Source organism: Cyrtonyx montezumae, unplaced genomic scaffold (genome assembly GCF_038088225.1).
Source record: "Cyrtonyx montezumae isolate F1298 unplaced genomic scaffold, pur_monq_1.0 scaffold_2, whole genome shotgun sequence".
Lineage (NCBI taxonomy): Eukaryota > Metazoa > Chordata > Aves > Galliformes > Odontophoridae > Cyrtonyx > Cyrtonyx montezumae.
Genome location: NW_027071936.1, coordinates 11,982,567 through 12,194,230, shown reverse-complemented (window position 1 = coordinate 12,194,230; position 211,664 = coordinate 11,982,567). Strand labels below are relative to the sequence as shown.

At 36.6% G+C, this 211,664-nt stretch overlaps 1 protein-coding gene across 1 annotated transcript; it reads left to right on the top strand.

Moving 5' to 3' along the window:
- The first annotated feature begins 2,639 nt into the window (after positions 1-2,639).
- Positions 2,640-171,961, top strand: IQCM (IQ motif containing M). The gene is given in 14 exon segments (XM_065736042.1): positions 2,640-2,699; positions 78,372-78,672; positions 84,550-84,592; positions 84,594-84,638; positions 88,128-88,198; positions 100,440-100,531; positions 108,935-109,002; positions 114,235-114,245; positions 114,248-114,423; positions 115,784-115,928; positions 118,780-118,914; positions 150,866-151,024; positions 171,854-171,873; positions 171,875-171,961. Coding segments are annotated over 14 exon segments (1,413 nt in total).
- The last annotated feature ends 39,703 nt before the right edge of the window (positions 171,962-211,664 follow it).

Below are 211,664 nucleotides of genomic sequence, written 5' to 3'. Positions count from 1 at the left end.
TTCCCTCAAAAAGTTGCCTGGTCTTACGCACACGTTTGATAAGGTTTTCAGAAATGAGGTTCTGAACCCCAAAATAATACACTTCGCAGCTGAGTTACGTTTGCTGTTATGCATGACACACAGTCCTATGTAGAGTTGAACTGTGAACTCCAGTTGCTTTCTTTCTTTTCTCTCTTTATAAATAGGGTTCATAAATTAGCAGTTCATTTAAAAGAGAACAATGTTACATGCATAATTTGACTTTTTTTATGAGAGGAAATTTCCTGACATGATAAATAGCAAGATTATCGTTCATTCCTAAGATTTTCTTATTCTTGGAATAAATATATGTTTCCTGTAAATTGTTACTCCTATCGGAGTGGAGAGCTTTAGTCTCTATCCTTATAGAAGAGGAGAGCTTTAGTCTTTTATCAGATTATATATATGAGGCTATTATTTCTTAGAATTATGAAAATTAGAAATTATTATATTGAAGGTGCAAATTCAACAGTTCAAAGAAAATATTGAAGTAATTCTGCATTGGAGAGTTAAGAAGGCATTTTGATACGTTTTATTTGAATCTTAAATGTTACAGGTTCCAAGATAAGGACTTGAGCATAATTTTACTTGTGAAAACCATCAAAATAATTCTTTTCAAGACTTATCTGTCAACATTTGCAAATTTTTATTTGTTGTAACGAGTTATCAGAATACTTTAAAATGAGAAATTAATTCTGCTGGCACATCTACTTCAGCAAAGAAGGATGAAGTTTGCTGCTGACCTGTATCTGATCAGTTGTGGAACCCCAGAGACAAAAAGAGCATGGAACAGTGTCTTGCAACAACTGATACATGTTGCAAAGGGCAAGCTTTTCAGCGTACAGACTCTTTCATATTCAGAAGAGAAATATATTCAGTACCGTTTGGAATTTAAAAAAAGTGCCAAGCTTCAGTTAATTATTTTAACAAAATTTATGATTGGAGTGGCTTTTTAGCAAGAGAAAAGGTAGTAAGCTCGCTAGCTTTGTGGTACAAGGATTAAAAATGTCTTTCTTTGTTGCAGGAGGCAGAGGCATAATGAAGAACTGACTTCAAGAAAAATAGAGTGAGTAAAAAACATCCTTCATTAAATCTATGGATTTTAATACCTAGCAGAATTAGGAATTGTACTTATGAGGTTTATTCTCCAGAGGAATTTTTTTTAATTCTCTTGAGGATTTCAGAAGACATAATTATTGCAAATAATTATGATCCTTTTGTGATGTACCTTGAAGGCTGGAGAATTGGAATGAAACATAGAAGTATAAAGTCATATACTTAGTGATTATATTCTACTTCAAGTTGTGGAAATAAGAAAAATGAAGAAAGTGGAATAAATTGTTGATCAGAAGTGTTCTTTGTGCTGCTAATGAGATACAGCTGTGAGAAAGGCAAATGTAGCTGGGAACATCAGGTGGAGTGCTTCATCTGGGGAAAAAAAGGGTGAGGAAGCTTCTTTCCATGCACCCCAAGAGCTGTGTGTAAAATAAGTTATTATGAAGATGAAGCTCTAGTTATTGACTGGGAGGAGGAAAATCACTATTGCTGGTATGTGTTGTTATGTCTAGGGTGAGCATGGCCGTGTATGTGCACATCTCAGCTTGTAAGTCTCTGTGTGACTCTTACCCTTTTAACTTGGTTGCAGAAGTCCATGGTCACAGTGCCGTAGCTGGTTATGCTTGATTTGTATTCTACCAATATAGCAATGGAAACAACCAAGAAAGGTTAAAGTTATTGTCAGTAACTTTTTAGCTTTATTTTTATCATCTTGATGGATACGGAGTAAATGTGAGCTGTGTTTTCACAGGAGAGTGATTTCACACTCTTTAAGTTAACGTGTACTATGTGTACTTTACTGGAGACTGGTTTCAGCTTAGAGCTCTTGCAACCTTTGTTTGAGAACTTTTACATCTAAAGAGAAGTGTTATTTTGGAGCTGAGAGACCAAACCCACTCCTGACTTTCTAAGTTTATGTGGCTGCTTTAGTAATTATTGTGTGTTATCTTATGTGCTCTGTCAGATTTACCAGAGAATGTCATGCTGCTATTTTGTTTCTAACTATAAGCCAAAATTTTAGTTAAATTTAACGCAACTATTATGTCTGTTCTGAAGCATAATATAAAATGACGTCTAGTCAGTGACATCAGTTCCTGTGCAGAAGAAAATTCTTTTGGCTTTCATTTTATAAGAATCTTGCCTTTGTCTTTAAAGGGAAATCAGATATCATTTTGTGAAATGTGCCTTTAATTTTTACATGCTCTTTTTGTACCTATGACACTTCAGCTTATACATTTTGGCATTCTTTGCATCTTTGTCAACAAATCCATCCATCTGACTGCTTACTGCCAGCAAAACCATTTACATTAGAGCAGAATCACATCTTGTAACTGCTACAGCCTGCATGGTCAAAGCTTTAACTGGTGCTTTGCCAAACTGAACTTTTGGTTTTAGTAAAATAATAATGTGTTCCTTTAGGGCTTAAATGTTGACAGTTTAGTGTTTTCTTTAGTCTCCCTCATTCTGATACAGCTGAGAGAAGAAGAGTTTAGTCTATTAGTTAAATAAAGAAATCGTGAGAGGTAACTGAGGGTGATCTGGTGCATGTTTAAAGTTCTAGTAGCATGAACGGGCTAGAAAGTGAACCATTTGCTGCAGAGATAAAGATGTTTCTTCTGGAAGTGGTAATGGTCTATGCTGCTTTGCAAAATGTTGGAAATAACATAAACTATTAGTTTTGAGAAGCCAAAATCTTGAACTAAATGATTTCAAGGTCAGCTGTGAATCCATCAGGAATAAATCTCGGTTATATTTCCAGCTGAAGGGCAGGAGAAGTTAGCTGCTGACATAAGAGCAAGCATGACTGTAGGCATGAGGTCACCTTGAGCTGTTGCAGTCTTCGATGCATTTGCTGAGGTCTGAGTTTGGGGGAAAAAAAACAACAAGAATTCTGAGTTTTATTTTACTTTAAAAAAAGGTCAGATGGCAGGGTTAGTTCTAAATCATGCCTGAAGGAATTTTAGGAAGGGTGCTAATTCTTACAAACTGAAATAAATAAAAAGATATATAGTTTCAGCTTGTATACTGCTTTGTAGAATGGAAAATAGTAACACCTGGAAACTAGTAGTTAGCCAGAGCAGATAACAGAGGATTAAGTTATTAAACTGCTTAACAAGGACATGTGCCAAAGTAGTTTAAATTGTGCAGGTTTGTAATTCTGTTCTTACATAAGAGGAATTCTAATTTGGTGAGATATTCAGGGGTGGAAAGAGTATAAGCATAGAAGTTCATTCAAAGTCCATTTTCAAATGTAGTAACTGCCCTATTCTAGCTTTTTAGCCTTTCAGATTTATGGATGTATGCGAGCTAGGTTTACATCAACTAGGATATGGCATGTATTTGGTTGGTGTGAAAGCCTACATACATGGAAGGGTATTTCATCTAGTTTTCTGTCCCGTTGTCTGGTCTTTTACTAGCAAATTAATCATTAAAATCTGCTGTTACCATAGTATGAAAATATTTATAGTTTGAATTTATCATATATATTTAAAATGAACTATTATATAGCATGCTGACTTTTTTTGTGTGTATTTTTGAATAGCAGGAAAACAGTTTTGGTGTGGACATGCTCGTGTTTTTTTATTCCTCTGATGCTCATTTACTGTAGAACAGGAAATTCTCAGAGACCTAGTAACCTCCTAAATTGTAGGTAATATTATTTAGCCTTTGAGTGTCTATTTTAAGAATGTGGTGTGGATGGAGCCAGGAGAATGGGATATTGCTGTCTAGGTTGCAAGGTATATCTCATGTGAAAACTTTTGTGGATGAAAGGTAGTGATCTCATTCTTGCTTGACCATTTCTTTTTAAGAGGGGAAAGTTTGAAAAGTTAGGGTTGAAACTGGTAGTATCATCTTTTATAGATTTTATAGATTTTCATTATCTACCTACGTAATTTCAGAATGGCAGTGGTTTCATGACAGCAGAAATAGTCTTCGTGTTTACTCCCTTGTCTGAAGCAATGATTCCTTACTTTTTAGGCAAAAACGTGATTTAATCTGAACAGTGAAAATATGAATATAGGCTGTGCAGATGTTCTGTATACATGTAATATTAACGTGAGTGACAGCAGCAAGATGAATAAAATCTAAGGGTGTGCGAGGAGTTCATACTTCAGTTGAAAGCATAGGCTGTTTTATATTCACTACTGTCATTCACTGTAATAACTATATAAAACTGGTATGTGCATTGTAACATCTGCACAACCGTGGCTTCATTTTGCTGCATAGACATACGGAGGATGATAATTTATTACAGTTTGTCCCTCGTTTGGACTAAGATGTTGCATGGTTCTTGGACACCTGGCCAGCTGTCTGGAGGAGATAAACCAACCAATTTAGCAGTCCTTTCATTGCTCTGCACCAGAGATGATGCCTGTAATTTTTGACTTATTTTTGTAATAAGTTTCAGAGGCCATTATGCTCCCCGGAGAGTCAATGCTGTGACAGTTTCTCCAAACATGCCGTCACTTGACTGTTAGTCTGTAAAATGCTTTGTTACAGCATGTTAAATAATGCTGAGTCCGCTGAAAAAAAGCGAGGATTTTGTCTGGATATGAGGAAAATACCATCTGAGAGCTGTGTGTACAGCAGGGAAAAGGCACGCTGTGCGGACAATCATGTAGGTCAGATTATTCTGTATGATGCAAGCACTGCCATCTTGTGGATGATCTGACGATGTGGAGCATTCTGAGTTATTTATTTAATAAATGTAACACATCTAAAATGATGCTTGGAGGAAGTAAGCTTTAGTATTGTTACATACAAGGAACATGTGAAAAGGACTTTATTTCTGAGGGTAGCAGATGAAGTGCATATTAGTTCTTTAGTAGATGTGTGTTTTTGTCATATTATACAGCTTGGTTGCTTCTTCCTCTTATTGCTTTTTGTAAGCAAAGTGTTTATTGCCTATTTGAAGGAAACAAAAGGCAAGCTTAAATCTCCCGTACTGGAGCACCATCCGTTCAAGTAGCACAAAGAATGGTTGAAGGGAGAGGAATGGGAGAATGAAAAGCAACACAATGTCTTCATGATTCCTTTTATAACATATTGCTTGACTATTGTTTCATTTTATTTCCATGGGTGAGGAGTACTTCGTGAGTGATTGCGGTCGTGCTTGGTGTCAGTCCTGTTGTTGACTAGACTGTTTAACAACAAACTATTGGTTATTCTCTAACTGAGATGTACGAAGAGATTAATCGCTCTTGTAGGAATCTGAAGTTTGCACATTTATGTTAAGCAGCTGCATAGCTGTAGCTAGCTATATCTCAGGCTATGTGCTGTTCTGTTTTGTGCAAGTCTGTTGGTCATGCTCATTCCTCCAAAAAGAGGCATGAGAGAAGGATATTTGGTTATGTACACATCAATGTAACTTTCAAAACCTGATTTATATACACCTATTTCTTTGTGCAACTCAGAAAAATAGCACTTGAAAGATATTGGGTGACTTTCTCTTGCTATAATATTGTGCAAGTATGCTGTGAATAATGAGCTCTAATAGGTGATTTCCAAACATACGATGTACAGTTCCTTCCGAGTTTATATGTAGAGCAGTCTGGACATAGGAAAAGAAGTAGGAAGGATATTTCACCTTTAGAAAAAAGGGTAAGTATAGCAATATCATGTGATTAAAATCCTGGAGCTAGAAATCAATTGTATCTTCTTTCTCCAACCCCCTTTCATGTTTACAGTTTTATGTGAACTATTTTATAGTTGAAGCAGACCAATGAGAAAATTAAACCTGTGAGTTGATCTTTATTTAGAAATCATATCTCACGTGGCAAGGTAGTAGAACAACTGAATGAAAATAGTGGTTAAGCATCGTTATGAAGAAAATAGTTACCAGTTTGCACCTTTGAGGAGAAGGTTACGTGTCAAGGTAAAGCTATTCTTGAGAGTATTGTGGTTTCTAGTCATTACATTAAAGCTGTTTTATAGGTTCGAACTGTTAAGGATGTGTTGGTTTTGCAATGTTTTTATGAATAATATATTCCCAAATATGTATGGACAAATGTGAAGAATGGAGACCATAAACTTCAGACATCTTAAGCACTAATACTTTACTGCAGGTGTCAAGTACTTCCCTGTTTCTTTTGAATGTGTCACAATGCTTTGTTAGAATTGAGACAGGAAAACTGAGTACAGTTCTGAGGTTTGAAAAAGAATAGGGTAGAAAATGGAAGCAAAGGACATCCTAGCCCCTGAAATTGAGTTGTTTGGGATGATATAAGCCTGTAACTAAACAATGTGTAAATATTTTGTTGCATTAATAACAAATGTGTTATTTATTTATTCCTGCTGTTTTTTAGTGGGAAGTGAATCTTTTGATAAAACTGGCATGGTTCCCTGTAGCAGAAATGGTGAGTCACAGCTTGATGCAGTGATGGAGCACCTGGTAGGAAGGCAGGGCCAGCTCAGGGGAGCGCAGGTGTGTACAATGTACCCTGAGTGACCGGAAGGGTTGGAGCCAGGATCCACCTGTTCCCAGACCTCATTTAAAGGTTGGCAGTGGAGGTGAGGGCATTTCTTACTGGAGATCCTTGTGAACCTGTAGCCTTCTAAAGGTAAGCAGATAGTTTCCTTTGTTTTTGTGCCCATGGTTGTTGCGTTTGTTGAAGTTTTCACTTGCTATAGTCTAGGGGTTTGCTTGCTACTCTGCTGTCATTGCTGTGCTTTCCTTTGTGTTATGGTGTTATAGTCCCTGTATACAATTTTGGTCACTATTGCAGTCTAGTCAACCCAGTGCTGACTAACAGGTTTAATGTTCTCTGTATGTCCTATGACTGGTTCTTTTGTCCAGGCATTACAAAGCATTTTGTGCAGCGAGAGGTGCTCTCATTTGGTTGCAAATATTTGCAGGAAGAGATTTTGTAACATCTACTAGACAGCTTCCTTCCACAATACTTTTTTCATGTTAATTTTGTAAGTGAAATCAACTTCAAAAATTGAAGAACTGTAAGCTACTCCTAGGAAGGTCAGAAACTTAGTTCTATAGTACAGTTTAAAATAAACAATAACATTTTCTGATGGTAAGTCTCACAAGTGTGTGAGCTCAGCCTTGCAGACTGCTGCTCCTTGGGATAATTTTCCTCTGATGGAAAGCTGAAAGTAAATATTATGAAAATACACAGTGTATGTTAATGGCTTTTCTTGAACAGCAGCTTATAAGCAGTAACACAAGGTAGCTGCTTTTGCAAAGGTGACAGAGGTATGTTGTGTGAGAAAGGTCTCTGTGCCTTGTTTCCCTTCTCAAAGCAAACCAGTTTAGTTTGTGCTTTTTAAAAACTTAGAAATGCTCTCGAAGATATATTCTATCTGTTCTACCTCTGGTAATTTAAGCTTTTACTTCCCCATTTATTTTTACATACAGGTGATGGTAACTGCTTAATCAAATGCCCCCCAGCTGAAAAGATCATAGACTGAAAGACATGAAGACATTGCTATTCATTTTCAGCTGTATTTGCAGAAATACTCCACTCCTTTTTTTTACTTTATCAGAAGTGGGTTTTGTGGTTTAATTTTGAGGTTAAGCTACTTTCTGAAACTCTAAGAGAAAATGCAAGAAAATAAACAAGTGCTTTTATAACAGTAGTGCATGGGAAATTCTAAATCATGGCTTGAAGCACCTGGTGGGAAGGCAGGGCCAGCTCAGCAGAGCTCTGGTGCATGCTATGTACCTGAGTGACCAGAGATCCTTGCTTCACACTTCCTCAGCCAGGCTTGGCAGTGAGGGTCAGAGTGTCTTGTCTGGAGACCTCTGCCTACCCAAGGCCCACACCAGCCTTTTTTGAGGTAAGCAGATGCTTTCCCTTCGTTTTTGCACCTACTGCTATTACAAGCAGCTTATCCCTTGCCTTGCTGCTCTTCCATCTTGTAACAAGTAGGCATAAAAAAATAAAAAAAGACAGAAGACAATTAAAGAAAATACTATCTGGTTCCTAGTAATTGTGCTGTGTTTAGCAGCTGGGAATGACAATTTACATTAAATTTTATAAAGTGCCTTTGGATGAAGACTGAGCAACTGAAGTAATAATAATAATAAAAAAGCTATAGTTGCAGTGATCTGAGTACTTCTCACAAATGTTGCCGAGAAATCAGCAAAAAAACAAGAACGTTGATGCTAAGCATGATCCGCAAAATCCCTGACACTTGACAAATTGTAAGATACGTTGTCCTTGCTAAAAGGCAAATAAGATAATTGTGAAAACACAGCTACATCAATAACAACAACATGAAAAAGAAAACAGGACTTTTAAGGTAACTGATTAGGATGGCTTTAAAAAGAAAAAAAAGATTAAATGGCAGGAATAGAAACCACTTAAAGCAATGTTTTATCATAAAGACATCAGTATCAGCCATCCTGCGTACTGAATTGCTGGTTTTTAGTTGAATTAAAAGTCAGTTAGTTTGTGAATTCATATAAAACTGCTGGTTGTCTATGAAGGTATTCAAATCTTTCAGTCTAGATATCTAGAACTAGGTCATCTGTCTCCTTACTTGAAAATATATCCATTCCATCCTGCTTCTCAAATAATATTTTCCATGCTTTCAAGTTGTTTTCTCAGAGGAGAGAAAACTAACCTCTTTGCCTCGATGCTGACTGGCATCCAAATAAAGCTGCAGCATGGGGTAGATTTTCTCCTTTCTCAACGTGTGGAGAAATCTCAAATTTTTTTGAGTTTCAGTTTAGGTGTGTTATTGTTGAGGAACTTCTATTTTTTTCTTTGCAAATAGGATTGCCTTTTTTACATGTAGTGAATGAAGCCAATGGGTGCTTCCTTCTTATTGACAACAGCTAGGTGTTTTGCACTGTGGAGGATGGCAATATGCGAATGCCTACTTGAAAAATGGATTGATGTTGTTGTTGTGCCGCAGATTATGTGGTCCTTAAATGTGGAAGGGTAGATTTTGCTATTTAAAATCCTGTGTCCTACTAAGTTTACTGTTTAGTTAGTTTGTGCAGAGCCTAGCAACCTGTTGTATCTGGGGTTAGAAACCTATCTAGTTATGTGTTTTCAGGCAGGAGAGCTGAGAGACATGAAGTGAATTATAATCACTGGATGACTTTAGAATGTAAGAAACACTTGGAGCGTTTTGGCCCAACCTTCTGCTCAAAGGAAGGCCTGCTTTGGATTAGACCCTGCTTGGTCAAAGTAATTTAGTGAAGAATTACACATCTGCGTGTTAGTCCTGATGTTCCTCTGATGTAAAGCTGCTAAACAAGTCACCAGAGTGTTTTTTGCGTAATTCATCTGTAAAGCAGAGAATTTTTGCATAATTATCTGCAAAATGTTTTGATTTCTCAGTAAAATCACATCAACAGACAGGGGTGGTTCACTTTGGTACTAAGGTAAAATTACCTTTTTTTCTTCCTTAGTGAAGCTGTGAAGGAAAAAGAGGTCTTAGATGATCTGTAGCTGTTAATGGGGATTATGGGGAATGTAGTACAGTTTTTATGGAGTTAATAGGTCACGTTTACCTTTGCTTGTGTTCTTGCTCACTCAGAGTTTGAAGTGCACTTTTTTGCTGTCTTGCCACTTAGGGGAGATGCTGTGTTTATGCTGTAGAAGGCCTGAAAGCTTCTATTTCTGTTTGGTTCCTGAAACTATTCACACCAGGGAGAGCAGAAATACAATCTTGTGACATTATTTATATGAACTGAAACAAAAGGGTCATATTCTGTGTTGATATCCATTTTCTCCCTGAATGCTGGTGAATAAATAAGGAGACTTGAGTAATGTGTGTTAGTGACGGTGGTTGAACAAGCAGCTAAATCCAAACAAGAATCCCCATACTGGAAGTAGAGTTTGTGTGTACAGACTGGGCAAATGGTTACAGGTCTCTAGCTTTATATCGTACTGCTAAGACAGAGTTCAAGTCTTCTACGTGTAACAATTCTCAAAACACACTCTGAAAAGCCCTTCTACTACTATCCCGCTGTCTCATTACACAGAATGTAATTTGTCTAAGATCTTATGTGTATGTGAATACACATATGTATGTGAATCAGTGACAAGATTTTGTTATAACTGCTACTGCTGCCTTGATCATGTTTCACTCTTTCTAGAGCAGACTGGCAGAGCAAACCTTAGACAGGCTTACCAACTGACCCAGACTATCAGTGCTAGGACTGGAACATCTATATCAGATCTGAAGTGTTTTTAAATAATGAAGTCAGGACAAAGAATACCAGAAGGGTTGGTAGGAACACCATTAGTATCTTCTGTATGCTTTTAAGTTTTGCTCAGCAACAATTCAGCCATGATGAATCAGATGTCTGAAAGACACTTTAAATTTCCATCTGGATTTTTTGTGCTTCTCCCTCCTGCCTCTGTTATTTGTCTTCTGCCATGATTTTTTTTGTTCTTTCTGGTACTATCAGCATTTCCTAATTCCATTAGTTTCAGTTATTGGTTATTATCTTTTTTCTCTTACTTGGCAACTCATTAAAGGCAACATGTGTATTATAAGTCACAGTTGTTCAGAATGTCAGGTTTATGCTTCCTTTTATTATATAAATCAAGTATTTAAGTGTAGATTTAATACTTACATTTCCTAGTAGATGTCCTCAGCTCAATAAGCAGAAGTTTTATCAATAATCTTTTCTTGCTTTCCTTTGATTGACTTTCACAAGGTGAAGCTGTCAGGCAAATCCCTAATTTGCATTGCTGTTAATTACTTTCTTTCCCTTGTCTGGACTTATGCTGCTAACAGCAGCTTCACACAATAATATAACATGCAAACAAACTGAAATTGCAAAATATTTCATAAATAATTTTCAGAAGTTCCTTTTTGCTGATTTCCCTTGACTTTTTTTTAAAGCTATATTCAGAATTATAAGCTGCACCCAATCATCTATATCTATGATCTTTCTAGATGACAGTTCACCTCCTACATTGGGAATGGTTCAGTTCCATTATTCACTCGGTAAATGGAGCTGCATTTACTGATAGTATTCACCGCTTCAACAAATACAGATAAAAAGCAAATAATACAAGATTTTATATCTTCCATAGTTGTGTTCTTATGGTATGCATGGTTGCATTTACAAGTCCTCTCTTACCTATGGTCAATACAAAGTATTACATCTCTTGATGACTTGCCTTGCAGAAGAGGCATTTTTATAACACTGTGTGGTATCTCAGCCATTAGATGCGCCTCATTAATTTCAGCAGCCTCTTCATTTATTAAAAGTCCTTCATTGTTTCCAGTTTTATTCTTTTCATGATTTGTTAAAACCCATTTCATTTTCTCTGATTTGATGGCACTAATTCATTCTGTTTTGGCTGCTTTTCTTTTTGCTGCAGTGATATCCTCTGTGTATTTGTGTTCTTTTGCTTCTATTACTCTATTTTCTTTTACTCATAGAGTACAATTAGTCCCTGATTGTTTCTAATTCCTTTCGTTCTTTTCCAGAAATGTATATATACAGCTGATAATATCTCTGCTTGAAAAGGAATACTCATGAAACTCTCCATTTTATTCTTTTGTATAACTTGAATGAGATGTTAGAGAAATGATAATTTTTGACAAGTCAATAGGAGTCAATTCCAAATGGTGAGCTCTCTGAGTAGGCATAACTCTAGTCAGACTGGATGAAGTTTAATGAAAATCAGTACTGTTTAAAACTCAAGTGAAATGGAAAGATGCTAATACTTGACAATAACTGCCCCCCCCCCTATTCAGTCTATTAATTGTTACTTTGTTTTTCCTTGAAATGCATCCCAATGCATTTACCATTTGTAATAATATCTTGCTGCTTTTTGCACCAGGTGTTAAATTAGGTAAGCTTTACATTGCCTGATATTGAACCGCTTTATTATCCTTGTATGCAATTGATACATAAATAGTATTAACAGAGCAGATGGGCAGTTACTCTGCAGCAAGTGTTCACCTTCATAAAGGTGAACCTACCGTGCCTCTTTCCACTTACTTTATCACATATAAGAGCTGTTTATGCTGTTTCTGGGCATTAATAGGAGTGCTTCACTACTCCCTGTCTATGGTGAGAATTAGTTTTTCCTTCAGATGAACTGTCTATGCTGTGATAAATAATGGAGTTGGGAACAGTTTGTCCCCAGCTCATCTTAAAACCTAGCAGGAGTTCTGAGTTAACTAGCAGTTACTCTGTTAATTCAATGAAAATAATCTCCTTTTGAATCTGCTTTGTACTCTAATTCTTCCATATTTTCCTTCCCACCTTCTTCATCCTGTTTCTCTATCTTCTCCTTTTCTGTAATCTGATTGTTACAGGTGGTGGTGCAACGGTCAGGTTAACAGGAATTAACATTCCTTTATCCATAGAAAAAGTACAGCGACTGATTAGAAGGAAGATCTGAGCTAGCTCATAAAGTTCATTTCCATACTGAGCAGATTTTAGCATTCCACAGGGATGCTCTCTGTCCAGACAGATCAGTCAGCATTAAGGTGTACCTTGAGTCAGGTTTCTGTGGTGTTTGAAAAGGTGTTGTTGTTTTTGCATAGTGAAACTTGGAATTTGTTGTATCAGTTCAGTAGACAGGTTCACATGAAACATGGAGGAGAGGTACTAAGGCAACGTAAAACTGAAAGGTGAGGGACTTGTCAAGCACGTGAGTCAACAATTCAGGAAAGCTACTCTTGGAAGCTGGTATGCTTGAGGGTAACGTAAGGAGCTGCATTAGTAGTGTGGCTTAATGCAAAACAGAATAGCAAGATTCTCAAGATTGACTTAGCGTTTATCTTTGCATTAGAGTACATTTGAACCTCTCCACTGGATTTGTTTTAACATTTAACTGGCTTATTGCTTTCTGAGAGGATTTTGTGCTCTTGGATCCAGAAGGTTTTCATTTAGAGTCTAGGAAACTCAAAATAAGCCTTCCGAGTCGCTATTAGTTATGTTTTCCTCCACTTGTTATTTTTCTGTGTGAAGAGTGACATAAGATCCATATACAGAATACACAAAAAATCGAGCCACTCAATTTCTATTCAAACATGCTTAAGCCTAGATATCCTTGAGTTTAACGAAACTCCAAACTAAACTGGCCACTGCTAATACGAATTTACTATTTTAAAGGAAGATATTTTATCATTCCTGCCCTGTATCAAGTCAACTTACTTTAGCTTTTTATCTTGCAGTTCACAGGAGGTCTAGGGAGCCTGTTTTGGCAAGAGAGTTGGACTAGATGATCTCTAGAGGACCCTTCCGGCCTCTACAATTCTGTGAAGTAGTTATAAGTATCCCAGTATAGGGAATTTGATAACACATGAAGTAGCTACTGGAGAGCCACAAGTCTGCTTTCACCTGTTATCAGAGGATAAAGGATGTGAGAGATGGGACTATGGGAGACTTTACCATAGGGAGACCTTTTTAAAGAGGTTCTATTTATGCTCCTAAGATATCTATACAAATGGCCGTGAAACCACAAAATCTAGCTAATTCTGAAAATGCTTGTGTTGCTGTCATCTTATACCATGAAATATTGATGATCAGAAGGCTGGAGCAGATTGGGATCATCTAATAGTAGACCTTCAAGTTAGGTAGATAGCTCTCAAGTCCTAAATTTATAAATTACATGCTGAATCTGGGGGAAAAAAACTGATTATTTGTGGAGTCTGCTAGGATAACTTGTCCATTCTCACTCAGGAATCTTAAAAAAAGCCAAAACTTAAGTATCTGCCTTGAAGAGAAAAACAATAGATTTGGATAAGTATGTAAAAATGTTGCTTAACTGTTTTAGTTCTCATCATTTATAGAAACAGACTTTATGTAGTGATCATTTAAGACTAGGATATAACTTTCTATTATACTTTATAAATATATTAATTAAAATCCCTGCAGGATATTTCTTTATATTATGAAGTTATATTAATAACCTGGGTTAATATAATTTATTATAATTTCCAGTGTCCTTGTGTGATATTTATACTCCATCAAACTAATTTAGTTCACTTACAAACTGATATATTCTATAAGAAGGTAATTTTTAAGTAGCATGCTTTACAGTAAGCAAGGAACCAGCTTTCTTAGATATGTGAAATGTGAACTTCCAGTGTAGCGCAGTTCTCTTTTCCTTTCCTGTGATTACTGTTATTGGTCTTGTACTGGCAGCATAAGTTATACCTTGGGCAGATAGACTCCCAGGAAGATGCCTGGGGAGAGGAAATCTGGAAACACTTAGCTAGAAAAGCTGTGTGGGTCAAACTGCTACAGCAAGGCTCTCGAGATATGTTAGTTGGTGAAGGTTACATGAGGGGATAAAATGCACGTAAGAATTCAATGAGCTATATGGATATCATCTGCATGTGTTTATACCAAATGTGGACCACGGCCATTTGCTGCAGAGAAGGCAGTGATCAATCTGCTTTGCTAGTCATTTTTCCTAAGAACAAGTTCTTGCTGGAATTGCTTTGGATTATTAGCATAAGATAGTTATTTGACTTAGTATTTGGCTGGGATACTTTATATAATAGAAATTCTTTTGAGCTGCAGTATTGTCTTTAAGAACACAGATGAACAGATTTACTTCTGGTGCATTTCCATTGGACTGGGTCCTAAGTCTGCCATAAAAGAAAGTCAACTGCAGAGCTTCAATTGGAAGCACTTCTTGTGCTGATTTTCTTGGAGTTAGCCTAGTGAAATGAGTTGGGTCTCTTTAAATATAGAATTAACTTTGTTGTTGTTATTGCTTTTAAATCACACTTTCAAGTTTGACTTCGGAATATTTGAAATAATGCTATGCTATGGGAGAATCTGAAAGATGAGTATGACTGATTTTTGTCTGTCTTCTGTAAGGTCTTAAATTCCCGTTTCTCACTTATTTGGTGTTTTTGGCATTCAGATTATTAAATTACTCTCTAGGAATTACTTAGTAATACCACAAAAGAACCATATCACTTAACCTAGCATAGCAGTGTGATCCAAGTGGTACTTCTGTTGCGTAACTATAAATCACTAAAAATGTTCCTTTCTCCTTCCTCAAGTTTTCTTAACGTGCCTAAATAACAATTAAAATCAGGAGAGACTTGCAGTTTATAGCTGGTCGTATCTGATCATTCCTAGGTATGTTTTTCTTTTGCAATCCCTATACTTTGTACAGGACATAAACTTGTGTTAGCAAGCACTTCATGTAGGAGGTCTTTTTCCAAGCCAAATAAAAACAAATCCAAAAGAAAATTAGAAGCTTTTAAAATGAAATTGTCAGTAACATAAATTCAGTGTATTCCTTAGAGGATGCAAAGTGAAGGTTACTGTGGTGTTTTGAAAAAGGTGATGTGTGAAATTGAGATGAGTGAACTGTTGAGGATATATTTAGATACTGCTGAGCCGTCGCTTGTGTTATACAAGCTATCACTTAAAAATGCCTCAGTACCACAGAGGGTAGCAAATATGTCACCAGTTTTTGAAAGGACTTTGGACAAGATGTGGAAAATTCCTGACTGGTATGGCTAATGTCTCCATGGGGATGCAAAGCTGTAGATAAATGTAATCAGGAGGAGGCTCTGCAGCTTCTGCAAGGTAGTCATGTCTCAAAATGTTGGAGATCCCTAAAGGAGTGACTCCTGTGTACTTGATAAAGGTGATATAATTCATGCTGACTTGAAAAGGTCTTCAGATCTCCTTTCTTCCCCCCCTCCCCCCATTCAGGGAAGCCAAAATGTAGTAAGTACAGTCGAAAAGACAGAAATCAGGAGGTAAAAGGTATTCTGTTTTCTCTACTGTAGGATTTTCACTGGGCAAATTCCACTGAAAACTTCCTTAAGCACTCTACTGTTCAGTGTAAGCAATCTCGGGAAGAGAGTTAAAATAGAAAGGTGGCAGTACTTGCTGATGGCCTTAAGCTGTGCAGAGTAGTAAAATGGGAGCTTACTACAAAGACCAGAAGAAGCATCTCATAACATCGAATAATTTCATACAAGATGAAACTCACTGCTATGATGAGTAGAACAATGTGGAAGAGATAAGTTTTTCTTATGTATATGATGGAGAGTTCTGAATTACCTATTACTGGTCAGGAAAGGTATGCTGTAGTTAGGAGCATTTCTATGTCAACTCTGTGCTGATTGCAAAAAAGCAGATGGGTGTTAGGAAAGATTAAGGTGGAAGGGAGAGTGAAACAAGTACTACAACATTTGTGTTATAAGGAATTGAAAGCAGAAAGGGTTGCAAGGAAAATTAAATTTGTATAATGACTTTCTGTGAGAAGTGTCTATACAGACCTTCGGTCTGTGGGAGAGTTTGTAGGAGGGTGAATATAACAGGGTCTATGAAATCACAAATATTCAAATTCAGGTATGATCTGATCAATCTTTGTCTTTCCCAGTCTGTGAAGACCATAAAAAGAAACTATCATGGATTTCCAAACAAACAGAAGGAGGAAAGTTGTCACATAGCATGCATCTTAACTGTGAAGTTCACTGCCAAATAGTGTTGTAGATGCCAAGATGTTGCATAGGTTCAAAGTCGTGGAAGGAACCTAGAAAAGGAACCAATTCCCTGAACCACAGGTGGCTGGAGGAGTACTGGGTTCATGTAACTATCTATGTGTTTGTTCTGCTCTCTTACACTCTTCCCTAAGCATGTACCATTCTACTAGAGACAATAAGCTGACAGTTTTTATATTCTCAGATATTGAAGCCTGTAGAGAATAATTCTGTAAGCTGCTAATTTGTGTTTGTACAGTATATAGCTAACTAGAACCTAAGCAAGCCCTTCTGTATAAACTAGCATTTGGTGACATTAAGCTAGAGAAACACACAGATGCTGTATTGTGGAACATGGACAAACAAGAATATGACACAGTACAGTAGAGAACACGTGTCAGAATGGTGAGGCTGTGGCTTAAGGTTGAATTCTTCCAATCTCTGAGGTCTTTTAGTTAAAATATTTTACTGGCATCACTGACAATGACTTTCTTGTGCTAAAATTAGGCCCAGAAGTATTAAAGCGGGAAAGAAAGGGGAAATTTCTTTCCTATCTTGGTAAACCTATATAATTCTTCTGTCATTACAGTTTTCTGTTTCAGGTATCAGCATCTTTAAGCACTGTGGTTGCTGAATGGGACAAATGTGAGTGTCTGTTCCCAGAAAGAGATGGAGAGCAGAAAATTAAGATGCATCTTAAAGTTTGTGGGACAGCGGAGTAGGAAAACCAACAAGACTGTCTAGAGAACATGTAGGCATTGTTCCTGTGCCATATGGAAATAGCAGTGTATTACTCCAGAGGGGAAAAAATAATTTCTTATATAGAGAAGATGAACCTGACTGGTTTGTTTGTTTGTTTTTGGAAGGGTTCGTGTTGCTTTTAACGTGATCTAGTGTCAACCATGATGATATTATTATGTTCATTATAATGTTCTGGACATGGAAAAATGTCTTGGATAGCAGAAGGTTTTGCAGCTCTACACAGAGGGCAAACAAATTTTGATAGGACTTGCTTGAATAGCTGCTTTCTCTTCTGTTCGTTTGTTCCCACCTGGTGTCGCTATTTATCACTGCTAGGCTTCCCCAGGCTCCATGTTTGGCTGAATGGCACAGTTCTGTTCTGCACTTCTTGGCAACCACCGTGTGTATAGCCTGCACTGCCAGTCTGTGCTGCCTCACATACTTGTCTCCCTCCTACATCAGAGGATCGCAGTGACAGCCTGTGTAAGGCTGCTACCAGAGTTCTATATTAGTGCAGTGTTAGAAAAGATAGCTTGCCAGTAATTTCGCAGTGGTGGTTATGTCTTAAAATGGGGATGAAAGTTGTATGTACTTATTTTCTTTAAAAAGAGCGATACTGCTAGTAAGCATGAAATTTCTCAGAAAGCTAATGTGAGTGCCTTTTGAGTATTGGAAAAATTTCTTTTCTCTTCTATTTTACTTCAGAAGCATTTGGAGGCTGGCTGAAGTTTTTCCTTTCCTTTCTTATCTGTGTTTCTTGGAGTGTAGAGGATGGAGAGATCCAAGGGTTTGTGTGTTATTGATGGACAAAATATTGTTGTACATCAACATCCATCTATTTTGAGCCATCCAGCTGATGGCTTGGATGCTGAAACTGACTTCTGAATACACCTCCAATCTTTCTTTTTCATGCAGCTTCTGTATACTCTGACATGCAGTATCAAAACGTGCAAAACTACAAAGAGGAGAGAGTATCTATTTTACCTGATCCATCTCTTCCTGCAGTGACTATCTAAAGCTATCCCAACCAGGACAGTTGATTATTTGCAGTTAGGTTCATTAGTTCTTGTTCAGTGTGATGAAGGTTGGATGTCTGTGCCGTATCTTTGCTCTGTGTACAGCAAAGGCAGAAAGCAGTGCCTGCCACCATGCCCATAGGAGCTTGCTTTTTTTTGATAGATGGGAGATCGAAACATTAGTTAAGACATTGCTGGGAGGTGTGGTGTGTGGACAGCTCCATGGTAACCAGAGGGACCCATTCTTGTGGGTAGTACAGTCTCTGTACTGTTCACAAGGGAATGGGGAGGTTTTGTCTGCTTTCTTGAGGTTTCAGTATCAGCCATCTTCCTGCCAAGTTTATGCTTGCCTTAACCTTCATTCTTGTGCTTTCTGTCAGAGCATCCTAATAACACTACTGCAAATGTTGAACTGACCAAGAAAATAAATTCACAATATCAAGTGTTTGCTTCTGATTTTTTTTAGCAGGTTTTTCTTAGTTCTTTCTAAATAATGAATGAAAGGTGGTATATGAGTTGTTACAGTCCAGGTGATTGTTTTGAGTGTTTGTCTGTTTGACATAGAGGTATTAAAGAGAATTCCAGTCAGGGTGAATTTTTTTTTTTTAATCCAGGAATGACCTAGGGGTGTAGGGAAAAGTAGACCAGACTGGCTAGCAGATTACCCAGGGAATACTCTGTTATTTTTAACCACACAAATAGCTAGTCATCTGTTTTGAAATAAAGAGGATTACTTTTGTTTGATAGCTCTCTGTTGTGTTTTCTCTGTGCCCGGAGAATGAACTCTGAGCTTGCCAAAGATGGAAAAAAAGACAGTACATCACATCATAGCTTTAGCTCCAGGAAGAAAATGCTATGGTCATTTACAGTGTCTAATCTAGATTTGACAGTTGTGTGCTTGCTAGGTCACTGGTGACTCTATAAGCATAAAATGCAGTGTGGATGTGTTTCTTACAGGGCAACTTTAATCTTCAGCTAAATAAATAAAGAAACAACAACAACAAATCTTTTCTTTCCACAGGCAGAGTTTCCTTTTATTTCACCAATAAGTATATCAAACAGCCATCTGCATCTCCCATGGTGTTCAGCTCACTCAGCTGGTTTTTGCAGGAGCTGGCTAGAATACACATATATGAGAAAAAGTACAGATGCAGAATTGGTAGCATCATTCCTTTAAAATGACAAAAGGAGCTTTTTTCCTTGTTGCAAAGTTATGTTTCTTGTTACAGCTCTTCTGATAATGCTGTTATGGGAAACTTGTTGATTTGTCGAAGTAATATTTCTAACAGTTATGTATGGCACAGAGCAAATTCTGACCATGCTTCAGCAAACTGTAAGGCCCCCAGATGCAAGCAGGCTTCTTTCTGCATTTGGAACTGGTAAACTTGCTCTTGGTATTGACAGAATTTTCAGTGGGATAAGATAGCTTTGTGAAGCTAGCTGGAAGAATTTTTGTTGCTTCAAACTGTGGGTGAGATGAAGTTATGTTACTTGCAATATGTAAAGTTCAGGAAGACCAGACTAATCATACTTACGTCAGGATTTTGTGTCAAACTTCAAGTCCATTTCAGATGTAGTTCAAGAGTTAGCTTAGTAACAGTTGTTTTCGCAGAGCAAAGCATACTGGGCTGAACCTTTCTAATTGCAAATGTCTTGATCTATTGTAAGCAGACTAAGTCGTGAGTGGAATATGACTCTAATTTTTGGTGTATGTTTTTTTTTTAATAGTCATTGGCCACAGTTTTTCTTCCTTTTTTCTGTCTTAGAGATTAAATCTATCTGCATCTGAATTTACACGTGTTCATATTGGGAGTAACATGTGTATGTTGGTATATCATTCCATGTATGTTTCTTCTATTTGTATGTTACAAAGCAATGTAGGTATAAAGTGTATTTAGAAATGGTTTGTTTCCTTTGATTGTCCTTAATTAGTGAATGTGTTGGCCAATTTTCTCTTCAGTGTTTTTTGGCTCTGGTTAAATTGTGAATTCTAAGGTGTTCTGAGAAAAGCAGGAAAAAAGAAAATTATCTATTGACTCTGAATGCAAGAGGGAGTATGAAGTTACCTAATGTCTCTTATAAACATCTCCAGGAATTAACTAATTATCGATATATCATCTCCAATTAATTTTCAAGCCCATAGCTAAATAATTGTTTCTTAAGAGAAGTTGGAACAATGTGCTGAAAAGATGAGTAACAAGAAACAAGTCCCAACTCTGTCTGTTTCGACTTTATGTTATCTGTAAGTCCTGCTTCTTTTAAGTTGTTCTCTTTACTTTAAAGGGATGTGGTCTATGATTATTTCTGAAAACTTGAGGTTTCCATTATTGCAGTGAAAGGAAGGGAAAGGAATTGCAGTGTGTGGAGCAGCAGGTATGTCCCAAAGCTTCCTTATTTGTAAACTTCTATTCCATTGAATTTGGTAAACCCATGAACACCTGTCTAATAGAAGCTCGAGGACTAAGAGAAGACAGGTCAGTGTGAGAGAGACTGCTTCTGCTCTTGGATACGCATAACAAACTGGCGTCTGGCATCATAATAATGATCTATGATAATGATCTCGATGCAAGGATCTACTTTTAATATCTTAAACTGTGTTCTTTCAAGAGCAATCTGCCTCTTCCTAGTTATGATAATCTATAGAATCTTCTTAGACGCAAACACACTTGTTTGTAAGTTCAGTTTCAACTAGTTTTATGCAAGAATCTCTAAGATGAACTGTGCTAATTTTCATTTCATTAATGTATTAGTTTGCTTTTACTTGTCTAGTTTAATTAAAGTAACAGAGTAAGCTATCTGTCTCAACAGCTCTTTACTGCAAAAGAGGTAGAATTCTTCAGGGACTCAATTGTATGTTCTTTAAAATAAAAAACTTGGCTTTACTTCAATATATAAATCGTATAACTTTTCCTCGAGTAAGTACCTGCAAAGTCCCTTGTGGCTCTTTGCTCTGCTCTTTGGAATGAGATAAAACATGCTTTCATGAGGCTGTTAACTGCAGTAATAGATAGGTTTGTCTGGCTAGGAGAAGAGGAAGGTGAATGCTGTGCTGTTGCTTTAGTAGAAGCGGGGAACTTGCCTCATGTGTTGGATCACTATGAAGGTAGACATCAGGTTTCTGTTGACTCTGTTTCTATAGTACCATCAGCTCAGAAAAAGGGAGATATTCTCCAGTGTGGTGTGACTTATAGAGTGAAAGAGTTGAAATAACTAGAAAGAGGTCAAGAGGAACAATTCTTGTTGAGGCCTTGGCTTTCAAAAGCTTGTTCAGTGGCAGATACACAAATGAATCTGCCTTGAACTGTACTTGACTGTAAGGGGTTGGGGAGAGCAGGCTGTCAGTCCAATTTTTGATGTTATTCTTTTGGAATACCTGCTGACAAGGATAAGGTGAATCCAGTCGCAGAATTATATTAGAAATTTTGCACACAAAACCAATATTCATTTCTAGAAGTCAGCTAACGCAGCTGAAGAGAATCTTGACTATGTAAGAGAGAGTTTAGAAAATGCTAGGCAAAATCCTAAATAAACCTCAGCAATACTAGGATCATTGCATTACATTAATCAGTTCTTGCTACCAGCTCTCTCATTTTTAGCTCTTAGGAAAAGGTTAGACTTTCCTGAATTCCTGCTCACTGTCTCTTATCTGCAGGAAAAAAAAAAAAACATACCCAAGGAAAGCTATCATTATTTCAAGTCTCTCAAGCCCGCTGCAGTATGCTTTTTAGCTTGTGCAGACAAATATCAGATGAAGCAGCTTTCAGTTTGCTATGTTCAACATCTGTCTTGGTAATATTATTCACTCTTTTGGTAGCTTTATCTCCTTCCAAACTTTTACTTGCACTAATGCCACAGTCTATCAACATGTAAAGGACTTGAATATTCTCTGTGATTCTCTCTCCTAACAGTTTTTGAGATCACTTATTCAGTGATCTTACTACACTTTCTTGTTTTGGAATAGTGTTTGACGAGCATTTGCAGTCTCTCTTTGCAAGGAAATTCCTTCTCTTTCTTCCTGTAATGTCTCAGAAAGAAACCTCCAGTCATTTCCTTCATTATTCACTGCCGAAGAAGAATACACGAGAGCAATGGTCTTCCAATCTATAAATCACAGCAAGAAGTTAAAAGATCAAATAGCAGTATAGTCTTTAGAAGCCCTCTTAAATGGTAATGTAGAAATAAAGAGAGAATGTAAGAAGAACCTGGAAGTGGTTAAGCAGTTACACAAATATTGGTCAATTATTGCACACTTCATTCCTTCTTCCACCTTATATTCAATGTCATTTCTGATCTAAAAATGACGAGCTTTGTTGTTGATTAAATTTTACTTTTCAAGTCCCTTCCAAGCCAGGACCATGGCTAGGTGTTTCCTGCAGTGCCTTTAGCCCTTCCCAACTGCCTTAACAGATAACTACTGGAGCATCTCCATGTCTCTTAATCCGTTTTCATTCATCTCACTCATGTATAACTATAAATTAGAGTTTGATTCTAATGTCATTAATAAAGAAATGATAAACAAGGAATAATGTCTTCCATGCAAGTCGAAGTGATGTTATTACATAGCCTATCATCTATCTTTCAGAGATATTCTTTGATAAATCTTTGAAATTAATAATGCAATTGGCAGGGAAAGTGATTGTACTATTCCAAATGCTGATTTAATAATGACTACATGTAAGCACTGGGCTGCACCCAGAGATTTAATGGTCTTAGATGAAGATCTGGCTGCAGTATACCAAAGCTTTCTTCTACCCTTCTTGTCTGGTTTGTCTTCTTATGGCAAGTAAGATGTTGGAAGAAGTGTGGAGAAAGCCAGGAAATTTTGTGGAAACCTGTCTTGACAGGAGGTCAGAAGGCAGACAGAGCCTGCAGCTAGAGCAATGAGCTGGGAAGGGCTTCTAGATTCCATTATTTAGGTTTAGAAAACATTGAATGTGAGAAAATGTGTAGGTTGCTGCGAAAGTAATGCCTTCTATTTGTTTTCATGGGAACTACATCAGATAGGAAAAGAATAATAATATTTATTTGATAGAGTGAATTCTCAGCTACAGAACACTATTTTTCAACATAGTCACCAATAACTGATTCTGTGGATGTCTTCATCAAGAAGCACTTAATTTCATGGTTCTGCAGTTGTGTATGGCTGTCCAGAATATGGCTTGTCTTTCAGGTTACTGTCACCCCTGCTGAAATGCACCACCCCCTGCTTCACTGTGCTCACATCCACTGTTTAGTGAGCAAGCCTCGATGAATGTCAGAGGGTGCCAGATTTTCTGCATGGTAGAATTCAATGGCACACCTTTGCTTTATATGCAGATACCATTCTATCAAACTGCCTCTCTGTTTCTGCCTGTTACACGGAAGTAAAATGTAATAAATATTGATAGGAAGGTCCAGCTTCTACAGCCATGTGATCAACAACTGCATTTGGTGTTGTGGGCTGAGACAATAAAATAGGAGGCATTACTTTCGGAGAGGCCCTGCATCAATGATGTTGCTGCTAGGAGCGTGTACAAGGGATATGACAATCAGTAGTGTTCTTTATCAGCTTTAAAGCGTAGTTAAACAGAAATACTAAAATTTAGTGGTTTTATTTGTCTGTAGCACCATTAAAAATTTTTTCAGTAATTTGATATTGTCTGATATTGATATTTGTGGGGTTCCTTCCTCATGTCCTCTCGCTCAGTACAGGAAATAAATAATGAATTGCTTATGAAAATCAGGATTTGACAGAATTAGCTACTTAATATGATAAAGTCTATTAATTCTTGGAAGTGGACAATAAAAAGTAGCGAAGCTTGAAAACTTTTCTTTTTATTTTATATTTTTAGTATTCCAATAAAAAAAACATACTGTAAGCTGAATGCATTTCCAAGCCAATTATTTCATAACTTTCACGTAGCCATTGCTATACTAAATAGTTCCTTTTATACAGTACGTGCTTTTCCTAAATATAGGTCATATCGAGCATGGAGCAGTATGAGGCTCTTTGTTAATCACTTGTATTCTCTTTCATCTCGTGTTCTACCATAGTAACAATAATGAACGAGCCTTCAGCCATGGATCTGCTTTCCTTGTTGATATATTAAACTTTTTTGTGGTAACCAAGTGTGGAATTTAGAGGCAAATCTACAGTGTTTCCAGAGCTGTACTTTGAAAATCTGTTTAGCATTGAATTCTGTCCCAGTGTAGGTATTTTGCTCGTTCGTAGGCCTATGTGACTTTTCAGTAAGAATAATCAGACCTTTTAAAATAAATTTCTGCACTCAGAAGCTATGGAGAAATAATTTCTGCCCTTCTGTATGGTTTCTCTCTCCCTCTTTGTTTCGTGTTGTTCTTCTCCCTTATGCTTGACCAGAGTTAATTCTCAAGGGTCTCATATTTATTCACCAGGCGGCTGACAATGATCTCAATGAAATGCAGTAGTTTTCAGCTCAGTCAAGTGTTATTTTTTCTGAAGGCATATGATATCTTAGGCCTTGAACTTATGAACATTGTACTTGATGCCAGGAGGAGTCAGTCTGGTGAAGTCAAGCACGTACAAAAACGTTGGCAGGATTTGTTCTTTCCTAAACATAACACTATAATAATTTAACAAAGTATGTCATACATGTAATGAGTATTTATCGGGCCCACACGGAACAGCTGTTGGTGCATCAGAACTGTAATACATAAAATGTATCTGTGCCAGTATATGTATTTAAGTGCGGCTCTAAGTGATGGGTAAGGGGTTTTGGAAGCACACAGCTTGTGCTGTAAAATGGTTTAGAATACACTGCTTGTGTGTTTGGGTATGGGTTAAATTTTGGGATTTCAGCTCTGCATCTTGCCTCAGTTGCAGAAATAGAAGTCCTTCCAGGCTCATGAAAGTAACAACAAAGAAGTGCTCCTGTCTGCCACCTTGTGTAACAATGTCTAAAATACAGAATCAGATATTTTAAAGCAAAGCCTGTAGCAGTGGTTTGCTTTTGTGAACAAGTGCTGTATCTTAATACAATTGATGGGTAGATTCCCTTGGAAAAACACTCTAAGGAATGTTAGTAAAATGAAGAAGGGCGTGCCCCACACTGAATCTGTAATCATCAGGAAGACTAAGCTGAAATATTTCTAGTATTTCAGTGCAGTGAAGCACTACATAAAATACACATACCTACAGTGCTAACACATCCTGGTCCGAAATGAGGGGAACTGTAAGTAGGTCATTGCCTCCAAAAGGTATAAGAACATCCTGACCCTTTTCTCTATGCTCTCTGGTAACTTCAGTTTGTTGTCGTCACAGTGGATATACTTCTGTCTTGGCTATTATACTTTAGCATATGGTGCGTAGCCTTAAAACAAATTTCTCCCTGTTTTTGTCTGTGTACTGCAGGTTTTTAATTTGTAATTTCTAACCACAAAGCTCCACAGTGAGGTTCTGCTCATCTGCTTTTTGTATCTTCTGCATGTTAGCTGAGATCCATTTTTTTTTTTTTTACCTCGAGGGACGTTTTCTGCTTCAACTGTTAGTGTCTGAATGGACTCTGCCCCTCTTCATGTAGCTGTGTTCTCAATAATTGGTCCTTAGAGCTGCTGCCAGCCTTAAATGGAATTCAGCATCCAGGCAGAGATTCAAGATTATGAGATATCTTAGCTCATGTGTAATCAGTGAAAGAGTGAGCTCAGCCCTCCAAGGCTCAGGTCCGTGAGGGTTATTTAATTGTCTGGACTTTAACCTCTGACTTCCCCACAGATCTCAGTGATGAATTAGCCATCTAATTAAGAATCATTCAGACAACTTCCGTTCATTTTTATTAAGTAATCTAGTAAAGGCAGTGGTGCTGTTTGTCTAAAAAAGATGAAGTCTTTGTGGGTAGACTGATAGCATTCAGTGGTATAAAAGAAGTTGTCAGTTGGCTGAACTAACTTTTTTCAGTATCTAAAACCTTACTATTACTTCAAAAAAAAAAAAAGCAACTAAATGACTATACCATCAAAACCAAGACATTCAAATTTAAAATTAGACAACTAATTAGTCTTTATTTCCTGCTTTTAAAGGGGGAGATTTTGCCATCAGCTTGAAAGAAACAGTGAAAAAGTTTTCCTCAATTAATTATTCAGAGATAATATTGAAAATTAGCGTACTTAGAGTTTATCTTTAAGGATTTGATACTTTATATTGGTAATAGGAAAGTACATAGGCATTTCTAATGTACAAATGTCTTCACAACATTACATTTATGTACTGACATGTTAAAGACTATCTTTTAGGGTAGACATGTAAAGCTCCAATTTGAAATGCTTAACTCTCTGAAGTTACGTGTTTCTATTGACTAACGTGGCAATAAGCAACTCCAAGATGTTTTTCTTTCCACCATGTGAAAAATGGAATGGATCAAAATTTGCCAATTCTCCTCCTTCTGTTGACTGTGGAGGGGAGTCTGTCAGCTTGGCTGCTCTCCTTGGTGCTTGACTTTTCAGCAAGGGATGGTTGAAGAAAGGGATGCATGGAAGACATTATTCCTTGTTTATCATTTCTTTATTAATGACATTAGAATCAAACTCTAATTTATAGTTATACATGAGTGAGATGAATGAAAACAGATTAAGAGACATGGAGATGCTCCAATAGTTATCTGTTAAGGCAGTTGGGAAGGGCTAAAAGCACTGCAGGAAACACCTAGCCATGGTCCTGGCTTGGAAGGGACTTGAAAAGTAAAATTTCTTTCCTATAACGCAGTCATTATTTTCCCAGACACACAATTCACACTGAGAGACTGAAACCACGAGCTATTAAAATCCTGTAAGAAATCCCTGCCATTGCTTCGACATGAAACTTCAGGAAGTTCTGAAGAAGGCTTGTTGTGTCCTTTGTAGTACAAAGGTTTTCTTCTTGTTTTGTTAAATCAGGGACTCGAAAATTTGTCTGTCTCCTTGACAGTGAAAGCTAGAATTTCTGCCTGGATCTGGAATCCTTCATGTGACTTCTGAGAAATTCTGGAAGATAAGCAAGCAAGGAAAAGCATTTCACTTGCTTAGAAATGTTTTTTTGCCTTAAAGTTGAAAGAAACCTTGTAGGATCAATCCTGCTCACACCAACTAACTTAATGAGCATTATTACTGAACTGATCTATTCATTGCTGCTGATTGAAATCGTGTACTTGTGGTTTGTGTGCTGCCAGACATTCTACTCCCCCAGAGTCGCCCTGCACAATCATCCTACGCTGAAAGTTTACACTTCCTTGGTCTGCTCTAGTTTATATAAAATGTAGATTATTAAGTTATACACAGGAGAACAGGTGGGTGGAGCAGCTGGCATGAGAAGTGAGCAGCCTGACAACAGAAAAAATATCAGGGTAGATTGCAGAAAAAATTTTTTCCTAGGAAATTGCAAATTTCACAATCTGTTCGTGAGAACTGATGATACAGCTTATGTGCCAGGTAACAAATCTGGGAGACTCTAGACTTCACTGAAGCTGAGTATTCAAGACCTTCAAAGATCTTGTTAGTTTTGGCTTGGTGCTGCTATAGTTTATCATGCAATCCTACTCATTCTGGAGAGCAATTCTTTGTGGAATTCATAAGTGTATTGAAAAGGTCACAGTAGTTTTTCAGTCTTAATTAACTGACTGACTTACTGTATTTCTTAATACAGATACAGTTTTAAGGCGGTCCTTGTGAACTCTTAAGCAATGTAGGATTTGGGAGTGGGGTTGTCTTTGGTTCCCTTCTGTGACATAAAAATGATTGGATGAAGTTGACTCTGTACTAAGCAAAGTAAACCAAACAGCTAAAAATACTCTCCTTAATTTAGGTGAAGTAAGGATTGCATCCTGGTAGAATGAAATGTTCCAGTTAAATTATTCACTTTTTAGTATAGCACATTCAGGCATAGCCAAGGAAAATATGATAACAGTCAGGACAATGCAATAAGGCAGAAGTGGCAAGATTTCTACAGTAAGGAATCAGTAGGTGCCTATGATGTGGAAGTAGGTGAGATGATCAGTTACAGAAGGAAAATAATATTTTCTTTGCTGTGAGAAAATATAAAATATCTCTTCAGTTTATTCTGCATCAATTACAAGGGTACCCAAGCCTTAACAGCCTTGTGGTAATCTCAGTTCTGCTCTCTTGTAATGCTAAGTATTACTTCTGTGAGCTGTCTGTTCACTTTCTTCGTCTCTCCCATTTTGACCTGAGAAAATTTTCTCATGAAAATTTCATTGAACGAATACATTTCCACACAAAGTTGATGTTCTGAAAAAAAAACCCCAAAAAACAGCATTTTTCAAAAGAGAAGTGTTTAATTAAGGTGTTTCCAGACAAGACTAATTATAATATCCTCTTTAAACGGAGTTTCAGGCAGCACTTGAAAAAGAAATGCGATGTAACATCCATTATTACTAAACTCTTTCTTATTACTCAAATTACAGGAAACAGTTATAAACATCAATAATAATATCCTGATGAGTATTTGATATAACGTGGAATAGCATTTAGTGCTGTAAGTTTCCAATGTCTTAATTAAATTCCTTCTAGTTAGTGTCTGAATTACTGTTGAACACGAGCCAAAGTTCACTCAGCCTTCATTTCTCCACAAATTGAGTTGAGAAATGTAAATATTTGGAGCCTTTCTTTGGAGAAGGAAAAGGAGAAAGGGGGCTGGGGGTGGGGTGGGGAGGGAAGTATCTCAAAGAAGCATGGAGATCAAAAGAAGAGAGAGTTGTTTTTGTGTGAAGGAAAGAATCAGTAGCAGCTTTCAAAATGGACCAAGTAAGCTTTTGGAAGCAGCAAGCTTCTTGCTTTTGACAGACAAGGTGAAAGAAGGGTAACTCAAGTGTACAGTCACAGGGAACAGCATGATGTTAATAGCGGGTGAACATGCATAGGTTGTTTTTTGTTGTTGCTGCACACTGTGAACATTGGTTTGAAACCACAATGTGGCTGTTGTTCTTCGTTGTTTTTTGTTGTTGTTGACTATAGTTTCTCATAGGCTTTTATAGAACAACATGCAAATTCTTGATATAACCTAAGACCCCACAGAAAGTTTTACAAAAATTATCGTAAAAAGTAAAACCTGACAATAGAGAATATAGGTGGAAAAGACCTATGGAAAATATGGGAGTTGATCTGCATGTTATTTTAAGGTACACCTACTCTGGTAGCATGGAGATATTGCAGAGTTAGTGTCACTACTTAGGCAAAAGTTGGAAAGCTTATGTGAAGGCCAACACGTGTCTTACTCAATGTCTAGGCTCTGGCAAAGCAAATGACAGCTGGTGGTGTTCTTAATATCAGCATAAAATCCAAGGAAACCAGATGAAGCATGTAGCTGAGAAAATTCATTATCCATTTTAAAAGTTCAAAGGGGATGTGAGGAGAGTTCAAGAAGGACTTTGGCTATTGAGTATTCAGATCTTTCACAGAAGCCTTGTGAATTTTACAGTCTCGCAATAAGAATGCGCGCTGAGAATATTTAAAGGACTTAAAAGTTTGACTTGCTCAAGGTATGGATTCTAAGAAAAATCTTTTAACTGAGATAGGAAAAGCAAAAGAGAAAAAATAACTAAATGTGCTCTAAGTATGTGTCTGAAATATATGTTCACATCTTCGTTATGTTTAAATATATTAATTGAAAAGTGTGTTTGGAAAGCTTCTGCAGTACTCATTAAGAGATAAAATAAATCTTGAGATTCCAATTTGTTTGGACTATACTGTGGCAAAGCAGATCTATAAGGCAGCTCCTTTCTGTTCTTACTTAAAAGAGGAGGATTATTCCAAAAAAGGCTGACAGTACACTCACTTTAAATTATGTTGCCCGAGTTGCTAGAATTAGCTGAGATCTGGAAAGTGTGGACATGGCTCTGAGAAATCTCAGCATTTGTATTTGCATGCCCAGCTGGAAGCTGGGCACTGAAGTTGATGTTGTGGTGATCACAATTATAGAGTCATTTTGGGCTGTGGAAAAGCTTTCTGAGTTTGAAGTGACCAGTAATCGGCATTTTACTGATTTTCATTTGAAAATCAAGGTTGAATTATAGAGACATAGAATGGCTTAAGATGGAAGGGACTTCAGAGATCATCTTCTTCAAACCACCATGATGTGGAAAGGGTTTGTGAAATTGTTTATGAAAGATCACTGAGCAGCTACTCATAAGAGCAAGATGAGTATTATTGCACAAATATTGGGTGGATTTAGATGATACTGATACCTTATAATTACCTTTTATGAAACAGACATAGAGTGTTACAAAGAAGTATTTAACTCCTTTATATTACAACTAGAATAAAAAAATCTAGCTATTTATGAATTTTAGCCTACTCTCAATGGAACAGTAGAGAAGTAGCTGACCCAAATCATTGTTCATTCTTAGCTTTTGAAAGGATGGAACAGACTCAATTATGAGCAACTTTTTGTAGAGCTGCTCTCATGTGTCCAGAACCAAACTGGTCTTGCCCTCCTATATTTATATCTCTTATTTACTCCTTTGGCCCATAGTCCTAGGTCTTCATACTTAGTTGAATGGGAGCCTTAATTATTGCTGAGACAGACTCTGTGATTTGTACAGGTTTGAGAACTTATTTTGGAATGATATGGAGAGCAGATGTTTATAAAGATCACCTTTTTTCTCTGAAAAACAAGGCAGCGTTTTTTAGTTTACTCAATATTGAATTCCAAGTCAGAATGTATAAGCAAAGCTCGTGTGCACATCCATATTGGCAGCATGATAATTCCATACCATTAAAAGCTCTTTGTAGGTCCTTCACATTACACAATGTTTATTCTGTGTGTTCCCCATATCAGTATGAATTAAACCATTTATTGCTAGCCTTCAGAAAAATCAAACTCACCTTCATCTTCAAGAAGGGTCTATTTCCTCTGTAGAAACCGTTCCATGAACCATTCTGATCTGTTTTCCTGGTTATCCATTCCCATGCTTTATAAATATATATTTCCTGAATCATGGCCTTTGTTACTGTCGGTGATCGTATCTTTCTATTATTTCAGTATCTCTTTTTTTTTCCCCCCTTTTGTTTGCTTTGGTCTTCCAGATCATACACTACTGAGAATTCCAAAAGAAATTTTTTTTTTTGTGAACTGGTGAAGTCCTGTCAAAGCATAGTTATATTATCTCTGCATCATACATAGAAATTTAAATATCAACAGAAGATAAGAGTTGTCAATGATGACAAAAAAAAAAGTCTTTGGTCACCACCAAAATAGAAATTGGCCTTATCTAATTATGACATTAAGTGCTAAATGGAAATGGCAGTGAATTCAGTCTGTTCTTTGTCTTTAGATAAGAAAGGACCTTGCTTGCTCTTTGACTTGATTTTCTCAGTATTTGACAGTCATTAACAATTAAAACCCACGCATGAAGATTCATGTCATCTTTGGTCTTATTTTGGCCATGATATTATGGCTGAATTTACCATCCTGGACATCTTTTAGATATATATTTTGCTTTTTTAGGTTTTCAGTGTTAGAAACAGAGTATGGATGAAAAATTGGCAGAAGAGCACGAATATCTTCAGAATTTTGAGTCAGGTGGCAGAACGTTCAGGAAGCTTCTGGCACACTACAGATGGTTGGTATAAACTGTTGTTGCGGAGCAGCTCTGCCAGGAACCCCATAGAGTATTCCTAAAGTAAACTTTTAAAAACACACAGAATATTAAAGCAGAAAAAAATATCACTTGAAAGCACTTTTAATATGTTATTGTCTTGGAATGCAGTTCCATGTGACCCCTTCTTTCTTTTCCTGTTCTAGACCAGTATCTCGAGTTTTCCAAATTCCACCCTCCTTCATCTTTGCGCTCTTCATAAAATTCATTCTTATAGTATATGTCTAAATGATTATTTTTGTATATATGCACTATTCATGTATTTATATGAAAATAAGTATACATAAGTGGTATGTGAGATTAAAAAAATTAAGTTTTATAGTGAAATAATAATATTACACCATACTGTCAGAATTTTGATTTTATGGATTGGGAATTAGAAAAGAAGACACATTTATACCCAGTATAATCACCAAAGCAGCTTTCTTTTGTTTTGTCTTGTTTTTTCTGTTTTAAACAAAGGAGAATATACTTTTGTGAGAATAATAATTTTCAGCTGAAAAAAATCCACATACTTGGAACAAATAAGATTAATACAGACTTTGGGAAATTGTTTGTTTGTTTTTAGAAATATTACCCATATTTCAGCATTTCTTAGAACTCACACACCATGTGATCTATGGTGCTTGGCAAATCTTAATTAACAACTGATATTTCTATAAGAAATCTCTATCAGTAAAGTTCACGTTAGATCCTTAATCTCTCTCATTTATTTATTTATTTTTAATTCCCTTATTAACTGAAGAAATCAGCATTTGGAAATGTCAGTCAAAACATATCTTTTTAAGTGATAATGGGATCCCAAGCTGTGATTCATCTCTTCATAATGATTCCTTTGTACCCGGTTTTAGGGGAAAAAAAAAGTTAATGCTGCTTAGGCAGCTTAGATACTGGCTAAAGCTTTCCATCTCCAAGCAAGTTTTAATATCAAGTTCCAAACAATTAAGTTGTCAAAATAGGAAAAACCTCACCTTCTCTTACCAGTAAGTTAAGAGAACCATTATTTTCTCTGTAAGTCCTGAACTTGGAGCGTATTTATATTATGCAGAATTTTGAGGTGGACTTCTACTTGATATTTGATTAAACTAGTTGACAAAGGAGGGCAAGCATAAAGGGTATCTGAGCCAATTTGATTGTTTCTAAAAGTGATGCTTGTGTTTAATTTTCAGTGAGTTCTTTTAACCTTTACATCTCTGCCTTTTCTGGTAAAAGTAGTAGCTATTGTGCTAGATATTTCAGGCTAAACCCCACCAAAGTCAGTAGGAAAATACCATGTACTGGGATTTTACTGGGCTACTTGGGGTTGTGCATATGGGTCTGTACTGAGATTGAAATTGGAGGATGAACACAACAGCTTTGGAGAAAGTCCACTTTTTTTTTCCTGCAGTTGAAAAGAAGCAAGTTAGGCACTTTGTAAGGTTGAGGAAAATATTGACTGGTTAATTATTACATAGAATTAGCAACATGTTGCATGCCTTTTACATGGAATACAAATGCTGTGTCTTGCGCGCTTTAGCACTCTTATCTTGGTGAATGGAACTAAGCAGGAAAAAGACCCCACAGTTGAATAGATTTTGGTAGCCTATTCTCATTATATAACTACAAGTTATAAGTTCTATATCTATATATCCTATGATTTGCTATAATAATACACCGTTCGTGCTGAATCTGTATGAAAATCATATTTTTATGGATCAGCTTGAGGACTGGTAGACATTTGTGTTATTTTGTTGTTGTACCTTTCCACTACCCTAGCAGCAATTTAGCTATTCTCAGCTCATAGTAATTGTGAGAAAACAAAATTCCATCTGTTTTTGCATAATGAAGTCTGAATAAAACTTCACTTGCTGAACATCAGTTATCTTCACTCCAAAGCTGGTTAAGCAAACTGCTGTTTGGTGGTGTTGCATGAAGTCCAGCGACTGAGAAAAATGCATGGTCACTCCAGGTCACAGCTAATTCTTATTGCAAATCTGAAATCTATATGAACGTTTATATACATCAGTTGCAGGAGGAAACATAGGGAGTTGTTAATTTCTCTTATTCTACATAAAGAACTTGAAAAAGAACAATGTTCTTAAAGGTATGACCACTTAATTTGCTAGCAATGGCTAGTCAAGAACAGCAACCTCTTGAGCTTTCATAGAATAGAGCTGTAACCATCTTGTACTAGAAAAACTGGGATGAGTTTCAAGAACAGTTTAAACATCAAAAATGGAGCAAAGGAGGAGAAAAATGAAATCCTTTCAAGTGTCATGTGCTTGTGAAATGGTGAGGTTAGATCAGTTCTGTCAAAAAGAAAATGTGAGAGTTCTCAATACAAAATGAAGAATATAGAATGATGTTATTAGCTTTTGCTTACTCTGCTTGTTTTTGTTTTGAGATAAAGTAGTTTGCTTTAGCAATTAAGGGGATGTTGTATGATGAAATCAGTATGTCAGATAAATTGCTCTTTGCTTTCACTCAAGCTGTGAATGTTTCTGAAGGTTCATTTGAGGCCACTGCTCCAGGATCGGGTTCTAACCTCTGTGCTGCAGTTACAGCGCTCATCAGGAAATCTAGTTAAGTTTCAACTTGAATTACATTGTAGAGATACACTAGAGTATTTGCAGCTCCAACGTGCAAGACTATAAGTTCCCTTTCTCTCTTCTCTTTAGAAACCTACCACTGAGTTCAGTTGACAACTCTGAGTACAGGTCTATCTCCAAGACCTTTGCAGAGCAAGTATTTCACAATGAGCTGTGAAACAAAGGGAGGCTTCCAGTCCCCTTGTTTCACAGGCAACTGCAAATTAAGATGGCTTCACTCACCTGTATTTTGTTGTCTGTGTTCTATACCATCTTCTCTAACAGTGAAAAAAATGGAAAATCAAGCTTTAACCACTTTCCATTGCTATTTCAGCAGGCCCATCAGAATATCTGCAGCTGCTCTCCATTCAGGCTCATAAAACACCTCTCCCTTCACAGCTTCTCAAACGCCTCCACCTCAGCATTTCAAGTAACTCAAGCTGCTTCCTTTCTTGCTTGCTCTCCTGCTTGCATGCCAAAACCAGAAAGCCTTTATTAAGGGCTTTCCTGTCAATCATCCTGAAGGCCTCTTTGTAAATCTGATTAGTATTTGCAGCCTATGTTCAGAAACTGGCTGAATATATCCAGTACAATTTATACAAAGGGGTGTGAGGGAGGGGAACAATTTAACTAGAGGATGAAGTCTTGTTTCTGTGTTGCGAGATATGTTATCATCTCTGTGAGCAGTGAGGTATTTTCAGATTGTAAAGGGTTGTGCACATGGGAATTTAAGATACGCTATGTCATTTGGGATTGTTAAGGCTTGCCTTTACTTCAGCATATGAGAAAATGGGTAAATTAGGCTGTGCTGGAGCTTGACACTGCTGTGTTGATACTGCTGCTGTAGCATTATTAGCTTACAGTGGGTTTAGATACGTCTACTGGCTGTACAATTATATCAGCAAAGTCACTCCCTTCAACTTTTTAAACCCGTACAAACTGGGTAAAACTTTTAAAAGGAAGGAAAAAGTATTCTGTAACGGGTGCTCTGGAGCCCACGCTTTGTGATTTCATGAAAAGTTCAATTCTGTTCACTCAGAAGAATGGAGAATGGTGAGTGCCAAATAATAATTTCACAGGCAGTACTTGAGGCTTGAAAGATGGTGACCATTCACTATTTGTCTGGGTAGACTGCATCCTGTCTGGCCTTATTTGGTAGGCAGTGTTGAAGCAGAAGTAGATGACAATGCATCTGGATGAAAAAACAGAGTGAAAGTAATAAATAATGTATTTATGATTCTGTAAGTGATCAATTGATGCGCCAAGAGGTGAGCTTTTATTTGGGTACACTGCTTTATTCATGCAGTCGATGTTAACCTACTAATTTTTTTTTTGAAACAACACTTGGATGGTTTGTCTAGCCTGTTGTTGCTGTGAATTTTGCTTAGCAACTCTCTGCAGCCTGGTTTCTACTTCCTGGGTAAATTACAAAGCAACAGTTAGAGCAGAGCGTGGTCCTGCCGTTACCTGCCAGCTCTAAATGCCACCGAGTGAATCCTTTGGAACCAGGGTGGCAGAGGAACCCCATACCTTATCACAGCCAAGGCTGGCAGAAACTGGTGGTTGCTTCGTAACGAGGAATGTTGCTGTTCCTTTTTCCAGAGGTTTAGCAAACAGCTGAAGCAACAAATTTGGGGAGCAGCATGAGGTTTGAAAAGAACAAACAGTAGTCTAAGAGAAAACAAAGAGTGAGACGAGAGTGTTACTTGGATACAGCAAAAGACAACACAACAGAAGGGAAGGGCTGTGAGAAATGAAGGCAAATGTTCAAGAAGGTCTGGAAGGATCTGTGTTTTTAGCGCACCTAGTGGCAGAGCAGTTACATTCTGTTTTCTGATCTAGAAGTATTTTCTCTAAGTTGTCTAATACAAATCTTTTCTTCTTTATTTTCTACTCATTTCCAGTTTCTTGGGGGTCTGTATTATTCTGCTGTATGTCTTACCCTCTATTTGCCCTTCAGAAGTAGTTTCTACTGTTACCTCTTGCAGAAAATGAGAGCTGTACTAGTTTCAATAAATAGCTATTGTCCTGAGGCAATAGTGGCACTGGTTACTACTGCTTGACTCTGTGTGCCCCGTGCCTTGTTAGCTGTTATTCCAGGTAGAAGACATGACATCATCTGCATATCTCAATTATTTTCCTTGTTATCACAAGGGCTGCAGACAGATAGAAAAGCTCCCTTGAGAGCGTAAGGAAGCCTTCACAAGTCTGCAGACAATGCAGAAACAGTGGTAATATTTCGCAGGCTGCTTCCTGTGGAAGTGCTGATTTCAGTTCTTGATGTTTTTTTTAAGAGATCTGGGAAGGTGCTCAGCTCCACGTCCTTATCATCCGTGCGGCAAATGTACGTAGCAATGTTGTTCACAGAAACAAGTAATTGTGTGAATTAATCCAAAGTGGACAGGCTTATGTGTGATGGCTTTACCATGAGTAGCTTGAGTAATTGCAGCAGTTCACAAGTATATGAGTTATCCTGGAGAAGATAGCCTGGCTCTTGATGTGTGCTGCAGTTGCTAGTGTCATCTATGTTAAATAAATTAAAATTTCATCAAACGTTTTCATTTACTTGTCCAGACTTTTCTTCCAGCTCAGCAACAGGCTGTGCAGTTTCCTCTTTGGTTTCATGCAGTGTTTATAATGGAGATCTATGGAAGTATATTACTAGAAAGAGGATGCGGTGCCTGTCCTACTCCTGAATGTGTTCGCCAGTACAGCAGGCTTCACAGGGCAACTTCATTTGGCACTGCCTAGTGATTGCCTTGCAGCAATGAGCATCTATGCACACACATACCTCTGTAGATTTCATCTCTCTACGATGCTTCTCACCAGCATGAGAAAGAGCTCATTCTGCACTCAAGATTTGACGCCACCATTGGTTACACTGATAAAATAGTTTTTCAGTCTGTCCTTTTTTTGTCTCAAAAAATCTGAATTTCTTTTGCCTGTTTTTGCCATCTCTATTTATGAATGAAGTTTCTTTTCCTTTCAATTTTCTGAATTCCTCACCATTTTTTTTCCTCATGTAAGATCCTGTTTGTGTGCAGTCCTTTTCCTCTGCTTATACGATTAAACATGAGAAGATAAGCCAGATATGTAAATCTCGGAAAACCCTCTATCTTTTTCTATAGAAGCAGTACTTAGGTTCATTGCCTAGTTGTCATATTTATCCATCTCTCTCCTATAGCTGTGCCAGTAAACTCTAATACTTTGTTTTTTGGAAATTCATATATTTTACATGTAGCAAAAGAAATGTGAAGTACATAGAAATGTTTTTAAAGGCCACAATATAATTAATGTTTGTTTTAAATACTATTAAATAAGCAAAGACTCGTATTTTTCTATGGACTTGTAAAACCTTAGTATTGAAGTTAATTCCTTTTACTGAATTAGTTTCATTTTAATTACATTTATTGTAATAGGATTATAAAACTTTATATCACCAAAGAGCTCAAGTGGAAAAATATTTATGTAATGAATTAAAAACCTTTTGTTAAGGAGAACTGTGGAGAATTCACTCTCAAGAATGAGAGATGCCACTCTTGGCTTTCCTTCATTTGACATATTTTAGACCTAATTCAGCAGTCGTAGACATCTGTGAGTTGAGCTTCTATAATATGTCATGGCATTCCATGAACATACTGTGTCTTTTTTTTTTAAGAACTTGTCACACTACTGGCCCTACAAGATGATGCATTTGCTTTTTTTCTTTGTATCTAGAAAGAACTATTTTTCTGTAACTGTTATGGAAGTGGTAGAGTAGCTTCATTTGGTAGCATTCCAGCTAGTTGCTCTGAATGTATTTAAAGGGAAAGGTTTTTTTTCAAGAATAGAATCTGCCATTTGTAAATAGTTTTAATGTGGGTGGGATTAAGAATTTGGGCAGTAATTTAAATTCCCAGGGTTAGATTATTTCGAACTGCCTGTGTAATAGCCAATAGCATAGAACTACTGTGGAAGCATCTTATTAGAATTGGTGTTACTCCTAATCTCTAAGAGGAATATGACTTACCTTGGAAGTTTGTTACAGTATAAGTGTTTTCAGCATTTGATTCTGCACCTGCATTCTCCATCAGAGAAATTGTGGTTATGCAGCAAATGAAGACTCACTGTCTTAAATGACCTAAAAATCTATAGATGTTTTATTTTTCATTTCTCTGTATCATGAGCCAGCTGGCACGATTGATAGGACACTCATGTTGAGTTGTGGCTTTTCCAAAAGTTTTCCTGTAAAAATGATCAATGAGTATTGAACTGCACTCAACTAAGATGATTTCTGTGCCCCAAACCACTTTCAACATAGAGTATAGAAAACTTAAGATATTTTCAACTCACAAAACTTTGAGATATTCTTTTAATGACATAAAACCAAGCAGTTTTGGCCCTGATGAATGTTGAGCTGTAACAGTAACCTTTTTTTCCTGGCGATCTTTAAAAGCACTGAGGAGCCAATGCAGTGCACTGGTTTTTTTTTTTTTTTTTTTTTTTTTTTTTTTTTGTGCTGTTGAAATAATTCATCAGAATAGCAGATGTTCAACAAGTTGCAGGCTATCATATCCTTTTGCGTTATAGCTGTGTGTCAAGCCTGATGATGTGGACCATATTATTCTGTGAGGCCCCTAGGGATTATCGTGTCAACAACTAAGTGATATAAAAGTGAAAAAGTCAAACTGAAAGGAATGGACGAAATCCTATCACATACCTAGGTTGCAGTGATTGTAGAAAAGGATATCCAGTATGGAACAGAACATTCCTACTTATGATACAGAGAGTTGTCCGAAGTGATTAAATGAACATATTACAACAAGGGCTAGATTCACACTAGTATGATTTAGCTATGTTTGTGTTGGAAAATGGATATAAGTAGCTCTCTTCCCAAGGTAATATTGAGCTGAGGTGATTTCAGGTGCTGCGCAGCACCATACAGAGTGTAAGACTGGAAAGCAGTAGGTGTGTTACTATAGTACTGAGACCAAAGTAGGGAGCCCTTCCTTTCACGAGCTGTTTGTTGAGTGCAGTTTCATCAAGCACAGCAGTGAGGCTTCTGGATTTGCAGATGGCATGGAGAAGTCTTCTTTATGGCCCTGTCATGTGGTACAGCCTGGTTGTTGTTGTTTTGGGCACCTCTGTCCAAAGAATATGTACAAGAGCAAGCTGGCTAAAGCCATGGCTTCCTAGATTTCTGTTAAGTCTCTGTGTCACTTCTGTTTCTGGCAGTGCTTGGGAAAGTCAAATCCTTATGAGCCTGGGTGTTTTGTTACTTGAATCTTGTCACTGCTTTTGAAGCTCAAGTTCCTCTACCTTTTTCACATAGAGGCCAACACTCTATGAAGCCCTACCCACAACACAAGCAGGCATGTGGGTGCCTCTTTTAGGAGTGGTTTAGTGATCAACCTGCTTGTCTGGGCTACGAGAGACTACAGTTTAGAATATGTTTGGTGCAGCAGATCAGAGCAGTTCACTTTGCATTATGTATTTATTAGGCCCCTGAGTGAAAAAGAGAGACAGAATAATTCTATTTCGGTCAGAGGCTGTGGCGTTTAACTGTAACAGAAGAAAATTATGGTTAGGTTCTTAGTCTTATTCCAGTGAAAGAATTCAGGGTGAGATTATCTTGCACTTTCTATAACTTCTTTGCCTGTGTTTCATCTGGAAAGTAGGTAATTTGTACCCAGCCTGTTCTTTCATGTGGTTGTGGGAGCCTACATAAAGCTCTGTGTCAGAATATTGTCTATGAAGTTTATTTACATGCTTTGGATGTAGACATGTCTTTTAATATCTATATCTATATATCAAATAAAAGTTATTTTCTTTCTTTTTTTTGAGTACTGCTTCATTACATATACTATCCAAACACTGTACCATGTTATGTCCAGCAGGTTAATGCTTCCAATAAATTCTGGATTTCTGATGTTCTGTTAGATTGTAACTCTCCAAACTGAGGTCAGTGCCTGTGAATGTATTAAATGATGCGAGTTTTGTTGAAAATCTTCGAAGATATGACAGCACATCATATTGGCAGCTTTCCTACTGAGGAGAATTCATTTCTTTCTATATTGTAGGTTAGTAGTTAATATCCTTCAAGGGAGTAGCTCTGTATGAACCAGTGCCTATCCCTGAATAGCCCTGACCGTGTCAGATGGAGCAAAAAGGTGGCCAACCTGAAAAAGCTCAGCAATACTTTATACAGATCCAGGAACTTGGGCTGGGAAACTATCTCATGCCACAGAAACTGATGCTAGAGGCCTCACAGGAGGACTTTCCATTGCAGATGTTGTAGAGAGAGTACAAGAAGGCAGAAAATATTTCTAGAAACTTCCTAATGTTGTCAGCTGCAGCAATGACATAGTGTGGGCCACTTAAAACCAGATTTATGCTGAAATGTCAATATTTCAGGTTTGCTGTGTTGCAGTGGTAGGTACTTTTCCTGCAAATCCTCACTTCTGTCTATTTGTAAAAATCCCATTGAAGTAGTGTGGCTGGGAGACACAGGGGTCAAGGAGTTCCTGAGTCTGAAGGCCATGAATGAAGCAGTTATGAAACGCGTCTGCAGAGCTGTACTGTGGGACATTTGATGAAACTTATGACTACCAGAAGGTGGCAGCATTGGCGAAGAAAACAAGCTGAAATTAGGCATTAACTACAGATGTATGTACTGGATTTTACTTCAGGGTGAAAAAGAATGGTAGCAAGTTAATGACAACAAAATAGCTGAATGCAAAAAAGAAAAAAAATCTTATTTTGTCTTTGTTTCTTGATGAGCAAATTATGGAGTTTAATGTTGCGTTTGAATAAAATCAAGACTTTCTGAGGTGGCCACCTAAATACCACATGTGCATGATATTTGCAGAAAGCTCAGTATAATTCAGTTACTACAGTTATGTTTGTGGCAAGCATACTTTTTCAGCTTCTTTAGGATTCCAGTTCACTTCTTTCAAATGTAGGCTGATTAGATCTCTGAGGCCAACAGCAGGCTTGAGCACACATTAATTTGTTTCTGTAGAACAAATCTACTCTTAGATTCACTGTAGCCTGCTTACACTGTAGGTAGGAAGCTTTGTGCTTCCCATTAACTGGGTTGTTGTTTATTTGGTCTTACAGAAACCTGATTTATTGATACTAAATGCTGGAAAGCCTGAGTGTAGTGTGGAGACTGCTCAAGGTGTCCCCTTACAGAATTGCTCTGTGGTTTACCCTATATCTATTCAATGCAGATTTGTGTGTGAACAACATGTAAGTAAACGGAGTACGCACTCTTCTACTTCTAGGGGGAATACAGTATTTAATTCACTGCACAGTGTCTTGGAATATAAGTGAGGTAGATAGAGAGTGGCCTTCAGGCATATGTATGTGGAGCATAAATTTGTCTTTAAGAAAGAAAGGAGCAGTAATTTCACTTACTGTTCTAAAAGAGCTTTTCTAATTGGAAACCAGCTCTAACTAGCAATACATTCACTTCCAAAATTTGAAGGTAGGTTGTTCAAGATTGTGTTTTTTTCTTAAAAAAATCTTCACTTTCACTTGATAAAAGAACATGTGGGTTCAAGAGACAGTTTGAGACAAGGAAATCATGCACAAGGCAGATGTATCAAAACCAAAAAACTAAACAAAATACAACTGTCCCTCAAAAAAACCAACCAACCAAAGGAAAACCAAACAAGCAGAATGATTATAGCATTCCTCCAAGTTTGTGGAGTCATATACACGCTAGTTGCAGCGTACTCTTGCAAAGGACTACAATAATTGGCCGTGTTGTTGAGCTGGCCTAGTGGAATCTGTCTTGTGCTCTCCTCTGCTTTTATTATTTATTTTTTAGTGCCAGCATAGCATGGTTAAACAAATGTTTATCTGCCTGGAAGTAGTGACTGCTTATCCTTATGTACAAGAGATACATACTACAGAGGAAGTTCTTTACTTCCTCATTGCATCTGTTTTTCTATTTTTATGGTTCAGGCTATGCATTTTGTGGTGTGACTTTTTACAGAGATTCATTGAAGGCTAACGTCTGCAAAATGTTGAGGACTACTAGCACTTGTCACTTGGAAAAGATAAACTGAAGAAATCAAATTCAAGAAACGATGAAGTGAGTGCATGCTGCTATTTAATACTACATTCATGTTTTAGATTTGTTCACTTTATTTGCTGTCCTTAGCTGATATAGTTGTATATTACTGCCTTTTCTTCCCTTTGTAGTGCAACTCAGCTCTGGTGCGGCTGCACCTCGAGTACTGTGTTCAGTTTTGGGCCCCTCACTACAAGAAGGACATTGAGGCTCTGGAGCGTGTTCAGACAAGGGCAACAAAACTGGGGAGGGGTCTGGAGCACAAGTCTTATGAGGAGCGGCTGAGGGAGCTGGGATTGTTTAGTCTGGAGAAGAGGAGGCTCAGAGGAGACCTTATTGCACTCTACCACTTCCTGAAGGGAGGTTGTGGTGAGGAGAGGGTGGGCCTCTTCTCCCTGATAAATAACGACAGGACGAGAGGGAATGGCCAGAAGTTGTGCCGGGGAAAATTTAGATTAGACCTGAGGAAACATTTTTTCTCAGAAAGAGTGGTCAGGCACTGGAATGGCCTGCCTAGGGAGGTGGTTGAGGCAGCGTCCCTAGCGCTGTTCAAGAAGCGTTTAGATGAGGTGCTAAGGGATTTGATTTAGTAGTTGGGTAGGGATAGTGATAGGAGGATGGTTGGACTAGATGATCTTGTAGGTCCTTTCCAACCTAATGTACCTATGAACTTCACCAGTAGAAAGGCTCTTATAACTGAGGCTAGTAGTTGTGTTCTTTTCTGTTCACTTTGACACTGTTTATTTTATTAATTACTGTTTGTATTTTACTTTTTTCTTTCCCATCGTAAGCAAAGCGATCAGAATTTCTTTCCTTTGTGAGGTTTCGTTCTTGGGTATCATAGACTACATTCTTTGGCGTTTTCATTCTTGTAACATCACAGGATCACAACCATGTAATTAAAAGGAGAATTAGACTTTGTCAGTGTGATAGCTATCTCTTCAGCTTCTTACCTGCTCTCTCACTGCTTGGGTGTTTTTATTTTTTTTTTTTTTCACATCTCTGGGGTAATACAGCCATTTCCTTTTGCTAGGATCTCATTAAAATATCTCTATTATATTTGACATATAACATTGGGTGATAGAAAAAACAGAATGTAGGGCAGAAGGGACTAATGTTTTCAATAAACCCTAACCACTCATTTAAAAACTCTTCATTCTTTTCTCTTTGCAAGTCTTCAGATTACCATGGCAGAAAGGCAGTCAGATTTTCTTCTCATTCACAACATGTTCATTGCTTGTACCTGTTTTGGCAGTTCTTGTCTTCAACAGTCTTCCGAAACATTGCTTTTAAAACTTAAGAATACTGTGGCAATATTTTGTACATATTGTCTATAAGTTTCGCTAGACTTTTTTCTCTTTTCTACACTCTGGGTTATCAGCATTTGCACAGAAGTTACTTCACCTTCTATTTCTGTTGTTCTTTCTCTTGCTGGTTCCATTTTTTTTTTCCCCTCAGATTTTGTCATTCTCACTTGATACTTCTGTGCCTTTGCATTTTTTTCATATAATCAGGACATATCTCTATCCACATGTATAGCTCATAATGATAAAAAAATAGATATAATTTTATATGCTTGTTGTCTACCCTAGAGAACAAAGAATTGGATTTGTCCTGCTTGTCTTCTGTTGAGATTTTAGTGCTTGCTCATTATGTCAATGAAAATCTTGTTGCTAACTTTAATAGATTTGACTCCACAGTGCCTGAGTTTAAAAACAAACCCAACCCTTGGCAACCTGAGTATTTGTTCTCATATGCTATCCTATTCTTAATCCTTGATGCAAAGGGAGAAACTATCCAAATGTCTCTTATCTTCCCCATCCTACCCTAGGTTATGATTTTGTTTTCTTTCTTCACTTTACATTCACTGATCAGATAGAGCTGGTCTACCTGTTGAATAGTATGTTTAACCATGTGTGCTGAGCTGTACTTAGCTTGTCTTGTAGCCTTTTTGTTGTTACTGATGTGAGGTCATGATGAAGCAGTGGAATTCTAACCTTGTGTTACTGGTAGTTAGAAAAATTTTCATTTCAGGTCTTTTGTGTCTGTGTAACTAGAAGAAGGCGATAGTGTCAATCTGGATAGAGTACTTAATTTTTGTGGTTATGTCAGCATGAGTGGCAACATCAATCTGTTACTTATTTCTGCTCAAAGTTTCCCAGATTGGTTAGTGCACTGCTTCTTGTTCCAAACTTTTCAAAGATGGTAGCTCAGAAGCATTTTGCAGGCTTAATGTAGGAGTTTATTATGAGTAACTTTCAATCAGTATGCTCTTGAGAATCTGATTTGCTTATTTCTTCCTACCTGAGCTGGGTTTGCATTGAAGGTCTGTATTTAAAAGCAGTACTAGAAGCCTGTTAGTCTTGGAGCTTCTTTGTAATCAGCATGTAGTAAAGTTTTAAAATGAAATTCCTGCAGGCATCTCGTCCACCAGTAGTGTCATATATTTAAAATTAATTATAATTTCAAACCTTCTTTCCCCATGCCTCAACTAACTTTTTATGCTCTGAGTTTTGTGTGTGTATCATTGGATTTTTATGGATATTCTTCAGATACTGTGTTTATAACCTGAACTACATATTATGTTACTGTAAATACTTAATATATTACTGTAAGTCCTGAACATGGCTCCTCTGTAGTGGGCTACCTGTCCAGTAGTCAGTGCATATTGAGCTGTGTATATGAACTGTATGTATGATTTCTATGTCTGATGAAACCTGCAAAAGGTTTCAGTTTTTAGGTTACAAACTAATTCTTTTAAAGGATGGATTCCAAGAACTTATCAAAGCTTTGTAGAATATTATTATTTATCATTATATAATTATTTTTAATTAAAATTTCATAGTAGATTAAACTACTCAAAATCTCTCATTTTGAAAATAGATTACTATGGTAGACAAATAGCAACATACACATCATAGTGAGTCTTAGAATTTTCAGAGTATTCATATAAGTTCACCAGTGGAAGCCTTTGTTAAAACAAAGCACAAGACTGCTGTTGTTAGAGTCAGTTGTTGAAATGCTGAATATGCCCATCTCCAGTTACTGCTACTAGTGCTAAGCATGCCACAAGGGTGTCAGAGCAACAGTATTAATATCTCTTTGTAAAATAGTTGTTGTGGTTGAATGAGTATAATAAATAACCTTGATTACACAGTGATATAGAAATGAAGCCATTTTTTATATGGGTTCAATCCAGGTATTTATTTTCTGTAGGTCTAGCATGTAATCAATCACATTTCCTATGAAAACTGTTTTTGTGACCACTTAAATTAGTTACATTTATGTGTACTGACTGAGCTGCTCTCTGATTTTAGTCCTTTTTCTGATGTGTTAAAGGGTAAAGAGGAAGGCACGCTTGTTGTCTTTTCTGGTCAAGTAAGCTGCAAGTACAATATTTCCTTTTTGATTGAAGGCATCCTTGTCTCTTATAGCACGTTTTCACCTTAGAGCTGAAAATCAAAGTAATAATACTTAGTTTCTTTTCTGTGTGATTATTTTATCAGAATCCCATCATATTAAATGCTTAGGAGAATATCTGAAGATGAGATATTCAACAGGTGTCATTGCTTAGTTCATTACTTGAATAGATGGACTGTAGTCTTGCTTGGTGATGATGGCTTTGCTAGCCTTAGTTTGAGTTTGGGCACCTCCCATTTTCCTATTCCAGTTTTCTGGTTTTCTTGCAAAATCAGCAGAGTTATGCTAAGATTTTGAAGTTCAGTGTACAAAGTGCTTGGGTAAGGGTTACAACAAGCAAATAACGATATGTGACTGAAATGCTCATTTTTCTGAGCTGCTTATGGTGGTTGGAAGGGCTCTGTAGCAGCAAATTAGTCAAGTAAGGTAACTCAGTGTGCTTTTCTCTTAACCTGTGTGAGCTCTTATCCAGAGGCTAGCTGGAAGAAAAAAGAAAAATGATGCAGCACAATTTTAAACAGCCATCAGCTTTCTCCAAAAGTTGATGTCAGAAGCTGCAGTGTTCTGTTAATGAGACGGTGTGCTTTTCCTGACATTATTCTGTAATGCTTGGAAACTGGATATCGTTCAGTTAATGCTCTGGACTGTTAGGTCTCCTGAAGTTGCTATAGAATTATTCTGTCAGATCTTGCTAGATCAGATATGAATGCTATTAGAAATAAATACTAGAGCTGTGTTTTCTGGTTTGTTTGGGGCTTTTGCAGCTTCATGCTTCCTTTATTTTATTCCTCCATTTTTCCTACACTGGCTGTTTTAGCTGCTCCCTACTGTTAGCTCTCAGCTGCCTTTAATTCTTCATTCTCTCACAGGGAAGGGAAGGACTGTGATGCCCAGCTTTCTACATTTGTTAAAGGAGAGCAACAAAATCTCAAGACCTGAGTATGATTGGCTTGTTCTTTTATTTGCATAAAGCTATGTTTCAAGCTTTTTTGGTTCTGTAGAGAAAAGCCTGAAAGTACCATTTAAGTCTCAAAGACCCAAAGTCAAAAAAGAGGATCCCTGATATTGTTCCCCGAAGGACACTGGGATGTCGCATGATTCTGTGCACTTGAGATGATCAAACTGAGCACTGTCAGTATCACTTCTTTCAGCTGTTTTGCAGTAGATAGGAGAAACTAGAGAGCTCAATGGAGTCACTAAGCTTTTCCTTGTAGAGGAAGGTATGCAGACAGTGAACAGCAAACCTGAGGAGTAGTGGAACGCTAATTGACACTAATTTTGAAGGGGAATTCATAATGTTCTGGTACCTTGCCAAACTGTATTACTGTGACCATAAATTGCTGTAACTTGTGGCAAATACCCCTTTTTTTGACTCTGATTTTGCCCTCCCTATCTTCAGCTTCTGCGCAGAAAATACTTCACCTTTTCTTAAGACACTTAGCTGTAGTATGTTCAGAGCAGTCAGCAATTACTCTTTTTCTTAAATAAAGCAGAACTCTTATTTGGTGTAGAAGTGGCAAATAAATGGAAAGTAAACAACATGCTTTTCATTGCATGCCATCTGCAAAGGTTTTTTTTTCTTTTTCTCTTTTTTCTTCTTTTTTCCTTTTTCCACATAAAATTAAAGGGGCAACTTATATGCTGATTTTAGCCACCTTGACCGTGAATGTCATTTTTGTGGATTCACATCCCTCTTGTACAAAGGATGCCATGTTTTTGAAAATCTGAGCATCCAAACAATAGTGCAATTCTCTACAAAACTGGAAACACTGATTGAAATATTCACACCTTCCTGCTAAAAAGGGAATTCCTGGCTAGACATTTAACTGTGAAGTCTGAATCTTTGTTTTTATTCTTCAGTTTTAAATCCTATTCAGGGAAGTACTTCACACGGATGCTTCAAGGTTACTCAACCTCTCATAAATACAAGCTTTTGTCTTTATATATTTAGTATGAGCACACCAGAATTTGAGAACTGATAACAACTGCTCAAGGGAGCAGTAATAGAGGTTACTTGTACCTGTATGTTTTTATGAATTCTAAGTAACTAGTTTTTGAATGGGGAATGAAAAATAAACTGGAAGCTGTCATTATTCTGCTCTTCCTTAACCCTGCTTTAGTCGTGTAATTCAATGACCATTTAATTGATAAAGTAGTTCAAGTTTATTCATGTCAAATAATACTAATATAAAGATTTTACTTTGTTGTACTTTGGTACCTATCATTCTGGTTGGATGGGTAAGACCTATCCACCCCTCTGTTTTCCCACGTGATGGTAGGTGGCAAACTTCTACTGGTGCGTGGCTGTGACTGAATGTCTGGAATCTAGGTCTGTGAAACTGCAAGAGATTTTGTCTTACAAAGAGGGAAGCAGCCTCAATTTATTCATTAATCTACTTTTGCCCAGATTGTCTGTTTTAATCTAACCTATTTTGGTTCATACTGGAGTTACACAGACATGATATTATTTCCATATAATTTGTTAGAGCATAAGGAAAATAAAAGTTAGTATAACATTTTTCATTTGGTGTAATTCACAGTGAAGCACAGGCTGTAAAATAAGCCATCTATGATCTATCAGAGGCGTAAAAATAGTTCCTCAGAGACTGTACAGAATCTGTTCACTATACTTTTTTGGCCACAAGCATTACCAGTTATAACAATTATGGCAAAAATGACAGATTTAACAACTACCATGTCTTTTTCCTTCTTCCCACCAACATACCTAAGTTCAAGGAGTTACTTCATACTTCTGTTTATGTCAGCACTCTTCATAGGTTCCCACTGTTATAATTTTAAGATAAATATTTTTATAAAATACTTGATATGTAGCCAAGGCAAATTTTAATTCTTTTTGTCAGGGAGCTGATGTATGCACAGCTTTTTTGTTGCAGAAGAAGAAGAAACTCTTAATGTCCTTTTGATAATCTGTTGCTTTCCAGTGTTTCCATCAAATATCTGCATCATTCTGCCTTGTGCATCCTTATCTGCAGCAAAGAGGTGAATCAAATCTCTGTTGCTCTGTTTTTGCTTTAAAAGAATAATGCTTCATGGCCAGCTGGATGCAGAACTGACTTTGGAAGGAGGGCAAAAACATTAGCGTGCTGCTAAGAAATTTGTCAAAAAAAAAAAAAAAGAAGAAAAAAGCTTAATATCTTAAAAGCAATATTGACATACCAAAATATGGAAGACAAGAGAGAAGGGATATTTAAATCTGAATTTTTAGAGTATTTAACTGATGACATGTTTTTCTAAATTTGGAAAACATGGTAAATGTTATTCACACTCTTGGGGGGGAAAAGAAGATATGCAAAGTCAGGAATATACTTATCTTACTGTGCCTGGTGGATTAGCAGAAGATAAATAAGAAGCATTTTGACAAAAGGTCAGAGAGTGTAATACCAGTCTTTTTCCAGCAGTACTTGATGAGGGCAGTAAGTCACAAGAATTACTCGGTCACTCTGTTTCACTAATAGCTTTGCTAATAACCTTTCCAATAGCCAGGTTGCTCCTTACCATGCTAGTAAAAGCTGTTTTCATATTTCCTCATCTTAATAATATCATCCTCGTGAGTTTTTTGTGATTTACTGAGCTATATTGTGATCTTGTACTTCCACACCTAGGAAGAATCTCTCTAGCAACTTGAGAACTATGAGAAATATTAACTTAAAAAAGTGATATGCTGCTAAGTTATTGAAATGTCTTTGTATTCTCTATTTGTCATTTGTGTCTCTGTCCCTGTCATGGAAGCTGCTGTTGAAATCTTTCAACATCAACACTCTGCCATTTAAAACTTACCCTGCCAGCATGCCATCTGTTTTGATCAGGGAACCACTTTCTACGTGAGCTGACTCCTACACACATTGCACTTTGCAAGAGAAAAATGCATTTGCTGAAAAGTATATTAAAAATATAGGAAATCTAACCATCCCTTAGAAAGCAATACTCCTTAACTCTTTTTTTTTCAATCTTAGAATTAAATAAGTGTATTTTCTTCCCCGTCTCCCATTGTTTTTTTGATTTCTAGACAGAGTAAAAATCATAGTAAAGTGAGTCAAGTCTTTCTTGTAATTGCATTTTTTTACCCCTGAAGCTGGATGCATGTGTTGGTATATTTCCAGACAGGGCAGAGATACTGGCCTTTGCAAAGTTAACTTTCTATAGAAAGACGAGGCTTTTCTATAGAAAGTGAACTTTACATTTAAAAAAAAAACAAAAACCTTTTTTATATACTGTGCATAGCTTCTTCAAGGAATAAAAGTGATTCATTTCTTACTTTTCTAACTTTGTGAATGCAATTGTAATGTACATTAGTTACTAATAAGTACGCATGATTTTTAACAACAAATGCCATTACTGTAGGTGATCTGGATGAGATACTGGTGCTGATTATCTAATCCTGTTCTCCCTTGATCGGCTTGTCTGGTAACAGTATATCATATTTTCTGCCTTTCGCAGTCCCAGCAGAGCTTTGCTTCATGGGTGGAGGAAGGCAAGAGGGAGATAAGATATAGATCTGTACTCTACACTGAGCCATCCCTTAGCAGCCTCTCGACATCTTGCCTTGTACCCACTGTTTCCTAACCTGTGGCATGTGCCCCTGAGGTGGTGTGGTAAAAACATATTGATTGCTTGTTGTTCTTTTGGTTGTTTATGGGGCACTGAACACAGATTTTTGTAACAGTTCAGTTTCAAGGTTTCTCGCTATAAATATCTCTTGGCAACAGAGGATTGTGGGCAGGCAAAAAAGCACTGAGAAACCACAATAAATGGTGGTGGCAGTGGTAGTTACCGCTTAGTGGTGTGGAAGGCCTGACTGCTAGCTTCTGGACGTTTCAATCTGACTTAGCAAGAAAGAGGAGAAATACGCCAGTGGGTAAAGTATTTATGAAAACCAAGGAGTATTTATTTCTATCTAATGGGCTGTAAAGAGCAGGCGAAGATGCCGCTTTATTCTCTCAACCCATCTTTGAACATCACTGCTTTTGAAAACTAAGTACCTCCAGAAAGAGCAGATGCGATTTCTTGCCGGTATCAAATAATCCTTTGCATGCAGTAATCAAATTCTATCTTATTTCTTGTTCGAGAGTTGTACTCTTCCATTGACAAGAAAGCTGTTTCCAGTTTTGAGCCTCAGTCTTTTCTTTTCCAATTTAAAACTAACTGCTTGTTCATAATCCAGCTGAGCACTCTCTTCTAACTTAGTTCTTCTTGCTGTCTGTAATTTGCCCCACAATACAGTAATATGGAGCACATTTTATCATTTCATTAGTCTAAAATAAAACATGTTCCCTTGTTTTCTTGGCACTGAAGTCACTACTGATGAGGTCTCTCTTCCTTGCAAATTCAGCTGCAATCTTCCTTGTTATCCATTTTAAGGAATAACCAGTAGAGGAAATTCAGCTTTGGTTGTTTTAGAGCAATGTGAAATGCTGTGAAGGCCACCAGGTCAGTCCCACTCTTTACTTGAAGGAAAAACAAAACAACAAAACGAAAAGATATACTGTCCCCTACCCTCATCCTCTAATTTCCCCCTAATTAGGTTCATAGAATATTATCCAAATTTATTAGTTTTTATAATTTATTTTGATACTGCACTAAGATTCCTAATAGAGTGCTGAGCTATTAGTGAATTATTGTCAAGGTCAGAGAATGCACATTTGTTTTTTCTGGTACTTGTATCATTATCAGGCTTTTATGATATATCCACTCATACTGAAAATATAGCTAACTTACCTCGGTGAGTTTGATTTATTAACATTGCAACTGACAAGGTTGCCTGTTTGTTAGTGCTTATTTTATATTTGAATAGCTTTGAGCACATAAATTTGAGGAATTGCTTGAAGACTTTAGCTGTTCCATATTTCATGGAGAAAACTGGACTTGAAGAGTGCTGCTCTTGATAATTCTATGTTGTTGCTGTTCACTTTTTATAAATCAGTATGATGCCTGTATACAGACAGAGGTGTGCCCAGTGAGTAGAAATTATTACAAACAGTAAAACTTATAAGTTAAAGCTCATTAGCTTTATCTTCAATGAACTCTAAGCAGTATAATCTTGCAATACAGTTTTTTTAACCTTCAGAGCATATCATAAATTTATTCTTTTTGATAAATAAGTCATTAATGTCATAAGAGGTGAACTAATTAGATGAGTTGTTCAGATTAATCTTAAGTAAAAGAATGAATGGGGAAGGAATATTTGTGCATGTGTACAATGCAGAATGGAGCTTTCAAATGGGGCCAGAAGCAAAGCCTTTAAGTTTCTTATTGACTTCAATGATGTTACATCAGGCAGAGGAGCACAGCTTAATTACAGCCAATATTAGCTCTTGTTCCCAGAAGGATGTACTTTTAAGTAAACACAATTGTATGAGGAGCCAAATAAAGAAAAAGCAGAACTAATTACTTGCCCCTAACAACTTGTAACATCTTGTAAAGTTCCTTTAACACGTCTCTATTCTTTCAGGTTTCCTTTTTCAATGTTAGGAAGAAATGTGTCTTTTAATTAATTTTACACCCCTGTACTGGTGTAGGCCATCTCACACCTACCTCTACTTCTACAGATATCAGTTTGTTCTGATTTGCTAGAGGTAATGAAGGAAGCCATTCAGAAGCAAGGGGCAGATTTCTTTAGGACCCAATGTCGTCATGCTGACACTCAGGACTTCCTAACCTCCAGACTATCCTTTCAATATGTTCTTTCCCAGTGACTGCATTTCTAAGAATACTGGAGAAGGCAGAGAGAGGGAGTCTTCTCCTGCTCTCCACTTCAGTGAACGTATGCTTCCTAATAGAAGGTGAAGGTTGCATTTTGATGTCAACAATAGGAATGACACTGGTGATCATAACGCTGAGCATGATTGTCCATGCAGTGACTTGGCTACAGCCAGGATGGGGAGCATCTGTTTGAAGTGAATCATGGAAAATCTGAGTTGATGTTGTTCAGCTAGTTCAAGAATTTGCCAGTTTGTGACATCACTTACTGCTGAAGTCATTCTTCTTCAGATTATTAACACCAGCATTGATATTATCTGGACTGCTCATTCTTTCCAGCCAGTCAGCTCTAATAATTTGTAAAATGGCTTTTTTGGAGCGAAGCAATCAGAAGGCTTTAATTTTGCACTAGTATGATCCAGGCAGTTGCTAGCTGCAGGCTTCATTGTGAGCCTTCATGTATCTACTGCAGAAATTACATGATACATGTATATAGTGCTTAAAATGAGTTTAATGTGTTTTTTTTTTTCTCAACAATGATGCACACCAAGAGTGTTTGATCTCATTGCTCTTTTCTCTTAGTATGCTGGATCTAATTCAGGAGTTGAGCTTTCATGCTTTGAGGCTTCTGTTAGATAAACATACAGTAACTGAAAAGCTACCTTTCTGCAAGACTCTCCTGTAAGAGCTGTATTCCAATGGGACAACAGCACAGCCACCATCAGTAAAGAGGCTCCTGTCTGTGGGAAGCAGCATCGAAAAAGACAAATAGCGATTCACTGGTGAAATGCTAGGCACCAAGCAAACTCAGTTTGCTGAAGTATATCTTGCTGGGAAAAGAACAGCGTGAAAAAATATTGTATTCCTGAAAGCCGTTAGTAGTGCTTCAACCAGTGATAGTTGAATTGGTCTATACGTAGAGCTTAGCTCTAATTTTTGTAAAGTTATTTTCATTACAATAATATCCACTGTGTACTTAGGAGTATTTAATACGTGATTTGTTTGATATATTTTGTATGTAATTGAAATTCTGTGAAATTAAACTGTAATAATATAAATAATCTTCCAGTATGAAAAGTAGGTTAAGATAACCAAATTTCATGCTTTAAACGTTGAGATAAATATTCCTTAGTGTATTAAAATACTGCATTTTAGGCTGTTAATCTTTTCATTGAATAATAAATATGAGCTTCCCTTTTATGTAATTAATGCAATCCATATAATTCAGTAGAGAAATGAAATGTTGAATCATACATAGAAAGTAGCTATGAGTATTCCATTACCAAACTTAATTCAATCATTTCCACGGACTTATGGAAAATGTTATTCACCTCTTGGGGAAAACTTTTGGCAGTGAAACGTTGTTTTGCTTGGCATATATTTTGAATTACTTGAATCTTGGTAGCTATTCCCTTTTGAGGGGAGGAGCAGTGCAGAAAGGTTTGTTCCAAACAATAGTTAGTTAAGAACTGTATTTTGTATATTCAAAGCCATGTTACTAACAACATTAAATAAGCCATCCTTTAGTATCCTCTCAGAAATGGTGATCCAGATGCTAACTCGTGTTTTCTAGTATTTTAATTTTTAATTGGTCATAAAATCTGCAGTCTAATATTGCTATGGGGAATCCATAAGCAAGGCTGTCAGTTTTCTCAGTTTTTCAGGAGGCCATGCATTTTATTTCGCAGGTTGCTTCTATGTTTTCACAGACGTTTCTGTGGCGTAGAATAAGGATTATGCACTGAATGCCCAGTGAAGCTTTTCAAATGGTACCTGACACCCAGATACAGAAGTATAGACACTGATTTTTATACATTTTTTTTTTTACAAAGAAAATCTGTTAGAGGAGAAATAAAGGAAATAAACATTACTTCCTCGTCTTAACATTTGCTGTAGCTAAGAAAAACCATTCTCAAATACAATAGTTATACTTCCCAAAGTCTGATTTGGCTTTTCTAAGTAAAGCCCTAAGGATTAGTTGGACATAGTTCCTTTTGTTAATACTATGGAAACCTATATCTGGCATCCTTAGACAACCTGGGTAACTAGGGACTTCAATTTATTACTAGAGCATGTACTCCTCAAACTAATACAGAGCTCTACTACAATTTTAGATGGCCTAGTCAGGCTTCTGGAAGCTGAGTAGTGACAGCAGAATGCAGTGCAAACAGCAAAAATGTGCTCAGGTAAATATAATAGCCTTTTTTGAGCTTTGCTCTGTTACTGATAATCAGTACTGAAGCCAGTCTGTGCAGATACATTAGTGCCTCCTGTGGTCATGCCTAGTGTTCAAGTACTCCAAGGGATTCTGATGTGTTTGTTCTCCAGAGGAAAGGCATTAAAAAATCAGGCCCTAATTATTTTATAATTGTGCAAGGCTTTAATTATAAGACCTTAATGACTAGCCTCATTTAAAATACCTTGGGGACGGTGACTTAAGTAAAATGCTGTTATTTTTTTTCCTAGAAGTATGAGCATTTTCTTCCTCTCTCAGGAGTCTGTGATTTCTAGCACAGTGGAATGAGCCATGTGATTTAGAGACTCAGAGTCCAGGTTTTCTGATGATCTAATTAGTAATATCCTTACAATTGCTCAACTGGTGTGCACCGGATACCCAGTTTTCAACTTCTTGACCACACTGAGCTCAAATATTCCATGTTCTTTGCTGTAAATACAGCAAAAAGAGTTGAATGTTTTACTGTATGTTTGAATGTTTACTTTATGTATGTTACTGTGATGTGTTTTACTGCAAGCTGCTTCCAAACTGGAGAGAGAGAGGGTGGAAAGTACTAATAATATTTTGGTCAAGGTCACTTGTCATGGATAACTAGCATCAGATCTCAATATATCTGCATGCAGAGTGCAGACAATCCTCGAAGTGTCAAGTATAAAAGATTTTGATATTGCATTTTTCTTGTTTTTTTTTTTTGTTTATAGAAAATATGTCCTTTACTTGGACTAATATGGACTCTTCAAATCTGATGTATGCGCTGAGAGTACTGGAGCTGAAATGAGAACAGTGTAAATGAAATGTCATAAACCATTACAGAACATTTTCAGTATGGGTGAGGGATAGCTTATATACCATTATAGATACTTTGCTTGCACCTTACTGTTTTGAGGTTAAATTATGACTTGAAATGCATAACAGGTGGAAAAAATCTCTTCATGATAAACTGAGATTTTTGTCAGGAAGTGTGCAAGCTCAAATGGTAAGTAGAATGAATGGTATTCATTCAGATCCTAGCTCTTTTTTTTTTTTTTTTGTAGTGTCTAAACCTATGTGGTTGTGATGGCAAGATTTAGTTATAGGAAACAACATTTATCTATCCTAAGCAGATCAAACTCAATTTCTGGCCTGTCCTTTTATCCGGAATCTGAACGGTGTAATAAAAATTCCTGAAACTTTCATTTAGGATATGCTGTAAATATGGTTGTATTTCCACAAAATATTTTTAATTCATTTGGTAATCATGTTCTGTAATTTGAACACCCCTAATCTTCCCCTCTTCTCTCCCCCTCCCACCCCTGACCTAAAGAATAAAAAAAACCAAAAAGAACCCTACCAACCAGCCAAAAAAGTCATCAAAGCAATCTCAAGAAGTAGAATAGTGGAACAGTAGAGTAGATTTTCTTAATTTGGGTGGGTTGTTAAATCCTATGCTTATACAGAGTGTAATGTTAAATTTCTGGGAAAGAGATAAATGGTAACTGATGCTTTGAGTGGAAACCTTCCTCTGTGCCCTTGGAGTCTGCGTGCTTATCAGTTTATGTATCTCAGCTGGCTGCAGGCCAGTTGTATGTCCTGTTTCTGTATGTCCGACTGTTTCTCTGCTGCTCCATGTTGAGTAAATAATGAGATAGGAGTGACAACTGAAAGATTTAGGTAAAAATTCTGTGTTCCATAATAAGGAAACACATATTTTTATGGAGGAAAAAGAAAAGAGGGAAAGACTTGGATTCCTTGTGCTTAAGGTCGTTGAAATCATACCAATATATTTAAATGTTGAATTAGTGACTGGTGTTATTTCATAATAAGAAAATGTATTTCAACCCCTACTGTGGTCATGCTAGTGTAAGGAATGCAGAAAAGCAACTATCAAATAAAACAAATCAAATTCAGAATTAAATAGAAATGGAGTCATCAGTCATAAAAAAAAAATCTAAAATTCTAACAGTACTTGGTTTTAGGTTGCAAAATTTATCAGTTGTGGACGAGTGCTCATATAGCTGTGCAGTCAGAAATCAGACTTCTAATTTCTATCTGCGTACTTTCCTTTTAGATTTTGTTCTTGTCTCAAATAAAACCCTTTTTTTTTTCTTTCCCAAAGAGATTTTGTAATGTTGATCTTAACAGAACATCTTCAGCAAGTGTGAGTTTGATACTATTTGTTATTAGGAGTTATCATAGCTAGTAAAAACAAGGAAGACTTTCATATCCCCAGAAGCCATCTCAGTTCATAGAGCAGCATTGCTATTTTCAAGCACTGAAAATTGCACAGCTTCTGAATCCAATGTAAAAAAAAATATTATTGCATGTAATACATGATTTTAGCGGCATAGGCATCTCAGCATCTTCTCTATGTTTAGTTTAGGATGCCCTTTTGATACCTTTCAGCTATGTTTTTGGTACATAGTAGGTGCCTAACCTGAAATGTACTCTTCTCAGAACTTAGAAGCTCTGCAAATAAGAGTAATGATTTACTTCGGATTGTATGATTATGAAAATGTAAATGTTGTGGTTTAACCCAGTAGGTGGCTAAGTACAACACATTCGTTTGCTCGCTCCCTGCCTTTACAGTGGGACGGATTGGGGAGAGAACTGAAAAAAGCCAAGTAGATCTCGTGGGTTGCATATCTTACTGAAATTAGAATAGATTGCAGGATCAGCTTTTCATCTATGCTCCGTTTAGAGGCTCATCAGTGAAATAAGCTCATCTTTTGTTTTGATGGAAACACAGAAAGGATATCAAGCTCGACCTCCTGACTTTCAATGAGTTTCATTCTCAGGCTGTTTTTGGCACACAACTGATACAGTCAGTACTTTCAGCTCAAAACGGACCATAAACAAAATATGAGAAGACTTTTAGAGATGAATCCTGAACATCTCACTTCTTGGACATAGGATCTTCTGCCACAGATAAAAATAAAAATCCCATGCTTGTACTTCTGGCACTGCAGTCTGCCTAGAAATGCTCAGTCAGGCCTAGCCTGGCATCCCAGAGTACCGTGTTCTAGGAGGTAAATCTTGCAGATTCAGTTATTATTAAGCTTTATAGAGAGATTAATGTTAATTTAAGTGAACTCCAAGAGAAGGATGTTATTGTGTTACCATGAAAGGTTCATTCTTTAGAGCAATTGATTCTAAAAAGTGTCTTTATTTGGGGTATAAAATGTGAAGGAATCCCCATTTTCCATATCAGAAGAACAATGATTAGCCCAATAAATGATTGAGTAAATTAGGGTTAATGATGAAACTAGTCGTAAATCTTTATCACGCTCTTTTAAAATGTATAGGTATTTTTCTGTATCTCATGTAAAGAACGCCCACAAAGTGAGTTGTGCAGGAGACTATTCAGAAGAGCAATCATCAGAACATGATAAAACAAAACAAAAATACAAATAAAACACTCTGTAAACTGGATTTTTGTTAGAACCAAACCATTTCTTTTCTGTGAGATCAAAACTTGAGATGTATTATATAGATTTATTAGATTTATAATATAGGGAAGGGAAGATTCTAGATGGGAAATGCTTAGGCTTCCATAATTTTTTACCTTAGAGGGAATAAACTCAGGTTTTAAGGATCCAGCAAGATGAGGCAGCAGCTGTATTTCAAAATTGCATTTTTAATTTAATTTTGGTTTTCTAACACATTATCTTTTCAATTCTAGTTTCTCATGTTTTGGCTTAGTTTAGAGACAGATCTCTCTGCATGTGTCTGTGCGGGGGTGTATGTATATGTGTATGTACATGTCTGTATGTGTATATTTAAGACTTGAAAAATGTAAAGCCTGGATCCAAAAACCATTCATGTTAATATCTTTTGGCTTTAGATCCATCATTATTTGGAATATGATTAAATCTCATTTGCTTCACTGGGCCCAAAGCATGTGTTTAAAGTCAAGCATGTGCTTAAATATTTTCCTGAATAAGGATGCTTTCCTGAATGAGAAGTTAAAGTGAATGCACTCCATGTGCACAGCAAATATTTTTTCCATCTAATTGTTCAGCTTCTTTCCCAAGTCTGAACTTTTGTTAATATATTTGTCTTTCAAGTGGATGTAGAAAACAGTACTGGTTCACAAGGACTGAACTGATGTTTTAACTGCGTGGTTTTTGTATAGTTAAAATATATTATATTGTTCACAGAGCAAACTTCTACTTCAGGGCAGCAGTAACATTGAAGGAATAGGGAAACATTCTTTAAAATGAACTATTGTCTCATCACTTAGCTATAAATTCATTAATTTCCATGAATATAAGAGATCTGTTTCAGAAGTGTTGTCTACCTCTTGTTGTTTTCTGAGGAAGTTTTTCATTTGCCACCTGCACAGTCATTTACAAAATGTAAAAGCTAATGTATAGCAAACTATGAAAAAGAACTTTTTCAAGTGTATCGTTACAAAGGTAGTATGTTTTTACTTTATTAGTAGTTGCATAAATGGTTGTTAGGGATTGATTTCCTGTTGATCTGTGATCAGCTGTGGCAGACAGTTTTAAAATAAAGGGCAGTATTTGCAGTGTGAAAAATGAGATGCTTTCAGAAGCCAGTTTTAACCTCCTAATATTTTAATAAGTCTTTTAGTCTGATTTCTCCTAAGAAATCCTAGCGTACCTTTTAAGAAATTCAGATGCGTTAAAACGAACGATGAAATAATCATGTTGCGGTCTTGAATACAAACGCAGAGATTGGAACCAGGTTGCAGAACTAGCAGTCCAGTGAATCTCAGTTTGTGTTTAAGTAAATTCTAGTTTGCACCTCATTTAGAAAATAAGCAAAACAATTGAGAAGCGAATGTGATTTAGATCTGCACATTAAATGGAGGTTTGGAGTTTCAGGTTCTCTTGAATTTGTCCTCTTTTTATTTCAGAATGTATCTTGTTAGTTTTCAGCATGATCACTTGTGTAACCTAATTCTCTTCCTCGCAGTCATTTCTGGGAATGGTGATGGAGTTTTTCATGACACACAGCTGTTTCAGCCATGTTAACAGTACCTGGATCTCAGGGCAGGGGAAAGGCAGGAAGTCGTGAGGAATGCAAGCTGCCTTTTAGGAGTTTTAAAACAATGAAGGTACTCATTTTAAGTACATTCATTTGCTTTGAAATCCAATTCAAAAGCCTGATGTAAATTTTCAGTGCTATTAGAACTGCAGCAATGCTCTCATTTTAACATTTTCTCTAAGTTTGGCATTTACCCAATTTGTCTGATAGCTGGCATATTGACATGTATGAGTGCTCAAGTGTTTTCAAATCTGATTAATGCACAGAGTGCAAAATGTAGCTCCTGTACCTTTCAGCAATTGCAGGAGAGTTACTTCTGGCATCAGATGAATAGAAAAAGACAAAAAGACAACTTATTTAAGGAGATACTGTGGCGTTTTTATGTCTTTATGAGAGCTTCTGTAATGACCCTCTCTGAAACTTTTTGCAACTGCTGCATGTTGTGAATACAGATACAGCAAAGCATAATATTTTTGGTATTTCTGCCAAGGTGAAAGGATTTCCTTTTACCTTAAAAGACCTCAAAATAGAACACTCTTCTGGTCACTTTGTTCAGTGAACTACCAAACTTGCTGGATTTTCTCCTTCAGTATCTTGATACAAGTGTAAGGCTGTTTCGTAAACATAGATGCTAACTATTTACTCAATTGAGAAAAACTGAATTCTGCGTAACACTTGAGCAAACATTAGGCTTTTACCCTAGGGCTGAGTGAGTCTGCTTGGGCTGTCTTTACAGTAGGTGGAGTAAATGGGCTTCTCAAGGCAACTGGAAGAGCTAGCTCAGTCTCCCTGTGAAGGAACCTACATCTCTTCATTTACTAGAGGGGTCACCTAGGAGATTTGCCTCAGGTGAACCTTGGCTATTTGGAGCTCTTTGCAAAAATGACGAACAGCTGCATGATGGATTGCATTCTTGCCACGATGTGCAAGGCTTTGGCAGCCATTAGTTCCATTACTACTTTTGCTGATTATTTTCCACTGCAATGGCGCGTTGCTGTTTTCTATTTATATTCTGCTCATTTCACTGGAGCACAAGGTTATACACAGCACGTTCTGCATCTCTGCAAGAGCATTGTTTGTGGAGATATTTGGGATAGCAATTGATGTTAACTAGAAATGTGCATATAGCGTTTGTTCTGGAGCCGACTAAGCCAGTGGAAAGGTTTCAGTGTAGTTCTATGTATTTTGGACAACAGAAATGGCATTCTGTGTGTTTTGGACAACAAACAAACTGATGGTTCTGCAATTTCACTCTTAAAAATACTGATAGAATTTCATTATCTGTAAACATAAAAATTCAGGACAATTCGGGTTTTAAAAAACAGGTGTTACAGTATATGTGAAATGTATTAACTCTAATTTTTTTATATTTGTTTGTTATTATATGACTGTAATTTATTGTGCCTGCAGCAACCCGAGGACAGGCTGGAAAATGAGATGATTCATTTCAAGTGTTTTATCCTAGTGAGCAAAATTTTAATCAGTCAGTTTTCTAATCCGAGCTGTTATTGGCACACTCTGTAAACTTGGCAAGGTCACAGAAGGACTCCTTTGCAAACACAGACTTGCATCTCAGCTAAATCATTACTGCATGTGTTTTAATTTATCTATGTTACAGAATTTTTAAACAGCACTGTATAAAGATGCTCTGATGAGTTATGCTAAAGGTGATATAGTAACAAATTATGATTTCTTTAGAGTTAGAGTCGATACTTTGAATGTAGATTTTTTTATAATTTCACCTTTAAAAAAGCTCTTATCTGGTATAAAAGAAAGTAAGAAGGAAAAACGAAAAAAGCAAGCAAAAATTGAACCATGTAAAATAGACTGACTACTGTCTCTGTGTCGCTCTTATGAATTCATCACTACATTGTTCACTGAGTATTGTGTATCTTACATTACAATAACAGCAAATGTATTACCAGTTTGCTGTACCTCAAGCCATCCCGTTTGTTTTTATTAAGGGTATAGTACTTTTGAGGACGTGGATGTTAGTTAGGAAATATATAATGGTCTAGCATCCAAAAATAGTTAAGTATATCAAATGAATAGTGCTATTGTAGAAGATATTCAAATTAATTAATTATTAGGTGATAAATATAATAAGAATGGGTAATCTAGGAAATTTTACCATATGTGACTTATGCCTCTTTTTAAATGGGATAAGACCAAAAGATAATGACAGCTGATGGAACACCTAATGACTTCTGAAAATTTGACATAGACTCCTAAAATATGTTAAAAATTTTTATGGACAGATAAAACTGGGGAAAAACAAGGGCTTCAGAATAATAGATCAATATACTCCATGACTGAGTAGTTTCGTGAAATATGTTCCATGCTACACTTTTGACATAGGGGTTCAGTTTCTTTACCACGTAGTTATAAATTTTTCCTTGGCTACCAGAAATTAAAATGCATCTCTGATTAACAAAACAAAAATTGAAAAGCAAAACAAACTCCTAAACAAAATCAACAGAACATTTAAAGCAGTGGATGTCAGCAAATTATACAAGAAAGGAGACAAAAGGCATAAAATGAATGTTATTTTAAAAAGACACAAATGTTTGTTAGAGCATTAAATTAGGCAAATGTACAGGCACATTTTTGCAGAAATGAGTGGACTAGTGGTCTTTTCCACCCTTAACAATTTAATAATTCCATGTTTCTAAGCAAATTACTTTTGGGAGGGAAGGAAGGATTTACAGATGTTTTAATGTATTTCACAGAAATATATGCAATACGTAAATATGTACACAAGTGTAATCAGACACAAAAAAAGATGAATTAATTGAATCATACATCTTGCAGACCTTTCCATTTTTTGTTTTTTTTTATAGATACATAAATGGAAGCATCTTCATGTTTGGATGCTTTGTCATACATTGGTTTTTCGTCTGTAATTTCCAGAAATTTTAAAAATAATGCTCTTAAGGCCCGCACTGACTTTTTGTCCTGCATCACGCACGCTTCCACTGCAGTCTGTTGTGATCAATTTGTTAACCTTCTTTTCAAACAAGGTGGCAAACTCTGATTGCTGACTGCCCCGTGCCAGCAGTGCTACTTTATTTCTGTAGAAGTGATGAAACCTGGCAAGTAGACAAGAGTTGTTAAGAAAACTGTGGAATGTATCCCAATTAAGAAGCCAGCAGTATTGACCCTATATGAACGATTATTCAAACAGTAATTTTTTTAAAGATGGATACTGATGGCTACCTAGAATTTTGTTGGCTTGTGTTCCCGTTTTCTCATTTTGTTATTGTGGCACGCACCCAATTAGAAATTATCACCTTGCTATTATTTTCTGAGACAATTTGACCAATAAACCTATGGGAGAAGGTATAAAACACAGCGAGTCATTTCAAAATAGCTACCTTTTATGATAGATATTAGATTGTTAAATCCTATATTGGACTTAAAGAGCTGCAGAACAAAGCAAAAACCTCTTAGGACTTCTCAAATGCAAAAAACACTTGAAAACAGGGGAAACTAATGAGAACCCAGAAGCTTGGGAATGGGTCTCTTATGGTTTTGTTCTAAGAGAGAATGCAGAAGTTGTGAAAAATGAGCGAGACAAATTAAAAAATGTATGGGAGCCACAAATTCATACAACATATTGGCAGCTACTGGAGTACTCTCTCTCATCTTTCAATGTTCTTTCACAATACTCTCGATGAGTTTGAAATAAATTATGTACCCAGTTTTGGAGATGTTGAAACCATTGAGTTAGCTCTTGTTCTACTATATCACCTATTTCTAATGCTATAATCCACAGTAGATTCTGCTTACAGATTTTAGCAGTAGAAATATTTGCATGGGAATAAAATAACAGAGAAAAGTGTTAAATGTGTTTGGTGTAGCAAGGCTCTCTAACATGTACTTATGGATAAGGATATGAATATTTCACTTGCTTTGCAACGTGGACAGTAAGCTAAGTCAATTAGAATAAATATACTAGCCATTTCCTTCAAAAACAGATGTCCAAAGATGTGCTGTGGTGTTCCTTGACGGAGTAAGCTAGTCTGTGATTTTCTGAATATAAAATCATATAATAGTTTGAGTTGGAAGGGACCCTTAAAAGGCCATCTAGTCCAACTTCACTCCAATGAATGGAGACACCCACAGCTTGATCTGGTCGCTCAGAGCTACCTGCAGCTTGACCTTGAATGTCTCTAAGGACAAGGCCCTCACCACCTCTCTGGGTAACTTGTTGCAGTGCCTCACTATGCTTATTGTACAAAAACCTCTTCCTCGTATCCAATCAAATCTCCCCTCTTTTAGTTTGAAACCATTTCGCCTTGCCCTATCATAGCAGACCCTGCTAAAGTATCTGTCTCCTTCCTTCTTACAGATCCTCTTAAATACTGAAAGGCTGCCAACAGATCTCACTGGAGCCTGCTCTTCTCTAGGCTGAATAGCCCCCTTCCAGGGGAGGTGTTCCATACTCGGGATCATTTTTAACCTGATATAAACAAATACCCTTTAATATGTCTACAAATACTCTTCAGTGCATCTGACCTGTTAGTTTCCTCATTTTGCTTATGTTTGACCATATAGAAGTGGCTTTTTTATTGTTCTCTTTGTAAGCAGTGCTGGTATGAATACTAAAGTTCTCAACTGAGGCGTGGACAGCTGTTGGTGCTAGCTCTGGTGCCCTATTTGAAATCATGGTGGTATGAGTGGTAGTGATTTAACTCTTTTTTTCCATTTGTTCCAAATGCCCTGGGGGAGAGCCCTCCCTGGCTGTAGCTGCAGGTGGGCTGCACATGGCTACTCCTAGTTGAGCTTGTGCTCTTGAATCACTTTGTGCTTTGTAGCACTCTCTGCAAGCATGGAAAGCCTTGTGGGACAATGCTATAAGACTCTGAGTGGGTCAAGAGGGCCAACCTTGATGTGCTGTAGTTCCTCTTGCAAGCAGGACTGAAATGAGACCGGCCCAGCTCCTTGCACTCTGTTTGCTCCGAGAAACAAGACTATTGTGCTAATGCTAGGGGTAAAGCTGTGGGCTGGCTGTTGTGATGGAACTGGCTGGGCAGCAAGTGGTGAGCAGGTTAGTAGAGGGTTGTCAGTTGGCGAATGCATTGAGGAGGTATATGTATGCATTTGGATATATAGAGGCAAGTGAGGGAACAGCTATGTGGTGCTGAGCTGCTGCTGGGTTAAACCACACTGCCTTTAAATGTAAAATCTAAGATAACTGCCTAGAGGTGACCATCAGCAGTGTTTGCACTTCTTTGTAAGCCCCGCTGAGCACTTCTACAAAACAACAGTTCATGTCAACTTGTTCTGCGTATGCGTGTACAGACTGGCTTTCTAGTTCATTTTTAGCTGGTGCCTTTTTCCTTTTCAGAAAAATCTCTGCTTTTTTTTTTAAGTTCTTCAGAAGTTGACGTATTAAGTCCTGACAGCTAAAACAAATCACTGAGCCATTTTAATAAATACTATATTGTCATGTATTTGCAATCTGATTTTAGCTGGTGATTCATCAGTTTAGCTTTCAATATACATAATGCTGATATGATTTAGTAGATCATAAATTTGATTCAAAAGATGTATTAGATTTGGTAGGTCCTGACTTCAGTTCACCATTGGATGACTTTATCTGTCTTAGGAGGATATATGTGATTTCTAAAAAGAGCGTATCGGTTGCTGAAAAATCCTCCACTTTTGAAAAGGGGAAAAGAATAATTTACTGCAGGGGATAAGACATTCATTTTAGAAACCTGAATATAGAAATTACCTGCATTTATATTAGAATTTCATAGCAAATCAATATATTGGGCATATCTTTACATTCCATGTACTGAAAGTATTATTTTTATCATGATAACTTCACTACACGTACTGCTGAGTTCTGAACTGAAAAGCACTTAGCTCTGTAGAATAGAAAAATCAATTTAGCATAAGGTGATCTCATTAAATTCTATTTATCCAAGATTATAATAATTTAGTGGGAGATTGAGAGTAAAAGAAATTGTTCTTTCATTAATCTGAGTATCTTGTTAGAAGAAAACCACTGATTAGGAACTTGTTACTGCTTCTTCTAACTAAAATCTTCCAGCACCTACTCCAGTAGGTTCTGCTTTCAGTGATGTGTTTGATGATATAAGGAACTATGGCTGTACCTTAGTCAAGACACAGCAGCACCAAGGTTAGCATGATGCGTTGGTATCTTTCAGTATAGATTTTGATAGGAATGTTAATACTTTATAAAAGCTCTGTGTTTGTGCTGTCTTTGTCAACTGGTGATGTAAAGCACAAGTTTTAGACAACCTTTTATTTTAAGAAAGTAGTGCAGCGCTTTAAAGATAAAGTGCAGTACTCCACAATGTCATAAAAGCTACCTTGGATGCCAGTTCTTAGATAGCTCTGTGCACCAAGGTTCCATTGCTGACTTGTATGGATACTAAGTCACTGCCTCTTTTTTTACGTGCAACGTTGCACTATTTCCTGCTGCAGGCAAGATGATTAAAAGCAACATCCACTCCCAGGAGGTCTGGATTTTGGTGTGACACTGCAACATCTACCTACTTGCAAATGTCCTTGGATTTTAATTTTCTTCCTGATTTTTCAGATTTTGAATCTATAGTTTTGGTTTTTATCTTCTCTTTTCAAGTGTATTGCTAAGAATATCAGATTGGAGTATACTGCAATATGCTATATAGGGCACTTAAAATGCTCATTAAATTAAACTGACGATTGCTTCAACTTGCAGCTACAAATGTTTGCTTACTTAGTCCACAGTGTTCAGTTGCTTCTGACAATTCTTATCTCCACTCCAGTGATTCAGTTAATATATCTGCTGAAGTGAGGGTCATGCAGTCTCTCTAGGATTTCATTCATTAAAGTATCAATATACTACAAAAACAAACTCACTAGTATACTCTCACACAAAATTCAGTCATTTGTGTGTATATACACACACATATGTATAACTGTTTACTCAGTTCTTATGCAGTAAGTAAACAAAATATTTATTTACATTGTGCAGAATTATTGTGGGTAGAGGGTTAAAAACTAACAGGAAGCTTCTGGTTTATGTAAGTTAGCCAAAAATGTGCAGGGATGTTTGAAATAGATAAAGCCCATACTTTCTGTGTCCCAGATCCAACACTACCTTGGACCTGCATTCTGCCTCTTTGCAGGTCCATCTTGTTTTGACTATATTCCACTGTGGTGGTACACAGACTTTCAGGGGGCAGAAGTTGCACATTGATCGATGTCAGGTGTTGTAGTTACTTTGACCTTTCTCTTGCATTTTTTATTTGGTCAAAATTTTTGGGAAAAATGTTTACACTTATGTGTACTCTCTGAGTAACAACTCAGTAGGTGGCCTAGTGAGAGAAATGTAGAATAAAAGGTGAGAAAACTTAACTTAAAAAAAAAAAAAAAAGAAAAAAGAAAAAAAAGTGTAAAATGAACTATTAATTTAGATTTATCTTTTATTACTGTTGTTATTTTTTGTTTTTATTTTACCGATATCTCATACTAAAAACTGTTCTGCTACCTTACAGATGTGTAGTTTTCTGTTTAAGATTCTAGTGTTAGGAAAGTTATATTTGCTGTTTAAGGTCATGTTACTGTTTTATTAAGTCTTTATGAAACATCAATGGCTTTGACTAATACACATTATCTGTTGTGCAATATACAATATCTGTATTCTGAAGTTTTTGCTGCCAAAGTAGTACTTCAGTGATGATTCAAATCAAGAACCAAATTCCAGTGGTGAAAGTCCATTGGTAAATGACTCCAGCCCTCAGGTGTATATAGGCCTTGTGAAGGAGAATAATCTTTGAAATATTTTTACTAGCTTGAAAAATTTACTACTATGAAAAAATTAAAGTGATTAAAACTGTAGGAGGGAAAAAAAAAAGAGCAAGGAAATATTTTTAATCCTTTCTGAATCTTTTCCAAAACTATGTGAAGGTTATTGTGCTGCTTCTGTGTTCCACATTCACAGAAATGAATTCAAAAGAGGTAACCTTTCTGTTTTCTTAAACATATTGTAGAAGTTATTGTTTAATAAAATAGAAGATTTTTTTTTGCTATAAGAGTTGGAGAAAAGTAAAGAGTTGAGCTAAAGTTGCACAAGAGACTAATTTATAGGCTTTATTTTGTAATTGAGTGTTAACTGTCAGAGCAATGATAATTTTAAATGGTGCTGGGCTAGAAGAAAAATTTGGCAAGTGGTGAAACTTAATTCAGAATGAGTTGGTGATTATTGTGATTTCGCAGAGACATCTTGATTTCTAGAGAATAGATCCTAAATGGAAATATGATGTTTTACTTTGTGTTGTAGGTCAGATTCTTCAGTAGCTGTTGGAATGGTTACTGAAGGCACTTTATTGACCAAAAAGACTTAAATTCTCAGTTTCTTTTTACTTAGATTATTTAGACTATGTGTTATCCATATGCTTCTGGCCATGAAGAGCAAGCTAATTATGGTTAATGATTCCTACTGCCAATAACAGAATACTTAGTAAGTCCCTTGCCTTGAGGTGTAAAGTAGCTAGCTGAGATTGTGTGGTATTTATCTTCCTTTAGATTTTCTGTTCTAACTTCAAATCATCTACACAGTGGTGAAAACAGTATGTCATAAATGTTTCTTGGAATGATCTTTAAATCTCAAGTTTTTGCTTCTTGGAAGTTTCATTTGCTGTAGAGTTTAGATGAACAGAGTAATTAACTTGATAATTGAGGAAAACTATCTCCAAAACCCCAATACCGAGATAGAGGTGCAAAATAATCTTCTGAGTATTGAAAATCCCAGTGTTGCAAGGTTCTGAGTATGAATGTTGTTTAAAAAAAAACAAAACCCCCCCACAAAATTAGGTTTTTTATGTTTTGAACGTAATGCTTCTTTTTAAGGAACTACTCTGTGTAACCTTTTAGGATGAGCATAGCATGTAGTGTTGAAGGGAAACTACGTGTGTTTGAATAGTGATGGTTTTCATCATCACAACCTACCCTTAAGGCTTCAGATGTTCTGCTTTGAAAAGTGAAAGTGCGTGTACTCAGCTCCTACTAAAATTATCTCCCAGCTTTATTTTTCCTTCAGAGTACTTCTGCTTTGCCTTTTTTTCCCCCTCTCTCAGCCATATTTCTACTTGATATGTATTTTTTCCCATGCTGGTCTTTTCTGGTTATGTCTCTTGTTATTGACAGGTTTCTATCACAGCTGTATTCATGATGGCTGTGGTACCTCCTCAGTTGTGATGTTTTCCTGCAGTACTGCATTTTATCTTATATTTTCCTTTCAACAGATGCTTGTATCTGTTGATGGAGAAAAAACCCTCAAACTCTCAAAACAGGATTTACATCCAGGTACTTGTTTTGAACAGTTATTTGTTCTAGGATTACTTGGGGACTGATGGTTGTAGATAACTGTGCCACAGCACTTGAAAGTGAAACAAAAAAGGCAAGTAGATCCATTGGATTGTAGAGATGATAGGAAGGACACCTTCCTAAATCCTCAGATACAGACCAAAAAAAAAAAAAAAAAAAAAAAAAAGACAAGGAGTTTTGAAGGCCTGAGGCTCTTCTTAAAATAAACTGCCAGAAAAAGGGTAGCATCCTGTGGGATATGCCTTCAACTGACAATTCACTACTTAACTCTGTTTTACTAACTATGTTATCAATGATACTGGCAGAACAAGAGATTTTCAGTTACTCCTTTGGAAGTTATAGTATTTTTTCTAGATATAAATTTATTTCTCTGCTAGTCCTATCCCATAAATGAATACAGGCTTTTGGCAATGACAGATAAACTTATCTTACATGTTAATTTTTATTTTTGGAAAGGAAACTCTTGATCCATCTGATCTGAATGGTATTTCATGTTCACCAGCAATTTTTTTGTTTGACATGCAGTACTTCTGTGCTGCCTTTCTCTCCAGCAAGCCCAGATACTTGGAGCTGACCCTAGAGTTTTCTTTTTCTTAGCCTTTAACATTTGTGGTTATGAGTCAACTTGGTACTTTTATTTCCCAAGAGTCTCATAGTATAATACCATTTTGCAATTGATCTGCAGCTTTGCAGTGTAGCATTGCCATGATGCTATTGATGCATTTCTTTTTTTTTTGTAATGGCCCCAGACTATTCTCCTCTGCAGTGTACCTCTGAAAACAACAAAAAAACAAACATCCCTTTCCACCATTCCCCTCCTGTCCAAGAAAAGAAAAACCTCCCAAAACCCCACAAACCTGAGTACAAGTCACTAGGAAGAGTAACTAAGAGAAATATCTTTATTAAAGAAAATATATATTTACACTTAAATACTAAGTTAGTACAGCTTTCCATATAAAGTGTATTAAGTTGATTTTATATATTAAGAAAAGCTTGAAAAAACAAACAAACAAAACATTGCAGACCCATGTCAGATGTGCGATGAGAAAAGTTCAGGAGTTCTTTTAACATTTTAAGAGCTGTAGAATGCATTGCAACAGCTCCAATTGTTGTATTGTTCATCCTGAATGTACTAGCTAAATTGAGCACAAGATGATGCTTTTTTTCTCAGATCTATCATCTGCTCATTAGTTGAATAATTACTTATATGTAACTGTCAACCCAAAGGCAGGATTGACTAGCTACAGGTGTCCCTGCATAAGATTAGCAAACCTCCAGAAGTGATGGTGCTCTGTAGGCTCCTATAACAATCTATTTCAGTTCTGAGACATCTTTCTTCTTTTCCTCGTTATCAGCCTATATCTACTGCTGCAAATTCAGTGGTTTATTTCTCATATTGTCAGTTGTGGACGGAGAGTATACTTTGCAGGTAACTCCATACAGAAATCTTTGAATTTCTCCTTCAGTTGTTATAACAATTATCCCTGTGAAGCCAAGGCATTCTGTGGCTGTTCAAAACATTTAAAAGAAAAGGCTGATTTCTTGGAATAAAAGAGAGAAAGAAAGGTGAATTACATGGGTGTCTCCAAAAGTCGGCTCTTGCTTTTGTTCTAGCTGTTGCATACCTTCCTACCTGCTAACTTCCAAACATACAGTGAGAAGCAACATCTTTAGTGACAGCTGTCCAAGGTTATTCCTTGGTATTTAATGGCCAGAAGGAACGCACTAGGGAGCAAAGGCAGAATGAGTTTAGGTTAGAAATAAGAGTTTTGAGTTAGAGTGTGTGGTTAATTTGTAAGGAATTACAGATTCGTTTGTCAGAGGCATCCTAGGAGATTAGGGCGTCTGCTCATTAAAATTCTGCCTTGACTGAATACAGCTACTTCAACATTAACTTTTACAATAATCAGATCGGGAACTCCAGGATCGTTTTGAAGAAGTATTTTCCATGATGAGAATTAAGAGATTTCAATCACAAGAAGTTTCAATACCAAGAAGTCACTCTTCAGTGACGGTATAAAACTTTTCTGCTTCCTATGGTGCATTCAGAGGTCAGCTGCACTGCACTGAGAATACAGAAGTCTGTCTGACAGAATAATAGCAAAACTGCAACCTTATAAATCGTTACAAAGGAGGTAAAAATTGATGTCTTAAGAAAATGGGATTACTTTTTTGCTCAGATATGAGGATAAGAGAACAAGTTATATTTCTGGACATCTTTGAGAGAAGAGAGTAAAAGCTCTGCAGGATCTGCAGTCATATAAAGTAGTGTTTTTGTTGGAATTGCAACAATGTGATAGGTTGTAAGTGAACTATTACTGCATTCTCCTTCACATTTAGAAAAATTTTTTTCACCTGTGCTGTAATTGTAAGATTATTTTTAAGCAAAAGAACCCATAAAGCTTTAAATTCAGGAACAGGAATATTGATGAAAAACTTATCTTCAAATACTGCAATAGTTCATATTAAGGAGGAAAATGCTCATGTCGTACATCTAAATTTCTCAATAGTATTCTCTTTTCTCCTTTGTTTCCCTCCTGTTTCCTTCCTACAAGATATTTATCAAGGAACTTTCTGTCAAGGAATTACATATATAAATAGAATATATATATATATATTTACTTAATTGTAGGTTTCTTCATATATTTTTTCTTTCCAGTAGGAATTATTATTCACATTATTATCATTTATTGCAAAAAAAAACCCAAAATATATCTTGCAAAGTAAATTCAGCGTAATCTCAAATACGTTTCTGCTGCTTAGTATTTCATACTGCTTGGTATTGCAGAGAATCATTTTAAAAATATATTATTTGGAAACATCACACAGAATACTTCAGGCTTATAATAAATAACATCCAAACCTTTAAAAATTAGGAAGATGCTGAAGGCTGTAGAAGTTAGAAGTATTTCTAGATGATTAGACAATGTGCAAAAAGAAAATGAAATGACTTATCCTTGCTTAATTATGAATGTCCTTGGAAAGACTAGATACAATTTGAAGAAACGTGAACATAGGTATGTGAATGTTCCTTTTAATTTCTGACACCCTCTTACCCTTCTGAGTCTTCCTTCTGCCTTGTCACCGTATAGAATATATTTTCTAGAAAGCCAGAAAATGTTGCAACTTCTGCCCCTCCGTAGCAGGTGAGGGTTCATATAAAATTTGTATGTGTCTTTATGCACTACCATTCCTGTCTGGTGCAAGTCACCTTTTCTGTTGCAGTGGGATTCAGGAATGCCTTTATTCTTAGTTTCAGAGAATTCAAAGCTGGAAGGAACTGTTAAAATAATCTAGACTGGCTTCCTGCACAATGTGGTTGAGGAATTCTTGCACTTCATTTTTACATTCTGGGTTTTGCTACATCTCCCTCTGTCTGATTAAAAAGCCAGTTAGTATTTGAAAATCTTCTTATCACATAGGTATATTCAGACTGTGATTTGTTGCACAGAACTTCTGTTGTTACAGAACATTTTCTCTCTCATGATAAATAAAAAAAAAAGAAAAGTTGGCAGTGGACAGCAAGGCTTACTGTTTGAACATTTTATTAATGGAGAGCAAAACATTGTGTTCTTGGTTTACAAGCAAGGAAGTAATTCAACTTCTACTGATTTCTTTAGAGATATTGTTCGTATTTCCTGAGTGTGTTTTTAAAGAATCCTTGTCCTTTTGATTTTTGTTGGATTTTTCTTCATTTCTAATTGTCTGTTTTAAACAGGCAAACAGGCACTACCTCCAAAATCCACTGTCCATTCCCAAACAGAAACAACCAACTAAAAAAATCCCACACCAACACTCCTTCCCCATCCTGAAATCTCAACTAAAATTCTCTCTAACCTCATTTTGTGTGCATGCACTGTGCATCTTCAGATCTGAATTTCTTTTGTTGACTGAGTAATCCAAATTCCTTTCTCCCTTGTTTTTTAAAGGAGTGATGAAAGAAAATGCATTCTTCAAATTTAATCACCAGTTGAAAACACTGTTTTCCTACCTATTCTGAACACGAGTGGTGATAAGGCAACTTTTTCTTAACTCTAGTATTGTTTTTTTCCCATTTTCCTGGAAATTGAAAGTGACAATCCCTTTCAATCAAGAGCAGTGATATCTTTTTACAGTCAGCAGCATCTACATACCAGTGTGTATATGGCCTCTTTATACACAGACTTTTTGTATTCCTCCATGCAGCTGAGACTTTCTCGCTGGCTTCCATACTTTCAGCGGATTTACTCTAGCTTCTCTCATTGTGAGCAAATGACTTTCTGATGTCATGTTGATAGAATTAAGTATATTAACCTTCTCTTAAGGTAGATATTCCTTGTGTCAGATAGTTTTGTTTTTTTTTTAATACACTTCTGAATCTTTTTCCGTGTTGTAAGGTATTTTTTTAAAATGCACATTTCAGAGTAAATCGTATTCCAGCACTGGTAGTATCGGTATGAACATGGAAATAGTGCAGAACATCAACTTACTTTTAAAATTCCTTTACTTTTCTAAGGATCCAATTAATTCATTTAGCAGTAGCTTTGCACTGTGTGTTGACAGTTTCTTACCCACCTTCAGAATCACTTTTTTTCCAGATCCTCACCCTGTGAATGTGGCCTGTTCCCTTTGAATACATTTGACTTTCCATTTCTGTGTTAAAATTTATCTTGTTCAAACCGAACCACTTGAAACAGATTATTCTGTAGAACGCTTGCCGCAGTCCAGCAATTTTTGCATGCCCTGCAAGTTTTTTCAGCAATTGCTTTGTATTTTCTTCCAGATCATTGAAAATGATACTGATGACTAAAGAGGTAGATAATAGTTAGACCACATTATAAATACTGTTATTTGATAGGCTGACCTCATTTATAGTAGGAGTGTAGAATGTGTTTTCCAAAGTTGTAAATAATACTTTTATAAGAAATGTAATAATTTTTGTATGAGTTAAGTTATTGATTTAATGCTATCTATTCCTCACCCTAAGAAACAAACAAATATCTGATGAATGTGGAAACATGCTGAATGCTTTACAGTGTTGTATGTACTGTATATTAACCAGATTTCTTCTCCTCTGAAAAACTCTAAAGCGTGTAGACAGAGAATTCAAGGTAGAATACTTTATTTTTGGAAAAAAAAAAAAAAAAAAAAAAAGTTCAGGAGAAAATAGGAAACCACATTTCACAATCCTTTTGTTTAATAGACAATATATATTTGTGTTACTTATATCAGTGTTCTTCTGCACCTTTACTAAGTAGGCTTGTGAAATTAAACTGGCTCAAAATAATGATGAGGATGATGATGCAGGAACCTGTCTTGTTCAGTTTTGCAGGAGGATTGTGAGAATAAGGGCTGCATTGTGGTCAGCCTACAAAAATTTTCTTAGATCCCTATTTTGTAAATGCTTAAATAAGACCTTGGGCTATGCCAAAGGTTGAAATCACTGCTGGAAAAGATTTTTTTTTCTCACATAGAACTTCTTCTCTTAGTAATCTTTGTCTGGTGGCTAATACAATGATCTGTCCATGTTCTTACATCAAAGTCATCCAATCTTGGTTGCGTAGGTAAAACTTGTGGAGGAAAACATTTACAAAGAAAACAAAAATTCAAGTGATACATTATTATTTCTTCTCAGTGATGGGTTGTGATAGAAAATCTCATTTCTTCAACCTCCCCAGTTGAAACAGGAAATAACATTATCAGAATCATTAATTTTCTGACAGTTTTAAAGCTTGTTAGTTTGCTGACTGCATTGAGCCTTCTTAGTAAACAGAAGTTGATAAATCAGCCAGACGTTAGAAGTAAGTTTCTTTCAGTTTCATAGAGAGTAATGCTTCATAAAACTCCTCAACTGTTTATCTAGGTTTACCCTGAACTACTAATTTTTTTTTCCCCTCCTTAAAGCCTATGTTAAATAAGTATCTCTAATAATATGGAGGACCTTGTATTTATTTAAACAAAATGGTTTCTTTCAACTTTTTTTTTTGTTTTATTACCTGAACAATTGCAGTAGAGCTTTTAAAATATGTAGGAACAATTATACTTTCTTGTTAGAAGTAGTGTTTTGGATTCTCCCTCAACTGACCTTTTCTGATCATATATTGTTTGTGCTTTCAAAATAGTTCAAATGTATTAGCAGCAGGAAAGAAAGTATTCTTTATCAAATGGCACATGAATTTTTGTCATGAAGGAGCTGTCTCAATATTTTTTTTGTAATTAACTAAACTGTGCTATTTTAAGCATAAAACAAAAAATACTATGAAGTGTGATCTATTACTTGGATATTTACAATATGAAGTGATGTGCATTCACAGAACTTTTTTCTGCATGGAAATGGTTTGAAATCATATATAAAACATTGTTTTCCATAGATATACTGTACCATAAAAATGATTTCAACCTGATTAAGCAGTTTTTCATGCAGTAGACCACAAATTAGATATCTATACACAATTTCTCAACCCATAGCGTGCAGGCAACTGTGTCACTGGTAATTTACAGTGATCCATCTCTTTAGAAAACTATATTCAATGAGTCTAGAAACAAAAGTATTTACTACTTTTCTACTCACACACCTGAAGTCACTTCCACTCAGCTTTCTATCTCAACCCTCTCTTGAAGCATTTCTCAGCTAGCCATATTTGAGAATTGCTTTGAATATGTTGCACACTCTTTTTCTCCTTTGTTTTCTTTGTCCTTGACACTTTCAATTCAATTCTCCCTTTGAATATTGTATCTTTGGCAGCATTTGGTAATATTTTCTTCTAATTTTTTTGCCCGCTACCTTGCTTAATTCCTCAACATCTTTCAGTATAATGTCTTTCATTCTGCAAGATGGCTGGGGACTTTTTCTGTCCCTGAAGAGCTTCCTGCACTATATCCAGTACTGTTTTTATTTTGATGACTTAATTTTGACCCATTTCCTGCAACTGTAGGTCTTGGTTTTCATCCCCCCTTTTCATGGTTCAGGTTTACTGTCCCTGAATGCATCCCCTTTCAGTTGCCAATTGTAACCTCTCAATCCTTTTAATGTTTTTGTCACTAAATTACATTATTTTTGTTTGTTATCTTGTCTTTCTGTTCTCTATATTTGAGCTTATTCCACAGCTTTACTTCTGTTGTATGTACTTTTGCCTGTACTACATCTTCAATACTCTCTAAGTCTCCTTAATGAAAACGAATTTAGTGAGCGCAGCTGGGTTTTTTTTTTTTTTTTTGCCTTTCCAGTGGCTGATATCGTATCCTTGTTGAGACAACTATACTGGAAACTGCTCCTTTTACACATCCATTTTTAAACTGGTGTAAAACTAAAAAAAATTATAGTCTTCATAGAAGAGGCATTTGAGAGTAGCTGCATTTTATTCTTTTTCTCATTAATTTTATGTTGCTTGCCTTGGATTCCAAGTACTTAGAATTTGGGATCACATGTGCATAAAAGTTAGGACATTGGCAAACCCAGCATGCAGATAATTTTTAGTAAGAGTTCTTTTGAGTTATTAAAAATGGATTATAATTGCAAAAAAACTTAAAACTATCACTGCTTGCTGTATCTAGCAGATATAGCCAAAATGCTTTTAGCTACCTTCTCCAAACTGTGCACTGTTATGGTGATTTTTATTAAAATTCTTGAAAACTTGTATAATTGCCCCAATTTAAAGTCCAATAGCATTATTAAGCCAAGAAAATCTTAAAAGTGTAATAATCACCCAGCACTTCTAAGTCACCAACCACAAGACAATGCTGATTTGTGAGAATTCAAAATTTTCCACATGCTTGGAGGAACCTACAACAAGTTCAGATAAAGGATAAACCTCTTGGGGAAGGTCTCAGATAATAAAATGTTGATAGAACTTGTTCAAATTTACTGCTTTTTCATCATATGTGTTTATTAAATAACTTTTAATGTATATTTAGTTGGAGACGGACAGTCCAGGCATAAATTGATCATATCAACCTACTTCAGTTGTACGGTGTAAAGATGTGGTATGTTTGCTTTGTGGTAGCCTGGAGAAGTGTATCCCACCATACAGAGTGTCACAAATACTTTTTATATAAATATTTTGTTAGGCTAAAATGTGAGCTGGTGTCTCTCAAAGAAGGGGAGCCATGAGCTCCTGGGAACTTGCTTGTATCTAATTAAAACCGGAAATTCTGAGACTGTTCTCTTTTCTTCTTTATTTTTTGTTGTCCTCTTCCTGCTCAGCTGTTGCCCTTCTCCAGTTTGGTCTTGTGCCTTCTGCTCCAGCCAAAAAGATGGTTTTTGCATCCCTTTTCTACTGTTTCAATAGGAACTGGCTTGGTTATGGAGCGATGTTTTCACCTTGTGCTAGACTAGGCCAGGCAAGATGAATGCACCCCTTCTTTGTTTAAGTAGTGGTTAAGTGTTTGTGATAAAACCTGTCTCAGAGTCTAGATGGCTGAGGAACATTGTAATTACTACAGTAATTAACCTCTGCTGAACTAGTAAGTATGTGTAAATTTAATGTCAATTTTTCATTATTTTAGCTATATGAGCATTATGAAACAGACTAATATAGTGATCCCTGTTAGAACAGGGACCTGGACTTTTTTTTCTAGATAAGACAGGGATTGCTCTACATCATCTCTGTGAACTACCAACCTTGCTTATAAATCAGCTAGAATACTAAATAGAAGTAAAATGTTAAAAATATAAGTATTTGACTGCATCCATAAATGGCATAATGGAGCAGCTGTATTATTAAGCTGTTCTTAAGAAATTACTCTAATGACAATAAATAGAAATGATTTTTACGTAAATGGAGACTTTGCATAAAACAGGCCAGCAGTAAGTGACCAGCTGCTAAGTAGGTGTGAAATCTAATGTCAAAGTTCTGGGTCAGGGGTGGATGGGTTCTTGCCACAGATGTTCATATTACAGCACTTAACCTATATGTAGAGATTTTGGATTAAGGCGACGTTTGAAGATCAGAAAACTGCAGCTCAATCTATTGATTTTTGTCTTTCATATTTTTTTTTTAAGAACAAGTTTGTGTCAATGAAAAGAAATCAATGATTTTTCTTAAATGAAAAAAAAAAACAGTTGAATTATACAACTTTGCTTCATAAGGGAATTACCGTTCAATGTGTGGCATTTCTGAGGTAACTGTTATGTCATTGTTATTTTGTATTGGATATTGGAGATAATTCAGTGCAAAATAAGTAATTCAAAACTGCTGCCAACTTAAATTATACCTGCTTAATCAGCAGAAATGCAAAGGATCCATATCTTCCCAGAAACTCACTATACCTTATTGCTTCTGGGGCTCAACTTGGACTCCAGTGAGTGCTGCCTCTATTTCAGAAAATAATGCCAACTCTTATGACACCAAAACTTTTGGAATGGCAAGACCAAAACATTTTAATCAAGACTCTTGGTTAGAAGAAAGTTTCTATAAGTTACCTGGAAGACCACGTTATGGAATATCCAACCCTATGTTTGCCAAGAAGGCTAACAAAACTTACAGGGCTTATGTCTATATCTCTCCACGGTACATTGTAGAACAAGAAGGTAAGAAGTATTTTCTTTCACATGTCATTTTTAAAACGGGGAAATCCAACAATTCAGTGCTTGCCCTTTGCTACCTTTTTTGGTGTTTTTTTGAGTCTAACATTTATATTTCTCAGTTAATAGCTCTGTGTGACTGATGAACTTATTTAGAATCTTTTCCAAGTCTGAGCATAGTGTGTGCATACATAAATATTTACTGGTTTGTATATATTTATATTACTGGTTTATATATTTATACTGGTTTATAAATAACATACTCAAGTGAAAGTATACAGTAGAAAAAATATTGGAGAATGTTTTCTATTTCTTACCCACAAATGCATGTAGAAAACAGATGAGCTGAGAAAAAATATTGTTTATAGGTCACAATGCAGGTAATGCCTCATATTTATTTCCATAGAAACTACAACAGATGCGAAGGGCACAACAACACTAATAGACCAACTTGTCAGCTACAAAACACTGTTTTTCATTGTAGTCACTGCTATTAGCTGAGTATGAGCTGGTTGAAAAACTCTTCATTTCATGGTGTGACAGTTGTTCATGGCCATCTGGAATGTGGCTTGTTTTTCTTGTCACTGTCACAACTGCTAAAACATATTACACACAACCTCACCATGTTCCCATCCACTGTTTGGTCTCCATAAACATTCAGCAAGTATTGATCAATGTCAGTGTGTGCCATTTTTCTGCATGGAGGAATTCAGTGGCACACCTTTGCTTCATGCACGTCAGATGTCATTTTGTCTGACTGCTCTTCTGCTGCCATCTGTTACGCAGCAACAGCACGTGGCAGGATACTGGTAGAAAGGTTCAACCTGTACTGCAGTACCACTAACATCCATCTCAGAGGTCGTGGGCCAGCACAATGAAATAGGAGGCATTACTTTCAGAACAGCCTTCATTTAAAAGCCAGAATTTTCGTCAAAATAATAGATCTTCAGTAGCCAACAGTTGTTCTTTTTTTTTCTTCTTAATACTGAATAGGACTTTTTTCTCACAAGGACTCATTGAGTCACTCAAGTGGAAGAAAAAGAAGGAAGATGAGAAGTGAATTCTCTGACCTGTGACATTTATATAATGTTATATGAATGGCTCTGGCTTGGGCTCATTTTAATTGATTCTGTGATGTGGAAGGAAACTTAACTTTTAGTGAAGTTAGCTAATTTTTTAATTACATAAAATATGTTTAATTAAAACATATATTGTGTATTTTATATATAATATAAATGCGTATTATATATATTATTTTTGGAGGAAAACCCTAAACTCTCTTTCTGAAGGGGACATATTTTCCCGCATGCTTTTGCCTTCATTTTTACTTTGAAGGTCGTGGCTTTGTGTGTTGTAAAGAAGAACATAGTAACGGGTGTATGAAGAAACATTTCCAGCTTTTTCAGACCTATACAGCTGATAAGTTTAACAACTGTCACTGGTTCTACCTGAGGTACAGTAAATCTCATACAGGTCTATAAAGAGCTGCTCTGAAGGAAAATATCTGTACACTAGATTTTTCCTTTTATGTCTGAGCTGCTCAACATTGAGTAAACTGCTTTTGACAAAAATAGCTTCAAGCTCTACTCCTTTGGCCTTGTCAAGTATTTGTTTAGAGATAAAAGGGATGAAGCCACTAAGCACTGCAAGTTATAAAACAAATCTCGCTTCCTGACATCCTTAACCTTTAGACTTTTATCTGTGTTCTGTACAGGCTACCCAAGTCTTGCAATATGATGCAATCTGATAAATTCTGAGGGGGAAGAAAAGATCTCCTTAGCATTTTGATAAGAAAGTTGGGAAAGTCTACCTGGCAGTTCTGAAGCCCTCAAGTTGTGTTTCTACATTCTGATTTGTTGTTTGCTTTTTTAAAGTTTCGGTTAAGACAGAATGTACCTACTTTTGGCAGGTTTCACCTCAGTTCAGGTGTTCTGAATCAAGCAGCTTCTCCATAAATGTTCTTCTAGATATTTCGGTAAATAAGACTAAACTTATTTATATAAATTTATACATTTAAACATTTACAATCAAAACATAAATATTAGGAAAAGGTGTATTGAACTGGTACTGGGATGTGTAGGTGAACATGTGAAAGACCACTGTGTAGAAAAGGTGTCATGGTACTTGCACTGACTCATTTCATTAGCATAACTGGAAGCCTAGCGAAGAGATTTTGCTGGGTATCCGCTCTCATACTGAAGTACATATTGTTAACTAGTTATCTCTAGATACAAGCTAAAATTAGATTGTTTCTACAGAGAGAAGATGTCTAGGGAAGAGTTGTTTATACAAGGGGAATTGATGCAAAACAAGTATAGGGAGGGAAAAATTGTGAAACTTCTATTTTCATTAACACATAATTTTTCCCATTTTGGTATTCTGTTCCTTGACTTATTAATACAGACATTGCTTCAATTATCTCCTTTACTGTGCATCTCGATTTTTGTGCTGGTGAAAGTGCAACATGGTCAGCATTAGCTCTCCTCTGCCTTAGTTAAATTCTGTTTCACTAAAAGTCAGTGGGCCATACAGCTCACAGAGATTTCAGTTCCACCCCCAAAGAGTGCCTTGTGAAACTTTAGATTGCAGTTGCCAGAGTGAACAGGGTCGCTGGGTTGTATCTCTTTTGATATTTTCTTAATTTGAGAGTCATTTGTTTGGGATACAAGTGTAGGATAGCACCAGTAGTACACTGTAGTGAACTTCCATGCTCAACATGAAAACCCCGTTTCCACATGTTGTACTATCTTGAGCTGACACGATCTATCGTGAACTGGGCAAAAGTTCCAAGACTTCTAATAAATAGGACCTTTTGAATTTATTTGCTCTTCTAGGTGACTAGTTCAGTAGATTCAATGCAATTAGTAATCAGAGGACTAGTACAGCATGTATGAGTAGTCTCATTTTCTTTTGCTATTTTTATGAAACTTCCCAAATTCATTATATAAACATTTCCCTGAAATAATCAGTCTTGTAACTTCCAGAACCTTCAGCAGTCACTTTTTTTATATTGTGGAATTAGATCTCCAGACCTTCCATGGTATCGTAAGAAGTGTATCCTGCACTAGCATTGTACTTTTTTAACTGCAGAAATTGAGGACCTGTTCTTTTTGGTCCCTGGTATTTGCAGTCATTGAGTGCTTTACTCCCCATTAAACATTTCTAAAGACATTGCTGTTTTTTCCTAAATGTAAGCGGTAAGGAAAAGTGTCCCAGGCATGTAATTTCAATAATATCTTCTTCCCTTATGACTCATAACTGCTGAAATCAACACAACTTGGGATGCGCTTAGGAACTTCGATACCTCTTTGATGTTTTCAAACTGTAACATCTGTGCATGTTTATGACTTCATGCGCTGCTTTAGAGTTAGTCTTAGCCAATGTTTCTGAGTATTAAGTTGTTGTACGTTTAAAAAATCTGTGTATTGCAAGAGGATTATTACTATTGAGTATTTCATTGGGCAGAACTGCAGCAATTATGCAAAAACAGACCTGCTTTTATCGGAACCATACACATGTGTTCAGAAAATGCTTTCTGAAGTAACTGATATGCGTTTTCTTTTTCTCCAAGTCACTAACTTTCCCTTCCTTTTACTTTTTTCACTAGTTTAGAGACACTAATGACCCTGGCTTTGAACACTGGGCCATATTGCAGACCCATTTATTTTAGCCTGGTATCTTCCAGAATGGCTGGGTGGAGGAGGGGAGGGAGATACAGAGGTGGAGAAGATAGAGAGGTGAAGAGAAGCTTGGCTCGAGGTCATGTAGTGAGAAAAATACAGTGAATTCAGTGAACAATAATGACCTAAAATGCCACTGCTTTAGGAAATAGCTGAGAGGGAATCTATGTCAGGGGAAGACTCCAACTATTCTTGCTTGTGTTCATGTAAGCATGTTGTTGTACTGGGGCTATATAAGAGAAATATCTTAAATAACTATTACACATAGTCTTGATGGAACTTTTGTCATCACCTGCACAGTACCCTTTGTGCTGCTGGCTTTTGTATTCTAGACAAAGAGTAATCACACTGGTTCAGTTTCTGGAATGCTATCAAGGTAATTATCTGTTTCTTGTTGAACTCCATCAATACCTTCCTCTACATCTTCATATAGTGTAATCAAAGTTTTGTGGTGTCTAAGTATAGCATATATATTAGCTATCTTTCAAAGCTCAAAGCGCTAATAAAAATGTGAAGTATGAAATGAAAGTGACAAAATGTGAGAAAGATGTTGCAAACTTATATGCAAAGAGGAAATACTGTATCAGCTGAAAAAGCCATGCTATTAACACTAATTTTGTCTTCTCACAAATGATATGTACCTGCCATTCAGAACAGTAGCTCTGCATGCAGCGGAAGTTGAAAGATGGACTATAAAGCCTCTTGTGTGCTTGACACATATAGAAATCTTGAAAGTTTTATGCCAAGCAGATTAGTTTTTCTGCTTGGATTCTATATTTGAAATTAATATTTTCCATGGAACAATCCCTGTTTACAGAGGAGCTAATGGTACATTAATAGTCAGAAGAACAAAATGTTGTCTGAAAGATGTACAACGCCAAGGAGGAGTCTGGGGTAATTCTAAGGCAATGATTACAAAGCTTGTAAAAATGCTTAATTGTATTGAATACAAAACTAGGAAAAAGCCAAAAGTACAGAGAAAAGGCCACAAATAGCAGAGCCTGCTTAAAGCTCCTGGTGAAATGTTTGAATTTGCTTACAGCTCAGAAACAGAAAAAATCATTCTAATTCTCTCAACACACCTTTTAAATGCAAACAAGGAATGATCTGTGAAATCGAAGTGTTACATCATAATGTACGAGAAGATCAGTGGGGACTTGCGCTTCTAAGCAGGTGCAGCTTAAGAAGTGAGTACTATTCCTCTGAGTCTGGCACTCCACCTACTGGAGATCCATGATTTGGTGGTAAATTTTGCTCTCTTACCTGAGTGTGGGAAGGCTGCAGCAGAATGTTGCTGGGCAAATGGCAGTGAGCTGATACTGAGAGGAATGTGCCTGTGCTGCATTTTATCTGCTGCAATGAGGTGAGAAGCGTTCATAGCACCCGTTGGTAACTATTGATTTTTGAATCCCGCTGTATGTATTAGTTATTATTTGGTTGCACATTTTATTTCTCTCTGGAAAGTTTGGACACATGAAAGAGGAAGACTTAAATAATGTTCCATTTGCCAGTGCTGAACTGGTACCTTGGGGCTTGGTGCAGCGGGCGTCCTCTGTTCTATCTTGCCCCTAATGCACTGTGGTATGTTTACATGGTTGCTAAAAGAACCAGTTTCCAAATAAATCTGTTTTTGAGTGAATACCGTACGAAATATAAAGCAGTCCGCAATATTAAAAAAGAGAATGTTAATCTGAGGAAGTAAATGCCTAGGGAAAGTATTCTTTCCTTTAATTATTTTTTCTTTAAGGAAAATTTCTGGAGGGCTAATACAACTGAGGGAAAAAGAAACAATGCTTCTATAATGTACATACTTGAAGTTTATTGAGTGATTTTGCTGTATTTAGCTCTTCTAAAACAATTGCTGTATGTATACATTCCTAACCAGATCTTTTCTAAGGCAATTTTTATGCTTAAAAGTGTTTTAGTTTTTACCATGCCTGTGAATGTAGAACAGAGCTGTGTGGAGTGTGTGGTCCACTTGCATAACTGTTTGGAGTCCAAAATTAATTGCAGAGTGACATTGGAGAGAATGTCTGTTTGCCGAATGTGCATATGTTTGTAGTTCCCCTGAGAAGTTTCTCATACCCTTTCCTGTATAACAAAACAAGAAACAGAATTATTATTATTTTTTTCTCTAGGGCTTGTTGTGCTTATATGTATACAAATGAATATATTTTAATGTATTGCTTACCTTTTTTTGTAGAGAAAATAAGTGTAGCTGAGTTGTTGTCTGGGATTGACACACTGAGCTCTGAAGAAGGAGGAAAAAAAGGAGAAATTCTCCTATCTCAGGTATGATCTGGGATAACTGGCTGAACTATGGCCTTCCTTCTGAAAGTCAAAGTTTACCCTCTCTTTTGACAGATTTTGTTACACTTACTGTAAATTTCATTTCTTTTAGAAATTGCAAAGTTCTATAAGAGCTAGAAAACATCTTCTGTAGTTTGATTGCTTTGTTTATTTTTGCAGAGCTCAGTAGTGCCTCTTGAATATATTAATTCCAAGATGTCACTGAAAATGCAAGATAAGCTTTTTCCAGTGATAAACTTATAAAATCCAGTTGCATGAATAAGAGATGCTGAATTTTTTTGTGTGTTTTTAAATTTACTAGTCAAAGTGATTTTTTTCCTCATGGATTTTACTGATCAAACTTAACATTTAAATCTCATAGTCCAGTAAGACCCTATGACAAAACACTACTGAAATATATTTAAACTTTATTTACAACTTATTTTTAGCATACCGACTTTGTCTTTTCCTTTTTAAAATGTCATTTAAGTGGGATGGTGATTATTTGCAGCAGCTGCAGACCTGTCTCAATTCTGCTCTCAGAAATGAACTTTTTTCTTCATTCTGTTCAGATGTGTATGCCATAATCATTCTATGGCATATTTCTCCCTTGTGGCAGCATCACCTCTCGTGAACATGCAAAGACCTGGGCTACTCAGCTAGTAACTGCATTGATAAGCATTTATTCACAGCTGCAGTCCGTGTGCTCTGATGTTTATGAATACATGCGCACTCATAATGTGCGTAGTGGAGCACACTCTAACCCACTGTGGGTGTTTATTTGCAATTGTGGCAGTAATTGTAAGCTGAATCTTCTCAGAAGTTGTTTTATGCTTTTGATAATTTTAAAGATTTCTCAAAAATCTTTTTTATCATTCCAAACACCTTTCTAATGATAAAGCCTCAAAATAGTTGACAATGCCTTCTTTTAATCATCTGAATTCTAGCACTTTAACATTCTTAGTGGAAGATTTTCAGTTTCAATTTGAGATAAAATATTGGTGAGAGAATATAAAGATCTGACTAAGTAGTTTAGAAACTTCACATTTTGTCTGTTTAGCAGTGTAGTTATGTTTGCCTTCGATTGAGTGCAGTGGAATGGCTGCCCACAGAAAATGCTTCAGCTGTATCAGTGGGCTTTGACTGCTTCTTTCCACAAGTCCTCAAAGGGAGAGAGAATTACAGCTTTTGAAAGACTGTCATTTGCTCTGGCTTCCCTCCCAAAAGAACAAGCCTTAATATAGTTACTGAAGCGTTTATCTGATGATTATGCAGGGTTTCCACTATTTGCTATTCCTTTCCTCCCCATTACCTTTTGCAGGCACCTAGATAGAAAAGAGAAATAAAATCACAGTGAGTGGAGGAGACTAGCAATAACAAACAAAAGAAGGCCACTAAAAAGCGAAAATAGAAGTGGAAGAATTGTCACGAGCAAATGGCTATTGCATCTGTATATTGTGAATACAAATAACAGACAATGACATTTGACTACAAATTCTTGTGTATGCCTGTTACATTGTTCCATACTTGTGGTTGCATTCCTAATGCATTTTCTAAGTGATGGTAACATTACCAATCTAATTTAAAGGCACACACAGTAGTTGTATTTATTGAAGTGTTGAGACCTGACTGAAAATAAAATTGGTAATGCCTCATCATTATCAGTAGTACATAAACTCCTAACTGAAAAACAATGGCTAATTCTAGTCAGAATTTGTCTTTGTCCTTCTCTTACATGAGGCTTTTAAGATTCTTGAGTGTATGAGGAAAGCTCAATGTATCTCCCACAATCTTTCTGAATTTATTTATAGTTCAGGTGGTGACACTCCCAAGAAAAGTGCTTTATGTTTGTATTTCTAATTTCATTCATGTATTGCTTTCAGCACACCATCTTTTCAGCCTGATTATCTCAGGTAAACTACATGGGTGATTACTTGATCAGCCTTCCAGTCATTCCTGGAGAGCATTATAAAAGAATATGAAGATTTTAAAACGAAGATACAAGATGTGGTCTTTGTTTTTGAAAGGTGTGATGTATCTCAGTGATAAAGCAGAAGTAAGCACTATGCTCCTGGTTCACAGCACTGTTTTTGGTGTCTGTCAAAAGGGAATGGGATTAAAAAAAAGCTGAACAACTTTAACAGTGATGAAGTCTTCAAACCTGGTGAAGTGGATTTCTATGCGTGCTGTTCATAATATCAAGGCATGGGATGCGTGACTTTGACTATACGTGAAAAAAAGTTTATATGGTAGCCTACTTAAATACCAAACACATGTGCATACGTGAGTTGTGATAATGCTTTCTTTTCCATTAATTTTCTATTAATCTTTCACTAGTATCTCGATCCGTGGTTGCACAACAGATGTGGAAAAGCTATACTGAAGTTGTAACAGCATTTGATGTTACTATTGACTATAACAGTTCTTGATAGGCTCATCTGCAAGCCAGAACTGAAACTGAGATGTGTTTATCCCATGGAAGCTCCTGGGGCTCTTCATTATTTCACAACAGTTGTCGAAACTAGCAATAGGAACAAACTTACTCACTGGGCTGAGTATGTTTTCTGTGCCCAGCATTATGCAAAATTAACCATAGTAAAGTAGCTAGGTTAAAACATTTTAGATAGCCACGTTTACCTTAATATGGCATTTCTTTATTTTGTAGAGTCCAAAAGCCCAATCTCTAACTAAATAAAAATTCAGCAAGTAGATGAATGGGTGTCATGAACACAAAGTAGTTCTCATGAACACATTAATTTTCAGTAGCGGATTTGTCTGATAGAATAGACTTAATGTCTTCGAAATTATTCACCACGACAACTACATACCACATTGTTTTAATGGTAAGATAAATGAAACATCTGGAACTGCTGTACTATTCTGTAGAGCAATCCGTGAACAGATGAACAGACACATTGGCATGATTATGCAGAAAAAAACATCCAGAGAAGTCTACTACCACCCATCCAAAAGTGAATGGAACTTCTCGTAAGTAGTTTTCCTTGTGTCTGTGATGACTACTACTCATCTGTCAGCCACAGTATATCTGTAGGCAATGCTATTGCCCACATTTTACCCATACAGGCAAATCTGTATTTTCCAGTGCTACTGTATGAAATATTTGTTTACTTTCATTTTCTGACTTCCATACTTGCAATCCCAGTAAGTGCCAGTTAATTAAAGTCACAGTGACAAAAGTCAGTCTGTGAAGAACTAGAATAAAACTGACAATTTATTTTATTTTATTACAAAGCAGTTTTTAGATTACAATGACTTATATGCACATCTGAAAAGAACAGCTAGTTTAGAAATTAATCTCTCATTAAACAGATTCCCAACCCAAAAGCTACTGTTCATTCAAATGATTCACTTAGACTTTTAAGTGTTTAAAAACACATTTCAAATTAATATATCGCACAGTATGAGAGCTTAGCTTACAATAAAGTTTTGTAGAAATACAGATGATTCAGTTTTGTGGCTTTTTTCCTACAGCAGATCCCTGGATTTACCACCTCCTTCTCCTGGGCCAGGTGATATTCCTGGGTTTCAGATCACACACAAAGGTAAAGAGGAGTAAATTCTGTTCTGGTGTAGAGCATAGAGAGTAGATATAATCTGATTAATCTATGCAGAGTACTGGAAAAGATACCTTGAGGTTTTTTTGAGGGAGAGTTGTTTTTAAAGTCCTCTTACGGGCTATATTCTTTTATAACGTTCTTCAAAACTTGAAAATGTTTAAAACGTTGATGCTATGCAAACGTGCCTTTTTTATTTTATTTTTAATTTCAGTCTTTTTGGTAAATTCATTTATCTCAGGGACATTACACACTACTTGTGTGAAGCTCCACTTGCTTTTGGTTGGGTGGGAGCTGCACACCAGTTCGAGCCCTTGTCACTGTCTGATGGAAGCTAGCATGACACATCCATCTGCACTGGAACTCTGTGTGGAAAACTGGATCCTTCAGCACTTTAACACGCAGGACTAAACCTTAATTCCACTCCAGAGTGGAAACTGATCAGGACAGATTTGTCTGAGTCCAAGAGCAAACCTTGTGCTCATTCACAATGTTCCTTGTCCTTCTCTGGAGTTTGTTCCTTCATAATCATGCCAATCTAACTCCTTCCCAGTGAACTGGCTTTACTGGTTTACTTGAAACATTAATGCTCTAACCTTCAAACCTAAGGGAAAATGTGTCTTAACTGTGTTTTGCTGTGCACCATTAGACAGACGTATTTCCTTGTACATATATGAGAATGTAGTAAGAATTGGTCTGACTGAACATAATTACTATCAAGACCCATTCTTGAGCAATCTGGGCGTGCATCAAATCTCTTCCAGACCTCACTTGGATACTCTTATATCTAATCGCTGTTAATCCAAGCAACAGTCTGCCTCCAAAAGATGTAGATACTGGCCTGAAAGCTTGACTGGTGGTTTGATTCTTGATCTTGACTTTGGAATCTTTACCCCTCTGTTCTGTTTGTTGTCTTAAGCATCCTGATTCTGTGCCAGCCTTCTAAGTTTGATGCCTCCAATTCTGCAGGATGAATCTCTGGACAGACTGTCAGACAAGTCTTGTATTTGCTATCAGTCTCTCAAATTCTGACTTGAGCTTCTATTAGGTTGTCACTGGCATGGACTACTGTAGTCAAAGGACAAGCTGACATACTGAACTGGCCTTCTATACAAACTCACTAAAAATAATGTGACTGAAGTAAATTTTCCTGATGAAAAATTAGTGATTACTGGGACCTGAGGTTCTAACTTCCTTCCCTTTTAGTCCAAGGGCATTGAGAAACAGGTAAAAAGATCTGACTTCAGAAAATACAGCACTCATCTGACCCTATTTTTCCCTGATAATCAGAAACAATAACAAAAATGTATATTAAGGCTTTCACAGATGTAACTGAGCTCTGGATCATATTAGTCACTAGACATTTTCTTAATCTACTGCACTTAAAAGTCCCCAGGCAGTCAGTTGCTAGCAGCAAAATGATCTGTCTGCTCTGATATTTCCTTTTTCTCTGCACTCTAGTCTTGGTATAAGACAACGTGAGGCTATGAAAAACAATGGATTCTGAAACAGCTGGGTACTAAGATTAAGATAACATTCTTTGTCTTTTGATGACTTCTGTTTATGACTGTCACCCATTTAAAAATCTGAATGTACATGTAAGCAGTCAAGAAAAGGCATCATCAATAAGAAATTCCTGTCTTAAAGAATGAGAAAGCTTAGAGTGCATCCACAAAGTGTTTTTGCCAATACTGTTAAGAATGCTCTGAAAATCTTTAATTGTTCTTTAGAACTAAACGTCAGCATTTCTCCCAAACTCTGTGCAGCCTGTAGCGGTCCTCCAAAGTTCAAATCAGGCAGGGAGTAGCTCTCACTTACTGTTCATGCTTTACTCCTCTCTCCATTACAAGGAGAGGAAGCAATCTGTCACTCTCTTTTCAGCACAGGGTTGTTTTTCCTTCCTAGCTGGAAGTAAAACTTGCTTCCACTATTTGTGCTGCGCAAACCAAAGGATGCAATGAAGAGTAAAAACCTCTGTGGTGTTAGTGAAAGAACTGAAATGCTGTTCAGTGGAGCAGAAGAATGTGAGAAAATCTTGGAAAAGTTTCTGTCTTGGCTTTTTTTAAGGACGCAGTTGTTTTTACTTTCTCATAGTTTCATATTTGGTTATTTGAATGGATACATGTAAGCAAAGCCTAGGTGTGTGCAAAATCATTCATTTACCCATGTGAATGTTGACTGGAGATATATTGTAGTGCAGGAATTAAAAGGGAGAGGAACATTTCTAACAGCATATTAAAAAAAAGAAAAATAGGTGGTTATTTTATTGGAATTACCTTAATTTTTTTCTATCAGTGGTGAAAGCTTAGCTGTGTAATGATGTCTGTTGTACATCTTTATAAGAAAACCCTTAATTATGACCTTATAATGTCTGCAAAAATATTAGAGAAAATATTTTAAAAAATTCTCCTATTAAATTCTCCTATTAAATGTTTTCAAAGTTTTTTTTGTCTTTGTTTACTAAAAGAATGCAAACTGCAGTTTTACACCCCCCCCCCCCCCCCCCCACTAAAAGGGTTTCTTAAGGTTAGTGGATTTTGTTGTGAAGAATGAGGGACTGGCAGTGATGGTAACGCCTAGGAATATAAAAGAAATATATATGTTCTAAGAATTTATTTAGTGATTAGTGCCCAAATCATTCAAACCGTATTCAAGCAGCTGTCAGACTAGCTGAATACCTAAGTCTTCAGTTAAAACAGTAAATTATTTGATGAGAAATGTCAAGATGAATTATAGAATGCTTTAGCAAATTGTGTTTGTCCAGCTGTCTTGCACAGTGAAAGGACCAGAGCTTTTTCCATATCTTCTGGGAACAAAAACTGACTAATTCTGTGAATGTTTTTTGTGGATTTGCTTGTATTCCTCTGAGCCTAAACTGCGCATTAGATTGTGATTATCATTCTTCTTGTAAAAGAGGCTGATACACTGTTAAAAGAGCCAGCTAATTAATTCAATTAAAGATATGATGCAAGAACTCTAAGCCAAGCATTGATTCTTGTACGTTAACATGTTTGCATATGTATCAGCAGAAAATATGCCTGAATTGAGGTTTATCAATCTGCTTTGATTACAGATACAGCTATGTTCATGGTACAGAATTGATATGATCCATTTATTTTTTGTCACTTTTTTAATGCCAAGTAATTATCAGCCTGTCCTTTTTTCAAATAACAAGAATAACAGTCACTGATATTCTCTGAAGTCTTAGATTAAATTCCTTACGCTATGTCTGTAACTCTCTGAGTTCGTTTTGCCACTTTACCTGAGAGAGAGGTGATGTATTTTTGTCAGCATTTTCTACTTAGGACCGTGGAGAGACATACCACAAGTGCTGGAGTGTGCGAGTGAGCAGAAATTGGAGGAAGAGGAATACAGGAATACAAGTGCTTCTTTCTCTACCAACCCTTGTTAAATAAAGTTAAAGTAGATTGAGTTAAAGATAAAGTAGATTGGATTGAGTCAGTGTAAATTGTAAAGTAGGCTGATTCTATTCTTCTGCAGGTCCACGGTGACCTGCAAGAACCTAAGGGGCTTGAAGATTGGCCTGGAGTGTTTCAGGCTTCTGCTGAGAGAAGGAGAAATGAAATCTTTTAAACAGAACTCTGAGGCTCTCGTTTCTATTTATTTTCTGCTATGATTTGTTCATCATATAAAGATGACAGAATGCAGTATATTCCACTTTCAATGACCTAGATAGTTAAAGACTGAGTTAAATCAAGGGTCTAGCTTATCTCCATCAGCCAAAAACAATCTAAGCCAAAGGAACTGATGACAAATATGTGAAAAATCAAACATATTTGATGATAAGGAAATAATGCCAGAAACCTTGTACTGACTTGGTTCATCCTTATTCATGAACGAAGATGAGTCACAGTCAAGCATTGGCTTGAACTTAGTTCAGCTTTTTCATTCTGTTGCCCCACTCTATTTCTGTCATATGGAATAATGATTTTTTTGCAGAATACAAGGAGGCAAGCTGAAATTCAGCTTTTGTCTATATGCATATTTTTTTAAAGACAAATATGCTCAGCAAGGAGAACTTCAGCTTCGGTAGTTGAAGTTTCTTTAAGTAGCTGTAAACAGGTCACTGTATCAGAAACATGGCCTATTTTGTTGGGGAGGGCTGGTAACAATACTGATGTCCAGTTTTGCAAATACATGACTAAAGAAGAACTATCTGAAATTATTAGCATAGTTCTTAATGATGAGTGATGCGTTTCAAGTAAGCCAATTGGATTATACTTAGAATATGTAATACTCTGGTTGGAATATCTCTAAGACCACCTAGCTTACTTAATGAGGTAATACTATGGCCTCCACAATGGTTCAAAGCCTGATTCAGGTTCTTCCTGTTTCTTTTAATGCATTGAAATAGTGTGCTTTTTCCAATCTACTCTTCATATATATATATATATATATATGTGTGTAGCTTCATAGTTCGGATATGACTGATTCTGTAGTGGATAGAGAACAGAATCTCGGAAGCCATATATGTCTAAATATTTGCCAAACCTCTTTTCCACAGATAAGGTCCTAAATGAAAAAAAATATATTAATATTAGCATTTCTGAGTGCACTGTTGAAAAATAACTTTGACAACAGTCATTTTTCTTCTTCTGGTTTAACAGATGACACTAATAAGAAATCTGTTTTCTGAATAAAAGACTTAATGTAGTAAAGGCGAGAAGCTGAAAGGCCAAGTGTTGGATTGGTACTGCATTATCTGTGACAGCTGAACAGTTCTGAAAATCTGATCTTTAGAGCTGAAGGACTGCCAAAAGCTGGAGGCATGGCCTAAGTATGTGACTTTGGCTCATTTCTAAACAGGATTTGATGCAGAATCACACCAAAGTTTCTCACAAAGTGAGAACATCCGCATCCTCCTTTTCTCATTAAAAGGACACTGGGTAGTTGCAGAACTTCAGCAGAAGCATAGGTCGAGCTGCAATTCCCTTTTGTGTCACCATTTTAGGTAACTCTGTGGTCAGTCACACCTAGATAAAAGGAAAAAAACATTTTTCTGAGGCTGTGATTGAATTTCAGTCCTCAATATAAATGAGTTTTTAAGAAACAATGAAATGACTGCTTCCTGCTTCAGGCACATCTACCTATTTATTTTTTTATTGTATAAGAAAAATGACAGATGCTTCTGTCAAAGAAGGAAAAAAAATACTGGTGTCAGGTGAAGCTGTTATCATTTTTAGATTCCACCGTAACTATCTTTTCAGTTATGTGCTCCTAAAATGGTGGAGCTATTGATAATTAACATGAATAGACTTTCAAGCCATCTGTCACGACTTGTAGGTTTTATGCTTTATGGTGGCTCGCTTCCATCATACAACAGGGAACTCTGAACTGGTTATTTTTCTTGCTTGATTCAACAGAGTTCATGGTCACGTTAGAAAAACAAAACATTAGTTTAATAACAAAAAAGTAAAATTCTGATGGTGCTTTTTCATGGGAAAGTGCATGAAGCATTGTTTGATTTCAAAAGGAGAATGTTAGCTGGAAACAAGGTTTGAAGAAGGGAAAGGAGAAAAACAACCACAGCGCTGCAAATTAACAGTGAATTTTCAAATAGAGCTTGAATCTTAAAATAAAGCAGGTGAGGAGATTTCAGATAACCTTTATGAAAGATACACAACATATTGCTTAGGCACTTTGATGTTTTGTTGATACAATCAAAGACTTTTAAGAGCAAATTAGAAATAGCAGAATTTTGAAGCATTTGAAAAAGTCAGATCAATTTGCAGCAATGATAAAGTAACTTCTGCTCTCCTGACCACAGCTGTGGTTGTTTGAATTACAGTCTTTATTCTTTCCTCTGTTTTTTCTGCCCTAGTATTATTTCTTTTTTCTTTTTCATTTTTTTTCATTAAAGCTTAGTAGAAAAGGTTTACGGTACGGATTGGAGCAGGATTTGATTTTGGAATTGCAGCTTTGTATGTATTTCTAAAGGTTTTATAGGCAATATAGGCTATATTTTTAGCAGTCTTCTCACATGCCTATTAAATACAGGGCTGAACAATTGTAATTATTGAACTAATACCGAGGTCTCAAAGTAGGAGCATTCAGCTCAGTGAAGAGCTGCTGTGAAAGTCCATTTGAAAAATAACCCATGGTGATGAGATGGAGAAGGAGGGAAGGAAACTGCAGTTCGAAGGTTGTTGTTTTTTTTTTTTTTTAGAGGGAACATAATCCAATCATGTGTGTACATTGCTCTTTTTCCTGTAGCATTTTCACTTCAATAAAATAGACCCAAGGAAGTTCCTTGTGGGCAGAATCTGACTTCTTCAATGGAAAGATTTATATGACTGACATAAAGAATGGCTATGATATAAGATGATATCACTGAGTATTTGGAAATGAGTGGGGTATAGAAAGAAATTAAAGAGGAAGATGAACTTGTAGGTTTAGGATGTTGGGGTTCAACAGAAGACCTCCAAGGTGCAAAGGAGAGATCTTATGAAGTGGCAATAGAAACACAATATCATTTTTCATCTGAAAGTTTTAGGGATATTTTCCATCAATTTTCCTATGCTAGTGCAATGCTAATGAGGGGCCTCTAGATACTCAGATGTGTACTGCTATAACGTATGTATTATTCACTGTGAAATTGTGTATCTAATATTGTTTTGATTAATGTGGAGTGTTGTAGAAGCATACTTTCATTATTTGCAAGCACTAGTTGTACGCTGCAATGATACACTATAAGTTTCCTTTTTCTTTCCATAGTATTTTTATGCTTCTTCAAAAAAAATCTTAGCATTAAGTTTTTTTTATTTTTTTGAAATGTAAGTTTTCTTGAGGAAGGTTTTTTTTTTTTTTTGTGTGTGTGAGTGTGTGCGTTTACTTCCTTTTTGCCAAAAAGCTTATTTTTGTTATCCTCTTAAGGTTTTTCTGTGCTTAAGGAGCCCAAAACATCATCTTACAGGTTATAAAAAGAATTAGTGAAGGAAATAAAGAGAAAAAGGAATGTGTTTTCTATTCTCTCAAAATATCAATAGTAAATATGACAGGATGTTTTTCATTAGCATTGCTGGTTAATACTAAAAATTCACGTAATTCACATTTTACATTCTTTCATAGATTATATACCGTAGATCTCAAATGACCTTTTCTAGATCTTTTTGTGTCATGCTAATACATTCTCAAGTATCTAGAGACAGGTCCACTGTCTGGTAACTGGCTTGCTTTTTAGGCCTTCACAATCTTGTGTTAAAGTATTGAAATAGTTTATCTCATACGCATGTGCACGTGTGCATGTGCATGCACATGCAAAACCTACCTCCCAATCTCCATTTGCATATCCTATGGGGAACCCTATTTATAACTGCTATTCAGAGTGAAGACACCATTCTTTCCTCTGGAGAGCTGTTGATATGCTAACTAAGCAGCTAACCTGGGTGAATGATATTCTGATATCATAGGTACTTGAAAGAAATGTTAAGATTTCTAATGCGTAGAAATAAAGCTGATCAGCCTATCATTTAGTATGAACAGTTTATATGCTCTGAGCTAGGTAAATAGACAAGCACATGCATTCTTGATTCTTCAAAGTATTTCCTATTAATTGCTGCTATCAAGCTTGATTCTGAAGTTTAGGAAGAGTTCAAGAATGTATAATATCTTGTTCTTTTTTTCTTTTTTTTAGACGTAATGTAAAAGGTGATCTGAATTAGTTATGAATTGAAATATATTTTGGAAAAAAAACAGCATCTTGAAGTAAGAGTGAATTTATTGTAACTCTAGCATGAATCCACTCAGTTGCAGTATATATCAGCTTTACCACATTATCATTTCTTGTGAAGCAGAAAGCACAATAATATAAAGTTTAGTGTACAGTGGGGATGTTTATTTCAAGTGTTTAATGCATGAAGATGTTTTCAACCTGAATTGGCAAAAATATTTTACATGAAATGTGCAACAATGAAACTACGTTTTCTAAACAACACAAAGTTGCTCTTTTTGATTGTTAAGTCAGCATTAGCTCTTCTTGGAAATGTCATTTATAAAATGCCAAGCTAATTACTTGTAATATCAGCTATGAAAAGCAGACTTTATGCACTTGTAGAAGCTTTTCTTTTTTATTCACAGCGTGTCTGGTACATTTCTGGTAAGGAAATCAATTTTTTTCTTTTTTTTTGCATAGAGTAAGTTGTTTGTGAAATACCTAGCTTTGTTCAGAATGTAGAATAATATTTCCTGAGTGTAACTCAAGTAAATTAAATATTTATCTGCAGGTGAAAATAAAGATGTAGTGGTATAGTGGTGTGTGGGTTAAATCTGGTTTATGATGGTAAATATGGGGTAAAAATGCAATGATCCAACCGACCTAGCATAGGTTGAAAGTTGAAATAAGTGACAAAGGATGAAAGCTCTTGAGAATAGAACCAATAATTCTTGAATTATAATAGCTCCAGTATGTGTATGTGAGCACAAGTAGCTCTCATTTTCTGAAGTGGCACTCTCCATGTCAAAAATATGCGAAGAAATGTATTCTCAAAATGGACCAAAACCAGAGGCTAAAAAGTCAGACTTCAATAATGCTGTGGCATACGACAGTGCAGTCTGAGTCCTGGACATTTTAGGAAATCCCTTTGGATTTTAATTGTTCTCTTGGTCTACGTGGAAGTTAAGTTCTTCGGTTGCTCAGAACCCTAGTAGACAACTGACATTTTGTTTGCTTTTAAAGTTTGCCTCAAAGAAATTGTGTGAAGAGCAAAAAGATAATACATTTTCAGACTAATTTTTGAAAACAAAAGTAGTCTTCAACATTCACAGCATTTCATAAATTTGTATGAATTGTCATAAGAATATCCTAATTCTGTTGTAGTGTCAGTCATCAGAGATACACCGATAATAGGTTTTCTGTTGTTTTGTTTGTTTGCTTTTGTTGTTGTTTGTTTGTTTTTCCTGTGGAATTTTATTTATGTAATGGAAGTTGCAATCTAAACAGGGAACACAATCTTGAATTTATTGCACTGATGAGCCACAATCTTCTTTATGCCATCCTGTCAGTGTAGAATACATCGAAATAGATAGAACACATGAGGTTGATACTGAAGTTTCTAGGACTGCTTTATATTTCCAGATTCTGGCCATTATTTTCACTGTTCACTCTCAAAGCGCTTATTGACTGACTTTATGGACAAAATTGGTATTCTTTGAATTACTTTTCTAGCACTGTTATCAAACTAGCCCCACCCACCATTTAATTTATACGTATACTTAAGCAATGATCTTCTCATCACATTTATCATATCTAATCACTTATAATAATAAACTTCTAATTCTATCGTCTAGCTAATGCTTGTAAGCACTACAGTTTAAAATGACATGTCCTATTTTACAGGACAGTAGCTAGCTGTGAGTTTTCATTAACTACCTCCTCTTCCTTCCAACATTGGTTTCTGAATTGAAATAGAAACTAAGAAGAATTACTTTTGGGACGAGCTTGGTTTAAACTCTGTTTTTTCTCACCTGTTTATTGGATCACAAGTTTCCCGCAGAAATTTTTGACTTTATAAAAGGCCCATAGAAGTTACAAGTCCTTCTGTCTGACCTTACTGATATGCTCTTTGTGGGAAGGGATGAGTTAGAAATGCTTGAGATCAAAGTGGGCATAATGTAAATCACTTTTCTGAGCTGTGCGAATAATCTATGTGACAGAGACCCTCAGCACATTCCAGCATTTGTGTTAGGATGTTACATGTGGCCAATATATATTTATCTTAGTGAGCTGTATCAGGCCTTCTTCATTTATGTCTTCATTTAGTAGGTGAGGGATTAGTAAAAATTAAGGCAGTAAATAATGTTCTGCAGTATTTCCAAGCTGACTGATATTTCTAGAAGTACCTCAAATAACTGAACTTTGCAGTGGATTCCATTAGTTAGGCATTCATGGAGTTACAAGATTTAAAATTTATCCTACTAAAAAAATTCTGCTTAACCAGATATATTAAAGGTGTAAAAGAAATAGCTGTATCCTTAAATACTATTCGCTGTTGCAAATAGAGGCTTAATCATGTTTTATTGCACGTTTCCTAATGGTATGTTGCGCCTATTCAATCAAATACAGAGCATCAAATTTGCTTTTTTTTTTTTTCTTTTGTATTCTAACAGGTCACTCTGTCTTAAGTAATTTGGTATGTAGGAAACTCATCTCACCTGCAAAGCAGTCAAGAGACTATTTCAGTTTTCTCCAGGAATGCAAGTTATGTTAGAGAGAATGATGGATCTAGATGGCAGCTCTTAGGCTGGCAGAAGTTATGGGAAATATCTGAAAGAACAGGAAAACAGATGAGCAAGCACAGTTTTTTAGTTTTCATTCCCTAGTGCCTTTGATCTTTTTCCATCTGTGAATCCGTAATGAAGTTACAGAATTATTGTTTGTTTTGGATAGAGGGGATAGGTGCTTGCGCTAGTAAGTGATCTGTAGAGTAAAAGCAAGTGTATTGTTTTCTTAATGGTGAATATAAACAGTTGTGCAGTCCTCATCACAGCACTCCAAAAACATGTGGAAGAAGTAAAATAGTGCTACAGTCCGAAGCCTGGACAAAATTTATCAGGAAATAGCTTCAAAAAAGATGACTGTACTGCAGAAAGGGAGTGGTTGAACAGGTATTTATGTCTCGGGGATGCTGAGTAGTAAGGAAAAAAATGATCTAGAAATTCCTTTTTTTTGTGCTCCCTTCAGTGAGCTGCTGTGAAAACAAGCTTGAAAAATAACCTGTGGCAACAAGAGGTGGAGCAGGAAGAAAACAAAAGGGATTTTTGAACATAAAATTAAAAATCCATAGGTTTCACAAAATTGTAATTACTTTTTGAGATTGCTTTTTCAGGGAAGTTATTGGTACCAAAATGTAAACCAGCAGGAATAGCCACAGTCTTTATTGATTATAACGCTTAAAGTTGCAAGTTACAATACAATACAGTACTTTGTGACTGAAGAGTTCAGACAACCTAGAGAGGTGGAGGAGATTGCAGGTATCTCTGTACCTATTTACAGTTAAAATTTTCTCTTAAGTGATTAATGTGCACTACTTTTGAAGAATGAGACCTGGACAAAAAGAACGGTGCTCTTTTTCAGCATGTTTGCTCTAGTTTGATATGAATAATAGGTAACACTGGCATGATTAAGGTTTTCATTTCACTAGCCAAATTTGATTCTGTTTTTATGAAATGATCTAATCTACTGTGATATCAAGGATCTTTGATCTCTCTGAGATTGTAATGCACTCACTGAAATCAAGGTTGTATTTTTTTCTGGAATGTTAGAGAGGAAAATTCTTTCACTCATCATGTCAGTATCAAAATTACTGTAGTATAGGTTAAACATGATACCATTTCAAATGTGTGTTATTTTATACAGAACATAACAGTCACTACTATGTGATGGAACAACTGCTTACATTTGTACCAAAAATGTAATATTTATTTTTGACAACTTTATAGCTAAGTAATTTATTTTACAATGTAATCTGGCAACTCATGATCTTAAGTAATGAATGCGTTTTTTTGTTAAATGAACTTGTACTGAAGGAAGGAATTCAGCATAGTTGAAGCTATAAGGATAGTTTTTCTTAGAAAAGTTATATATGTGTACTTTACCATTAGGAACATTTTAAAGATATTATCATATTAGAGTGAGAACTACGTTATGACTTGGCAGAAGATACACGTGATACACAGGCTACAGTCGAGTTGCAGATAGATTAAATCAGACTGGCTCTTTAAAAGCAGCCCTGTTCCTGTTTTCAGCCTCAATCTGAAAGGAGCATACAGGTTAGGTAATTTTCAGGAGAAAAAAGAATAGGAGGTCTTGCAGCCAACACTGCAACCAGTGGCTTTAAGAGGGGAACAGGAAGCCATGCTAAATCTTTCCATGGTAAGGTGAATGGAAGAACACAGAGCTGCTTTTATGCCTTTCTGTGGAAGCTATGTGGATAAAATGAGTATTCAGTTTTTCTGTTGAATAACTAAAAGAACTGCATTAAAAGCAATCCAATGAGATGCTGACTTGAGATTTTGCTCATTGATCCACAGAATAAGCCTACGAATATTTGAAGTGTTTTATGGAAACACTTGACTCACCCCATAGGGAGGTAGATGTCAGTTTCACTTCCACAGTCTGGAAGTGCAAATTCAGTAGCTTGAATGCAAATAATGTGAAGTAATTTAGATAAATGATAGTTTTTTTTCAAAACCACATTAATTTTCCCAACAGGTAAAGCATACTGGGACTGGAGAGGCATGGTTGCTCCAATTCCTGTGAAGGAGGATGATCAGATGAGTCAAGAATGCTTGAGTCTGAAGAAGGTATGTAAACTGACTGAGTGTTGGTGAGGATAGATCAGCTCTGTGTACAGTGCAGATGAGAAATATTTTAGTAATAAACTTCATTTTCTGCATGAGAAGATATAGTCTAGATGGCGTTATGAAAGTATGGTAACAAAGATCATAGTTGGAGCAGTAGCCAAGTTTTTGGGTCCAAAATTTATTAAGAGCTAAGACTTATCCTTCAGTTACAATAACATGGTTTTCATAAGGAAAACCATGCTCAACCAGTTACTATGGACAAACTAGTTTTTCACAGGTTTCCAAAATTTACACCATCATGGTATGGCTCTCATTGTTTTGCCAATTTTACATTTACAATATACTATTTGAAAGTATAAGCTTTTTCCCAGTGTGCTATTAAAGCTGAAATTATTTGACCCAATGTCATGAGATGTGGTGCAGTAATTGCATAGCTAAAATTACTGTAAATGTATAGTAATTTTAACATGTGTTTCTTCAAAATATCTGAATACTTCAAAGATGAGAATCACTCAAATTTTTCTAATTACCAATGAGGTTATGTCTAGAGATAAATGTGTATTTCAGTTTTGTTAATTTTTTCTATATGGTGACATGTGGTTGTTGTATGGTTTTGAATTACAAAAATGAAATGTTAAATGTAATTTAAGATAGCCTGTGGTTGTTGGATATAAATTCCATACTTAAGATTTTCTCTTTGACATTAGAAGTGAATAGGCCATATAATCACAGAACGGCTTGGGTTGTGAATATATTTTAGGCTGCTGGAAAACCCTTGTGAAATCCAAAAGGCTGGCAAGAAACAAAAATGGAAGGTTTCCTTTTCCTTTAAATTTTTCTTTTGTTCTTAAAAGGAACCTCTATCCTTGAATAAAGAGAATATGAAAGATGAGAGGGAGTTTGATGACTTAAATGGAATCAAACAGGATTCTGGGTAGTGCCAGTTGAAATTCTATCACCTCTTGAACTGGGAGATGTTATCCCTAAAAGCATGGTATAATTACAGCTGCTTTTAAATGATTCATCCTCAGATAAATACAGTTGGATAATTGTTCTCTGTATTCTTTGGAAAGCACTATGAACGTGGACTTTGTATAAACATGAACTTTTATTTCTTTACTGTAATTCAGTTCTATTGTAAATTATCCTTAGAGTCAGTTAATTCATGGAAAGAGAGTGACTTTGAACAGATATATTTTTATCTGATAAACCCAGGACTTTCCTGCTGAAGGCGACCATACTATTTAGATAGACAAGATATTAATGTGCTGTTTTTACCTAGTTGTTTTTTTTTCTTTAAACTCTTACTGCTTCCATGGGAAAACAGCTCTAGTCTCTTTTGGTGGTTAGAAACCTTCATCGGTTTTCACCCTAAGTTTTAGCATGGCCAGTTTGTACTGACTTTATATCATGCCAACCTTGTCATTTGGTGTTACAGTTCTTTTTCCTTCTTGACTTGTCACGCCCACTCCTGCCTGAATCAATTGTATCTACTGTCTGACTTTATCTCCCTGGGCTGAAAAAGGTCAAAACACTTCTTGTTTCCTCTCATCTAAGACACTTGGTTGCATTGATTATCTTGAGAGCCATTTCTCTGCACTTTATCCAGTCAGTGCTTGAATGCGGAGTGACCATACTAATACATGGTATAATGCCATGCATCATAGCATGGATTTCTAAGCACATTAAGCATCTCATGTTTGTATTTTGGGGATTCCTTGTTTTCAGTTTTAAACTCCTTTTTTACAAGTGGGTTTTCAGAAGTTAGCTGCAGAATGGTGCCTCATATTGTTGCTTCCAGTTTCCTAGCTTTACTAGGAAGTATGGTTGTGTGAAGATCTCTTGGATGGTACTGATCCATAAAGAGAGTCTTAAATTTAGTTTGCAATATGGAATGAAGACTGTGTTTTGGGAGGCCTATTTTGGTGATATTCCAGGGACAGGGGCAGTGGCAGCATGTCTCTAGAGGTAATCCAATGAAACTGCTGTATTCTGAAGTCTGTTGTCAGTATTAATTGCATGTTCAAGCATGTCGTGTTTAGTCTCAGGTACAAGCCTTAGAGTGATGGTGACTAAAAGCTAAAGGAAAGTATGCGAATTGCGTTTATCAACATTGTAGTTCAGTCTTGAGAGGCTAACAATGAGAATTCTAACAATTGCAGTGTCTTAAGAATTTTTGTTAAGGTGTCAATTTTGCTACGCTGAAAACAATTGCATTAGGAGGAAATGAGGTCAACTCTAGTGCACCGCCTAATGAAAAATTCATATTTCAGCAAGAGAAAGGCAACATTTCTTCTACAAGGAACAAATGACTGATAAATATACGCTGCCTGTAGGCAAACCCTGAAACTCTCCAGCTGGAGTGTTTTACCCCAGAAATGAGTTTCAACAGCTTTTTTTTGTCAAGTATTTCTCAAGGCCTAGATTATCTGCTGTGGGGGAGAAAATGAGGAGGACAGAAATGCTTACCCACTCTTGAAACCTAACTTGCAAAGTGTATTTTTTGGGTGGGCTAAAGTTGAAAATCGCTGTGCTGATTGATTCAGGACATTGTTTTATATGGTTTTTTAGCATCCTAAGTGAATGCCTTAGCCACTGCATCAGTCTTTCCTGAGTTCCTTCTACAACAGGACAAAATGCTTCACAATCTTGAGATGTGTTGTCATGAGTGAGCCTGCAGTGAACCCTTTCTTCAAAGTTGTGGTATTCTTTCTTTGTATAGATAATAGTTTACATATCTTCTCCAAAAAGGCTTTGATGATAGGCCTGCATTGTGTTGCAGTTAAGTTGTTCTTACAGCTGATTCTGAAGGATGTTTTTTCATTTATTTTTAACATCAAGTCAGTTGTCTATTTACAATAGCTATGCTCCTGGTAGGTGAGTTACCATATACACTTAAATACTTTATGGCATTTACATATGATTAAATCAGCTATAGTACCTAATCTAGCAAGAGGAAAAACTATTAAAATGCAGACATGAAATGGAGAAAGACTGGAAAGCCCATCGTGCTCAGACATCTATGTTACTCAGCATTTCACACGAAAGAATGTGAGAATATTTGTGTGCCTGGCTATATTTTATGTAATGAGATGAGGCAACATAGATCACTGTGTCTTATAAATCTGGGTAAAACAGTGAGAGTGCTCAGGAAGTGCCTGAAGCTCTGCTTGTCTATATACAAGCATTTGTTGTTTCTTTAGAGTGATTTCACGTATTCCCTGAGAAACAAAACCAGTAAGAGTACGTTAAGTTTTAAGATATGCTTAATAAAGCCATTTCTAAAAAGGTACATGAGGAAGAAAGGGGTTATAGATAAGGTATTACCACACCAGAATCTCAGTTTTTAAATTATTTATTTGTTTTCTTTGGGACAGTGTGGGATATGGTGATGGTACTTTAAGTACTGAGATGGCTTCGTTTGCTTGTGATTTTCACTTGACTACAGTTATGCACTTGACCTAAAAGAGTTATTTAAATCTAAAACTCTTGCAAACCTAGCTGTGAATTAGCTGTTCCTGAATTATGATTCAAGGCTCACAAAGAGCTCTACTGCTTATCATGCAGAGTAGTTCCGTAGTTCAAATTCACCAATTTAGACAGGATATCATATAATCTGAACTGAACAAAATGTGGAACGTCCTTTTCCACTCTATCATCTCTGATTTAAATTACAATGATCAGCTTCTATTCTTCCTATTGATAAATGATGCAAGGTTTAATGTTCCAACAGTTGTTTTTCCTGTGCTACCTGGTAGGTTTAGCAGAAACTCTTTGTAGATGGTCCAAAACAATGTCTTTATTTCACTTTCTCTTCATTTTTAAGATTAACCTTAAACTATAATGTCTGTTCAATAGTTTCAACCATTAAGCACTTGTTTTACTGTGATAGTTCTGTACTATGCCAATCAAAATCAGTTCATTATTTCCTCACACTAAATCACTTCTCTGTATTTGTCTATTGACTCGTAATTTTTACTGCAATTGGTAGTTAGCAATCTGGGCTAATTATTGCTCTATATTTAATATATTTAAGCAGTATCCATCGTCTTGGGGCCTTGGAACCCAGACTAAGGTCTTCACTTTTTACTAGCTTTAATAAACAAAGCAAATATTTTCTCTGGTTGCAACATAGTCACCTGCTTCATGTGACACTTTTCAACATTTTCTGGGATGCTGTGATCTATGGCTTCATTTCTGAAGGTTTTTTTTTGTTGGTTTTCTTTATGCTGGCACAGTAGACTTAAAAGGCTTTTCTGTCATCAAAACCTTGCATTTTAGAATCCTGCATTGCAGCTTCTTCTCAGCTACAAAAATACTGGAAATGTTACTGATGTTTAAATTATTTTTCATTCCTTTTGCAGAATAATGAAATTATTATATCCATATCTATCTTGTTCTGCCAAGAAAACTTGAAATATTCAGAAATAGTTTGTGGTCTCCATATAAAAGAGGAAAGCAGACAAGCATGCCTAGATTAAAATCAAATAGTTTGCTACTCCATTTCTGGAGTAGATTTCCATACAGGCATTATTCTTAAATAAAAGTTACTTTTATTCCAGAATAATTATTCTGCTCACAAAACAGCATCAGCTCTAAGACAAAGATGAGACTTCTAACACTTGGTAAGTTTATCTCTGAATTCCTGCTGTGCAGATGGCACAGTGGGCTGGGGAGCAGCAGGACCGGGAAGCAACAGAGAAGTTGGCAGGTTGATAAAGAAGATAACAGGTGGCTTGCGAAGTGGAAGCAAGGTCTTTATTGCAGGCCACACTTGTCTCAGGCAGAATAAAACTTGGAATTCAAGGGAGGGAAGCAGCCTCAGATGAAAGCATGCACAAGTTGCGTCTGGTGCGATGCTAGGTTTTGATTTGTTAGGAGAAAAATTAATAGCAAACTTATGTTTATAGTTGCTGCTAAGTAAAAACAGTGCTAAGCAGTGTTGCATAGAACCAAAGGTGTTCTCAGCAAAGGGCCCAAGGAGCTGGGAGGGCACAGAATCAGGACAGCTGAGTTAAACAGGCTAAAGGGGTATTCCATACCACATGACGTCACGTGGAAGGAATTTTGGAAGGGAGTGGGCTTTTATCTCTCTCTCTTCACTCACTGGGGGGCTAGCTGGGCATCAGTCTGTGTGTGGTGAGCAATTGCTTGTGCACCCCTTGTTATATACATTCATATATATTCATAGCAGTTATACCTTTTCTCTATCTTAGAAAATAGTTATATCTCAGCACACAAGTTCTGCTTTGTTTGCTTTTGTTTTTTATTCCTTTCCCTCTCCCACTGGGGAGAGGGGGCGGTACATGACTGTATGGTGCTTAGCTGTTTGCTGGGTTAAACCACAACAGACTAATACTGGAGGCTTCAAAGATAGTTTGGGAAGTAAAGAAAAGGGAACTCTGAACTTTTGGGTGGCCTCAGGAGGAAAAAGGAAATCTAGAAGGAGTGGTTTGAATGGTTGTTTGAAGGATGTCGGCACACTGAGAAGGTGGACCAGCATAGACAGAGAGCTGTAGAAGAGAAATAATATTTGCAATCTTCAAATGAAATGGGCTTCCTTTTTTTTCTCTCCTTTCAGCAACCTTATCAGAGTACAGATTGCTACAATAGCCAATTAAATTCCTTCTGCAATTGGGAGGCAGGAGGCTGAACTCAATTGGCAAGTTGCTCATCATAATGTGAAGTGAGAACAGCTCACTCTGATTCAAACACATGCTTCACCGCACTGTCTTGTGTGGAAGATTGTGAGAAGATCAAGCCATTTGATTCCGTTGTTATAGGAGCGTATCAAATATCACAGCAAATGCAGATTGTGAAGAAAACCTCTGTGTGTGTTTCTCATCTTCTGTTTTTTAGGGATTGATGATGTGATTTTCCTTACTCATAAAAAGGGTACATACTTCAAACTAAGTAGCCAACTTTAAGAAAGTAATGTAAGAATATGTCATACTTCAAAAAGTGTACTTAACAAAGTAAGATGAAAAATAGCTTTTTCCTTGGTTCATTAGGTTTTGTAGGTAGCAGTCTACCAATCAAAGGTAATTTTTAAACTGTTCATTTTTGAAATAAGCAATGCTCACACAAGTATGATACTTGATTTTTGAATATCAGATATATTTAGAGATCTGGTCCTGGAAACTCTGATCACACGCTGAGTAATATATTTCCTTTGTCAGCATTACATACCAATAAGCACAGTTAGAGAACGCAAGAATATCTCTGATGATGCCTTGTAGCATTAGGTAAATCTCATGTTGATTACTAAGATATTTTTTAAGCAACTTAGAATGTTATCAAGTGTATATTCTGCACGGAGTTAATACATTTATACCCAGAAATGTGCAAAATCACTTACTTGATTTTTGGACCATTGCCTAGAAATTCATTTTTGAAGAATGACTTTTGAGGTCTTATACAGACGATATGTGTATCTCACCTCTGTGTACACTTTTTCTCATATTTTCTCCTAAGCAGCTGGTGTTAACACTCAGACTGTATGAAACTATCAGTTCACATCTCAATTGCACAAGTAGGGTAGTTTCATCTTCATATTACATCATTTATAGTGGCTTTATTAGACATTGTCTTGATATTGCACAAAATGAACTAAAACACAACCTGCCATCATATAGTTTTTATGCTGGACAGAGTTTCCAAACGAGTGCATGGGGTTGATATAATGACAGATATAACTACTCTAGGTCTGGGAGTAATCATTTTAGGAATCAGAGTCTTAGTTAAAAAAAACAGATGTGAAGAACAGAATATGTTAAACTAGTATGAAAGCCAATCAAACTGACCAAGGCTGCTCAGTAGTAGCACTTCTTAAATAAATGACCAAAGAACAATACACCTATAAAAATCAGAAATCAATTAAGGCTACATCTCATTATGTGCACTTGGTTTACCTCTTTCTGAAAATCATTTAATTGATGGATAATAATCCAACAAAATAAATGGGTGTACAGAGCCAGGCCTTCTTTCTACAATAGCATTTACTTGAAGTGTAGTAGCCTCATTTAAAAAAATTAAAAAATACAAAAAATTACCTAAAATTTGTTTAAGTGATACCTCAGTGTTTGAAATTTGAAATAAAAGTCTGTGCTCTGACTTGCAAACTTAAACTGGTAGTTTTTGATTTAAAAATGGTAATCAGTGTCTCTCATTTAGGCTCTGTATGTAGATTTGTTAAATATCATTCTTGGAAAGAATTGTTAAGATACAATTAATGCGTTCCCAGCATTAATCTAGCACATACTATTAAGATTTTTCAAACTAAATCATATTTTTTTATTTTCTCATCATCTTAACTTTCTGGTGACTGAAAAATAAATGAAAAGATTTCGTGGAGGAAACTACTCTAAAAACGTATACCTGGAAGTAGTCTAAATTTGTCATTTTCACACAGTTCAGAATTTAGAATCATTATGGTTAGTTTTCTCAAATTAGCTCAGCACCAAATGTACTCTTAAAATATAGTAGGAGATTGTGTATATGAGGAAAAACAACTTAGGGGTAAACAGAAAGCATCATCGTGTCCATGTGCCTTGCGACAGGTAGCATTGTGGAGAGAGGCTACAGTCAGGAGTTAGAGACAGTTAATGACAGGAGCCAAGCATATCAGGTGGTAAGAATCTAGTTTCAGTAAACAAGACTAGGGACCGTGATGTAGCTATCATGAACTATGTGGGATGATAGCATGGAACCAATACGACTTGTCTGTGAGTTGGACAGGTGCATATCGCCTGTCCTTAACTGACTGGGAGGTTCCTGTTATCATCTCTAGTACTGATAATCTAGTTGGAATTTACTAAGAACATGGAAATACTCAAGTAACTGACTGCTGCTCGGGACATAGTTCTTACTACATTCATAGTGTATGCATATCTTAATATTACATGTCAATCAGACTGTCCTAAAAAAGGAAGGGCATCTAGAAAGTAAAGTGTGAGATTGGCAAAGATCATTGTTTTTTACCAGCCGTTCCCCTGCTCTCACTGTTTTATTGCTGCTCTGTTACCTTTTTCTTAAATCTTATGATACTGAATCAATAGGTTGTAAAAGTACTATATGATAATCATTATCAGTAAATACAGTGTGAAAATGCGTATGAGAAAAGCCATATTTCATACTAGAGAAGGACCACTGAGATGGTCTATAGTTACATTATTCCACTGTCTGCTGTTTTTAACTTTTACCAAAGGATGTGTCCTTTATAAGCCAGAGCAGAAATACAGTGCAACAAATGCTGAACTAACTCATCTACACAATTGGTTTTATAAAGATAAACGTTTTGTAATCATATTGATTAAATGATATATTGGTAGAATTAGAACCAAAGGTAGATGAAATAGGAGTGCCTATCATCTAATTTACTGGATCTTTCTTCTCTCTCTTCAGATAGTCTTCCAAACCAGCAAAAATAAATGTGTTGCATCAAATGGTAAATTAGAAAGGAAAAATTTGAGGTGCTTTTTTTTCCTGTTATTTTTTCGTAAACATGTCAGATGAAAGTGATTTATTTTTGAATGTACTTTCCCATGGGTTGTTTTTTTAATTTTTTTTATTTTTTTATTTTTTTATTTTTTTATTTTTGAAATTCATATTGAAATGAACAGAGGAATTAGGAAACGTGAATGGGTCTTAGTCTTGCATTTACATTATTTCCAGATGATATTTTCAATATCATTAAGTTGGAAAACCTTGAAATGACAGTTCTGGGTCTGATTCGTGTGGTCTGATGAAACAGATCTGTTTTTTAATATCACTTTGACCTCAGACTACAGGCAAATTCTAGTACCAAGCCATGAGATCAGCTAATTTAACACACTGAAGTTGAAAACTATCTTCAGCTAAAAGTTAAAGCTACTTTGTCTGTCATTGCAGCTTCTCCTTGTGCCTTTGTGTTGTTTTACTGTCATATTTTATCTTCTGTGAACACCCTGAGTGAATATTTTGGGGGTATATCATTGAATTTAAGCAATTTCATCATCTTCCTAATTTATGTCTGCATGAATTGTAATTAGTTGGTCATCAAAATTCTACTCAGCTGTACATTGATTATGTATATGCGTATCTTCAGTTTTATTTGTATAGTGGTAATTTCTGGATTAAGAACATACTGACACTTGTGAGTAATCACTGGGCTCCCGTTCAGCACTCCATCTGTATTCAGCAAAACACTTAAGCATATGCTTAATTTTAACTTTAGCTCAGGTAAGCATACAATTGCCTCCATTCCAATTCGACATGGCATTTTAAGTACGTGCCTAACTTCAGGCATATCCTTAAATTGTACTAAAGCTAAAATCAAACACATCCTTAAGTGTTTTCATGAATATGGATAACTGCTGTATTAGGTTTGATAATATAAACTCTGGCCATTAAGTAACAGGAAATGCCTGGCCACAATTTCATTATGGTTCTACAGACAGGAGAAATAGAACAATATATTTGTGCACCAAATTTTTAATGCTGTGCAGTCTACAGTTAAAGGATTTTGTAAACTCTTCCAAACCATTAAAGAGCACAGTAAATCAAGACTTAATTCTCAGTCTTTCATTAGGTTCAGGCTGGTTAATAGCAATGTTTCATTCTTGAAAAATATTTCAGATTATGTATCTAAATGTGATTGAAATTAGAAGAGAGAGAGAGAGAACAATTGGCTACAGAATTTTAAAAGGGAAATGAATAAACTATATGTAGGTGGTGAGGATATTATAGTGTTATATCATCTTCCTTACATTTTTGCTTTATTTTTGATAACAAAAGATTTTATTCGCATCGCTAGATTATGTTTCAATCCTTTTTTGCTTTTTCTGCTTCAACCTCTACAGTTCTTCTGCACTATTTATGTGAAGAGCTCTTTGCATTTTTTTTCTGATCGTCTCCTATTGCAGTTCATGAAGTCTTTCAGCAGTAGGCTGTTAATCTTCTGCCGATTAAAGTGATTTCAGTGATAATCCTTTCATTTGTTGAATTTTTAAGACACATAATCATTAAAGAAAGTGCTTGACAGATTTTTCCATTAGAGAAATACAATGAAGGTGGCATGTCACTAATGTACGTTGGTAGCGCTTTATGTTGCTCATTTATAAAATTAATTTTGCGGATGAAGCAAGTGAGTCTAGAGTTAGTTACTGGCTTTTTCCCTTTGATGTTACCTTTGACCTTTACCAGTTAAAGAATAAGTTATTCAGGGCGTTTCAGACCAACCAGTGTTAGAATATCTGTCTGAAAAATCTTTTCACATCTCCATTGTTACTTTTCTCCTGGAATAAAGGTCAGCTTGAGTTTCTATCCTGATACTTTAAAGCATCAAGTTACTATGTGGAAAAAGGGCAGGGTATAATTTAGTATGTGGAATTTGCCTTCAAGTAGGCCATTGGATGTAAAGGCTATACAGGAGTTATTCCAGCTCTTTGCACAAGCGTCGTGATGTTATGATGTGGAATACCAATACCAAAAATCATAAAACCATGACAAGTCTTGTTCATGTAGTTGTTTAAGTTAAACCTGTGACTGAAATACTCTTCCGAAGATAGAACTGAAGGCTTCAGTTAACTCGTAAAAATGGCACACACAAGTCTCTTGTTATCAGAGATTTGTTTGCTGTTGACTTCAAGCTCGCTCTATGTTACTATAGCTTTCATACAACTCTTTACCTTCTTTTTTTCTTTCTCTGATATTACCTGTTTTCACCTATTTCTCATTTTCCTGCTCTTTTAATCACACTGATGAAACAATAGGCAGGAAGAGAAGGCATAGGTATTCAGATAGTTAGCAGGTGTGTCTTTCATTACTAGGCTGAAGTTTTGCATTTGTATCCTCAAGACTCAAAGATACTTCAAGCAGGAGGGAGAGGAAGCAGACAACACAAATCTTCAGGAAAATAGGGTCTTGAACTTGGCAAACCTTTAACTGATTCTGTCACGTATTTGCAGCTTTAAAATGATTTGGCCTTTGCAACAGCCAAAATAAGTGTCCTTTAATCACTTCCAACCTATTAACAGATGGGCAAACAGCTTTTATAAATGGGGCATACCAAATACTCCAGTATCAGCCAAAACTAATTAGTAGCAATATCTGAACTGCAATTTATAACTGATGGAAATATATATTAATATAGAGTAACTGATGATCTGATAGAAATTCCTCTTCAAACATCATGCCTAGTATTTGTTCTAATCTAGAATGTTCTAAACACTTTTTAAATAAAACTTTTTTTTTCCTTTTTAGCTATTTTCTTTCAATAAAACAATAAATTTGCTCATAAAAGAACTCCTTTAAAGGTAGTGTAACTGATAGAAGCTGCATTAAGCAACTGGTACTTCAGAACGCATTTTGCTTTGTTACGTGTAAGAGGAAGGACAGTGTAACTTGAATACAACTTTAAAAGAAGTTAATCTTCAAGAAAAGTACAAAGTAAAGATACAAGTCATTATTTATACGCCAGTGCCAGATCATATTAAATACATCTTTACACTGCACTATTAATCAGCATATGTAAATTGCATGAAATTAAATTGTGAGATGATAGAAAAATTGCCACATACATAATTCAGTAGGAAGATCCAGTCAATGCATTGCCATCAGTTCTGCAGAATGAATTTGATTTCACAAAGACATCTGTAGTGCAGGCAGCTGCTGTACCTAAGTGAAGGCTTGATTGTACACTTGATATTTCAAACAAGCACTTGTCCATATATTCCACATAATTTTTTATTATTATGACTCTAAAAAAGACTGTAAGGAGTTACAATCTCAGAATTGTTCTGAAAAAAGTTTTCATAAAAAAGCATTTATTTAATATTTGTTGGTGTTAGATTCTTTCCTTACATTTGAGTACCTTATCTTCCACAGATAACCTACCACTCCATATCAACTTACATAGTGATTTAAGGGCTCTCTTCAAAGATTGAACCTTATCTAAAATACAAATTTGATGACAGTGCCAAGAAACTTCTCAAATTTTTCTTCCTGTAATTTAACAGAAAGGGACCTGTAGATAATTATCCCTGACAACCTTTTTCTCAAAATTTGGAAAAAAATAATAGCAATATTGTGTACATTCTTTATGACCATGTATCTAATACATAAGGTAGTTCCCTTCTTGTCCATCTGATGTAATTTTGTCCCTAACCTTTGGAGATAGTGGATCTGATCAGTGTAGCCCTTGGGTATCCTAACACTCGACACAGTAGATAAGCACTGCCTGCAAACTGGCTAGAGATAGGTTCATTCAGGGTGCCTCCAGTGCAAGTCAAGGAACTGCAATTTCTCTGACATCTTGCAAGCAAGTCAAAATGTTGTTCTCCGTTAGAATTTCTGGGAAAAATAGTCGATACTGGTGGTATGGAGCTGAGTTAAACTGATAAATGAGTTGTTTACTGTGAGAAGATAGAGGGTTTATCAGGTTGTGAGTGGTGAGATTGTGGTCCCATTCTGGGAAGTTATGTGAAATACCTGGAATTTTTTTTTTAGCTAGTGGAGAGATCAAGATTGATGGGGCAGATTTTTCTTTTTGGCACAAACTGAAATGATGAATAAGCGTAAACGATCCTTTTTAATTATAAAAAGATGGTCTGATTAAAAATCTTGTAGGCTTTTGGCTTGAAACGAAAAGTGCTGCAAAACACCAGAAAATAACTAGTTTTTAATTCATTGTATAAGTTATCTTCAAAAAATGAATATAACATCAGAAAAATCCAGACACCAAGTAAAACTACAAGATTTTGAGTAGTGCTCATATCTCTGTATCTCAAGCATTTTTATTTGATTAACACCTTCCTTAACGATGACCAAGCATCAAAAAACATTTTCCTGTCAAATTACATTTCAAGTGGATTGGTTTAGTCTTGGCTTAATCTAGTGTAATAAGTAAAATTGCAACTGACTTTGCAATATATAGTTACTTATGACCATAATTAGAAAAATAACTATTTCCTCGAGGGGGAAAAAAAGCTAATTCTATCTATGAGATGAAAAAATCCTCAGCTCTATTTTAGTTTACATTTCTGTCAGTTACACAGCTTCAAGTGCAAAATCTAGTGCTTAGATTAACCACTTTTTTTTGTCTGCTTGATTGTTTTTAATTAAGATAAAAATGATTTTTTTATTAATTTTACTGTGGCAGAGACATGAACAGTTCAGTTTATTGAATATCTTGTTTCTGCTATATATATTTAAACATGAAAATATATATATGTATGCTATATATAAATATATATATGTATTCTGTTACATATAAAACTATTTATTTTTTTAGCCTGACAAGTTCATTACTTTAGAGAAATGTTTTTCATATTAGGCATGATTTTTTGCTTTTTTCTGGAATGGATAGAAAAAGCTGTGTGATTGAATGGGAACTGAAAATATTGAAAGAGAATTAAAAATGTTTAAAATAGCAATTAAATCATTACTGTTTACGAAAATAAGGGAATTCAACAGATATTTGTGTGTGAGTGTGTGTGTGTGCAACCAAACATTTGTCAAGTAATGACAATTCTGTAATTGTAAACAGTAAATCATTAACAGTTGCTCTTCAGTCTTTTCAAGTTATTCATGTGAGAGAAAGGTTTGTACATAATTCTGTAATTATTTTAGGTGCAAATTGAAACGTGTGTAGTAGAAGTTTGATTCATAGTTCAGATATCTTTCTACCAAATTGAAAAACAAGTTTTCTGTACTTTAATTCCTAGTGATAAATGCTTTTCCTTCAAACCCAGAAGAAGCTAAAGAAGAATGTAACTCACCCAGAGTTCTTTCATTCTGCTTGTGATCGTAGAAAGCATCCTAGCAATAAAGAGGAACTTAATGCAGTCGTTTGCATTCAAAGATATGTGAGAGGGTGGCTTGTACGGAGAGCATTTAAGAGAGTAAAAATCAAGGTAATGTTTTAATTGTTTAGTCCATGTGCTGCTTAAATTTAAGTTACTCTGTTCTTACTATTTGACGATGCAAAAAAAAAAAGTCTTACTCAGCTAGTTTGTCTGCCATTACTGTTCTTCACCTTCAAGGTCAGAGCTAATTCAGCAAGCGTGAGTTCTCTGCTGGGACCAGTTTCTATCACTTGATTGTTAAGAAGTTTCTCTGTTAGTTTTAGAAAATAGCCTGTGTGACCTATGATCCTTTTGCCTTTACATACTCTTGTTATATGTGCATATTGTGTTGTTAATTTAAGGGCTTGCAGTTTTTGAGGTAAACAGGCTATAGATAACAATGTTCTTGCACTCTTCTTCCCCCAGCTTTGTTTTATGTTTAAATTACTGAACAAAAAACATGGATTTTACACTATAATAACTTTTCTTGTTGGTCAGCCAATATTGCTAAATGAAAAGCTGTTTTCTGAGAAATGATTTAACACAATGCCATAATACACACTTCTGTTTTCAATATCCTAGCTTATATCAAGTTAGAAGAGCTTATGCATACTGCAGTTTGAGTGCTTATGGAGGCTACACAACTTCAGTTAAGATATCATTTTTCTGGTGATGTCTAAGCCTGTGGTCTGAGAAGCCTGCCATAAGAAAACTTGTAGCTCATTGAAATAAGTGGGTCAAATAGGAACTGAGTCATTCATTAAACTACCTATTGTATTAGTTTTCCAGAATCCAAAAATAGGTGGTAAAAATCAGGTCATATTATTTGGTAATCATCAACCTTTAAAATATTCCTTCACTTTATATACAGGAGGAGGAGTAGTTTTTGCTGCTGATATAATTAACAATGAAGTAAAACTACACTTCTTTATATCTACTTCTGGGCTGCAGGAGACAAATATGTATTTTTTCCTTCCGTGACATACTTTTAATCAGAAAACAAATGTTGACCATAAATTTTCTCACCTTACTAAGTTCCACTGTTCCACTTTTCCTCTTCTGAGGTACAGAACTTATTCCTTCCAAACATTCTTTGATAATGTGCAGATATTATCTTCTATTTCACACATTTTCTGACCTACTTCTGTAATTTGGAATAAAATGTGTTTATCCAAAAATAGTTTTATCCAATAGTTTCATCTAATCAGCTCTGGAAGGGACTGCTTCTTATCAGTACTGTGGAGTAACTTTTTTTTACATATCTACCCATGAGTCTACAGCAGTACAATTTATTCTTGTTTTCTTCTAAGATTTTCTTATAAGCTGCACAGCTCTCAGTTCCATCTCCTCATTTGTGATTTGTTTTTTTTCTTTAGTCACTTTTCACCTGTTTCTCACAGTAATGAAAGTGAAATATCTTTAATTACAGTCAGCTAGTCATGGGCTGTCCTTACTAGCAGTTGTGAAGTCCTACCGTAACATGACGGCACGCATTAAAAGTTGAGCTGGTGTTTTGGATCTGTCTACACCACTTCGATACTTTGAATTAGAGGAGTGGATGGACAAGAAAAAATGTAAGTAATTGCATTTAATACAAAATTACCCTTATTTTGATTCCAGTAGTCTGTCACTTGTTAAGTAACATTCCACGTCCACCACACAACTATTTTAAAAAGCTTTTTGGTGCAAGGCAGATTTCATTTCCCCTTACAGACAGCTGCATTTTTAAGATGTTAATCAAAAACTTCATAATTATAGATTTAGTTTGAATAAGGAACTTCTACCAGTTGATTGATAAAGAAATTGGTTATTGACTGTTCTTCTTGTTTCAACATGTTATGTGTTTTAGACTTCTAACTGTTAAATGATGGGCAATATCATGTAATGTCGCGAAGGAGGATTTCTAATGACATAGTATCTATGACAGTGCAAAACTGAATACCATCACACTTGTCTTAATACTTTCATTCATTCTGACCATGGTGTTTTCCTTTGTGTTATTGTTCTATTATTTTTTTAAAGATCATGTGAAAGATGAGTAGCATCATGTTACTTCCCACAAAGAAATAAACAACTTGCATATTTAGAGAGACTTTAAAAGACGATACCTTTGTAGATTTTTTTGAGCACTTTGTGTATTGAAAAACATTGTTCATAAAACAAGTTTTACAGCTGTTTCTCCTGGTTGATGACTTTCCTGTACAGTCAAGCACTTTTAGATGTGAAGGATACATGTTACAGTTCATTTGTGTGTTGGAAAACAGGCAGACACAAGAGGGTAAACTGCCATGACAGGGATATGCATGAACGTCACTAGCTTGAAAGCTGCTTTTCTTGATGCTTCTCTTGATAAGTAAGGAGAGAAGTGTTGAAGGAAGAGGAAACAGTTGACTAACTACAGCAAAACTGCCTGTTCCTTAACTCCAGATGCTCTGCTCGCTGCCTTCTGCATTCTTTTGAATATTAATTTTTGAGTTGTTCTTATTACTCAAAGGGTATGGGAAAATACTGAGGAAAAGGAAAAAAAATTTAGACTGCAAAATAGCATCTTAACTTCCTTTTTTAAGTAATCTGTTGCCCTTCAAATTCCTCTTCCAGAGGAAGAAATAGCTGTGGCATTGCAGAGGATATTTAAGATTAGATAAAAGCACACAGTAGGCTTTCTTGGTAGGAAAAAAGTTGGTTTGAGTTTTCAACTGTGCATATAAACAAAAACACTCTACACAGGACTTAGATCTACTGCTTTATTTTTTATTCTTTTATAAATAAGCACTTGAGAAATAAGAGTATACCACCCATTTAAAACTGAACATCGATTCTGATTGATACTTAACACCTTTTGAGTGTAGAATGTCTCAATTGCTTTAATTTTGATTCCAATTTTCATTCGGTCCTTTGATTCTCTGTGCTCAAACGTAAAAAATTACGGATAGAGAAGGAGGATTTAAATATTTAATTTGAACATATTCTGTGGGTATGTTTTGAGTTCCCTGTAAATGCGTTACTGATGCAAATCGTGTAATGAATATATCTTAGGAAAAAATAGCTTCTGCAAGTTGATGATATAGTCTTAGTATTTACTTCAAAATTCCATAATCAGTCTTGTATTCTCATCACCACATATGAAATATATATGTACATGCTATACATATTATATACATAAATGAGTTTTATTCCCCCGTGTTAAGGAAAATTAATAAATAAAACTAAGTAACTCCTAGAAAGTAGTCCATATCTTCCTAAAAAAGGTGCATCTTTTTTATTCCAAGCTGAATAGTTTATAACACACTGGTGATGTTAGCTGACTAAAAAATCTGTATTGCTCTTCATATTGTGATGAAATGCTCTTCAGTGGTTGAGTCACTGATGCCTTAACGTGAAGTCTTAAAGTTAAGCCTTCAAAGCATCTTTGTAGATATAAGATACTGCAGCTCAGTATATTGTCTTTTGTTGTTTTTGTTTTTCGTTACGGTCTTCAAAAATTAGAGTGCAAAATCTGGCTTAAAAGGCAGATGCTGTTTTTCTGAAATGTTAAATTGACATTAATTTGCTCCTCTTTGATGAAGATAGAAACAGACGTTATAGATGCTCACACATAGTGTAGAATATAATTTGATCTATTACTGTTAACCCTTACAAGAAAAATATTGGTTCCATTAATAGATATTAAATTTGCTAGACAGATATTCTCTGTCTCTCAGGGAGGAAGATTTTTGGCAGCAGTTCTGAAAAAAAATCTGTGGACTTGATAGATCTACTGCAGACCTCAAAGTATAGGAGATAGGGATTTTTAATCCATACTTTATCCTTCCCCAACAGTGCAAACTAACCACAATATGCCTGTGTCTGAGTTAATGTATTTGACTAAGCTGTTTTAAATATATTAAAATTTGTAAAAATAATTGAATGCATTTGTCTGTGTTTTTTCTAGCCTTGGCAAGGCATGTACAGGCATCTCCATTATAACATTACTAGAGGTCAGTTTGTACACTGGGAGTTTTTTCAGTTGCATATAATTGTAGGGGCAACAGTTTAACATACTTATTTAGATAGGTTGAGCATTTCTGCCAAGTAAATAAGAGTATGAACCACTATAATTATCTACTTGCCTCAGCCTCTTTCTCTGAGCCTAGTTTTGCAAGGACTGGCTCATCTGCTTTCTCTGCTGATAAATTCTCATATGGAGAGAGATTTCCTCCATCCTATCTGTTCCCCTTTGTGTTTGGTAAGGATGGATGTATGTTTCACTTTACTGCAGAGTCAGCGAGCAGCAAGCTACCTAATCATCAGATCTCCACATAGGCCTGTGTTTCCATACTTAGTTTATCAAATATATTAACTTGATTCTAAAGAAAATATTTCTAAAAAAATTGGTGCCTACTAGGATACAGTAAATATGTATCTAATGGAATCTTCTGTTCTTAGTTTATGAAGCAATGTTTTCCAAGAGAGAGTTTGACAAAAAAATGGACAGAGATCATCTACTTAAATTTTTTCAAGACTGGGGATATTTTATACCTGCCAGTGGAGTACACCGGGTCTTCCAGCTGGTCTTTCCAGGCAAGTCGTTATTTCAAAATGCTTTGCAATTGTACAGATGCGAGTGTAGACTTTAGATCTTTTGTTTTCACTGTGTAATGAAGCTCCTGTTCTTAAAAGCATAGTTGAGACCAATCCTTCCTGATGTTGAAGCTCTTTTTGAAAATGAATCGTTTTATCCTTATACTTGAAGTACATTTTGTTGAACTGCACTATGTCTAACAATGCTGGACTACGGTTCTCTACTATCTTGAAATGTAGGAAGAGAATGTAGAGTAATTTCTTGGCAGGTCTGCACTTGCAGGTGCCTCCAGGATAAACACTTGCCTTATTTCCTGTTTTGTAATGTCAGTGGTACGTGCTTTCTGTCACTCTTAAACAACTCAGCCCAACTAAATTTTAAAAACATTCATAAATGAATAGATGAATGTAAATAGAATAAGATGTCATATGTCAAGGTATCATGTACTGTAAACAGAAGGGAGAACATTGCTCTTCAAGAATAGGAAAAAAAGATAGTTATTAAGCCCTTCAAATAAAGCTGAAGACTCATCTTCCTTCTGTCTTTTCTCTTTCCCGAGCTAGTCAGTGGGGAAACCAGCAATACTCTGCTTTTACTGTGGATCAGCAGCTCCTGGGTTAAGACTTATGGAGGCAGCTTCCTTGGGAACCTCACAGGGTGTGGTGGGAGATGCCATTTCCTATTTCTTCTCTGTAGTAGCACGCTTTTGTTTTGTAATGACATATGTAGGTACTGTGAACCAAAGCTGTTATAAACGTAGGTTTATATTACTTCTGTGTTCTTAAATTTATCATCCGCCTCAAGTAGGAGGTTCTTGCAGATGATGGTCTTTGGAGGTTATAATTAATTTCATATACCAGCATTTTCAAAGAATGCTTTTGATATGCAACTTCCTTTAGGTATGAGAAAACCTTGTTTAATTGGTGCCATTGCCTTGTTAATGACCTGCACGGGGTTTCTTTTTATGACAGATGTATTGCTGTGTTCCAGCTATCTTTGAGATGAAGGTGATCTCTTTGAGTGTCTGACCAGGCATTGTAGTTGCACATTATGCTACTTCTCAGTGTTGGCACCTAGTAAATGCAATTAATTTATGATGGAAAATCATGTATTACATGTCATTTAGGTCACATTCTTAAGACAGTGTGAATAAGACCAGGTATTTTTAGTGATTTGTTCAGTCCCCGTCGCTATGGTAACAGGAGATTTTGTGACTGTGAGACAGATTTCTGTCTTATATCCTAGATTTGGGAGACTATTGCTACTTTACACTGTGTTCACAGTCAGACTAGGAAAGGTTCATGCTTCCCCACTCATTATTTAATTTATTTAGAATCTCTTAGATATGAGGTGTTATCAAGACTGGTTCACCCATTTAAAGCAGGCTGTGAGCTTCTTATTCATTTCAAGTTTAAAACTCCCCCAAATTATGGATGTGTAAATGATGAATAATTGCTGAACCATAGATATGTGGTAGTGTCTAAAGGGCACCCATAAAATGGTTTCTAACATGAAAGCATTTTGAATAAATGGCACTTATCTATAAAGTGCCCTCTCTTTCTCAATTTTATAATACAAATGTCATTATTTCTGAAGATAAGTTATTAACAGAGTATAACCTTGCTAAATTGCCTTAGGAAAGAGACTGCAATTGGCTGAGTGTTTTGAATTTCTTAGTATGGATTTGATGCAACTGTCTTCTGTGCCTGTATGGAGCATCTAATACCATCAAGCTGCCTATTTAGTAATGGAAAGATAAGGTGTGTATGTGTGTGGGCAGAGTATTGGAGAGATCTACTAGTAATAACCGTCCTTAGCTTTTTGGGTGATTATTCCATATGGCCATGCTACTAATGCAGTGAAAGTTATAAAAGAGTGAAGGTGCCTTTTCCATGTGACTATTGGAACACAGGAAATTTCAAAGGATTCAAATTTTTTCTTTAAAATGTTGGTCTCGTTTTATTCTTTTCCTCCTTCTCCTTTCCTTCTTTTCAGCCATCTATTTATTGCTGAACAAACACGGTCTGTGAAAATATGTACCTCGATGTTAAGTGTCCTGTCACCTTTCCATTTCCAGTAATGAAAAGATGAGTACTATCTTTGGCTAACAATAATTTAGGCATTAAAAGCTCGAGAATTTTTAATGTTACATGTTCTCTTGAGAGTTTTAATTGCATCGGTCCTACATCACTACAAATGTGATTTAGTATGGATCTGCTTATTTGAAGCAGTTTATTTTTTGTAAAAGTTAGACACATAAGATAGTACAAATCATTGGAATAAAGCAAACATACTTGTAGGAAAATACTAATATGCATTACTATATAACAATATCAAAATAGAAAAGGAGATCATTCACTGTAAAATACATGCTATGTGAATTAGAAATATCAGGTGGAATAGAGAAAAAAAATATATATGGATGCTAGACATACTGTTTTGCATAGCTGTGCTTACGTAAGAAAAACTAGTGCAGTAGTTTGACTAAAATAACAATGCTGATGACATTTTCAGGAACTAAAGAAGGCACTAGTACCTGGAGTGGGCTTGTAGATGCTGGATGCAGAGTTTGACTTGTACAGGAAAACATGCTTGTGATTTACTTTCAAATTCTACTTTTCGACTTCTGGGGAACAAAGTGAGTTTCCTTCAGGTCAAATAAATTTCCTCAGAGGTGATTCTCTAGATGCTTCTGTATATATCTTGCTCCTTGCGATGGGAGAAAAAAGTAAGTGGCTTGGGTATTAACTAACACATTGTTCACTGTAAAACTGTCCAGGATTAATTGAATGGTTTTAGGTCAGTGGTGAGGTTTAGTTCCCAGTTTCAAGAAAAAGCCAATTACAACTATGGTCATAGGGCAGTGGTTTGTAGATTTCGTACACAGATAGTGATGCTGTTTTGTCACATTTAAAAACAGTTTGTGCTGCTACTTCATTCTGATGAGAGAAAACCTCACCCCCACACCACTGTGCTTTGTTTGAACAAAATAAGGAAATCAGAAATAATTAACCAGTCTATTTTTGGCCCTGTATTTGAAGTACCCATTTAAACCATACTCAGTATTTCTGAAAAATATTTATAGTCATTTTTCATGTAGAAGAATGTTTACTTTTTTTCCCCTCTGATTGGTTCAAAATGCTATCTGTTTTGTTCAGGTAAATATTTACATGGAATTCAGTAAATCTATGCATGCATTGAGTTTGTGTACTGGGACTTCTAGTTATTCTGCTTTTAGATTTGCTGAGGAGTCATACAGCAATATCTTCTTTTGTAATGCATTCTGTTGTTACTGGCATCACCACTCTTAATACTCAACTAGTATGTCTGTCAGGTACGTACTTGTGAGCTGATCCTGGTACCTTTTGTTAGAAGCAAGCTGTTCACAGTTGCAGCATCCTGATCATTGGTGTGTTTTCAAATGAGATACAAACACAATAAGGATTTGCTCTGCAATTGGCCCTTCTAAGCAGCCTGTACTAAAAACTAGATATTTACACTTTGTGTTTGTGATCTTGATAACTAGTCTTGTGTTTATACAAAATATGCAGTGTTTAGGCTAAGGATATGAAATACTGCTTATTCTACTTGAATTTGAATCATTGCCTGCAAGTCACCTCAGTTGGTATCAGCTTTGCCTCATGGGTGGTAGTTCTGTATTTGGAGGAATGAAGTAAACCATCTCTGAATTTGAGAATGTATATAAATACATAAATATGCACACAAATATATATATACACATATAACATTATATAGCTGTCTCTGAATTTAAGAATCTATACATACATATATATGCAACATAGGCTACACATATATGTGTACTTATATATACATATGTACATATACACATATCTACATAACATATGTATGCAATATATAGGCTACAGACTTATCTGTCTGGATTTCAAAGAATGTCATTAGACAGTGCAAAACAATGAGCTTTAACTGATGTGTCAAAGTAATATGTCTTCATTAAAGTCAATGCCTACTTCCTTTCAATCTGCAGAGCGATAGGCAGTCTCAGGGGAACGCTTCCTTGCATGAAGTTGGTAGAGGATAGCAGGCAATCTCAGACCTCCCTCATCGCAACGTTTGGTTCAGAGCTTGGCTCATGATGAGCCTTTGCCATTTTTTGATCCCATTGGGCCGTTCCATGATAACTACTGGCTGTTACTGGAGCTTCTAGAAATCTCTTGTTTATGGAGATTCGGCTCAGAAACAGCACTATGTGACTCTGAAGCTCTCCCCAGTGCACTCTGCATTTATTTTCTCTCTCAACTGTTTCCCACTGTGATTCATATTTGTGACATCTTATGAATAAATTGTTAAAAATAAACAACACCTAATAGCAATTTATTTTGCAATGATGCCAGAAAGGGCATTATTTATAGAATGGGACCCTTGTGTGCTGAGTATTGTACACATTCTGGAAAAAAATATGCTTCCTGAATCACTGATGGGAAATAGCCTCCTAAACCTGTTTATTTCTCATTAAACCAAATCTTACAGGATAAGCAATAGAAACCCATGAATACAGTAATAGAATCAGAGAGGTAGCAGCCTTCATGCATCTAGTGGAACACAATACACTAGTTTTTCTTTTATTGTATTTTTGCTCAATAATGTTCACCACAGCTCTCTGGTAATGAGCCCTGAGACAGACGTAGGCTACTATTATGGCCATTTAAGTCAAATATAACGTCAAGAGATTGAAATTCCACACTGGAAGAATGCTATGAGTGAATTAGTGCTAATGAATAGATACATTAGTAAAATGTCTTGATAGAGCTATTGCAAAAGTTTATATTTTTTATGCAGTGGTTTCTGGAACGAAGCTAAATAAAAATTGCATCTAGTGATCCCTTTAGACTTAAAAGACTCTGGGTTTTTTATCATCAGCTGTGGCAAAAGAATAAGATCTATATACCCCTCTCATTGACTTCTGTTTCCCTCTCAAAAGAATTGCAGATTATTATGGTTTTACAAGGTTAAAGATATCCCACAACAGCTGGTACATTTGTCAGCGAGCATGTAAGGGCCACGGTGGCTGGATCCAACTGCAATCTGATCAATATTTGTCCACAGATATTTTTTTGGCCTTTCCATATGCATGTATACAAACACAATTTTATTTCTTTCTCTCTTTTTCTTTTCTTTTTATTTTTCTTTTTTTGTTTATAAGAGGGCAAATTTTGTGCTTAAGAACTTAATTTTCTTGAGTGTTTTTCTGTTAGCATATCACCATTATGCTCCTCCTGGGGCTGGAAAATCGGAACAGGAAATTCAATTTGGGTTACCCACACAGCCCAGAGCACTCTAGGGCAGCCACCAACCTTGTTTTAACATGATTAAAATCTTATTTCTTTCTCACAGTAACAATAGTACATAACATCATTATGGATTTATTAAGATGTCTTCATAATAAAGTTGAGACCTAAATAAAACAAATGACCTGTTTAGTTGATGAAGAGAGTTTTTTTGGCTTTTTTTCCATTTCTGTTCACATTTTGCATTGTATTTAGAGTTATTCTAAAAAAACCTTCTTTGGAACTCAATGCAACTACCAGGGAAAGAATCAGAACAGCTGATGACAGTTGAGCCATTAGTATGCTGACACTACTGCCTGGTATCCAAACTAATGCTGTGTTATTTATGTCCTCATGTCTGCTTCTTGTATGTCTAAGTTATAAAATCTTGGACCACCTTTTGTTCTATCTGTATCAGAATCTGACACTTATAGTCCAGTTCTGTGCCTAGGGCTCCAGAGCACTATCTTAAAACAAATACACTGTACAGGTAATGATGCATTGCCAAATCTACTTCAAAGAATGTTGGGAAATATTAAAATTTAAATTATTAAATTCACTACACTGTTAAAGACCAAGTACGCACATTTGACTTGTTTTCTGTGCCAGTCTTCACTCCTAAATATGATACTGGCTGAAAACTTTCACTGTGAATCCACTGGTAGGTTCTGTGTGGAAAGTATAATGCAATTGCAGTAGTTATTCATCACCGTGCATCCAGTTTTGGAACATAGATCAGTGCTGATGCTGGTCTGACTCTTTCTGGGATGAACAAGATGCAGGTGAAGGAAGAGGGACTTTCCTTGGACAGCATTTTGCGTAGCAAGTGCTTAATCACAAACTTGTGGGGTGTTACTTCTCAACTGGAGCTTAGGATGGTTGTTTTTTTTCCTGCTCTTTGTAGTAAAACTTTATTTTTGATCACTGTAATTGAGTGGTTTGATTGAGTTGCCCATGTGCTATCATAGCACTTTGGCTTCTTTCAAGCCAAGAAAGGTAATCTCCTCAGGCAATTTATTTTTCCACCTGGAGCTTTTGATTTATATCACTACAGTGAATTTGCGTTTTGACATAAATATTAGTGACTCTGTTAATACATTTCATGCTATAGTATCAATTCTCATGGAGCAGTTCCATCACCTCATGTGCTTGAATGGCAATGTACCTGATAAAACAAGTGAGGATGACATTTTCTCTTTTTGCAATTGCTTTGTTAATTGCTATTCTAGTTGTTGTTTTCCTTCCCGGCCTTTACTGCTGCCTAGAGAGTTTCCCACATTTTTGGGTACTTCATTATTCGTTCCAAGTTTAGTGCTTTGCACTTGTCTGTATTGAATGTTATCGTATCGCTTCTGCTCTTTTCTCCAATTTATCAAGATCATTTTGAGTTTCAGTGCTCTCCTCTAAAATGCTCATAACCGCGTCCAGCATGACATCATCTACAAGCGTTATTAGTGTCTTCTCTATTCTGTTATCTTAGTAGTTGTCAATGAAAATACCGAACAGAACCAAACTCAGGACAGACCTCTCTGAATTTTCACTTCATAATTAATCTCAGTTTTGACAGTTAACAATTAAACACCACTTTGAGTAGGATATTTTGATCTTATAATAAGAAAAAGAATGAATTAACAGAAAATATGGTCTTAAAGATTAGGGAACTGTTGGAAGGTTCAGAAATTCTAGCACGGAATAGTGGTATATGGGAGAGAAATTAATTGTTCATCATTTGTTGCTACAAATATGTCTTTTACATGATTTTAGGAAGTTTGTTCCCAACTAAAACATGGAAAGATTTATCACTGCATTATCGTTGTTCAGAAAAATATATATTAGATTTCAGATGTTTTTTGAACATTTTGCTGTCTGTTAGCAGAGGGATCTTATAAACTGACTTAACTATCGCCCCAATTAAAATGTATTAGTATATTATGGTATTCATACTATATTTTAGCATAAGCGTAGTAGAAAGAATCTATAAATGAATGTGGATACATTTGAACTAGGCAAAAAGAAATTTCTGCAGTATATCTTGAAAAAGAGCAGAAGAGTTATATACAGTGAACGTAAATAATTTTTGGAATAAATCTGAATAGTTGCTGCTCCCATTCTCCAGTATCTTATTCAAGAAAACAAGTGTAATGAGTTCAAATATCTACTTTAATAATTATGAAAGGACAATTTTAATATCCATTTTAAGAATTAATATATAGAATGTGTCATTGGTTTTGGTTGATTTTGTTCACACTATCAAAGCATAATAATTTTTCTAGTACTTCTTTATCTTAGGCAAGTGTATGTTAGTCTCATTTCTTAGAGAAATAAGAATTGATACTATTTGTTTCTTATTTTATACTGGAAGATTTATACTTTATATATATTTATACTGGAAAAGTGATATAAGTTTGGCCTGAACTGTTTAAAATTGTTTAAAATTACTTACGTAGTTGTCAAACAGTTGCATTTTCAAAGGAGTGTCTAATACTTTTCTTTCATCTAGAAATGCATACACACTTGTGCTTAGCTCTCACCTCCAGACACACATGTAAAAATGATGATCTGAGTATGACTGTTCGGTGCTGTGATCTGCTTGCCATATAATTTGTAATATTTTATTATTCTTTTCTTTGTCTGAAAAAACTGGCCTTTTCTTTCTGACACTATGTAGGTGACAACATTGTCCTATTTCAAGTTTCCCATTGCATGTTCCTGTAAACAGTTATGGCATTTAAAACCATCTCAGGTTATCTGACACAATCTTGAACAGTCATATGATTGATATGGATATGTTTCAGCAGGTTGTTTTTTTTTGTTTTAGAACTCTCTAGAAAATCAGTCACTTGTTCTTCAAACTGAAGGCAAAAAAGAATTATAAACCAACATGATTTTGTATCATATTGTCAAATCAAACAACTTTGATGTCAGCAATTTATGTTTCCATAAAGTTCATGTCCAGAGAAATATTTTGAAGTTCTAAGTTAAGATGCTACCCTATTCAAATCTAGTTTTAAAATCACAAGCCTGCAAAAATTGTTAGTAGTAAGTTTTATATTTTGAAGAATCCTGTTACTTAGGCATTGTGTTTCAACACTTATCAAGACCTTTTCATTATTTCCTATCAGTTTATAGACTTCTGGTGTTCTATTGTAAAAATTCTATATGATGTAGTGCTTTTCAGCATAGAAAGTTCTTAGTTTCTTTTCTCTAAATTATCTTCTGCATTCAGTTCAGTGGAAGAGTCAAATACTTGCCTGATAGTCATCTGTTATAGTTGCCTGTCAAAAACTGAAGCAACATATTCTCTTTAGCCATACGACTCCTGAGAGTTTCCAATCTTCTACCAGAATGTGATTTGGCTATTGATATGTTTGTGTTTCTTCTAAGGAAAACAGATTTGTTTCAGTTCTAATGATAAACAACTTTTAAAACTCATTTGGCTTCCTGTGATCCCATTTTTATGTCATATCTATTATTCAATCTGAATTTGAGTTTAGTGGAGTCTTGCTAATGTTCTCTGTCACCCAGCAAGAAGTTGTGTTTCTGTACTGGAGACATCTGTCACTGTGGCTATTGTGGTTGTAAAAAAGCTATAAAATTTTCTTTTTTTTAAATCCAGGGTTTGTCTCGCTGTTGGACACCTTTATGTATAGGTCACTCTGAAAGTAATGCCTCCTGTTTATTTTCATGAAAGCTATAGCGCATCGAATGAATACTGTTGTGTTGACAGTGAAAATTCTCAGCTGCTATTTTTTCAACATGGTCACTACAAACAGTTATGCATTTTTACCAGTGATAAAGAAGAGCCTGCATGCCATGCTCATAACAATCTGCACCAGTGCTGCAGCACTGCTGCTTCTGAATCACTATTCCATCAGCATTCCCTGTTTGGTCTCCATAAACATTCAGCAAGCACCAATTAATGTCAGTGGGTGCAATTTCTTCCTCCTGGAAGAATTGAATGACACATCCTTACTTCACACATGCTTCTATGTCAGAGTTCATTTTGCCAGACTTTAGCTCTGTTGACATCTGTCACACAGCAACTAAATGTAATGGAATATCGGTGGGAAGGTTCAACCTCTTTTGCCATACCACCAAAGGTCTGCCTCCTACATTGTGGGCCAGCATGTCAAACAGGAGGCATTACTTTCAGAGCAGCCCTTATATTATTCAGAGTAGCCCAGTATATTATTTGATAACCATCAAACATGAAAGTCTCTGGACCACGTGTGAAGGATAAGACTCAAGGTGTCTACTGTAGTTCAATACAGCATCTAATAAATCTGTGGCATATGACCAAATATTTTCTGATTTCTATTAATAGACTTCTATTCTTGAGAGAAAAAAGTGAATATTGTAAGGAAAAAAAAAGTGGCTTTCTACATTTCTCTCTTTCTACATACACTCTAATTGAAACAAAAATGAATAATGCTTTTCTCTAAGTTTTCTAGTTTCTTATCCAAGAACATGCAATTAGCATTATATGCAGATTTGATACAGTAGTGGATACAGTGTCTTTAACTCTAAATATTTCAAATTATAATTTCTTTTAAATATACAAACAGGCTCTTCATTGCAGGATTTAATCTGGAGACCAATGGCATCAATAGAAATAATAATTTAAATCCATTTTATCACTCTGAATAATTTGGCTTGGCTGTAGGTTCAGACAAATATAGTTATGACTCAAATACTGGCGTAGTACAGTCACAGTGAGTTAAATATTTGTGTAATTAAATAAAAACTGTAAGATTTTTATTTGTTTTTTCTGAGGAAAAAATAATTTCTTGTTATGTGGTTTTGCTTAGGGTAAATTCTATTTAATTCTGTAGAAAAAAAAATGAATTCTATGAAAAATGCGGATATTTTGCACAGATTTTTCAATTTCCTCAATATTTTAAAGTCAAAGAAAAAAGGTGTAATAATTCAAAGGTACTTCGACAATAATGATTTTATTGGCAGTTTCAGAACTGTTTCCTTCAAAGAACTTCCTTCTAGTAAGGAATAAGAAAAAAGTCCGACCTGTTTTAGAGGAAACACTGAGAATTCTGTTGTCATTACATGAATTTAACAGACTTAATTTCTGTTAAGACATCTAAACATATAAAATTGTCATCCAAATTTAGATTTCCATGTCCAAATGGAACATCCGTACATAGAAAAACTGGAACTTTCAAAAGCTCATAGATGTTTGTTTAGATTACGTTGTGATACTCTTCAAAACTGTAGGCTTTGTGTCAACTGGGGCTCTGCCTTTTGAGAAACTGCTAGAAACAAAAGTGCTTATTATACTATACTTTTTTTTCCCCTTGAATATGGAATAGTTCAAGCACTTCTTCATTCAGAGGAAATGTAATCACACATTTTCTATTCATAAAAATATTGTCAGTGATACCTTACTGAAACAGTTTATGACACATAATGGCCACAGATATAGAAATAACAAGGAAAAGGGAGGATGTATAAAATGGAGATATCTGCCATAATTGTCTGCACATAGATGTAATAAGTAAATCAACTTTTTGGTGAAAAAAGTACAAAATTGCATTTGGAACAATAAAAAATTATTCTTCTGAGTTCAACTATTACATAATTAGAATTTCACAAGGAATACTACCTGAATGACATTTCATGCAAGAAGTGAAAAATTTTGCTTAGTAGCATATCATCTGCCATTTTAACAGATAGAAATTTCAGTAAGTTTTAGAGGATCAAAATTTGTAATCTTGCACCTGCCAAATGCAGACAGCTTCCTAACACATCTTCAGATTTCATCCATGACCTAATCAAATTTGAAAGCATATAATTATTTTTTCTACCCAAGTCTACAGATAGTATTTATATGTATACCCTAACTATGAAGTACTGAAGCACGCATGGGCTGTACTTTTTCTAGCTGGTGTAAATCTTCTGTCTCTTTTGATGGATATGATACTGAGGTGGATCTTGTCTTAAATGTTCGCAAGAAGTAACGTGCCATGGTGTTTTGTTGACAACCTGAGACAGAATAACCTGTATAACATGTATTCTCTTTTTGCCTTAGGAGATGTATCTCACCTGTGTTATCCATTTATCCCTTCCTAATTCATGCTATGTCCTAGAAAGGAAAAGCTTCAGCTTGTGTAGTTTTAAAAACTTTGTGTATCATTTGAAATACGTAGAACAGACTTAAACAATGATAACTGTATAAACTTTCAGGCTGTCAAAATGCCTTTTTTAGCGCATGGTGGCATTTGGATGTTTTAATAGAACTTGAAATACAAAATCATATTTTAAAATATGAGCCAGAATGAAAGGCAAAGATATCATATATGGTCAAATTAAATTATTAGAGGGTTACATAGAAGGCTCAAAATTAACATTGACACGACTGTTATGTTCCCTGTCATCTAGCGATCTTCAGTGAGTTCTTTTCAATATGAGAGAATAAGTTAGCTGTTATCTCATCAAAGTTTAAACTTTGAAATCCTGCTCTCTCTTGTTGGTTTGTGTCACAACCTGAGTGTTATTTAAACACCAATTTTATTCTTTTTATTATTTTCCATATTTAATACTGGATAATCCTCCAGGGGCCTCTTTAAAACAGCTAATGTTCCCTTTGGCACTGAAATCCACTTACCTTAACTGACTTCTGTTATACTTCAACCTGACTCTCAGAGTCACAATGGTAATATTCATTTTAATGTCCCAATAGGCTCTTAGTATTCATCAAATATTTGATTTACATTTTCTAATAAGGTTTATGGAATGCAGAAACATGAAACCCATACCCTGCCATGATTCTAACTACAGTGTCTTTCATTAACACTGAATTATTTCTCCAAAATAATTAAAATCTGTAATTGAATATACTAGAATAATTTTGGAAGATTAGTTTAATTATTCCATTGCTTCTATTTGGAAAGACCACATCATTCAGAATAACATAATAAGCAAATATGAATTTGCTCTCCTACTGTCCTTTTGTTTATAACCATCTTTTTTAGAAAATAGATGTACTTGAAATGCATGCTTCTGTTAAGCACTAGAGTTACTATGTAAATGCTTTGTTCCGTAGAATTTACTGAAAAAAACCTCACGTTTTCATCTCAATATTATTTTAACAATTACTGTGTTTTCCCTTTCAGGAATTTGTGGCATAGTTGTTTTTTTGTTTGTTTTGTTTTCCTGTATGCATACTGTAGGATAGAAAGTATTCTCTAAGCGAGCTAGCTGTTGTATATCCACTGACTATAATCTGAGTACACAAATGTAATCTGAGTACACAAATGAAGCGTGTATGCTATACAAGGGATTATTTATACTCCAGAAATGCCTATGTTAGATGTTTGTGGAAAGAAAAGTACAACCAAAACAACCGCAAGTGGAACTGGAAAGGTTAAACATTCCTATCCTCTCTACTGTTCTGGAAGTATACTGCTGCTGTGTAGGCAAGTGCAGTTGCTTGCTGGGGTTTGTCAGTGGCTTCCTGTGCATGAAACTAAAGAGGTTTGTGATTCATCAGAGGCCTAACCAGAAGGTCTGAAAACTGCCCATGAATCTCTGAACAGCACTTAGCAGCTGCTGCTGGAACATACTGAGCTGTATGGCTGTGACATTGTGGCCGTAACGAATGTGGGCGTACTGTGTATTGAAGTAAGCAGAAAACCTAGGCTAAAAGCAAGTCTGAACTGAATATCTTGTAGGAAAAAGAGCTGGAGTGACAGAGAAGGAAGGGGAGATAAGTACTAGAAGGTAAAGATGGAAACTTAGTCAACTTGGAAAAATAAGAAGAAATAACTCATAAGTGCAGGTCTTCAACTGCCCCAAGGATACCAATTGGTCCTTGGGCCTAATATCAAAGGGTACCTGATGGGGGCTTGCTCTAAATTATTGGGCTGAAACTGGGAGATAGATAAGTGTAGGATACACCCAGTTATACCCATGCATTGCTCCTCTGCCTAATTTTAGTTACACAGAGGATCTGTGGGTGAATGCTTTCCAGACTGGCAATAATGCTGCACTTAGAAATAAAAGCGTCATAAACTGGTTCCCTGCAATGGTGATTTTTGCATGGCAGGTTTCCTCTTGTGAGGCATCCAGCACCTCTCATTCACAACCTGCACTTTTCTGTATCTTTTTTGAGGACAGTTTGTAATGTTAATTTGGACCTGTATGATTTTAAATACCTCATTTTTGTGTTACTTCAGGTGCTTCATCTGCCCTGTGATGAGGTATGGTTCACAGCACTGCCTGTGCTAACTCTTGATCCGAGACAGTATCATCATGTCAGCACACATGCAGATCCTAATTAGCCTTGCTGAGAGGTGTGACTAATTAGTCCAGATATAACACAGCTCTCACCATGCTTCTGGGAGCAGAGATGGAATTGCTGCCTGGTACATTATCAGCAAGCTCATTTGTTCGTGGGGACCACTGAGTGGACTGGTTCACCAGCTTCAGCCCAACTTGCTCCAGCTTTCTGATCTTACAGTACAGAGGCACTTGTGTTCTCACTAGGCTTAACCTCAGGGTGCCATCTCAGATGCATTTGTCTGTTTCTTTATTCTGATGTTTGTTTCCGCGCTTAGCCTGTTATCCTTTTGTGGTCTTGCATTCATGTCAGAGACTTGATTGTTCATCCAGACACTTTAGCTTTCTGTTCTTCTCCTTCTTACTGGCCCCAACGGATGGATCTGCAGTGGAAGAATTCCCTTTCCAGTCCAGTCAGGAACACAGGCCCTGTGTAGGCTGTGGAGATACTATTCATCAGGGCCCAGACTTTCGCACTTTGTCTTAGTTGTTATAAACAGAGGGCTGGGACAGTGAGAAGGGCAGAGGGGCAACTGCTGATCGAGCACCTGCCAGGGATGTCCTTTGCAATATCCTTCCCAAAATCAGTATCCATAAAAGCGGTATCCAATATTCTATTTATTTTTTTGTCTACATTATTTTCCATGGTACTGATGTGAGAGGGGAAGGGTAGAGTCCGATCCTACCTTGTTTCAGTCCAGCTCAAATCACTGGCTGATATTTTGTCACCTAACCTTGTACAGATTCATATCTAGCTCCAGCAGAGTATATGAAAATGTTGCAGACTGCAGCACAGGAAGGATAAATAAAAGCCACGTGGAGGGAAGTTGGGGTATATACTAAGCTATTTCTCTGCATTCTTCCCTCCAGGCAAACAGTGTTAAATGGTTGAATTGCTTAGTGAATATTTCTCTTTCCTTCTGGTCTTATTCCATACATTTCAAGAAACTGAATAATGATTATTTTTAATAAGTGATATTTTAATAGGTCTTATAAAAATTATGTTCTACGTAAAAATAGCTGATTTAGACCAAGAAAACTACTGTATCTGCATATAAGCACTTTTTACTAAAGTTCAGTGTGTCTGTGCATGAGGGGTAGAAAATGTCTTTTATTGTTATCCTGTTATTTCAAGAGACAAGATTATTGAATAACCTAAGAATTCTTAGGAGTTGTTTAGCCCTTTTCTTGTTCAAGCCAGGGAGAACTGTACATTTACTGCTAATGAGCAGAATGCAACTTCATGAATTTGTTTGAATATTTTCCCTGAGCTAATTTCCTTTACTACTGAAATTGTTGGCAGAACACCGCCTGTTGGTTTTAATGAGGAAGGATTGGACCTTTAATAAGCATCACAGTCACGTAAGCTTGGGGTTTAGTTTTTTAGCATCATGCTTTTTAAGTGATTTTAGTTACTGCCTGCAGTGTATACAGCTGTGAACTTGGATAATAAATAAGGATTATTTCTATGAAGAAACCTTTGGCAGCAATTTTTGCTTTGCTGAGGTAAGCTGTTAGTCATCTGCCACCAAAGGGTAATCAGCTAGATTTTAAATATTGCTGTGTCTTTCTACTTTTACTGTATTTTTGATTAGTCAATAAATACATGTTCAGTCTATTTCCAAAGCCCAGCAATCAGTATAGAGGCAAGATGCATTACTAAAAAGAAACTAACTAGCAGCAGCTATTTGTAAAGCTTTTGGTTGTTTTTAAGGAAAGATTGGCCTCTCATGGAAATTAGTGGAAGGTGGTAAAGCTTCGTTATTAAAAAAGAAAAATAAAAACAGCCCAAAAATGGTGTTGGCAGGTGGTAAAGTGCATTCTCAAGACTGAATTAACTTATTCACTGTTGGTAAAAAAAAAAAAAAAAAAAAAAAAAAAAAAAAAACAAAAAAAAAAAAAAGGATGCCAGAAAAACTGTAGTCTCGGATATGAAGGGTGAATTTGAGATCCTGCAGGTAAATGCAATTCCGATTCAAGAGCCTAAGTTTAGGCTAATAAATTGATATTTGGGAATCTGCCTGATTTTCAGATGTGCTTTATAACCTGTCAAGGAGACTGATTTGTGTAACAGTATAAATACAGAGATGAGAGAGGAAAAACAGTTCTCTGATCTTGGTGGTTAATAAATAATTCAGAGCCAAAAATGCTTATCCAACTCTCCCTTCTCAATCATGCCTCAAAAAAGGTGTTGATAAATGCTAAGTAATAACTAAATGTATTGTATGAAAGGAAATGTTTGGTATATTGAGGAAAAATAATGGAAATGTTCTGACTTGATTAAACACCAGTAGATGAATCCTAGCTTACAGATAGGAAGTAAAGAAATTATCTGTTTGGCTTCTTACTCGGCCAAAAAGAGAGTTCTGAGTTGCACTGCAAGCAAACTGAGTGTGCCCTGTACTCAGTCACTGGATGCACCTCAACATCAAATTAAAATTAATAGCTTAAACATATGTAAATAAATCCTTCTGATAAGTATGGAGCATGGGTTATCAGGTTTTTTTTTGAAATTTTTTTTTTTTTTTTTGATCTGTGAAATGGATGGAGACAAGGACACGTGCACTATTCAGATATCTTTTTGTTCAAATTTGGTTTGAATAAACCTCCAGTTGGTATTTTAACTTGTAAAGCTGATAGCAAAAGGCTGGGATGCAAAATTTCCTGCATTTCAATAAAACAGTCTTTCCTATAGGGAAAGGCGATCTTCACTAGTGCGTAAGCACGTATGTCATCCAGTGTATCAGAGAACAGAATCAAAACCTCAAGTTAGGTGACAACTTTTGTTTTATCCCTCTTTGTTGACCGCGTTGGTGTTCAGAAGAAATCTGTTCTTTGGGCTCCTTATTCAGTTAGTGGCTGTATTTAAATGAGACATGGAACGAATCTTGCATTGTCAGCATCAGAGATGAATTTTTGAGTGTGCTCCATATTGTTCATTTTGCATTTTGCCCTTTTTCTGAATCAGTGCAGTACAGAAGGGCCTTAGAGGACATCAGCAGGTAATAATAGCCCAACCTATGAATGTCCATTCTCCATAGAAAAAAAAAATTCTCCCCTAAAATTGAGAAGCAATATAGAGTATCCACTTATGTGAGTAATTCTGACACACAGCAATAGTCTGAGAAAAACTGAATAGACTTCCCAGTACTCTGACTTGACTGTGTCTGACCTGATGTTACAACACGGTAGTTGATCAGGTTTTTGACTATAATTCTTGTAAGAAAGTACTGTAATGGACAGTAGACCATTGTGTGATTGTACAATGCCTGGAACAATAAGGCTGATATCTCCTCTGGGGACTGAAGGTATTACTGTAATGTAAGTATAAATGTTTTAATCATTTGGCTTATTTCATCTGTTATCTCTCAATTGTTTAGAGTTATCTGGTCATTTGTTTCCTTTGCACGTTTAAAATGATCCCATGGAGACTTCACTAGATTGAAGTTTGGGGATTATGAGGACCTGATTATTCAAATTCCCTGCATCTGTGGGGATTTCTTTTGATATTGCATGTTTCAAACTGAATGTTCACTAAATACAATGAATTTAAAATATGGAAAAAATGAATTAAATGAAAACATTCGATCTGCATCTAAGTTTATAATCAGTATGTTATGGGGGATGGAAATGAATGTGGAACCCAGCTGAACAGTGTTTTGCCATAAGAACTCTTGACTTACAGCTGTTCCTTTGTTCTTTTTTGTTAGTTTTACAGCTTTTTTTTTTTCCAGAAAACCTTACTTTGCATGAACGGCAAATTCGTATGGGAAGATTGTTTAGCTTCGTGCATCATAATTTAAGCAGAGTGAATTGAAATCTGTTGAAGTTGCACAGCATTCTGATGCAGTGGGCAGCTCAGCCAAATAGGTCATTTCTGTGCAAAATTGATACGTGTTCCTTTCTGAAATGTAAAAAAAAAAACAAAACCCAAAAAACAAAAAAAAACCCCACAAAACCTTGGAAATATTCTTACTCTCTAGTAAAGCTAATGTGTCATTAATACCAGAATTACGGAGATATAATAACAGAATAAAAACCTCTTATGACTAAACACAGAAACCACCTGTAAATGGCTTCTCTGGACACTATGAAATAATCAGACAGTCTTTCACCCTTTCCCATCTCTCTGATAAGCATTTGCAGTTAGGGTCCTTGTAAGGCTTGGCTTCAACTGCCAAATTTAACTGGTGAAGAAGGCTACTATCCACTTATCCTGTGATTGCATGTAATAGTTCAGGTTAGAAGGAACCTCAGGAGATCTCTGATTCCCCATTCTGCTGAAAGAAAGCTTAACTGTGAAATAATGGGTTGCTCAGGATTAATCAAGTATTATCATGAAAATCTGAAATTATAGAATCTACGCAACCTTCTTGAGCAGGCTGTTCCCTTCCTTGACTGCCCTTCTGATAAATGAGTCTTTTCTTCTTATCAAGTCAATATGTTTTTTGTTTTTAACCCCTGAATTTTTAATGTTCAAGTACTTTACCTCACCTGAAAAGATTAAAATCCATGTTTCCAGCCTCTCAGATTAATCTCTTATTCACTGTGATATATGCTAGTTGGACTGTATTACCTGTTGTAATTATTCCGATGGTCACAAAGAAATCTACGAGTCACTAGACGGAGAAAGAGATCCAGGGTTTGCAGGAGTCCTATCTTGAGCTAAAGGAGTAAGGCATTGGGAGGAAGAAGCATTTGGTTTCTGAACAATGCTCTGATAGTTTTTATTATTTATTTCACATGAAATAGTCACAAGCTAATGTACATAAATTTGAACAGAATCAGAACCCTGGTTACTAGCCACCCAGTAGGATATCCTATTAACTGCTTTAGAAAGTCATATATATTGGATCTTGGATTTGTTGCTTTTTTTTTTTTTCCAAAGTTTCATCTTGTAGCTTGAATGTTGTTTATTAAAGTTGAGAAGATCAAACAGGAAAGGTATCATATCCTGTATACTCAGGTGGTGAGAGATCTATTTAAACAGATAAACTTTAAGCCTTCTTCCCTTTGAGTGGCTTAGCCAATGCTTTAGTATCAGTGCCTTCATCACTTGCCTTGTTATACAATAGAAATCACTTCTACTAATCCCTCTTTGAGACATCTTAAGAGAAAGCAGCCATATTCAGCACTCAGTGCTTAGCTCTTTCTGTAGGTACCTGTCAGTCCACGTTCTCAGGACTCGCGCTGTGTCACTCCATCACAGGGTCTGATTGTTCCCTGCCAGGCTTGTTTATATGGGCTAGGTTTCAACAATTGCCTTTATTAGATTCAATGGCAGTGGTGCTATATGAGCAGTAGAAGTGTTTTTCCAGCAACATCTGCCAGCAGGTTCTCCACTTTGTAATGAAATTAGAAAATGCAGTAATAGAAAAATCCTGATTTCTCAGATTCTAATCTTTTTTTTTCTTCCTTCCAATCTTAGCAATGTAATTACATGTTCATTTGTTAAAGAAATGGAAGTGTGCAAGGCACAGAACTGTAGGGAGAGAAAGGGACTGTCATGGTTCAGGTTGTTGGACACCACTGTTGGACCTTAATTCTTCTACTTTCATCACTGTTTTCTACTGAGATTGTCAGTGGATTTCTTCAGTGAGAGTTTTCACAGATTTTTTTGTGATATTTCTTGTTGATGAACATATAGAAGTTCATGCTTAAAGTACATGCGAACAGGTGCACAAACAATGGCTTTCCCCCACCTTTGAATACTTAGTCACATCAAAGCAGGCACACAAGGTAGTGAATATTTAGTGATGTGGCCTTCATCTCCCTCTGCTTCAATTATATGATTTCTTAGAGGTGTTGTGAGGATAGTTTAATTATAGTGAGAGCTGAGAGCTCCACAGAAAAGCTGAGAAAACCTCCAAAAAGCCCATGAAGAAATTAGTAATTTTGTATGCAGTGCAGAGCTTTGATGATGTGTGCTAAATAAGGCCTGGAATCAAACACAGAAGGATGAAGATAAAAAGAAAAACTGAATAGCTCCCCATTCAGTCAGTGTCCATTTCATACACTGAATAAGTCCCTGTAAGGGGAAAAAATGCAACATTTGTTCTCCTATTTTATAACTTTTTGAGGTCTTTGAATCTGTGAATTTAATACTTGTGCAGCATGAGATTAAAGAAATGCACAGCAGAAATGGCACAAAAGAGTGCTCTTCCATGAGGACATCTCACAGATTTCATTTAAGCAAGATATAAGAGTTTGTGCAAATTTTTGTGTACAAAGAGCTTTTGTTATTGTTTTTTTTAGTGCCGGAAATGAAGCTGCTTGTTATCAGTAAACTTCTCAGCAGCTGCCTAGCCAGCAGGCTGCCACACTTCCTTGTACAGCTACACAGTGCTGTGCACGGTAGGCACGTCTTTGCGGTAGCAAATATACTTGGAAGAGATCTAATATTCCTGACCAGATCTGATGAGCCTGCCTTTTTGTGAAAAGGAATAGTAGCGTAGGGTGGTTCAGATGCATGGGAGCTTAATTTTTAAGCTTTATGAGTAGAGGGTACAGATTTTTACCGCCCTCACCTGTACTCTAATACTCTTGTGTGAATCACAGTCCTCTCTGGAATCAAATGGCAAAGGAAGCTTCAGTTTTTAATTTCTGCCTGTCAGTCACTGGAGCAGAATTGATAACCCATTCACAGGGATTACTTAAGCTGCACGTTTCACAGGTAAAGGAAAACTCCCTTTTTGTTTGGGAGCTTCATGGCTGTAATTAACGTTTCTGTTTAGGTCTAATTATGCTTTTTGTATCTTAGCCATTATGCTAATGGTGTTGTTCAGTAGTATGTGAGATTGCATTCATTATCACTGGTGAATTAAACCTTTATTAAAGAAAAATTCCCCCAGGCCTCATTCTGAAGTTAAGTAATTATTCATTTGGTTTTATCCTGGCAATTAGCTTATATACTGTAGCGCTCATGATTGAGTTTCTATACCTCCCTAGATGAGATTAACCCACCATGATAAATAAATGCCTAACAGCTCCCAGCATATTTTTTTAAGGACATTATTATATAGAGGAAAGAAGTAAGACCCATTCAGTAAAAGAATTCTAGTTGCTAGCAGACAATACGGTCAGAAAGAAATTGTGCTGGACATTTGGGGCTCTGAGCAGCAAAAGTAATAACAAACAAGTTTATGAAGCTCTACAACAGAGCAGTTAATTCTTCCTTCAACTGCAATGGTTTCCTAGGGTAATAGGCTTCCTAATGGATATATGTGTTGTACTTGGCCATGCTCGCATAGTGAATCAAGCCTTCTGAGAGCATTCAGACATAAATAAATTGCTTGGAGTTGATAGCCTAGCTCTCAGTCATGAGTGGGAAAAAATATTGAGAAAATTCTTATTGGCCCACCTCTACATATTAATTGTTATTGTCTCACAGTATTGAATTCAACCATGCTTTTATGCTTATTCTACTGCTAGAAAATGGAGGTATGGGGAAGTTAGTTGATCTGCTGACACTCGTACCGAAAGTCATCCATAGCAACAGACTCTGAATATGGCTTCTCTGTGGCTTAATCAGACATTTTACTAGTGCTAACAATTTTCCTTTCTTATTTTTCTTTCTAGCATACATTCAGTTTAGGAATCCCTTACGAAATAGAGGATGCAAACCAGATCTTATGATTCTCCATTAGTGGGCAGCCACTGTCCTGTCTTCAATTACTGCTACGGTTTTTAGAAATATTTTAACATGGAAGCACTGTAAAGGCATTAAACAAATCAGCCAAACATCTTTGATCCCATGTAAGCCTTCAGTGATAGCTCACGTATAATCATTGCACAATGTAAGACCTAACATGCTAACACATTCAGAACACTGATCAACTACCTGGGGGTCCTTTCTCAAGAAGTAATTTAGGATTTGACCTTGAATTTGTGTAGCTAGTACATGTGAAATGCAGACATCACATCCCCTGTGTTTTAAACGCGGTTTCTTTGCACAGACAGGTAAAATTAGCAAACGTTTATTTCTGATAAGCATCATTTAATCTGCTGTATATTCTGGCACTACCTACCATATACCCACAGGATCTAGGATCCACCTTTAACATATCCACTTTCAGTTCCAAATGCAAGCTGCCCGTCATTAACCTTGTCTCAATATCAAACATGTGAAGCACATCAGGCATAAATGAAAAATAAATTTTAAATTGTCACATATTCTTTCCTTTGGAGAGAGAGAAAAAGAAAGAGAGAGAAAAGGAGAAATGGGAATCACTATGTCATTCCTTTTTTTTTTTTTTTTTTTTTTTAAGTACATTTCATAAAATTATTTCACTTCAGATTCCCTGATGTTTTCTGCCTCACCTGCATGGGAGTTGCTGGTATTTGAGTTATCCAGGCTTAAGCTCCATGCAGATGAGGTTAGGATAGGAGTCCAGTAGGAATGCAAGGTCATTAGTAATTCGTATTAAATTATGAAGTGTACCTTTAGTTAGAGATGGCATAACACAACAACACATTATTATTTACAGTAGGCATTATTCTACTTCTTGGGAGACTTTTTGGTTGCATAGTAAATATTTATAAAGTACTTAAAAAAGAAAAGGGATAAAAAAGTGCCAAATATTATTGTACTATATGTCATTACATAGTGGATTTCGTTTGTGTACTGTAAGGCTTTCACACAAAATCATTTTCCCAATTGCATTTATCCAACTGTGCTTTACCTCATGGGTTCAGTGGCAGAGCGGTATAAAGTTTTAGGCAGGTTCTACATCCAAGCTTTGCTCTTAATCATTTGCTTTATGGAGTAGCAAAAACATCTCTATGGAAAGATAAAGAAAAAGGGAGTGCTTATGTGAACTGTTGATCAACCCAAGATGAGTGTTAACTGCTGCTCAGGGGGGACAGAGGAGAAAACATATTTCAGCTGAAAAATCATCTTGCCAAAGTACATTAACAATGTTTCTGCATTCAACCACGTGTCAGTTACTTTGCAGTAACTCTCTTCATTTTAGGAAGAAATCTGTTTTTGCTTTCCAAAAATAGAAAGGAAATGAGATTTTTTTTTATCCTGCATTATTAGAAATCATGTTCTCATTGTAAGGAAAATCCTAAAGACAAAATTCTTCCCTCGACCATCCACTGTTGGGATAACAGTATGCAATGGCATCCCTCAGGGCGACCAGTACAATTATGCAATAAAAAGATAGGTTCCTTCCATATATAAATTGACACAATTATTGCATTTTCATTCATGGCTGCTCAATGTTTTCCAAAAATGAAAGATAATGACAGCAGAATTTTGCTGAAATTTTCTTTTGTTGAATCTTATTGTGGATTTTTTTTCCCTGCAAAAGTAGGTGACCTAAAGCTGCATTCTTTGTGTAAGAGGGATATTTTTAAAAAGTATTTAATGACACAACTGGTGTTCTTTTTCCTATAGTAATGGGACATCAAACGCTGAGCCAATCACTCTGATAGTTCAGGCATAGCCTGTCCTACCCATTAGTTCTGTTTCCAGACACTTTTTTCTCTGCTAAGAAGACTGTTATCATGATTCTACTGTTACTTTTATTTATACATAGTTTATGTAGAGATTTATTTTTACAAGCTTAATTAGTTAGCAGCAATTATTATTTTTCTCTTTTTCATAAGGAAAAAGCACTCATGTTTCTTCTTTTGAAAACTGCATTTTAATCAAAATACGTAATTTCTGTTCGTTTTTTCATAACTGTGCTTAACAGAAAATATTTGTGCTTTAGATCAGCCTATCATATAAAAGTAGATATTTTAAAGAGAATTTTGAGAGATGTCAGTTTGAATGCTCTACCCCTTTAATAACAGTACAGTGGATAAGATGCTAGGTGGTTGTAACTGGAGTAAAGAGAATTTGGTTTAGCAGCTTTTTTTGTCTTCAGTAGATATTCCAATTGTAAAACTCATGAAAGGTATTTGAATTTGTTTGCACTGATGAAGAAATATAAAGAAGTATTAAAAATGCTCTTTTAAAGGCATAACCAATTGGGTAAGAAAGGATTTTTAAAGATGATCAAAGTGACCAATTTAGTTAATCGGTAAGCCATAAATCTATCTCAAAACAGATCACGTGTGCTAAAATGCTCAAATGTATCAGAATTGCATTGGAATAATATTTAAAGTATTTGAAATCAGTGCAAGTCTAGGTTGATTGCTGTTTTGCATCACCATCTTCAGTGCTGATCATAGCAACATACGCAATCAAAAAGTCTTTTATTTTCTATTTGTATAAACACTTTCTTGCTAAATGAATATACTGTTGATTTTTCTCATGGTCTCCAACTCCCTGAAGCTACGTTGCTAATTGTGCCATGAAACTACAGGGGCTGATTAGAAAAACACATTTTGCCTTGTAGGGATACAATGGTTTCCAGTGCTGTTTTTTTCAAGGAAATCTGGTCATTTTGGGGAAAGCCTTCAAGTATATTTCATAAAAATATGTGAAAAAATATATATTTTTTTATTGACAAGTGGAGTAATACTGGTTTTATATTCGATATGCTATCATGTTATTCTTGTCTGAATCACACTCATTCTCTGAAATGTTCAGAAAGAAACTTCTAGTCCATTTGTTATTTTCACACTTCATTTTATTTACAAAATATGGAATTCCTAGAATTATGTATTGATTGTTTCTTTATTTGGCTGCACTTTATCTTTGATACACAGAATGTTTTTGAAGATAACTTAGAAAAAACTGTCCATTTCAAAAGTTTTCCATAATACCAGGTAAAGACATCAGAACATACTGTGCATATGAGCAGAAAGGATTTTTTATTAGTAGTTTTGGCTGATACCTATTTTTTTTCTCGATTCCCTTAAAAGGAACTGATACAGGACAGAAATACCATTCCTGAACCTTAACTGAAGCACTCTTGAATTCTATTGTAATAATGACCAATTATTGTTTCTCCGCCTTCAAACTGGGAATGGACATCCTGAAGACACCAAATTAAAAATAGCTGTAAATTAGGGCAAGTTTTTGTTTACTTTTTACATGTTCAGGTGAAATTAGACTTTAGAAGACTCAGAAGTAGGAATAGAAAAAATTGCAAACAGTGCAGCCACAAACAAATGATTAGTAATGTTAAAATATTTTTATTAGACTGTTATAGTAGGTTGTAGGTCAAAATTAGAACTTTCAGTAGGTCGGAATATCAAAGTATAATTTTAAAATCACTTTGACATATTAGTGTTTTTACTGAACACGTCGCAGTCATGGCTTGCTGCCAGTCAGGCACATTTTCCTTGCTTTATTTACACATTGAGGTCAATGAGATTTCAAAGCAGGATTACTCATTTGTACCTAACAAATTTAGGTTTGCCAGTGAAATGACCTATGTTATGAGCAGGATTGTCTTAAGTCAAATATCTCGATTCTGTGCTACGCGAGTAAAAGGGGTTACTAGTATAAGCGGTAATAGCAACATATTTGGTGGACCCGTGCTTTTTATTTTGTTTAAAAACTACCAGTTATTATTGTAACACGATATTGCTGTTATAATATCGCTAACAGGATGTAATGTTGTTGGCATTTTAATCATCACTTTTCCATTTTTGGAACCCTGACTCATGGTTATCAGTGGTCAAGCACCTTGCATTGCCTGACTCTGCTGCCAAGCTGCAAGCTTGAAGTGACTTTAGTGTTTCTTGTTTGGTTGTCTTGTCTACACGGGCAATTTTTGTTCCAAGATTAATCCGCGCACAATAGGAAAGGGAAATTTTTAGATCACACTTGTAATTCCCAGTCACAGGGCTACATCCGAAGTATACTAAGTCCACAAGAATGTGTATTTATGTAGTTCAAGTCTGCATAACCGAAATGTTATGTTTTTAAACATTTTCATTATTCACTCTCAGGAGCTATATTGCTTCAGTTTCGATGCTAGGATGAAGTAAAATTTATATTAATCTAGAAGAGAGTAATTATTTAATATAATTCAGTAGCTGTGTTCTTTGTCACACTCAGAGGTTTGTTATTTACTCAACCCAATTGTGCAACCAATTGTTCCCATAATCCTCAGCATTAAAGAATAAGGTTTCCATGGTAATTTTAGATTTTGTAAATGCTTACCATTTCTCTAAATGGGTACTTGAAATAAATAAATGATCAGCTATCTTGTAGCCAGAATATACTTTATTGGTATAAAGAGCAGAAATATACCTCTGTTACAAAAATAGATTTATTTGTTCAGACATAATAAGTTCACAATCTGCAGAATCATGACCCTACTGATAGTGTTAAAAAAAGCTTGCTCCTTAATTATCAGCATTGCATTCAGCTGCTGTTTCCCTCCTAAACTCAATTATAATTCTAATAGCAGCTGTGCTGCCATTGTTGGTTGCAATTCATTTTAAGGAAGTTTGATTGGATGTCATTGGTCTTTTTGACTAAATGTTCAAGGTTCAGAGTATCCACCACCACTAATAGCCCTCATCTTATCTCAAGATTATACGAATTATATACATAATTATACATTACACATTATAGAGCTATTATGTATTATTTCTAAATGATAGTTCACTATCAAAGACATTGAACAAAAGAATATATATAGTTTTATTGTCCTTACACATATTTCAGTATTGGTGAAGATATACTTATCATTATGCTCTGTTTCTGTGTTAGCCAACAAGTAAAGTATCCTTCTGGAAATTTATTAGAGCATTCAAAAGTCTGTATTACTCTTGACAATGACTCTTCATTTATTTTTTTTTCTGAACGTTTATGTCTGCAATGGATGTGATAAGCAAATACTTTAATAGTAAGAAAAATGTCCTCTGAAGTCCTTCAAGTTTTGCATAGCTCTACTATATGACAAATCTTAGTTTGACAATTTAATATAATAATTACAACTGCTAGTAGAAATACACTTCATTATTGCTGCATATATATTTGTAGAAAGCCAGCTAGCTCATATGCGATGTAATAAGAATTTATATGATAGGTGAGTTGATCTGTACTGGAGTAGACAAAATGAGACAGTGGATCACTGCAAATATTGTATGCTAGATTAAGTTCCGTGTATGGAGGTAGCTCTACTGACTTTATATCACTACTACAAATACGACTTTATTTCAGAACAACTTGCACATGATGAAAGACGGTAAACAGGAATAGAAAAAACAGATAATCTTTGATTATCTTAAGAAAACACTATCTGTTTAGATAGTGAGTTGAGTTTTTTTAGTGTTTATGAGCAGTTTTATTTCTAAGACTGTGGGACCATTAAAACTGATTTGATAATGTCTGACAAAAAGGTAAGGCCATGAATTCCACCTTGTAGCAACCATGATAATGACCAGCTGCACATTGTTGTTTTTTTTCCCCCTCTCTTCTGTTTGTGCTCTCTAATGTCTTAAATGTTCTATATCTGTTAGGAAAAAAAAGCAATGTCAAATTAACTCCTTGAAATGTTAGAAGAATGCTGTTTATGTTTCAAAGGCAGGTGATCTGTAACTTGCATATCAGCTGCACTGCATTTGCAAATTGGCCTCTACCTGTATACATAATGGACTTCCATTGCACAGTCATGTACATATTTGCACGAAATCACTGCCCCTTTCAATATGCAAGAGCTTCAGAGTTGATGGTGAAGAAGACTGCATTTAAGACTCCTCCATTTTTTTTGCAGAAGCTGAGGTATATGGTTACGTAGTTAGTGCATTTTAGTTTTGCCCACTGCAGCTCTGCAAGAGTTTCATTTTGCTGATGGTTCATTTATGTAAAAGTGTTTGCAGAGGTATTTGGTATTTTTGGATGCCTGACTTAGGATCTTGATGACTGATTTGTAAAAATGCTGAGGATTCAGAACTTAGATTTCTGCTGCAGCTTAAAGCTTCTCTTTAAAACAAATAAAATCTTAGTAGAATGAAAAAGGCTCTGAAAATGAGATCCGATGTGTCTAAGATTGGAAACCTGCAATTTATGGATGCTGTTGTCTATGTTATGTTTCGATCAGATTTTAAAATGCATTTGCATGGCTAGTGATGCTGATAGTCTTGTAGAAGAAATTTCAAAAGAACCTCCCTGCTAGAAATGCAGTGTTTTAGCATATCAGGGAAAACGATTTGGCTCCTTCATGCATTTTTGGGTACCTACCTAGCTGTGAAAAGTCTGATCTTAGGTGCCTTAGCTCTTAAGCAGTAAAAAGATCATAAATGAAATCTGTTCCTCCCTTCGTTTCTTGCAAAGGTAAATTTGTTATTGTCTATGACCATTTGATAACTCTCATAATGAGTCCCATGAAAAAAGCTCCCAATGAAATCAGTAATCCTATCTTCAGTTTAGAATGCGAGTACCATATGGTAATCAAGTCCTGGGATAATGCCCTGAAAAAGGGGAAAACGAAGTATCTCAAAATGTGAACACTGTGAACCTAATGCAGTGAAGCAGACAGGGCTCGTGTGGATCATTAAATTTAGGACCATAGCGTGCATGCAAAAGGGACTGTAATTCTTAACTGCTTGACTTTCAAACCTTAGTAATCACATCTAAATGCAGTTGTTTTATATATAATATTCTATAAAATTTTGTTTGAGAGTCATTTGAGGAAATACATATATCAAACTTGTAAGTCTGCCACCTATTATTAAATAGCAATCCTGATTTGAATGCAATACAAGCTTTATTGCACCTCAGGCTGTCATATATCTACATTAAGCGATGGATGCATTTCTTCTTTTTTGAGAATTGGCTACCAAATATTTGCAAATGAATACCTCTGGAAAACAAATGTTAATCTGGATAATGAGACAAGTCTGCAATGATGATGAAAATAAATGTAGAGTTTATTCTAATACAGCTTCAGAACCACAATCCATTTATAGGCATATTGTATATCTGTTCCAACTATCTCATTGTATGGAATATGAAAATGTATTTTAGAGTTATGCATGGTATTTCACATTAAATGGAAGCTTAATAATTGTTTAAGATTTAAAGAACTAAAGTTTACTTCTGTAAGGGAAAAATAATTCACATTTTGAGTGTGAAGTCTTACACTTCCCACATAACCCCCCTTTAAAAAAAAAAAACAAATTTTAGTAATTTGGAGCTAAAATTTATGGATTCTTTGAATTTCTTTTCCAATATTATCATTAATTGTTGAGTTTGTGCTTTTCATCCTGTGATTGTACTTCTAAATACTAGAGCTCCTCCAAAAGTACTGCCTCCTATTTTATTATGTTGTCCTATTATTTCAGAGGCACATGTTGGTGATATGACAGTAGAGGCTGAAACTTCCCACTACTGTTCCATGCCATTTTGTTCTGTATGACAGATGGCAGTGGAGCAATGGTCTGACAAAATGGATACTGACATGTGATGTCCAGTATGAGAAAACAGATATGGATTACTTTCTTACCTCTGATACCAATATCACATAGAATATCTGCAGCTATTAGTGAAAAATAGCAATTCCTTGTATTGTATTGCAATCATTGTTCAAAAGTTACAGACAAATATTCAGAAATAAACCTAATAGTATTAGGAAAGAAAAAGGAAGAAAAACTATTTTCTAATATCAACGATATAACATTTTAAGAAAACTAAAACCTAAGATGAGAAAAATAGGAAAGTAAAAGAAGCAAATAACAATAGGTATTTTTTAAAAAATATTTCATTGCATTTTTCAAAAGACACAGAGCCGTAATGGTAGAATTACCAAGAATATGTTCTATATTGCATTTTTGGTCATTTTAATCAGCTCTGAACATTCTAGTTTGTTATTTTCTCTCATGTTAAAAAGAATTATTATTATTACTTATTTATTTTTTATTCTCTTACGTAAAAATAAGTCATAAGCACGGATGAACTCTACACTCTTCAGCTATTTTCCTTGAGTACCCAATAGGTAACAAGTGATGTTTTCAAAATGAATCTTAACTTGGAAATTTCTCAATAGCAGTAAGGAAAAATAAAAGTAAAACATGCTGATGTGACTTTCATAGGCAGATGATACAGACTAGATTCCAGCAGTGAACAGCATTTTTAGTGTATAGAATGAGAGAGTGAATGCTTTAGTTCTTGCAAGGAGAGTGCATACTCAGTGTTTGTAGTATGGAGTAAAAGATGTCAAGTTAGCGTCAACATAAGGTTGTCTGCGTGAATTTGCACCCATCAGTAACTTACCTGTATCTGTTTTCCTTCTGGTTTGTGACCTTGCTCATGCCTCAGTTGCTTTTCAGAAGCACAGAAAATATTGTTTCCTCCATCAGTTTGTGAAATTCATATGCTTTTCCCCATCCTGTAGAAAATAGATTTTTTTTTTCTGGAACCTAATGATGTGTTCCAGAACAGACTAACCTCATTATTTATCAAAGTACTTCAGAGCTACATTGAAAAGGAGATCATTTTGTGTGTGTATGTTTCTTGATAATCCTGCCTGTTCTAAAAGTTTCTGTGTTTGCTGGTTTCCATGTCCTTAGGGAAAAAAGAGGAATCTATTTTTATCATCTGATTTTCAACGTGAGAAACTTCTAGTAACGAACAGGGAAATGACCTTTCTAAAACACTGCAAATTGAAACCTGGCAATTTCTTAAACTGTTTTTGTAACTGATGAGTTTGTAGACCTAATCTCTGCTTCAGAATATTCTTATTTGAATGTGATAGACCTACGTTCTGTTTTCTGTTGTATACTGTAAGTCTTTTTCAGTATGCTTTGGGTGTAATTTAAAGCTTAGTATTTGACAAATTCAGTATAATGTTGAAAAATGAATGGTGAAAAGGGGAATTTTAATATTTTGTTAATTAAAATGAAAGGTCTACTTGTTTATAAACCTGAGCATTCCTTATTATATCTGCTTGATTAGTCCTGCAGCTTATGTTCAAGCCAAGTTTTAATGAACTTCACTATCCTTTCTCTTTCTCATCAGTTCTGGATGTTTAGTTATGGTATCAGAGATGAGTGATCCTTGCATTTATTTTTCTACATTGTATCTCTTGATGACATGACTCTGAAATGCTTTTTTAGCAGTTTTGCCCTTCAGCTGAAACCTGTGATTCTGTATTTCTTCATTAATGATCTTGGAGTGCTTACATAACTCCTGAAGAGAAAATATTAAATGTAAAATAGTTCCATTAATTTAAGAGCAGGAACGTTCTATTTAGACTTCCCTTTCCTTGCTCAAGGAGTACAACATTTTTCATTTTGATAAATGATTTGCCTTGTTATAACTTTTTAAACTAATGGATATAGAAAAAAAAGGTGTTAAATAAAAATGGTATGACAAAAAAATGTGACATTCACTTTATTTTATATGGAAACGAATGTAATACAAAGTGATTTTATTGAACTGTAAAAGAAAAACATGGAAAGTTCAGTGCTGTGTTGGCCTTGAAATTTACTGTGATATAGATCCATTCAGGTACAGATGGAGTTTCAGATATGGACCAAATGGTTAATAACCATGACTGTTAACAATGCCATAGTATCAAACATTTGGCTCGTTGTACTTTTCAGAACGATACAAAAGGTATTCCAATTGTGACTGTCAATATATGCATCTTGGAAATAAGTTGCATTTGGTGTTAACCAGGAGAAAAACTAACTCTTCCAACAAGCTTCTAGAGGGCCTGTTGTAATTGCAGCTACAAAAATATAATATTGAGAAATCTGCACTGCTTTAGCAGTTCCTGCAGCCAGAAACAAAGTCACAGTTTCCAAGAAATTGAGCCCTCCAGTACATGAGCTCCTTCAGCTCACGAGGACTCACACCTGCTGAATGTGGTGTGAAGAACACACATGAGGCACGCTTGTAGAATTGGACCTTTTCAAGTCAGGGTTGATCCATTTTTTCAAATGTATTATGATCAGATGTTGTTGAGGATCAATGTCAAAACAGAGATAAGAATCTCTGAAATCTTAGCTCTTCCTGTTTTTCACTGGGGTAGTGTTAGTAAGAATTTCTTTTTGCCAAATAATTTTCTGGTCTAATTTCAGGCATGATACAATTTGTGATCAATCAACATCTTTCATTAAGCTTTGCATGCCTGTGAGAATTTTTGTTGTGCTTATCACTGGGCTCTACTCAAGAAAGATTGAGTCATATATTTAGTGAGTGTCATTATGGAGTATATCTGCATATTGAACTAGCTGAGGTATTAGAACAATAATTAATGGTTTCTTTCCAAACTGGCATCCTTCTCCTCGATTTTAATCGTATCCAGTAGCTGCACAGTTGATGAATCTGCATGCATCCCAGCCTTTTGTCTTGTAGAAGTCCATCTTTTCATGCTGATACGTTCAAACAAAGTAATAATAAGAAATCTATCTATAGAAGTCATTACTGTGGATGTCAATTGCATATAAGTATCAGAGAAAATACGTTGATCATTATTCTTTTTCTCTTCTGCAGCTTCTGCTACTGCTGTAAGAAATATAAAAAAGCATCAAGCAGTTGAAATGGCATTCACGCTGTTTCCTCCTCTTGGTACAAAAGTGAAGAGCGTAATTACAGTGCCGCTGCCATGACTGCACCCTCTCATGGATGGAAGAGGGGGATCCAAGAAATCAGGTAAGAATTTCAGCCTCTCAGAAGGTTGTGAATGTAGTGAAAGGCATGACAGTGACATATGTTTTGAATCACCTGATATTCAGGAGTTTCCAACACAAAATCTACTAACTCAGCAACTGAGCAGCACTCTTAATTTGCATTGCTTTTTTCTGCATATCACTTTTATAAAAGGCACGTTCGGTTGTCATCTGTTTGAATGTTTAAATTTGGGAAAGTAAAAGAAGGTGGGCAGCCATTCAAAAATAGATGAATCTAGATTTGCAGAAAGAATTAATGGGCTACGCTAGTGTTAAGGCTACAGTGCCACTGCTAAGTCCAAGGATATATACTTAGAGTGCCTTGGAGCCTGGTGCCACTGAGAAAGAAAGGGCCAGTGACTGCAGTCCAGAACTGTATGAGCAAGAAGACAGCAGAAAAAAAAAATTAAAAACCCCCGTAGAACTAAGAAATGTGGAAATATGTAGCAAGCTTTTTATTTTTGGTTCCTTAATCTTAAAATAAGGAGAATTTTCTTCATAACAAACTTGGAGTCAGGGAAATTAAGAGATAAAATTTCTATATAGTAAATGCCTGTGATTCACACTTCTTATGGCCTTTCCCACTTAGTTTTATAAGTACCTGAAACCAAGCTACAAGCTAGAAACTGAAGGTGTGGATCTTGTTTTTTCTTCCTATGCGTTCATGGGAAGTTCCTGTGGTATATTTAGGCTCTGATCCCATTCCTAGAGTATTGGCCCACAGATAGCACTCTGTATGTTGCACAAATTTGTGGAATTTAAGAGCTCTGACAGGAAAAGTGTCCAGCTCTGCAAGCACAGATTATTTTCAAAATGTGTATGTAAATCAGAAGAATGGTGGGAAAAATAAATAAATGCAGAAGATGAATGTGAGTCACCCCTTGCTCAGAAGAAGTTCTTGCACTGCAAGAAGAGCATTGGATTGAAATTAAACCAGTTGTGATCATCCTTGATGTTTTAGCAAGACGTTCTCCTTCTCCTGTCGTTTTTCACAAGGTTCTCCATGACAACTGCTGTGAAAATTTATTAATCAAACAAACAAAATTGTAACTAAAAAAACTGTAGTCTCTCTCAAACCTTAAGTGGTTGGATCTGTTCTTTAACTCTGATCTCTAAGCCTGGATTTTCATAATAATTCACGATTCTAATAGCTGTAAGGCTTTGATTGAAAATGAAATGTAGAATCTTTTTTTTAACCTTAACAGATGTTTGTAAGGCAAACTTACAAAAGCTCTTCCCATTTCTGTTGTTTCATTAACACTTGAACTGGCATAGAAAAATGATAGATTGTACTTTGATCCCTATCCCAGTCTGCTATAAATAGTCATTAATTCATTGATTTTAATACAGCAAAGCTGGTTGACAACACTTTGAGACAGAAGCCATTTGTGTGAGATTACTAAATTTTGTCAAGACCTGAAGTATTTAAATATTTTCTTCATGTTAGTCAATATTCTAGATAATGACTTCTCTTTTAAAATGCTTATTCACTTCCTTGGTAGCATATTGTGTTTTCAGATTTTGATTCTAATGCGGAAAAGAAACGTAGAAGAGACAAAAATAGATTTTCAAATGGGATTATGATCATATGGTAAGGTCTACCTATGGAGGGCTTTTTTGCTCCTTGAACAGTGTATTGCATCTTCTTGAGTTACAGCAGTTATTAAACTGGTTGACGAGGGAGATGCAGTAGTTGCCTTGAGAAGAGATTAGTCTATTGAAGGAGGACTTTCTGCAGCTCAGAGACTCCTCTACCAATAGCCCTGGAAATTTATTGTGTTTTACCATTAATGCTCCGAAATGCTGCAAGATTCATACACCCCTTTTTGCTTACTGGGTCTGTTTGTGTGGCCTCTGAGATGCATCAAGCTCTTGGCAGGCTGCTGAGAAGCAGTGAACGCCCTCTTCACCCACTTCCCAGCTCATGTGTACGCATGGGTTTTGCTCTCTGGCAAAAATCTAATCTGAGAGAAATAATCCCTTAACTGTGATTGTATTAAATTCAAATATGGAAGTTCCCATAGGCATATATTTACTCTATGTATGTAAATTATAGTTTCTAATGCAGTGTACTGTGAATTTCTAATCTAAGTACAAAAATTCTATATGTGCTTAAATAAGCAGAAATTAAGCTTTATAAACCCTTTTTGAAATGCAATAGTTTTGTTCATATCACTGATACACAAGGCATGTTTTCATAACACTTCTGCACTTATATAAACTACTACTGCTCCTATATTTCCAGTAAGTAGTGTGCTAACATCTCTTTTAAGGTTGAGTAATCTTTACTGTATTTTTTAACTAGAAAATGGAAGATAATACTCATTTCCCCTTAGAAAAATAACTATATAAAAATGCATCTTCCTACTCCATTTATTTGCCAGCTTTTGTATTCAGATTGCTTCACTGATTAAAAACTCATGGCATCCAGGTTTAATTCAAATTCAATTTTCTCACTGCAGTAAGTTTTTCAAGCATTTCAGCTTTCCATATATCCCAATTTCAATATATGAGAATAGAATAATATTTCAAACTCACTTTTCTGAATTGCTTTTACGTGGAAGGAAGCTCTATTTTAATAATGGTATGGATGATTGAGCATTACTTTCATTTTGCTTTGTGAACAATTTGAAATAAATACTAAGCAATGTAGTACTGTTAATGGTGACATAAAATCGGCTTTTCTCTTTGAATCCTCTGGTACAACATTTCCTTTTGATAGTTAAAGGAAGAACAGGTTTTTTTTACTTTATCTGTTGCAAAAGTCTTATTCTTCTATGAAACAAGGATATCATGGTGGGTTTTGTTGTTGTGTTTTTGCTTGCTTGTTTATTTTTAGTAAAGTAGAAATTTTTTCAGTGTTTCATAGCAGTAAAGAAACACTGCCACAAAAAATAACATTTCTGTGCTTTCTTGATTATAACCTTAAAATATCAATATTGAAAGCATAACAGTGGTCTTAGTGTGATTAATTTGAGTGGCTCAGTAAGATTATACAAGGTTTTTTGAGAAAGTCTTCTTGAAAAACTGATTTAGAAACCTAGTATTTACCTCCACAGTTTCAAGGAGTCAGTGAGAACCTTAAGTGATAGTTAAGATCAGTCCCTTCCATATGACATTCTGATGTATGCCCTAAGCAGCCCATTTACTCTTTGCTATCAATATTGAGTGAAAGGAGTATCTGATATGAATGCTTTCCTGGCAGTATTCAGATCCGTCAACTCCTTTCACTGCTAGAGAAAAATATGAGAAGAAGGCCCTGAAAGTACCATATTCTATCAATAACAAGCACTGTAATATTGTATTCAGTCTTATCCTGTATTTCAGAAGAAGCTTTGCAAAGTAGACTCAGCAACTCTGTGGGACAGAAAGTAACAGGGAGGAAGGAAGACAAAATGGAAGGCTGAAGCACTCATGCTTCAGAGGGTAGAATTCTACTACCTGAGCAAGGAAAGATATGGCAGGTGTTAAAACATCTCTGTGTAGTGCGTACTGGCTCTTCTGGCTTTGATGTGATTTTCCCAGTTTAATTTACATGGTATAGCTTTGAATGTAGAGATGATACTGAAAAGCTATCATGGCAAGCTTTTCATATGGTGTCAGTTTGGGGTAAAGGAACAAAAAGTTCTATTAATATCTTTAAGCTAGCATTAATCTCTGCAAGATGTCATGAAGAACAGAATTAGAGCAATATGTGGTCTTTGCCATCTTTGACTGTTCTGACTCAAAGACACTTTTGATCACTTTAAAAGAAAATTCAACATCTAAAAAGCACATGAACCAGTAGAATTTCCACAACAATCCAGTTCCTCATTTACATCCCAACAGGGTCAATTTTCAATACATTTCACATAAGAATGAATACGCTGTTCTCACAATTGTTTGTGAGTGTATTTCCCCATATCCCATGCTGTAAACGTATCCCACAGTGTTAGATCCATGCTGTGACCAACAATATATATGCCCAGTGGGCTAGGCTAGTAACATCTACTAAATGTTTATATTTTTTTCCTTTGCATTTCTGCAAAGCTTCTCCTTCAACTGCATTATTCTGGTGGTATATGTTGCTATAGTTTGGGGGATTGTAAAGCTGTCTCTTAAAGCCGTGTGGGAATGCAGTTCTCAGCTTCAGAAATGAAAGATCAAAAACTATACTGCAAGGCCTTTATTTTGCGAATACTTACTGTGTACACAGCAAAACAGTGCTCAAGACAGGAAAGCTACTGATCAACATAAGCATCTGTAGAGGCTTTACATAATATGGTGGCTCGTGTCTCATTTAAGGTGATAATTGTAGTTCTTTTGCTGTGTGGCATTTCACATTATAGTACATATCAGCTTTTTTATCTTTGTTGGTTATCAAAGGAATCTGAAGTAAAATTCAACCTAAAAATTCTTTAAAAATCCTGAAAAAAAACAGCTTGACTCCTCAGAAAGGAAGAATTTAATTTCATGGAAAGAATTAAAAATAGGTTATTTGAAAAATCTTTAGAAGAAGGCAAAAGAGAGATGTCAGATCCCTTCCAGCCCACTTTTTATATGAATCTGTATTTTTAATATGGAGTTTGGGTTGTTGATCATTTAGTAATGAAATATCTCCAGTAACTTTAGAAAAGCCAACTCTTGTGTAATTTTGTTTTGAAGAGGTTCTTGGAGTGTTTTCAGTTTTCAAAAATTTCCTCTATCACATTTCTGAGTCAGCATTTGAAGTCTGACCTGCATGCATGTTTGTGACTAGTCAATTAAATCTCAAAGTTCTATTTCTGTTTCCTGATTTGATTAAGTAGACCCCCTGAAACACAAATAACAGCACATGAAAAATACACACTGTCTTTCAAACAGGCTTTGCATTATGGTCATCTGAAAGTTTGCTTAAAAGATATAGAGAGAAGACAAAGATAGAATTACAGAAAAATGCCATGGGGTACTCAAATTGTTCACAAAGTCAAGCTTTTGAACCATTTTGAAGTATGCTAGGATTATCTAGAATCTATGAAATGCAGATACAAGCTAATTTCTTAATAGTTCTGTTTTAAACTGATATTTTACAAATGAAAGGCACATTCACGATAGATTGCAAAGACCAGTTTAAGTACCTTTCTCTTTCAGGTTCTGAAAACAGGCACAACATAATGTGTCTGTTTAAAAACAAGTTTTACAAGTAATTTTATTATAAGAAAAAGAATTGATTACATAGACAAATAAAAATATATACATAGATGCATTTACAAATTTATCTGAACACCGTAGATATATAATTATTAATATTTATTGTATTGCACTGAATAGTAGGCAAAGAGCAGAAACTAATTGGGGGAGTGTTTTTACTTTTTTACTGAAGTAGTCACCATTCTTTCTTTCAGCATCTTCTGAGTGAAAGGCATCAATCTGTAGCTTCAAATTTCCTTCACTGTATTTGAAATACAAATTTCAAATCTTTCAAAATAGACCAAAAAAAATTTATCAACCTGTCACTTTTCAAAAGTTCTACCTAACTGGAGTATCATTATTTCATTGTAAACCAACACAAATTTTGAAAATATCAAAGACAGCAGCCAAAAATTTTTGGTCTTATCTTAAATATTATGTATTCCTGGATTGTCATTATGTGCTTATCATGAAGCAAGGTATAAATCCCTTCTAAGGAATTAAAATGAATTAGTATCATAAAGAATTATTTCTTTGCAGTTATACTATTAGATATAGTTTGTCCTACTCATGTGTCCTAGTAGGCTAAGAACATGAGTTTTAATTGCAATACAGAATCAAGTTAGCCTTTGTTTAGAGAGTTTATAAACCCAATGGCTGCAAGGATCTTATAAAGAGATCATAAATAATTCCAGTATGAAACTAACTGGAATTGGAATTCTAGTCTTAAACTAGGAATTTAAATTTCTGGGGAAAATTGCTGATGATTTTGTGGATTAATATTGGACAATATTAATTTTTGTTCAGTCTGCAAATACTCTGGAAATATTTTATATACCAACAGTTAAATGTGGAAATCTGTACTATAAAAAATAAATCAATCAATAAATAAAAAGTGAAAGTAACTTCTGCTTGAAAATAAACCAGAATGTGTGATAGGTAGTTTTCAGTTACAGAAACATAGCATTAAGTTCATCTCCTGAATAGGAAAATAGGAAATTGCCCCATTCATTGGAAGTAAAAAATATATATATATTATCATATATATCTTGCCTACAGTTCAAGAGTTCACTGGGATGAGAATATTGTAATTCATATAAAATAATAGAATCCATGCAGTAATTTGTGAAGAATGAGTAGAATAGGAAGATCATCTAGTCTCTGTACTAAATCAATACATGCAAAAGTAAAATTTAAGTCAAGAATTTGATGGTTAAGGGCAGAGGTATACAAACAATTCAACCAATTTTCTAACATTTTTCCCTCTCCAAAGTAGACAACAGAAGAAAATTCTCAGCAAATTCTAAAAAGCATTTAGCTTTTACTTCAGTGGTTGCAATAACACTGACTTCAGAGGACCGTAAGTGCATTGTATTACTTGTATAGCAAATATACACAGAGTTATATTTTAATAACTTAAAAGCTTTGGAATTCCACAGGAAAAAAACAAACAAGCAAACTTTGTTTCACTTTCTTTTGGGAATTATGTAAGAACAACCCTAAAATCAGATCTCTTAGAAAACAGAATTGTAATGTTACGGATGAAGAGCATGATATTCAGAATGGTGAATCTGAACAACAGGTTTTGTTGGTCTTTCTAATTACAATTACCATTTACCCTTTCAATTTATGTATATGGAGACAGCTTGTTATTTTCCTGTAATTTTAACAAAGTGAGTCTTTTATGTTGTACTGGGGAGGCTTTTCGTTCTTAAGAACAGTCTTTTAATTAATCAAACACAAATATAGCTTTTTGTGTAAAGTAAAAAAAATTCAGTAGTCAAATATGTGATTAATGCTTGTAGTCTTTCAAATGTGAAATCCATTGGCATGATTTTTAAAATCCTAAAATTCAGTTATATTTTATGAAACTAGACCTTTAAATCTGACTTTCTTGGCTCTTGAAACATAAGTACTGTTTATGTTTATTATTACTCATTTATATTCTTTTTGCCTGCTCTGTTTAGTGTACCGCTTTTCATATATGTTTGTTTTCCTGTAGTGTTTAATAGTTGTTTAAAAATATACAGAATATTTAGTAAATAACATGTATTTGAAATAAGTGAAGATGACACGCTGTAATCCTGCTCAAAAGCCTTCTTGTGTTTGCTTTGAGATATTATAGGCAAAGCATTACTTTTGCCTGTTTTGCTTGATGTCAATGAAGATTTAGAATATAAAGGGAATTAGTTTGCTGCGTGTGTTCTTTATCTCAGTTTCTAGTATTTGTAGCTGTTATCAGGCTTTTAATCACAAAAAGAAATGCTGAAGCTGTTGCTTAGCAAATTCCTTACTTTACCAATTCAAATATATATTCAACTGTATATATTATATAATTCAAATTATGAAACTTGAACCTGTGGTCTTTGTGATCTGATTGGTTTAGTTCATGAAGATATCTCAGTAATACCTGGTGCGTGTGAAAAACTGTAGAAACGTGGGAAGCTGCACACCTGTGGTTATTTTCATTGCTACGTCCCATAAAGCCAGGCTCTGGGTTTAATAGGCATACAGATCAATAAGAATGTGCTAAGCATCAATGTGTTTCTAGTCAAGATATTAAGAAAATAGATTTTATTTATTTATTCAAGGATTTTTTTTCTCCTGCAGTCATTGCTGCTGGCTTTATTCCAGTATCAAATTTGTTCTCTTGAATAGTCTCCAGCGAGTACCATATTTAATGAAAATGTTAACAGTCGTGACTAAGATGCTACAGTTAATAATGTAGTGGCAAATTTTGAATACTTGCTGATCTGTTTCCTATTGGTTATCCTGAAAACGGTGTCTGTGTGCCCTATTGGAAGCTTCAAGGGCTGCAGTGAACAGGTGAGGCGTTATCTTTCCAGGAAATGCCAGCTTGATATCTGGAAGCAGATGAGGTTTTCCCCAACATAGTTTGGATCCACCTTCTAATTTAGACCTGTAAGTAGCAGCTAGATGGTGATACATCTAGAAAGCTCGAAGTGTATTCTGACTATACTGCCACCTAGTAAAACAGGAAAGTTTCACTTCTGCAATGGTGACCTTAGAACGGTGACCTTTTAGAGCAAGAAAAGGTGTTGAAAGTTTCTGTTTAGAAAATTAAATCAGCCATCTTCCTAGATTTGCATATGGTTACGTGTACTGAAACATTATGATATGAAGCAGCTGATTTATTTGCTATCTGGTATTTAGAACGCTTCGTAAGGAAGAGATTATTTAAATCTCCATGTCATGTGCATCTTAAATGGAGAATACATAAATCTGTATCTAATTTGACCTTTGATATTAGGTCCAGAGCAGGGATCAAGTCTTAATTGGTGTGTAATTGTTTAATTCCAGAGATTGATTTTCACTCACTTTTCACTCAAGCATGGCTCCATGAATGCAGTTTTTCAAGGGCTAAGAAATTTTTCTCCAGCCTCTGCTACTATTTCATTTACTTTTACAGTGATATAGGTTATTTCAAACTTTCATTACTTAGTTCCTTGGAGAGAAGAGGAGGGGAAGGAAAAGAAGAAAAGGAGTGTTCAGTTATTAATTTTTCCACTTGCTCTCAGTCCTACTGTCTCTCTTCATTCTTCCCTGATCTGAGAGAGCCATCTGTTCCTCTCACCTTCCAATTTTTTCAAGCAGTTGGTCCAGCTTTTATAAAGCAGTAATTTTCTTCTCAGTACACTGATTTCTCCTCTGAAACTTGCATAGCTAAGGATGCTCAGCTAACACCCAAATGTCTCTGTTGCTCCAGACCGCTCTTTGTGTGTGTTATTGCAAACTCTGTAGCGTATAGCAAGTATATTTTGTCGAGATGACTCCAGGTTATGTTCAACTCCTTTTTGAATCACAACGTCTAGAAAGCAGAAAATTGCTTTTATATTTACTATTAGAGCACGTGGAAGAAAAAGAGATTTAAATCCAAGGCAGCTGTTCTAGCACCATTAGTATGTAGTAGCAAGAACAGAGAGATCAGATTTATGGAACTAAAAAGATCTTTGCATTCCAATCACATGAAAGGCAGATGGGCTGTTTGGGTTAGCTGAACTAAGTCCCGTGAGGGTATGGGAAGCTGAGCTGTATTGTAGATGTGCTGATGTCTTTTAGGGGAGATAATCAGGCATCTGCAATCACAGAGGATCCCCTGTCTCTGAGGCCCGTGCTGTTCTAACACGAAAAGAGGAGAATGGCGTATTTATGTTCATGGAGAGGGTGCACAGACCTGCTTCAGTAACAAGTTTGTTTTCTGTGGCTGCGTGCAAGAGCTTCATCAAGAAGAAGGTGATCTGTGAGAGATACTACTCATTGCTATGGCTTTCACTCAGCAAAAGCAAGACCAGTTTAGCATTAACTTCCTTGATCAAACCTGGCAGTATGAGCATGAAGGTTTAGCCCTTTGTACATCTATATTTAAGTAAAAAAAAAAAAAAAGTCCAGTTAGATTGTGATACCTCATTATATCTACCTATTCTGTGTGAGATTTTGTATCCTGGAGATTTAGTACATGCAAAAAACCACAAGCAATCAGCAGCCAATATTTAACCCTCAGCCCTGTAAACATTCAGTGAGGTTATTTTTGGTCATTAGGGATGCAATGTGAATTTGGCTAGATAAATGATTTGCCAAGCTCCACTCTTTAAGAAAGCAGTCATTTTGAGCTGTATAATGTGATACTCTGGAGTATCTCATAGAATGGAACATTATGTCACTCAGCAGTGTGTGTTGCCAGGAGTGTAGATTATGTGTGTAGATAGCAGACTGATTGATTGACTGACTGACCATCCTACCAATCAACTTTACTTGCCTCAGATTCAAGAAAGAAAAATTACTGGCAAGTTAAAAACTCCTGGGTAACAAGGTTTAAAATAAAAAGGATGGTACAACTTCTAACAATAGCGTTGTGAATGGAGACATTGTCATTCTGAGTGGAGATCTGCTTGACTCAAATTGAATAACAGTGCTGTTTTTCTTCGTTAAGTCCATTAAAATCTGTAAGGCTATGGGACCTGGATAGTCATAAAGGTTTTAAAAAGCAATGAGGAGAGACTAATGCTCATTGCTGCATACTTACTTGAAGAGCCCAATTAAGTAAAAGTTTGTGCTAATTTGAGCTCTCAGAAAAATCTGAGCAGAATAGCTTCGTCTTTGCTATTGCATTAGTTCAGAAAACAAAACCACTTTTTTTTTCCCTTGCTATCATCATATAAATATTAATTCTGTGTAGAGAGCAAAATGATTTTTACTATTGTAGCTGGAGATAAATGCTATTTGTACGTAACATCAAAAGATAAAAATTCACCAAGATTCATTCTCTGTGCCTCACTGTGCTGTTTCAATGGAATGTCTCTGGGAATATTGCAGTTTTCCATTGTTTTTTGGAAGTACTAATATTAACATGAAATGTGGTAAGAATTATTCAAGAACCTAATTGCATGCTCTCTATCTGGCATTTGAATTTTGCATCTTCAGAATTAATCTTTTCACAGTGCTTTATTTAGTTTCTGTTAATACCCTATAATTTAATAATTGTAGTGGGAGGCTGAGAAGAATATAGAACAAAGAAAGATTTGCATATTTCTCTGATACTTTTGGTTGCAATAGACTGATCTTTTTTTTAAGCCTGTTCTTAAATAGCAGTTTTGCTATGGCTGGAGTGAACACCACAGATCATGGAGGGACTGGACAGGGAGACTGTTCATTTTTTATTGCATTCATTTGTCATATGACTAGAGGAAATCTGAATCAGTCAATGAAGCTTTGCAAGGCAGTACTAAGCAATGTAATTCTTGATTCAGTCTTGCTTTCACTGTAGAAATCAGCCTGAGAAAAAGGAAATTTTAACACAGTCTAACCATGAAAGCAGATAAAGATGCTTTTTCTGTTGCCCTATGACTTCAGTGAAAGCACATCTGAAGATAGATTTTGACTGTGACTTCATGTTTGAGTTTTTGCCTATTAAAACATATTACTACGGGCCTCTGTTTTTTGCACTTTTAACCTAAGTAAAAAAATGGCATGCTAGAAGGAAATCTTCTGAAAAGATTGGCTAATGGCTATGTAAACAGCAAATGCTTGCTGCATATGGGCATTAGGAGGTTTTATTGCAAAGATTCAGTGACTACTGTGAACAGAGTAGAGCTCTGAAATATGGCAGCAAAACAGCTCTTTTGGATGGGGCCTGGAAGTGGTTTGGTAAGGTCTCTGGGACAAGAAGCTTTGGGACTGTTGACTCAGGGCTTAAGCTGAAAGAGGGCTGCAAAATCTAAGAGACTTGGCCGTGCTGCTTCAGTCTTCTGCAGGCATTTGGTGTGATGTGAATGAAGGGAACCCCAGATTTGCCTGTAAGCAAGGGAGAGTCTACAAGGCACCATCATGGGGATGTATACTTGGTGGAAGAGGATCAGATTAGTGAATGTTTAAGCAAACTGGACATAAATCAGTCTATGGTCCTGATGGAACTCATTTTGACAGAAAACTTAAGTGTAGTTTTTCCAAGATTCACACATTGATAAAATAATAATTATTATGCGTCAAAAGACATAAAAAAAAGTCTAATTGAAAAATAATTGAAAAACAGGTGTTGACAAAATGGAAAAGAATACAAAGCAATTTATACGTGTGGTATGCATTATCTCTAACGTTCTTGATTTAGCGCCTTTATTTCATCACGTCTATTTCTTTACCTGGCTCCTCATCCACTTTCTCCGAAGGAAAATGTTAATTTTTCAGAATGTCATAAGCTTTGAATGATTGGAGTTTTAACTAAAGATTGAATAAGGATTATTTGCAGGAAAGAGGTATTAAGAAATTTCCAGATATTTGGGTATGTTTGTGTGTTGTGTTTTATAAGGACGTGATCTAAAATTCTGTTGTGTAATTATGTCAGTTTCTCAAACTTCAAGAAATGCTCGCTTCAACTGCTGCAGTAGAAAGAAATTGTTCTGCAGCAAAGATACTTGGACAGATTGCAGAAGTCTGTTAAATATTAATTCAATTAAGGCTGAATATTCAACTAAGATTAATAGCAATGATATATAAAAATACTTTCATGAATTTATTTAAAAAGGGGTGTAATCTATCACAACTTACAACTAATATTTTAGATAATAAGCTTATAATAATTTAATTGTGTATTTGAGGATAATGTAAGTACAAAAATGAAAAGATTATATATATACTTATGCGTATATGTGTATATGTACACATATATATATATTAAAGTGACTGAGGAATTGGGAAATAAAGCTGAAAATAAACTGGTCTTGGGCAGCCAGCCTACAGTTTGTGCTTGTCCATATTCCTGGACTTCTGGATTCCTATCTGTGTGGACAAACTTGTTCACACCTCCATTCCCTGTAATGGGGATTTTCATGGCACAAAATAATGACTGAGCATGTGTTGATACAGATTGATGCTTTATCTGGACAAGCTAGGGAGCTGGGTCTTGGAGCATGGTGTAGCATGATAGATTAGCAAGGTGGTACAGAATCAGTGGCTGTGCTCTTACCGAATATGACAGGGGATGGTAAAGATTTTACAACATTAGGACAGAATTATGATGTCCTCTGTTTGCTCAACTTTTTTTAAGGGAAATAAACTTTCTAAATTCATTTTTTTCTTACTCAGTATTTCTCTCTATTCTTTATCGCGTGGCCTATCAGCCACGTGGATATTTTGCAGAAGGAATCAAGACAGATATATGAGTAGGAAGAGAAAAAGAACTCAGTATAATTAATTTTTCCTTTCATACATGTCTTTTCTAGTGGTATATTTTCCTTCAAGAACATTCACAGGGTGAAAACAACACAAGGGCCGCTGAAAATATGTTGCGTTGTATTGCATGATTTTTCTCCTCATTAATGCAAGGCAGATAACATTTGAATGTAAAATATCCCTCAGTATCACTACAGAAAAATAGAATTACAAGATGAGCCATACTGTGTTTATTGTGGTGATCTTAGAATGAGGCTCAATGCACCACAGGGAACTGTGACCCAAGTGTTCTCAAGTATCCAGTTTTCTTACTCTGTGTGACAGAGGGTTCAGTAGAAAGGTCTGTGAGGTGGCTACTCTGCTTTTTCTAGCTGGATAGGTATGTAGTAGGTATCAGATGGACACTACTTATAATCTCTGCAACTGCAAACTAAGCGTGCATTTCCAGTTGGGATCAAAGTTTGATGGTTGGTGAGAATATGGATGCTCATCTATAAGAGCATATACAGATGGAAACCTTGTTCACTACGCAGGTATTTGCCCTGCCCATGCAATTTAAGACATCAGCAAGTGCACTGTGCTCTGCTGAGGGGCTGCCATGGGTCTACGTTAAGAGACTGTATCAAAGCCATTAGTGGGTTCATACCCGGTCCTATCTCTGTTGCAGTTTGTGTTGGCATGCTGCTGTGTTGAAAGGCATCAGGTCCCCACTGACGAGCTGCTATGAGCCTGATCCTGTGGTTTTAAATGTTGAGGAAAGGCTCCATTTACATTTGGTGGTCTTATTAAAATTATCTGCTCTATTTCATGCTGGATTAATTGTTGGTTTTTTTTTTTTTTTAAATGAAGATTTGGGTACCTATTCAGTCTAAACTCAGATGCTTTATTAAAAGATTGGCACGGGAATTTTTTTCCTGTTCTTCTTTTTTCTGGGAAGATCAATTGCTATGAACAAAATTAATCAACATTTTAAGACTCCAGAAACACATATGTAAAGACAAATCACTTTCTGGCTTGCTTCTGTTATTAGTTATGTGATGGAAAGGAGAACGCACCCAAATGTTCTTGCAAATAAACCCGCTATCCACCTAGCAAGAAAGGATTCAGGCATTCACTGCATGTAGCTTGGCTTTGAGTCTATGTATGAGAAACCTAACTGTAAGACCAAAATTTGAATTATCTCTATGTTCAGAGGATAGTTACCCCTAAATTCATCTCTGCAATGTCTGATTTCATTTTCAGATTTTTGTGTAGTTTGTCTTACCTAATGAAGAATGTTGCCACAGCAGGATTACGCTTCTCAGAGAGGAAATCATTTTTACTGGCTTTAAAATGGCTTTCTTCAAAACAGTGCTGGGCAGAATGACATGAGTAGAATAACAAACCAGACTTTTAGCTTAAAACCCAAATTAGAAAGCATTAGGCTAGTGTTAGTGCATCAGGATTGCATTGTCAGAGAAGGGCAAAATGCTAACAGCATGAGAAAGATTTTAATTTGTGAATGTTTAATTCCTAATGAAAGAAAGGCAGAATAAGCAAGGAAGTCTTTTTTCATCATTTTCGGCTGCAAGTTGTCAGTACATCCAAACGCATTACAATATGGTTTGTTTTTAATGTACGAGCTAATTTGTATTACAGCACAATTTCAGTGGCTTTGTTTCAGGCTGCTACTTTAGTGTCAGGATAACCAGATTAGCAATACCACCTTTCTATCACCTGGGTTTCCCAAATGTATCTGACATGCCAATTGAAACCCATGAAACAACCACAAAGGTAGAGGCTTCTTCTAAATGGTGCCCACCCTCAGCAGATGTAACTGCTTGCTACAGGTGCTGTGTTTGATCCCACAAAGCCTGAAAGCTGATAAAATCCTGCAGATGTACCTGTGGGAGCCAAAATGCTCTTTATCTTTTGATGTCACTTCCCCCACTTGGGAGAAGCTGTGGTGGGGTCTGCTCCAAATGCCCTTCTGCTTTTCTGTGCAGCCCTCACTCTGATGTTCCCACCTTGAAGCAGTCCCCTTTGTAACTCAGCACCTCCTAGATGCCTCGAAATCTCAGCTCTTCAGCAATCTCACATTTTGGAATTTTGCGTTGGATAAACTTCTTCTTAGAAAAGGAACATTGAATTCAGAAACACATACTCAGAGCTCACTCAGCATTCCCAAATGAGGTCACCTATCTTTGACACGCTAACTAGATGATTTAGAGGCAACAGAACAATTAATTTTATGCTGGAAACCATAGAGATGGATGATCTCTGGAGAAAAATCTGAGTTTTATTTCAGTTTGGTTATGAGGAATGGCTTGTACATGGAGTACATGAACTTGTACTTTTTGCATTGTGTATATATTATAGTACAGGGAATGTACTCCAATAGTAGTATGTATCTGTAATTATACATATACAGCATTTTACAGTAGAAAATATGAGCACCAGCACTTTCAGGACCCATAAGGAAACCAAAGATTATGCCTTCCCATCCTTCTACCAATGTTTATTAGTCCCACAGCAATAAGACCACCCTTTATTGGCAAGTGAAGCTATCTAACTTGGTATCTGAGAAGCTTAAATACTAATCAATCTGTTGCATTTTCATCTCTTCTTAATACACAGAGGATTACCCTTGTGAAGGACTGCGTAAATAGAAAAAGTGATGGCTGCAGCTGCACTAAGCTTGTCTTCTTTTCCTGGCAACAGTTTTAAGCATTACTGTTGCATCCATGTTATGTGTGAATTCCCCTGTGTAAATCCCATTAAGGTTAATAGAATTTTATTTTTACTGCTTAATAAATTTCAAAGGGGATTAACTTTTGAGTAATATTTAACCAACCATAATGCACAGAACACAATCCCATACCAGCATGATTATACGGTAGCTGAGACAGAGAAACTCTAACAGGGACATGATGAGGCAGTTTCTTGTTTTATATAGAGAGAAAAGTCTGTACTTTGGCTATATTTCAGTAATGTTTGTGTCTTTTACTGTTCGTATCTTTTGTCTCTTCTACTCCTTTGATACTTGAAAATATCAAGCTTTTGTCTTCCTAGATTTGAAATAACAAATGAATTGAGTCACCAGCAGTTCTATGCTGTTGTATCGTAATGCAGCCTTGTTGTAAAGGAAGCACTTGGACCCATTCAGGAAATTAAGACTGTAAGAGAGGGCCTATGCAACCACATGTGTTGTAAGAAGATCTCGTGACATTACATCACACATTACACAGTGTGCACTACCATATTTAGGTAGGTTTGTACTGGTTATGCACTGTATGAGCCCCACTTTTCCTCCTATCACGCTTTGTGAATTTGAAATGGGTTGATAATTTTAAAGGAAATCTATACTTAATACTAGTATGTTTGTCCCACAGGATCTTTCAGAGACTCAGTTACTTCTGCTTTCCTTTCTTCAAATGCACAAATCCTCACTGGATTTTCCAGTTTTAAAGGATGTGCTTAGGTAGGCAAGCCTGTTTTGTTGGAGACAGGCACACTCCTGATCTGTTTGTCATTGGTGCTGCTCTGCAGGCAAAGAGAGGCTGCTCAACCTTGGGCCAGGAGCCCTTCCTCTGACCTTTTAAAGAGGAATGCACTCCTGGCAAGTGAAAGCCAGCCCTCTCTTCCCAGCCCTCCTACAAAACCACAAACATAGCCACCAAACATAAAAAAAAATTTCCAAGTTTTCTAATGTTCACCTCCCTCTGTTTTTCTGCTGGAGTTCTCTATTTTTTAACACTGTTGACATCCCTCTGTACATCCTGCTTTTTATATGAGTTGGGAAGTCTGCCTGTGTTAAGTGTAACTTGCAAACCAGGGTGTGAAGAAGCTGAATATCTGATTAATAGTTACATTGAGGAGACTTACCAGAAATGTCATTACAGGTCTCCATGTTTCTTATCTCCTAGAGAATTCCTTATCCAATAACGGTATGATTTTTTCCTTTACTTGCCAGCTCCGTAACTCTGCACGTGATCTGAAAGTCAAGCTGTCATCTTTGCTTTTAATCATCTTTCTTCTACAGAAACCTACTAAGATTGCTGCTAACTTCAGCCTGCACAAAACTGTTTTTACAGCTCTATTACTTCTGCAAAAGGCTGAAGTGAAAATAGAAAGATGTAAAAAAAGATGAAAAACAAAATTATTCTTTTTGTCATCAAAAAGGTTATATTCTTAAGTCCTTAGAAAGACTCAAGTGGTTGAAAAAGAAAATGCCATGTTTTCACAGTCCTCTTTAATTGCTATAACTTCTAATAACTGCCAACAGTAAACTGATGCAGTAGCATCCATCTGAACAGACAAGGTGACGTATGCATCTCTGTTGCACGTAATATCTTAAAACTGAAAAGTAACTTAGATGCAGTTCATTCAAACTAAAAATAATTATCTAGGGCCTACAGGAGAAGTGTCATGTGAGATTTCAGCCTGTTGCCTCACTTTCATGGAAGGATGCAAACTGGCTCTCTTTCCTTTGCTTATCAGTGCACTAGATCATGCTTGACTTTATTTTCAATTTCAGCAGGTTTTAGTGACTGGCTATGCAAAATCTGAATATCTCTATTTGTGATGCTACCTAAGCAGCGTGCTCTTTCTTCAGCATCATTTGTAGTTTTCCATCTTACCTCTATGACTGAAACTTGCAGTTCTCAGAGTTGTTGCCAACTAAGTGACAAAGTCATGCAATTTGGTCTTTAGGCATCTTTGTTCACGGAGAGTCAGGCTGCCATATCTGTGAAGCTGACCGATGTAATGTATATTTGCTGCTGCACTTTTAATAGTGAGAGAGACATGTTCTTGTTTCTTACAGCTTTTAGCAATCATTAGATAACTAATGGCTGCAAAATTGTTGCATATTATTCTAATTTTCAAGATGGAAAGAAATAAATGAGGCAAACAACCAAGGTAAGCTATTAAAGTTCACTAACACATCTGTGAAGCTTTTACAAAAAGCAATGAACAGTTGCAGAAATGAACAAATAAAAACACTTCAGCTACATGAGTTATTTTAGGCTGGCCTACAGGAGCCAGTGTCTCAGCACAAGTCATTAAGAAGTTGTAAAGTGGCTTCTTCTGCTTCAAAGTATACGTGTACAGTAAGTTAACTTTCGGGTAGCATGGGATGACTGTGGAGACCTTGCTTATGACAGATTTTTATTTCTCTGCTTTACAGATATCTTGAAGTGTCTTGAGGAGTAATTGTGAGGATACTTTCTATGGTCAGGTTTTGTTGTAAACAAATTTAGCACTCTGGGTTTTGCTTGTTTGTTTTATGGAATACTCATAGCTTTGTTTTCTGTACTTCCTCTACCAAGTCTCACTTCTGTTGTTATCTCAGTGCTGAGACTTTAAGAAACCATATGTGCTGTATCCAACCAGGATATTTTAGGTGAAACAGTGTTCTTCACATGCAAAAGTTCAAGAGACCGAGTGTAACACGTAGAGATGAAGAAAAATTTTTCATCAATTTCAGTTGACCTTTTCTACTTGGTCTGTTCTCTGAACCATCAAAGGTTCATTTTTTATTTTATTTGAGCAGAGAAGGTATAGCAAAGCTTAAATATGTGTATTATATAAATCTTTATTTAGTAATGGATTATTTTATATAATTAAGCTCTAAGGATATGGTCTATTTTCCAAAGATCCTGCCAAGAGAGTTTCCATTCTGGGGCTTCCTGCTTATTTCTTCCAGCTGCTTCTCTTTCTTATCCCTTCTGTTGTTATTCTCCTCCTGTCTCCTTGTTTTCACTACTGATGGAGGAGAGGCTTGGTTAGACTTTGAAATCATAATATGTTCTTGGCAATTGTTGCTTTCTATACTCTTTGTAATTATTTTCCAGCAATTCCAATTGAATTTTCAAGTTGAGATCTTGCATTGTTCAGTCTGAATGCTGAAGGTACAAATCACCTTTTAGCAGGGTTAATAAGGAACATCCTGGATGTGGAGGCATGGCATGAGTAGCATGCTGGCCAAAGCCGTGTTGGCTGTTTTGACTGGAGGAATGCAGGATAGAAACCTTTTAAACAGATCTTCCTTTCTCGCCTAGTCTCTAGCCCACCCCACAAGGTGTACATCTTGATAATCACACCCTGCAAGCTCACTGTCGGCAAAAGTGTGATTTGTGGAACTATCTTGTTGACATAACTTTTTACAATAGTGTGGTACAAGAAAATGCACGTAAGTGGGTTATGCACCCATGCTTGTCTGTATGCATCTTTGCAGCCATCTGTGGTATTAATAATAGGTAGTTCTAAAAGAAAAAACATGTTCTATGTCTGTGGAAGTCATTTGCCTACCTGTTACTGGGATGGCATTTGTCCTGGTCTTGTCAGAAGGGAATTGGTCTTTCTCCCTGCAAAAATAACAATGGGCATGGAGGCAGCAAAGTGCCATTTTCTCACATGTGAAAGTATTTGCAGAACAAAGTCCTTTGTTTGTTTGTTTGTCTGCGTGTGTGTTTGTTTTCTCTACTTTTGGAACATATTAGAAAGCATCCTGCTCTTGTTATTTCTTTTGAATAGTCTATTTTCTGTAGAAAGTAATAGCCACATGGTAAACTCCTATTCATCAAAACTGTGCCAAATATGTGCCATTTTAAAGCTAAATATATGCTATTTCATTTTACTTTAAAGCAAGCCAAAACGCATACCAAGAACACAGCTCTCAGGGTGCTGGTCCTATTTTCCCATGTGTATTTACAGTGTGAGGCACTTCTCTTCAACAAGCTGACTTGGTAAGGGGATGTTATACAAATCCAGTACAGATAGCAGTATTTATCTTCTCCTTATGGTGAACTTACCTTTTAATTGTAAAAACATGTTTTTCTTTTCTTGGTGTGTCCTGTCTTGCCTCATGCAATTATACCTGACTCCCTAATACTCCCTTTGTTGAGGTATTTTAGGAGACTGTCTCCAGGGTACATGAAGATGACCATAGAGTGTCTTGCTCTGAGGAATTAATATGTTAATACTTAAGAGTTTCTGAATGAACTATTATGTCCTTGTGTAGATGTGATTGTCTGGTGCATTTTTGGTCTCATTTTTCTTTCTTGCCAAGTCTTCTTTCATTTTACTGTGTGCTGGTGATGCTTTTCTTCCTTGACCTGGTTAGGATGAGGAGCACAGATTGGATGGGGTAATGAGGAACCTGATCTGGTGCCTGATTTGACAAGCCTGATTTGGTTTGACAAGCCTTCTGTGGCAGGGGGTTTGGGTCTAGATAATCACTGAGGTCCCCTCCAATGGCTCTATCATGTCTTAAACTAGCTCTCACAGTCCTCTTCTTCACAGCAAAACATGGCCCATTTCAGGGCAGAAAAAGTAAAATATGAATTATAGGATGTGGTAATTGTGGTAATTGTCTTCCTTTTCCAGCACTGTGCTGTATAAGATCTTAAAAGTTGTTCTTAACCTCTTTCTGAGGTTTGCATTTTAAATACCTGACACAACCTTTTCTTGTTCAAAAAATGTAAAATGTTACTGAGAAACTGTGTTAGCAAATTGTGAATCTAGTCTAAAAACCTGTGTATTACAGCAAGGCCAAAATAAGGACATGATAACATGTTTGTCAATTGACTAAGAAAAGTCTTAGAAAGAATTGAGAGTAATCTTAAAGAGTAGTTATTTCTCTTTAATCACATGGGAAACTGTTCTATATTGCCTGCAAACTTACTGGCTGAGGAGTTTCAGAGTTTCAGAAAACTTCAAGTAGGAATAAATATAGTAATATCATCTCTTTTTAGGACACTTGAACTGAGTTTGGCTTGCAAATACAGCCTGGATGTATGAACAAGCAGGGGGAAGTAAAATCACTTGTGCTAACGATTTGTTTACTTAGAATATGAGTTTGATCTCCCTGAAATGAGATGAAAATCTAGCCTAAGTTTTTGGTGTTGGTGTTCTTTGTTTTGAAGTTGAAATATTGCCCTTGTTTATCAAACTTCTAAGGGCTTTTTGTTGTTTGTTTGCTTGTTTTTAATTGCAGTATTTTATCATCGAAAGTCAAAAAAAGCCTGATTTTCAAGTGTCAGCTGCATTAGTGACTTCTTCAATGAGAGAGCAGAAAGAAACACACCTCTCTGATCAGAATTAATGGTACCTCTGCATGAAAAGCTGGTGATGTCTTAAGAAATCAAGCTCCAGAGTAGACGCATTCTTTCCCTGGGAAAGTATATTGCATCTGAGAGTAAGCAGGACACAGAACTCCTTCATGTTGAAGACATCCTCAACTAAAGCGTAAAAATAAATGTGGAAATCCACATGTTGCTTAATTTTTGACCAGTTTGCACTTGATAGGGTAATTCAGTGTGCAGTGTACACAATGAATTCAAAGATTAAACCATCGTGACTTAGACAAATGAAAAGAAAAATGTAAAATTGTACCTACTGATAGTTTTCACAGAGCAATGTATAAGCTAGCATTGTTGCTTTTTTATAGGCAATTTGTCTCTTTAATTTATAACGGACAGGCCTTTATACTATCCATCTTTCAGTTAATGAAGAGGCAGCTCGTTTGCTGAAAAGTCGGTAACTTTCAGAATTTGGGGCCTAAAAAAACCAATTGCTCCTCTGATTTTTCTTAGTGGGTGCAGTAAGACATCTGTTCTTGACACTGGCATAGATCTGTTGCATAATGTGGAGACAAGAATCAAGGAGGAAAGGCTGTTTCTTTTGCCCTGTAAAAGGGCCCTGTAAACAGCCAACAACTGATGCAAGAAACTCATTATTATTTTCACATGTTTTTTTTTTTCCATTGCTTCACAGGCACACCAGCAGCTGGTTCAGCGTGCAGCCCACCTGGAGGTGAGAGGCAATGGAAACCCTCAAAAATAGATGTGCTGCTCTGGGAGAAGTGTTTTCTTGCTGCAAGTTGACTCCATTTAGGAGTTTCCAGCTGTCTATCGCCAACTCTTTCTGTCCCTTCAGCCCAAACAGGGTGCTGAAACATCTGGCAGAAGAAAAGTAATCAATTATCGTTTCTGAGATAGAAACAACCAACTAGGTAGTCAGGTTCTCCTGCGACCCTTCATGTGGTCAGGAGGCATAGGCATGTTGCTTATGCACAACTCTTGCTACAGCTTTGAGGGAGGGAGGCTTGGGGGCAGAGAAAAATTTGGATAAGACGAAATGCAGCATTTGCTGATATTGCTGCATGGATTCTACCTGCTTTTTCTCAGTGGAAGTAGTAGGCTAACTGGAAGGATTCCTATTCTCTGCCTTTTTATGTCTCAGACAAACATAAAATATAATATTCTGAGTAGATTCTGCTGCAGGATAGGCACTCTGGCTCCATCCATCTTCTAGAAGGAAGGAAGGTAGATTTGCCTGATTCTGGCTTTGATTTTTATTTTATTTTGCTGTTCTATTGTTTTCTATTATTCCTACTTTTATTTTCTGTTATTAAGTAGATTTTCCTTTTATTTTTATTATATTTCTATTGTATCCTAAATATTCTCATGCTTTGTTCTTGACTTTCTAGATAACTTTCCAATAGTGAACATGAAAATTAAAGTAACTGATATTAGCTGATATTACCTTCAAGCAGAGGGTGCACATCTAAGATCTGTTACCACTGCTAAGCATATGGACGAGGGTTGCCAATGGTTACTCCATTCTTTCAATAGCCCGTGTCACCCAAACATTAAGTTGTATCAACAGCTGAACTCCCTTTTGCATTTGCCCAAGCCAGCTGCATCACACGGCAGCCTAGTCACCTCTCTCTACTGTGTCAGTCAATATTTGTACGTCCTGTGACTGCATCAGCATTTGGTACTAGGATGACATCCAGGTTATGCTTGAATGCACTACTTTTCTGCTCCTTCCACCCTGGGGCTTTTAACCTAACAGTGTAACTGTTCATTCAGCTTCTCAAGAGAGCAGCAGCCCCGTACCTCTGCATTGCCCTCTGGCACTGTGGGGTTCATGCCCCCTGGGACCCCAACTCTTGCCCCACTGGTTGCTTAGCAGCACAGTCACTCATACTATCAGTAAATATGGGTGATTGTTTTCCTAATAAACTCATAGTTGTTTTGCTATTTCTTAATATTGACTTGCTTTACATTTATTTTTAGGGGAATGAACTCGTTCCTATATGTTTGCAAAAGACAGTGTAAGGTCAGTGAAAAGAAGGCTTCACTTTACAATAGTCAGTTTCTATATATAAATTGGCACTTGATGCTCATCAAAGAACAAGAAATATTGGATATGCTCTAAATGTCCATTGTATTTTTGAGCCAACTACCTGATGGAAGTCATCACTTATATGTAAATGAACTGTCAATGACTTGCCTTCATTGGCAACCGCTGGACTGTGAAGGGTATGTCTTAATAAGAACCAAAGCTCTTCACAGACTTTGATTTACTGGAAATAAAATAGAAAAGTCCTCTGAGACTACAAAGGACACTTGTTTCAGATAAAATGTCTAGACAGTAGCAATATATTTGGGACTTTTATTATAGCAAACCTGCAAATTAGAATAGAGTGCTGAGAAAGTTCCTATGACCCAGCTGAGTTCAAAAACACTGTTTCAGACTGATCCTTGAAACACACTCAAATTAAGTTCATGAGCAACCAAAAAGGGCAGGAAAGGATGTGCAAGGTCAACATTCAAGTTTGCTAAAACTCCAGAACTGACCAAATTTTACATTCTCTCTGATAAGGAGGGATTTGCAATGTGTTTGTGATGAGAATTGGTTGAAGAAAGCAAAAATCATGCATTGTGTTTCACAGCATTAGGTAGTATTCTGCTTTACAGTACAGCTCTGGTTAATGGCTTCCTTTCTTTGATTATTGAAAGTAAACACCAGAGAAATATTATTTCTGTGAATTGTTGCATTTTAGAGAAGAAACAATCAAAATGAATCTGACAGCATGTTTTTGCCAAGATGTCTGTCTTTTAAGGTTATCAAGTCACATGGCATTTTGGACAGAAATGTGGAAATTTCAGAATATCCAGTGCTACTGAAAATTAATTTTTAATTTTATTATCATAATTGGCAACATTTTACCATCCAGAGTTTTTGGAAGTTTACAGTTTACAAAACTGAAAAAACTGATGGGGTAGAACCTGTGACTTTTATCACAACCTGTGTAACCTGGGCTCAGTCCAAGAGAGTTTATGTACATAGCAAATGTAAATACAGGATGTGAGAGCTTGGGTATTTAAATAAGGACTCTGGTCTGCTAGTGGAGCATTCACAGTTCACTGCAATGAAGTATCATTTTCCAACTTTGGAGAGCTCTGTATCACCTTCATTATAATTTATCCCAGCTTTCCAGGAATCAGCCAGTATTCCAGGTGCATACTTCATTTGCTGTTGTACAGAGATTGCATGGAGGCAGACGTGATCCACCCTACCACCATTTGTCCCCAGATGCCATCTTTTGTATTGGAAACACGTGGGTCACTATATTTGGAAATACCTGGGTCACTAATTTTCAGAGAATCACTGCATTTGTATCTGAGTTTTCACGTACAAGGAACAGCAACTCTAGGCGGTGGTAACTTCCTGTGAACCTCTATGTGACATTGCATCAGACATTTAAAAAGTCATTTTTGTTAGCTGTCAGTTTTTTCACAGTTTGGGTTTATGATCCTGGGTGGTGTGTACCTCCTCTTTGACCCTCCTGGGTCTCAAGGTAGGGACTTGGATGATATTCTCACACTCACGTGCTAGTTTTTCAGTGGAAAAGTAAGGCTGTGTTCAGGTAGAAGGCTGAATAGTTCCTGTTGACCTGAATTAATTAATCTATTAGCCGTTTCCGTCCAAACAGAAAACAAGAAATCCTTCAAGAAGATCAGACTGAGTCTGCAGGCATTCTGAAATGTTGTCTCTGAGAGGTATAGAAGGCTCCTTCCAATTGGGCTGGCTACTAACCCTGAAAGCTGAACAGCCTCAGCTGTGGTCCTTTTGAGTGTTAGAGAAATCTAGATTCTATGCTTGTGTACCAAGGTAGTCTATTAAATGACTGCAGGCTATGTTTTTAGTTCAGTGAAATTAATGTTAGTCCTATGGTTAAATGGTATACATTGCCAGCATGGTGACTACATTAGCTATACCAAAAATTAAGTTTATTTGATAGTAACTTTATTTCTACATAGTCCAAGAGGTGAGTCATCAGATGATGTACATAGAGATGAATTTTATTTATACTTTCAGAAGATTAATATTCACTGTTTTTCTGAGTCTAAGAGTAACCATAATAGAAGATTAAATTAATTCTAATGAATGTACCTGGATAATCAGTGTCTTCTGAGGATTCCTGCTGATTCAGTATTTGATACCCTGATCATAGCCACAGCATACCATGTTATCTTTTTAACAGTCATGTGACAGGATATACTACTACAAATGCAAAATGAATAGCCATAAGAATATAGGTATAACTTGATACAGTTTATATTGGATTGCTTATAGTCTCTTCAGGATTTAATACCCCCCTCTATCCTGGCATGCCATCCTTAGGATGTTTGACGTGTCTATCTTGTGAGAAAGCATAAAACATGAGAAAATGATATTCGGTATTAGAAAACTGAGTCTGAAAAGCGTGAAGAAATCAGATATTATCATTAACTGAGCAAAGGGCAATATTCTTGCCTATATCCTTGTTTCTATGAGAGTGATTAAAATGTTGCCTGCCATTGCAGAAATTGTTAAAAGAGCCGTTGTCCCCGATGTTTTGACATTATACCCACGAGCACTACGCTGCTGTAGTAGTTTCACTGCCTGAAGTATTATCTGGAACATCTATTTTGTGTTCAAGTAAGTGCTATATTTGGAGTCTTTTTTATTCTGCCTAAAGTATACAGTACACTAGACCTTAATGTACCCTCTAAGTGTACAGAGGCAGCACTGAAGATGTGTGCTAAAAATAGTTATTACTCTAGAAGCAATAATTTGTTTGAAAGCCGTTGCCTGCATTCCCAAGCAGTAGTGAATGACTGGGGCATGCATTCCTTCTCTGCTGGAGAGAAACCTCCTCAGCAGATCCTCTTCCCCAGTTGGCAAATTTGAAAGTTGTACAAAAGCAGTAATAGAAAAAAGTCAGGAAAATTTCAGCATGCCATTACCTCCTGCAGGAGGATGAAGTACTATTTGTGAATTCCTCTCAGCAATAGTTACTTTTCATTGCTTTATTTTCTCCTTTGGGAATAAGGTTTCAGTATTATCACTGTTATTGGTAGGAGTAGCAGTGAAGAGGAAAAATAAAATTGTTTATTATTGGACCAATCAAGCCCAGCTATATGAAGGCCAAATTGTTTCTTGCTTGTCTGAGTTTAGTCAGTCTGGATGTGTTTTTTGTTTAGCAGAGAACTTCAGTGAGGAGTATGTTGTTTTATGACTGAGGCCAATAGAAAGTCATTGGCATAATAAAACTGCAGATTTTACAATTTCAACGCAGCTGCTCTGTGACTTTTAAGCAACTGTGAAATCACATTGTTTAAACTGTGTTTATAAGGACTGCTGTCTGGATCCATCTTTTTCTCTCTCTTTTATTTATTTATTTATTTACTGGGTTGGGGGGGGGAGAGAATTCACCAGAAATCCCTCAGATCAACAATTTATACTGCACCCCAGCCATCTTAGTGTGTGCTCATCAACCTCCATTTATAAGAATCCACTTGATCACCCTATATTACACTCACTTAGGAAAACAAAAAGGACATCACTATCATGAGTATTATCATCAGTGTCTTCTACAATTTTGCTGACTTCACCTGTGAAAATCCACTTGTTTAATGACAAACACATGAGTTTGGATGACACACTGATTAAGTAAAATGTCCTCAGCAAAATTGCACTTAAACTGCATATACAGCTCTCTTAAGACTTCTTAAATTGCAGCAGTTGGTAATATTTGGATGCATTTTTATATGGTGTTATACAAAGTACAGGCAAATCATTTGTAAGAAATACTGTTTGCTGATCATGGATCAAATTCTTTGCAGTGACAAGCTGGACTCTGGACATTCACTGCAGCCAGGGATAATGCCTTCCTCCCATGAGCAAGCACCTAACAAGGTGAGTATTTACCTATGTGGTTTTCCTGATGTCACAACACTTCAGGAAATTTACTTGTTTATTACATTGTGCCTTAGGTTAGGCTTTAGGTTTAAAATGAGAACTTTATATGACAAAGCTGAATCTTTTTTTTCCCACTTACTTATTAATGTGTCATGGTTTTATGATTTTTGGTACTGGTATTCCACATCATAACATCATGTAGTGCATTTGGAGTTAAAGAGTTAATGCTTCAGCTCTGTCGATCATCGATAGTTCCAGGTATACCTGTCTCAGAAGAGAAGAACTATGTTCCCCAGAGGACTTTGCGATGCGTTGCATTTTTACGTGTTTACGCTCAGAGGGAAAGATAAAAACTGTCTGCGGTCACGGGACACTCTCTTTCCTTTGGGATGGACTCAGCAGTGGGTGCTCACTGCCGTCCACCTTCAGCGTTAGAGTAAGGCCTTCGGTTTATCGGACGCTCCCTCTTGCTCATTCTATTTTATTTATTAGCTTTAATTCCAATTATATTGTATTATATTGTGTTATTTTGCTTTCCGATATCTATTAGCTCCCCTCCTCAGATCGTTGCCACCGTTTTGTTTCTAGGCCCATCTCCCTTTTCCCTTTTCCTTTTCCCCCTTCCCCTTTCATGGGTCCGTGAGTTACCTGCACCAATCGTCACGGAACTGGGCCGAACCTGCCCGTAAATCGTTGACATAATGCAGTAGGTGTCTGTGTATGCCACCTCTTGATGGTGAGTCCTTGAAGGTTCAGCCTGCCATGGTCAGACCCCACTGTGTTGGACACAAGCTCATGTGTGTAAAGTTGTGTATTTGGATTGAAAGGGAACTAGTGATGTGGTGAGGAGCGGCATGAAGCCAGCAGGTTATGTGTGCTTGACACAAAGAGTATTGACAAAGAGTAGCATACCTGTAGTAGGTCCAATGTCATGTTACAAGATAGGAGCTAGTCCTTGCGGTGACTGACCCTTAAGACTGAGAAGACTGATAGGTCAAGAGTCCTGTAGAAAACTGGAAATCTAGTTCAGAGGATTCTGTGCATTTTGTTTGGCTTCTGAACTTTGCTGAGAGCCTCAAAAGAGGAGTCCAGCAGCTGCTGCCCTGAAAGAAAAATGAGATGAAGAAGAGTCTCTGGAGAGAAAGGAAAAATGTGACAGAGCATTTGAATTGGAGGCATCAAGGTTGTGATGTATTCTGAAAAGGGCATAGACTTCAGAAAAACCTACAAAGTAGACCACATACATCCTTATGGGTATTTTCTGGGATAAAAGAAGTGAGGATACCATCAGGACGATGTACACAAAGCATAGGATCAGCACAAAGGATGAAATTGGAAACTATGAGAGTTCAAATGGAAGGGATTGTATAACAATTGTTAAACTGTTTCTTATGACTTAAAAAATAGTACAAAGGAATAAGAGTGTCCTTTTATCTTTGGGAGATTAACTCTGTTTGTTGTGTCTGATTCCAGGGGTCAAATCTCTTTATTTACAAAAGTTCTAATCAAGAGCAGCTTGTGGGTCTCAGTGGAGTTATTCTAACTCTAATTGTGAAGAGAAAAAGAAAAGTTTACTTTTGATATTTCTTTTTTCTGTTTTTTTTCTTTTTTTTCCCCCCCTGAATGTTACAGGCCATGGGTCATGAGACAAAAGTACAGTTCTATCTTCTTAGGCAGGCAAGTAGCTACACCAAAATAAACATGTGTTTCAGGACTGTCTTTCAGAGTTACCTACCCTAAAGCTGCCAAATCCAAAAGGTTTTTTTACATGCTTGCCAGCCTCTTGCATGTAGGGGACATCCATAGCACTTGGTGGCCCAAAGCTCATAAGGCAGATGGAAAGGATGCACATTCCCATGGCATTATTGCTTTGAAACGCAGGCTGTTTCCAGAGTGCGTATGTTAGAAAGCTTTTGGTGTTCTAGAACAGTCCTTGACTTTTATTAACAAGAATTCCTTTCTGTGTCATTAATATGTTAATCAGGTTGTTGATTCCTATGCTTGGATTTGAGCTATGTCTCCTGCACATTAAGGAGGAAAAAGATAAACTTACCCTTTCCCTGTGCTCCTGCACAACAAAGGAGACATCATATAGCCTTCAGTGCCTGAAATGAGGGGGTTAATGCAAAAAAATGCACTGCTGAGATAAAACCTTGACTCAAGTCTGATAGATTTTTAATATGCTTACACAAACAATAACTCAGAGGTTCAGTTTCTATTTTCTTTTTGTACTGCACAAAGGAAACCAAAGTGCTATTAGTCTTTCTCACTCGTTTCTTTGCCATCTCAAATTAAGATAAATTGCTTATTCTTGTCCCTTAAACAGTAATACTGCTCAGATATATAACTGGAATCTCCCTCTGACAGGTTTTAATTACAGAATGAGTCAAGCTGGCATTTACCTAGAAAGTTCACACATGCAAATACTCCAGTGTCAGACTCCATCTCTGCTGCATTTAAAAAAAAAAACCAAAAAAAACAACCCCAAAACCCAGCAAGATGAGTTTTGCAAAGGCAGTAAAGGTAAAGAAGGGCATTTGCACTGAACCTGGAACTCCAAGCACCGTTTAAAACTTTCCCAACAACCCAGCTGAGAAGAGAATATAAAATTGCCTTACAAGGAAGGGCAGACTGGATGCAGCTGGTGAGTCAGGAGTGATTCCGTGTGTCAGTGAGTAAGGGTAGGATAGGAGTGAAACGATGGATGGGAAGGAAAAACCTGGCATATTCACAAGCTGGGAAAAGCAGAGGGCCCCGCTGTGGTCTCAAAAGAGAAAGTCTCTTTGAAGTGGGAGTTTTCCCAGAGGTTTTGACACAATTGGGGAACCAGTTTACATATGTATGGCTCTAAGAACATGGCTATGGCTAACACTTAGCATGTTTCTGATTTGTGCGAGTGTATTGTTTCATAGCTGAAGAATGAACAAAGGACGAATTTGGTACTGAGTATCTACTGCTGAGGACAGGATTCATCTCTATTTGTCAATACTTTCTTATGCACAGCACAAAAAAATACAAAAATAAAGATGCAATAAATCCTGCATTTCCATTCGTGTCCCTCAAGGCTGCCACTTTGCTTACAACATTGGCACCAGGCAGCTTTAAGGGCAGCTCCAGAGCTGGGATCCTGAGAAAAGTGCATAGGGGCTATCATGAACCCATGATATGTACTTGGAAAGAGAGAAGAGGGAGAAGAGTAATGTATGAGCTTTCTGACCACAATGGAAGACCTGTGATTCTTTGACCTTCCTGCAGTTTCCAATGTCTTGTACAAACAATGTGATGCTTGACCTGCTAATTATTTGTAAGCCTAAGATCTTTGATACTGTGGCATTAATAACTGTAAGTAGTGATGGAGAGAGCTCTTCCAAAAAAAATTACAGGAGCACTCTTAGAGTTCACACACTGGCATACAGCCAAATGAGTTTATCCCTTTGGTTCATATCAAACCTACTGGCTGTGAGTGTACCTCAGATAAAACGCACTCAAATTGTTCTTGCAAAGGTAGCAACATCATTTTTTACTTTTGAATTGATGCTACGGAATGTAAAAGATTCTTGCAATACTTTGGTATTGTGTAACTGACTTCACAGCATACAGAAAAGCAAATACTGAGTTCACGGTACTTGAATAAATGATATTTGAGAGACCCAGAAAAAGATATGAGCACGGTTGGGCTAGGATGGGGGCTGCACAACAGGGATTGACTTCTAAATGATACAAGCACCTTTAGACTTGCCCACTAAAATGAGAATGGATTCATAGTTCTTATCTACCTGCTCAGCAGAAACAGAAAGAAATCATTAAGTAGAAAGTCGTGAGATTACAAGGTCATAAAAAGTCAGAGCCCTAACCTTTCAGTAGAAGTGAGGATTTGGCAACATTTACAAGGCCTGCTCTGAAAGTTATGCCTCCGGTTTTAGTATGTTGGCCCGTGATGTCAGAGACAGGTGTTGGTAGTGTGGCTGTACAGGCTGAACCTTCCTAGCAACGCTCCATTACATTTCGTTGCCATGTAATAGATGGCAGCAGAAGAACAGGCTGATGGAATGGTGTATGACAGGGAAGTCTATGTATGAAACAAAGGTGTGTCTCTGAATTCTTCTATTCAGAGAACATTGCAACCACTGACATTTATTAGTGCTTTCTGAACATTTATGGAGATTAAACAGTGGATGTGAGCATGGTGAGGTGGTGGTAGGTGGTGCAATTCAGCAGTGGTGACAGCAACAGTGGGTCTTCTGTGGTACAGATGTTTACAATCATGGCATCCAGGCTCTTGTTCGTTGCTGGTGAAAATTCATAGCTTCTGGTGGGGACTATGCTGAAGAATAGTATTTTGTAGCTGAGAATTTGATCTGTCAAAGCAGTGTTACTGTGTTCTTTTATCTGTTGTAATTTCCATGGAAATAAATAGGAAACATTACTTTTGGAACGACTTATATATACTTTGCTTTGGCTTGCAGAGCATGACATGCATATTGTTTTCCACAAAACAAAGAGAGGATGGTGTTTTATTACTGGGAATTGGTCTGCTTTTGCTTCTTTTTGTCTTCTCCATTTGCTTTATTCTTTCAAATACCTGTTGGAAGAGCTGGGAGGGAGAACTGCAGGGATGTAACTAAAATATGCATTTCAGAAAACAAAGGTAAAAGTATATTAAAAAGCAGGGGAATACTTGATAGCCTACAAATTTATAATTGAAAGAATTACTGTTTTGTTCACTCTAGATTGTTCTAATCCCAAGACAAAAATCATCCTGGATTCCAGGAACTAATAAATACATCTATCAGCAACCAAGGGATAAAAACACCCCAAACTGCCAGTAGTAAATGAAAGATAATAGCAAAAGGCCTCAGTTGAAAATAAACGTTTGTCCAATGTGAAGAGGTAAAATTGTCAGAGTCCAAAATCTCTCTCTCTTCTTTTGTGAATTATCCGTAGACAGTCACAGTATGTTATTTAACGATGGATTTCTACGCTCTGATTGTTTTGTGCAATAATCCTTTAATGAAGTTTCAACGAGTCCATAAAAAAAAAAAACAGACAAAAAAAAAGCCAAACAAGCAAACAAAAAAAACCAACAGTTTGGCTGAATTTTAATCCTTGAACTGAAGCTGATCTGATCTCATTTTTGAGCAGAAGCGTCTGACAGTGGGTACAGTGGAGCTCTTTCATTGATATCACATCAGCCTCTGGAGCTGATCCAGGTGTGGTAGAGGTTTACATGCAAACCTGACTCACTGAGGGTCTTCCATTCACATCTGATCTGCTTCCAGATCTGATGTCAATGGAGGCAGTGTATATCCTACACTGCTGCTCTCCAGCTTGGCCTCCCTCCAGAAACTTAATGTTTTTCTTCAGTTGCATCCGTGCCTCTAAGGAAAAAGAGAATGACATCCGTATGTTTAAAATTAAAGCAGTCAACATTTTGATTGAAAAAAACACACACGTTTGTAGACCTACAGTAATACAGTGAAAGGGTAAATTTCTTGAAATAACAGTTTTGATCTCCACACTGCTGAGGCTATTGTGTTGGTTATATTTAGTTGAAAGAGATCAGCAGAAAGATGCGTGTAGATTGCTATGGTTTTCCTTTGGTAGCTAAATTTTGCTCCATATTTGTTAACATATATATATTTTTAATTTTAAGTCACAGTTGAGAATTTGGCAATAATTCAGTAAATTCATATTTAAAAAACAGTTAACTTGGTAAGCTAGTGAAGATGTCTAGAGACAGGAGACCAGGATTCTATCATTGCCCTTTCGTTGTACCTGAACATGGCTCTAATGTGTTTTCTGAGGAGAAATTTGCATTACTGCAGTTGCATAATGCAACAAATGCAAATAAATTCCAAACAAAATGATTTGCTTGCATGCCGAGTGAGACCAGACTGAAATTTTAAGGAAATCATTTATTGCAGAATCCTTCTAACTCCTGATCAAATGTCCTCTGTGTCTGTTCAGCCCAGTAAAGGGGAGGCCGAGGGGAGGTCTCATGGTAGGCTACAGCTCCTCACAGAGGGAGCGGAGGGGCAGTGCTGAGCTCTCCTTCCTGATGACCCAGAAATTTCTTAATGAGAGCAAGATGGAAACATTTGGTCCTTATCATATATCTTTATTTGTTAAAGATTATTTCTGAAGCTCTATTGGTATAACAACAAGTAAAGTGAGCTAAAATCTTGAATCTCTATGTGATCAAAATAATTTTGGATCCTGTTGGCAGAAATACTTCACAGACAGATCTGACTGCCACCTATTTAGATAGACATGGCCGTGGTGTTGACCACTTCTCAATTGACCTTTGTCATTTGACAAAAAACCTAACTACAATTACTTGAAGTGCTTATTAGTTTCCCAGAGTTAAGTGTGGGTGTGCTGGCTTCTGCACCTTGGTGCCTGACAAAAAGAGGTTGATGAGCTGAAGAAAATGACGACCATGTCTGTATTTGCCTTTTCTTCTCCACAGTGGGAAGGGAGAGAGGTATGAAGCCCTGAGCTGGAAAAGCATTACAAAATGGCAGCTGCGACCAGTGCTACAAGGCATCCCAGCCCCCCAGCTTGGCTGCAGACATTTTTGACTGCACTGCACTGATATTTTTCATAGATTTTGAGAGCATTCTCTTACGCTGCTGTGTAGAAAAGCCACACATGAGAAATCTTTTTTTTATTAAATCTAAACATAAAAAGAAAATTTCATGAATCTGTTGGTCTGGCTGTTTCCCAGTCATATGTCATCTGACTTACATTACCACAATATTCCAGACATTAAATTAAAGACAGTAGGAACAAGTATAGTTGACATCTGTGCAACATTTAAAACTAAGGAACTTCCAGTGGTTTCTTTAATCCTGGCCAAATTACGGCTTTTACCACACTCTTCCTTCTATAATGCCAGCTTTTTTTTTTTCTCCTGCAAATGCATTCACAAGATCACAACTGTGCAGCTGTGGCATGCCTGTTGCTGTGTGGGCTGGCCCTACTCACAGTTGCACCGAGGAGAGGAGGGGATGCCATCCTGCCTCCCCCATTTTGGAAGGTCTGAGCAGGGATCTCTGGGAACGTGCATTGCTAGGAAGAGGCATATCCTGGTGCACCAAGCACAGTGGTCACATCTCCTTTTGCTCAGTGTAGAGAAGAAGTCAGTCAGGATTAACTGTCCTCAGAACAAGGAGGTCAATGGAATGTGGCAGCCAGGGAGACTGAAATCTCTATCCTTGGTGGGTTTCAAGACTCAGTGCTGTCCACATTGACCTGAGCCATGCTGCCAACAAACCATCTACAAGCAGGGTTGGGAGAAGATCACCTCTGGGGTTTCCTTCAGCAAAAGTTTAAACACACACTCCTTTATTGTGGAGGAAATACAGCGATAGCCACCACTGGCAGCAGAGCAATGGTTGCTCAGTCCTAAATTTGGCTTTTGATGATCTACCAATGAGGTGGAGGACTTTTTGTTTTTCTTCACTCCTTATGGTGAGAAACTTCAAAAGCATCTGGTTAACAGGCAGGTGGCTACCAAGCAGCCCAATGGTGCCCACTGCTGTCCCAGAGGCTCTGCTCTGCAGCCCACACACGCTGTGGCTGGCCCACATGGGAGCGATGCAAGATGCCTTGCGATGCCCTGCATCCCTTGTTTTGCTCTGTGTTTGTTCAGCTGTGAGTATATTTGGAAATGTACTGGTGGTGGAGGGGTTGTTTTGGCACAGCAGAAGGAAGACTGTGGTAGAAGCACTGTGTTTTCCAGAACAATTATCTGATTGATACCATTCTTCTTTCCTCTTAATAGAAACAATCCTGTATGGCTTTGAGATTGACTTAACCACATAGGCCATAAAAATTCCATTTTGACTTAGTATGTTTAGACATAAGTAGTATTTTCTGTGGAGTCGATCAGGCAAAGGTAAATATAATACTGTGAGATATTTCAAGAGAAACTTAATTCCTCTACCTTTAGTATTTCCATTGCTAACTAGTTTGGTGTGGAAAAGCTGTGATATCTTTATGTTCCTTTCCCAAGGGAGAGAGGAATAAAATAACCTGAGAAAACATTGATGCTTTCTGCCACAATGAAATGAATACCTTGCATTAAAAATATCTGAATGCTAGTAGGAACGAACTTCTCATTTCACACTAAATATCTGTTCAGTATACTTCTCTCTTTATTATGTTTGAGACTGAGGTACAGAAAGGAAAGCTGGGAGTGTACTTTCCTGTTTTTAAAACTTCCAGCCATGCTCTGATACGTGGGCTCAGCAGATTGCTTACAAAGGCTGCATGTTGTGATAAGAGCAAGGGGGAACCTATCTTAATTTCATTTTTTATAGAGCACCAATGGTGCTTTGATGTATCCCTGTGTGCTGTCCCACTGAGCTCAAGGTCATTAAGGCTGTGCAATCTGTTAAGCAGTGGATATTGGAGGGCAAGTGGGATCTTCTCATGTTTCTGGGCAGAGTTTTGTTTTCTGTGGGTTTATTACCCTGAATGAAGCCTGAAAAGTGAGATTTGCATTAGGAGCACTCCTTCTCAAGCTGCAAGGGTAGATGATTGGGTATGGTCCCTGGGGCAGTGACATTCACATATAGAAATCAAGCAGTCTGTGAGGAGGACCCTGGCATAGTGGCTAGAGCACCACAGTAGGTAATTTTCCACAGGACCCACAGGTTTGAGAGTGAAACAGGGAGTAGGCACTAGTACTCTGGCTACTGCCACACTAGAGAGTGATGTTCTGTTTGCTAAACATTGTACCACTTGACCCTCTTGCTCTTAGCTTGTGAAGGAAGGCATGAGACCTCCCCACTTCCCTGAGATTCAGGTAACAAATGGAGATGAAATAATGGATTTTCCTCTGCCACCTCTATTATGTCGTTGGTTGTTTTTATTTTCATTTTTATTTTTTAAGTTCTTATGTTACTGCCAGGCAACTACAATTTACAGCCGTCCCTTATAACGTCTTCACCTTATGGTCCAACTTGAATATCTACAAAGAGTTAGCAAGCTTTAATTAAGTGTGTGGGAAACCTTCTGCAAGTAAGTATGTGCACGTTGTTCCCTCTGGGGGATCAGAGAGAAAGGAATGCTATTTGATGTTTTATTTCTATTTTGTTGTTATCTTTCAATTGCTTTCTATTCAGTTATGATTTTTTAAACAGCTACAATGAGATTCAAATACAAAGTCCAACTGTTTTAACATCAACCAGATATCTGATATCTTCTAGGAGATCTGGGGTCCAGAAATCAATGAATAAATTGCCATCATCCAGTGAATAAAATAGTCATCGAGTCATCTGAGTAAGTACAGCACAGATGTGACCTTTCACTTCACTAACACGTAGTGTATGCAGAATACCTTAAACATGATACAATTTCGTGTTTCATAATGTGCACTTTTTTGTAAAACATTGCCTTCTTTTGCAATTGCTTAAAGGCACTGCTATAAATGTGATGGCTATTATTATGTCTGTTGCAGTTGGCTAGTCATTCTAGAAACCTTTTTATTTAATTCTTTTCCCCCAGCTGGTAAAAGAGATCACTTTAATATTAATCAACTCAATAAAAATATTTATTAAAACAACAGTTAATAATCTGCTTCTCCTAGCATGCATCTTGTACTGTATTAGAGTGAGAGCACATACTATAGTCTTTCTAAAAAGAAAACTACTCAAATAATAAGATTTATAAAAGAATAACAGTAAACCATCTGCTCGATTAGGCTTCCTAACTACTTAGGTGTGTAATTATAGAAGTGACACAGCATTTATGTGAGTGTCTCAAGAATAACAATAAGATGCAATGTGTTTTCTAGCAAGGAAGATTCACTTAAATCAACCAGCTGAGTCCAGCAGGCCTACTCACGTGACAACAGAAGAGTGAACAGGGAGAGGCATTCCCTAAGGCACAGTCAAAAGGGCACAGAGGCAAGGCTGTGGAATATGAGGTTGATCAGTGCCTGAAAGGTTAGTGCTCAATCTTGTTTTTCTTCTGCTCTATTTCAAATATTTGTGTAGAAGGGGTGGGCAGCATAAACAGAGCTTAAATTGGTGGTGCTCCCAGCTCTCCACTGTGCCAGGTAAGCAAGAAGTTGGAAAGTTGGGAGTAAGCCTGCTTCCTTTTAGACCTAATGAGTCCCGCGCAGTCATTGCCCGTCTCCTACTTTTTGTATCTTGCTTACTCCTGTCCAAAAAAAAAAAAAATACCTAATCTCTGTGTCTCAGTTCTTGATATCTCTCCTAATCACTCAGCTTACAAAGCAAATTCATCCTCATTATACCAAATTTTTCTCTGTATAGCCCTCTTTCATCTCTAATCTTCCCCTTATGACAGGAAAACGTGCCCTGCAGCCATGCCTCATGATGTCAGATTGAGAGGCTTCTGGCTGGATAAACAAGAGGCTATTTAACAGGGAATTTTAAATGTGTATGTTCTGACTGCATAGTCTTCACTGGTCTCAAAAAGGAAGGGAAATGCCTCTGTTCAGCTTAACCTGTAGTTTCCCTTCTGCAACTGTACAAGATAATTCCAAGTCAAAAATACAGCTGAGGGCTGGCCTTCTGCTCTCGTGCAAGTGTTCCTGATGACAGAGTGCCAGAACCTGGAGTGTGGGGTGCCATTTGTGGCCAGCCAGAGTACTTGTTCTGTGGCATTTCAACCGACCTGAACCTGGCCAACTGCGTTAATATAATAATAAAAATAGTTCATTGTTATCTTTGAGTCATATTGGTAGCCTGCTTCCAGTATGGTGACTTCCATGCAGTACCATGGCCTGATTAACTCTTCTTCCTTGAAGTGTGGTCTGTGGTGTTTTAAAAGCAGAAAAAATGACTTTCAAGGTAATGCCCAACAATAAGTAGGTGAATTGGCTCACCCTTCCCTGCTTTGGCTGCATCTCACTCATGAATAGCTACTCATTGGTAGATAACACATCTGTAGGGTGGCCTAAGACCTCGAGGCAGTGCTACCAAAGCTGGATTTTGTTGTATCAAGGGTGTGCAAGGCTTTGAACCATTTTACCCTAAGTGGTTAAAACGAATAAAGTGCAAGAGGTGGCTTATGGGCACTTATTTGAAGTGAAAGCTCTGAAGATTTGGATGCAATACTTCTATGATACTACAGCAAGACCAACGGGCAACAAAAATTGCTGCTCTGAAGAGTGGGATTTCTCTTCTTATGTAGCTGCTTCGCCCCTTCCAGGTACTTCTCATGCCTGATCCATGGTGTCCAGCAGTCCACGGCTATACTGAAATTTTGTTGACAGGATTTTAGTTGTTCTTTTTCAATATATTATTTGTTATATTATATTAGGAAATATATAGAGATATTCATGGCTGTGACCTGAATAATTTCATTGCTGTATTAGAGACTTGAACCCCTTGGGAACCTGGAAAGTAACTGGTTTGAAGGATGAGAATGTTAAGATTACTGGTGTTTTAATACAGATTTTGAAAATTGAGGTTGTCTTCATTTTAACCCATGATAGTTAACCTTACATTGTTGCCTTTTCTTCTTAAATAAGTTTAGTACTATTCCCATTTTATTTTTGTAGCATTCCACATGTTTCCCTAGAATTTTCAAGGAGGTTACATAGTATTTGCTTTATGTTAAGCGAGGAAGTTAACACACTTGGAATCAATTCAGACCTGGTCACAGCTGCCAAGAATGACTGGAAGTATTTTGAAGCCTGAGCAGGCCAGGGTCACTGATCTTCTTGGTGAGAACAGCCACACACTCTCCATGCTATGTTAACTGGATTTGGGACAGAAAGGCGTCTCCATACCAGTACTAACCGAAGTGCTGAAAGGCAACACCTGCAAGTACAAGTCCATGCTGTGAGGGGCAGCCACAGCAGTTAAGGGTGGACACTGTTTAAATAATTTAACTGGTAAGGAATCCAGGCATCCCTGTGTAGGGGCAGGTAGATGTATATTGAAAATTAACAAGATCTAGCAAATCAACAGCTTCTTTGAAACTCAGATATACTTCCTCTGCTAGCAAAGGTATCACACAGGATGTATCACATATAGGGATCCTTGGTTTTAGGACTGTGCTTTTTACATCCTGATTGTATTCTTGTACTCCTTCCTATGGGCAGCTTGCTGTGAAGTGGAGGTTTTTACCAAAGCAGGCTTGACATGGATTGTTAAACAACAATCTGGGCTTTGATCAGGGGAGAAAAGCTCGCAAAACTAGGCACTGGAGACGAGTGATACAGAGGTCTGCATGAATCAAGCTGGGACTCTCTGTGAGGCTTGCTGTAGTATGACCCTGCCATGCTAGCATGGCCATTTGGTGCCTGCTGTGGGCACCCATCCTGTGGTGGTCAGGGAGCTCCTGGATCCTCGAACTTCATTCAGACAAGCTTGGATTCGTCCCCCCCCAAGTGAACTGTGGGAAAGTTAAATGACTTTTGGGGCACTTAAGGAGACTATGGAAAAATGTTGGAGGGCTGTCAGCACTTGCATGATTTAGCCTAACTCCTCTCAGCAGAGTGAATGTTCACAGTCAGAGGGGAAATCTTGCCTGTAGCTGTGTACAAGCCAACTAACTTAGTCTGAAAGGACTAAATTAACCTTGGATAAGAGGTTTTTGTGCATGGTTGGTTAGTATATTGGAGATGTCTAAGTGAAAGCCCAAGCAAAGCAAAAGGAAGGACCAGGCCTGGCAGTGCATCTGCCCGGCCTGGCCTGATCTCTTCCCACCCCCTTCATTGACCTGGGCCTGGCCTCCCTGCCTTGCCTGCATGGCAGGAATGCTGGCATTCAGCGTGGAACGCTGTCCCATGCTCTAACATTGGTTTCCTCAAAGCCGTTAACTTGAGGCTTTTTCCTTATTTATTCATTTTTAAGAACTGCCCACTCTCACCTGCCAAGCAAATAAAGGGACCCCCTGCTGTTACCTGGCTGTATTTGAAGAGGGAAAAGGGTAGCACTTCATCCAAGAACATACTTGGTGTGGCAAGTGAATGTCTCAGTCAATGATAAATGCAGTCTCTTGTGCCTTGTTTCAAGTGTCATTGTATCTCAGAACATGGCTACTCTGCATTACTTTTGATAGACAGAAAAACATAACCCTTAATTGGATCTTTTTTTGACTGCTTTCCATCACTTATCCCATACTCAGGAATTGGCTATCCACTTGACATGAAAAAGTTGTTCTTCATCAAGCTGAGTACAAACAACAACTTTATCTTGTTCAAAGCATCCTTTCATGACAATTCATGCACTTTAAGCATGGTAACCCTTTATGGATATCAACTACCTGCAGTGAGCAGCAGAACTAGTGTGGGGCTGTATATGGCCTGGGATATACATTCCAGCTTTACTGTGCTTTCTGTATGAAGAATGAAGTTGGCTCATGGTGGCTGGTGGCATTCGCAGGATGTATGGTGGCTGCTGCACCTCAGCTCTGTGCTGGCACAGGGTCAGGGGCCATTTGGCAGGCTGAGATAAGACTGTGTTTTGTCAAGATATTTCCAGGCTACTGAGGATACAGAACCAAGGGCAGTCTAGAAACACATCTCATCACTGTTGGTCCTTTAGAAATCACCACATGCATAGAGAAAGAACAACAGTAGCATGATATTAAGACGAGGAATTGCATGCAGGATAGCTGCTTTAAACCCTCTTTAAGACCCCAAAGTAACCTTGAAGCTGCTTTAAACCCTCTCTTTCAGGATTTCTTGTGAGCACCTACAGAAAAGAGGCAGTATCTGAGTTGCTGTTCTACTACATTCCCTCCTGAGGTGCCAGGATGGTCTCTTTGCAGTCAGTTGTACAGTAAAAGTCCTGAAAGTCCTTTAAGTTGAAAATTGGGTCCAGCCTGCTGTGTCATGAGCAAAGATCAGGGAATCACAAAGATGTGTATGACCATTTTTTGATTCTCTGAATTAGACTGGAGAGTAAATGGATTAGACCAGGATCTCCAGCCTGCCCTCATTATTATACTAAAAATATTTTACTGTAACTTTGCAGATGGCAAGCTTGACATAATATCTATTCTATGAAGTTTGAGATTTAAGCTATTCAGTTGGCAAAACTACCACACTGTAGAACTAAAACAATACAAAGATATTTACAGCAATTATTTTGATCTTATATAACAGACAGCAGCATGAAAGGAATACAAAAATGCATATTTTTATGCTCCTTAACCAAATGCTGGAGTAAATAATAACCGATGTTTGGAGTTAACTGTAACTGAAGTTTGGGCTCTTCATTTTTATGTACAGGATGAGCCCCCAGTGGTTTTTGTAACCAGGGTTTATAGACAGAGATGAGAAACATCCCCACCATTGGAAACATGCATACTCCTATTGGGTCAATTAGGGAGGGAAAATTATCATCTCGAGGCAACATGCCAGATAAAGCCAAAGGTAGGATTAGGTTAGTCATGGAAGGTCTGTGCTCTCCTCCTAATCCCTAAATATTTGGAGGGAAAGCTCAAGTAACAGAAGTTGCTACACTGTTGTTGCTTTCAAATATCTGTCCAGAATTAGAGCTAAATATCAAGCAGCCCCCGCTAATGGATGAACTGAGAGCTGGAATCTCACTGGCCTGGACTTGAGCTGGCTCAGAAATAGTTTCTCCATCCTGCAAAATTCAAACTTTGTCTTCTCTGCCCTTTCTCAGTCCAACATTTATTTTTCAGGAAGAAAGCAGACAATTCCTGGTAGGTATGTACACAGAGAATCTTCCCAGTCGCAGAAACCTGGGCTGGAGGGGCTGTGCTGACATTTTCTGCATCCCTAGTGGGAGATGCTCCTATAGGGGGGCCCTTCCTCTCTTGGCAGAAATTCTGCTTCGGACATGAGAGTACGCAGGTTATAGTTCACTGAAAAATATTCTTGTGCAGTGATTTAATTTCGATGAAAAAGCATTTTCTTTTCCTGTGTGAATGGAAAATAATGACCCCCACCTTGTATTAGCTGTGTTTTGCATGCAGGCAAACACAATTCTCCCCACAATAGTTCTGCTTTAGATGGAAGCATAAACACATTTCCCTTTGTTATTGGTTGTGGAGTACTTTGAATAGGAAATCATTCTCAGTGCTGATAGTGAGTGCAGCTTACTGGCAGCTTGTTGGCCTCATACCCTACATGCCCCACTAGTCCATGGGATGCTTTGTGCTGCTACAAAGCAGCACCTCTCTCTGTTTCCTCCACATTTTGTTGTTTCTCACTTGTGTGCAGCAAAGACTGTGTACTCTGTTTAAATTTGCATTTTTAAGCAGACATGGTCTCAGCCATTCCCTGTAACAGGAACAGTCTGAACTCTATCTGTCTAGGTCTTTGCCCCTTTAGTTGCCACCCTTTTGACGTTTTGTTTCTTAGAGAAAGGCCAAAAGCCAAGCATCAAAACTGAAATCATTACGTTCATATGTGTGAACAAAGGAATATGCTTCTCTAGATCAGAAAGTCCTCATTTTCATTGTTTCCGCTGTCAGAAATAGATTTCTTGTGAATAAAGATTGCACTTTATTCACATAGGGAAGGGAGAGATACAGGTAGGTGGGCGGTAGGTAGATAGGTAGTTAAACAGCCACCTAAAGGAAAGGGCTAAAGAGGCCACTGTGGAAAGACTTTGTTTGAACTGCACTGAACATTATTTCCTGGAGCCTTTCACAGTGGAGTCAAAGGACTTTGTGTCTGGCAGGTAATTGTAGTCTGCCAAGGTTTGATGATGGAGAAGCAAACAAAACATCATTCATAAAACATGTCCACAGTACATGCGCTACAATCAGCTGGGTTGGTTGGCTCTGTAGGAATAGCCAGCAGACAAGACCTGGGAAGTCCTAGCAGCTGTGCTCCAGCCCCGATTGCTATCTATTATTTATTCACTTTGTTCTGCCTAAGCTGGGACGTGTGGACAGACGTAAATTTGATTCGTCTTTTAGAGTACACTTGAACAGATATAGGGGGTGTCTGTCAACGCATTTACCTCATGTGAGGAGCGCTTACCGTAATTAACAAGGGGATGTGTGTCAGGGCAGGACCTGCAGTGTTTGCTAAATTCAGAGCCCTCCAAAGCTTGGGCTCACATGAAAGGGTGTGTAGCCCAGGGTCCTGCTGAGCATGGGGCCTGTTGCAGCTGTGCTGATCTTGCTTGCCTACAGCCATCCCTGAGGGTAAGTCCCCTGAAGCAAGGCTTGCTTGCTGTAATGCTGCCAGGAGGCAAATTTAAACACAAAACAGAATAACCTACATTAGCAATAGGACTTTCTTTCCCTGTTGACTCTCTATTATGAGATTCCCATCTCTATAAGGATGTTTTTGTTTTGTTTTTTTTTCCTGTTCGTTCAGCAGCCAATACTGTTTTTTTCACAGGAAATCATGATTTCTTTCTTTCTGTCTGTCCTGCAAGTGACACGATGTGAGTTTGCTCTGAAGAAGAAAGCACGTAGCTGCAGTTAGCCTGGGGATAATGTGCTTTGGAGTATAATAGCCTGGGCTCTGCACTAACCACAGCAACATGGCTGCTGTTTCGGAGCTGTCTCACATCTGTCCAAAGAGAAGCATAGGCAGCTGGAGTTTGTGCCTGTCTGGAATATAGCATGGAGACATACCCACACGTATGCTGGCCAATCCTTTAAGCACAGGCAAAGCCTATGAGAAATGAAAGGGAACACACATCATCTTAGCTTTACCATACTATGAAATTAAGGATTTATCTCTGTTATCTTGCTCAGAAATGGGAAGTCAGTGGTAAAAGATGGATATTAATGGTGCATTCAGAGTGGTTTTCTTCTGTGTTGGTCAAACTGTTTGAAGGAGAAAAATTCTGCTTCCCTGAATTGGTCGTAGTTGTGCATAGCTGTTTCTCAAGAAAGACAGTCTTTGGCTGGATTCACAGGTTTTGGATAGAGTCACTTTTAGTTTATTGACACCTTTTTCTTGAAAAAAATTTATGTTGAAACCACTGGCAGACTCACTAGTTATAAGGTAGACAGGTGACCCATGGAGTCTAAGGACATCTCCTGACAGTATGCAGCTTAACCAGCCATGCAAGGTATGTCTTCATAGCCACAATTAGCAGCAAAGCCTGGCACTGCTGAGGATCGATGACACAGTGACAGTTTCAGTGCAGGCTGTCTGACCCAATAGTCTGGCCTTAGCATCAGCCAAGAAGAATTTGTTTCATGTTTCTTGCCTCAGCTTTAGTTTCTTCTATTTGTGCTTGTTTCCATCTCTCTGTTGTTATGTGAGCTGTGGAAACAGACCATAGTCTGCAAGGAAGGTTCTGCAAATATTTTAGCCTGAAGTTACTGCCGTTTTTATTGCTAGGCTTCATTTTTTGTGCACCTTTAATTCTGTGTTGCTTTCCCCGATGAAGTAAATGATGATATGAGCAATGTCTTTTCAATTTTTATCTGTATATAAATGAATTCTAGTTTTCTTTCTCAGTATGATGCTGGCCCTGCATCTAGTTTTCTTATGATTTATATTCTGTTCAGAGATATGAGCTTTCCTGAAGCCTACTGCCTAATAATTAATTCAACATATTTTATGTCATTAATCTATTGTTCTGCACTATTTTTTCCAGAACTCATCTACAATGTCTGATGCAATGTTTATTCTCAGTCCTTTTAATGCAAGCCTTTTCTATAACTGCCTGCCTTTATTTTCCATTTGCATCTCCTGCAAGTGATTATCAATACAAGCCTAATGGATTTACAGTAACCCTTGAAAAAATTAGATACTTGAGGTGAATCCATTTAACTGTTTTTTTTTTTTTTTTTTTTTTTAACAAGTCTAGTGTTGTGCCCAACCACCAGAGCAGTATGTTCAGAAAGCCAAGTGGACTAAATGTACCAGGATTAAGATAACCCAAACCCATTTGCTGTGGTATTGAAGACTAACACGCAGGTGACCCTGGGTCTCAGTACCTGGAAATGACTTCTAATTATTCTGTATTTTCCAACCCTCAATGTGCACATCTCCCAGCTATTTGGCAGAAACTCTTTTGAGCTGGCTTTAACATTTATCAGGGGAAATTCTGAGATCTCTGTTGGAGCTCTCCAATTTGCAGCAGAGCAGCTGACCCATTTCTGTTTAGGGCAATGTGTCTTTGGTTATAAAATCATCATTCTTTATAGGACTCTTGCAGGGGGACAAATGGATGTATTTTTTACTCTAGGTGACATTTTTAAGCTGATAGATACTATTTGCCCAGCATTTTTTTAATCTCCATTTCGAAAAAAATAAAGGTCTTTGGCCTAGAATTTCAATTTGATTTATATTCACAATTTCTCTCAACAACTTTCAGCCTACTTGATATCAAAACAAGAACATTAGCTTTGTTGAAAGGTTACCATGTTATTTAATAGTGAGAGTGAACGCTGATTTTCCTCATCATATTTTAATTCCTCAAAAAATGAATAATAAATTTGCTAAGTTTCATCCAAAATCAATTACTTTTAAAACTCGTGGTAAAGGAGACTTTGAAAGAATATCCTACCATAATTTCTGTCACTCTATCCTGTCTTCATACTGTCTCTCATTATTTGCAATTGTTATGATATCTTAAAATTAACAACTTTGTACCCTGCAGCTCAGTGTATCTGCTGGTACTCTGAATTTTTGATACACATTCTACTGAAGTTTTTTTGTTTTGTTTTGTTTTTTAATACTAACAAGTCAATAGAGCTGTGAATATATGAATATTTCTCTATTCCAAGTCATAAAAAAAATACTACTTTTTGTTCTGATGTCAGAGTCTTTAGCATTGGACAAAATGTAAGTCAAAAGTGAAAATGATTCAGTTCCTGGCCGTCAACGGGAGGTTCCCATCTGCTGTTACTAAAGTGTATGAGCATTTTTGCTATTGATTTTCTTGACTAAAGGGTCAGCTATAACTCGAGGAGAGTGCATTCAGCCGTTTTGTATCGTTATATAAAATAAAAACATTTCAGCTTTTGGCCATCTAAAAAAGCTGCTTTGTAGAAAACATTCTTAAGTTTTGACAGTGTGTAAAAAAACGCTTGAGAGGAGGAGGACACCGCAGCAGCTCATCAGCATAGATTAGGTAGGTTCTTTGTTACCTCTCAGACCCCATTGTGGCTGAATTTAACTAATAAAGGGCCTTTACACTGAGCATACATCTTACCAGAAATGCAGTCATCTCCAAACATTTTACAGGTCATCAAGGCTGTACTATCCTACTGCCAACCTGAGGAATGTTCTGGCAAAAGATCAGCCAAACTTAACCTCACCTTCAGATTTTGCTACCAGTGTGTTTGAACAGTATGCGCTTGCTACGGAGACTGCATTCTGATCTCACCGCTAGGGAAATGTTTTCTCCAATAGTTTTTCCAGTTTGATCAATGTGAACAGTCACATATGCTTACTTACAGGACAAAACTTGGGAGCTCCAGTTCCATCTGAGAGTGGAGTGGGCTGCACTACCATCCATTTCCCAGATTTTTACATCTGTTGTGTAAAAGATTGATATTGGTTTCCCTCCAGCTTGTTCCCAGAGCAAGGTAAGTGCAATATTTATTTTCAGTACGCAGGTTTTTACTTTCCCCTTCAAGTCAATTTAGTCCCTCTAATTACTTACATTTTGTGCCTTCAAGTATGGGTAGCATGTATTGTGAAGGTCCTTTTCAACACATTGACTTTTGCTGTTCAGGGAAATCAGACTGGGCCTGGCATATAACAGAAGAACATAAATAAGTAATAATTAATAAATCAGTTTATAAAAAGTGGGAATTAAGGAATATTGCAGGAGGAGATGTATAAAAAAAAGAAACCCTATAAAGTAATTATGAGGCACAGACTATATTCCCAACTGCAAAAGAAACTTTTCTTCTTGGTAAATATATGTGCCTGCAGAGTTCCCTTTCTGTCTGTTCCCACAAAACCTTTCCAAGTGCATCTGTAGCTGTCTTACCAGTGCTAAAAAGTCCTGACTAGCAGTATGCATGTGTGGGAAATCATTCACTACTGATAGAGCAACCACAGTCTTTACCTGCTAAGACCTCCAGACGACTTCTGTGATTTTTTTTTTACATGTATTCAGTATCAGAGCCACTGTTGGATAGGTTGCAATGTAATACTCACTTGCCCACTGGCTGTACATACTTAAGTTTATCAGTCAATCACTTTTAAAAGAATGTGTCCCATCAAATTGCTATGCATGTCAAAACCTGGAGATTTAGTTTGCAGTGAACAGGTCATGTGAGTCTTGCAGTGCAGCTCAGCTGCTGGAAGGAGTTGTAAAGCCACTGTGATAAACTGTGTTTATCACTACAGGCAGATTCTGGAGTCACCGGTTTCATATTACCTTGGTTACTGCCTCGACTTTTTAAATAGCTGGTGATTTTCTCCTGCCTTGGTCGCTACCTTCTGAATAAGCTGTGGAAATTCAGTGGAGTTGTAGCTGTCATACCAGTTAAGGATGCCTCCTTCTATTTGCTCTTAGAGTTCCTGAAGTGTGTGTGATTCATATTCCATTGGGATTGCTCTTTCATCTTAGTAGTTGAAAACGTCCATATTTTTTCTTCGAGTTTGCCCAAAGCAGCATAAGAGTTGAGAGCTAATGTGTACTGCAGAAACATGTTTCAAAAAAAGTAGATTGTAATCATTCATTTGAATAACTTTGATTTATTTCAGCTACAGTTCCAGCATCTTTAATTGCATTTTCTAGTAATGTTCGGAGAAGCTTGTTTACAAAGAAGAATGCTGGTACTGCAAACTGTCTTGTAAAATATGAATTTTTTTGCATATTCTTACCCTCCAAAAAGATGGACTTTCATGTTTTGAAGCAATAGCTATGGGACAGAAGCAGTAGTACGTTAAGTCACACAGCAGAAATAATAAATTGTCGTGGTGAACAGACCCACACAAAGAGATACAGTAATAAGAGTGCTCTGAAAAGCCTCTCCATCAGAAAATGAACAAATCTACACAAGTATAGTGTACAATCAGTTAAAGGTGAGGATTTATATCTTTAGAAGACTCTTGCTGTAATACAGAGGCAGCTGCAGTAGAGACACTTAATGGAGTAGAGCTCTGTTAAACACCTTGTCTCCAAGTGGTTACAGAGCACCACATGGTACCAAGAACAAAAATAGCCTGAGTAGAGGAATGGAGAACTTTAAAGTCTCTGCCTGAGCCAAAACTCTATGGAAATGTGGAAGACAACAGGAGGAATTTCAACAGACATTTTGCTCCGTGTTTGTAAGCCAGCAGTGCCAATAGAAAGACCTTCAGAAGGTAGCCTTATTTTTGCTAGTGGCTGCTTAGAATGATGCGGTTAAATAGCTTTTTGTTAAGCTGAGTGGAGGCTGGCTGTGAAGTTGTAGTACAGAAATATGAGGAATCCTTAATTTCATGTAGAAATGAAACTTGTATGTGAGATTGACTCAGAGTGAGCAGAGTCTTGAAATTTCAAGGGCTCACGGAGAGGGGTCTGGATTCCAATGGGAGTTATGAGGAATATTCAGAGGAACTTCTGGAAAACCCAGAATGAAGCTGAACAAAGCTGCTAGAAGGTGCTGGTTGTGAATGTTAGTTCAGAAGGAAGTCACTCAGGACACCCTACAGAGTGAAATGTGCAGGGTTTTTTTGTGTCAGCAGATGTCTTTTAGTACACAAAAATACTACACACAAAAACCATCGGCACCTGTTTAACACAGAGAGATGAAAAGCTCATGCTTGGGACAAACCCAGAACAACACTGTAACCTACATACTTGGGACAGCTGCCACTTAAAAGGATGCTAGCCAGAAAAAGAAATACAGATCCCAAAAGGTAGTGAGCTGCACCGTTTTTTTAATTGATTGCAGACGTCCCCAGAGTGGAACCAATACAGGCGAAGATGACAAGTCTACTTCTAGCCCAGACAAACTCCACGTAGCAGCAACAAATAACTCCTGGCCAAAATATGTGGACTGTAAACTGTCATAAATATGACAGTTATTATTACAAAGCTGCACACTGACACATAAACCACTGTTCCCAGAAATTCTATTAAAGGATCTTATGATAAGCCACACAAACAGGATATAAACAGATAAAGAGCATTATCTACACATCAAGTGAAGAAGATCTAGTACAGTACTAGTACAAAGTACTAGTACAGTACTCCAGTACAAAGCTGATTGACACATGCCTTAAGAGTCAGATGTTTTGATTTCTCCAACCAACTTGAACTAAAAGTGCTATGCCTCTGAGGCCCGAGCCAAACTTCAGCATTCGGTCCTGACATGGAAAACCTAAGTTCCTGATTAGAGCATGCTAATAGGGTATATGAAGGGAAAGTCTGAATAGCAACCTTTTTTGGGGAAAATAACTGGTTTATTCTGTACTTTATAGAGATACTTTGCATCCATTCAGTTTCATATCCTGAATCCTGAAAGCAGGCAGCTTGTACTCTCAAGAGCTGAAGGGAAGCTCTTGTGCTTATGTGAAGTTACAGATAGTATAAGATGTGAGACACTATCTCTTCATGTCTAATGGCCCTGTAGTCCAGGATTGATGCAGATTGGTGAAGACCCATTTGCCAGCAGGTGTGCATTGCTTCCCCAGGAAAGTGCTCAAACCACCAGTTTGAGTATTGTAGGCCACACGTGAATGTTCCATAGAGTGAATGGGGATGTCCTGGTGCCATCTCAGTACCTGAAGCTGGGCACTACTGTGCTCCTCCCCTCCTTTTTTAATTTAATGAATCTTAAGATATTCATTACTGAGCAGACTGACTTGGGTGAGAATGCAATGTCCCACCAAAATGAGCTTCCCTAAGATTAGTTATGGTGCTCTTGCAAGGAGATGGTGCTGTGGCTCTGGCTTTTTCAGGCTATGGAGGGAGGTATATCCACACCTCCTTCTGTGAACTCTCTAGACGTCAGTGGTCAGTGTGTTGGAGAGAGGCAGAAAAGCCATGCTATTCACAGCATTAGTTAGCAGCTGAGTAAGAGTATTCAGGACCCTGATTTTCATTTGCTGTTGGAATATACCCATGTCCCTTCCTGTTTCAGATCTTAATCTTGCTTACTCAGTTTTGCCATCTGTTGGAGTGGAATAATAATTCTTTTATATATAGGCTTTATATGAAGAGATTGATGGAACTTAATTTGTAATCTTTGAGCTTGCTTTAATTGTTCAGAAGGAATGATATTCACACTATATGTTATTTTAGATGTAAAATTAACAGTAGATGTTTCATTACAAAGTAGTTAAAAATGTTATCCTTATTTTTATCAGCCAACATTTTCATTAGTGTTTTTCCGATTCTTGTTCTTTTTTTTCTTTATCAATAATCACTTGATTTTCATAAACAAGAGGGCTGATTTTTTTTCTCTCTATCATGTTCCACTGGACACATGCTGACATACTTCCACCAAAATAAGTGGACAGAAGTAAGGCCAAGGCTAGACAACACAGTGAAGAATAAAGGAAAATACTATAAGGGACCTAAGCAATCAAACAAACAAACAAACAAAAAATCCCACCCCACTGATGAATAAATAATATAATGCTTTTGAGTACAAAAAAATTCTGGATTCGTAAAGTATCTCTGGTGTTTTAGGTTGAATAACTTTCTCTTTTCTGACTTTAAGCTTTTTAACTAAATTCTTGTGGACTGATTCTAGGGAAATTTATGTCTAGAAATAATTTTACACACAAGTGATCTTCTTAAGTTGAAACAGAACTAGTGTATTCATAATGCTCCCCAGGTGCATATTCAGGAAGAGTATGTTTTCATTTGTGTATGGAACATTTGTTGTCCTTTGTTAAGAGAAAAAATATATGTACATATACATTTATGAAAAAAAATAAGGAAAGAAAAAAACATGCAAGCTAAAAAATCCCTGCTTGACCTTCATTTTACTAATATAATAATGCTTATTTAATAAATGCTAAAGAAAAAAATAATAATAAAAATTCAACCATGTTGTCTTACAGTTGGCTATTTTCCTAGTGAGCCTCAGTTTGTCCTCCTCTGCTTTTACTTGTTTGACAATCTGAAAAAGTTATCTTCAAAATTAGAATATATTTTCTGTGAGATAAATATTTTCTTTGTGTATTAAAGTAAAAATGTGCCTCTGATACAGAAGGTGTGATAATGAGGACTGCTGGTAATTCTTTTCTTGGCCGCAGTCCCGCTAAACGAGTCACATTTAATCAAGATTTTGCCCTGTTATATACCTGGGGTCAGTATCCTGGAGATTCAGTGGTTACTAATGGTTACTCAGCCAGGGAAAGGAAAGAAGACAGAAAAAAAAAAAGACATTTAAGATGCATTTAAGATGTGTTTTTCTAAGTCTTGCTGTGAGCGTAAGAGCTGCAGACACTCCCTTCCCCTTCCCCTTCCCCCCTCAAACATCCACTTTTGCAGGCTGCAAAATGGACTCCTGTTATGGTCTCAGAAAGGAAAGTGATGGTAACGCCCTTCTAGGGTAACCTTAAAGCCTTCTAAAACACCTGTGGCAGCAATGAAAAAAAAAAAGCCATGATTAGATGAGCCTTTGTGAAATAATGTGCTGGAGAGACTGTACTGTAGGTTCCCCACACCTCAGTCCCTCAAAAATAGATGTACAACCAGTGCTGAAAAAAAAGCATTAGAGGATGTAGCTAATATAAAGATACGGTGGCTGCTCTGGAAGTACTGCCTTCTGCTTTGTCATGTTGGTCCACGTTGTCAGCAGCAGAGCTTGACGGTACAGCAGTAGAGGCTAAACCTTCCCCCCAATATTCTATGCCACTTTGTTGCCATGTGATGGATGGAGCAGAGAGGCAGTTTAACAAAATTGCATCTAACGTGGACGTGCATATATAAAGCAAAGGGTTGTCCTTGAATGTGGAAGAAATGGAACCAACTGACATTCACTGATGCTTACTGAATGTTTATGGAAAAAAAAAACAGTGGATGTGAGCTCAGTGAGACAGAATGTCACGTTTCAGCAGTGGTGACAGCAAGTATGGGTCACCTCCTCTGGTGCAGATGTTTACAAGTGCAGCATGCAGGCTCTTGTTCAAGACTGGTGAAAATGCATAGCTCATGGTGTGACTATGCTGAAGAACAGTGTTTTGTAGCTGAGAATGTAATCTATTGAATAATGTTACCATGCTCTTTTATCTCTTCTAGTTTTCATAGAAAGAAGTGAGGCGTTACTTTTGGAGCAACCTATGTAGATTTTAGATCGAGCTATATTCAACAGTTAACCTAATCATGTAAGATTTTTTTTTTTTTATAATTCACATAATTGTCCCTTTTCCAAAAGTCTGCTTGTGCATCTGTCTGGAATTGTTATCATATTGTCATTTAGTGTCGATCTCATTTGATCTAATGCCTTTAAGTTTTATTCACAGTTAAAGGCCTAAGTGAAACAGCCACTTAACCAAATGGCTACATTTCAGTAGCATCACCAAATGACTACTTTGACAGAGTGACTCTGATAAGAATTAGAGTTAGCACAGCTCCCTGATTAATCACCGCCTGATGGCCTTTGACAACAGCAGTATTTGAGCGAAGATCAGATGTGCAGGGATTTGTGTGTCATAAGAGCACAGGATGAGGTAGAGAGGAAGGAGGGAGAAGTGGAGATTGTTCTTTGTTTTAGGAACATTTTCTCCTTTCAAGTCAATCACATATACCGTCATGCCTAAGGTATATGAAGCACGTCACTGAGTATTCAAGGATGGTGTGCAACTAAATGCTGGGTCTTGCTATAAAAAGGACATGTATTTCCCTGACAAGGGCACTGAAATGAGTAATCCCTGTTACTGAAAGAAAGTTGCGTGGGTGTAAAGTAGTCCTTGAGACTGGGATTCAGTTGCCAGCTTAGCACTCTTTTGCACAGTTCTGTGGCTGATTCGGGCACACAGGAAAAAAAGTGATTCCAGCTGATCCATGCTTTCCTCAGGGAGGGATTTTGACTGCTTGTGTGTGTATGTGTGGCAGCAACTCTTTCAAGCAACGTATGCAGCAGCTAGGGAGGTTATTTGTGGGTCTGGTTTGTCGGTGAGTTTTTGTTTGGTTTGAGGATTTCGTTTATTTCTTTTTTTTTCTTTGTATCCCAGAAGAAGCAACTAGGGAAAAGGTTTTAGAGTAGGTCTGCAAGCCTTTCATGCCGGTTTATTTGAGCTGTTTGTTATGTTTGATTTAATTTGTCCTGTGTTTAAAAAACTTGAACTCCTAAAGAATGTAGATGTGCATGAGAAACATCCAAAATAAATAAATATTCCAATAATACCACCCAAATTGTCTCAATGTTAGAGTATAAAATAAATCAGCGTAGGTACTTTCAATGTGATGAACCAACAGTTGAGAACATATTCCTAAAAGGAGCTAATTCAGCATTGCCTGTGACCAACTCTGTAACTTGAATATATTTGTCAGTAGGAGTTATTCATACCATATGGTCTTCAGCACTGGAAGTTGAACCCACAGCACGGACAAAAGCTCTGCACTGGTTGTGTTTAAGGTTGTATTTGCTAGGGGAAAGATGGAAATTTATTTATGTCTAACAATGTTAACCAAATAGCACTGTTGTTTTTGGTTGTTTTGAATAAGGAAAAGAACTTTAAGACAACTGTGTAAAATATTTATTTTTAGTATGGTTTTCATTTGTTAAATTGCTTCTTTCCCCATTGCAGTGTTAGAGTTTGAGGTTTCAAAAATGTACAAGAAGCACTTATTTTTCACATGATTAACAGACAAAAGCAGAAGACAGGCTAAATGACATCTTCTGTTCCTTTAGTATCTTTAAATGATTAGTCCATTTAATGTTAATATAAAATAGATGTTCTCAATTGTGTTGCGGGAACATGATACGTTTATGGAAAAAAAACCCACCCTAAATACAGCTTTTTTGCTTGCTCTAGCTCATTATTGCATTTTTTTTTACTCAAATGCCAATGAATTATAATCAAGAATTGTCACCTTTTTATTCTGAAAGCTACATTTTTCTATATTAACTCTTTGTTTCTCATCACCAACAGGGGCATTTCCTCAACTTGCATGAGATCATTGTGAGAGCAACTGTCTTTAAGTAGAGTGCTGAAGATCTGGTCCTGCATTTTCAAGGCCATATAATTGAGGTATTTTATGATTATGAATTTAACTGTGTTATGATTATGAATTTAACTGAATTTAACCTGTAACTGTTGCTATCTTAGTTACTCCCCATATATACTGATTTTTTAAATTTCTGTTTTAATTTTGTTCTTTTTTTCCCTTGATTTGGTCTCACTTCTTTACTGTATGCCAAAGCTCAGCTTTAGATAATCATGGATACACTTGAAAATGGGTTTTGCAAATAGTTACCATAAATCTTGTAACCAAAAAGCTGTATTTCTGCATTTCTTAGCAGGAGAAATTTAGCTTTCTCTGTGCAGAGAATGGATCCTTTACAAACATCAGTGCCATCTATCTGAAGGCATTCCTAATAGACATAGGCTGAGTTTTCTTTAAGTTTTTGTCTTGGTGTTGCTTACAGGTAGGACTAAGATTCATTAACGTCAGATTCTCTGTCTCTGCAAAACCACTGCGTACTTTGCATGCACTGGGTCTGTCTATGTGTTTATATTAAGTATAACTTCAATACTGATATAAGATATAGTGTTTGGTCTCTAGAAGAGACTGGGAAACCAAGAAAGAAACCCAGAACAAAAGTCAGTGCGTGCTGTCAAGAGAGAATGTGCTCCTGGGTGAGCTGTGAGATGCAGGTATGCAAGAGGACATGCTTCCCACCAAACAGGTTAGGTAAACTTCTGTAGCTTGCCAGCTGGATACAGAGGAGTAGAGAGCAATCTTTTAAGTTTGCCCTTAGTGTAAATCCAACTTGCTTTTACTTGTGTTCTCTGCTTCTGTGTAATCTGTAACTCTGTAGTAGGTATTCTTTTCTGCATTTTGTAGTAGTAAGTAATCTGCTTTCAACTTTAACCCAACTTCACTGAAGTTTTATTTCCAGGTAATTAGGTTGCACCAAAATGCGCTGTGGCTGTCTTAGCCACCCTACATGTGCAGTTTCATTCTTTTCTCCCTAACACTCAAGGCGAATTGCTGTGGTTGAGAGTTAATGATACAGTGATTTAACAAGGAAAAAAGAAATTGTTTCCAAATCCAAAAAACCCTGGCATATGACAATATGGTTGTCTGTCCCTGCACAGTCCCAGCATGGCTGGTAGCTACATTTGGCATACATCAATAATACATCAATATTTTACATTCATCAGCAGCTTAATAAGGCAGGCCTGTATACCTGTTATTATCAGATCAGACTGTAAATAAGTAAATGTGGAGAAACAGTAAAATTACTTTTCCTTATCTTGGTCATGTTGTGTAAATATGATAAGGCTTAGAAACAAAACCAGCCTGCAAAATCTTATGTTGCTATTTTCTTCCCATTTCCTTTCAAATACAGACAGTTTTTTGCTGGCAGGTGAGCCTTTCAAAATGATCCTCCCACGTAAGAAACTATGGGAGCTATGAAATATTATTGCAGTCCAGTTATCTCTGAAACACTGACCTGCCTGGCTAACATGGAGACGAAATGCAGTTATTTCCTTCGACATGAAGTCACTTGTGAATTTACCAGATGAACTTCCCTGACAAATGGCTACCACCCACTCAATCCATCACTTCAGGGAGGCTGGGTTGCCTCATACTTTTTCTTTACTGTGCTTTTAACTTTTGTTCTGCTTCTCAAAAAGATCAAGGGGTAAAACTCAATCCAATATTTAAAAGTATTTAGAGCACTGAGTAACAAAGAGGTCTTTTAAAATTGCATATTATACAGTAATCATGTACTTAGAAAAGCTTCCTTTTTAATATAGAAAATCAGCTAGAATTCTTCATTAATATTTTAATTGGTGTAAGTGTTGAGTTCCCAACTATCCACAGAGTAATTTACACTTATACTGTAGCTGGTGGGAGTTGATTTCTTTTCCTTTGTGCTAATCCAAAGATTTCACTTCCTGTGACAGGGAAGCTGCAGATGACAGTTGTACTGTACGGGTAAAAGTCAAACAGGGGAAGGTGAAATATGTATGAAAGGATTTTTCTGAAATCTAGAGGAAGAAATGTTAGCAGAAGTACTTAGTTGAAAAAATCCACTCTACCATAGCAAGATAAAGGTAGGAAATAACTATTTGGTAGATATGCAACTCTCAGCCTTGTTTTGTCTAGGCAGCAAGTGATCTTCTCGGGAGAAATTCAAGACCTGCCAGGATACTTTCCCACTCAACCTATTGTAGGAAACATGCTTTAGCGTAGGGGTTGGACTTGATCTCCAGAAGTCCCTTCCAACCTCTCTGATTCTTTGACCTACGTTTTTATGATTCTTTGAAAGGCTACATATTGAGAAGACTAATAAGTACTTTTTCTATTTAGAGTCAAATCTGAGAAGAATGTCAGTAGACACTGTATCTTAGAGTATTAAGTGGGAAAGGACCCCACAGCCCAAGAAACATGTGAAAATAGCATGAACTGCTTTCACTCAAGCTCCAGGGGTATTCATGAGAGCCACCACCTCCATGTCATCTGCTAGGCACTGGCATAGCACAGAGCTGTGGATGAAGCAGGGTAGGAAAGGGGCTGCTGAAGGAAAACCTGCTCTAGCAGAAGACTTTACTTTGTGGGCTTTGGTGCAAGGGGAAACATGGTTGTCTTCAGTATTGCTCAGTGGATGGTGGTAGTCAGGGCTCAGTGATAGAGTTAGATCTGGTGTGAGCCTGGAGGGCTGCCAGAGGAAGAGGGTGGGCTGCCGAAATCTTTCTCCTTGTCTAAAGCAGTAAGCTACCTGAAGCCCAAGTCTGACCAATTGCACTGGGCTGCTGTGACAGTTCCCCCTCCCCTGCCCTTCCTGGGTGCCCTTCAGCTTGTGGTGTTGAGGGGGAGGGAGGAGGTACTGTCCCTCATGTGGCTTTCCCAGTTTCCTCAATGATTGTGGTGATTGCTTTAGAAAGTGTACTATCTTTCTCAGTGTGCAGTTGTGCTGATTTTGTCATTGCTGTTGTTTTAATTTGTTTCTTAAGGGAATGAAGCTCCTAGGAGTGGAGGATTTGACTGGATGTCTGTCTCTTTGTCTGTTACTAAGTTTTGAACCCAGTGGCAGGTTTCAGCCAAATGTGACAGAGGACTAAAACTCTCCCAGATAATTAAGTAACAAATGTCATGAAAATAGACAAATGGGTAGAGGAGACAGATGCTGTTAATGCCCTTTCTGTGGGAAAAACTGCAGAGTGGTATCTCACATCATTAGGCACTAGAACGGCCACATGGGAAAAAGGCCCCTATAAATGCTCCAAACACGGAGCAAACTTCAGCTGGATTTGTGTTTCATATGTGCCAGACCGAAGAACTCATACAACTAAGCTTCACAGAAAGTGGGCTTAAATTTCTTCTGAGCTCTAATAGCTGTTCTTCTGATTGGCATCCCCACAAAATGTTCTTTTCATTCGAGTATTTATATTTTTGAGAAAGATATTATCTACCTGTAAGCAGGTAGATTGAGTTGCTTATCATCTAAACAGAAAGCAGTGCCCGATTCTGATCAGAACCACTTTACCCACAGTAAGTTCTGCACTTTGGTGACTTGGAAGAATGGTCACAATGAAGAATATGTTGTGTTGTGCCAAGAAGTGCATAGCTATCAGGGGAACCGAGTCAACAGTGTGGCCATCGTTACATACGTTGTCATGAGCAGGATTCGGTTATAAAGAGCAGAGCCCAGCTGAGAGAAATTAGGAGTATTGGCTCATACCGTGGTATTAGCAGTGCACTAGCCATCATGGAGATGCAGCAGTTCCCACAGCCAGAATGGTTGAAGCTTGCAAGGTCAGGAGCTCCACACACTGCTAGTTAACCATGTTGTTAAATATTTGGCTGTCACGGCATCCTGGAACAACACTGGCAGAGATATACATGGGGACAAATGAGACAGGCAAGTCCTTCCATGGCTGAACATTCCAGCTGAGTGTGGCTGCATCTGGGGCACAGCTGGATACCAGAGACAGTCAGTCCTGGTCAGTTTCAGGAATACAGTAGATTCTAGTTTTGGAAAAATGAGCTGAAAAATTAGAAAATGTCAGGAAGAACATTTGCAAGTAGTTTCTGGGTGTCTGAAGCTAATCACCTATGTTTCTGCTACACAAAATACTTCTGGAGGGTTTTATGACATCTTGTGTGTAGTCAAGAGAAAAGGTTAGAAAACAGACACCTCTTGGCTTTGTAGCCCATAATTTGGGGACTGGTTTAGATCTGTGGCTCAGCCCAAAGTTCAAGGGAGGGAGTAGAGTCAAACTTCCTTCTGAAGCCCAGCTCTATTTAAAGATACTTTTTAAAACAAAAGCCTCTTCTGGATAGCCTGTGCAGAATTTGTTAGTAAACAGATGCTCAGATATCTTTGTAGTATCAACCACTTCTTTAATATTCTGTGCTATTTCTGATAATTCTGCCATCATTAAATGAGAAAGAGACGAATCTTTCCTTTTAAGTCTCTGTCTTAGTGCAGCACTAATTTTTCCTCCACTGGGTGATTTCAGGTTACCTGCCATCTGCGGCATGACACGGAGACTGGCTATGGGTAAAGCACCATAGTATTTTAGCACATGTTCAGTAGCAACAAGCCAGCATAAGTGAGTGAAAAAAACAGAAGCCTAATCATTACTCCATGTTCCTAGTGCATAAAGAGAGATACTGTCCACCCACACAGTCTGATCAATGCCAACTTTTTTGCAAACTTAGGGCTTTAGTTCAGCTTGTCTCATTTGTGCTCGCATGATCTCTCAGCTCCCACCTCAGTGGTGACTTTCATGAGCTGACTGGAAACGACTCTGCCACAATGCATGGGAAGAGTCTACTAGGAATGTACACTGCTGAGGAAGGAGAGGTTAAGAACAAACCTCTTTGTACTGTTGGGGGCTTCGTGAGATAACACAGTGGCTTAGGGTTGACAGGATTTCAACAGGCTCTACTCGTTCACACTGAGTTGCCCACATAGCACCTTTTGGCTCTGTTCCCCTGATTTGCCCACTGTTGCCCATATCATAAAAGCCGCTTCGTCCTCTCTGCATGGATGCTCTGTGATCTCCTGAGCAGGGAATGGTGTGTTTCGAACAAGCTCTGAAATATAACTATGGTGATGTCATTTCATTAAAAAGGTGCCAATATGGAATGCTCAGGAAATTTGAGACCATTTACGTGCTGCCCTTGTCAAAAATAGATGACTCACAATATTACATCGAGTTGTAATCAAGAGTGGACGTTACTCAGCCATGGGCAGAGGGTGAAGAAATTTCTGAGAAAGATAATTCACTTCCAGTTGGCATATTGATTAAGGAAATGCCTTTCAGTTTATGAAAAGAAAAGAAACACAAAACACTGGTGGGATGTAACAGGAAAATTTTGGATCATGACACACATAAATTATTCCTTTTGGAGGACAAAACTTGTAGCGATACGAACAGAGGAGTACTGCAGAGTAAATCTGTGTAGATCCATATGTGTGGACCGATACATCTAATATTTCAGGATTCCACCACTGCCCTCTCTTGCAGTTCTTAAAGTTCTGGTTACGTATTATAAACTAGAAGATGGTACATTCCCTCAGAAGCTCAAAATGAGTTGAGAACTTGGCTTTGGGAGACAGAGATTCTATGTCAGGCTCATCTTTCGGTAGGACAGCTATTGATTTTGTAGTGCTCAAACAATTGTAGAAAGTTTGTAAAGAAACAGTTATTAGGAAAACGTTTTTCTACTTCTCCATCTTCTTTTTCTGTTAAACACCAAAAAAAAAAAAAAAAAAAAGGAGTTGGTCTTTTTGCACTAGACTTTATAATTGAGAAAGAAAATGATTATTTAAAAAGCCTTACTGAAGGTTAACCTGTGGTGTGTTAGAAGACTAAAGAACCCCTATCTACTTGCTTCTGAATATATACCAGCAATCAAAATCATCAAGAAGGGCAAAGAGGAGTGATTCTCAGGCAAATATCCATTACTCACAGTTCAACTGCCTTGCACAGTTCTTTGAGTGTATGTATACAGGTATATATTTGATAAAACTTCAGTGAAGTTCTAAAGTTTTAATTTCTTACATAATACAATTTTTTAGAAAATAAATAGGATCAGCCATACAGAATTTTTACTTCATTTTTTTCTCCTTTCTCCCTCTTAAGTTTACTTCAAGGGAGAATATTTTCATTTTTCTGTGGCTTCTACAAGTCAGAGTAATGTTTCTGTCTACGCACTATGGGCTGAATCAGTGACCTTACTGAAGAAAGGAATAAGCTGAGAGAGAAAGAAAGAGAAAGGAATGCAGTATAGATATCTGAAACTATCCTGTAAAAAAAAAAAGTAGCTTGTTGAAGTACTGTTTAAGTAATATTGTTATTTTGTACGCACTAAAAGAGATTATGAGGTCATGCTACAAATTAGTAAGCTTTGAGGTGACAAGTTTGGGCTGACAATGAAGCAACAATCCGTTTTACTATTAATTTAGTTTAATGAAAGGTTCTTGGAATACTCTACTGCAGGCCTCGATCATCCTAAGCACTGCAACGTACAGAGGCTTTTGTTATGCAAACTAATTTGGTGTATGCAGAAGTGTCAAAGCTATAACTCTGCTTATTGCTTAACATCTTGGTAAAGAAGAAACTTAGGACTGTGCATTTCACAAGACTGTAAGAATTGTTTTGATGAACTAAATATTAAAATTTAATTTTCTCATTAATATTGTAGAAAGCATCCTTTTTAAATTGTCTGCATTGTTATATTAAATTAACTGCATTTTACAAGATTCTTGACACAGATTTTCTAAAAAAAATATTAATATTA